Source organism: Labrus mixtus, chromosome 4 (assembly GCF_963584025.1).
Source record: "Labrus mixtus chromosome 4, fLabMix1.1, whole genome shotgun sequence".
In the NCBI taxonomy this organism is placed as follows: Eukaryota; Metazoa; Chordata; class Actinopteri; order Labriformes; family Labridae; genus Labrus; species Labrus mixtus.
In genome coordinates, this window is record NC_083615.1 from 13,032,768 (window position 1) to 13,321,125 (window position 288,358).

A 288,358-nucleotide genomic window follows, 5' to 3' on the forward strand; every position below is an offset into this window, starting at 1 on the left:
AGCTGTTTTATCTCCGTCTGCAAACAAGATCTGCTTTTGAGGGATGGTTAAGTAAGCCTAGTCAATAGTGCGCTACTTACAGAAAAACTAAGCAATCAATACTGCTTTGCAGTCATTAGAAAGTAAAACAAGTTCTCCGAGTAGCTTACAGCATTTAAATAGGTATTGGAAAAAAAAGTAGACTTGAGTACAGCTGTTTGATGTTAGATATGTCGAGGGAAGAAATCCTTCTAAATCACAAGCCAAATAAAAGAATAACACCGAGCAACAACGGAGTTCATTTTCCTTTCAGTCTGTTCTCATGAGATAAATAAAGCTCCACCTCTTTCCCTCCACGCCTCCTCTTAATTGTCTTTCATGTCCTTCTTTCGAGATCTCAGAGCAACAAGAAAGGATTAACAGAAAGAATTATTGACTATTTTTTACTTTGAGGCGAAACCACCGAGGCCGTCCATTTGTTTCCAGCCCATTTTATTTTTTGTCAAGTGCAAAAGTCCAGCAATTACTTCTCCCCGACCTCGGAGAGCTCGGGGAAGAAGGTTTCTGTAATCCTTGCTATTGTGCGTTGGAAGTGGTGTCTCGTTATATTCACACCAGCTACATTAGAATTCACTGCCCATGTTGATGGAGGCCAATAAGATCAGACTATTCACCGAGCCTTTTGTCGCTATATTGGCATTATTTAGCCGTCGAGGGCTAGATTTAATTAACTGGCCGGTATGTTCGATCCCCCAGAGTCTGAAGGGTTTAGCATCTGGTCATTACACGTCCAAGTCCAACTTTGTCATTACTGTCCATTTGCTTTATTCTCCCTCTTTATTAAATTACCCTCCTTTGTATTAATGGGTTAATTCAGGCTTGAAAATGGGGCTTCATGTGAGTATTTGTAAGTGTGCCCAGGACACGGATAATCTTTTCTGCTTTTCTGTGGGGCTAGAAGGACAGCCTCGCGATGTGGGGGCAATGGCTGTTTGAGGCACTTTTACAATAATGTGATCAATGGCGTTAATGGAATCCGACTTCCATAAAGAGCTAATGTTGGTCAGCTTCTGCACACTTATTTGCATGGAGAAGGCTGTGGCGTCAAACACACCGCAGAGAGCCATCTGGAACTGCGGCCTAATGGCAGCTGCCCGCGCACGCCATTCTCGATAAGTACTGTTACTGTCGCTAAGCCAATCAACATCTCACTAGGAGCCCACTGTGAGAAAGAGGCTGCCAGTGACTTGGTCTCAATCTCATATTTGTTTTTTTGACATTTTCCACAGAAAAGTTTCATTATAATTCGTACATTTGACTGTAACAAGAAAGCAGGATTTTTCTTTTTTCCATTAAAAAAACACTACTTAAGGTGTGCTGGACAGCATAGTGGTTATGTTGCATGCCCCATGTACAGAGGCTATAGTTTGGGTTCAAATCTGACCTCAGCCCTTTGCTACATGTCATCCCGCGCTCTCTTCTCCAAACGTTTCCTGTCTCTCTCCAGATGTCCTGTCCAATTAAGGCAAAATTGGCCCAAGAAATATTTTAAAAAACAAAACAATCCACCACTTATATGTACAGGACAAATCATCCAAGACCAGTTATGTCTGAAATTTATATTTGCTCTTAGGCTCACCTGTGTCTGATATCCCTGTGACTCTTTTTGTGATTTCACATTTTGTTGGACTGTTTTATTTTCCTTTTGATATTTCATTTCATGCATTTGTTTCCTTAAGCCTTTTTTTTTTAAATCCTTTTCTCTCTTGAATTTGTTCTCAAAGTCCTTATGTGTTTAACTGTAACATGACAACATTTCTAAGCTGGACAGGATATAACAACCTGGACAGGAAGTCAGACAAGGTAGTGCCGTCTGACGGAGCAAAACTGTGGCGCTGACGGACAGCGGCGCACACGGAGTATGGGGATTGGGGGTAATTCTCCCACAATCATGGCAACCTCTTAAACAAGAACGCAAACGAATATCCTCTAAGGAAGAAACATCGTATCCCAAAGGATATAAAATGAGCAACAAATAAAATAGAATAATAGAATAGAATAGAATTACTTTATTGATCCCAAACTGGGAAATTGTGGCGTTACAGCAGCAGGTTATCCAACACACAATATGAGTAAAAACACAATGTTAGCAAATCTAAACACAATATAATATTAAATACAAAGTAAATAAGTACTAAAAATATCAAATAAGAATAAGAATGTGAATATATACAACCAGGATTTAACTAAGCATTACTAGTCTTAAATAGGAAGATTAAATATGGAAGATTGAATGTAAATGTGCAAAAAGAGAGTCGTAAATGGTTGTAAATCAAATATGAAAGAGAAACACTATCTGACATGATTTTGACTACAGAAAAGGAACAACATAGTTGGACTTCATCAACAAGTGTCTTTCCTAACATATCTTTGGTCATTCTGCTTCTCTTTCATAAGAAAAAAAAGTGTTGCTCATTTTTATTTTGTCTCCCTCTATGCAGCAGTGCTTCCTCCATCTAAATATCTTTATTGGCTTCAGGATTGGTTTTTACTGCATTTGGCTCACTCCTGTTTTCTGATTCATCCCAGTGGCACTGAGCGGAGAGTGCTGAGTGAGTAATAGAGTGCTTGTGAAGAGCGATGTGGGGGACATATGCATCTCTTCTGCTGCAGTTTAGCTGCTGCTAAAAAGCTGCTGCTGGCATCGTCCCATGTAGAATAACACAGCACAGATGTGTGAATCTATACATGACTTCTCATGTGTGCAGGAATCTTGGCGAAAACCTTTACAGTGTTGTATTTATGTAAAGAAGATATACTACCTTTTTATTTGATTTAACTCTCACCAGTTACTGTATTAATGGGAATTAAATCCAAACAATTGAAGCCAAAACATCTTGAATGCGGTCTTGTGACTGGGCTGCAGTACAGATCATAAAGCCCGCCTCCTCCATGTCAACAAATGGGACATGGATCAAGCTATAAATTCATAACACAGCACAAAAACTTTTTCCTCAAACATGGTTTCTGTCTTTATCGTTAGTTCTTATCTTGCTGATTTATGTCCAAGTGTTTTTTTTTTTTCTGAGGAGTTTAGTTTCAATAAACATTCAAAGTTTTTTGATGATATAAAAGGGAATGTAACTTCATGATTGACAGCTCTGGTGACAAATGTGGCTCCTAAAGTTCTATATCTGGTTGTCCCCTTGGGGTAATTTGTCTTAGACTCTGTTCTGCACACATTAAGCCAGCTCCACATCAGCATCAATAAATAAAAACAATAAAAACAAACATCAATCCAAATGCACCACATGCAAGAGACACTGGACTTTCCATAACCTTCAATATTGGCTTTACATGAAGTTGTTCTTCTCGAACTGTGCCAAACTGTGGAGTCTTTTTTTGGGGTGGGGTGGGGTGGGGGGTCAGTATCAGTATCTTAGCTGTCATGCCACTTGCAAAAATGAAAACAATATTTTGGCTTCACCTTTCTACAAGAGTAGGAGGTGCCTCGTCCATCTTTATATACTGTACAGTTAATGATCCAAACTGTCAATACATGTGTATTCTTGTTTTTTTACTATCCATTATAAAGCTCAGAAACACTTTTTTGTGGTAAATTCTTGACAAACAACATGATTGTTGTTTATTACAAACTCTGTCAGGAAATTTGAGTCTTTCTTTCCAAGGTACCAAAACACTTCTGAGAGCATAACACTTCATAAACACGTTGAAATAGAAGGAACAAAAATCAAGGGGCAAAATATGACAAAGAGTCGCACTGCAACAGCATCTTCAGCTGAAGCAGGGCAGAGTTTTCACTGCAGTATTTTCTTTTGGCAGTGTGTGAGGCCTTATTATTGCAACAGAAGCCAGGAATCCTTAATCCACAGGGGTCTCAGCGGGAAGGAAAAGCTTCTTGAACAATCCCCGTTCCTGGAGCCTGTGGTGAAATCCAGCGATCAGTCAACCCTGAGCCCCTGAGCCTCCTGAGGGCCTGGGACTCAGGCCAGTGTTTTACAATGGCCCCGGTGCACTGCATGAGGAGAGAAGAGAGGACAGAACTGATAGGGGAAGAGACATATAGAGAGAGAGAGAGAAAAAAGAGACATAGATGTAACGATTGAGAGAGAGAGACAACCAAGGTCTGCTGGGAAAAAAACATCATATCTCACAAACATAAAAAAATTGGCTCAACATTGGTGTATTCATAAAAGCTGCAGGGACACAAGAGTGGGTGTTGATTTTGCACAACGCCTACACACACGTCTCAACATATACGTGTGTCTTGATCAAGCCAGTGCATTGGTTTCTGGGAAGGCTACTTTACACAGGCGACCATTTTTTCTGAACAAAACGCTTCTTTTAAACTCCACCGTCAATGTCATTCAAGTCATCAAGGTCTGACAGGAAACCACAGGAGGCCATTTTGTTCATTTTAAAACAGTGATTTAGAAACCATTCAAGCTGCACTTTGCATAATCATGCCATGGTACTTACCAGAACCTTCTCTTCCACTCTGGGATGTTGTTGAAATGTGAATGGACTGCCACATGGTTTTACACAGCTTGTAAAAATAAATAAATAAGAAAAGGCAGCTTTTTGAAAAATAGGAAACCTTTTTTTTTTTTTTTGGCGGATTGATTGCTGGCGTAAAAACACAATCCTCTGTTAAATGTCACATACATTATGAGCTGTGCTGAGATTTGTTTTAATGAAAGAACAGGATTTTCAAGGATGGAACCGGCCGTCCTTAGCAAATAGTCACAAATCAACATCGGCTAAAAATATCCCTTTTAGTGCGGGAACACACATTTTCACACAGAGCAGTCACTACGCTCATGTGAGACAAGATCCTGTAGAAGATCGCATTTATTCAGATGCCATTTAGTGATGAGACCTTTGACTGCAGCTAACGAATGAAATTACATTCACATGCATGGCCACATTTTACGAGCACATTGCACTGTCCGGTTCCCAGAGACCCAAAGGTTGACCTCACATTTCTGACCATTACAGTTTTGAACTGCATGTGAGAAACAGTTATACAGCGGAAATGACTATTTATTTACCAGGGTGTTTGTTGTCATGGCTGATTCATTCCCTGAACAACAACGTACCGACGGGGAATTTTGGGGAATATTTTGTAAGACACACTTTTAAAAGAAGAGTTAATAAAGTGCTTTGGCAAACAAAGTAAAAACAGAATAAGCAACAGAACAGAACCAAAACTTGTTCAGACGCCGCATTAAATTATATTGAAATGATCCATCAATCGCAAGATACAACAAAAGGACTAAAGATGTAAAAACACACTAGATAGGAAACAGAGTCAAAAGAGTTGAATTAATAAAAAGTAGTAAGGGAAAATCAATCAATCTTGAAAGTGCCAATTCATAACAAATGTTATCTCGAGAAACTTTTTCCTGTTGTCCACACTTCCTTTTGGCTGTGGTGGAGGTGGGAGCAGGACGGCGGGTGGAACATCCACCTGATGTTCATAGGCTGTAAGCTGACTCCTCAAGAGTCAACAATTCTGTATGTAGCTCAGAGTCGCACCCAAATGATTAATGTTACATAAGTGGCGATAAATGTAAATCAAATGTAAGTAAATGGTGGCATTTTGTTGGGGCTGTCCATTCATTTATCAGTTCTGGTCAAGAATTGTTTTTTTTTTTCTTGTGGTTTATCAGATGATGATAATCAGATGATTATCTCCCTTCCCTCCCTCTCCCTCTCAGTTTTTACAGCAGATTTTAACATTTTTACAGCCTGGTAAAAAATATAGGTGTGATTAGTATTGTCATCATGGGCAATAAAATGTACAGGGGGTGAATTGTTTTTAAACGGCTCCGTTTTGGTTCTGAAAACTTTAACCATAGTTAGGCGCGTAGCTGATAGTGATGGGAAAAGCAGTTCTTTTCAGTGTACTGAATCAGTAGAATCAGTTCAGTAAAGTGATTCGTTCAAAAGATTTGTTCACCGAATCGTTCAGTACTTCTCCGCAGCTCTGTCTGTGAATCAGAATTCACGTTCAGTGAACGAACTGAACGGGAACTCCGCCTCCGAGTCACTCTCTTCCTCTCAGTTCGTTCAGTGATTCACGTCGGAGCTCTCGTTCAGTTCATTCACTGAACGAGCTGAACGAGAGCTCCGCCTCCGAGTCACTCTCTTCCTCTCAGTACGTTCAGTGAACGAAACACTGACTGAACGTGAACGAGCGAGACTGCGAGTCACCAGCCTCAGTCACACACACACACACACACACACACACACACACACACACACACACACACACACACACTGTACTGACTGAGGAGAGGAGGGAGGGCGGGCTTTGAGTGACTCTTACGGTCTAGAGAGAGAGACACGAGACGGGAGAGAGGAGAGCGCAACTGAAGTTGAGAAATGAACGACTCTTTTCAGTAAGTGATTCAGCTCAGTTCGTTCAGCCAGATGATTCGTTCGTTTTGAACGAATCGTTCACGAACTACACATCACTAGTAGCTGACATGATTGTCAGGTGGGCGTGATGTAAGGGTTCATCAAGAGGGTTAAAACCCACCTCAGCTCTCAGCCTGTCGTTAGAGTCTGAGAGTATTTCCAGCATGGCGGTTGCTGCCGATCATCCTCCGGAGCCCCCTGCCGTAACAGATGTGTGACGTCACTCAGGCTTCGTCCATTAATATTTACAGTCTATGATTTGGGCTCATGTTGACAGCATTTGTAATTTTATATTGATTCTTTTGGGGGAGGAGTGTGTCCTGTTCTTCAGTTTTTTTTTGCATATTCCAATTATTGATGGCTCTAATTTACCACTTAACTGTGGATGATATGTAATGATATGTATGCGTGTGTCCTTCACACTTAGTTAAAATACATTCATCTTAAATATTTGTACCCCATCTCCTCGTGTGTACTTCTGTGTGTGTGTGTGTGCGTGCGTGCGTGCGTGCGTGCGTGCATATAGTTGTGTGTATCCCTTGGGTTAGGTAAGGGGCTGGATTTTTGTTTGGCTTATGTTGTAATGAAAATGTGTCAAAAAAATATCCTAAATATCTGTAAAGTCTTAAAATCAGGTCTTATACTACTGTAGAGCCAACAAACGGAAGCCAAGACTCAGGTGATGTGTGATGTCGTCTGTTTACTGTTCCGAGCTGCTGCAGTCTGACGAAATGTGTGAGGCGAGTGAGTGCTCTTTTGTTTATGCCTGATTTTGTTCTGATGACTCATGCGTCTGTTAGACAGTTTCATAGTGTCCCCTGCATCAGTCTTTTCATTACAATCACTGTAATTACACATTCAAGTGTGTGCAGGCACAGAGGCCTGATGGGTGGTCATCAAAGCTCATTTGATCCTCCACCAGAGGGCAGTGCTAAGTGCTCTCTTGACCTCAGAGCTCTGCATGACTCCCGGTGGTGCAGCGGCTGCATCCCCTCTTCTACCTCTGAGAGGTGTTTATCAGGTTGTCAGGACACATTTCAGATCATTTTGTTATGAAAAGATCAAACAAAAAAAAGCCACAAATTGCCGCAACTGTTAATTTTCTCAAAATGTTTCTCAGTATTTTCTGTATTCCTGCAGCGTACTATTTAGTAGGCAGTGTGCAATTCGAACTTTCAGACAGTGTGGGATAAAAGTTTTCTTTCCTTGACTCTGCACGGTTTAAAAACCCTCGTTTCTTTTTCACAAAGCGTAGATGGGAGGTGCTTTGGATCCCTGCCAGCAGCCCTTAAAAAAAGGAACACAAGAACAGAGAATGCACAGAATCACTGAGAGCTCTGAAATTTAGCCTTTTTTTAAAAAAAATAATCGCCTTGTCGCACTGTGCTAAGCTTTGTATCCGGTGTGTCTTTTGTGTCTGAACAAGTCCTGTGCAAACACAGTCCTGTGCAAGGCGATCAAACAGGCTCCCAGCAGGTTTCTTTAAAATGTCAGAGTGAAAAATATGAAAGATGCTGGTTCTCCACATGGCATCCTCAATCAAGGTTACAGAAAAGAAGGTAATTAAGCCGTTTAAGTCCCATGTGCACCATGAAGCTCATTTCTGCTCATGACAGGAAAACCTGGACCAATGACAAGCTGGGAAAATTACAAGGCTGCTTTAATGAAGTATTAGAGCCGCTATTCTTAGAGAGAAAAAAAACTCCTTAGCCTCTAGACCTTTATATAAACACTTTTTTTCAATTGCACATTAGCACTGTTACAAAAACACATGCGTCAATACTTTCTTTTTGGATTTAATAATTAATAAAAATTATATGAATAAAGTGCAATGCTGTGAGGTGAAACAATGTCCTGTTTATTTCAGCATGTGTTTGCAAAGTGACGTATGTGTTGTGAATAGACTATATAAAATCATGGACATAACAACATCCCCCTGCAAGTGAAGCCAAAAGATTTAGGGCTCCCCCTACTGACAGACCGCAATATCGGAAACAAACCACACCTCCTTCAGGTCAACAAATGGGTCAAACTTTAAAATTAATAAACACACTTCAAGTATTTTATTTCTGTCCTGGTAGGTTTAGTTTCAGTTACTTGTAATGTACTCTAATGTCATGTCTCACAGGTGTGCTGTAGCGTCCTTTTTCAGATTGAGACCACACCTGTGAGCTTGTTCAGGCAGACATCTCGAGCTGCACTGATTTCACACTTGAGGTGCGTCATTATCCACAATCACTTGACACCTTCTTCCAATTAGCGGCCTATTTAAGCAGCGTGATTTCGAGGCTCTCTTTCCCTTTGCCAGCTATGACTAGCACCCGTATACTCTACTCTTCCTCACCCCCACCACAGCATCCACATGTAGGCTCCAACTTGGGGAATTTAAGATACCATCCCATCTCTCCTCAGATTTGTAGATGTCAAATAAAACTGCCAGGAGTGATGAAGTCAGAGTCTATAGATACCAAACACAAAACATGTTCCGCTGCAGCAATTCAGCCTATACACAATCCGGCATTGTGTACGGGGGGGGCTTAATTATTTTATTTATTTAAGAGGTTAAAATCTCAGCTATTTTCCTGGCTACTTTATAGTTGACAAAAAGACACCAGAGCCCGGCTGGCTGGCTATAGGATCCCTTTAATGGCACAATCGTAAACTTCTGGATTAATGGTAGTTGCTCATATTTAAAAATATGCGTGAAGCTAAGCTAGCTGACTCGCTTTTTCAGATTTCCATTATCTCCCACACACAAAAGTAAAATAAGAACCATGGGATTTTTTTTGTTTGTTTTGGAAATATGTTGAGTCAGTTACAGTAAAAATAGGTAACTAAAGCTCCGCTCATACTGTATGAGCTAAATTGGGACTGAGCATTCACAATTGTCAATAGAAAACTCCCAGAGATGAACATTGATTTCAGTTTTCTAATAAGCATGGCTTATAATAGCCTATAAACACAGTCAAAAACACTCTCTCACACACAATCCTCAACACAACTTACAAGCACTTAAATGGTAACCGATATGCCCTGTCAGCTGGAGGTTCGCAGATCTTTAATGCAAATGTTACTTTCATGATAGGTGGGGGAAGACTGATGTTGCCATGGTGATTTTGGACACTGTCTGTCAGTTTGTGACACGCTATCTGGCTGAAATTTCGGATCTGACTTCAAAATTAGTCGTAGGACTCAAAAAAATGGTGTCTAAATCAGCCTGAAATCACACAGTGTGCACCCGTCTTAATGCACAGCTTGCACTCTCTCCTGTTTGTTCTGCTTGAGGAATGGTATGCAGCACATTACTTATTGATTTCAGGTGAGAAATCAAAGGCTGTTTTCTTTTCACTTCAAACAACAAACACCTCACCGTCTCATGTGCGTTGACTGCTCTTCTGTGAAAGTTTCAATCACTGCCTGCCTCTCTGTGGTGTGTTGAAAAAACCAGCAGCCTCGTATGCCGTCGTCCTCCATGCTGCATATTTTCTGCTTTAAAGCACAGTGATGTTCGGAGCACAGCAGGGGGACTCAGTGTTACAGTAACAATGTTTGCCACCTCTCTCATGCTTCCTTCTATTTAGCGAGTTCATATGCGAGCAGCCGAACGCCTCGCATGCCTCTCTTTATCAAGTGAAACAGAGTGTGAAATCCTGAATTTAGCTGTGTGTACATGCTGGCTCTGGCACACAATTGATTGTTGCAAAAGATTTGTGTCCCAGTGTCACACTGATGATCTGTTGGCTTTGATGGAGGGGAAAATCAAGCTTTGGACAATCAGCTGTGGTGTTATGCCTCGCAGTCTTGTGCTTTTGTCAAGACATGGAAAAGTTTTTTTCTGTAACGCAGCAGGCATAAATGCTGGAATTTAACCACAGAAATCTATCAAATTCAGCACAGATTCAAATATAAACTATAGGTAGTGAATTGATGCTGGTCAGTGAAGCTAATAGACTTTGATTCTCCATAAAACAGAGGAGAGATTAATTGCTTTTGGTGTCTTTGTCAGATGTTTATGCTGTGGCGCTATCGTTATATTTTAATAGCTCTAAGTCTCTTTTCATTAACATTTTTATCCCCCGTTCTCCATGCATCTTTGTGTTTAATTTCTCCCCCTCCAGAAGCATCCTTTAATACCTGCAGGATCTGCATCTTTCCCGCACCCCTCAGCATCGCATTAGGGACGGAGATTCAAAGTCACAAAGCTGTCAGGGAAAAGATAAACTATAATGTGGTGAGGATTTAGCCAGGGAAGCCATTGCGCCTTTGAAAAAGACATGCTAATAGAGATTAAGACTCTGGAATAAAGTTTTACAGAAAAGCACAGAACCCCGTTAAGGCTGTGAACACTTATTATCGAGTGATATCGCTGGAAAGTGTTTGATTGGCGAGCTTAAATCCTCTTCTGTCCCTCAGCAAACATCTCGAAAACAACTGATTACTAACCTTGGAAGAAGAAAAAAAATGAAAGTGACATAAATAGCGTATCAGGAATAAGCAACATAGAAGACACAACATCACATGTGAACACACAGCAATGACTCGACTATTTTACACTGATGTCATACATCAGCTGACATGAGAATGGCAAATAAGGTTTCCTTGTTGATGGATTGATATTAAAAAAAGGGGCTGTAATAAGCTCACAGCAGGATGAAAGTAACTATTGACAACCAGCGTCTGTTAAAGCGGCAGCAGGAAACAGAAGCCTGTAAAATTATGTTTTCCATGCTGGTTTATCAAGAGACAAATGTTGGCTGTTGGACATAAGGAGTCTTTGATAAAGCTCTTGCATTACATTTTTTCAGCTTTAATGCTGGGTAGAAAAACCACTGTGGGTGCCGATCATGCAGCCTGGTTCATATTGATTAAACTTCATTATAATTATTCTACAGCTTCATATCACCTGCTCAACATCAGGGCCACAACCTCACAATCAGAATCCCATCAACACCTCCCTGACTTGTTAATCTCACTATGACACCTCTATCTCTGAGTGTGTGGGGGGGCGTACTTAAGATTCATACAGCTCAAAATAGATTTCTTTAAAATACTCGTCCACCGAAATAAAACATACCCATAGAAGCCTGCAATCCCCAGTGTAGGTTTTTTATTGAGCTGTTCAGGGGTGAGCCCACGTACAGAATTTATAGACAGAAGCTGGAATGCTAATCTTATTTTAATACTGTATGTGACAAATTCCTCTCTGGGTGGAAGAGCTCGTTTCCTGGATAGAAACACTTAAAATTCATACATTCTCTGTGTTGCATCAGGTCACGAGAAGTGAGGGAAGACAGGGTGTAAAAATAAAGTCAAAAGGAGAGATAAGGTGGTTTTAGATAATAGCTATTATCCTCTCTCACTATTTGTTATATCAATCAATCTGTATTTGTATAGCCCCAAGCCGTCTCAAGCAGGTCTAGTACTCTTTCTATTATCATTTACAACGATCCAACATGAATCCAACATGAGCACAGCACTAAGCAACATTTAGTAAAGTAACAAGAAAAAACTTCCTTTAAACAGGCAGAAACCACGAACAGATCCTGTGTTGGGTTTATAAAAAGTAAAGATGCAACTTACTTTTTTTCACTTTTGATTAATGTGCAGTTTATTTTTCCCTTTTCATCATTTAAAAAAAAAAACAACACCCCAAAAAATAGTCAAACATGTCAAATCTATGACAATCCTCTTTCATAAATTACTTCACTGATTGATCACTTATCATTTATTTTAATTTAAGTTCCTGCAATTTTTACCTTTTTTCTTTGTTAACTGTTTTGCACCAAAATACCAATTTAAAGTTCTTGTATGTGTAAATTTACTTGGCAATAAAAAAAAAACCTTCTTATTCTATAATGTATTTTATATATAATATACTTGGTAAGGTAATTATCATGTCCTTTTGCACAGTTTGGTGTTCATAATTCTGTAAATGTGAAATTAGTTCTTAAATTGAACAATTCATTGAGCGGATGTTTTTATCCAAAGCAATGTACATCAGAGAGTAAGTACAACACCAGCAAGGATCTAGAAAAGAGGAACCACGTTCAGTAAGTGCAAATGAGCTTTAAGTCTGATCAGACACACAAGTGCTCACAAGAAGTGTGAAGAGGCAAAGCACAACATTGACAACTGTTCTTGAGTTCTAACCAGCATCAAAACCATCCTAGATATTGTTATCTTCATTACCAAAAAAAAGCATCAACATTATCATCATCATCATCATTATTAAGGTCATAGGTATGAAAGAGCTGGGTCTTTAGCTTTTCCTTAAAGGTGCAAAGGGACTCTGCAGATCGAATGGGGGGGAGGGGGGGTCAACAGAGGAGAAGAGTCTCGTTAGAGACAGTTGTGACCCTGTTGTGAAAGTTGGATCAGTCGCCTTTCATTGGCAAAGCGTAGTGAGCGGGAGGGAGTGAAGCCCTGGATGATGGAGTTTAGCTAAGGAGGAGCCGTTCTTGTCACTGTTTTCTGAGCGAGCAGCAGAGTTTTAAATTTGAAGAGACCTACCCATCTACACCACCCTTTAGTGTTTCCTAAAACTAAGTAGCGATTGCATCAAGGTACGCTTAAAGTATTCTAAGGTTTCCCAGCGTTTGATAATTATACTGACTAATAATGAAACTTGCTAACTTTTTGCCTTCACACATCGGCTGTACTGCTTTTGCTGCAGTGTTTTGCTGGGTTTACATTGGAGTTAGCTGAAGGCCTTGTGCATCTCATGGGTTCCTTCTTAAAACTGTTTGAGTAGTGAATGGATAAGGGGATTACATGAGTTATATACTTACGTACAATAGTGTATAATTTAAGTACATATAAGTATAAACAGTGAATAAAAACAGCCTGAATGTATCTCATTTACCATGAAAAACCAACACAAACCTCAATTTACCCAAGATTTAGAACTTTCCTCTTCCTTTTTTCATCTGTTATGGCTGTCCTACAACAGTCCTTGATGTTTAACAGATGACACTTTGAAAGTAACCATCTTCACCACGTATGGAATTAACGTCACCGTGAACTTTGCCTCCCGGCCTGCTGCTTTCTCTCACCGCTTCTCATCAAAGTGTTAACCTGTGCTGTTAAATGGCAGGGGCAGCAACCTGCAACCTCCACACACACACACAAAAAAACTCTTTCCACTCATAAAACCCTGTACAGCAACATACGCTCAAGGCTGATAGTGCATGCGGAGCATTGATGTTAGGCATGTGGTTTCACTTTGTCTTCAATATAGGTTGTCATGGAAGGGGAACAAAAAAACGACTAAGGAGTTATGGATTAATGCGCTTTAGAAAGTGGGCCATTAAGAGACAAAAAAGTGGGCTAAAAAGTGCTGAACAGGCATAGAGAATGAATATTTCCTGGAAATGATTAAGAATCTCTATGAAACGGGTATATTTTCCCACAGCCGGATCCCTACTACAGCCAACGGCACTAAAAACTCTTTGTTCAGAGTTTATTTGATTATTACTCTGTGTTTCAACAGCAGTAAATCATGGTGATCAAAAAAGACCATTGTGATTATACAGCATTTGTCTCAAGTTCTTATCCTAACAGGGTTTGGGGGAGGAGGGAAAAAACGTCTAGAATAACATTGACATACTTGCTGCGGTTTAATCAAGTCTGGAGCTTTGTGAGCGTTGTGTTGCACCAGCCAGACGGCTGCAGCAACACCGAGATGAGACACGAGAGCGTGTGGTGAAAGCTGAGATGGTTCTGCACAGGATGACTCGAGAGGTGGTGTTTCTGCAAAGAGTCCCGAGCTACTGCTCTGTGTGAAAACTACATCCTGCTGGGAGAGAAGTTAAATCTGATGAGAGTGTCTGAGCTGTGCGCGAGCTCAGGAAAGATACTGAGAGATTAAAGTGAGGTTGTATTGTCACAGAGTACAATCATGTAAACTGTTTGGCAAACAGTTTTATTTAAAGAGTAAATTTAGATTTTTCTTTTTTTAAAAACATAATAAGACACAATCCATCTTTTGGTTTAAAAAACATTCTTGACATTATAACGAGTCTCAAGGGAGGTACAGTAATATAGAGTGAATTTTATGCTATGATGAAGTATGTTTGGAACGTACCAGATTCATTTGTCTAAGTCAGACTGAAGTCTTCAGTGAGCTTCAGATTCATTTTGGAAAACATTTTTCCATGAAATAGTGTATTCTTTGGATCCTCAATGTTTGAAACCAGACTTTAACTCAGTATGTATGTAAAGAGAAAAACAATTACAGTGATAATTCACTTTTTTTTTTTACACAGAAAGTAGGAAAATAATATGTACATAACTTGTTTTTGATCATTTATACTTTTTTATTAACTTGGAATTAAAGTACTGAGTTACCCAAGTTCTGCCTTGGCAATTTTCATCAGGGCCAGATGTGTTGTTCAGACATCAAGATGGCTCCAGCTGGGAGATGTTCTTTTCTGGTGATGGGTCAACCAATCTGGCATTTGCCAGAGTTGCCAGATTGCGATAAAGAGCCTCGTTGGACCTCATAGTTGATATCTGAAGGACAATTATTAATAACTATGGAGCTCCATAGAGCCTTTCAGCCTCTTTTAGGTTTGTTTTGGTGTTCAGACCTGTAAACTCAGCTCATCATACTCATTTGTAAATCCAGACAACTTATTTGTGTATAAAGCTCAGATAAAGTCACACTACTATCTATGAGATGATCTTGTTGTGTGATGATCTTGTCTCTCTTTTGACAAAAAATCATACCCTGCTGTACTTCAAAGGTGAAAAGTATCACTCATCAATAATCTCTGCTGTGGGAAACGTAAAAAAAAAAAAGTATTTCTGCAGCGGGCTGTGTATCGCCCCAAAGACTGTACATGGACAAGCCTGAGTGACGTCACCCATCTGTTACTGCAGGGGGTGCAGGGGGCTTTGGAGTACCATCAATGACAGCCGCTATGCTGGAAATGCTGTCTCACCCTAACTTACAGTCAACCTAACGACAGGCTGAGTGCTGGAGCTGAGGCGGGTCTTAAGCCTCCTAACGTATCGTTATCACGCCCGCCGGTCTATCAGGTCAGCTGTGCGCCTTGTTGTTATCCTTCATAAAATCAAAACAGATGAGTTATCAAAAAAAATTCAGCCCCTGTAATATGCCCAAATGCTAAACGTTAGAACCAGCTACCCCCGCTGTCAACCACTCAACTCTAAGCTGTTATTCTGTCCCCAGGTTGGCTCTGCCACCGCTCATTCCGCTTTATCCAGATCCACCGGGATGCCGCCTCTGCCTGCTTGGTGATGTTGGCGATCAGCTGCTTCCTGGCCAGGCCTTCAATCCCAAGCAGTCCAAAAGCCCTCCAGAGCGACTGCCCTGCGAAACCCCTGCAGCCAACCTCCACCGGCAGGTTCCATGCCTTCCATCCATTTACGCTGGCAGCACAACAACTACATTTCATCGGTAATCCTAAAGCAGTTACAAAAAACATCAACAGATTTAAAAATGACACGAAATCTCAAAGGCCAGTCCACAAGACAGCACACAGAAAAGCTCACAAACAGTTTTACAAACATGATGGACTCGTGACATTATATAAATATGCATCACATGAACAAAGGCTTAATTGGTGACAGACTTCACAACGTGGTTATACTGCTATAATGGAGGATATGAAGAAGAAGAGTGCATGCATCTGTATACAATCCAGTTCTCAAATGATTGAAAAAGGCTTTACTGTTGTTTTTATGAAGTGGGAAATACATTCAACATGTTTTTAGGCCTTAAGGACACATATATGATGTACTTTGATGAGAATACCTGCATGTAAGCAAACATTGTTTGTTTACAATGCAGACTCCACAGGACACCATTAAACAAAGCACATCTATGAATTATTAAGCCAACAACAACTTTGTGAATTGCATCAGTTCACTTTTTTTTAAAGGCAGGATTGCATGCATCTACTTGCATCAGATGAAGTGCGTTTACTAAAGAGGGCCACGGTATGCCTCCTGCCTGTGCTCTCACATACATATACTGCAGGAAACCCACTCATATCAGTGGGTGACATCCCTGCAGGGTAAATTATGCATCCTCAGGGAGGCCAGAGTATGTCATCGGTGCAAACGTTTGGCTGAAGCTCAGAGGGAAGCGCTTTTAATTGTAGCTCATGTCATGCTGAAATAATCAGCAAGGCAGCAATGTGTGGAAAGGTTTTCTTCAATAAATAGTGTCGTGTTACAGGTGTCATGTGTTATTTTACAGGTTTTCTTTACAGCTACGATTACTTACACACCTTTGAAGAGTAAAGACATGAGAGCACTGCTTCGTCTTGGTGTTTGTTGTTTGTTTCAAACAAATGAATCAAGGGCACCCTCAGTGTGGAGCTGCTGTGTTGTTTGCCACTGGAGGTGCTGTTGATCCAAAGAAAAGATTTTGCTTGAAGGAGTTCTGTTCTGCAGACATCAGAGGAATCAGATGAAAGCTTAGGTCCTGTGTGGATATCAGTTCCTGCCATGAAAGAGGAGAAAGTATTCAAACTTTCATATTTTGGGTGTTTGTTACAATCTACTTTTTCCTATTTAATATTAAAGCCTCTGCAATGAGTTTTTAAATGGTTATGAAACAGACTGGAATTAACACTCATACCTCTTAACGGCTTACAAAAACAAATGCAAACATCAGCGACAACATTATAACTTCTACATTGTAATTGTCAATGCCTGTAACCTCTGCCAGGGGGCTTGGTGTCAGAAGAGTACATATAGGCAAGCTGAAGGCTTTTTACATTTTCCACAGCTAAGGTTCTCATTGAATGATGCATATGACTTTTAAAGAAAATCAGGAGGAGATATTTTTTAAGAACACACCAACCTCTGCAAATCCAGGATCAGTAGAGAGATAGGAGATTTCACTTAGTCCACAGGGGTCGCCAAAACCAACACAAACTAAAAGTTCCTCTCAGCAGCTTTAAATGTATTCTCCTCTCCATTATCATAACGACTTTTAAAAAGTCCACCTTTTATATTATTTGCATCGTTCTTTAAAACATATTGGAATGACTGATCCAGTTTTATGTGCCAACTAATTTGAAGAGGATTTCTCAGAAACTGTTTGTTCAGCTGAAAAAGAAAACCTTCGATTGAACTGCACATGCTGCACTCAGCAGTGAATTACAGCCGTAAAGTTATACCACACCTGAGAGGAAGTGTTTAGAAAATTGTAATTGTATTCCCATTTCAGCTATCAGAAAGAACGAGGAATAATTTGCGAGCCGGCTGACTGTGAGACAGGTGAAATTGAACATGCAGGCTTTGTGAGTGAACTTGAGGGTCTAATCTTCGCATCCAACCAGAAAATACTAAATCCTGTGAGGAGCGTGCTTGTTCATTACCAAAAACAAAAAAAGGAAAGGGAAGTAGAAAACAATCAGCAGCACTCACTACCTCTAAGGACTCTTTCTGAGTGCATGAAGCGGGCTACAAACAACAAGATAATCCGGCCTATTTTGGACCAGATTCTCCCCTGCTGTAAAAAGTCTGCAAAGTCCTGATTTTTTGACAGTTCTAAAGATAATATTAACAGATTGTCCTTTGCTGTCAGGTATGTAACGAGTAATCAAGAGGCCGCAGTAAAGCTCTGGTCCTTGACGGACCAGTCGCAGTTTCGATTCTCGATCCTGACACAGTTTGATGCGTCATCCATCTCCATCCATTTCCTGTCTCTCAATATCTGTCCTGACAAATAAACCCCCCACCCCCTCAAAACAAAAAACTAAAGAAGAACATCTGATCTCCTGTTGTGTGTGGAAGAAGTGGGTCCTGTTGGAAGCCGGGAACACACAGTGTGGATTGTGACATTCAACAAAAATGTAGCCAATTGGGAGACGAGTTGGCTGAAGATGGAAGCCAGAGTTCAAAGTTTTTTTCACCTAAAGCTCGCCTTGTTAGATGTACAGCCCATATTTACACCATCTCCGTGACTTCATCGAAAGAAAAAAAACATTTTATCTTGATGAATGTTCAGTGAAAAGTCTGAAAACTACCACTAATTATTCTTGCCCACCTCCTGAGATTTCCAGTTCTGGGAGTGTGGACTTACTTGTTGTGAGTGAATGTAATCTGCTAGTGTGTTTTGTGCTGATTTGGTGTTGGTCAGGCTTAAGATAACTAAGTAAAAACGTTTCCATTGTTTGCAACCTATCAATGCAGAAGAAATACTCAATGCAAATACTCAATGCAACTTCAACACATCTGACCTCTATTCCACATAATAAGTGCAACCTTAATTAGCTTCAGGCTCAGGTTTGTTGAACAAAAGCTTAAAGAACGAGACATTGATCAAGGAAAAAGACGGAGAAAAAAAGAGAGTGGGGCCACCTGATTTGTCTTTAATTAAAAGAAAAAGGGTTATCCTTGCAGAATGCAGCTGCAGGTCCCTGAAGGCCACTTCAATTACTGAGTGAGACAAAAGGAGGGAGAACTACAGGACTGACAGACAGGCAGGGAGGCTGTGTTGCCATGTGGGTGTTTGATTTGAGGGCTCGTACAGGAAGTATGTCAGTGAACACATTTGTGTGTGACTGTGTTTGTATGTCTGTATGAGTGTGTGAGAGCAGGGGCAGAAGGGAGAGGCAGGATATGATTTTCCAATCTTTGAGAATGCATGTGTCTGTGTGTGAGTGTATAAGTGTACTGGGGAAGGCGGGGGGTTTGAAGGAGGGCGTCCCTCCTGTGGTCCCTCCCCAGCCCTGCCCCTTCACATAGAGGAGTATCCTGTAGCAGGTTCCAAAACTGGAAAACTCATTCAGTCTCTTTTGAATGGAGTGTCTTTAACGTTGGAGTGGAGGACTTAACTTTTCAGCACGCAAACATGAGAGCCCTGCATTCGGTCCTGGTCGGTGCCTTCCTGACCCTGCTGCTCTGCCTCCCCAGTCCCGGTCGTGGAGGTAAGTGCTGCTGCAAATCACTCTCTTAGTGCCCTGCTCCCCCTCTGTCAGGGATGCACTGGAGGAGATCAGATCACTGTCCCTGTCTGACGCTTCCCAAATGCATAAATCACAGCAAGGCGGCTGATGAGCTAATGCCTCAAACTTAAGCCAAACAAACTTTCACTGAAACTTGCACCAAAATAGCTCTTAGAAAAAGTTTTTTTTGAGTAAATTCCCTGTTTGTGGTTGATTTTTCTGGACTTTTCTGTTGCCCTTCTCACAGCCTTTCCTTTTCTTAGATGAAACTCAATACATGAGGGGGAAAGATGTGCCAGGGGTCTCACCCTGGGCCAAGGATTGAGGCAACATCTGTTGATTTGTCCTCTAATGGAGAGGGGGGGTTTTTTCAGTCATTGCCGGGCCGAGTGTGTGAGCGAATTTACCTTGAGAATGTTTGCATTGAAAGCGTGGTGCCAAAAAGGCAAGGAGGGCAGTGAAGTTGTCGAGCCCTTCTGCGGTTGGGAGGTGAGCTCAGGTCCCTCTGCCGGCAGCAATGAATGGCTCTTTCAGATGGAAGTACACAGTTGCAGGAGGCAGAGCTGCTCCTTATCCAGGCAGAGAAGAGAGATGAAAGTGAAAGAGGGGGGAGAGAGAGGAAGAGGAGGTGGGGGGGGGGGTAAAGGAGTGAGAGAGGCAGTGTGTGAATTCAGGAGGGGGATGCTGGAAGGCCAAGGCCCATACAATGACCCCATAGTGCATGAAGTCAGCTACAGATGTACCTTTCTCAATGTGATATGAGGCGGTGTTGCGTCTTCTTATCCCTGCTGAGTGTGAGTACGGTTAGTGATGGATGTAAAAACCTCCATCACTAACTAAATGTGTCCCGCACAAGTTCAAGCAAGAAAATGATCTGTTTTTTATGCTCCAAAACTATTGATCTCATTGCCTCAGGATATCAAAATGGCAAGCGAGGGAAAATAAAGTCATAATCCCTGGTACTTCAGTGGTCATTTTGGACTTTTTATTAATTTTGAATTTATTGTTTTTTTCTTTTTCTTTTCGGGTGGTAACTTTTTACAACTTTTTGTCAATTTCTGTTCTTATTTTATGTCTGTTTGTTCTCATTTGAAGCATTTTGGGTTGCATGTACATCGGAGCACTGCAGTGAGGGAAAAAGTTGGGACAACTCTTAGGGCCCATGACTGCAAGGGGCCCTTTTTATTTTTCCTAGGGCCCAAGATACCTGGTGGCGCCCTTGCATGTTTGTTTGAAAAGTGCTAAGGTTGAGCGAGTGAGAGTACAATGTTTGGGCGAGGCAGATCCGGTATGAAAACGTTGTCGTCAAACAGCTTTACCAACTCACCTCAGCACAAAATTGTACATATGGCGCGTTGGCAGCAATCGGCCTTGGCCATATGAACAGCTGTGGAGCTCTTTTGTCTTCCCCGCTGGCTGTCAGATCTTCAATCTCTCGCTGCAAATTCCACTCCAATTAGGTCCGGGCAAACCTCTCACTGTGAGTGTCTCACTGGCAGCTAAAGTGAAAGAGTGTCTCTTGATCTGTGCGGAGGAGTATCGCCTTGTTTCGGTGGCACAGAATCAAAGCTCAGCTGGAGAGCTGGATCCAGTTATTCTTTCATTCGTGATCTGTTCCCCACAAGCATGAAAAGAGTCATCTGCCCTTCTGTCTGCGCATTTATAGATAAACCCTGCTGACTGGCATGACATTGACACCTCCGCTACAGAATTAGTCGTTCACTAAACAAGTCAATCTAGAGGGATGTTTTGCATACACTAGCGTCATAGTTAGAGTTATAGAAAGCATTGGCTGGGTTAAACCATGCAGGAGATCCAATTTCCACAAATGTTACACCAAATCTTCCCCTAATCAAAATGATGGCAGAAAAAATAGAAAACTCTGTGAAGGAACCAGTTCTCCTCGTTTAATTATCTGCTGGCAAAATCCTTGCAGCCTCAGTGTGAACGGGACTCAACCACTGACCCTGGAGAGCTAAATGCTAATGTTGACCAGATGTACCAAGTCGCTGATTAGATTTTGGCCCCCTGCGCTCCACAAAATAGCTGCCACAAGCTGTCGGGGGATTCTACCACCAGCTATCGAGAACGCTTGCAGAAGGTTTCATTTTTTTTGCTGTTTGGAATGTTAAGATGTCACAGGCCATGTGCCACAAGATGTCCACATCACTTAGGTGTTCTACAAGATATTTGCAATCTTCCTCCACCTGCTGCTACTTCAGGAAACATCTTTCAGGGGGTAGGTCTTCTCCTGTAAAAACATTTTCCAAGAGTTTTCTTGACTCCTGCCCTACACCATTGAGCTTCCTCCACCCACATAGCAGCCTCAGAAACCATTAGGATGCAGTGTGATTTAAAAGGGAGCTCACTTAAATCAATTCTATAATCTTCCCTTGGAATATATGAGGAAAATCTAAGTAGATATAAGATTAAGTGTTTGTCAGTACATACATCTTAGCATTCACATTGAAGGCCTGCCTTTAAAGCATTATAGTGCGTGACCCTTGATACAACATTATTGCACTGATAACACCCATCCAAGACATGCCAAAGCCCTCAAGATGTTTCATATCAGTGGACATCGGTTCCCAAAAGCAGCACATCTTATATTTTGACAGTGAAAGTAGCAGCAAGGCTCTGTATTCCGCAGCCACGTGAAGCATTTTTGTTCCCCCCTCGAATCAAGAGATGCTCACTTTATCATGACTCCATCTGAAATTGGACATGATGTGTTCCTGTTCCCTTTAAAACAGCCTGCAGCTCAGTGTCATTTCAGAGGCCTCTAAGGCTGCTGTTTTAACCGCCACGGGAAAAAAATGTAAGGGTGGTTATTTTCCAAGCTATAAACTGCTCTCCAGTGATTACGCTCTGTTTTGTTGGCATGGAAATAGGTGGTTGTTTATTTCTGTTTTTTGGTTGTTTGTTGATAAAAACACGAAGTTTAACCTTTAATCTGTATGGAAGCAACACGCTTCTGAGGAAGCCAGCACACGTGTGTGTGAAAAGAAAGTTAATGACATCCTTTTTCTGGCCCCATTACCAATCTTTCTACAAAGTGTTTCTGTGTGTCGTCCTTGTTTTTTTTTTTGTTGTCTTTTTTGTTGTCTTGGAAAATCCAATTGTAAAATATTGGCATTTCTAAGAATACAAAATTGACCTGACAGATGAACAGATGGACAAACAGATGAAACACAGTGAACAGAAAACTGAGTTTGCAGAACTAATGGTGCATGTGTAAAACTGCAATTTGTGTGAAGCAAGGAGCAATGAGAAAATATATTTTTTTAGGATAAGCATTGATTGAATTAGCAGGCCATTAATTGTAGATGTGTTCTTAAATTGGCCAAATAGCATATGATAAGTTTGACATCATCCAGCAGCATCCACTGCAAACACTGTCTCGTAGTTTATGCACATTTTTGAGTGTTTTGGAGAAGTCTTGCTGCTGAATGTGTTTGCATTTTCAATTGCAAAGCTTAACGAGAGGATTTGCATCCCGAGACTGCATATGAGCCCGCTATCTCCCCTGGAGTATAATGTCTCCATGGTAACAAGGAAAAAAATAAACATGCAATTTGGCTGGGCTTTGTGAAGTGTCTGCAACAAGGCCTCCATGTGTTCCTGGAGAGTTGGCAGGGAGAACAGTGTGACTGCAAGTGTCTGCACAGAGGATTAATAAGTCCAATATTTGCATTGGGAAATTGATGAGATTAGTGTTGTGCTGGTCCCGCCGACACACTCTGTGACCCTGCCCTCACCTCTCAGTTTAAACATGGCGCAAATGTTAGGACAGAATAGAAATGGGGCAGTTGGAGTAAAACCAAACAAAAAAAATCAGAGTGTTTATAAATGCAGAGCAGAATGCACAGCCTGCTTTTTCTCTACAGTCTCCATATGTGACTAAAGAACTGAATGTCCCAAAAATATGTGGTCACTTGAACTTATGTGAGAAATATCTGGGAATGGCATTTAAAGGCTGGAATCATTTATCCCAGTTTGTTGTCTATGACTTTCATAGTACTAGGCATGTACATGATTTACAATGTTGCACAAACAACTGCACAAGCATCATTTATATTGGCTTATTCATTTCTGAATTTCTGAATTTGTACAACAGCAAATTGTTTACTTGCTCCTGTGCTGTACAAAAAGTGAATTTCTTCTCCAACTTTACCTCAGACCGTGTGTCACTCTTGTTCTTTGGTACACTTATTGACTAGATGGTCCCTTCGGCTGCATGAAAATGAGACCCTCACAACATCATTGAGCATGGGAGAGGATCAATATTGATAACATTTCTAATATGATATAACCTCCTACACTTCTGCCTGCCTGGTGTTTCATCCGGCACTTTCAGAGAGAAAGTTTCAGTGATTCATGGTTTATTAACAGCTTTTTTGGGGGGGTTGGGGTGGGTGGGTGGGGGGGGGTTCTGGCCCCAAGGCAAAACATCATCACAAGAATCTTAAGTTAGCTGTATGGGCAGCCTGCCTCAACCAGCTCCTTTCCTCTCTGTAACTTCATTTTGTTGCTACAGGTAGAGTTTAATGTCTGACCTGCAGACACAGGATGGGCAGGATGTCTGCCCGGTGATTACAGTGCTGAACATATAATGGAAATGTGCATAGCTTGACTCCGGCCACAGCAATAACTCCTGTCAAATTGTCCTTGAGCAAGACACCGAACCACAGTGAGCTGTTAGTGCTCTGATAAGCATTCCAACTACAATCCAGCAATGCTAAATGCAAAAATGTGGCTTTGAGATGCACACATTTTAGGTTACTACAGCTATAAAGGACAATTCCAATTCAGCAAGTATGCGGTCTTACTTTCATAACTTTGGCCTTAAGTTTATGAGGTGAGATAACTGACTCACAGTGGTTGCTCTATGAAAAGGTCAACATTGGCCTAACAATCATACGTAAATAAGCCAAGAGTATTTAAGCCATTTTAGCTAAATCCAATTTATTTTGAGTGGACACTAAAATCGAACGAACCTATTATAACAGAAGGTGTGGAAGGTGAAAGTTGACTCATTAAGTTGGTCAGTAAACCGCCATGGATATTTATGCACAGTTTGGGTAATGATTTCACACGTCTTTGGTTGTCCTTCCAAATAAATTGGACTAACCTGGGGCTTTGTCTAAATAACCATCTGGGCAGCTGCCCTGGAGCCCCGGACACTGCAAAGTCTCAAAGGCTCTGTGTTCACTGTGGTTCTGTTCTTTGTGGTAATATGATCGTTTGGTTATTCTACATACACCTCTGAAATAGAATATTTAAGCAGTAATATTATTACAACCATTTGTAGTTAATACATATTTGATGAGACCCTGCACTGTAGGTGGAAGCCAAAGTTAAAATGTAGTGTTACACCCAAGCAGCAACCTCCAGTGTTAAAAAATGAAGCCAATACAGAAGTTCAAAAAAGTGCAGTTCCTCCAGCTTCCACTTGAGGCTGTCCCTGATTTGACTGACAGGTGGGTGATATGCAGCTGTTTGCCAGGAGGGTTAAGCCCCCCCCTCAACTCCAACTCTTTGCCTGATACTACTTTGATCTAAAGTTAGGTGGAGATGGCATTTTCAAGACGGTGACTGTCATCGTTCGGCTTCAAAGACCTATCCTCAGAAACCACAGAGTGATATCACTGGGACTACGTCCATGTTGTATAGAGTCTATGGTTACACCTTTTTAACTGTAGATGATATTGTAGTTATGTAATGTCCTATCACAAACTCACTCCTTATTTCACTTATATAAACTGTAAGAAAAGAGAAATAGAGAAAGAGGGGTTAAAAGGGGGCCCATTAAAATGACTTTTTGTCCCAAGGAACAACGATAACTTATTCTAGCCCTGCCTTAAGGTTTCTTTAATTCAGTCTGATCATCTAACTTTTTTACAATCTGACTTCTTTGCAATGTCAAAATGATACATTCACTTGGCAACTTCAACTTTATAATTACTGTCAGAGATGACAGCCATAAAATAAAAAAACTAGACCAAAGTTGTAGTAAGTCAGTACAAAAGCAGAAGACATATGAAAGGAAGCTATCAAGTTTTCCTTCGCAGGGCTACAGATGTGACAGATGTACAACCCCTCCAAATCTTTTCCCTCTGAATGTTATCTCTAGCATTGTTGTCATACTGAAAGCAGAGGACTCAGCAACATCAAAAGCCCATATTATAGCTCAGTTCATTCTCATTGTGATGCAAGAACTCTAAAAAAAACATGTCCCTCGCCCAGAGGACTCTATACTCTCCTGGCAGATGATCTTTCCCACATTGCTCTCTTTGAGGTTGCTTGCTGTCACCGGCAGGCTGCTCAGATTATATTTGAGGGCCATGATCTGCTTAGAGCCCAGCAGACAGCCCACACACAGACCTCATTTAGCCCTGGGTGTGTACACAAAAGAGTTGCTGTACATAAACACGGGCCCAGATTATGTCTCGAGGTGGAAGGCCAAAGGGCATCTCATGGGGTGCTCCCATGTTGTTTTAACCCTTTTCACGTCAATCAGATAAATCAGGGGAGGGGGGTTTTTGCAGCACTTTAGTGACGGATGGTCTACACCCATATTTCAGGTCTGTAAGTGGCATTTGGGATTTCAAATTGTTGTGAAACTGTGATTGCATGGTTGCCATGCAATTTGGGGAAATTCTAAGGACCAAGTTTTACCTACAGCAGCAGCACAGTTTTAGAGCTGCATGGACCAAGAAGGAAAACAGATAGTATTTTATTTCGAGGACTACACTGCAATGAAAACAAATGAAATGCTTTGCTATAGGGCAACAGAACATTTTGCATCAAGTATACTCTTCATAATGGTCCACAAATATGTATTTATCAGTTCTGTGGACAGCAAGGTTTTCTCATGCTCAATGTATTTTTACATGCTAGCATGCTAAGCTTCAATCTCCAAGGCAGAAAACTGAAGTAGAGGGGAAGTGGCAAAAACTGCATTTCTGATGTGGCCACTTGAGGCTGGCTCCAATAGCGAGTCAACATAAATATATAGAAAATGCTAAATTGTACAGCAGAAGTCAGCATGTACTGCAAATACCCTGGTTTTGGTGGTTAGAGCTTATTTGCTCTTTTTGGTTTTTATATGATTGACAATAGTATTTGATCAATGCTTACAATAATGTAGAATTAATGGGTCGAACTGGATGGTTTCAAAGTCATTACTTGTGCAGGTTTATCTTAACAAGGCCATGAGTAATGTATAATTCACTTTTTGATGGCTATCAATGGTCAAAGTAAAACGTTTTCATCATTCGAGGACCGAAAACATGTGTGCAAATATCTTATGACAATTATTCCTATATGGGGAGAGAGTTTAACTATTTGGGACTGGCAAAAGTGGTGAACAAAGGGACACAGCCAGCGAGAGACTAATCCAAAAGAGGACACAGGAAAAGAGTTTGGGACACCTATTAAATTTGTTTTATTTGCCAAAAGCTTGACATGCTCAGAAATCTGGAACAGTAGATTATATTTGGTTCATGATATTTTTGAGGATATTGAGTCTCTGCAGCAGCAGGCAACAGGATGAAAATAAGATTATTTTTTGATTACTGAATATAAAAAAGAGAGAATACACTGCAAAAGCATCAGGACTGCAGAAACTCAAAAAGAAAAACACAGCAGACCCAGAAGCACCACACTGATAGAAAGAAATGCACAGACCTGTGGAAACACAATGGTGCCAAGACCTGCAGCAAAACATATGAAATCAAAGTGTGTGTGTGTTATGACAGAGAGAAAAAAAACAGGCTTCTATTCCTCCCTCACTGCAGCGACTGAACTCTGCATGTTTATTTTTGATAAGAGCTGTTGGGGAGTTTAGCGCCCAAAATGAAAACTCCAGAGAAAATTCTCATCATCGCAGAACTGCCAAGTTTTCAATAAGCAGAAATTATGCATGACCAGATGTCCTGATACGAGTGGCCTCTGTGGGTTTGTCCTTTTTTGAAGAGAATTGTCTGCTTTATCATTTTTTGGTTGAATGAAGAGAAATCTATTCTGGCTGCTATTGTTTCTCTTATCCATTGAAAATAAATGAACAGAAAAGAAGAAAAACAAATATCTCCTTTCCCCAAAGGGAATATATGGAATCATTCAGTCGGTTTACTCCCCTATGGTTTACGCACAGTTATTTCCTTCATGTTTATCAGGAATGTCATCAGCCAGTGATTTTATCAGATATTATCAAACATTCTCATATGAGATAAATTAATGCCTAAATCAGATTCAGGAACAATCCCTTCTTTGTAGAACACTCTGCATCGCATGAAACTCACATGCCCTGATCTGTGGAAGCAGACTGCTGTGGCCGATGGGGTAACATAAGGTTGCTAAGGCACTGGAAAAGCAGCGTGAATCATGGGAAATGTTTCCAGCGTTGGGCTGATTCATCCGAGATGTGTTAGGAAAAGCCTGAGGTTTTCACTCCAACATCTGGAGCCGGCTTTGGTCAGTTCGTAACAAGCCAAAACTGGAGGCTTTAATCAAATTGTCCCGCCGCTTCCCTTGCCTAATATAGACAAAAACAACCGTGCTGAAAGAATGTGAGTGTACCGCAATTAGCCAAGATTTGAAGAATGCTCAGTGTCAGATCTGAATCTTGAAACAGGGGACTGTTGGCTATCAGAGTTGTTTGATATTTTCTCTCTCTGCAGCTCTCCAACTCTGACAACTTCTTGGAATCTTTTTAGCAAGTTGTAAGCCCCCACAGAAGCAGACCATCAAATGAGAAAGCAACAAACTTGTTCATCTATTGTTCCTATTGTGTCTCATACTTACAAGCATGTTTCCTAACGCATATCTCTATCCCATGGGGACTCAAGTCTGCTAACTTCGCAAGTCCAACTGGGACAGAAGCTCACACATGAACATGACTCACAATTTTAAATAAAGAGAAATCCGCTGAGAGTGAGGGGACTCCCTCCAACCCAGAGGGTATGACTCATAAGCACAAGGCTAATCATGAGACATCGGGCTCCAAACTAATAGGTCTGGTGCTTATAATTAGTCCAAGACTCTGAGGAGTTATTAGCCTTTCCTCCAAGGCGAAGGGACTTAGCTTTAGCCGCAAGGTACTGGTGATAGACACAAGATGTTTCTACTTGGTTTCACAGACAAAATTGTGACACTCACACAGTTTAGAGTGAAATATCTGACACTGATGAATAAAGTTTTGAAAAAGTCCACTTATTGTGTTTCAATGGGGGTGGTTAGAGACGTGAAATATGAAAATCCAATTTTCTGACCAAATAGCCTAGCTAGTCTTTCTGGCCGTCATTTCTACAACTTTGCACCTTTTGCAAATGTGATTGTTCTTCAAGTCATTTTAGCTATATAACTTTTCCACGCAAAACTGTTTATTTCATTCTTCAGATTTTACAATGTGTGATGGTTTTAGAGTCTGAAGTCATGCTAGCAGATCTGTCAGATTGTACCAACGTAGTGCTAAAAGCAGAATTCTTGCCAAACAAATGTTTTTGTTGGCTTCTTATTAGTTCTTGATGCTGAGAAGTTGAGTGAAGTAACTTAGCTTAAGCTGAAAGGTGCAAGTCTTAGAAACAAGATGTTTATTAGTGTGATTGGGCGCAGTTAAGCTTTGGAATTCTAAAAAAGTTTGATGTCAAATATTTGACACCTAAATGTTAAAGTTAGCAATAACATAAAAAGGGCAGAATTCCCATAACTTGGTCCATTGGCATGTATTCTCTTTTGTCAATTGTTAATTCTCCTTAGCTACAGCACTGTGTTCTATTTTTCTCACAAAATGGCAGCAGAAATCTGCAGTTAGTAAGGCCACTCTTCACAGCATGCTGACATAAAGACAGATCAGCGTCAGATCCCATACTGTTGAAAATCTTCATCAGCCGCGCCGAGCGACTTGTGAAGTGTTCGGAGTAATTTGACGCCAGACGGCCTCATTACAGACCGGGTTCAGACAGAATCAAGGAGGCTGGGGATAGCACCAGGCCTGGGACCAGGCAGATGACAGTCTGGAATAGCTTGCACCGGATAAATATAGCCTGACGGGAGAACCAACAAAGGAGTATGTTGCTTCACACGGGGTTGTCGAAAGAGGGTCTAGGGTGGGGTTAGTGTGTGAGTGTATGTGTCTAAGTGTGTGGTTCACAGAGACCCCAGTGTTAGCGGGCCAGAGCCAATGTCGTCATCTCCCTGGTTATGAGGGCCTAAAATAACCGCAGGAAACGATGTGTCCCATGAAGTTTGGTTTGACTGGCTGTAGGCCGCCTGCAGTAGCATGAAGCAGAGAACAGCTGAGGAACACGTCACTGGTCTGCCGAGCCAAACAACCCAGCTTCTTGTGCAATGATGTCTGGAAAACTAATGCTTAAAAAAGTTTAGTTTTCTAAACTATTGTCACTCGTTACAAACATTTATGAGATTATTGATTTTTGCATTAGTGATACAACAATAGAATTTCTTCTCAGAGTCTGCTATCTCCTGTTTTCTAAAATGATGATGTTCAGCCATTTGTAAAAGTTGTGGTTGAGTCAGATATCTACATGTTTGTTGAGTTAAGAGTACATAACTCATGGATAATGTGTTTAACCTTATCTGTACAAAATGGCTGTTTGCAAATACTGGGAAATTTCATAATAGTTGGGATTTAAATGCAAGATGAGCTGAAGGCAAATGGAAAAGTTACACTTATTAGACATTAGACTGAATAATGGCACATTTTATATTTGACACTAGAGTTAATGTAGCACTCTACAAACCAATAAATATGAATCGGAAGCTTTGCTTAGCAAGCGCAAAGACTGAAAAAGGGAGAAACAATCTGGCTCTGCCTTGAAGTAACAAAATTTGCCTCCCCCACAACTCTTAAGCACACTATATTTCATATCTTTACGCATTTTTGGGTTAGCATTAGTGATAGAAAAATGGTAATGCACTCGAGAGATATTAGTGTTTTAAGTCAAGTGTCTTGGCTGCAAATTTGAGGGCGTGGGAGATTTCAACATACTGACCCAGGAAAACATCAATAAACATTTGAGAAAGGGAAAGATATGCTGAGAATGTTAAACCAATTGGAAGGTCTCCCTCACTTGTTGTTGACTTTGGGAAGAGGGAACCCTGTGAGCAGGAGGAGTGCCAGGGGTGGCATGGGCTCCCCTTAAAATCTGATTGGCAACCCCAGTTGCCAACACAAAATCCAAATCTACTTACTTGCCTAAGTTGAACTATGTGTATTTTTCTACTTAGTACGTTTTGATGGTTCATAGAACTTTGACATACAGTACAGTTGATGTTTTTGTGCATTCTTGGCTCTAAATGACCTCTGCTGAACTCTCTATGTTTATGATGACTGCCCTGTAAAGACAGTAATTTAAAACTCCTGCTTTAGAAAAAAAAAAAAAAAAAACTGTGTATACTGTATTTCAGAGAGACAATGACTGACTATAATCCCAAAGAAGACAACATGTGCCGTTATCCACAAAGAGTGAAAAAAAAGGTTCCTTCAAAGTGATCAGTGTTCATTTTTCTTCTCCTCCAATAAATGTATGAAGTAAACCGTACACTGATTTATCCTCAAGCTTCTACCTGAATGTCCGAGGGTGATTGAAAACATCCTTCTTTACCGAAGGAAAACATTTCCGCCTCGCGTTTCACAGAACGCCTCGGAGCACATATTTGTTTTTACAGACATTATTCACGTTTTATGAGTTTCGGGGAAACCAAGCTCGAGAATGATTACATGCTTGATTTAGTAAACAAACAGAGAAGGTAAATATATTTCTTCAAACTACTCTATCTTCCAGAAGAAAACAAAGGTTTTGAGAAATGTGACAAAGGAATCTGAATCTTTGAACGAAGTGACAGCAGCAGAAGCTGAAAACAACCGATCAGCCAAACCAGAAGTAACGCAGATTACAGGCGAGAGGAGCGCGTATCCAGAACAACCAGTATTTTTGTGGCCAACAATGCAAGCTGATGGACCTATACTGTGCCAAACCAGGCCATGGGAATAGACCACAGGGGAATGTAAAGATGCAGAATAGAGGAGCTAACCATGTGTGACCCCGGAGCATCCTGTCACTTTACGGCCAAAAAAGCATTCCCAAGCTTCTCTTCATGACACATCTCTATTGTAACAGTGACCACAGAGGAGACGCTCTGGATGCTTTAAACATTGTTGAGTTCAGTTTAGATTTAGGGACCTTAATTGCATTGCTCTCAGACTCATTTTGCTTTTATGGTCCTCTGAAGAGGACAGTGCAGTAGATTTAACTACCATGCTGACACAAAAGCTTCTCCTTCTTCTTTTAAAGCAAACCAATGATACACATGACCTGTTAAGGTATTGCAATCTGACTGCTATGTGGTCCAATCCTTGTTTAATAACCTCCAGAGGCTATATAGCTAATTTGCAGTGTGAAAGAGCATTTTGCTGCAAATAAGGGTACCAATAACCATTGGATGGCAATTAGCTTAAGGGCAGCCTGAGGGGGAAAATTGAACTTGCTTTTTCTGGTTCCCTGATTTTCTAATGCATATTAATTTATTAGAAAACCCAGCAAGCTCCCCCTCCTGTTTATTTGCCCTCGCTTTATTGAATGCATAAACAGACCTTGTAGATGCATAAACAGACCTTGTAGATTTATGGAAAGGAAAAATGTTCAAGTTAAAACAAATGTGTTATGTAACCAGCAGAGGACCATTTAGTCAAGGTTGACTGAGAGAAAACTCTGGTGTGCAGCGTTTACTGTAAGTCCTGAATATTTAAAGATACTTTCGATCCTTGAGGCGTTGAACTATCTATTAAAGAAGTTTGGAAGAATCTGTTTTACCCCTACTGTTTTAGAGTGTCATTTCTTTAAAATTAAGGAAAATTAAGAAATGAAGGTGTAGCCACAGACTGGCTGTAGCCCCTGATAATGGGCCTTCTCTCCTTGGAGAGGATTGTATCACAGTTTGGCAGTATTTTGAGCTTTAAAATAGAGATAAAGTTGTTGGTAGGCTGTGTCATGTTAAGCATAATCCTGTTAGCACTGTTACTGTTTGCAAGTTTAACATTATCTACCCTCAGATGCTGTGATCCCCCTCAATCTGGAGAGGTATCACAGCTAATTACACAGTTCATCAACTGTACAAGATATCCTTCCCCTCAAATTAAGTGTGCTCCATTTTGACCGTTTTCTTGGTGATTTTTTTACCTTTACACCAGTTGACTCGTCTAAATTTGAATATCTGTATAATTGACTAGGAAATTAGTCACTAGGAACAACCCTAGCATCATATTTGGGTTAGGGGTTAGGTTTCTATATAAGATATTTTGATGTGTTTGGCCATTGCCCAAGCTAATGTATTTAAAGAGTTAGGAGGGTATAGGGAGTAGGAGCTTAGCCCAAGAATAGGCGGTTTGGCATTGATTTGAAACAGGCACACAAAACGCTACCGTCATAATCATTTTGAAACTGTTATTTTAAGGTACAATAGTTGCATAATGTTGCTTTAAGTCACTAGTTTCCATCTGTGAAAGGCCATATACCCATAACATTACCACCATCTGCTCTTTCCACTTCAGCAGGTGACTGCAGCTTAAAGCTATCATCCTTTTATTTTTTTTTGGGAGTCGACTAATTAGCCAGAGTTCAGTCTCAAATGGGACATGTAGGTGAAGAGGAGGAGACACTTTTAATCAGGTTTAACTTGTGACTTAATTGAGACATCATGGATGGGTGGGGGGGGGGGGGGGGGGGGCACGTTTGAGGAGGGTGGGTCCAAACCATTGCACACACAGGCTTCTGCTCCACTTAGGCAGAGTGTGAAAGAGAGGTCAGCACTTTAAAATAGAAACATCAGATAGCTAATGTTTTTCACTTTGCAACCAAACATTATCAAACCTCATCAGTGTGTCAGGCGGCGGCTGGGCTCTGAGAACTGATTGGACAGAAATAGAGTTTGATAAAAATCAGTCATAGTGAGAGAAATGTGAAAAGTTCCGAACAGGATGTCGAGATGCTTTTTGCAGAAATCAAAATTGGCCTTCGGTAGTTTGCCATATTGTGCATTTTGGTGGAAGTCTAAACATTAACTCTCTCAGCAGCTGTTATTGCAGAGAAATGGTAGTGTCATCCAACACTCAGCTACTTGTGAGCACAAATATTTTCCTGGCAAGTAAACGTGGAATAAACTGGATGCACTGCCTTGCCAAATTGTAGATTCTTTCCCAGACGTAATTGAACATTCTTGTCAAAGGTAGAGAAAAGTGTCATGTTTTCTTGAAGGTTCCCTGTGTAGTACTACTGCTTTCGTGATGCGTATACCCTAAAGTGAAAAGCTTTTTTTTTACAATTATATTAATAATTGAAGCAAAGTAATCATCTTATTCAAGCGAAATCATAAGCTCACAATGACTGAAATTGCAACCAATCAAGAGTTAGCCTAAATAATAGATCATTGATTAGGTTTAATCAGGAGAGTGCTTGTGAGAGTTTCACAATCTAACACAAAAAGGCTGATACTTGAGGCAAACACTTCTGCTAGCAGCCTCTAAATAAATGATAGTATGTCCTCTTTAAAGACATATAGACATCCCTGTAACCTTCCCTTCTCCTCTAATGAAAATCCTTTAGTACCTCTTGTAGCTGACTGAACATACTCCACTGAGCAGCAAACTCTACCTTGCCAAGAAAGTCTTCACAATATTATACCGGAAACGCTCAACCCCCAGATGTCACTACCCAAAAAGAAGGCTGTTTTCAGCATGACACCTACTGTATAGTGCTGTGCTGAAAAGTGAAATTCAGTCCGTACTGGAAATGGTCTCTGGTCTCTAGAAATGTAAAAAGTAGTACATTACAGGCCATTACCTGACATCTGTCTTTGTGTATGCAGGCCAGCATTCCTGGGCCTGTTGTTTGGCTGAGTCGATACAGTTTGGGAGCTGATGCAGGGAATTTGCTCGGCAGTACCTTCAAGTATGAAATGAAATGCTAAACAGCTGCACAGAAGTCTATAGCAATTTTGGAATTTTGGTCTTGTTGAAGAGCTTTTGTTGTACAAAACACAAAAAAAGGAGCTGTTTGGGAGTTTTTGATTTGTGCAAATTACTTTTAGAATTTCCGCTGAAGCTAGTAGCAACTAGCATATTATTCATTTTTTTCTCCATTGGAGGGGCTTAAGGTTTACCTGTCCAATACTTTATACCACAACAATATAATTTCACAACTACAAGGAAGAATATTTAGAAATAGGGGCGCCGGATAGCCTGGCGGTTGTGTTGTCCGCCCCATGTGTGGAAAAAATGGTCCTCGACGTGGCGGCTAATAAAAGAAAAACGGCCAAAATATTTTTTAAAAGGATATCGTGAAGTAAATGGATATTAAAGATTCAAAACAACATGTACATTCTGGTTATACAAACTTAGGTCAAACTTTCTGTTTCGTGCCACCTTCTGGTGAACATTTGCAATAGCCAATTGATTGTGACATGTCTTTAAATGTACCATGTCTGACATTGTAGTTGTGGATGCTAAATCCATGCTGCAACTTGGTGGTTACAATGTCTTCTTTATTCATTGAGTGTCATGTGGTAGACAGCTAACACTTGTTGATTAGAACTAAAGCCAAAGTGCAGCTGAGTCTGTGGGCTGCATCATTAGTTCATGCTTTATTAAGTTTTATAGATTTTTGGAAAACCCTAACATTCATCCTAATAATAGAGCTACAGTTCAGGGAAAAACAAGAGATAAAAGACGCCATTCTGATGATTTGCTAACATTCTTTGACGATCTACCCTTTAGCTTTCAGGCCATTCCACTTCCAACCACAAAAGTGAAGTTCAGGGAGGAAATGTTGGGGATGTCCACAGTCTGTAGAACTAGAAGCCATGAAGTCAAGTGCATTCCAATCTTGCGGATGTTGAGATATTTCACAGGAGAGGTCACACCATGTGTTACAGAGTCCAGTACTTTCATGTTCAAGGGTATATCAAAGATTGCAGACAGTACAGTGTTTAAGCAGGGATGCACAAACTCACCCATTACAACGCCTACATCCAGTCAAATATTCCATCTGAGTCCATTAAACCCTGATCTAACACACTGTGACCCCCTCATTATCAGACAGCGTTTTTCCAAAGCTGGTGGTTTGAGCCCTGCATTAAGGGGGTTATGTGAAGTCCTACCATCAGATGCATTCAGTCACACACGATAATGGTTTTACCTTGACCAGAGCAGACCTCCTCTGGCCTTTTTATAAAAACTGCGAGTCATAAAATATTGATGGTAGTCTCCCCGTGAACTCACTGCTGACTCCTGAATCACGTCCCTTCCGAGTGAGGTCATTTGGAAACAAAGTTAGCGGCCCCGAAACAGTCTGTCTGAGAGGAGAAATAGATGAGTTGGATGAAATGTACTGTAGCAGGCTGTTGTGCTGGATTTATGAATGAGGGTTTAGCTGTGAGCACTAGTGTGGTGTTACAGATATTATATACTTCCTTCCTAGAAGACTTGAGCTGCAACATTGTTACGAGAAAAAGAGTGAAAAATAATTAAATCATGTAAAGCTAATGTAAGTCATGGAAAGGAAAGTCTCCTATGTGCACATGGCTTGATTTTAGGTAAGACATGAAACACATAATATGTTAGGAGTATGCTGCTGTGGTGCAGAGTGTGGACATGTTATTGCCAAATTCAACAGAACCATCCCTGCTCAGCCCCGCTCCACCCTGCCGCGCCCTCCTCTGTCAGCTCCTCTCTGTGTCCTCCTCATCGGCCAAGAAAGGATGGAAGGAAAATATGACTTATTTTTGTTACATATATCAACAATGACATGCATGATTGCATTACAATAAGATAACAATGACAGACTTGATAGTCTGCAGTTTCCAATTCCAAAGAGGCAGAGAGAGGTCTATATGATAATAAAAAGCTACATCTTATTTCCTGTCTTGGCTTTTTTCCACTACTTCCGACTACCTTTGTCCAAATTCTGTGGTTTTATGGATTCCATCCAATGATATCCCTCTAAACTAACAGGAAGTTATGTCTGCCTTTGTCCAAGAATTGTTATATAAGCGACATTTGAATTGGGATTTCTCAGTGTGCAGCAGCACATCCTTCAATTAATTAACCAAATAAATAAACATACATGTTCAAATACGGCTAATCAGCAATATCCGCTACAGTAAACACATAAAAAAAAAATAACAAACATGTGAAGGATATGGATGAGAGCACAGTTCACCTCATTTGACTTTATGGGAGCATAGCATGCACCACAGCACCCTGCAGAACCGAGAGCCCGGACAACAAATGGACTTTTGTATCCCTGCAGTGTTAAACAGTTGGCTTGGAAGTCTCGCAGCTAAGTATGTTTATGACATTCACGCATTCCATACTTTTGCAGAGCGCTGTTATTTCCATGGGCCTTATTTTTGGTGGACTGAGCGCATCTGTAGAGCATCTGAATGCCAGCTGGATGGTATTGGACAGCCTTTGGCAGGATTATAGAGAATCAGCGCGTTTCAGAGCGGCATTTAGCAGTCAGAAGTATACAGGCTTCATTTGGCCTGTGGATTTCAATCCCTCAAACTCATTTAAATTACTCTGAATGTATTCATAACTGAAGGCCAGAACTCATTTACATCGGTTTCACAGGACCCATGTTATGAATTTTCAGAAGCAGCATATGCTGTGTTTCATACATGCCCCATTATATCATCTAGAACCCCCACACTGGCATATTAAACAGAGAAAGTAAATGGCTAAGACAAGTTTCAATTTCGCAAGCATGTACAGAATAAATACGGGACCTTTAAAGAGGACATATTATCCCCCTTTTCTACCTTTTCAAACAGTCCCTTGTGGTCTAAATGAAACATCTGTGCTGTGCTTTGGTGAAAATATAACATGAATCAAGTCCCAGAGGAGGTTTGTGACCCTGTATAAACCAGCTCTCTCAGAACGCTCCTTTTTGGTGTGTGTGTCTCTTTAAATGCAATGAGTCCCCCCTGAGTTTTCACAGTAGATATCAATCCTCTGTAGCGAGAATAAAAATGGCAGACCTGCGCAAAATTTTTGTTATAGGCTGGGGGTGGAGTCCATGGGTGGAGATATCAGGCGAGGGGAGGGGATATTTTTTTTACCAGAATGCAGAATCCCACTGTGACATCGGAAGGAGAGCAAATTTGAAACGTAGAGTTTTTCTCGGTCTTGTAAGACTTGTGAAGACCACAAACAAAGGACTGGATGGGTTTATTTCACATTTTGTGGGTCGGTAGACACTCAGGTTACCCAAACATATGTTCAAAAACACTGCAAAAGTAGATTTTTCATAATATGTCCCCTTTAAGTGAACTGTAATATAAAGGGTGTTTTATTTATTCTCACAAGGGTGTTGTCTGATTTAGCAGGTCTGCACGTTCTTAGCAGGAGCCTTTCTTCCCAGCAGTCACCTTTCTCTCAGTGTTTTCAGTTGGGAGGACGGTTCAGTGTTTGTTACTGACAGCTCCGAGAGCCTAACACGTTGTTAAGTGCTCAGAGAATCAAAGGCTTGATGTAACACGTATATAATTTTGTTGTAAATTGCTAAAAGGCTTCTAATGGGGTTTCTGCTGTCGCATGGCAACGGCCGAGAGCGTCAATATCCGTTCGCAGTTGTCCAGCACTGCAGCCAAAGAGAGATGATCAGTGTGCACAGGTTTACTCCCCCTGGACAAACAGGACAACACATGTCTTCTGTGTGTCAACATTCACAGACTCCACACTTGTAGTTTACTGCAGCTTCTCACTGAACATGACTGTTGAGGTTAGCGCCGCCACATCAGATAAGTGAAGCAGTTAAAAATAAAACACATTATTAAGGTCTAACCAATCCGCTGTTGCACAGAAAGTGACGCTGTTGGAAACAAGACCAACGCCCTGACACTAGGCCAAGACTGTCTGGTGAAACAGCAGAAGCTTCAAGAAGCAGTTCTTTTCCCCCCCAAAATAATACATCTCTTGCTGCTCACCAGAAAATCCCCTCCTCCCACTGGGTACATGGCGTTCTTTGAGTCTCTTTGACTCTTTCTTTCCGTGTGTCCTTTCCTTTGCTGCGCTCAGTCAAGTGTCAGTTGGGGCAGTTTTTTGAGGACACAAAGACTTCTTTTATAGTAGCCATATGAAAAATAACTTTTTTTTTTGCCATTTGTTTGCTTTCCTTTTTTTTTTTGGTGGAGGCGTTTTCCTCCGCAGCCTGTGAGGGATGGCCCCGCCCTTCTTTTTTTTTCTTCTTCTACGCAATGGAGTCGCCCTGCAGCTTATAAATGTTTAAAAAAGAGCCGTCTTCTCCCTGATCCAAAACCGCCTCAAAGCTTGGCTGAGCTAAAGGACGAATGTAGTAAACAGAGCAAACACATTCCATGTCATCCGCTAAACAAAACGGCGACGGTTGTGCCTGCAAGTTTGTGCTAAATCCACGTGTTCATGCATACAATTGAGTTGTCTTTTGTTTGCCACACCTCATATGTTTGTTTTTTTCATGTGGCAGAAGCATGAATGTCAATATGCTGTCCTTATGTCAAGTGAGTGGGGGTGATGAGCACTCCACAGGAAAGACATTTTTCAACACTTGGCTACACTTGGCTTCACATTCATGTGATTAGGCACACTCACACTGGGGAGCCACCAGTGTTAAAAGTGTTCTGCCCAAAGGCCCCTCATTGGACCTTTTTAGTGGGAGGATAAGACGCAACTCAACGATGCAAACTGACATCCCTGCAGTCATAAACCCCCTCCTCTTTAACCTTCATGCCACCAGCACATGCGTATGCATATGATATGCTTTCTTTTAATCGGGATGTTCTTTATCTGCATCAGAGGCTGTGTGTTTGTGCCTTTTTTTCTGCCTGGTGCAGATTGAATGGAGCGTGTCTGTGGCTCATTGGCAGGATTCTGCGAGAGCAGGAAGCGGGGATCGTCATGAGTTTGCGTGTGAATTTTCATGCGTGTGGCCATCTGAAGCTTGAAGACAGATGCATGAGTCATAGATCTTAAGCTTCCCACGATTGTCGCTGCCAAAAGATTCATTTCCGTTGTTTTGTATCACCCATGTATAGGTCCTATGTTGTTCTATGAAAAAAGTTTTAAACAACTTGCTGGCTAAAAATGAGCTAAAAAAAGCCATGTTTTTCTCTAAAAGACTCAAATTTTGTCATGTGTGAACACAAACAGCCAAATATTCACCCTGACTTCAGCCTGATTTTTCCTGCCAGCCCCTCAGATACATTTTGGCAGATCTTGAAGTCAGGGTGAGCCAATTTGTAAACACAGCAGGAAATATTCAGGAACATTCACAGCAAAAAAAAAGTGGGAGGGGAAGGTGACATTTATATCACGTGACTGATATGCTCTCTTTGCACGTAGTGAAGCTGCTTCAAAGCCTTTTCTGCTTCTTTTCCACTCGTTCTTAGATACTGCAAATTGGTCCAATTAAACATAGCATTGATACAAAGGAGAAAACTGTCAATACGGTGTTGAAATTTGTCATATTGTCTGTAAGCATTTTTTTTACATCCTGCCTTCATGTCCGTCAGGTCTCAGTGTTAACTAATCCATGTATATACATTCACAAGCCGCTGACAAAGCAGCAGGAGCAATTTTGGGTTAAGTGTCTCTCCTAAGGACACATCGACATGTGGCTGCTGGAGATAGGGACCCCGACCTTCAGATTGAGATACAACCTACTCTACCACTGAGCCACAGCTGCCCCAGGAAAAAAAAATCAAGTCGACATTTTTGCATGCATACAGAGCCCCCAAAGGCTCAGGTAAGATAAAAACAATTAAAAGCTGTTTGAAAAACTGTACCCACAGTTTGCAATCCATGTGCACGGCTTTGCAAACTGTCAGCACGGTTTCCTTGACTGTGCACATGGATTTGTTAACTGTGTTTATCCGTGTGCACATCTTGCAAATCAGTTTATAAAAACTATGTGCACGGATTTTCAATCAGTGGGGAACATTTCATGAATTTTCAATCACTGGGCAAGAAAGGGTAGCCTTCATGGGCTCCTTTCATACACAAAAAACAGCCCATTTTTTTTATATTTAAGTATGGTTTAGCCAAAGCTTCTGTGCAGTAACTTTTAGAAGTTAGGAAACTAGATTGACCTTAAGTAGCACCATCTAAAATACTCACATAAAGAAGTTCTAAGAATTATATTGGCATGGTCAAGCACCACACCCTTAGTATGACTCAATGAAAGGAAAAGAAATGTCATGCAGCCTTAAAAAAAACTGCTGACCGAAATGCATTATATGTGCCTGAAATAAACAGCCAAAGTATACAGCCTGCTATTTGCAGCAATCGCTTGTTAACCGTTAATTACGCTGCCATTGCCAAGTACTCACACATTATTCAATTAATTCAAATGTAAACTTATCTCTGCAGGTGGGCGCCAAATATTCAGGAAAGTGTTGCTGTCTATTTTCCACAGCTTAATCTGAGAGAGAGAGCACAAAGCAGCAGAGAATTGCGAGTGATCTGAAAACAGGCTATGTTGTAATTGTCAGAAATGACTATAATTTCTTTGTGACGCCAGGTTTTTTCTCAGACTGAGCATGGTGACTCAGCTTTTCCAAACTTTTCCAACATCAACATATACTATTCAGGATATTTTTTTTTGCCTTCAACAGCCGTGTGTGCAACTTTTCTGTTCAAAGAAAGTGTTTTTTAATTTGTCAGGAATCTCATGATCCCTCAAAGTCTGCACTGTTTGAACTGTAGTGACATCAAACCAGCCATAAAAGGCTCCCAGGCTTTTTTGTCTTTTTCAGTTCAACTTTTCTTTTTTATAATGTCTGGGTTAAATTCGTACGCAAGCACTCAGAAGCTTACAAATTGGTTCAAAGGGATTGAGTCACTGGAATCAAAGGGAGAAGACTGCACACCCCGAAAGAGATAGAAATGATATCACCCACACACATGATGGGAAGAAATTGCTAATGAGTCTTTATGAATGTCTTACCCTAATAAGAGTATAATCACGTTGGGAGCTGTGAAATCATGTGTTCACCCATTAGCAACAGGAACACACTTCTCAGTCTCTCCGATTAGTCCAAGAATGTCCCAAAAGAGCCGTTAGCGTGCACGCTGGAGAATGTATTTAAATCTGGAAGAATTTTAATTACACTGAAATAGCTTTCAACTGGGTTAGCTCGTGTTGTTTGGATGGTGAATTAATGGTTCTGTAAGCGGCTCTTGCATCATCTGTAAAGTCAAAGAGGGGTAAGTAAGTAGGCAACAACATTGCAGGTGATATCAGAGATTTTTTTTTTTTTTTAGCTGTAACGAAAACATTTAAACATATTTAACACACTTTGTTAGCCGACATAAAGTAAGGCTTTAAGGGATGGAATCGGGTCTTTCTTTAACAGAAGCTGACATCTTTTTCCGATTGTAGCGGCCTCGGCTTTAGATTCAAGTCTGTTGAATGTCGCCTCTTCCGATGATCAGTCGATTGACTTCATGGTTATGTTTTCCAAGCCTTCGTGTGACTCAAGGCGTCTTTCACAATGTGTGAAATATTTGAGTTTCTCGCACTGAATTAAACAAAGAGAACTCAGATAAACCATCTCATGACTCGCCCTCGCCAAAGCTTTGAAATGTTGTGACAGATGTATTTTATACAATGAAGAATCTCGGTTTTGCATTTGTTTGTTTTGATAATCTTTGAGACGAGCGGCAAAAGACCCAAGACTTGAGTTTTCTGGAAGCATGTTGCCATCTTGACGGATCATCCAGATCTGTAAAATACTCAAGGAGCTGATCCTCAGATTTATGATTATCACATCCGCCAGCATGGAATCTGATCCCCCTGTGAGGTATAAGATGTAACGTATATATTTGTTCAGAGCATGTGGACCCTTGCTTCTCACACATATTGACATTCTGTGAGGTTTGCTTACTTAGCGCGTAAGCACCAGTGAACACATCTGCAGATGGTTTAGGTTTATACTGTATAGGAGGCCTCCTGTCCCATTTCCCCGCCATGTTTTACAGGTGAAAGTATATCATCTTTGCTTTAATGAGGCAAGAAGAGAACGGAAAAGTTTAATCTTCCTCCTCCTCTTCCTCCTCCTCCCAAATGAGCCAGATGGAACTTCATGCATGATAAGTCTCGTTTTGGAAAAAGTTCAACTAGCCTTATACATGGCCAACATCCAAGTATACTAATGAATTACAATGAACGTCTTAGATAGAGGTGTGTGAGGGGGGGGGATTTCTGCAGGAGGTCAAAAGGAAAGCAAAAGCTGCCTGAAGCATTGTAAACTCCAAAAATCTAAGATCCCTTAAAAAGGGATTAGCACAAATTTCCTGACTTTTTGGATGTTTGGCTCCATTAGAGAGATCAAGGTTTTTCAACACAGACTGAAGTGCTCCAGTTTATTTTTTTAATAATCTTGAATGTAATTGTCCTTTATGCACAGACAGTGATTATGACTGAGCAGAGGAAGATAATAAGTCATCACAACCAATGCACTGTTGATTAGAGGAAATCACTGTGAAATCAGTCCATTGTTTAAAGCTTCATTAGGCATATTGTTACAGCATTAAAACACCACTTTCTGAACCAACTACTGTGACTGAAGTGGGGCTGAAATAGAGAAAAGATGTCACAATTATATAAATGGAATGAACTATTTCTTCAATCAGTGACGAAAACTCTGGTGTCAGAGATGTAAGCTGTGTTTTCTTTTTCCAAGATGACACTTGAATTCTGAGCTTTTTTACCAATCATCATTATTTTGGGTATTGCCCCAAGTCATGAGATTCAAATTTGGGAAACAAGAACCCCCAGTAGAGGCTAATTTTGTATTTTTGTCCTATGACTCATAACTGCCATGACATACTCTCCACACCCCGATATCATCTTAATGAAACAGAAATTGTCAGACTTGACATCTTGATTCACACTACAAGGCATGAAATTAGCAACTGGGGCAATCATCTCTTCTGGAAAAAACATGTTTGCAGTCGGAGTTTCTACAGAACAGTCTTTATTCATTCTCTGTATCTTCAGACACTTAATTATTCAGATATGGTGGGTGGAACTTGATTGAAACATTAGAGCCAATGCAGTGTTTCTTTACAGTAGAATACTCTTAAGTGAATAATACAATCTTTGACCTATACTCACCTTTGATATAAAGCCATCCCTGACTAAAAAGGAGCTAACTGAGTTCTGTATACTGAATAACATATGTATGTTTTAAACACCCTTTGCGACCATTTCTGGCTGCTGGTGAAGAAAATCTCCACTGTTTTCAAAGTGTTCGCTCAGTAAGTCATAGTCTATTTTTAACCACTTAAAGATGATCCAGGGTGTATACATTACTGTAAAATTGACCTGTTTAACAAGAGATGTAGTCAGGGTGCACATGTCCGTGAAACATTAAGAGAGGGGAAATGGAGAATAAAACAGGTGAAGGACAGAACATTTGCTCCAGAGGGAACAATTAGCGGTAAAAATGTCATCATGGCATACTTTTATTTATCTACAGGGAGCAGAAGGAGAGACTTCCTAATGCAATTCATTAACATACTTTCAAGCTGGTAGGCAATTTGTTCAACATCGTACCTTGTACCATAACATCTTGACAACGTACCCATTACATTTGGACTGTGAAGTATTGGAGTTCTCCCCTGCATGCTTAGCAATACAATAACTCTTCTTTTAAGAGTTTTTCAATGTTAGCATGACCAGCTAGCTACCTAACCCACCCAGTACCGTTACTTTACATGTCAACTCACACTCAACCTTCAATTTGTGTGTGAAAATGGTTTATGTCAAAAAAAGATCCCGTTAGATTTGAGAAAATCCCTTGTGTAGTTTGTGGCAACAAGGCCATGGAAGCTATTTTGTCAAACTTTTGGCTAATGGATGCAACAATGTCCTGCTCTTTGTTGGACTAATTGAAGATAAATTGGTCCAACAAATCCTTCAAATCCTTTGTTTCTTGAAAACAACTAAACAAGTAAGGCATAAATTAAAATATAGAAACTTCTGTTGCATATTTAAGTCTGTTTTATAGACTTAGCTTAGCATAAACAAGGATTACAATCTGTTTTATTTTTCAAGCTGCAACATAAATTTGAGGGCTTTCTCTCCAGTACAAGAAAGATACTGCTCTGTTTCATTGTCATCCACTTCATGACATTTACTATCAACTAGGGAGGATGCTGACTTTTTGACCAGGACATACAGCTTTTACAGTTTTTGGCTAACTCATGTATGCACAGCAAAGAAAATACATTTTAGGTTCTTTTGACGTAGTTCTCTTTTTAAAGCAAGTGAGTCAGAGAGAGTCGTCAACCACCTCACTGTTAACATTAGCTTTAGCTATAGCTAAGTGAAATCTGCCAGCACTGCTTGGTATTGCATACGGCAAAACAGTATCAGGAGACTGCTTTTTCTTTTAGTCTGAAATCAAGGATGGACTTTAAAACAAAGAATGTTCAGTGTCAGATCTGCCAACATGAGTGTTAGATAAGAGACATTGTCTTCTCTATAGCTGATATTCTTTTCTTTTCTTTGTTCAAATAGTACATTTTGACTAAGAGCAGGACAACTGCATGAAAAAAATGACTCTGTTTCAGGCTGTTTAAGAAGTAAAGATAAATCTTTGTTAAGAAGACAAAGATTTGTACAGATTTAAACAACAGACTCACACTTAACAAGTAAAACCTTTTGTACATTCAATACTTGGAATTATGAGCCGTCTGGATACTTTGAAACCCTCAGGCGTTTGTGTTGATTTTTCTTCTTCAACCAATTCAAACTTTGCAGTGGTTATCTCTATCTAGCTCTGCTCTGTTTTCAGCTAAAAGGTTTGGTGAAGGCAAACATTGATTTGAGTCATGGGCTTTGTTTTAGCGTTCAGTCAACACAGTGACTCCGACTCAACTGAGACTTCGCCTCCAGCAGTGAATAAAAAACACATTCCTCACTTTCCCTTCTACCATCTCTCAGTTACTCGCCCCTGCGGATGATCCCTCTCTCACACACTCATTCTCATTGATGCTGTGTTTTAACATGGTGCTCCTTCAACCCCTGGATTCGTCAAAGTCTGACAGCCTTGTCAATACCCACAACGAAAAGTGGGCAAAAAGCCATCAAGGGCCCTGGTGAGATCAACAAATGTGTTCATAAATCTAAATATAGCCGAGGAGCTGTCATCATTGTATGTAAAAACTATGCGTGGCAATGTGGGTATTATGCACAAAATCTGCACAAGCCATCTGTGCTCATGGCATGTCTTATACCATCAAATTACTCATCCATGTGTGGCACTTTCATCAGTGCAGGTAATTGTGCTATGTCAAGATTAGATGATGAAGATTTGTCAACCTGATGATGGATGAAAGGCTCACAGGATGCACAGATTTGGATTAGCCGAGCCGTTGCAACACGATGCTCGCAAATGTTCAGAACATGTGCTCGGAAACACAAGCCAGGTAAATATTAATGGATGATCCAATATGGCTCTTTTGTACTCAGACACAGCTGTGAAATCTACTGGCTGTGAAGATCCATTGGTGATGTTGGTGTTGACTGCAAGCTCAAACATTTGTTAGAATTTGTTAAAACGTGTTACTGTTTTAATTCAAAAAGTATGTTTATTGCATTAATGAACAAACCCTGCCCCATAGTACTGTATTGTAACGTAAGTAAGATAATTTGATGATTGGATATTTCTCAGAGTCACACTTGACCTTTGTTTCTTGTAAGTTACATTTTAAGTTTTTAGTTTTACGATCCTTCCCTAACAGAATGCGGCACGAGCGAGCGTCGATGACAAAATCAGCTTAATTCTATTAATTCTATCTATAACACAGCAGTTGGTGCTAGCTCACAGCTTTTAGCCTAACTAAAGGTTAAAAGACTTGTAACTCTACTAGTTTTGGACATACAAGGTCAGTTGTCATTGTGTGAGTGTTGAATTTGGCGACACTTGTGGGAAACAAAACAGTCACTGCTGATTTTGTCCTACATGTGTAAGTTGTGTTTTTAAACAACAAATCATTTCCTTCTTTCTTTTAGTCTTTGAGTGAATCACATGTTAACAGTCTCTGCCATGGGAAATGTAAAACATAAAGGCAGTTTGGGCAGCGGGATATTTATCACTTTGTCTGATACTGCAGCCGTTTAAAGCATTAAAAATAACTACAGTACATAACAGTTTATCTTAATGCTGATGGTCTTGCTTTTTTAGGCCACAAAGAGACATCTGTTTTAATTTCAGTTTGTTTCATAGCCAGCTAAATACTCCTGGAGCTCAGAAGTAATCATTGAAAACCCTTGTCACCATGTTAGGAATAACAAACACATTGTCAAAAAGAAAAGCCAGTTATATTTAGAGAAGGCATTAAAACTACTTTATTTATGTCAAGAAAAAGATGAAGGTTTGGGCTAATGTTGCATGTTAGTCACCAGTGTTGAGGCTATAACTTATATGTACTTGCTTATGTGATGTCACTCAAACAAGTCAACTTCCAAAAATGTATTTAACAGTTACAGGTTTCATAAAGAAGCCAACCAAGTTTGATGTGAGTGAAAGTCTTGTGTTTGATCCATCCACCCTCACTGACCACTCATGATTACCTTTCTTGCTCTTCACACTACATCATCTGACTTGAATTGCCAAAGAAAATACTTTACTATAAAGGTACATATCTCGAGAAAAGACGCTATGGGCCTGTGACCAAACTTCTTTGTATGATGTGTTTGGGATAAGATGTCCAAACATACCTTAATCCTAGCCAATAGTCACTGACAATGAGTCCTTGTATCCAGTTTTTAGGATATTTGCTTTGACTGTTGTTCAATAGTTGTACTTTCAGAACTCATGCCTCTATATAAACCTCAATTAATAGCAGTGCTGATCCTCTGTCATCCTCGAGGTGGGGGGTACAGATAAGGAGGAAGTTTGATTCCTCTACAGTCTCTACACTGTAATGCATATGTTTGTTTTTTTTCAAACACATTTTAGTCAGCCATGCCATTTGGGGGTTACACAAAGAAGGATTAAGAGCCACTTCTCTCAGATGAAATGAAGAAATAACACCATAATCAGTCAGAGACAATGAGGTGCATTACTTGTAATTACATCTGTTGGAAACACAGAGAAGTTGTTGGAACAACAGCGCATTTTAGCTCCCTGCTCTTGTTATCATCTAAATGCAAATGGGGTGTAATAAGGACCTTGTCGGTCTATATGCTGAAGTTCTATGCCAATTTACAGGAACAGCAAAAGGAAAACAAGCTCTCTGATGTGGCTCCCAATTTTCCTGCGCTCACTGTTTGGATTTTCTTTCCCCAGACTCCCAGAAGCATGCTTCCAAGTTACTCCAGGACTTTTTCATCATATTTCTTTCTCTCTGAACATTTTGTCTTTCTAAATTTTTCTGAAGTTTTTCTTTGTGTGTTTTCTGTCTTTGAGGCATCCCAGAGGTTCAGAAAGCAACGATGAGCACAAACACGTGGCAATGCGGTTTTAAATGTGACTCATGACCATTGTCACATGTCACCCTTTCTCTCAGGACATTAAAACATTAAACTAAACTAAATGTGTTTACTAGGAAAACAAAAACATTGGTTGTTCGTTCAAAGGCCTGGAGCGATTTATGTTCATGTTTTTCCTCAGAATTGTTACAGGACTTTATCTGTCTATCTATCTATCCATTCATCCATCCATCCATCCATCTCTCCGTACTTCCATCCGTCAATCCATCCAACCATCCATCCATAAAAACCTCAGAGATTGAGACTGAAGAATACTATTCTAATGCCCTTTCAACTGTCTACTTTGGTAACAATGTCAGCAACAAGTTGGTATCATACTGTAACACAACCAAACAATAACCATGCAAATTCAACCTTTTGGTATTTGGGGAGGAAAGTGAATTCAGTATCTTTTTGAGGCTTTAATTGGCGATACCTAAGACTAAACTACAAGGCTGTATCAGAGATCAATACTGATAAACATATTTAACCAAAATCAATTATCTGGACCTCACTAACATTTTGTTTGCAAGACAATAGCCATAAAGAATTAGAGTAATACGTTTATCAGTTGGCTGGAGGTTGGTGCAGCCATACCAGAAGTCATGTCTGGACTTCTACTGTTGCTACAGTACATCTCTACCCAGCGCAGATGCCAAAGGGTGTGAGTTATGTACAGTAAACACTGGGTTGCGTTGGAGGACGCACGTTGCCACGACATCGCTCCAGGCCCTCTGCGGTGTGCTGAGTGGCCAGTGAGTGATTTGACAGGGACGCAGAGTTTGTTTTCCCCTTGGCAATTTTGCCACCACATGTTTAAACCATTACCACATAAGTTACACGAGCTTTGAAGGCCATCAAAACTAGTGTTTGAGCTAAGTGTGTATTCTATGTTGTAGGCTGATATGCCATGTGTAGGCGTCAATGACTTCACCAGGCAGATGGCTCACTTTGTTTTTAGACTGTGAAAATTGAAATGTGAAAACTGACTTGAAAAAAAAACAGAGTCAGGCTTGCTTCTCTGCCAATACCACTCTATAGAAGCTCTTGTGCAAGGAACTTGCTTAGCACATTGTTAGCTTCCAGGTGTGGGTGTGTGTAACTGCATGCAGCAAGGCGTTCCTGGAAAAAAAGCATTCACACTCAGTGAATATACTCTATTTAAAGAAAGGTTAAATAAACAAAGGACCCGTTCACATTGGACCAGATATTCACTCGTGCCACTTTTCATACCACTGTTTTGACTGCTCTGGTTTAAGTCATACTACCAGATTACTTTGTAATAATTTAAATGCCACTTTCATAAATAAACAAGTAATACAAAAACAACTTAACTACATAAATAAAGCACTAAAAAATCTAAGGTTTCTCACTACGACTATTAAAATTAGTTTTAATTAGCTGAGACATACATTTGTTTATAAGTAGGAAACAAAAAGGAGACTGTTTCTGTTTCAAATCGCTAAAGGGGTTCTCCCAATATACCCACTGCCATCATTTTCCACTGAAATCAAGTCAGAACTACAAGTGCTGAACAAAAGTAGACAAAATTGTGGAAAAACTGGATGTGTAAGTCTGAGCTGGAACACTGGAGTACTGTTTAAGTTTGGGGTTTTCCATGTTATAGGCTGTTTATTTTGGGTTGAAAGCAGCGGATAGACGCGGAGTGAGTGTACAGTACACAGACAGGAAAAGGAGATGGGGTTTGGAGAGCTCCTTTCTTCTCCTGATTGAGAGTTGAGCTGTTGTAGAGAGAGAAGAAAGTGGCTGGGTGGAGCAGGGCGCGCCTCCTCCACAGAAGCCTAGTGGAAAACAGTTGTGTGAATGGCGGGAGACCGTGGGCTGACTCAGCCATCCAGCCAGCCACGCAGAAATGACTGTTAGGTTGTCAGACGTCTAACTCACAATGGAGAGTGTGTGTAAGTGTGTGTTCATGGTTTCTAATATGTACATGGCTCAGTGCGGGTGTTTATGTTTGCACCGTGCTATTCTGTCTTTGGGCGTGTGCACTGGAACGGTTTAGAGGTTGATGGAAGGGTTTCAGAGCAAGCATCTGGATAAAGCGTTTATCTGGACCTAAATTCAGCAGAGTTGAGAGAGAGAGAGAGAGTCTCGAGGGTTTGTGGGGGAAGGGGTGAGATGTTGTCAGTGGGGGAGTCTAGTCTGAGCTTGAGAGGGTCAGTCTGCTGGCGTGTGCCTTCAGCTGGTTCTCATTATGGGGCTAATGTGACGCTCTGATCTCAAACACACACTGACTTTGCAGAGCCAGGTTAAAGCCGGATATGGGTTTTGGGAGGCCCCTTTCACTGCAGCTTCTGTATCACAGTTTCCCTCCTTGGAGCACAGAAAAGCTCGGGGCTTCAATTATAGAAAGGACTCACTATCAAATGTGGTCATGGAAAAGTGTAAAGCTGAACACTGGAAATGATGTGACGATAGGACCTCTAGACATAGCACTTTTGTGTAGACCAGTGCTTTCACTGTATCACCTGATATACGTCCTTATTACTGAGCTTGGCCTAGAATGCTTGGTTACTATACACTTTGTAAATCACACATAATTATGTTTTTTTTACAGAATGAAATGTAAGTAGTGCTTAGCTACCTTTGTTGACCTTGTCTCTTGTCATTAACAAAAATTCTCAGCAATACTTTGCCATTTGAAGGAACATATGGGAAAGTCATGTATAAGGACATGTTGATGAAAGAAAGGATTAGGCTGCCATCTCTATGATTGGTGGACAAACTTCCCAATTACTAAACCACCAATGGGTTCTTATTTTTACAGACACTTTACACATCCCCTTTGGTACCTAATTCAGACCTAAAAGGTCTTCTTTGGGAAATGGTTTTGTTAGGACTCTGACATGTGCGTGAAAGTAGCTAAATAAGCAATCAATTCAGTGATTATTGGACAAACTTCCAATTGTATAAGCCATTAACAGATTCTTAAACCAGGTCATTAAATGGCAGCATTTTGTCTACTTTGGTACCTCAGAAAAACACAGTAGGTATGAACTCTGTCACGTGTCGTACAAACTCACATATCCGTACCTTTGTTTCCTAACAAGTGTTAAATGTCACAAAACATAGTTAAAACATCAGTGGGTTGGTATTAACAACAACATGGCTGTTATTTAGGGTAGACATCGGGCTTGAACCCAGGTCTCCACAATGAACGTCCTTATCGTTCAGCCAATCAATCATTACCCAAAATGCCATGCAAAGGGACTTTATCACGTATTTCCACTTGGTCATTTTGAGCAGTTTCTCTGTGCTTATAATATTTCCACGTGCTTCTCATGCAGACACTGAAGGGTAACTTTCAATGCCTCCTAGTGCGATTCTTAGTGCAATAGCACAAGCATCAGTGTTTGACAACTTGGGATTAAGAATTAGTTGAAGACACCCTCTGAGGCAAAGAGCTTTGCAGAGAATGCTTTTATCTCAAAGTAAAGTAGCAAAAAAGTATTGCAGTGGTAACACTAGGATATAGTATTGGCCCATGTATTGAAACATTTGGATAATATTGAGATCTACATAAACTCTACAAATGTTCTAGTGTTTTTGATACATGAGACCCTAATGAGAAGTATATCCAAAAATGGATAAAGAACAAGAGAGAAAGAGAGAATTTATGAGACATGACTGGGAACTATTTGGAGCCCATACAGCATACTGGTCCAACTTAAACACTGTCTCTATGAAGTGTTCCCCTTAACCGGATCCCAGCCAAGCGAGGTTTCTCAGGGTCCCGGTCCTAAATCTCATCCCCTCTGCTGACGTTTAAGTGGAATGATTTATGAAAGTGAGCTGCTACTCAGCAAAGTGTTTTCCAGCCCACTGAAAAGCCAATGTCACGCTGATAATTAGTGGTAGAGTGAGTGATGCCTGCACTCGTTCTCATAACTGCATTCATAAGGGCACCGTGAGCGAAGGCCAAATGGAGCTATTGATATGTCAGAAATGACTGTTACCGGTGAATGAGTCAGACCCAGAGAGAAGCAGGATTAGAGCAAACATACCTTTTCAATACAGGACAAAAATTAAGGAAAAAAATAGTCATGCATACTGTAGTTCTTTTTGTTCATAGTTAAATGTATTAGTGTTTCAACAACGCCTGAGATACTCTGAATAGTGGGCAAAAGCATACCAGTCGTATGTTTGATGGAAACATTCAAACCCACCGAATGACTGAGGGGAGAAAAACCTCAATAACTCAGTATGCTGACGCTAAGTGAAGTAGCAGGAATTGTAGAGAGTTGTTTGAGTCACGGCACAGAGACTCAGGCTAAATGAAGAATGTGACTTCTTACGTCAAAGCTGGAAAACCCCAAACTCAGAACTAAAGAAACAACCCTTAGAAAGATAATTAATCAATTTATTTTGTGGTTATCTTCAATGCTCTTTGTGAAAAGGTTTGACATTTTGGGATGTTCAGTCACTGGCTCTCCAGACAAGAGTTGGATGAGAAAATCAGTAGCACTCATATCTGCACACTGAGTATAAAGCTGCAGCCCAAAAGCAATAAGCTTTGTGTAGCCAGGCTTACTTTTCCTGCTGTATCTGATGCAGTAACAATATGTTAATCTCCGTAAAAATACAATTATACACATTTCTTTTGCGCCAGGATAAACACACTAGATACATCATGAAGATGTTGGATGCATTTTTTAACATCAAGTTGATTTCCCCCCCCCCCTTTTAATGGCATCCTGGTTGTAGCTATAAGTAGCTACAGGTATAAGTGTGATGCCAATTCTCAACACTAAATAAAGTATGTTTGTCGCAAAACTTTGAACAATTCCTTAAAAACATTGTACAGTTGTGTGCTCCTGCATAACAACTTTAGTGTGTAGTAGTTTTGACTTGGTTCATTTTTTTCTCAGTGAGAAGGAGGAGACATATCTACAAAATATCAACAATAACATAATCAGGTCAAAGACTGTTTTATCTCCTTCTTTTCATGTTGTAATTAGATTACTTATTCCAGTTAGTGAGAATGGATTACAATTGTGACTCTTGAGAAAGAGACATCTCAAAGCATTTCAGATGTTCCTGAAACCCTTCAAACCATGTCACCAATTTCTCAACAACGGATGCTAACTTTAAATTGGTTTTCATGCGTTGCTCTGGCATTAGATTGCTAAATGTGGAATTTCCCTTTTTACTAGCAGATCAATGACCCAGGGATAAAACATAATAAGGAAGTGTTGTATTTAATCCTGATATGGCTAAACACATGAGTGACACATGGGTTTTGCTATGACTACAGAAACCTTTTATTTTAGACCTAACATAGATCAAAAGACAGGCCCATTGAAAAAGGCACCAAAGTTTTAGACATTTTGGAAACAAAAGTAATTTATTTAAGAAGGAGGTCGGAAAGCGTGCAGCTCATGACGAATGGGAAAAGCCCTTTACCCAACTGCATCATGGGGAAATTAGAGCTTCAGTCTGGGGTCCAAAAATAACCCACATTGAAATCATTTGGTTTAATTATCCGTAGTAATCGGTAGATGAGATATCAGGATACAGGACCACTTTGCCGTCCAGTGTTGTGTTGACATTGTAAATAATGGAAACTTAAGAGCCTGTACAGTAACTGCTGTTCAATTTCCTCCTGTTATTACCTCGGACTGTCAGTGCAGTGGAACAAAGCCTGAGCTGTGTAACCAGCCGAGCATTACATTCAGTGAACTCAACTTCTTCTTTCACCTTTAGGCTTCTTTTTTTAACGTGATAATGAGAATCCTTCACTGACATTGAATTAGATTCATTAGGATAAAGTCAGGTGTTAAGGTGTGAAAGAACAAAACGCTTTATGTTCTGTGAGCTGAGACATAAATCACTGTAAAGGCGACACGATTAATCCGCTGAATGTGATATCCATCGCTATTTTGGCACTACTTTCTTCCTTCCTGTCGTGTCCCCTGACACGCTGTTCTACTCACTTTTCACATGGTGAGATTTAACACTGGAATTCATTACCGCTGTGTTCAAATGTTCCTCAGCACAGTCTATAAACAGCGGCGCTCGAGCTGAAGGAAAACAGAGACAGACGCAGCTACGCGCATAAACAATCACTTGTTTGAATGTTTCTTGCGAAAACATGAATATAAGGGGGAAAGAAAGCGTGTGTGTAAATGAGCGCAGAGGGGGTCACTTGGTGTGAGGAGGGATACTGGTGGGGTATAAAGGGGGGGGGGGGTATTCTCTGATGTCACGGGGGGATTATTTTAACAGGACCCACCCACTGGGACCTTGGCGGTTGATGGCTTCCGTAGCTCGGCTGTGCTGACACAGGCACGCTTTGTATTAGTCGGTCATAAACTACAGCAGAGCCCCGATTCACCACAATGCCTCTGTTCACTACTGTGTTTGTTTTACAATGTTGTTAGGTGAGTCCATCATCAGTCCAAATGTCATAATGACCAACGATCTCTTTGGTTTAGCCTGATGAGCCAACGAAATGTGAATTCGTCACACGCCTTGTACTCTACTGGAAAATTCAGTTGGAGTAAAGGTGTTTATGTTGTAACCTTAAAGAGGGGGAATGGTAGTGAGAGGGAATGAAGAAAAACACACACACCAACAGGGTACCCCGTCCACTACCTGGCTACATTCTCAGTTCCCCGTCAGTTGCAGGATCATACTTACATTTTTAACTTAAATATTAAATGACATATTATAAATTAGTTGTTTTTTTTACCTTCTAAGTTACTTCTGCCATATGAGCTGTCTGAAGTCAAGATGAACATTTAAATAAACATAACTAACATTAAAAGTACAACACCACAGTGACGAGCTTATGTTGCCATGACTGAATGCGATACAGCCTAGCGTTAGCTTGAACATAATCAGTATTAGCCAAAAGCTATTAGCAGATAAAAAGTATTAAAGTCATCTTTTGTTCATAAAACATAAAATTAGCTCAAGGAAATCTATTGCTAACATGTATTTGCAAGTTCCTTTGTGTGCAGTAATCACTTTGAATTGAAGAATTAGTATAGTGAGAGAGGAATGAAGAAAAGACAACCAGAGGGTGGCTCAGTCAATCTTTGTCACTGTCTTCACTCTAGCAGCACTCTGGAAGTACGTAACTTTAGCTGGGTCAAGCAGCATTTCACAATAAAAGCGCCCAGGGCGGAGACGCTCATTGTGGATCGTTGTTCAACAATCTCTCTTAAGTACAGGGGGCGGTATATGCACTTGCTCCGGTTGTCAGCAATCCAGCTGACTTGAAGGGAGGGACGTGAATTCAAGTAACGAAAATGTGGAAAACCGAATTTACCAGAAGTTCAAGTTTTTCGGAAATCGTTTTTCAAATTAACGTTTGTGTCTAAACAAAATATATATTAGCCCCAATATTACCGATTGACAGATTAACAGATGTGGATCTGGAACCGCGAGGCATTACCAACAGATCACCGAACAATCAACCCAACTCATACAAGGATCTAAATAAACTATCTGTGTTCCTGTCTTGTTAACACTGACTGGGAACCCTTAATAACACGTGTAAGTGTAGATTATCAACAGAGATTGAAACTGTATCTTTCTAAAAGGTAAAACTCTGACTGTAGGTTTCAATAATATAAATCAAGTCTTGTCTGACAAATGTAACGTGTATATTTACCTTGTAGCTGAACATCTGCAAATGTTCCATTGTGTACCTCTGAAGTAGACAATATTTCTTTGTTCGCTGTAGCCTTGAAATATAGTATAGCAGAGTTTACATGAAACTGAAAGGCAGCCAACATTTGGGGGGAATGTTTTCACTGGCAGCTGAACAAGAGTACAGAGACCGTAAAGAGAAGGTCATGCTGAGTGTCTGAAGTATAAAACAATGATCTCCAATGATCTGATTGGATGTTGTGTGGCCCTTAAGATACTCCTCTCTAACCTTTTACTTCTCTGATCCCTCCTGACGTCCTGATTTTAATCCCGTCCTATAATCCAGTGATGAAGGTGGGAAATGGCAGCAAATGCAAACATTTCAATGTCAGTGTTTTTGTACAGAGGTCAGTCCTCATCAACAAAACAACTCTGCCATAGAGGGGGAAAAAAAGGTCCTTACTTTTTTAAGAAAGTCTATTTTTCTATTCATTTTGCTCAGAAACTCAGCCTTTCAGAATCCCTCTCGCATTAACAGCACAAACCCAGACAACACTGAGCCTTTCACGTCCTGTTCCCACTTTCCCTCCCTTTTCTCACAGGTCCATTTTCCTAACCTGAAATTACATCACACTGCCATTCTCCTTTCACAGAGAAAGGTCATAATTTTTCTCTGCTGCGGCCCCCCAAGGTCTGTTGTGTAAGTGCGAGTTTAACAAACGGAGCAGCCTGAAAAGTTTTAATTATTACCAGGGAGGAGGCCACCCGCTGAGGCTCCGCAAGCCTGTTTTTTTTTAATGTATTGTACCTTTTCACTTTGACTAGCATTGGAGTGTCTCAGAGGGATGCAGAGGTAGATGGGGATTTGAAAGGGGACTAAAATGATGATGTGTTTGCTTTCACACTGACATAGCCTGGTCTGAGAAATGGCTCTATAAAGCTTGTAAAAGTGTGTCCCTGGGGACTTCTGAAAAGTCGGTAAGGAAGGAGGGGGTCCCTTGTAAAGCAGCGCTGTCAAGGTATGCAGAGTTGTGGCTCTGCTCTCTGCTGTTTAACAGTACTGGAGTTAGCAGTATTTTCCTATACAGACTGCAGTATTCAAACTGGGGTCTGTAAACATGTTGCATCAACATGGCCACTTATTTTCAAAGCAGCTAGTTTGCGGAATTTGTTTGGGAATAATTTTTTGAAAGGAAATGGCTTATTCAGTGTCTTTAATGTACAATATGTAGAATTCTATTAGAATTTCTATATTGAAATATCCCCAAAAAATTACAAATCGATCAAACCTGTTACATTTTTTTGTTGTTGAGTATGTGACAGCAAATATTTCCTAAAGTTATCAAAGCCAGGGAAATCCTTATTTTAATAGTTGTAACGGGACATGTCTTGTCATGGTCGCTGCCATGAGAAATTAATCACTGTGTTGTTTATCGTTGCCTTGGAAACACCGGATGTTACTTCAAAGACTGCTACATAAGGAAGCGGGAATAGCTACTGCAAGCTGCTGTCCTGTTGCTGTATGTGCTGCTGTGATTAAAGCATCAGGTAAATGATACTTGGATACATCGTTGGTAAACATATTCTTTTCCTCTGGTCTGTTTCACCCGTTCATCCTGACTGAGGTCAACATCAACCCGATGTCATCTTTTATTATTGTTTTGATTGAGAGCTCCCTGGTGGCAGAATTTTTTTTTCAAAAAAAAAGTCGATATCTGCTTTAGACTACCAATTGTTTTGAGTGCCTTGACACAACTACAAAATTCATAAATCACACTAATTTCTTCAAAACATTATTTGTTGGATACTGTCTGTCTGAAAGTCCCCTTTCCAAGAAGCTATAATAAAGTCATTCAGTCAATCAATAAAATTGTATTTATATAGCACAAAAAAACCTAAAATAGTGAAAAAAACATGGTATAAACAAAAATGGATTTAGAAGGAGAGACTATGAATGTGTAGCCCACTCATAACTTTCATTATTGATGTGGGTGGATTTTTTTTTTTGACTAATCATTCATCAATTTGCTTGTTTTTCCAACCATCTTGATTTTTCTCCAAAATATTTCTTGCATAATTATAAACTGATAATTCCTTTTAAACTGTTAAAATGAATTACATGAGTGCTGATAGGCCTGCAACTTGGCTGGGACAATTTGTTTCACTCTGCCTCAGCCGGGTGTTTTTAATACAGTTAACATTACAAATAGATGGTGTTTGTGTAGCCCAGGCTTAACTATGACACTTTAATTTTAAAAACATTCCTTTTATTATGAAAAGTACATACACGTAGTGGATGTGTATCTCAAGATATTAAAGGGATACTTCACCCGTTGAAACATGAATCTGTATTGACATTGGGTCATATATGTAGTAGAAATGTGAAATACATTTTGAAGTTGGTGCCTTCTTGGCCGAGAAAAAGCAGAAAGTGTCTTTTTGGCTCATGTGGATGAAAGACACCAAATCCCAGAATGCACAGCACCTCCCACTAAGGTCCTCTAGTTCAGAATCAGAAATACTTTCTTAATCCCAGAGGGAAATTCGATCGTTACAGTTTCTCCAAAATATACAATATAGCAGTAGAAATATAGTAATAAAAACATTTACAGACATATTTACTTCAACACATGAGGCCATTTCCTCAACTGATTCCGAAATTTCTTCCAGAATTGATCTTGGAAATTCCTGGCAGAAAACAGACTCTATGTCTGTGTCCATAGGCAAACAATGAGAGCACAGACACTACCAATCCGCCCCAGCTCGAGCCGGCCCGGGCTCCTCGTCCTCACCTCCGCCGACAGGCAGGCCTTATGTCTCAGCTGCTGACCTGGCAGCGGCCGGCGGTCTCGTGTCGCGGCGGCCCCGGCAGCTAGCGCCCACCGGCTAGTGGCAGCCAGCACCCGCTGGCTAGTGCCCGCCGGCTAGCAGCAGGCAGCTTTCTCCATAGAGCCTGTAAGCACAGCTTCCAAGCAATATGGCGGATGTTAAGTTTCAATTCTGGGAGTGAGTTCCCACCCACTGATCTGTGATTGGTCTGTAGCTTCAGTGGTCGAAAATATGAGGAACTAGTGTTGTAGTTTCACCCCGCTAAACGCAACAATTTTTGTATTTCTAAGTCTGAAAAGGAGCTTCCAGTGACACAAAATGACAATTTTTGCGTCTCTGGAAGCTCCTTTTCAGACTTAGAAATACAAAGATTTCCCATCTCAGGGGAAAATGAGGGCGGGATGCACGACCATTCAAAAATACTACCAGGTTTCTAATGATACAAAGCTTAATGCAAATGGGTGAAGTACCCCTTTAAGTAATTGATAGATGGTTAGAAATCATTTTACATAATATGCATAAAGAAGAGGATTGAAACATATGCAATCTTATATTGCTGTCTGATCAAGTCACTACTAAGGGTTAACTTTATGTTGTTGTCTTTGAGTGATTTGATGAGTTTGCAAGTGAGCCGGTCATTGAACTCTATTAGTCCGTGAGCCGACCAATCGGCTATCAGCTAGCCCTCGCCTTCTCTATCAATCTGATACCTCGGAATCACGCAACAGACAAACAACAAATGATTTCACTGGCTGCATGATAAATTCAAACATACAAATACATTTTCAAAATAAAAAGTAAATAGTCAGTGCTTACCATGGAAACAAACAGTAGTAACAGTGTATAGGGGAATGTTTTGGTTTCTTGGAAACAGTCCAGTTTCAGTTAAGATGAGGAACTAGTTTTCGCTGATGGAGCAAAAATGACTTGTTTTTTTAATGATTCCTTTTTAACTTCTATTTGCTGCTTTTATAGCTGTTGTGTAAAAGCAATATCAAACTTGAGGTTGAAATGTATTACTGAATGCTAGAATTGTTCCAGCTGAATCCCACCACTGCTGATATCCAGTACAAAATCACTTCCTTTGGTCTGATAGTCCAATTGGTTTCTGTTTGCAAACATTAAAGGGAAACAAATGTTTATCATGAGTGCGTGCCATTGGCCCCTGTGAGAGATGTAATGTTCATTATGGTAATAAACATGTTCTCATTATGTGCCATATGATGAGTGCCAATATGCCCCTTCAAGCTCTCCATTCTATCTTCGGTTAACAACGCCCTCTCCTTTCATATAATTACACACAAAAGCCGTTTCACCCTCGTGTAGCAGGCAGATCCCAGCAGAGGAAACAACATGAGCCTCCATTTATAGTCAAGCCAACCGTGGTCTAACCATGGCTTACGCAAGTAGGCGGTTTGTTTGGATCCCAGGCAGTGTTACCATGGCAATAATGGTACAGAGGAACACACACTGGGTTTTTCTTACTTCTGCATTTCGAACAAGAATATCATATTATTTCAAATTGATGGCCATGATGTTTATGAAAAATTAGCTTTGTTTGCTGTTGCGTTTGTTTTTACTGATCAAATTCTGATCAAAGGTACTTAGACACATGCTAGCTTAATTATGTATTTTTCAAGGTTTATTGTGGGGCTTTGTATGCCTTTATTGTGACATAGGACAGTGTAGAGTAGAGTTAGAAATCAGGGAGAGAGAGAGAGTGGGGAATGAGGTGCAGAAAAGGAGCCACAGTTCGTATTTGAACCCGGGCTGCCCGCTTGGAGCACCATAGCCTCCAATTGAGTGCACGCACTAACCACTAGGCTACCGGGCCCCTATGTATGGATTTTAATGACTAATAAACATAGAATGGTATCTTATAAATTGGCTAGTAGTTAGCATCTCCTAATTTGACAAATTAAAACATTTTACTTAACGCTGCCATCAATTGTTCTTTGTAGTCTTAGAGTAGGAAATTGGGAGAGAGTGGGGAATGACAAGCAGGAAAGGTAGCCCCAGGTCGGACTTGAACACGGCCGCCCACTAAGAGAAGTATAGCCACCGTACATAGGGCACCATAGGCAATCCTAATTCTGTTATCCCGTTATTACCAATTAACAACTTGTACTAGCTTCAAGCTAACAAACTAAGTGAGTCCATGTGTGAGAAATTGCACCCTTCTGGAGAATCATGCACCAACCACTACTGAATTAACAAATAAAAAAAGTTGGCATTTCGAGGGCTAAAGTCTATTCATGTGCATCTTTATCCTCCTAGAATATGACTGAAATGACTCATGACTCGAACACAGACAAGTCACAGGACACACAGTCGTCTGAGTGTCTCCAATCTTCCTGCACTTGTGGTCAGCGTGTCTCTCTTCCCTATATTCTTCCGGGCATGTGTTTCTAGATTGAGACCAAAGAAAGATGGCAAAGAGGAGGAGGGGGAGGAGGTGGAAAAGGGAAGGAAAGACAACAGGGTAATTCATTCAGTCGTCTGTGAGAGAGAGGAAGACTCGGTTTCCTCAGAGCATTGTGGATACAAGCGCAGTCACTCATCAAATTATAGCCATCTGCATTGGCCTGAGACCAGCATTCTGATTGTCGCACAAAAAAAGCAGTGTGAGGAGGGGTGTGGTAGCTAAAGGGGGATCACAGACTGTCCTCTTAGGTGATATAAAGTCCACACGTAGTCTGACGCCAAGTATGGCAGCAGCTTCACAGCTCTCCTGAGGAGCAGGGATGATCCTTTTTCAGATAATGATGCCCTGTCAGCAAAAAACCTTCAGCAAGATCCCATCTAGCCAATCCTAAGAGCTTAGAAGATGGAGAATATAGCTGACTTTTATGTTGTGGAAAACAGTAGACCTTCTTCAAATCCCTTCATTTGTGTCCATGTTTGCATACCTGTCAGCTGTTGTGAACACAGAGATGGTTTAAGCCAAGTGAGCGGAGACAAAAGCAGTGTCACAGAGCAGGGCATTTAAACAGATAGCACAGTGAAAATGTGCTTTCCTACATGAAGCCCATTCTTCTCCTGAGCTTCACTGGTTTAGCCCGGGAACTAATGAATTCCAGGTCCAGGTACACTGCAGAGAGTAGAGCTATTGTGTGCATCATTAGAAAATGTGCTTGTCTTCCTGAAGGCAACAGCAGAAAGCTGAATTCGAACCAGAAAATCCCCAGGCAGAATTGTCTTGGCATCGCTCTCTCCTTCAGCTTTTTATCCCCATGCTCAGTGAACAATCCAACAAAAGCTCCGGGTTTAAGAGCCATGGAGCTCATTGCGATTTTTCTTTGTTAATGCAATTGCCTGTAAGAAAGGAGTCTGTTCCCCCATTTTCCAGTCTCAGCCTGAAGGCTCTTGTACAATTAGCGCTATTGTTGCATTTGCAGTACCTTAGCACCAGAAACTCTCTGAACTGCGTAGCATAGTAGCCTCAGGCATAGTCAGTAACCGCTAACGACAATAGCCTCTGAAAAGTGACATTTTGAAAATGAATGATGTGTAACTGTGATAATTATATTTAATTCACTTAAATGATATTTGCATTTTGTGCTCCATTCTCAGTTTAAATTCCTGGAAATGATCACACTCTCAAAATGTTTCAGTTTCTAATGTGAAATATAAAGTTCAAGATGATACATGTGCTTCTTGTCAGAAACTATTTCCTGTGATGTGTGTTTTTGAGAGACATCAACATGCCGTTTTTTAACGCCATGTTTTTTTTGTGTGTGGGGGGGGGGGGGGGGGGGGGGGGCAGCGGTGTATAATCGAGAGTCTCTGTATTTGTCACTGTGCCAAGACCGTTCATCACTGACTTTGTTCATGACAGAGCAGCCTTGGAGCCGAAAGCAAATGCCTCTCTGTGAAATCACTAAAGCATGTGCACGGGCAAAAGAAAGCTTTGCTTTCGTCCTTGCTGACACGAATGATTGTCTTTGCTCACATTTCCAGTGTTTGTCGCGGATCTGAGGTGGAGGGGTTCATTTACAGGATGAGAAAGCAAAGGACAAACGTGCCCTTCAGTGTTTTGAAGTTGGCAGCGTGGCATTAATAAAGATGCAACACAGACGCACACTGCCCTTTAAAGGCACAAATAAACACCCTCCAGTACATAGACACCTTCTTAATGAGTTTATAAAATACTTTCTCCATTTTTAGCAATGTGATTGTTTAGTGTCGTATTTTCCTCTCTTCTCTTTCTGACTGCCTGAGAAGGTATTTTGTTAGATTTTTTTTCCTTGCAGCATCAAGCCTACCTTCCTGCTGGGCTACTGGATGCTTCTGTTGTATTTGAGTGAATATTTTGATCCTCATGAACTCGTAGGAATGTTCTCTTCGACACAGCAGCATCTCTATCTGCTTCTCTATCCCAAATATTTCAAAGCATCTGCATTGTGTGATCAGAAGAATTTAATGTGCTCAGATGAGTTCCTGTCTCTTGAACTATTATCTGCAAGGGCTGGTGGGTGGCTAATGGAAAAGCCCCGTTTTCTATCTCTTGGCTAAAGCCATGGAAAACACATGGTGAGGAAACAGGGTCTTGGAGGCGGTCCAGTTCAATTTCAGAGCATGTGCGCTGGGAAATAATTGACTTCCTCCCCTGGTTTACATTTTGTCGAGTACCCCGGCGAGCACAGTCCGAGGCAGGTGGCTGAATTAGCATATCACTGGAAATGAGACAGCTCAAGCCTGGGAAATCCTGCACCCCAAGACCCTACATGCCCAGAAAAAAAAACTCTGCAGGGGTAATGAGTGATGTCTCAGTGAGAGAATCCCTTTGAGGCCAGAGGAGCTCCTCTTCAGCCAGGAGCAGCTGGGGTGGCACTTAATAATATAGATATCAGTCAAGAACAAGTTGAACTATAAAGTTACATTCAGAAAAATACTCCATCTAATTGGTATCTCCAACTTATCTCTAGAATTCACACAGTTGCTATCCAGCAATTTGGTAGAGATTCACACAAAAAATATTATCACATCTAGTGCGCAACAATTTTTTTTTGTCAACAAGAATGCAAAATCTGACTTTTTATTCGAAAGCGCATCGCCCAAAAAACCTTTTCTGTGGATTTGGAAATCAGAGCTAGTTGCTTCTACATATGCCTTTTGTGTTCTTGGTTGATGTGATGCCTCTATCTTACCTTTATACGTTGTGTCCTATTTTCTCCCTTCACAGAATCCTACTTTGGGGACAGCCACTGCAGTTTACAGGCCGTCCAAGATGTCTCCACTTTCCAGCTGTCACTACAGATCAAGACGAGTCGGCGAAGTGGGCTGCTGTTACTGGCTGCAGGAATGGAGGATTACCTGTTTCTTGAGCTCCAAAACGGGAAAATACAGGTACAGAATGGTTCATTAAATGTCTGCAATAGTCTAAATATTCTTTGACACTGTAGGATAACAAATGTTATACAATTTCAAAGTATTCAAAAAAAATGAACTACATGAGCATGTAGCAGCATAATTTATTCACTTGGTAAAACATTGGTTAGCAATGTCAAATAAGTTACCTGAAGCTCCTGTGATGAGTTTTGATGTCTATATATGACCTTCAAATGCAAATGAGACCATCAACGACAAGAGTGACTACTTCTATTTTGTTATCTGATTTCCTGTCACTGTTCCCAGCGGAAGTGATCAGATGATGTTAATAATAAAATGCTTCCAAAAGAGCCTTTCATACAACTTTCCATGTCACAGATTAATTGTGAGTTGATTAAAGAAGGAAGAAGTTTTCGAATAATGGGGTCAACGGCGAGTACTCGAGTACTCGTACTCATCCCTAATAAAGGTATTGATTCACTCTCTACTATAATCCCCAGCCCATCGTAAAAAAAATGTACTGGCTTTTTGGGCCTCTTCGCTATAAATATATCATACATGTTTTGAAGATAATACTGTACACAAAGTTGTGAAACTTGTGAATTTAAATGTAGTTTTGGGAGCTGTCAAAAACAAATATACGTCACACATTTTATGGGTGCCACTCTGAAAACAACCAAAATGTTGTTTTTTTTTCTTGCCGTCTTCTCTTATTGTCACTGGAATAAGACACTTTACTTTTTTCAAAAATAAATGGCTTGAAAGCTTCTTAGAACAGCTGAATTAGCATTAGGTGTGATATAATGGTGCTTCCTGTATATTACCAAGAAAAGGAAATATTTTTGGGTTTTCATGTGAAATCCCAGATTATGTAATAATGGTAAATATTACCGACAATTGTCTTCTTGACAATGAGCAGAAATACTGAAAAAAGTAATTACCTTATCAGTCATGTATGTGAGAATCATGTCATTGGACTTTATCTTGTTAAAAGTCAGATGTCACATAACACATCTACAATATGTTTTTTGTTGGATTTAATATTGAATACAATCTCTTTTTTTTGCCATAGGCTCGGATGAACATGGGTGCTGGCGAGGTTATACTGACTTCATCCCAAGGAGTACAACTGAACAACCTTATTGACCACATAGTGTCACTCTCACTACAAGATGGCAAGCTCACCATGACAATCGATGAGCTCTTCCCAACATATGTACCAGTGGACAATGATGGGGAACAGCTCAATATCGACTTGGGCATTTGGCTTGGGGGAACAGGAGACCTGGATGCTTCCTACCTCAGCAACGCCATCCCCCCTTTTCGCGGTTGCATGACTCAGGTCAAATTTGTATCCCATCAATTTGATATTCTCAGCTCTGCATTTAAACAGTGCCATGATACCAAGGAAGCCTGCAGCAGTGAGTTTGAAGCTGGTGATGGGGAAGCAACCAGTTTTAGCACTCCGGATTCCTTCATGTCCTTCCCTACCTGGAGCGGAGCCAGCAGCTCTCCAAGGGTCTTAGAGGTCCTAATGAAAACCACCATTGAGGATGCGCTGCTTGTTTTCCACCCTGGACGAGATTCAGACTTTATTGCTGTCGGTGTTGTAAAAGGCTTTCTCAGAGGTATGTTGGACCTGGGCAATGGCATGGAGGTCCTGGAAAACACCCAGGTGCAGCTGGATGATGATCAGTGGCACAGAGTAAAGGTGCAGATCAGCCAGGATTCTTTTGTCCTCAATGTAGACAGCCAGTCTTCCTCCCTACCTCTTGACCCAACGCAAAAGTTGGACTTGGTTGGAAACTTGTATTTGGGAGGCGTTCAGGGGAAAATGAAGGATGTCTTTCGTGAAAGTGGTTCCCTAAGTCGTGTAGAGGAGGAGATGACAGCTGAATCCTTCATAGGATGCCTGGGGGAAATTAAAGTAAACCAGAAAGACAGAAGCCTGCAGGATGCGTTGGTGACCAAAGATGTCCATGTTAAATGTGAAGGAGAGGACTATGACTACTCAAGTTATGATGATGTTGACGCAACTACAACGTCTCCTCCTGTTCTTTTTCGATTTGTTGATATAGACTTTAACGAACAGCATTGCTACCCAACAGATGACACGCCAGAGATTTTCAGAAATGTAAGGAAACTTCTGGATGTTTCCCTATTGCTTGTGCCAGAAAGTGGGGATGGTGTTCTTGATATAAACCACCTTAAACCCACATTTGACCTCAGTGCTGCAGGAATGCGCCAGTCTGATATCATTTTTACTCTCCAAAATGATCCCTTGTACGGCATAGTTGATATCAACACTAGCACGAGACGCACACGAAAGTTCACTCTTCTGGATATTGTCAACAAGAAAATTAAATATATGCATGATGGAAATGAAAGGAACACAGATCAAATCTCGCTACAAGTGGTTGCCACCAGTAACGGCTACCTACCAGAGTGTCTAAGAACTCCTCGCGAGTATGTTCTACCAGTTGAAATTCTTCCAGTTAATGACATACCACAACTTGGCGGAGGAGAAATCACAATCACAGAAAATGGCAGAACACGTTTGAGTCCCACTCTTATCAAAATCACAGATTCTGACTCCCGCTGTGATGACTTAGTAGTAACTGTGACCTCAGAGCTTGCCGCGGAAGTTGGTTACTTAGAAAATAGTCAGCAGCCAGGAAGAAGCATCTCGGAGTTCAGTTGCAGAGAGTTGAAAGATGGAAATATCTATTTTGTACACAGAGGTGGTGCGGCTGAAATGACTTTGGAGGTGTCTGATGGACAGTCAGTAAGCCATTCAACGTCTTTTAAGTTGTCCCTGACAGAGCCACACATGACTATTGTCACCAACACTGGCCTTCTCTTGTCTCAAGGAAGCAATATGTCCATTGGTATTCAACAACTCGCCGTCATTGCTCATCCTCGCAACGGAGACATAATTTACAACATCACTCAACCCCTGATTTTTGGAGAGCTACAAAAAATGACAAGTGAGGGAATGTACAAGCAAGTTACAACTTTCCACCAATCTGATCTGGATCAAGCCCATCTTAGATATGTCAGCACAGACTCCAGTGATCAGGAAGATGTTGTGGTGGAGCGGATTCAGTTTGACATCCACTTGGGTCAGTTCTCCCTCCCAAAAAACACATTCTTAGTCAAGATCATCCCTGCACAAGTGAAAGTTTCAAACATGGTTGCACTGGAGATACAAGCTGGTGAAGAGCAAACAATTGGACCTACGGAGCTTCAAGCAGAGGTAGCAGGGAAAAACCCAGCTCCAGAAAGTGTAAAATACATCCTTGTCAAGCCTCCAACTCTTGGTAGTCTACAATTGCTAGACAGTGAGTTGACTGAGGGAGACACCTTCACACAGAAAGATATTTTAGAAAGTGCTGTTACCTACAGGGTGCATGTTCAAAGAGCTGTGGATAGCACTGACCAGTTCCAGTTCAGAGTCCTTGCTGATGACCAGTACTCCCCTCTGTACACCTTACCAATTAACATCATTGCCAACACAGATGCTCCTGCTTTGACCAACGAGAGGCTGATTGTCTTGCAGGGTGGTGAGCAGACTCTGAACAAAAACTATCTCTGGATGCACTCTGTGGGTTCTGCAGACTTTGTGTACACATTAACACAAGGGCCAAAGCATGGGCGACTGATAAGAGACTCCCCACCCGGGCAGCCGAGATTTGAGGGAGCAATAAGGGTATTCAGCACTGAAGACCTAGAGCTTGACAGGCTTATATACAAGCATGATGGATCCAAAACAAGTGTGGATGAGTTCTATTTTTCAGTAGTAGATCAAGAAACAGAAGGTTCAGATGATCAGGTAACAATGACGGATATTTTCAGGATATCTATCCAGTCGAAGAATGAGCACACACCTGTGAGGGTTGTCGATAAAGTCTTCAATGTAGCCCGCCATGGCCAGCGTCTGTTAACAACAGATGTCATCCAGTTCAAGGATGACGACTCGGGTTTCAATGACACCCAAATTGTCTATGCTCGCGAGGGAATACTCTCAGGCAACATTGTCTCAACATCTAAACCTTCGCAGCCCCTGTTTCGTTTTACACAAGCTGACCTGCGAGACAAGAATGTTCTCTTTATCCACCACGGAGCAGATCGGGAAACCTTCTCACTGCAGGTGTCAGATGGCTTCCACAAGACCACCGCACTGCTCCAGATACAGGCAGGTGAGCCCTACCTGCGAGTAGTCAACAACACAATCATTGTCATTGATCATGGAAGCACCAAGACCCTTAACACCACCCTGTTGAGCGCTGACACAAACATGGACGTCAGGGACGACACTGAAATCAAGTTCCAGGTCACAACGCCACCCAGTGACGGCAGGATTATTGTGAGTGGGATTGAGGCTTCAGCATTCACCCAGGAGGATCTAAAAAAAGGAGTTGTGTCATATGAGCACAATTACGAGAGTCTGAGGTCCAAGGACTCATTCAGCTTCACTGTCCAGGCAAGAGGGTATTCTGAAGAGGGCACGTTCAGGATTAAAATATTCAAGCAAGGTTACCTTTCTGAGCCTGAGGTGAAAACCAATAATGTCATCATTTCCTTCGAGGGAGAGCACACCATCATCAATAAGAATTATCTCAAGGTAAATTTACTGATTCTGTGCTTAGCAAAACGAAATGTTTTTACTAATTGGTAGATTATTTTTATATAATGCAGAGCTACAGTTGAAACACACCCACTTCTTAAAGTTATTTTCATTCCTGACATGTAAATATACAGTGAAGTCGGAAATTGCTTTTAATCGGCAAGATGGCATTGAGTATTTACAAAATGTGGCAGTGATTATGAGACAGTACATTGTTTGTCTTTTCAAGTTTGTTTTCTCTTCATGAAATAGAACTTTCACATGACTCATTCAAGCATATACTGCCCTGTTTCAGAGCCCAGTCTCTAATCTACAAAATAACCACATGAAAGCAGGGCTAAATATGACTGTACATGCACTTTCTGCTTTGAATCTAGTTTACACACTAAATTGCAGTCTATTAAGTGAGGAAAACAGAGTGCTAAGCATCCCCCCGAGGAGCTTCCTAAAGCCCGCTGTAATTTATAAGACAAGCCTGCCTGCACTTCATCTTAAACGCAATTAACGAGTTAAATTGTCCTTCTATCGAAAATAATTTGTGTGTGTATATCTTAACTTTTAAAAATAATAAAATACATTTGTAAAAGTTAAGATGTATTTGTGTTTACGGTACACTCACAGTGTCTCAATTAGATACTCTGGTGGAAAAGAAAATACCTTCAACTTTGAAACACAGCTGATATCAAAAACGAAAACACAATTAGCTTATTTGCTTTTTTTGTCAGAACTGTCACTCAAGCAGTTGCAAACCTATGTGCTATTTATGTCACATGTAGTTCCCCTGCAGTATTTCCTAGATGAGTTTCATGAATGGATGACAACAGTTTATATATATTCACCTCCCTTAAAAAGTCAGGTATTGTAGAATGTATGTTGCATTGTGTGGTAGCTTTAATAAGTCCAAAAGATGAGATATTTCACTACACAAGGGTTGTTACAATTCCAGGATTTTTTACTTAGATATGATACTAAGTCCTAAACGCCCGGAAATGTTTTTTTTATTACCAAACTGTCTTAATGGCACAAATTTGTTGGAAACATTTTGATACCAAACAGTTTCACATGAACAGTATTTGTGCAATTTAGTTCTGCTGCATGCAGTAAGAGCAAGAGATGCAGCTTTTGATTAAAAAATTTATGGAAGATCTGCAGTTTGTTTTTGACAAAACATGTGGTATTGGAAACTGACAAAGTATTAAACATTTTGTGCTACACATAGATCTGTGCATTACAGCAACATGAAGGCTTTTCCTTAAAAAAAAATCACATTTAGAGTTGGTGTTTTGTACAGTATTATATTGATGTAACAAGCCTTATAGAGCATTATAGAGAAATATGAATAATAATGAATTGACATTGTGTGCCTTTGCCTTTTAGGTGGATCAAGCTGATATTCTGCCTACAGAAATGGTGTTCACCATAAAAGACCCCCCTAATCTCGGCCATGTGGTCAAACTGACAAACAGCTCAGACAGCCCGACCTCGCCTGTCCTCAACTACATTCACTCCTTCACCCAGGAGGACATTGATCAGGAGCGCATTTTCTACGTGTCGGCATCAATCCAGGTTTATTGTCTTTCCCTTTATTCTGTTGTAGTAAATCAGATGTGGCAGCTTGCTCTCTCTCTCATAATCATACTGAGAGTAAAATCTGACAAAAGACGACCTCAGCCTCTGATGAGGCACAAGGTTTATTTCCTTAACTTATTTGAACATCCATCTCTTTCAGGGCAATGATGCCTTCACTGTAGATGTCAGCAATGGGTTTACTACAGTGGAAGACCTGGAAATCTCTGTGAACATCATACCCCGTATCATCCCCATCCAGACCTTCAACTTTACAGTGAAGGAAGGCCTCAGCAGGGTGATTAACGAAGATATCGTTAACATCACTCACCCCTTCTACAGCTCAGCAAACGTTGAATTTGTTGTGGAAGAGCCACCACAGCATGGCGACATTCGCTACCTGCATGGAGACGAACTGACTTATTTTAGATGGGAAGAGGTACGTACAAAAACAAACCTATGTAACAAAAGAAACCTATGAATTATATATTTAGTTACATATTCCAACAGTAACACTAGAAAGATACTCTTCCAAATTTGTCGAATCATTTCAAGATCCAACCACCAAAGCAGCCACAATCTACGCATTTTTCTGACCACCGACAAACTGATGACAACCCGACTGACTGATGACTGACATTTCTTGTAGCCAAGGAAATTCTGAACATGTGAATGTGCTGCTTCAATCAATAAATTGCATCCCGACAGCAGGAAAAGTGTTTCTAACTATTTTGGAAGCTGCAGATTGTTAGATTTCTAAAGAGACCTTATGTCTGCCTTTAGTCTAAACGGATAAAAAACAGCATTCAATTTCCTTGGGGTATGTGTTTCTGTGAATCCGTTGCGGTTCAATAGTTTAAGTAACGTTTATTAGGCAAGCTGACTCAGAGCACCAAAAATCATCCCTTAATTGAAAGAAAAGTAGCAAGTGTGCAGTTGATATAGAATTCTGTGACCTAAAATTCACTGAGATTACTTGAAGAATTCAGTTCAATTTAATTCCTTGCTGATTCACCAAACTAACTTCAAAATAGCTTCAATATACGGCCCGGTTTAAAAACAAATATGGAATAACCTTTTAATGTTGTTTTTTCTAAGTGTGTTTGTATTTCCACTCCAAATCAGGTATTGTTATTGCGTCACTTTTGAACCTTGTAAAATCAAAGTTAAGTTTTTTATTTACCAAATGATTTGCTGCACAAAATGGTAACAATATGTGTAGCACATGTATTGCCAATTTCACCAAGCTATTGGACCCTGTAACTAACATATTAAGATATCATTTTAGCGGATTAGATTAATTACATGAATGATTTTTTTCAGGAGTCAATAAAACACACCTGAATCTCATTTGAACAAAGATTCTTTTATTTTTGTCACTCTGGGAGCCAAAACTTCTCCAGAACCCCCCACCCCCAAAATAAATGATCCACATCTCAATAACTCCGGGGAGTATAACAGCTTCTTTTCATAACTACAGTATGGTGGTTGTTGAAGATGATTACAAGAACAAAGCTTGATCATGGAACTTTCCCCAGTTTCTACTCAGCGCTGTTTTAGATTTGTTGTGTTGAACAAGAAAGAGAGGAGGGAGAATCTGCTGCAGCACAGTTATCTGGTCTCCCTCCGTGCGGTTCAGGGGCCCCAGCTTTAGGAAAGTATTAAAAATGCATGAGTAGATACCGGTGGAAAAACCTCATGCATTCTGAGAGGACCACATAGTTTAGTGGATGTAGTTAGAGGCGTATCTTATAGCTCCTACATCTAGCCCTGGCCTGCCACTGCTCCTCTCGACTTTGCTGAACCATGGTGGAAAATCTGACTATGCCGTCGGACTGCCTGAAGCCAAAATAAACTGGCACGGTATATTCCTGTAATAATATGTGAGTGCACACGAAACTCCCGCGCTTTGCGACTGCCAGAATCGCTCATACTGTCTCTGAAAGATCCCCATATTGAACTGGAATGGCTCTACTGCATTGAAATGGTTAGGTCTGTAGCGGGGAGGCAGAAATGAACATAGATATCATCATCCGTTACTATGAAAATGTCAAGGAGAGAAAAAAGCTTTTTTTTTATTCTGCCTCTTGGAGATTTTTTATTATTAGTACATTGGGTGTACTTTTTCTGTTATCTTGTACTGTTAACCTCACGTTGAAACAGTTCTCCCAAATGAATACCACATTGAAAAATACATTTCCAAGCCTCGGTCTGCGCATCATTTAAACCAGATGATAATTGTTCCAAAATGAGAGAGGGATACATTTGTACTCTTTGTACGATATTGGAGTGCCTTTTCCGTAAGGTTGATGCTGTTTCAGGCACTACTGGGCACTACTGCCCCCCCCACCACCCCCCACCCCACCCCACCTTCATCTCCTGGGAAGGGACACTGGACTTATTGGAGTGTGTAGTAATTTGGTAATAAAATCATCTTGTGGGGTGGTTTACCAAGGTCATGCAAGCTTGCAGTAACATTTGGGTTTTGAGTGAGAGACACTGAGAGTTTCCCATGCTAAACATCTATAGGAACCCCAACCACAAGTATTTGATGCAAAGTACGTTCTATGTGGCCCAGATGTGTCACATAAGCATTGAACCCCGAGTCAGACAATGTGAAGCATTCTGTAACCACAACGCTGACTGTGATTTATTCTGACTTTGAACAATTAAGTCACAAAGACATTCAGTAACATTTGTGATGTTCACTTGGAACCAACTTGAGGAAAAATGGGGAATGGGAAACACTTTGCTCGAATACACCTTTGCTTTAATCGCCTCCATAGGGTCTCAATTAGGTCGTCCATCTGTGGAAACCTATTAAAGTCCACACAGGCAACTTTATTTTTAAGTACAAAATGTTTTCGGAACCAGTTGCGCAAGCTCCTACAGTTTAAATTTCAAATTTTTCCAGAATCCAGTAGGCACACAGTATAGACTTAAGACTTTACATCAATCAAAACTGAAAATGAAATAAATACTCAGCTACTTTCAAATATTGACAAAAGCATGAGTCTTTCTCTAATGGCAATGTGTCCAAAAACCACCCACTGTTTATTGTCCTAGCAAGCAGACTATTTGTCTCGCCGACTTTCTCCGATCAGTAATGATGATGGGGGTTGTTATTCTTGAAGGATGCCAGTCATATGGGATCCATTTGGCACTTCCTGCCCTCTGAAGCACGTCCTCTCATTGCAGGAGCTTACTGGATTATGACTAAACAAAGTTCCAACTGTCCTCTCTGCAGAGACCAAACCTGAAACTCTGTGAATGTGTCAAAGAGTGTCAGAGGATAAGGCTAGGTATAGGCAGATTATTTAATCCAGATATGAGTCCATGAGTGAGAAACAAGAATAAGAGGATGCTCGGTGCTGAGATTCCTCTTCTGTTTGCAGAAAGTCAACTGAGTTGGCTGCAGGTGCTGCTTTCCGTCAAGTTCAGTTGACACACTACATGACTGATGTCTTTGTGCATCTGGTTACCCTCAAGGTTTCATCCCACACGGGGGATTCTCCTTGTTGATGTGCTGCTCCAAGACTTTAAGACCTGATTAAAGCCCTCATATAGGAACTTTCTATACATTCACTGTTTGGAAAAACAGAAGTCATGGTGGTTGGTAGGGTTTGGGAATGCTAGGGTTACTTGACACAATAAGGTACGATATGATAGGATATGTGGTTACACTATGCAACACGTTCATACAATGATACATCAGGATATCTGATTAACTGAGACATATCAAATGCCCCTAAAAGGTTTTGGTCGTATCTATTAAACAGCCATTTGCAATTTGGTGTCAGTTTCACCTCTACCACACTACCTCCCTCAACTTCTTTTCATCATAGTCAAACATCTTTCTGATGTCTTCTTTTTGTCTTTTATCCCTTTGTCGACTTCTTCTATTATCAACTAACGTATGTTAATGTTACCTTCATTCATGTTATATGCGTAAAGTTGTGACGCGGTGAGACAAATAGTCAGGGAAATATGTTTGGAGTGCCTTGTTTTTTATATAATATCAATACTTGGCACCAGTGATTTAATAATTGTATCACATAACCAGGATGATGATTGCAGTAATGATGACATTGTGTCCCAGCCTCAAGTGAATAATTAAGGCTAGTTGAACAGGATGCTATTTTTCTCTCATCTACTTAAAAAACACAGAGAAACTTTAATTCATATTCAAAAATGTTCCATCAAAGGCAAGGCCTTATGCTAAGCTAGGCTAATTTTCGGCCATTAAAACATTAAATAACTGTCATTGATTTAGAACCAGAGTCCGAAAAAAGACATGTTGGAAACATCTTAGTCATTGCACATTTATTTGTGTGAAAAGCTTTCTGATGAATTATATTGTGTCCAAGCAGATTTAGTACACTATTGTTATTGCTACATACTCACATAAGTCATGATAATATTAAGTAATTCTGTGGTCAACATTGTTATTCAAGATAAGATATATAGATTTTGTCTCCCACATGAAGTTTGAAACCCCTCAGCTTACAAAAGATCAAACAAATTTAAACTTGGATCGAACCAGTTTTTGCCTTCATCACGTACATGTCATGTACTTCAAACGGAGATGATACTGGATAAAAGGGGATACAAACAGGAACTCCAGAGATTTACTGCTTTTCATAAAGTTGGCGGACTCATGAGGGTTCAGATTTTTAAAACGCTGAGGGATAACGGAGGCAGCAGACAAAAAATACATTCTTGCTTTTCAGTCCTCGGGATTGGTCTTTGTCCAAACCAACCACATCTTTTTCTTAAATACTTACAGTCTTTTAAAAAACGCCAACATGATTCAAACTCCACTTTGTGATGCAGACTGTCTGCTATTAATCTGTAGTCTCCAAAAAAGGTGGGATAATCGAGTCCCCCAGAGCCACAGACACATTATAAAACTGCTTCACAGGCTCAGTAGTACCCCACATGATTTGTTAAATCACACTAACGAAGCAAAATGTGTGAATCAAATTAGGAAATTAAGGATTTGAGTTGGAGGATGTGTTTTGAATATGAGTTTCCCATAATCCTTATGGGAGGAGGATGTGTTCATTGATTCTCCAAAGCAGTGTTCTTTGTGGGTATTATGGGAGACGTAGTCACCCTTTTTTAGGCTCAACCAGACTTTCACCTATTTTAAGATGTTTTCTCCGACTCAGGTCTGATTCCAAACTGAGTGACAACTGGATCTTTTCTGTCTCCCTCAGCTGAAACATGGACGCATCTACTACATGCATGACAGCACCGAGAGCACCGAGGACAGCTTTACACTTTCTGCCTCCATTTATGAGCTTGAGCGCCAGAGCCTCCCTGTCACCATCGCAGTGACTGTCATACCAGTCAACGATGAGCCGCCTAAACTGATACGCAACACGGGACTGGAGGTAATGCTTTGCTCTTTGAAAGTGCCTTTGCTGTAACTTCCTTCTTGATGGTTTGTGGGATGAAAATGTTGCTGTGAGACAATCTTTTATGTCTATTAAATGTAAACTCTGTTTGTGTTTGTTTGATAGTTCTTCTGTTGCGTCAAACTCAACAATCCTTCTGTTTTTGTGACGAGGAAAGACACTTTTTTATTGCGACCTTTCAAAACAAGGGAATGAGGTTTTTATCATAAAAGATGAAACTATAGAGAAAATAATTAATAAGGTTTTTATCAGTCTCAGTGTTCAGTTTATTCGATGTTGCTTTTGTGCATGTATTTACTTTTCTCCTGCAATATTGTTTAAAGAAATAGTTCAACTTGTGATTGACAGGCTGTAGGCATTCCCTCCTGCTCCAGACTTTGCACGACTGGTCTGATGCTTGAATGAAATATGAATGAATGGAAGATGAATTGCTTTGTAATGGCTGATGAGATTTAGGAGTTTAAATAGGAGTCATTTAGTAAAACTACCTCGAAATGTTTTCAGCTTTACTGCTTCTTGTTTATGTAGTTTGATTTTCTGACAAAACACGATGTGAATTAAATTGTTTTTTGATCGTTTATAGAGAGCAGAAGCAACCAAAACCAAATTGGAGCTTAACATGAAAAAAAAACTCATAAAGGTTTAAGATAAAATCCCAGTTTGAAGAATTAATGAACTCTGAATGAACTCAGTTATGATTTCTCAAGTCTATACTGGAAAGTTTGAGCTGCAGTCTAGTGTCATGAATCCTGTATGAACTGAGAATAAGATTCACTTCATGCAGTAAGTACAATAAATGCCGAGACTTCTTACTCGGACACAGAGGGATGCTGACCTCTCAGGCGATGACGCATGCTGAATCAGTGCAGCAGTGGCCTCCACAGCAGTTTTGTTGAAACAAAGAGCCATAAAATAGAAGTGAATTAGCATATTCTTAGCTTGACTGCTCAGAAAAATGTGAATCATGTGCGCTGCATAAGCATACGAGGGCAGTGATTCACTACTGTATGTGCTCGATGCAGCGCCAAGCAGAATTTCAGGTATACAGTATCTGTGTGTGTTTTAATGAGGCCTCCAATTCGCTGATATATCAGTTTGTACTGGAATGAAAATAAGAGGATGAAGTGCGATTATCACAGGGTTTATACTTATCCCTCTATAGTTCACACATATCTGTATTTGCTGTACATGCAAACCTCACATAAAATGATGACATGTCAAAAATAGAAATATGCCTTAGAAGTATAGAAAGGATCGGTATTTTAATCTGTAATTGTGTATTGCTTTAACTTCTAAGTAATATTTATCAATCGTTGATTCCATTTATTGAAGCTAATATAATTAATTCTCATTGGTGCCCATCCAGAATTAATATATAGGCTATGTATGTATGCACCTTGTTAATCCATTAACAAAGACAGTTCTTTAGCAGTTAATCAGTTAATTCCATTAATAACGAACTTAAGTAAACAACGCTAACGTTAACCGGTGTTCTGGTTTTAAAAGTGACCATGTTAAATGGCAACTTTCTGCAAAATGTTGTGGTTTGCATTGTGAAAGACATATTTGGTGTTTTTGTCATCACAATTACAAATAAAGAAAGCAGAATTCTTAAGGACTGTTTCCGTTTTCAACATCTGTTGTAACTATATTAGCCACAGCTAAAGTCACCAGTTAACATGGTCACTTTTAAACCGTAACACTGGTATTATCAAAAAAACAACAAAAACATCAGCTTTTTGGAATGCCAATAGATTGGAGTTCTTGAGCGGCCATGATGACTGAGGGTGCAAATGGCCTAGTAGTGGTTAGGTCGCTCCCGGTTATAGTCCTGAACCTGATAGTCCTCCAAGCGGGCAGCCCGGGTTAAAGTCTGACCTGCGGCTCTTTTCCTGCATGTCATTCCTCACCTTCTCCCGATTTCCTACTCTATCCACCTCCTACCAAATCAAAGGCAAAAAGCCCAAAAATTATTCTTCACTTAAGTGTCGCTCCAGAGGTACCTTCATGTAGGCCAAGCAGGGTGGTTCAATCGCCAATTGAATAAAATAAGTCAAAAAGATCTCTGAGATATCCAAAATAGTGACTGACAACATAGAGGTGTCAGCATTATGTTTTACTGTTAACATTCTCTACCATACCAGACACGAGGAGTCTTATCTAACGTGTCTATCGTGTCTCAATTTACAAAATAACAAAAACTCCATCTAAATGTGATGCTCAAAAAAAGGTGCTCCTGTGTACCACTGCACTGCTACATCTGCTACACTTTGAGCAGACCTCCCTATTACTGAATACCTTCATTACAACAATGTCTGTTTGTTGTCCAAAGAAAGGTGTTTATTCAATAACACTTTATATAATTGGATCTACAGCAGGTTCACGCTGTGTTTGTTAAACGCTTTCAAACTGATTTACGTCAGCCTAGAAAGGAAAGTTTGAATGGATCAATAAAGTAGATTCTACTGTTAGAGTAGGCAGGCAGTTGGAAAAAGGCAGCAGTAATCATCTCACAGAACTGGAAACCAACTGTGTCATTCAGCCCTCCCTGCTCTGCCTGTGGCTCCGCGTCTCCCTGGCAACCCGTATTTTTGGAAAACCAAGATGGTTGACGAGACCACGGATTTCTGGCAGAGTGAGGGCGGCATCCAGTCCCTGTGCCTCCTCTGCTGCGGCTGCAGAATGTAACATAATGATATGTGGATGTCTCCACACTCAGAGCCAGGGCTGACCCAGCTGCACTGGGATTGATTTAAAGCAGGAAGTGTGTGTGTGTGTGCGTGTAGTGACCTCTGCAGCAGATGATCAGACATGATGACTAACATGGCCTCGATCGGGCTCTGCTCTGCTCAAGCTCACTCTGATCCCATTCAGCCTGTGCATAGGAAGCAGCTGGTCTTAATTAAGTGTTTTTAGTCTCAGTCTGACTCGGCCTGCTTCTACTTTCTTTGCTGTTCTCTAAATATTTGTGTGTGTCTGTCCCTCTGTGTCAGAGGCCCACTACCTTTTTGACCACTTTGTTGTCTGTCTGTTTAGTTAGCTAGCTCTCAATATATGTCTGTGTCTGTCGAGGTGGCTGAGCTCATTAACTATTTATCTAATTAACTTTATATCTATCCAACTCATATATCTCGTACCAACTCATATCTATAAAACTGACACATATCTATCTAACTCATATCTATATAACATATATATCTAACACATATCTATATAACTTATATCTATCTAACACATATTATCCAACACATATCTATATAACACATATCTATATAACACATATCTATATAACTCATATCTATATAACATATATATCTAACACATATCTATATAACACATATCTATAACACATATCTATATAACACATATATCTATCTAACTCATATCTATATAACACATATCTATCTAACTCATATCTATATAACATATATATCTAACACATATCTATATAACACATATCTATAACACATATCTATATAACACATATATCTATCTAACTCATATCTATATAACACATATCTATCTAACTCATATCTATATAACATATATATCTAACACATATCTATATAACTTATATCTATCTAACACATTATCCAACACATATCTATATAACTCATATCTATCTAACACATATCTATATAACTCATATCTATCTAACACATATCTATATAACACATATATCTATCTAACTCATATCTATATAACACATATCTATATAACACATATCTATCTAACACATATCTATCTAACTCATATCTATCTAACTCATATTTATATAACACATATCTATCAACTCACTTCATGTCTCTTTATCACATATGTATCTCATATCTAGGATTGACTGTGGCTCAGTTGGTAGTGTCGGTCATCTCTCAACCGGAAGGTCCTGCAGCCACATATCCAATGTGTCCTTGGTCAAGACACCTAACACCCAATTGCTTCTTCTGCTTAGTCGGTGGCGTGTGCATGTGTATGAATGGGATTAGTTCATTCTGATGGTCACCGCATATCTAACTCTGACATCAGTGTGTGAATGGGTATGCATGGGTAGGTGGCATGAGGTATAAAAGTGCTTTGAGTAGCATCTATCGATCCATCTATGTACTGTAAAATAAGATACGTTTCTATTTGAAAGAGTGCTGCTTTTCTTGCCTTTACGGTAGAGATTGTCACACAAGACATTACTCAGCCAATCAAATGCTTTACTAAGAGCAGGCATTGCATCTAAGTACTGAGATAATAACTGGCAATGTTGCTATTGTCTTCTTAAAGACTTTGTATGAAATCATAGATTTTAACTCTGATGCAACCCTTACTTTCCTAATGTTGTGTATATGACCAGTGAGTGATAAAGACATTTGTATTCTTGTTTTATCTGACATTGAAACACAGCAGGAGAGACTTAAAGCAGATATTTGGTTAGTTGAACTGTCTCTCAGAGGGAAAAAACAAATGGAAAACTGTCCCCTTTATTCAAAGCCAACTACAGTTTAAGTGCTGACAACGAACTATAATCTTTCTTGCTGTTGTTTTCCAATACTTTGTGCACCTTTCTCACTCTCCGACACTGAGCCAGAAACACACTGGCGTGTCCTGCAGAAAGGCCGGCCAAGATTTCAGTTGCCAGGTCAGTTTGGGATACAGCCTCAGACGTCTGGTAGTCCCAAACATTTAGGAGGCGGTGGTATCCTGTTGAGTCATCAGCAAACTAAGTCATTCTCCTTTGGCAGCTCCTTCATTACTGCCTCCAAATGAAATATCAGCCATTGTGTCCTCACCAAATTAAAATTTGCAGCCCATCCTCTTAGGTGCTAAATACATTGATTGTTATATAAACCATCAATTTGAGAGTCCATTTTCAGATTACCTGCCCTAGATTGCTGGTGTGTGGATGGAGTGTAGAGTGGGATGATGGGGCCCTCTAGTGTTTGACGCTGGGTTCTGCACTGTAAACAAACTAGTTCTGACAATACCTTGAACCAAATGATTTGACCCAATTTGAAATATTTACGGATAAAAGGGTGTGTAAAAAAAAAGTGTAAATTCTGTCATGAAATCAAATCTTTTGACTTGAATGAGCTCCTTCAGATTTTTACTTGTTTTTTTCCCTAGATCAAACTTCATTTCCTATAGTTGATGATTAGCTTCTGCATTTGTGTATTAATCAGTTTTCAGCATGTTTTTTTACAGAAATCCAATAATTCTTTGACACAATTTCCTCATCATTTGTTTTTAAGCGCAAATGCCCTTGAATTGTCAGAATTTATTGACAAAATGTTTAAAAATAATAACATTATTTTGCAGTAATCACATAAATTAATTTATTTTACAAAAGCATCCAGAGGATCTCCTGTGTTTAAGTATCTTACAGATGCTACAAAGCACACTTCTCAACCACACAAATCAGGGATGCTGCATGCGGTGGAAGGTGAAACATGCTGCAAACACCAGGGGGGGGGGAAACAATCTTTCCCAGTGTGATACTCATCAACACATACTGGGGTTTTAAAGGAATGACAACGAGAACTTTCTAAAGAGAAACTTTCTTTATCTTGTCATTATTTCACAACCCTTCTGGAAAACAGATGTTTAACGGCATCAGCTTTGTTAGCAGCGGTGGAAACATTGTGAGGCACTTCATGGGATTCTGCTCACAACAATGCGAAGAATCTGGCCAGGTGGGTGGTGCTATTATCAGCTAAGTCATCTCTGCATATAATGTCCAGAAGGGCTATGAGCCTCTTATTTCTTGATAAAAGGAGACATAAAACAGAGAAAGGGGAAAGTAGATAGCATCTGCCTCATCCACTGTGGAGCATGCATGTGGGATAGTGGGCGCTCTGCCTTCAGGCTAACAAATCCACTTCCACCTCTTCTAACAGGATACATATTTGGCTCAATAGTTTTGGGCTTGGTGTGCACGTCTAGAAAAAAGGGTGTGCTCTCGGACAAACTATCAGGTACTGCTTAGGGAAGGATTCTCCAAGGCCTGATATCAGGGGTTTTCAGTAGATGCTTGCTGGTGTTTTCTGATATGTTGCGGCTCTATGTTATGTCTGAATATATCCCAGTGACTTTAAGTGATGCAGAAAAAAAAATCATTTCCAGTGGGAGGATGTGACATTCTTCCTCTGAAAAGTGACATGCCACCTGCTGAGCTCACCCAGACAGGTTAACCCCATTCTGTCACCATGGTATCTGACACATGAAGGAGAAATAATCCATCAGACAAGATGAGTCCCAGTCTGAGTCCCTCATGGCTAGATGGTCACCTGAACCAGTCAGAATCTGGTAAACAGTTTCTGCAGGAGTCTCATGTGCAGCAGTCCTGGTGGAGCCAGGGACTTCCTGCTGACTTCAGTTGGCGTTGCATACCACACAAAGTCATACAAACATAACTGTTAAGCTTTAGCTGCTGTACTCAGAGTGTCTTGTCTGCAAATGCAAGCTGCAGGTTGATGATCTACTGTTTGTTGGTGATCTAGGTATTATCCTAAAAAATAGCCACCTACTTACTTCCAAAAATGGCATCCCATGCTGCCCAGGAAGCAGTCAGATGACTATATTCAGTGAGAGACGGCGCTAAAAGGGGAATTTTGAAAATTGTCATTAGACAAAACACTTACTTAGACTTCTAACAAGAACGCAAACTTTCAGCCAGATTTATTATAACTCTCCCCTAGATGTCTAAATATATTTTTGGCTTTAAATCATGGCATTTAAAAACCTTATCCATCGTTATTCAGCTGCAAAACAGTCCTGTTTCAACAACATCCAGCCAGTGCCGATATATAGTGGAAAGTGAAGTGTGCTTTCATTTTTATTTTAACTGATAGAAGACGAATTCTTCTGCTAGATTGCAATTGCTTTACACCAAGCGGTAACCTCCAGTGTTGAAGCAGAAGTACAAAATCCTGCAGTTTATCTAGTGTCTGCTTGAAGCTGGCTCCAGGAACCCCAGAAGTCACATACACACCACAGCCAGAAAAGCTGTTTTTACAGCAGAAATGAACATGTTTACAACCTGGTATAAAAAAAATGAAATAAGTCTGATTAGTTATTGTCCTCATGGGCACACACTGTATCCGGGCATCCGTTTTGATTTCATGAATGATACGTGTTATCAAGAGTTAGCCGCGTAGCTGACCTGGCAGGTGGGCTTGGTGTAGCGGTCTGTCAACACGTCTCAGCTCCAGCTTTCAGCCTGTCTTTAGGTTGATTTGAAGTTAGGCTGAGACAGGATTTCCAGCATGGCGGTGGCTACCGATGAGCCTCCGGAGCCCCCTGCCTTTACAGATGGGTGACATCACTCAGGCTTTGTCCATTCATATTTACAGTCCATGCTTTTTTCTTTTTAATGTACACTTACGGCACACATGAACTGCAGTGAGTAATCATTTAAAGTTGAAGTCAAAGTTTTTTGCAGTTATAAACTTCACATAACTATGCTGTTCATGTTAGAGCCTCCCTTTAATGACCTCTGCTGTCACTATACAGCACTGTAGAAATACAAATGTATAGCAGCAGAGCAAGTGTGTCATAACCATGAAAAGCACTTCATTTCACTTCAAATTAAACCCTACTTGTCTGCGAATCGTCAGCGGTTATAAAGTTATCATTGGATAGGAACAAAGACATTATCTAGCAGCTCTGAGAGCACAAAGTGTGTGATGATGGATTACAGCTTTGAAGTGTTGGCGCTGTGAGTCGTGGTGATAGAGGTTTGACGGAGTGTCAAACTGAATGGGGTGTTGTGAGCAGTCCTCTGTAAGGCAACTTAATTATACACTTGACAACACATTTGTGTTATTGAACTGGTCAAGATGGGTCTGAAACACCAGAAATGACACCGACGACGACTAAGAGAGTCAGCAATTGTGTCGGTTTTTACAGAAACTTGACAACATAAAGAAATGTTACATCCCTCTGATGGTGTATGAAAGAGAAGGATACTGAGCGGATTTCTTTTGGCCACATAGGCAGAGTGGCTCCAGTGGTGTGATGTAGTCCTCTAATTGTGTGTCCTCTAATTTCCTTCTCGAAGATTTACTGCTGTGTTACTGTAAAATATGGAACATAAATTATGGTCCTTTGATTAATGTAGATAACCTCTTAACGTTCATCTTAAGGTCAAAATTTGAACTAGTCCAACATTTCCTTTAATGACCAAAGACCTTTAAAACGGAAAACCTTTCACATCATCAGCCTTGAGCTAATTAGCAAACATTAGCATGTTATCACAGGGTCGGCTGTATGTTGAAGAAATCTGTTTGTTGTTTGTCTGTTTTTTTTTTTGTTTTTTTTTAATGAAAACTTGCACCGGAGGAAGGATATACATTGCTACACCTTTATACTTACTGAATGACTGGTTGTCATGGTAGCAACTCGTCAAGCAAAAGACAGCCACACCCTAAACCATATCCTGCTTTATCTTCTGCATCACTGTTAATTTGGCGACAGTTAAAATACGTATTATAATGTTGTATTGGAGTACACTTAAAATAAGTGATTGTGAAAAATGATTTCATGAGGAGAAATGTTTTCTTAGGTAATTAATTGAATGAATTCTTAATTCCTTGACAGTGGAGCTGCCTCCTGCTGGCCAATAGAAAGAGTGCAGGTTAAAGGCAGTTTTGGGGTTAACGTTTTGGGAAGCTGCATGGGGAAACTTTTTCAAACAATGAATGGTTTAAAGAAAATATCAACATGTTAGCATCGGTAGGAAAGCTAACATTAGCATTTAACTCCATGCAATGCTGTGTCTAAGTTCAGCCTCACAGAGATGTTAACACAGCTGTAGACTCTAAGTCTGCTTTTGATAAACGGTGGATATTTTAGTGACCAGACATTTGCTGACATGGTGATTTATTATCTTCAACTTAAATATAAGTCTCTGAATCTATGTTGGGATTAAATACCTGACAGTATAAACAATACTGAGTTCAGTATTTAGGAAAATAAAAACCCAGATTCAGCTCTGTTGTAAACAGCTCCTGTAAATATGCAGCAAAATAAGGGGGACATTTAAATTCTTATGGACAACTGTGTATATTTGAGATGTAAAATCGCACATTAAACTCTGTAGCACATTCATTATAACAGCAGGAAGAGTAAGGAAGAAAGTAAATATTGACAATAAACATGTTTTAAAAAGCAGCTTAGTCCTAGCATCAGCATTTGGTTTTTTTTTGTTTTGTTTTAAAATCCTTGATTGATCTTTTTTTTTCCTACAGTAGTCTGTATCAAATTAGACAAGGATTAGACAAGTATTGGTATCTTGTTTCTTAACCTGAAAACCTCTCATTAGTCGTCTATCTCATCTACTCGTTTTCTCTTTTCAGCCCACAAGGGCCGAGAGAATTACATCGAAATACAAAAAGCAGGTTGGGCTCATCAATAGAGCTATTAACAACTAAAAGCTAAGCTAGATAAGTCTTGACCTATGGGATATCTCGTGGATATCTTGTTCTAACATTTGTCTCTTTTCTTGAACTTATTTCTCAATATAACTCTCTCTCTTAGTGACTGACTAAAGCTGCTATATCTACAACGTCCTCCCCCGCTTCCTCCTGTTGAAGGAGTGTTTCTCTTCATCCTGAGTCTTAAGAAAGAAGAGAACGAGCGAGGTATCAGAGGGTGAATGGCTTTTGGAGATCGATGCGTATACCTCTTACTGCAGGGCACCCTCGACTCACTCTCCCCAACTGATTCTGGCTCTTTAAGAATGTCTTTCTGGAGATCTGGCCCATTTCTTTCAATTAATGCTCCTTTCAGCCGGCCGACCATTAGAGGTCCATTAAAGCCCCTCAACCCAGGGAGAGTCATTCAGCCTGGGCTGCTGCGCTCCATCTTCTGATAACAGGATCGTCTGGCCTGCCACAGAGACACAATTAACCTTTCAGATTGTTACTTTGGAGCTGGATGTTTGTGGCATTTGTTTATTTTGTTTGTTCCACTTGGTTGGTTTTTAGTTTTGCTCTACTCTGTTTCTATTGTAAGAAAATACTCAGATACTTAGCTTATTGTATTAAAGGTAATATTGTGCAGTCTGAAGTTGCTCGGCCTGTGATAAATGACATAAAACAAAGTAACACTCCCTGTAACCTCAGATTGAGTAATCTACACTATATTTTCATCTCTCTGTCTTTGATATTTCACAGGTTCTAGCCGGAGAGGAAGCTGACATCACCTCCAGCATGTTGAACACCGAGGACGCTGATACCCCTGAAGAGGAACTGGTCTACAACGTGGAGGTGCCGACCAACGGGATGGTGGCGCTGAAGGAAGCGCCCGAGGAGGGCATCCTGAATTTCACACAGGCTCACGTCAACAGAGGGGAGGTCATCTTCATGCACGAGGGTGAGTCCAACACGTCGACTAACTGATTCTGTCATGTAATGTTTCCATCTTTTAAAAAATGTGTGAATATATGACCTTTACTGACCCCTATCTTAAATTCAGGGTATTACAAAAACAAAGGTCAAACTTATTTCTACGATGTCAGACTTTCAAACTAGAAATAGAAATAGAAATATGTGGGAAAGATGAAGAAGAAGACATATTTTATTAATCCCACGAGGGGAAAATCCAGTTTTGCACTCTGTTGTTGAACATGCTACACACACATATTCTGGAATACACACTCCTATGGACATGCACTAATGGAGAGCACTCCTGCGCTGGGGGGGAATGAGGTGCCTTGCTCAAGAGGACCTCAGCAGTGCTCAAGAAGTGAACTGGCACCTCTCCAGACTACCAGACTAATACCAATACCTAAGCAATCACTTAAGTCACTGGTATTGATCAACAATCCTCAGACATCTATAATGGGTAACAAAAAATATTCATTTGCACTTTAAATGTTCCAAAAAGGTGTATTTTTTAATCAAGCAAATTATTATAAAGTGTAAAGAATATTTGATAAAAAAAATAAAAACTGGCATCAATAATTAGTTGTAAACTAGAGAGACCTATATACTGTATATCAAATTAATTCTTACTATAGGAATGAAGACAAGAGAAAATAATGAATGAACAGTTTGAAAAGAGCGTTAAGTCACGTCCAGACTCTGTTCCCATCAGGTGAGGAGTCTGGAGGCTTCAGTTTCACCGTGACAGACGGCGAGCACACGTCTCCTCTCTACAGATTTGTTGTCACCGCCAGGCCTCTCACCATCACCATGGTAACGCAGGAGGAGCTCATGGTATTTCCAGGTAAGACGCCAAAAGTCCTTCAGGGTTTTAAGCCGTAAACCCGCAGTGATGAAAAGATAACAACAGTGAAAAGGCGAGGGGTCACTCGTTCAGCCTGTTCACTTTGGCATTGCGATCTATTTTTTTGTTTTTTTTCAACCTTTGTGTTCATTCATGGACATGTCCATGTCATCAACATGGACCAAAAAAAAAAAATGCACGGCATGTCTAAACCTTACTTAAGTTCTTACTTTTTGAGAGTTTTGGGGTTGTTTAACTGCAGTTATGATACATTTTCATGGGAGTGAGTGGTCCACACATGTTCTTTATCAATACATAGTCAACTTTTACTACTACTGGTTAAGCCAGTGATACCGACCTGTGGCTCCTTTCTTGCATGTCGTTCCCCTCTCTCTCCCGATTTCCTACTCGATCCATTGTCCTATCAAATAAAGGCAAAAAGCCCAAAAATGAATATTTAAAAAAAATTTAAAAAAAACATCACAACTTTTGCAGATTAAACTTTTCCGAAGTGGAAGATTTTTCATGTCAGCACAGGCCGAAGCCCTGCCTTTAATAAAATATAGCCTTTACTTTAATGCATGACACAGGAGATGAGCTGGAAGCTTGAATACAATTTTGGAAATGAAATTCTCACCGTCAGAAAAACTCCTCACCACATGATGTGCATGAGTTACTCTAACGGCAAATCCAGACTCTGCTTAATTTCACAAACTCAACTCCACTTCCAAGAGGCCATTTTCCACAAAATCATCCCAGCACTCAGAGGACCCTGTGTGTATGTGTGTGTGTGTGTGTGTGTGTGTGTGTGTGTGTGTGTGTGTGTGTGTGTGTGTGTGTGTGTGTGTCTGTGTGTGTGTGTGTGTGTGTGTGTGTGTGTGTGCTCACAGGAACCAGACAGCCCATCACAAGTGCCAATCTGGGGGCTGTAACCAATGAGGATGGAAATGAGATAAGCTACTCACTCAGACGCCCCCCTCGTTTGGGCAGACTCATCCTCGCCAATGACAGGAACCAGTATGAGGAAATAACCAGCTTCTCTCAAACACAGGTAATTACGTTTTTCTGTGTGAGGGTAAATGTGTGTTTAGGGGATTTGTTTTCTCTATGGAGAGATTTACCTTACTTCTCTTGACTCTCTTTGACTGAACTTCATTATAATAATCCTGCTGCATTAAGAGTGTCCTGAAAGTTCAACTATTATAAGTTTCTTCCTTTCAGATAAATCCTCTTTACCTGAGGTTTCACATTCCTTTTAATAGCAGGTTTATGTTACTAAGCAGCCATAGGTGTTCAAACCACTCCAGACATCTGATGATAGACCTTCAGACATAAGAAGACTTAATGCCCCTTAAATGTAGAAAAAAAAAAAAAAGCAGCTAATCCTTCTTTCAACTCAGACTGTGTTGAACAGATTCTTTTTTTTCCAGAGGTGGAAATTAGGTAAAGATCACAGCTGCAGCTCTTTGGAAGTTAATGCATTCAGGTAGAAAGGTAAAGCTCTCTCAATTTAGATGAATACAGCTATGGCATAGTGTTTGATGACATCCCAGAAATGTGGTAGATGTGAAGTGCATCATCACCAGAAAACAAGAGCATTCAAAGGTGTTGGGAAAATACTCTTTTTTTTTGTTATACTTTATACTGTTAATCCCTGAGTGAAATTCTGGTTTACACTCTGTTATTTAGTGACATGCTTCACACACACAGACCTGAATCACACACATGCACAAACACAGGGAGCGCACTAGAGCTGTTGGGGGTTCGGTGCCTTGCTCAAGGGCACCTCGGCAGTACTCGGGAAGTGCCCTGGAACCTCTCCGGCTACCAGACCAACTTCCGTGTTTTGTTCCGCACTGGGACTTGAATCGGCAACCCTCCGGTTTCCAACTCAAGTCCCTACAGACTGAGCTACTGCAGATATACTGTAAGACACTTTCTACAATGAACTGATGAACTCTCAATGAACTCGCTCAGATGTTCAGCAACCAGATGGTTGTTGGTTCAATCCCTGCTATGTCTGTCCACATGTCCAAGTGTCATTTGGCAAGACACTGAACCTCAAATTGGGCAATTGTAGTTGAGTAGCCAGCAGTGTGAATGCAAATGTCTGGGGATAGTTAGGCCTACTATGGATGGGCAGTTGGACACTTTAAGTAGCAACCTCTGCCATCAGTGTGATTGTAGTGAGAATGGATGATTGTTATATGATGTGTGAAATAAGGACTAGAAAATCACTATAGAAGTGCAGTACATTAGTTCTTAATGACACTGACAACTATGAATACTTATATCAAGTGAGCTTGTATATATACATTTTAACAGATGAGATTTTTATAATCATCCCAAATACAGTCTTAAACGTGTCTTATATTACGGAGCAAATTTCCCTTTTGAGAGACAATTCAACTGTTTTATAAAGCTAGTAGAAATCACTTATACTTATAAAGTCTAAACACATTTGTTTTTGTTTTTTAAACTTATAATTAAATGTTGTTTCATATACACTGTGGCTCTTTTGATAACATCAATCTTAAGTTTCTACCAAACAGCATCAGACTTCAATTTGTAATTTGCTTCACTTATATCACACTACATGTTCCTCTTTCTCACCAGCAGAGGGCCTCGTTGAGTAAAACAAAGTGATTCCTGTGCTCACATCAGAAAAAGTATTCATGCTCCTTTTACTCAAAGTTTCCAATTACATGTGAATAAATGTGATAACACAACACCCCTGATGGCATATTATAGATTTCATAGCTTTACATTAGGTTTGCACCACCTGCCGACGAAGTAACACTATGCTTCACTGTAAGCCTGCAGTGTTTTTAAGTCTTCTCTTCCCTTTTGATCCTTCTTTTTTGGTCATTTCCATTCCTGACATCTGAGTGTGCTTGGATGAGCAAGTACTTTTCCTGCAAACTGCTCTGTTTGAAGTGTGACAGAAAATCTTTATCCACATCAAGCTGAAATAAGAATTGGTTGATTTGAGATATTCAGTTGCTTGTGTTTGTGTGTGCATGCTTGACTTAAGTTCTGCTTGCTTGTGTTTGTGTCTGTGCGTGTTTGCAGTGGAGACAGAGAGAGAGAGTAGAGTAGAGTTGAGTTTAGGACACAGTGACCTCAGAGAGCAAACCACTGCCACAGCCATTTCAGCTCCTATTTTACTGTGGTGATTATAAACGCCAAAGGAAAGAAAGCTGTAACATATCTGAGAAAACTAAAATGTCTTCAAAATCACTCTAAAGAAATGGCTGGCATTAAGCTGTTTCTGAAGAATGTCACAAAACAAGGTTATATTGAAAGATATTGAAATAAGAGCTTCTGCAGTTGATGCTAATTGATTAGATTTTCACTCACCTCAGAGGGCAAAACTGTCAAATTTAAAAGTGTAACAAATGTCATTTTGTTTCCTTGATACACAGCTGGAGTCAGGAGCGGTCTACTATGAGCACCAGATACCAGAGGAGCCTTTTTGGGTGGTTAGGGACTCCATCGAGCTCACTCTGAAATCACAGCCAGCCCCAGACGTTCGTCACATCCTGCCCATCACCGTCTCGTACTACGCTGCTCACAGCAACATCTCCTCACAGCTGTGGAGGAACAAAGGTAAATGACCCATAATAACACAGTTTATTCATATGAATGAATTACAAGTTTTTAAAAAATCGCTTATTTGAAATGAGTGCAACACCACCACTGTAGCACATTTGTTATTCCATTGAAAATACTTTGAGGTAGATGTTCAGTTAAAGTGATGCTGTGTAGCCCAAGTGCTCTGCCTGAAATAACAGCGTGTGAACATTGTCTTCACCAATTGCTGCTGTTGGTTTATTGAAATTAAATAGCCAGGTGCAAGTTTATTTATTTATTTATTTCACTTTTAGGGGGTATGGTAGTTAGTCTATACCATACAGGTTGGGTAGAGTATCTCCTTATAGTTTATGTTTCTGTGGGATCATTTTCCCAAGGCTAGTACTGTGGTCATCTGAACAATCATACTACAACACTTATATATCATAGTATCCTAAAGCAGAGGGCCTGAATTCCTAAATCTTTACTACAGTGTTCTAGATTTTGAGAAAAGTCCAGTGTGGTCAAACTAACCCTAACCAATTGAGGAGATTTACCCACCATTATTGTTTCAAACTGCTGCCTCTCTGTTGTTCATTTTATAGCTTTTACAGAGTTTTAGAATAACTAATCATGTACTGTGATTGGTCAATGCCTGAACAGTCTAATGTCATAAAGGAAGTCATCACTTCTATTTCTCCTGCTGCCAAAACAACAAGCCCCCTCCTCCATCTGTCAGCCTTAATGTACAGAGCAGCATCGTTTAATGTCTACAGGAGAAAGACAAAACTGGAAAGACATTTTCTTATCTGAAATATAACGTAAAATTTTCTGTACTGTTTCCTCTCAGGTCTCGATATTGTGCAAGGCCAGAGGAAAGTCATTGACGATTCAATTCTTGATGCCTCCAACCTTCTGGCTAGCCTACCTGAAGATCAGCGAGCCGATGCTGATGTCATTTTTGAGATTAAGCGCTTCCCTGACCATGGTCGTATCACCCTGGGCGGTCAGGATCTTCCCCGTAATGCCCCCACCTTCACGCAGGAAGATGTCCTTCAAGGAAATGTGGAGTATCTCCATGATGACTCAGGTGCATCCTCTGACAGCTTTGCTTTCAGGGCCCGTCTAAAGTCTGAGGCTGGTGCTGTGGCCTCACCTGCTGAATCGGTGGTCCTTGACGAAATCTTTAACTTTTCAGTCAAACGTCGGGGCTCGGACCCTCCTGAACTCGTCACTAATGACATGCTCTTGGAGGTTCTTCAAGGCTCAATGACAATCCTGACAAAGAAGCATCTTAACACCCAAGACGAGGACAGTTCGCCTGATGAGGTGCTCTTCAAAGTGACCAAAATCCCGAGCAACGGCCAACTGGTTGACTCTTTCACAATGAAGCCCATCTCTGAGTTCACACAGGAGATGGTCAATCAGGGACAGGTGGGCTTTTACAGCGATGGTACCCTGGCTGATGGATTTGTCGAATTCATCGTGTCGGATGGAGAGCACCAAACAAAGCCACACGCGCTCCACATCGGCGTCCTTGCTCGCACCCTGTTTCTTGACAAAGCTCCTGAGATCAAGGTGAAGCAAGGCGACGATGAGACCCTGGTGACTGAGGAGATGTTGAAAGCCACTACTGGGGGCCCCGTTGAGGAGGACATACTTTACAAGATCACAAGTGTTCCAAAGTATGCCGCTGTCATGGTAGACCGGCAGCCTACGTCCGCTTTCACCCAGAAACAAATCAAAGAAGGCAGAGTCAGCGTCCGCTTTGTGAAGTCCACTTCACCTCGAGACAGTGTTGCATTTGTAGCCCGCAGTCGTGCAGCTAATGTCTCCTCTGTACTAAACATCACAGTCCAGCCTCTGGCCAATATCGCCCAGGATCCCCTTCTACCCCAAGGTGCTCTTGTCCAACTGGACAGGAAGCTCTTGGATGCAACTCCCCTTGCAAACAAGACCAAAACCTCCCCCTCATTCACTGTCATCCAACAGCCAAGGGGGGCTCGTTTTGTGAGATCTGGAGGTCCTGGTGCTGGTCAGCCAGTTGGCACATTCAGCCAGAAAGACCTGGATGAGGGCCGTGTAGCTATGGAAATCCTAGACAGCTCCTCTGGATCAAAGAGTGGTGTCTCTCAGGATGAGGCGCGCTTCCTTCTCAAAGCTCATGGGGTTCCTCCTGCAGAATGCGTGCTTCCCTTCCAGACTGGCCCCTACAATGCCTCTGGGGTCTATCCTGCCACCCTGCTGAGGATTCCCTCACAAACCCCATCAAAGGACAACAAAGACCTCCCTGTTGTTGGTAAATCCCCTCTTCCCACTCCAGCCACTACAACATCTTCAGGCACTGGTTCCCACGGGAGACCACATGTTTCCCGGCGTAGCAACTTCTGGTCTATTCTCATCCCAATCCTGGTAATCCTCCTCCTCTTGCTGCTGGCAGCCATCTTGGCCTACTACCTGATCCGTAAAAACAAGACTGGCAAGCATGATGTCCAGGCGGCAGTATCCAAGCCCAAAAACGGAGAGGTGGCCGGCACAGAGACTTTCCGTAAAACTGACCCAGCCAATAACATCCCTATGTCCAACATGGACTCCAAAGACGCAGACCCAGAGTTGTTGCAGCACTGTCGGACAACGAACCCAGCCTTGAAAAAGAACCAGTACTGGGTCTGAGACACTTTGACATGTGGACACAGAGAGAGTTGGATTCTTGAGTGTTTGCAATCCTCCTCACATCATTCCTCTCAGTATTAAAGACCTCTTGCCACAATAGTTTAAATGAAAATCTTTTTTTGACCCCATTGGTTATTTACTTATCTCAGCATAACTGTGGACAAATTCTCAGGCAATGAAACACTGAATACCTATTGGCATAAATAAGAGGCAGTTTCTTAACTTAGGAGGCTTATGGCGTTTCTATTTATTTTAGTTTTATCATTCCTCTTTGTCACTGGGCACAAATGAAGACATAAACATGTCATGTGTTTGCAAAAAGTATTTTTTAATGTGCCTTTCATTATATTCCATTTATCGTAGGCCGATAGTGTCCAGTTCAGTAAGTCTTTGTGATCGTACATTTTAGATTTTGGTGCATCAGAAAAGTTGATAAGCCTTGTACATAGATGATGAGGTAAGTGTATGCTGTATTATCAAACAGATTGGAAAATGCTCCTTTGTGTTTTTTTTCTTTTTTTAACGTTGTTTTCAAGCTGCCATTGTTCTTCAGGGCTGAATTCAGTTTATAGAATTGGTACAACATTTTTGGAAAATATGCTAATTCACTTGCCTCAGAAAGTTTGTTCGAAAGAATGATACCACTGTCATATCTGATTGGTAATTTTGAGCTACTAGGAGATGTTAGCTTAGCTTAGCTTAGCTAGACCTTTCAATTAGGAGAGATTCTTAAGCTGTTCTATTGTTTGTTTGTATTTTGGGGGGGTTAAAACCATAGACTGTATATTAAGATAGACGGAGCAACAGCCGCCTGGGAGTGAAGCCAAAATATTTAGAGCTCCCCCTGCTGACTGGCTGAAGCATAGGTCATAAACTCTGACTCCTCCATGTTAACAGATGGGACCTGGATTGACTAATAAAGTTACAATTAAAAGTCAAATCAGAATTCTGTCTTTATAGTTGGTTTTTATCATATTGACTTATATCCGTGTGGTATTCTTTTTGTCTTAATTAGTTATTTGACATTTTAAAAAAAAGAGCGGGTGTAATGTCATGATTGACAGCTTTATTGACAAATGCGGCTCCTTGCAGAGTTCTCAAGCAGATTAGCAGAGTAGAGGAGGAAAGGCAAGAGTAAACACAACAAAAACTAACAATACAGTAATTTACCTCAGTCAGCTCTCTTCTGTGTATGTCTTGGCTCCAAATGATGTCACCAGTGCATTTTGACTTCAATTCTGTACAACAGAAGGATACAGAGATGTGTCGTCCATATTAATATACAGACTATGGTTAACACAATCCTATAAAGCTCAATTATTCACATTTTGTATCTCTTTTGTGGCCTTGGCAGGCCTAATGTTGAACGCTGTTTCTTTGGTAGTTACAGTTACTTCTTTTAACTGGGTAGCATAAATAGGCTGACTGCTTGCCCTGTTTCCAGGCTTCAAATTGCTAACTGTCCGCTGGCTGTGACTTTATATTTAAGAGAGGTTTCAATCTTCTCATCCAACTCTTAGACGTTTTGAGAACTCGGGTTATTGGCTCTTTTTATCCTTTTAACACACTCTTACATTTTAGATCTCTCTTTGAGTTTAGTGTGGAAAAGTTGGTTTGTCATAAAACAGTTCAAATTTAATAAAAAACGTGTTGCAGCAGCTTGCACAGGTTTGATTGAGTTTAGCTCAGAGTGATGTCATCATGCATTATATGTTATGATTCTGCACGCTTCCATCTTGCTTGTAAATATTCACTGGACTGGCACAGCACTGACCACAAAACTACACAGTTGACAGTTAGCAGACCACAGTGGGATGTTATTTAAGTCATGAAGGTCTTTAACACATCCTTATTGGCTGGCAGGCCGGGGTGAGGTCATCTCAAAACTGAGTTTGTTTCAGATTCCAAGTCTGCAATTACGAATTTATAAAAACCGGTTGGTGCTGGGGTGGTTAAACAAATAAAATAAATGCTCCACTTGTTAGGTTCATTTAAAACAGAGACGTTGACAAAGTTTAAGTCTTCAAAGCTATTTTTGATGTTAATCATTCCATTTGTAAGCTGAATATGCGGACCGGTATATATCGAATTGAAATGTTCGTTGTATTCTTTTAGACTCAAGATTTGTGTTTTAAGTTGAAACTATGCATAGCCTTGCTGTAAAATCATTCTTCTCTTGTTTCTCTGTGTCAATTATCTGTTTTTTTTATATTTTTTTAAACCAATACAGAAAAGACTTCATGTTCGTGAAACTGTTTAACCATTTGCTGTACATTTCTTTTCTCATTCTGTATGCTGATGACACCTTATTATTCGTCATGTACTGATTATTAAATATTCCTTTGCAGTAGTCATTTTTCTATCAGGTTATAGGTTGTATTCTTTTCTTTTTTTTTCTCTTGACACCACAAAATGTTTGGAGCAATTTTACAAATTACACAGGTCTCAGGAAATGATATGTTTCAGGAGACTGTGTATTTCCAATGACATTATCTCCCACGAAAAAATAAAAATGGTCGTTCCTCCTTCAAGATCTCACTTCCACATCGGACTGGTTATATGTGTAAATATACGGTTTTTAAGTTGAGTTTGTGGTCATGATTAATATCTTGAATATATATATACATATATATATATATATATCATGCTTAATTGAAGGTACATGTAACTGCATTTAATTAGACTGATTAGGCAGAAACTATGCTGAGTGTGTCTCTGTTTGTAGGAGTGTGTGTTTGTGCAGCTTCCTGTCTCTCCATCGTCTGTTATGCTTACTAAGAGTTATGTTCCTCATCTGATTTCATCACCACCGCTCTTTGTCATTATTTATTATTTCTGTCATAACCCCAAAAACACCAATTCAGACTCAAGTTTGTGTGCTTTGCCAGAGATTGATCAGAATTATGTTCACTGCAAGTGCCTTTCAAAGTGATCAAAGCAATTTTGAAGACTCTTGTTCTCGGCACTAATGGAAATAAAAATGTTCATGCAGCACAACCTGTGTTCATTTTTTATGATTTTTAAGACTGATGTTGTTATAATATTATAAATGTTTTAAGATGAAGCATGTTTTATCACTGCACAGTGGGGGGGGGGGGGAGTCTATGTTTTTGAGCCTTTATGCATAAAAGACTGCATACTTAATAAGAACAACAGCAGTGGTTCTCAACTGGTCTAGCCTCAGGACCCCCCACAAACTCCTTAATGAGAAATCACGACCTAAACTTCTGATATTTTTTAACCAATGAGATGCATTTAATGAACAATAGTGCAGTTAGGACCTCAAAAAATAACAGAACAAATGTTTTTTAGAAATGTTTCTTCAAAGACTTTTGGACACAATTTATTTCCGGGCACACTTTCACAACCCACGAAAAACAACTCTGCGACCCAACTTTGGGTCCCGACCCGCCACTTGAGAACCACTCAACTAGAGTTCTTCTGCAGATGGTTAGAAACAAAGTATCTTCTCATTGAACAGAAATCACATCTGTCTAGAGTTAGGCTGTCTTCAATGAGTGGAGTTAAAAAATGAACATTTTGAAATGAGTTATTCAACTTTTTATTTAATCATAATGACATTGTGTTGAATTGTCATTTTTTAAATTGTAACAAAGAATTTCTAACATAGACTTTTCATTATGTTGTTTTTAATATTTTTGACTAACATAAATACATCAGTCATGGGCTATATTTTTCATCAAGATAAATCTATAAAGTACAGGTAATACATTTATGATTTCTGATTCTGGTAAATATATGAAGTAAACATTTTAATTAAGATAAATGCATTAGGAATTAATTTATACATTTTTGTAAGTCAAAAGACAATTGGTAACATCTTCAATAAGGAAGCTGGATAAATAACAATCAATGATTTAAGGAGAAGACGTGAGGTTTAAATAGTGTTTTTATTCCCACTCCTTTTCAGATGTGGAAACTGAATCATAAAGTGTGTAACTTTTTTTTTCTTTATTCTGTTCATTTTTTGTAAATATTTTGTTTCTGTCTGTTCGCTGTGTGTAAGATCATTTTGCTTTTTTACATGTTTAAAATAAATGTCAATAATTGATTGATTAAATCCTTGTCTGCTGAATATTTCCAGAGCTTGACTCGAGTTGAAGGAAAGAAAAAAAAGACACTTTTTGATCCTTATGTTCAAATTTACAATTTAATACCATACAAAGCATATTCCATTTCTTAAGAGAACAAGTTTAAGCACTAGTTGTTAGTATGTTTATTTCAACATAGATCTAATGTATGTTACCTTCATTACAACAAAATACCAGCTAATGAAATAATGATATAAACACTCAAGATTATTAGAAATAATAAAATCTCCTATGTCTACCTGGGAAACAACAAAATAATTCAAACACACTGATGTCTCCAGTGAGGGATGGGGGTAATTAAGGTCAAGAGAGAACTTAGTCCCGGTTCCATTTTTTAAGATAGAAGTATAAAATACAGTTTCAATGGAAAGTCAAAGTGGCGTCTGTGTTTTAGTTGCAGTTTTAGCAAGAAGCAAGAAAGTGCTGCAGTCTTTTTTTGTTCACCTCTGGTTGTCTGTGTTTTACAGACGCTGTTAATGTATTTGACCACCAGGTGGCGTTGGGGTGCATACTAGCCTTTTAAGAAACCAGAAACGATTCTTGCAGCCATTCGTCAGCACTAAACAAGCTTCTCTCCATATGTCATTATTTCCAGTCAATGGCCTTTTGCTTTCAGTGTTTCTCTGAGCTTTTGACATTTTCCTGCTCTCCGTCTCTCTCTCTCTCCTCTCGGTGTCACTGCCCCGCCGCCGCCGCTGCTCCTCGCTGAGCACTCACACTGCAGGTTTCATAAGCTGCTTGGCACAGCTGTTCCTCCACATGTGTCTGCTTATGTCATGGTATCTCAGCAGTCACTGTGCTGGGGATATCAACGCTTATGGGAGTTTGCTTTTTTATAGATTCATACAACACGTGTATTATTGTGCTTTAGTGATTTCTGCTGATACTGAACCTGATGAAAACTGTAGTGGAAATGTTACTGGAATGGAAATTAAACACTCGCAATGATGCCACTGATGCATATAGTGAACATGTTCTTCTAAACCAAAATGTATTGAACAAGTATGAGGTGAAAACATATTGATTTAAAGTTAGTTAATCAGTAAAAATAAAGAAATTAAACAGAATACAGTGATTTCAAAACCATTGCAACCCTGGTTTATTCTCTGAAGAACAAATAATGGAGTTATATCTTGAAATCATGGCAAGTATGATCTACAGGAGACAAATTTATCAAAGCAAAATTCAACCTTTTGTTTGAATTAAATGTCCCAGAAATTCAGTACAGACACAAAGAAGTTGCTGAAGCTGACACATGCAGGAATGTTTCTGGCTGATCTGAAAGTCTGACCTAAATAAAATATAGCACAAGTGAAAAAAAATGTGGGGGGGGGGGTGCTTTCAAACTGCATCATCAAGAGGTGTTAAGGTGAAGAAGGTCTTCATGTTCTCTCATTAAAGATCTGTTTGTGGAGTTGTTCAGATGTTGTTTATGTGTTCAAGGACAAAATGTTTTCCTTCTCCTGATAGTGATGGGACTCCACTCCCACTGATGTGCTCGTACTGCAGAGCTGGATGTTTCCTGTACCACAGGCAATTAGGATCTCTGATTTCCTCAACATATCTATGTTTGTGTCATGATGTTTTTGTTTTGTGTAATGCAGGACACCACTTTTTTATGTGTTTGACCCTGATTGGTGATCCAAGGTTAGTTTATAAAAAAACAGACCCCTCCTTTCTCCCAAAAGACTGAGAATGAAAATACACAAGGCAGGGAGCAGGAAGCATATTTGAAATTCCTTTCAAAATAATCTTTCAAAATCAAATCTTACACTTTCAAACAGTGAAAACCAGCTGGACTAAACAAAGTGTCACATTTGATTGTTTTGGCTTCTATTTCACGGTCTTTAAAGTTTGCTTTTAGTCTCAACATGACAGTGAGGAAAGATTGTACCATGCCAAGGTAAGTACAGTGGCGGTTCTAGAGTCCGTTTGGGCCCAAGGCAAAAATCCTTTTGGGGGGGGGGGGGGGGGCCCTCCAACCAGGGTTCAGCAGGGCAATGAGATTGAATGCTGTCAGATGGGGTCCCCTCAGGGAGGTATCGTTCTGTCAATGCAAAAATGTTCAAATAGTGGATTGCTGCTTTAATTTAAATTTGGTCAGCCCTCTGGGGCCCCCTAATGGTCTGGGGCCCCGAGCAGTTGCCGGCCTTGCCTGTTGACAAGCAGCGCCTCTGGAAATAGTTGAATATGTAGAGCTTTGAATCGAAAAGGATTGTTTAACTGTTTGTCAATCCATTTCACTAATAAAAAATAATAACTGGCATGTGTTTGACATCTGTGAGAAACTTATATACAGACATAGTTTGCAATAACCTTCTGGATGTCTTAAAAACAAAGCATTGAGCAATTAAGTGAGCATTATTGCAGCCTCTGGGAGTCTCAGAACATCAATCTTCTTGTTAACCTTTAATATAACCCTGAGCTGAGTTGTGTTGACTTTGGCTTCACCTATTACAGGCAGCATCAGTGAAAAAGAGACATGCATGTTAGCTTTGGACTTCTTTCTGATTCCTTATCTGCACACTCCATCAGGCTCTGGACATGCAAGTTTCAATTCACGCTGTTCCCACCTTCCTCTCACATCTCTCAAGTCAGTGCAGAAGTCACTACCTGAAAATAAAAACCTCTCCACCTGATTAGTGCATCACTGCTGTCACATGTAGTCCTCCAATGAGTCGATGTCTCTCTAACTGTGTTTCTCAGAGAGTTCATGTTTCTTCTTATTCCGACATCTCAGCTGGTGTGAGGCTGGGAAGCTGCTGCGCATTCATTCTCGTGCAGCGGGGGCGGGACTGTGCTGTCTTATTATTTAGATTTCGTCTTGATTCATTTATGTAGTAGGAATTGTATTTATTTTAAAACTAACAGTTTATGCTGTATCATGAGTCACTGATGGACAACCAGGAGATTTTTCTCAGAGCTGCAAATGTCAAAGCTTTCATGTAAACATGGGCTCATGAGTGACATTCACTTGCATTTCGAGATCTCTTTATATGACTTTTAGACTGAGTTTTAATGTTGTCTGAATGAATACTAATTTCTTAATTTATAAACCAGTCAAATGCCCGTGTGAGGAGTATTTAACTTGTTCAGAAACAGACTGACATTATTTGTGTTTTGACCTTCACAAGCAAATAAGTCCATCAGCCATAAGAGTGACTTTTTCTGTATTGTCTTTTCCAATGCCTGAAACTGCTGCCACAGAGTAAGTATGTTTGGCACACTGCTAGCTTAGCTGTTATCTCACATGCCACATGTACAAAGGCAATTGTCCTTGTCACAGCGGCTATGGGTTATTATCCGACTTCTGCCCTTTTGCTGCTTGACATCCCCTACTCTCTTCTCCCGACATTTCCTTTCTCTCTTCGGCTGTCCTTTCCAAAAAGGAAAATGGGCCAAAAATAACTTCATAAAAAAAAATTTTTTTAAAAGAGAGCATTTGCAGCATAAGTTAGGCAGTATTCGGTTTTTGTCAATCAAATGGATGGCAGCCTCAGTACCAGGATTTCTTGTACTTGACATTTTTATATTGATGCTACTGGTCATCCTTGCTCTATGGTTGTTGTGATGTTTATAAGTTGTTGGGTTTAAAAAAAAAATAGTCGCAACCGTAAAGTGTCCTAAGATCCCTTTTTTTAAATTATTCGGCGCTCTACAGGTAGAACTTGAGTGATTAAGGTGCATAAATTAATCAAATAAACAGTCAAATTCTTTATGAAGCGGGTTCTGAATCTGATTATTTCAATGATAATTTCTGTGGTTTCTATCATGTAACATTAAAGTGTCCTTTAAGATTTTCTGCATGTAACCCTGTGTTGGTCACACTAAGTCTATACTCTCACACAGCTGTCAAAGAAGGTTGGAGGTGGGTCCCCGGGGCCATATGTTGGGGTCAGGAGAGCAGTGTAATGTGTTGGTCCGGGGCCAGGCTGATAGTCAAACACAGCCCTGTTCTTGCAGTCAGCCCTGCACGGAGAAGAAAGGCCTTTCAGTCAGAGCGAAGCACACAGACAGCTGGAAGAGGGACAAGTGATAAGAGTTTTTGTTACTGTGTGAAAAGCCCGTTAACCTCTGTACAGCCATGTGCATGTACGTGTGCTCCTCCTTGTAAATGTCCATGTTTACAAAGGAAGACAGTGAAATCTGTGGGATTCAGATTTTTTTTTTTCTGGAGTGTCCTGACCAAAAATGCCTGCAAAAGAACAACCAAACAAAACGACAAAAAAGTACATTACATTTATAAAGACAATAAGAATAAGGCATCATCGTAAAACAACCTTGAGGGGCCACTTAAAGAGCAACTTAACAGCGACAGAAAATCTGTGGGTTTCTTATCTCTAGTGGTTTAACTTCTCCTCTTCCTGTATTGATCAAAAAATGTCCTCCAGGCTGTTTTAGTGTGCAGGTGGCACGAAGCAAACATCTGACAACAGTGTGCTACGATCATCTGGAATGCTGGGTGTGGTTCGATGTGCGACAGAGGGAGACTTTTAAACTTTTGCTCTTTAACACAGTTGTTTTAGATATTTTTTATATTAACAATAGATGACATAGATAGACACTTGAATGTGAAAGGGTTCACTTATTGTAATGACCCCCCAAAGTTTTGGAGTTCATCCACTGTAGTGCCTTTAAGCTCGTTGTTTTGGTTGTACGATCTGGAGCTTCACATTTTTTGTTTCACTGTCAGAGTTATACTGACAAGACTTTTCAAGACAGCTTTATTTTAGTTCATAAAAGTTCTGATACCAGTTTCGTCTTCCTGCACACCACCAAACTACAAACAGACCAATTTGCAACTTGCAAACATTTCATTCCCACAGAAGTTGTTGGAAACAAAATCAGAGCTAAAAATAGAGACTTCCATTCACCAGGAGGCAAAATAAAAAATCTGAAAGAATATTTCTCAGTGCCTGCTGGCGTGTAACATCACCTTTAAATGGATATAATATATCTAATCTACATTTTTTTAAGGGTTTCTTTTTCGCTGACACATGAAAAAAACTAAATCTCTCACATATTTTCCGTATCAATGTTTTAAAGTCACATAACGAGTATTGAAATGAAAATAATTCCCCAAAAAAGATGTTTACATAAGAATTATGGATTGGTTTGGACAAGTCATTTGGCCTTAAAGGTGCACTGGAGTTTTGGTAGATAAATGTGAAAGTTGGAGAAGTGTACAGATTCTGTGATATGTGTTCATACACACACAACTATACACAAACTGTCCTCAGATGAAAATTTGGTCCCTGTAACACTGTTTGAAAAAAAAAAAGTGCAATGTTGCAAAATGCAACAGTGAAACTGTCTCCTGGTAGCTTTTTAGCTCCAAACAGTGTTCAGGGATCCATTTTTTCTTTGAATAAAGTTTGCGTATTCAGTTCAGGAAATATAGAATAGAATTGTTTCACTTCTCCAACTTTCAAATTTCACTACCAAATCTACATAGTGCACCTTTAATGTGCTCCTACAGCAACATGGTGGTAGAGTTGATGGCTACAGTAGTGCAACCGGGAGTCTCATCCCAATTGTACCAGAAAGCTTTCCCCTCAGTACCTTCAGAGAGGCTTTGTATATGAAGTGTTTGTTTTCACTTTGATTCGATTTGTTCAAACATTCCTCACATGACAGTCATCTGCACCACACCTACACGTATGTTTCCCACATCCCATCCACTTTCACATTTTACTGTGAATATCTACTAATTTATTTAAGCATAGCACCTTCTGACGTCTGTCTCATTATTTGTCTTGGCCGTGTGGCAGAACATAAATCATGTAGAGTGACAGCTGAGACGTTAGATATGCTGAAGAGGTCATTTGAGACGTTTCTTTTCTTTTCGCTCTGGGGACACTTGTCACCATCAGGACTCATAGGCCTGACATAATCCCGTACGTCCACAGCTGCATTCTTTGTCTCATTTTCAATGTCTCACAGTAATGTCCATCCAGGATTACTGGATTTCTTATACTGATCATTATCCCTAAGCCTGGTATTAGCATGATTTTTAATGAATGTCTTGTATAAGTTTCGATGATGTTGCAAACATCGGCGTGGCCCAGTTGGCACCGCCCCCTGAAATCTGATTGGCCAACCCTAGTGTCACACCAGAATCCTAAACTACCCATGACTATTTGTCAAATGTTCAAACTAAGATGTTGGGCAGTGTTTCAACAGGCTACTGGTAACTTTCTCTGCATTTCAAAGTAGAACATTTTCTTTTGGAAGAACTTTACATTTTGTAACTTTGGAGATAAATTTTCTTTTTCAATTCTTAAAGGGTTTAATTGTGGAAGATTTATATGTTGCCACTTATTTGTGTCATGATTCACATCATGGCAGCCCTTCCTTCTCCTTTTGCGGTGTTGTTTGTCATTCCCTGTCTGTTTAATCCTCATGTGTCTCTCCCCTTTCTGTGTGAGTGTGGTGGGCGGGGTTCATGTTCTCAGGCGGCGCCAGGTGCAGCTAGTTGGTCATCAGGATCTAAACTACAAAGACTTCCCTCTGCTTCACCTCAGCGCCAGGTTGTTTCACCAGCTCGCGTGGTTTGTACTCGCTTGGCTTCTCTGGATGACTAGTTCTCGTGTTATAGCTTGTGTAGCTCACCTGGTTTTTCTTCTCTGCCTTGCGCCAGATCGCTGTTCGTGTTTTGCGTCACCTCCCCTGTGCTTTTTGGACACCACACTGGGATCACGGGCACTGCCACTTGGAACCTCGCACTACCCCTCCCCCTTGCTCTTTTGCACGTTTGGAAATAAACCTTTTTGTAAACTTTATCCTGCCTGTATGAGTCGTGCTTTTGGGTCCAGAATTTGTACTAACCGTAACAATTTGTGTTATTTTTATTCATGCAAAAATTCCTACACGGAAATATAACACCTCATTTTAAAGGAAGAATGTGCGTCTTTCTGATCCAGTAGATGTCGCCGTTGAGCATCAGCATTAAACCAAAACAAACTGCTGTTTGGCGACACCTCCGCTATTCTGAAGCCTCCGCTCTCCGCCAGCGGCACACCTCCAACCCCTCTCCACTCGCGTTGGCACAAAGGAGTTATATCAGTAAGAAGGCACCATCATTAAGCACAAGTGGTAAACTCATAGCTTCATATTGCACATAAATTGAAACAGAATGATCGAGACCTAAAGACACTTACGTGACATCCAAAAAAGCAATGAGTAGGCTATGTTATTCTTGATTAAAACAGCTTTATACGCAAGGCAGTCCTGTCCATATAAACACAGCGCCGACAACAAATACAGCTGGCAGGACTCACGCTTTTCACTCATTGTATTTAAAAAACAAACCATTTATTTCCTGCTTGGGCCAATTAACCAATACGCCATCATAATCTTTCTCTGCCATAAGAGCTTATTTTCCTTTTTCCCCTCGTCTTTAATTTGTCTCTTTCTTGTTTTGCTTTCTTTTACACCTTATTGAGTATGTGTTCTTGTTAGCTTTATTGTTTTTGCTTGGACTACATTAATAGTATGTCTCTGTGTTACATGTTTCTCTTTAGGAGGGCCACTCGACAAGCCCCTCTGGGTTTATTTGGCTCCTCCAGAACATTTCTTTCAAAATGTATAGTTTGTTAATTAACTAATCATTATATACTCTCTGTTTTTCCATTGATCTATTATGTTTATGGGGTTTTTTTTGTGCAATAAATTAATAAAAAATAAATAAAATTGTAGACAGTCATGACTCAGACAGACATTTACAGAGGATATACTTGATTTCTGCTGTATTTACTGTATTATATGTGTGAAATGTAACACATTCTTACTTAGTAAATATCTTATCTGGTCATGTCTGTGTATGTGTACTTCATGCCACCCTTCCCCAGTCTAAAACATCTGGACACGCCCCTGCTCACACAGCCTTTTGAAACTTTACACTCAAATCTTTATCTGTCGACTACTCTCTTTTTGTTGAACTTTTCTAAGCATAAAAGAACATAGAATGGATAGGACAAAAAAAAAGATGACATAGCCTATATAATAAAGCTAATGAGACCTTAAATCCTGCAGGTAATGTTGTGTAATTATGTACCATGAAACCCTATATACTGTAGTCTGTCCTGTACACTTCCTCTGAAACCATTAGCAAATGTCTCCGAGCTGCATTCCATTCACAGTGGGTTACTTATACCATGTAATCAAATTAACTCTTTGTAGGGAGGCTCCTACACACCACCCTGACCATACATCAAGTAAGCATAGAACAAGACAGCACTTTGAGATCATTTATTTCAGACTTGGCGCCATAGCATGATTTACAGCTAAGCGTTCTCAGAAGTTTGCCAGTTAACCTTCACACTTTCATGTACATGTCAATGCACAAAAAAAATGTTTTCTGACAATTAGAAGAATATTTAACAGAATAGTTGAACATTTTGGAAAATATTTTTTTTGCAACCCAGTCGAGAGTTCACAGAGAAGATTGATTGAATAGCTAGCTCTATAGTATTTGTAAATTAAGCACAAGAATCATCCAAACCAAAAGATGAAGAATACAACCAAAGTCAGGCTGTGACTTTTGCAAATGTGAGATTGAATGATAATATAATTGGGTTGCAACATTTTCCAGTTGATTTCCTGATTTCTTAATACTTTTACTGACAGTTAGTAGCTAACCAAGCTGTAGTTAGTACTGTAGAGAATAGACTACAGACCTAAAAGAGAGTAAATGTGAGCTTACTGTCAGGTATTCAAAGTATCAGACGATTGTTAACATCATCTTGCTGCGTCTGCTGAATCTGTAAATAGAGCTGTTTACCTCATCTATTAAACAGGTGATAATATGTCAATTTTGTCTTTACAGCTCATTTCCACTGCCCCCAGGTGAGCAGATGGAAAAGTGAAAATGACAGGTTGTGGTTTTGGAGAGTGTGGGAACTATTCCCTGGCCGTGCTTAGTGAATTCCTGGAGACTGACAATAATATTCCAGAGAGGCACGTTGCTAATGATGGCCTTATTGCTGTCAACTATACAATGGATTTATCCGTGAAATGTGAGTGTTTGTTTTTTTCTTCGAGAGAATGTTTGGGTAATCCCCTTACCAATAAGGTTTAGTGTTATGGCTTAATCTTACTATAGATGCATTGAATGCAGGGTGCAGGACCAGACTTTGGTTTTGGTATTGGAGTCCAAGTAGTATCGTCCACTAGCATTTTCAGCAGGCATTGGCTGTATGCAGAAAAAAGAGTGATGAGGACATACCGCAGTTAGCAGTTATGCAATTGTGGAACCCAATAATTAAGCTCTTAATTATATATTAGGACAGATGTTTTCATTTGAGGGAAGCCATAGCCTGCTCTTTGATTTTGTCTGCATTCTCGCTCCTCAAGCTGCTTGTTGTTCACAGGGAGAAAGTCCTTTATTGCTAACTGCTGGCTACCTCAGGAGTACCGAGAAGTTGGACGTTGCTCCTTGAGGCTGTATCATTCTCTAGATGATAGCTGACGTTTTAGGAGATTGTACTGAATGTAGCAAAACAGTGTGGAGAGAGAAAAGAAGCGGAAGAAACAGGGTTTAAGCAATCCAACAATCCAATGGCTATCATCTAACGACTATACTGTTTACGTTCAAAAGATTCTGCTTATTAGTGCAGATCACCAGTGGTAAATACACATTGACTTTAAACTTTAATTCTTGCGTCTCAAGTTTTTTATCCGACTGTAAAGAATGACCAATACAGACAAAATTAGGTCTTGGCTCAGAAAGTAACCCACGCTAACCCACACGAATGCTGGCTAAACTGGAAGCTACAAAAACTAGCCGTCGTTCCGAGACGATATTGATCAGTTCAGACATTGCTAGTCAAGCACCATTCTGTCATTATAAAAGGGACTCAGACAAAATAAAGGTCACGGTCATGATGAATTATTTTTAGCCTTAGTACAAAAGGATGAGTGATTGTCCTTTCCAGTACATCACAGTTTATAGTTGTTTTTATTTGTTAAAGCTTCAAATCAACTTTCTTTGACTGCTGCCACCGCAACCTGGCCCCTGATAAGTGGAAGACAATAGATGGATGAATGTGCTTCTGAAGAAACAAACCCAAGACACTTTTATTTTTAGAATTCAGGTGATTAAATGTTGATGAACTAAACACCATTCCTTCCTCACTGACGAGTGATCCAGTTCCCCTGAAGTTCTCCTTAGACACCAGCTTTGCCCTGTAGTCTTTACACGGCTGATTTGGTTTCGCGTCCAGTGGAGCAGATGATTCCTCGTGTCCAGCACAGAGAGAGAGAGCTTCCCACCCTCTCCTCCTCTGTGAGAAACACTCTGCGGTCACCCTGCTTTGTTACTCCCACGGGCTGGAACACCATTGTCATGGAAATCTCTGTTGTGCTTCCCTTGTGTGTGTGTGTGTGCTTGTGTGTGTAATACCCTGCAGTGGGGTGGGACAGACTACAGATTGAGCCAAGAACAACACAGCGTTGGTTTAATACTGCCGCCCGTCCAGCTTTCATGCCGCCCTCCATTGCACCTCATCTTTCTCCTCTCTTTTAGCACCCACCCTTGGTCGTTGCCATCTCTTCTTCCAACCTAATGCCCTCCAAAACCATGAAGAAAAGTCTAGAGTCTGGACTGGGCAAGAAATCACATGGGTGGACCCCTTAATTCCCGAGCAGCTGGAAGGGGGGGGGGGGGGGTTGGCTTTAAGATCTGGTATATGTTGTTGCTCTGTCCAGCTGATTGGGTGGAGCTCTTTTTCCAGGGTTTGTTGTGTCACCAAATTAAGCGGGGAAACAAATTGAAGGCTTTGGATTCTTTTCCTTGTTGGAGAATATGACAAAATACTTCACACAGGCTTTTGTTTTTACAATTCTGCAGAACTTTCAGCCCTTTATTTTCACAGAGCGGGGATTTGGATGAAAGGTGAAAAGTTGTGCAAGTCCTCCCTGTTGATTTTGGAGAATAAAGGCAGCGAACTGTAACACAAGCTGAGGAAGTGTGTGCCTGATGTGGTTCTGATGGTGTAGCAGGGTGAGGTGATGGTCAGATCAGGGCGGGGGTTCGTGGTATGCAGGACCTTACGGTGAAATTATTTTAAGGTAGAGCCCCTTCTGGAAAATCACTCGGAGCCGTCTGCCTCGACTACTTTTCATCAGGACGTTGCTGCACAGACCACCACATAAAAATCCAAAGTTAGAGTATGAAAAAGAAGTACATGTTCCTCTATTATATCAAGAACTTCTTTACAATGTAAACAGCATTTCAGTATGAAAGAATGCACTATAACATGTAATTGGTATTGCCTGTTCACATACTGTATGAACCTCACAGCAGGAGGAGGGGGGTGGGGGTCTCAGCAGGCAGAATGTGAAATGAACGGTGTGGACATTGCGGACAAGGCAACAAAGTCCAGCACTTTGATGACTGGTTGTTCCTTTATATTCATTTTAGGGTATCAATGAATGAGCTAGGAAAGAAATACAGGAGGCTGGAATAGAGACTGAAGCAGCAGTCGAGGATGAAGATCACACATTATGAACATTATCATCTCCCCCGATCGCTCGTAACAAACTTTCTTGAATATTTCCTGCTGCCCTCTAACATCAACTCAACCTGACTTAACGCAGAGATTTTACTAGGGGGGGCTTGTAGAGAATTCTGGGTGAAAAATGTGTTTGTTTGCATTCACATATGCAGCTCATACTGAAAATGTTTTAAACTTTCAGGAGTTTTGTAAATGTCTGTAAACAACATAAGCCATCTGAACTCAGAGAGAAATAGAAAAGCGATAACTTCTTGCATAGTTGCAGAGGACTACGAGAAAATGAGTCGATATTACTTCTGCACCGCAGGATTTTGTTCAATTCCCTGTTCAAGAACAGTAGACTTTTCTCTACACACTTTCGAAAGGCCTTGGGGAAGGCCTTGGGAGTTGTGTTGTTTTTTTTCCTTTTATCTAAGAGTATCTTTCACAGGTGCCCCAAACCATCTTTTAATCATCTTCCAAGTATGTGCTAGGACACAGCCTTGCGTATAGCATACAGGCAAATATAACAGCAAAATGTTAAGTTTTCAAAGTTCTGCAGGGAACAAAGCTAGAAGAAAAATCTTATGAACCCTTTGGATACTGTTGTATGTAAAGTTTGGTGGACAACACGACTGTAAAACAGCTGTGTGGGTTTCTAACATGATGTAATCGTAGCATCTGTTTCGCCACGAGTTCTTCCAAAGAAACAAAAAAAACATAAAAAGTGCATGAAAAGGTTTATTCAAAAGTTCTCTGGAAACAACAACCACTGTAAATGTCACTTGTTGACTAAATGGATTTGTTTTTTGTTTTCTTTTCTGGTAATGAAGAGTCACTGGGATCTGTCTAATTGCTGGTACGATCTGTTCACAGTTTAGTCTCCAACCATCCAGGAATGCTTTAAAACCCACAGTCAGAGGGAATGTGAGGAAGAAAGAATCACAGAGGGGGAAAATGTTGGCCTTCACAGCCCAACAACCAGGGAGGAAAGTTATGCTTTTCCTTTCCACTTATCATGTTCCTGTCACTCTATGTTAGAGCTCTGGCATTTGCACAGGGTGTAATGTTAGCAAATTAACCAGTTCAGGCCTTCATTCTCCCACAGTTTCACCTTATATGTGTGTTTTTGGTCTACTTTTTACTCTTTCTGCTTCAGTGCAACAACAAAGAGGTATTTCGCTTCAGGACAGGGCAGCTAAATTTGAATCATATTTGGCTAAAACATATTTTTGTGTATTTAAGTAAGCCTTTCATCTTTTTTAAGTAGATAATCTTAAAGTGAGGGCATCACCTGAAATGGTGAGCGCAGAAATGCTAACACTTAGCGCTCTCTTCATCATTATTCATAATGCAAAATAGAAGATTAATCTCATGTTCAAGTTCAAGTCAGAGTTTCTTCTCATGCATTTGCACCAATTAAAGCTGCCTTAACGAGTATATCTTGTCTTTGTGTTTAGTAATGGATGTTTCTGTGAAATAATCGATTTTCATCGTTTCAAATGTGCGTTCCACTGTGTCTAAAACATGGAAGGCAATGGAAGCAAAACTCTAAACATGAGAGAAGTCGTACGTACTGTAAGGAAATAATCCTGGAAATATGATGAGGCAACACATACTGTACATCAGGGAGCAATGAGTCACCGTGCATGGACGTCTGTGTTGTCGGAATGAAACCTTTTAATCACGCTTGGCTGTCTACTTTCTACAGTCTGATGTTGGTTTTCCAATGTTGACGTTTGCTCTGCCCAGATTAGACTGTCCCAGGGGTGGCAGGGTCGGGGTTGGTATCACACAGTCTGACCAAAGTGTTTGTAATGATGCCTGAGCTGAACAAATCATCACTAATATTTGTATACTGTAATACTCCCATGTCTTCTTCTTAATATATCAAGACAATGTCTGAGGAGAATGCACACATTTTTATAGACCTGTCCAACCAAAACTTATTTTTTGGTTGCTCAGAATTTTTGTCTTTCATTACATTTGTCCTGTATTTCATTTCAAACAAGTTATTCTTCAAACTCATAGTATGTAAAGTTACAGAACATTATAACAAGCAAGCATACCACTCCAAATGAGCACCTTTGTTTTTATCAGTACATTGTTATTGATGCTGTCATAATTATAGCTTCACTATACATTGCACATGCTTTTCTTTCCTGTTTTGCACTCCCTGCCCATCCGGCTGTAATCATGGGTTAGTTTGAAAAACAGCCACCCTGAGCCAGAATTACTGAACCCGTAAAGAGTTTAATCAGCTTCACCTATGACAACACCATTAGTGTCTGAAGAATCAGTTCCGCAACTTCTTTGATCGGGGACATTTCTGTACAAAGGAGGAGAAACTAATCCTGGCGATCCCTTGTGCATCAAGACTTGTTTTTTTTCAACTGTAAAATTTTCCTGGTAGAGCTGCTTCTTATGTCAGTGCTGATGGGTTTCTTTTCTTTTTTCTTTTAATTAAAGCAAATATATAACATTAAAACAATTTTAAAATTTGACTTTACCGTCAACTTTTATCACATGGCCACAGTAAAAGCTGGTGAGACGCTTTGAAACTGAGGTTGTGGGCACTGCCAGCAAAAAAAACAAAAAAGCCTAAGGGTTGTCACCCATCTGTTACCTCAGCCCTAACTTTCAGTCAACCTAACGACAGGCTGAGGGCTGGAGCTGAGGCGAGTTTTAGGCCACTTGACAAACTGCCCAACAGTGAGTTCCAAGGAGTCGAGGAGTTCCAAAATATGAGTGAAGGGTTTGTGTTTGCAAGTTTCAGACCTGAAAAATTAAAATTCCAAAATGAACACAGCTGTTAACTTCAAGTGACAGTTCACGAACCAAAGGCTCACACTGTAGCTGAGTGCTAGACAGCCTCTTCATGGATATACTACTTCCTCTTTGTCTTCAAAACAGTTTGACTAATTCTGGAAATGCCCTTCAAGCTAAATGTGTCTCTGTCATGATAATGTGATTGTAATGTTTTCACAAGGCTTATAAAGGACAGAGAGGAAGGAACTGGCTTGACAATTTGCAATAAATTGTTGGACACACCAGGAGAGAGACATGACTCATTGGCGTATCAGAAAAAAAGAGATATGGAAAAGAGGATTTCTCTGGAAGGGACTCTTGGGTGATTATTTTTGTGGCTTTTGTTTCAAAGAGCAGGAATTTTGTTTACAGGGATGGGACAGCGCCTCAGGAATGCAGACTGTGTTCTGAGGAAATGGTTGTTGTCTCCGGAGGGAACTTGGCTGCAGAGTCGGGGAGAGTTTGACAGGGACAGACTTCATGTGGAGCACAAGGAGTGTGCTAAACTATTCTCCTTTCCCTCTAACAGACAATGTGACGATACAACATACACGTGTAGAGCCTCACACAGCAACAATACAAGCTCAGTTTGCATTACGAAATCAGCTAACCATGCAAACATCATTAACAAAGGTCAACCATGAGTCTGTAACTTTATGACCCAAGTCTTACATTAGATTTATTGAGAAACTGGTTTTGGTTAACTGTTTTTTTTGTCCACAGAGACATGTTTTTGGATCTCAAATATTGGATATCAGCCCAGCAATTGGTGTAATCCACCATTTTCATGAACATCTGTGTTTATTTTAAGTGATGAAGGTAAACTGTATTTTTCCCATTGGAATTCGCGTTAGCTAGAATATTTTATTTCAAGATTTAGGTTGGCTTGTTTGGGGTGTGTGATGTTTTAATTTCTACAGTGTTTAACCTCCTGTTGACGATCCTTTCTGAGTAGTTGGTTTAAAGATAAAAGTAATTTAGTATAATCAGGTTGGTTGTGAATGTCTTTTGTGGGTTGAAGATGATAATGGTTAGAAATCTTCTGGTAATGAGCAGTAACAGACTTCAGAGCCTATATAGTAGATGCTGCAATTTGACAGATTGGAAGTCTTTGACTCAAATAGAAAAGAAAAGGTGTAGAACAGTCCCAGTCCAGTTACTTTTATTGAGCTCTATTTTGAACAGATGTCATGTTGTGTTGGTTTCACTGTGTTTTTGGTAACTCAAAAAGCCCTGTGACTTTCACTTCTTTCTATCTGGCTGTATGACTTCATGTGGTTGTAAACTAATAAAAAATTGAACCTAACTACACATTTAAAGACATTTATAATAAAAAGAAAGTCATCAAACTATCTCTTGGCTTATAAATGGGGAAATGACCCCTAAGCTCACATCAGAACTCCTGCTTGTAAAAATGTGAGAGATGAGTCTAATATTTTCCTCCTGTACTCACTCTACACTTTTCAAGCAATGCCTAAAATTTCCATGTTTTGTCCCATCATTTATTTCATGCAAAGTTACGTTGGTAGTCTGTTTGATCCTGTAACACTTCATCCCACTTAAGTGGAGTACAAGACAAGTCTGACTTGGTTGAGTCCCAGGAAGAGTCCGAAGAGCAAGTCTACTGCAAGACCACAGGCACAAATAAGTATCTCTTCATACCGTTGTTACAGTAAAAGAATATTGGAAACAAATTACAAGCTAACTATGGAAGTGCAATGTCTTTCCAACTGTATGTGGACAACTCTGAAAAGAGTGCATTTGATTTTTTTCATCAGATACATGGGAATGAACCATTTCTAGCATTGAGAATTGTCCATCTTTTTCCAGTCAAGTCTTCTGTACACAGTCACATCCAAAGACTGCAACACTTTAGGTAACAGCAAGGGGCCCTGAGCTCAATATGATTGCAAACTGGGCTGGTTGTAAGACATTTTTCAGAAGTTTGTGCTCAAGTAGGTACTAAATACATAGACGAGGTAGATGATGCAAACTGGAAACAAAAGAAGTCGCTTTGACACCAATGCCAATTACAGAACAAAATGCAGAGAGGTCCTAATAAATCTCTTTTCTGGAAGTTTTCGCTTTAATGTCAGATAGTATTAGCTAGAATAAATGTTAGCTTGTATGTTTTCTATTATTTTATGCTGATAGACAAAGACAAATTAATACCTAGGCAAACCATTGTCAGTGAAGATTGAGTTTTATCGTTTACAATCAATCTTACTTATTAACATGCTGGTGAAAACTGCCAATAAAAATGTTAAGAATCAATCTTTGCATCTTTGTGTGGTTTGGTTTTGATTGTGATTATTACCACTGTATCTGTAATAGTAATGTATCACTAAGCTTAAATAAGAAACAGAAGTGCTCAGATCGGAATCCCCACCACTGCAGTTTCCATGTGATGACACAGCAGTGCTGACACTACTTTTGACTTGCTCAATTAGAGACTGTGGTCCGGATATAACAACAGCATTCTGTGTCCTGGTTTAATAGTTTACAGGCTTTGTGTTTGTCTGATCTAAGCCTCTCTCTCTTTAGTTTTGTAGCTGCCCCTGCAATTTCCACAGCTACCTTCGTGCCTGACTCATGCTATCTAAAGATCTCTGGATTTCACAATCCCTAAACTACTGGAGGAACAAGTCTTGTGCCATGTGACAACCTGAAACTGTTTAACATAGATACGACTCACACAAAACACATGCTTTACCTGTCCAGGCCTGTGGCAAGAAAAGGTTTAATCATTTTAAACACAGCAACACACGCATATACATTCACTGCATAATAAGACCTGCTTAAAATACCAGGATTAATGTATCACATGTTTTCCACCTGGCTACAAACTCTATAAGTGCAAAACTAGAGCACAGGGATTATGGTGTGTATAAAGTATGTTCTCAGCACTTTAAATCCACTTAAATGTGACAGCGCTGTGGAACAAGGGTAAATTAGTAGCCTATTTCCAAATGTCTTCTGAGGCCAAAAACCAGTCAGAGGAGTTTGTCACACCCTGAATTCTGATGTCACATTAACATTCCTACTCACTCCCAATCTTGATAGAAAGCTAACTGTGGTTTAGGACCATCAGCATGAATACAAAAGTGATCCAAACTCATGAATTTGGTAGATAAGTCCATAAAATCAGTTTCCCATCCATTGTCTGTTGTGCTGTTCCAGGCTGTACATCACTTTGACTTCTTGGCGCTCTGATTATACCTTCCTGCCAAATAATTGTTCTTAACGATTAATGCTGAGTCTATTTTAAGAACAAATGACTGTTTTTATGCACCAGCAAAATCAGGAACTTTCATAGTACATCCCCTCCTCTGCGGACCACCATGTTAGGATCGTTTTGGCAGCAAGTTCTGACTCCCGAGTTATCAAACATGGCAGCCATTGGTCATTCCCCTTACAAGTCCAATTTTTAAGATGTAGGTCCCTCTGTAGCATCATTCTAGACATTGTCCACTAGCTTATTGTTTGCTTGTTGAAGACAGTCGGCCCGCTATGGCTAAAGGGTACACTTGGATGGTGGTCAAGGGACAATGGATATTTCAAACAGACCCAGGACTTTCATCCAGGACAATTACGCTTATTTAAGGAGTGCAATGTGGGTAAGGTAGGTAATGAACATCTGTTGGTTACGTTATATTCTGTGAGTAGTTTTGTAAAGTACATTGGTGATATAACTAGCTTACTTATTTAAATTTAAGCCACTATCCTTTCCTCACCCTTACCTAAACCTTACTAACAGAGTTGTTTTTATTCCCTAAGATAACCTGATGCATTAATGTGTTATTGAGTGTTGCACATCCAAAAGTCATAAAATGTTAAATGTTTGTCAGGATTCTATCTGGTTGTACACATGTCACGTAGTCAAGGGTAATTCAAGAACAGCAGGAAGAAAAAGAACAGAAATGCCGGCACATATGCTCAATATCACAAAAAAAATTATTAAACTGCAACATTTAATTGATTAAGGATTCTTTATTCGGAAAATCTGACAGTATTTTGTATATTTATTGTAGCTACATTTGCTGCTTTGATCTGAAAGTTTTACCAGACACTACATATCTGCTAATGCAAACTTAAAAGCAGAGTCCAATGGGGGCGCAAAATTGGGGCCTTAGTGGTACCCGGTTAGTCATGTTTTAAGCTTTGGGAAACAGAGCAGACCCTTTTTACCAGGAATAAGATTATGTTGATTGCGGCTTGATTAACTTGTCAGGAAATCTACTTGAAACAGGACTACACCAGCAAAACATTTCACTGGGACTTTCCAGAAGAATGTGAAAGCATTTTGAGTCTAGCCCACTGGAATGTCCTCTTCAAAGACAGGCAAAGTGTTAGAGACCAGTCTAACTGGCTGTGAATTGGTGTTTAGGGTGTTTTCGGTTTTTGGCCTGTGTACTAGAAGTGGTTAAATGAACCTGAATACAAGATGATGATACAATCAAACATTAGTCAGAAAAATATCCAATGGATTTTTAACCTTTCACCTTAGGCTGTTGACACCTTTGATCTATACAGAACAGACAAATACTCAGTAATATGGTTTGTGTTCCTAAATTGGTGCTATACAAATTGATTGATTGATTGAAGTTGAATTTCCGGACCAGACAGACAAACCCCATTCAAAATGCCAGTTTTCAGCATAAGTTAACCGCCTGTTTACCACCTGGTACATAAAACGCTTTGATTACTTATTGTCTTCATTGGCACACACTGTACAGGGGGTCCATTTTTTTATAACTCTGTTTTGATTTCATGAAGGATACAAGTTGTGCATAGTTAGGCGCCTATCTGCTCCAGCCAACCTGTCATATGTTGGCCAAAAGTTAGGTTGAGACACCATTTCCAGCGTGGTGACCGCCACCAATCGTCTTCCAAAGCCCCCTGAAGCAACAGATGGTTGACGTCACTCAGGCTTCGTCCATTAATATTTACAGTCTATGGTATTACCCTAATCTGGAATTCCTAGTGTGTATAAGAAAGACCTTCAGTCACTTGAAATGCATTTTTCTAATGAGTCTGGGCAACAAGATACATCTGGAACTGGTCAGTCTCAAGTCTGGGTTGACCCCCCTTATCAGTCTACATGCCAAGGGCAATAAGACAGGAGGGTGAGGGGGGGCAGTCAGAACACAAGAGACAGAATTAGAGTTAGAGAGAGATAAGAGTAGAAACTACAGAAATTAGATTATTTCAGGTACATAACTTTGCCCCAATATGCTGTACCAGTTTATAACCATTGTTTGTTTGGTTTTTTTTTTGTTAGAATTACACAAAACGCTGGATTAAAACCGGGGGGGGGGGGGGGGGAATAATTACATTGAGACTTTAATAATTCTGTGACACCCTAACTTTTCAAACACTTTTGTGTTGTTCTTAGCTTTCAGCCTAAATTTCAAGTTTTTTGCACACATTTACATTTTATCAGCAAAAAGCTAAATTTTTGCTTTGTCATTGTGACTATGTTAGAATGCAGTTAGCTTTAATCACAAATCACAGCTGCAGTATCATGTTATTTTAGCTGGGGGGGTTTTTTGTTCATTTTTGTTCGGGTACGTTTACTCAAGAAAATATCCAAGTGTTTTGAAAAATGATCACCATATGTTGTAAAGACACACTTCAGCACTAACTGTGGCCATGTTTTCATTAGCTTCAATCCATTTTGCCTCTGTGTGCTTCTTGTTGGCATCTGTAAATTAAACTATTAGCTGACATGTCAAACAGACTGAATGTTCGGGAAAAAGACTTTAACTTGGTACATCTGTTAACTGCCGGCCTACTGATTGTTGTCCGAGAGCTTTGATTCAGCTAAAGAATGTCTTTTTCAAGCTTAGAAAAATATGACTTAGTCTTTCCTTTCTTCCACTTAGTAAATAAATATTCACATTTTCTAGAGAAGTTTCAAAATGTGATTCTTGAAGCAACTAGGTTAGAAAGGACTGACTTTTTATCTCAGTGGGTTTTTCATATTTCACAACAATTTTGTCTCTTTCAGTATTAATACTCTCACCAATTACTCTGAAATTAAGTTGACAGTTGGCAAACATAATACAGTAAGACTTAATTACAGAATGACTATATTGGTAATCCAGTGAAGGGGCCATTATCACCCCTAAAGACCTGCAGTGACATAATTCCTCTCCCAAATTAACTAAATGGAGCCACAAATCTGGTTTGAATGATGGCTTTGGGTCCTGTTGTGGCATTTTCCCCAGGAGCAAACAGCAGGAGGAGGAGGAGGAGGCATAGGGAATACCAAACCCACCATGTGTGTTGATCCAACCATCTGTTGCCTTTGTTTCCCTTTGGTTGCATTGGGCTGAGGACGCTGTAATCCTCTGCACCGTGGAGGTCAAGTCCATGTCAACAGAAATCGTCCAGGAGTGAGACGGCAAGTTTGTCTGGACATAAATGAAGGTGGTAGCAATGATGAATACAAATGACTGAGACATTTGAGATTGAACACTTCTGTTTATGCTGTTACTGTTAATGTTGCCAGCTGCAAAGCTAAAGGGAACTAAACACATTAGCTGCTGTCCTCTGAAGTTCAGAGTCAGACTGACTTATTTTTCATTAAGGGAAACAAATGAGGACTCTGGGTACGCTGTGTCCTCTGAGGTATCCTGTCCAGGCAACTGGAGGTGCAGTTTTCTACCATAGAAACCTCTCCTTTCCTTCACTCAGCATCTTGTTTTTTTCCCCCTTCTTTTATAGACATCTGCTGGCACTTTAAGCCATAACTCCTTTACCATGTGCCCCTGCAGCAGCACTGCAAAACCAGGAAGAAATCCATGCTTTTTCCCCTTAGACCAGCCAAGCTGAGCTGATTTGGAAAGCATGAAAAGGTGTTAAGAATGTGCAAAGTAATGTAAATGTGACTCTCAAAGCATGACCGGACTAGTAGCAACAGGTACATTACGTGTGATAATTGAAACACAGCTTTGCCTACAAACATTTTTTTTTTTTTTTTTACAGTCCAGCATTCATTTGCACCACTTTGGATCCTTTCCAACAACTGTTCTCTTTTCCTAGAAAAGAGGTAGTTAGTTTCTGCAGGCTTCAGCTGTGTCTGATGGAAAAAGGCTAAAAGAAGGCAAAGTTTACCCGTTTTTTTTTAATCTCCCTAACTTCCTCGCTCACACAAATTAGCTTGCTGCTAGAAGTGCACTGTAAGCATTACTTTGGCAATACCTCAAGGATTTGGAACTTATTTCCGAGGTGTCATTTTACTGCCATTGAGAGCCCCTCTAATACTCTGCGGTGTTCAGAAGTGTGGCAGAAAGACTTAATTTGTCTGAAATAACTCTTAAAACCTGATTTCAGCACTCAAATTAACCTGGTAGTTTTACGTTTCGTATTTAGACTTCCATTCCTCCGTCAGTCTTGGTTTTTCTAGTTAACTTGATGATGTCTCCTGCTGGCACATATCATGAAGGTGACATCACCTCAATGCTCCAGTTGCAAACCAAAACCTGAGAGAGCCCAAAGTATTAGCATCAGAGCCAGGCAGTGAGTTCAAACAGAAACATCTGGATTCTCTTCTCTTTTCAAGTTGAAACGATTGCAAGTCATCAAGTGCATCTGTAATGTACGCTGATATTTCATTCCTGACAGACAACCGTGATTCCTTAGCATCCAAACTTGTCAACGCAAAGGAGTTATTCCTACAAAGCAACAACATTTTAATTGTTTAAACACCTGTTGTCTGGAGGGAAACAGAAGAGGGAGCTCGGTATTCAGAATCTCAGAGCGAACACCTCATTCACTTTTAACAACAAAGCTGTTGATTTGAGCCTCGCAAATGAAGTGTTTGCTTCCGAAACATCTGGAACACGTTAAAGACAAAGGTGTTTGTTTCACTTTAATAGGTTGGACTACGCTCATGTTTAGCATCCATTAGGTGTCTCCAAGAATTTATCCAATCCAAACTAATTTCAAGTAACTTTCAATAAAACTTTCCCTGACCAAAAGTTTATATCGGGATTGGCATTAGCTTAAAAAAACAATCCACAGATCCTGTTGTTGGAGGGGTTTCCTATACCTCTTTGGATTTTTAGACAAAAAGGGAAAGAAAATGTTGCAGCTAAGTCGAGAAAAGTGAAGACAAAAAGTATGCGAAAAAGAATTTAAAGCCATGCTAGAGACTGCTGTTATAAGCTAATTGATGATGTCAGCATGCTAATAACCAAAACTGTGTCCTCATTCAAGGGTAGCGTCCTTTGAAGGACCCAGCATACGTAGGACTTGAACTTAAATTAGGTGGTCTTGCCCATGGAGGATTTGCCATTTGTGTTAGCTGATCCCACACCTTACCCCTTTGTTCCTCTAGTGCCTCTACTGTCGCCTAGCAAGCTTGACAGCTTTGTGAGAACTAGCTAACATAACGTAACTTTACCTAATTTTTTAACAATAATTCACAGTTTCAAAGGGCTTTCTGTTTTACATCTGAATCACCAGGTTTTGAAACCAGTTACTTACATAAAAGTGTAATCGTCAGCTGCTTGAAAACCCTCCATTCGTTGAATCAGGATGCATTGAGGTGCTCCACAATGAATCCTTCATGGCCCGGGAGAAGTAGGACTCATTGGTCAGCATTTGAAAGAGCCTTTTTAGTTTGAATGAGCAAACTGTGTATCCAATCAGTCTTCAAATGCATCCCTTGAATTGAGACACAACAATGTTTAGCTTGTTAGCACGCTAACTTTTGCTGGTCAGAACTAAACAGCTGTGGTGCCGTCAATGCAGAGCTACATTTACCTTAAAGTTGTGTTTTGTTCCATGAAGCTAACACTGTTTGTTTGAAGGCAGCGGAAGTACATTTTAGGAAATATGATTAGCTTTGCATTAGCTATTTTCAGAGATGTAAGTGTACATTTTGGCCCCTTTATTGTTACAAATTTTAAGTAAACACATAATTCATCCTCCATGAACCTTATATATCTGTGTTAAAATTCACACCAATCAATGCAGTGGTTTTCTAGATTGTTCACTCATGACCAAAACTTTTAACCTCCATATTGGAAAGTGAGGAGAAGCACAGGGATTACCGTCCTCAGTAACTTGCGGGAGACATGAATGTTTGTACCTAATTTCATGGCAGTCCATCTAATAAGTGTTAACATATTTCTGTCTGGACACTCAGACAAATGTCTGCCATGGCGTTACCATGGTTCAAAACACAGCAAAATATGTAGTCATGGTCAAAACACAGAGATAATAGATATAACAGATTGTCTTCTTCAACCCCAAAAACCTTGGATCTAACACATCTGGCTGGATGTGCACACGCTTCTTTGTCTCATTTATTTTGCAGTAAATCTCTGTGTCAGTATGTTTATATGTACGCATAAATTTGGACAACAGCTCCTGGCTGATCTTGTTTGGATTATATTCAGGACAAACTGCTTCTTTGTGTAATCACATCCTGTTCACAAATAAGGATATCAATTATTGATGAAGTGAAACAACAAGTTGGATTAAGACAAAAACAGGATTAAGACCGAACACAAATGCTTATTGCCTACTGGGTTTCTTTTTGTACACTTAAGATGAGAGGTATGTGGAATATTAACAATTAAATATGATGCTCACATCTTCCAACTAAAACGAAATACTTGCACAGTCTAGATGTAATGTGTGTTTGGAAATCCCATAAATAATGCTTGAAATGTTTAATATATCTGTTATACAAATCCACAAAGAAGAGAAAGACAGAAAGTGATCTCCATCATTGCTTTTATTAAGACCTCTTTATGTCCCCTTCCCTTTAATCATTTGACAAATCACTTACTGCAAATCCACATCTGTTATTTCAGAGACTGAAACTCAAGCACAGACTTCCTGAAACTCCCCAGGTCACACATCCATGTAAAGAAACAGTCACTTGTGTGAAATGCCTGGCATTTAACTTATCGCACAGCTCTGGAACATGAGAAGAAAGTGTCGTTATGAAACCTGATTAGAGCTGCAAGCACTTCCTTGAATGTGTCTTTTTTTTTTTTTTTTTTTTTACTTTCTCTTAAGCACATTGCATGTTTTCCTTTTTGCCAAAATCTCTTTGCCTTGTCCTTTTTTTTGTTTAGTTTTTCCTTTTTTGGAATGTTTCTTTACTAGTTCCAAATGAGCTCTTCACATTTACTCAAAACAGATTTGATTACAAAACCAGAAAGCACATTTCATTTCACAACAACCAAACAGAGTAAAAAAAAGGAAGCCCGGTAGAAAAAATGTCTTGACTTCTTTGGTCTTGGAGAATCTGCAACGGGGTTAAAATGCTGTATGAAATACAGATGTATGAAAAGCAAAGGTTTCTTCACAAATAAACCAACCAACACAACAACAGCACATTTAGACAGCAAAGGGTTAAAGGCCGCAGATGTGGACAGAACAGTACCAGTCTTTTCTGAGTCACACACACACACACACACACACACACACACACAGACACAGACACATAGACACACAGCCTGTTTGTTTACTGAGAAATGTACAATCTGAATCAGCACATCTTTGTTTTGGTGGAACCATAATAAAGGTTGCAACTTCAACTTCTGAAAAACAAATTAACTTTTTTGTCTCATTTCTCATGCTTCTACAAACATTCCACTCAAAGATCAAACCCTTTTACATCACAATGAAGAATCGATGCCTAACAATTGGCAAATTAACTCTAAGGAGGATGAGAAGCGTGTCAAGCTCACAAAATCATCGCCTGCATCACTTGAGGTAATGCTTATAAATGCAACACAGACTCCAAATAAAACCTCTTAGGTTAACACGACTCTAAAGATAGTCTCGTCAAACCGCATGTCGCCATGAAGTTTTTTTTTCTTGTTAAAGTGAATGAGTAATGTTACTGGAAAAACTCTAATTAAGCAATAAACACTCAAAGGGTGAAGAATGACAGGACGAATCATCACAGTCACTCAAATCTCATTTAGAGGGGAATATTTTGTTCACTAAATGTAAAAAAATTTATATTTTAAGTTTCAATTCATTGTGATCACAGCTGGAATAAGAGCAGAAAAGTACATGTAACTTTTGTGATTAAAGAGATAGTTCAACATTTTGGGTACATTTTCTATATGTTTTCTCGCAGAGAGCAAGACGAGTGCATCAATACAGGCCTCACGTCCGTAAGACAATTCAAGCTTGTTAGCTTAGCTTAGCTTAGCATAAATACTGGAAACAGGAGGGGAACAGCTAGTCTGGCTCTGCAGAAGCAACAATCCCCACTTTTAAAATTCAACTGTTAACTGTTGTGTATATCAGTTAGTTTAATCCTTACACAAATCCCAATTATAAGAATTACTTTTTTATGACTGGGAGCTGTGGCATAACCAATAGGCTACTAAAAAACAGGGCTGTCAAACGATTCAAAGTTTTAATCGCTGAATTTTAACAGCTCATCGCAATTAATCAAATTCTTAATTGCATATTTGAAATTCCACTATTTTGCATTGAAAATGTTCTTTTATTTGGATTTTTTTGTACTTTCTTAACCAACTTTTATTTTGAAACAAAACACAAAATTCCACCCAGACCAAAGGTTTTGACATAATCATGGATAAAGTAACTCATTACAGATCGAAAACTAAACTACTTAAGCCATTTAAAGTCACAACAGGGTTGTTCTGTTCCATCACTGTGACTACAGGGAGACGCTGTATTGGCTCACCCTGAAGGGACAAAATAGCAATAGCAAGAGTTCATGTTGACAGCCCTACCAAATACACCAATTTACCTTTTTGTCTTGTCTTTTTCTTTGAACTGACCAAATGAAACATCACTTTTTAATAAGCAAGTAATAATCGAGGCGGTAGGCAGAGCTAAGCTAGCCATTTCACTGTATTTCCCGTCTTTATGCTAAGCTAAGCTAAACAGAGCTGGTTGTAACTTTATATTGAAAAGACAAAAAAGTGTGTTTGAGGAAAATATAAAACTACTTAAAGTTACTGTTGCGGTACAGAGATCATTTCAATAGTATAATGTGGTCTCATTTGTTCCTATGCGTTGTTTTAAAATGCTCGATATTAACCTTAAATCCTGCCGTTTTTTAAACCCACATTGCATCAAACACTAAACCCTAATAATAATAAGAATTTGGTTTCATATCAAGTCAATGTTTGAATTGAAATACCTGACATGCTTCCTTGATGTTCTGCCTGATAAAACCGGTTAATCCACTTCAACCATCTCATACTTTTCCTTCCAGTTAGCCAGACGAACCTGCTGCTACAGACAACCATTTCATTTCTTTTTTTTTTGGTTTTCCACTGTGGAAAAGGGAAACTGATCAGCACAGCCATTGACTCATTTAACTCAACTCTCGCACATAAACACACTCACTCCCACAGACACTAGAATACAAGAACATGTGCAAACTTGTTTCTACATACAATTCATTCCTATCAAACACAAGCCATGCTACAGACAACTGGTCTATTTTAAATAACTCCGTTTCTTAAAGGCACTTGCTGCATGAGATAAAGAAAACAAGTGAACTCAGACTCAGACAAATCAGAGACACTGACATGTTAGTGTATGACCAGAACACTTAACTTTATGGATTGTTGTACAAATTTGAAGTCAAGTAATTTGAATCAGTCCCAGCAGAAGCCAAAGTGCATGATGTCGGAGAGAAGGGGACAATTTCCAAACAGAACCCGTTTCGTGGCATGTTACACTATAAAAACCAACAACTAAAGATTTACTATGAATTTGAAACCTATATTGTTATTTTAATGGTACAAACACCTTAAATTATGTAAAGTAAACAATAATGCTGTCATACTGTCCATGTGATGTGTATATCATGAATTAAAGGTACAGTAGGTCTTTTAAAAACAAAACAAAAAAATGTGACTTTGAATCCATCAAAGTGAAAGACTGACCGGCTTCTCATGTCTTTCCAGTAACTCCTGCTGCATTTATCTGCAAGTCTTTTGAAACTTATCCAAACACAGAATACCTTTAAAAAAAGAGTTTTCTATTATGTCTGTGTTTTTTTTTTTTGGCATCTTGGCAGCAGATCGCCGTCCTCACAGACAGTCGTACATGCGCAGCGTGCGCTCCAGTTGCTGGACAACACGCTGGTAAAAGGCTATCTGCTCCTTGAGGTAGGCCTGCATCATGTCTTTGAAGTCCACCTCTCGCCGCTGATGGAAGTGGCTCATCTCCGCCTGGAGGGCAAACCCAACTGTCCGGCAGCGTTTCCTGATGCCGTCCGCCTCGTCCTGGTCCATCTTCCCTTCGTCACTCATCCGCTGGCTCTCCTTCACCTTGGCGAAAGCACCTTTGGATGAGACAAGAACAAAGATTCATGTTAAGACAAGATTATCAAAGTGAGGTGAAACGCCAATCTGATAAAAGCTTGTTCCAAAACCAGGGTGAACCTTGTGTTATCTTTCACATGTGGACGTTTGACTTTGTCTGCTTTCTGTTGGACAAACATCAGTGGTTAGCTTGTGCTAGCTAGCGGTAGCTTTCTGTGTAGGCACAGGCAGCAAACGTACACACTAAAGTCCTGCAGTGAGTGTGGGCTTCTGGGGGGGGATGAGCCCAGGTGGAGGGTCCCAGTTTGAATGTTGTATTTACAAACCGCAACATAAAAAATGCTACTGACTCCACCTTTAAGGTAAACACTAATAAAGTACATCAGAACTAAATATAGGCCACTATAAGCTCATCAGAAGTCACTGAAAAGCTATATAACATGTCTCTGATTTTAACAATAATTCATAAAAACCCTGAAACAAAAGTTGTAATAAAAGTTGAATACAGTCCTCGGGATGGCTCAGGTTTTTACGGCTCTTTTGGGTGGGTCCGTGTATTGCTGTACATTGCACTATAAGAAAAATGACTGCTTCAGTAATCCTATGTAAACATCTCCTCCATGGCACTCAGCAGTTAAAACCGACATTGTAAATTTTGACTCCAGAATTAACTACTGCAGAGCTGCGCGCTTTATAGGTAAAGCAGTGAACACACCACACAATTACTTTTTGTTTCATTGCATACCAAACGTCTAGTTCCAGTGCAAAGCGGACAAGTTGTAACCACAGTCATCCAGACTGCCATGACGTCACTTTTCCAGAGAAAGAACATGGCAGCCGTGTTCCTCCGAGTTTGTCTCAAGCTCGTACAAGCGGAGATGCAAACCAGAAAGAAGACAGATCTCAGTCAGACATCAGGTAGATATGCTAGGATGGGTTTGGACAAGCTGGTGTTTCAGGTATCCCACAGCAGGGTTCAGGTTTTTTTTATCCGTTAACTGTATCTGTGAGTTTGATGCCGCCCTGGATTTTTGTATGAAATTCCTGGCAGAAGTCTGGGAAAGCATGAACAGCACTTCCAGTCTGTTCCAGCGAGGAGGCGTGCGGACTGCAGTCTGTGGTGCTGACCTACATTCATGTGTTCTGTTTTCCACATGAGAGGAGAATGTGCATCACCAGATAGCATGTCTGTGGGACATAAAGGAAAGGCGCTGTGGTTGTGTGTGTGTGAATGTGAGCGGAACGAAGAATTATGGGAGGGGGGGTTGAATCAACATATTTGGGTTATAGCTATAATGCAAAATCTCAACCAAAAGAAAGACTTGCTCAATTATTGCAGCTACATCGGATGTCTAAAATTATGCCAAACTATGATATGCTGCAAAAACTACACAAATATAACAATTTAAATTAAAAATTCAGAGCTGGTTAGAACAAATTCCTTCCTACAAATTTGGATATCTTATTACAAAGTGGTATGCTCTTCCTGCAGCTATATGTGTTCTCTTACATGATGCAACCTATTATCATTTAAGCTGCAAAACACAAGCTTTAAAATGTCAGAATAAACAAGCCAGGCTGTATAGATTTTCTTATATTCTTCAATCCAATTTCTTCCATCAAAATTGAACCTTCTCATCACAAAGAAAGCTTGAGTTTCTTCATCTTGAAGCTAAATCTGCAAACATGATGTCAAACTGTTATATAAAAGCTGCAAACACAAGCTATAAAAAAAGGAAAAATGTGACTTAATAAAACAAAGAGTATTTGGGTTGCCTTTGTTGTCTAAAACATGATTACTCTTAACACATTTGGATCATCTCAACACAAAACGAGCTCGATATGCTCGTCCCAAAGCTAGATCTGCTGTCGAATATGGTACACAACCATGATTTTAAAGCTGCAAAACAAATTAAATATAAATGCTGGCAGAACAAATACAGCATTGTACATTATCAAGGTGTTATGATATTCTACATTAAAAATAAAAGAATAAACAAACCGACTTCTTGGAACCATCTCATCACAAAGAAAGCTTGATGTGCTCCCCTTGCAGCTATTCTCCTTACATAATGCAAACATGGGAAGGGGAAAGCCAAGGGCATTAAGCTTTCCTTTAATTGTAAAACACCAGAACATGTTAAGATCTGAAAATGCTAGATCTTCTTACAAAGGAGGTCTGATTGTTCTCTTTCTCATAGCTCTTACTTAAATTTAAAAAAAAATGACAAATCCCTCTTTCCCACAGCTCTGTGAAGTCACCAGATTTGTTTATTTTGCCCAACCAGACTGGCTACCACATGTTTTATGGCTGTCCCTATAAGAGAGAATCAAACTATTTCACATGTGACAGCTTCATGGGGCCTCTGCTGGGTAGATATTAGTGCTCTGTAGAGGATAAAGAAAGAAGAAGGAAAGCAAAGGAGGCTGCAGAGTTTCTGCAGGGTTCACCAAGGTAAACATAAGATCTTTCTTTATATGAAAGAGGCTGTGATTAACTAAGATGATTAATGATTATACCTAAAACACATACAGTACACAGGTGGGGAACATATTTTAAAGAAATTTAAAAAAAATTGGGCTAATTAGTCACTCCCCGCTAGGTGCTAATGCTAACTCTTTTACTGTGAATTAGAGCAGCAACAAATTCAGCCAGTTTCACAGATGACTGGAGTAGATCCTGAAGTATGTACTAATTCAAAAATAGACTTTGAATGCATGGATCCATGAATCCAGAATCGTTTTGAATCGAAAATAGATTCTGAATTGAAACGTGACCCCAAGAATCAAAATCGAATCGTGAGACACTTGCACATCATGAGAGGTTGAGCTTCGGTAGCAAAGCCATACTTTTAGCTACATGGCTGTTGATGCTGACTTAAACTCTGCCTCCTGCACATTACTCTAGTACACGCAAAACTCCAACGTTTTCTTTATTATTATGTAACTTGTCCTGACATGCCCTTTTACTTATGGATTTCAAAGTGTTGATTGGCTTTAGTTTTCAAGACCTGCAGATAGAATCCTACAGCATGTGTGCGTTTCAGATAGAGAGCGAGAAAAAAGAAGAACGAGGACAGTAGATTAAGTATGACCTCAACCCCCCCCCCCTGGGAGACTTAACTCATGCATCTGTTAGATTCCCCATTCTCCCTCCCTGCCCTCCCTGCTGGGCCCTGAGGTCACTGCATGATGAGTTCAGGAAGTGAGGCACGTCTTCGTCTAAATCCATCTTGTGTCTGTTTAACATGTAATCCGAGAAAGGAAGTGAGTCTTTCAGTTATTTGTGTGTGTTTACCAGACGGGATGTTTGTGGGCTCTTATTTCTGTATTAGCGAAGATGACATTTCCCAATTTTGCTCCTTTTTAAGCAAAGCCAGCGTTATATTTCTGCACAGTGTGCACATTATTTAAAGGTCCAAACATTAGAAACACACAGCTGTTTAAAGACAAGTGAGTCTAATTATAACTTGTTCTCATCTGGAGCCATGGTCTCATCTGTCTCCAGTCACAGCTAATTAAATCATTATTCCTGTTTCACCATAAAGCAGATGCTTCATTAAAATGGAGTTGGGCCTCTTAAGTTAAAGCTAGTTTGTATAAATAATAATAGTCAGCTGACTGGGAAGTGTATGTAATACATCAACAACATGGACTGATGTAAACTTTCCGATGAGATACAGTATTTTACTGTAATTGGTGTTTTTCATATTAAATTCTAAAAATAATCAACTTGTTTCCTGCTGTATTTCAGGACATGTTGGTGCTGTGAAGAGTTTATTTTTTTGCCTACAAACTAGTTAGCCCTTTAAACTTCCTGAGTGACAATATTAACTATATTTCCAAAACTGAAACATGAAAATGTTCTTTGGGTGAAGCGAAATGACCCAACCATAATAAATCATAATAAGAGCCTTCAAAAGTTGCACTTTCCCTTAGAGGTTAAGTTTAATAAGATACAACAAAAAAAGCATCCCTGCTCACTGCTTCACAATCCTCTCGAGGTCTGTGAGTTTGTGTGTGAGTGGGAGGGGTGACACAGTACTGGGTTAAAATGTGAGAGCATATAACCACTAGTATGAAATGACTTCACTGCTCCAATGCAAACCACAAACACACAACAACCTCATTTTCCTTTAAGACTTGGAAGCGGGCTACATTTCACTCTCTCTCTCTCTTCCGAAGCAAAAAGGAAAAAATATTTGTCAGGTAAGGACATGACTTTTGCAAATCTAAGATAATGGGAAGTGGTTTGAAGAACCAAGTGACTGAAACAGCCATTACTGAGATATATTATATTCCTAAAATACAAAGTAAGTCATAAACTGCCAGTCTGTAATATTCAAACTGCTTAAATGTCCAAAAACTGACGAGAAAATTTGACTTTTTTAATCTGCCTACTCAGAATGACTCATCAACATGGAAACTAATCAAATACCTACATATAGGAAGGATTAGTATGTCTGTAAGATCAGTGGATGTTATTTGCAGTTGACAGATGAGGAAACAGAATCATCTTTCAAATGAGGACAAATAAGGCTTGTCACCACAAACACTGGCCATTAGTGAATAGTTCTGTGTGCGTGCGTGTGTTTGTGTGGAGTGTGTGACGTCTGTGTCAAGCACGGCAGTGAACTGATGAGATGTTTGTCCTCTTTTAACCCCTTGAAGAATAAAAGTAACAACACAAAAGGGCTTTCTGTGGAAACATACTGATGTTAAAAATATATGTTTTCTTAGCTGAAGACTTTTTGGAGCCACCAGGAAGTGGCTCAAAAAATGTGTCTATGTGAATTAGGCCAAGCAAGGGGCTTCATAATGTTAGTGCTTACAGATTGCCAGTTGAAGGCATGGGATACTTAATCCCCTGTTACACCTCGTGTGAAATGTGTAAAGTAGGCAGAATGGTGGGGCAAGTCATGGCGATGTGTGTGTGTACATGTGTGTGTGTGTGTGAAGCTGCCACTGTGTGCTCAGACGCAGTATCTCCTGCACTTCCGCAAATGAAACATAAATTCACTCACATGGACACCAATAATAAACCATTATGGATGCAATGTGTTAGTGCAAGGGAATATAAAGGCACAACCTCGTAATGGCGCTGTTGCAGAAGTGCAATATGTAAAGGGCTAGAAGGACACTGGAGGGTTAGCAATTTGGGCTAGTAAGTGTTTAGCTAACACGCTAGCAAGCCACAATCTCGCTAGTACAAGTCAGTCACCTGGACTACTTAGCACAAGATCTGTCTAAGCAGCTAGACTAGCTAGTAAACAATTAGCTTACTTTCAACTAGAATTAGCCTAACAGGATTTAGTTAGCCTAGAAGTTTCTTGTAAAATAAGTTGATACGGTTTATTCAACACATTTGTATCAATAAAAGCTGTCTTAACTGTCTGCATTCCTCATTGTTATTACATTTCTGACAGAGTGGAATTTTATCAAATTGGATTGTCAGCTGATGAGCTACAACATCGTCCTCCATTTTCATCAACAAGTAGTTGGAGCTAGCTAGCTAGCTCTTCTACAATTCACTTAGCAGACGCTTTTATCCAAAGCAACGTACATCAGGGAGTAAGTAAAACACAAGCAACATTGACATTTAGAATTTTCCTCATGGAGGATCAAAACCTATTTAGCCTATCTATCTGTCTATGATTTCAACCAATTGGTCCTACTGAAAAGACAGATGCACAAGGATGAGAACGAGAGAAGACAAAAGGATAAAGACAGGACATTTGTAGAAACTCTGAAAACGGGGAGGAAAGGGAGGCTTTAAAAAAAAGGAGAGGGTCAAAAGGACTTTTCTGGCTATCAGGGGGTTTAAAAGCCTCAAGTATACACAAACATGGAAAAACCTACTGCTGAGTAAGCTAACAGTATCAAGAGTTTACAGCAGCCACTCACGTACACAGATAAAAACAGGGCTCGAGTTTATGTCCTTAGCTGGAATGTGCTCAGCTGATTTTTATTCATCTCAAATATCCTTTGTCCATCTCTCTGCAAGCTTAATTTTTACTCCTAGTAAAAGGGGATGGGATAGGCTACTGACGCAAATATTTCCAATAGTTTTTTTTTGTTTTTTTTAAATTCGACTTCAGGGATGAGGAATGTACAAAACAGAACCACCCTCTTTAGTTGCACAGGAAATTAGTTACCAGAAATGTTTAATCTGCAGCCGGGCAACTTCTTTTGCACGCTCTAGATGACTTTGTACACATCAACATCTTTGTTTTTGCAACTGTTACACTTGAAGAAATAAGATGTGAAGTTTCCTACAAGCTCCAAAGCTCATTGTGAAGTTTTTTTAATTAAAACCATGCAAAGAAATGTTCAACAGATGTTAGAATGAGAGGCTAATCTAAAACTATTGTACACTTGTTTTTTGTCAATCCACCCACTGGTCTGACATGTTCTCATCAAGATGTAGGAATACCCTCTACACTGATCTTGAAGTGAAGAAAATGATTAATTCCTAACATTTGGAAAAGCCCTGGTTTGAACACACAACACTCCTCTGCGGAAGTATTTAATTTGTCCCTTATCCGCTCAGGTTTCCATCCAATATTCTTACTAAATGAAGGCTGTTGTCACTACACAATCAAAAGTTGGACAGATTTTGGGATAAAAATAATTGGGATTTCCAGCTGCCATTTGTAAAAAACTTTGATGACAACATTCCTTTCGATTTTGTTGAAGTCGTCTATTTGAACTCAGCCACACAAAAACTAATCATTAAAATAATTGTATGTCACTGAACATCAAGTAAAACACTGCAGTATAATTTATCAATGTGACATCATAACTCCGTGTCTTAATGCTTTGTACTCTGTGACATTACATTGAAATATAACAGTACAATTCTTTTGTTATGTAACATTTGTATTAACCCTTCTGAGTGTTTGCTTTGTAACTATTGTCTCTTATTTAGTGTTGCAATGACTTGGAAGAGGCAGAACTTCTGAAAATTACAACATGTTCCTTTGATGAAAGATGTTAGCTGATCAGAATGGATGTTGTCCTTGTTGTAATAGTGAAATAATCTGTGCAATGTGGAAATGTAACCTCAGTTGACAACCAAATGAAATGACAATGAATTTCCTACGTCTTAACTTTTATGGTTGCTAAGGCGATGTGCAAACAACATCTTTTGAAACCGGAGAAGACAGAACGAAAGCTGACAATGCTCTCCTCTAAAGGATGGAGGGCTTCGTGCTCCACATGAACTGCACTGGAGGTCTATTGACAACAATTTGGGAAGAATTCATCTCTGAGCTAACTAGTGTAAATGAAGCCAAGAGTGAATGGATCAAAACACAAACAAATACAGATGGCATCTATTTATTTTTTTCCATTTATTCATTACAATGCAAGTACTTGGGAGAGTTAACCTCCAAAACCACTTTTCCTGTCAAGACTGATGTGGATTAAATCCTCTCCTAGCATGCAAAGATGAGTAAGTGACTGGGTTCAGCCTAAAAAGCTACATATGCAAACACATGAACATCAGTAGGTTTTCCTCTAACCCCTTCTGGGTCTCTATTCAGACCAAGCAATACAATGGAGATAGACAGAGAGATAATGACACCATGTCAATAACAGGCTTTCAAACTGTAAATAGCACTGCATGTAGATAGCATTATACATGTACATAATTGACCAGTTAAGCACTTTGAAACACCCTGGGAACACAAAATCTGTCAAATAACACCCAATAAAGCTGTTGCATCAACCATGTCAAGTGTCTATTCACACAACAGACACAGGGCATCAAAAGTATGCAGCTCAGAGATATGTTTTACCTCTGTTTTGGTCTCCACCAACTTATTGAGAAAAATTATCGGGCTTCAAAGCCAAAAACAGCACATTTCACAAGCTACTTGGTAACTTTGTCAGTTGCCTGATTAACCTGGAAATATGGTTTAATTTGCAGTGAGAACAAATTGTAAAGTTTGGGTTAATGCAAGACAAACTAATTGGCTGAAAGACACAGGCTCATGCATTGCATGCTGAAAGACACAGCATTGCAATGAGGTAATACTGCAACTTAAAGCTGCCTATAGGGTGTTTTTAGCCGGTTGAGAAATGGACTGAAATTAGAAGTAATTCCTCTGGAAGTCCTTCAAAAGCAAAGAAGCACATAATCATAAAGATTGATTATTTCTATATTGGCAAATATAAAACTGCTGCTGTGTGGTAGGTGTTAGACCAAGTGTTTAACTGCACGCTGCCGAAACAGCCCCCTTTTTACATTTTCACAGAAAGGACACTGAGTGATACAAATGATTATTAAAAGATAGTAAGGATGGCTGTTCATGGGAAAAACCCACTATAGGAAATATACAGGACAAGATATCTTTGTCCACAGAGGTCACCAAAATCAACACAATCTGAAAGTTCCTCACAGGAGCTTTACATAGACTTCATTTCTAAAGCTAGGGATACTGTTTGTTCAACATCGCCTTAATGTTTATACTTCTATGTATATTACTCAAGAGGTTAGCTATAGGTTACCATGCTACCTTTGATACTCTGAGTTATTGACTCTTTATTAAACATAACTTTCTGCCCCATGAACACAGTGTTAGAGATGTCTTCGACGTTGTTATATGGAGATTATAGTTAAAGATGACGTAGTATCAGACCCCATCGTAGACTGAAAGGCAACCTTTGCCTCCAATCTTTTGTCAATTCTCTAAATCTTCTTGAGTAGTACAGAATATAACAAAATGACATGGGAAAACTGTGGGACCAGTCTTTTATTTTTCATTTCTACCAAATCTGTCTTAGTCTTGCTTTTTTCAGTCCAACACCACTTATCCACTAAATCAGTGCTTCTTTAAGAAGGGGAAGGAGGCAGCGGTGGTAAAAACCGAGTTCTTGGAAACATCTGTAATCCCCTTCAGTGTGAAACAACAGTTCACTGGGCCAACACGGACAGGAATGCAGAAGCATGAGGGCAGACAGTGTGTGTGTGAAGAGGAGAGCCTAGCCTGTGTTACGATTTATGAGTACACAAACAGCAGAGAGAAAACATTTGCTCTCCACAGCCACCAGAGTCAGAAAAACGACTTTAGCCAACAAAATAACGTACAATCAACGTTCAAAAGGTGCCATAAGTGGGACGCTGCACGCTCCTGAAACCAAAGCCAGGTTTAACAGACTGAGGTTTGTCTACCTGCTGACAGTGCAGCATTTTCTGGTGTGCTGTAACCGGTGTAGGGAATGTTAATCTGTAACATGTTTGCAAGAAATTGAAAGTGAGCGCTGGCAAACACTTCAGAAGCCCTCAGACCAAATGCTAAAAGTTGTCCCTAAGTGCATGCAGGTACCTTGCTAAATCTTGAAGTTAGACAACTCGCTGATAATGCTGAAGATCCTGGGGGGGATTTGGCTCGCACGTTTCTTCAAAACTGCTAACAAAACTTATTTTTCTCTCTCAAACTCATAGAGCCTGCATGTGGTTTTGTAATGTGTTGCCATATGGAGGACAACTAAACTCTTGTCCAGATTAAAAGTCTGGCCTGCATGCAGGAGGCATCCCAGGGGAGCTAGCTCATTCTTACTCTGAATAAAGCTCTGCTATGGTGTGGATCATAGAGGGTTTTATCCCACTATCTTGAATGGCTGGAGGCTGAAAGGGAGGGCAGACGAACACTTTCTGTCCTTTAAATGCCTCAAAAATGAGGCAAGATCAAAGGAAAACAGCTAAGGTCTGGTGCATTAAAGTTAGGTTAAATGCTATGCATAATAACAACAGTACTTTTGTAAATGTTCCAGATTTTAAACTCCAATTATTCCAATGTGGGTTTTTCTAGCTGTCCCAGAAATTGCAGTTCAATTGAATGTACAATTACTTCATTGTTTTGTCATCTCAACAAGCATTTCACTGAAATTGTTGCCTTGGATTGCACAGCGTGTCATTCTGGGGACGCAGGTGAAGCCAATCCAGACCTCAAGCTGAGCCAAAGACTCAGATTTCATTTTACATGCAATTGGATCGGATCATAATAACGTGGTGACCACACAGCGGGGCGGGTTGGTTTCATTGTATTGTGTACTCCTTTGTGTTTTATCCAAAGCTTTAAGAGGTGGGTTTGTCTTGGATAACTACAAAATCCACTGAACATGATATCTGCTTTAGGCTCACCAGAACCGGTAAAAACTATGATCAATTCAATCTGGCTATCAATGTAGAATAGAAGAATTCAAATTTCAAATTTGGTCTCCAAAGAGGTCATAAAAAAATCTGAGAGGATGCTTATAATCATTTATACCAATTTTATAGCTTTCTCCACAAAAAGTAATAAGACAATAAGACCGGTTCAGCTCCTGATGTTTGAGTCGTCTGATTGTGACTCAAAGAATTGAGCAGAATCCCAACCATCTGAAAATATTCACAGTAGTCAGTAAATGTTTGGTAACAAAAGTCTTCACATTCCAGCATAATCCTGAGTTGAGGCATTAGTAAAAATAAGTAACAGTAAACATTTAGGCCCATGTTTGTACTCTAAGCTAGGAATGCATGCTAAATGAATGGGTCAGTCTCACACTAGGGACCCATCAGAGTATGCTTGCTCCCAAAGTTCAGCTCATTTGTTCAGTAGAAGACAAACGCACCATACTCAGGTACTGTGCCCAAGTCTGCTTTAAAAGGGTTACTCGGGCATGTTTCATGTGTACTCCAGTACAGTCCGTGGGAGATGGGTCAAACAGGAAGTGGACCGCTATATGGCTTAATTCTAAACGGCTCCTGTTGCTTCAAAAACAGTTGTATCTGCGCAGCACGGCCCGCTTAATCCTCTGAGCTGCACGGTAGATGTGGCAGTAGGAAGAGGGCCGTTGCTGGCGTCTCAGAAATAATACAAAATCCACAGTTAGCAGGATGGACTTAGCCCGCTGGTGGTTGCCATGGTTGCTTCCTCTTCCTATTTGCAAACTAAATATGTGCATACAGATATGTGCACGCAGGTTTACTCGGGTCCGAAACAATAATGCCTAATGTGAAAACGTTCTTAAGCTAGTGCTCCAATGATACAAAATAAACGTACAAAGGTCATGGCTAAAATTCTGATACTGAATTTAGAAAATGAAATACCATCGCATGTAGCCAACACCCTCAACACACTGTGGACAACATAAAAAAATGTCAGGCTTCAATAATCGACCATGGACGTCCTCACACTGGCTAATCATATTACTGCAATGCCGCTACTGTTGGTTTGTTTGCAGATGAATTGCGTAATTTCTGTGGAAAGCAACGAGTGAAAACCCCACCTCATTCAAATAAAAAGGTAAGTTCCAATATTTGAGTTTAGATTTATACTTGTTTCTGTTTAGATGCTTTCTACAAAATAAAGATATGCTCTAAACTACATTTGTAAGAAGACTATTGTGGGTTTGGGTCTCAAGTGGCTTTTTAATAATACCAGATGAACATTGCTCACTTTATGATTATGTATAATAACCCAAATGACTACTGCTCGTTAAACAGGAGACAGAGCAGTGACTTCAGAGACCAGGATAACCAACAAACAGGCCGTTTTATTGTAACAATCAGTGCAGTTGTAGTCAGCAATGCTCACATCTGCCTCTCACACAAGAGGCCCTTTTATTCTGTTGAAACTAAATGTAGTTAACCCTTCAGATCAAGATTTTCAAATGTTTTCTAACAAGATCAAGGTCTAATCATAGAATTAGCTTTGGAAGAGGTTCAAAGTACGGCATTGCAGACCCAGGCAAGATTTATTCTGCCCATTATTGAAACAAGACAGACAACTGTGATACGGGTGTCTTCAGTGGGAAAGATAAAAGACAAAGATGGATGTGAAGAGGATAACAAAACAGACTGACTGACTTTCAGGTTGAGCAACAGCAGAGACCAAAAGAGACGAGACTTGAAGAATGGGGATGTTTGGAGCACACCCTGACATTTTTCTGACATTACCCAAAAACCTCTCCACCCTAGATCCACTTTATCAAGGCCACATGCAGTCGCTGCCCAACACCGCATCTCAAAGACAGTTAACATTCCTGAAGTTCACATGCTCACCAGGATCACTGTTGGAATAAAAAACAGCTCCTGCAGACTTCGGTGAAAGGGGGGGTGGGTAGGGGTCAGGCAGGAAAGAAGCAATGAGGAGATGAAGAGGAGGAGGAGTGCACCGGAAAAGGTCGACCTCAGTTCTGTGTGTTCTGAGTGTTGCCACAGCTGTGTCTGCTTCAGCAGAACACAAGTCACATCAAGGAAAGTTATCTGGACCGGCAGGGGAGAGTCAGCAGAGGGAAAAAGGTCTCTGGCTGCACAAAAACACTGCTGAACAACCTCCTCCTGTACAGAATTGTTGTCTTTTGGCTCTGTCTTCAACAAACAAGTCTGTTATGATACCACTACCAAAATCATACACATGCTGGTTACCATGGCAACCTCACAACGTCAACAAGTCTCCAGGAATCTAGGAATCTAGTCGAGCCTGTCATGATTCACATCATGGCAGCCCTTCCTTCTCCTTTTGTGGTGTTGTTTGTCATTCCCTGTCTGTTTAATCCTCATGTGTCTCTCCCCTGTCTGTGTGAGTGTGGTGGGCGGGGTTCATGTTATCAGGCGGCGCCAGGTGCAGCTACTTGGTCATCAGGATCTAAACTACAAAGACTTCCCTCTGCTTCACCTCGGCGCCAGGTTCTTTCACCAGCTTGCGTGGTTTGTACTCGCTTGGCTTCTCTGGATGACTAGTTCTCGTGTTATAGCTTGTGTAGCTCACCTGGTTTTTCTTCTCTGCCTTGCGCCAGATCGCTGTTCGTGTTTTGCGTCACCTCCCCTGTGCTTTTTGGACACCACACTGGGATCACGGACACTGCCACTTGGAACCTCGCACTACCCCTCCCCCTTGCTCTTTTGGAGTCACGTTTGGAAATAAACCTTTTTGTAAACTTTATCCTGCCTGTATGAGTCGTGCTTTTGGGTCCAGAATTTGTACTAACCGTAACAGAGCCCATAACACCCTTTGTATTTGGCAAAATCTATTTTTTATTTTTTTCTCAAATGCTTTAGCAAAAATAATTAATAAGGCAGATTATGTAACAGAGCCAAGTTAGCGTTTCCCTCTACTTTCATTTGTTAAGCGAAGCTAACCTCCTCCAAACTCAAGGTCCATCTTTACCCTAGAGACATAAAACAAGTGTTGGTCATCTCCTCTAGCACTCTGCTACAAACATGAGAAAACATATTTTCAGACCACCAACACCAAGATTCAATATTTCTATATCTTTAGAATTAATGCCTGAAACCGCTGGTAGGTGTCAGATAAAGTGGCTGTCTACATGGTGCCAAAACAGCCTTTTTTATCGTTTTTTTTTTTTTTTTTTTAACATTTTCACTGAAAATATTCATGAGTGAAACATTTGTCTGTTGCAAGAAGCAGGGAGAGATTGTTTTTTGTTAAAAAAAAATAGAAAATAAAAAAAGTACTGTACAGAAAGTATTTTAAGATGGACAAAGCAACCAACGGACAACAGATGTCTGGGAGTGAAGCCAAATATTTAGAGCTCCCCCTGAGGACTGGCTGCAGGATAGGTCATAAAACCCGCCTCTGCCATGTCACAGAAAGACATGGGTCAAACTCTAAAGCTAGAATACATGTCAAATCATTTTTGGATTCCGTCGTGTTATTTTTTTTAAGGCTGATTTAAGTCTAATTTTACTCAGAAATTTTGATTTTCTTAGTTATCTGATGCACAAAAAGGGTGGATGATACAGCAGAGCACAGCAGAGGAGAAAAGGACAAAAAAAACAACTAACAATACAGTTATCAAACTTTCCATAACCGTAGGTGTCTGCTCAGACTCAGGAATCTGTTCTGCAGTGGACTTTACCGAGTACGTCAGTAAGCAGAGGGGGTGAGGCTTTAATTCTGTGGTTTCATTAATACCAGACCCCTTCTATGCATGTCTTGGTTCCAAATAACGTCACCGCACAATAAGTCAACGCCCAAACGCAGGGGTATGTTGGCTTCACTTTTGTCCAACAGAAGGAGACAGAGAAGTGCTGTTCATATTAATATACAGTTAATGGTCTATGACAAAATCAGCAGGGTCCACAAGGGGTGTCAAAATCGTTCTCAGGAACTCTTTGAGCTCTCTGTCCCAAAAGCTGGGACAGAAATTGCGAAAAAGGGCTTTTGGGTATTCTGCATCCTCAGCCTGGAATCTGTTGCAGAATTAATTGAGGAGCTGGTGTCCTTAAATGGTTTTAAATCTAAAATGAAAGACATGGAAGCAGATTCAATAGGACGTCGATGCTTTTAGATTGACTGCTTGAACTACCGACTCCAAGTTTTGACTCAAAGATGGTTCTCTTTTAATGCAACATTTCATGTTTGTAAATTGTACTTTGTCTCCCGTTGTGTCTCTGTCTGTAACTTTGTGGTTTTGCTGCTGACTGTCTTGGTCAGGTCTCCCTGGGAAAAGAGGTTTCTTAATCTCAATGGGACCAACCTGTTTAAATAAAATAAATAGATAACCTGGGCCTCATACAATAGTCTATAATTTTGCAAAACATTTAATTGAAATTTGAACAATATAAGAAAGACTATTTAAGAGTCTTAGATCAATTAGTTTGGCCTTTACAAATGATATACTTGGTTGTTTTCTACATCTCAATCTAGAAAAGCATTTGTCCTTATTGTTTTAATGCTTAATACACGCCCTGATATAAAAAAAGAATGAGCACCATAATGGCACAAACACATTTAATGACCTAAAAAGTATTTCTTCAGCCTTTCTTCATAGTTCTGAGAATGTTCTCTTACATGAGGAAGTTATGAAGTTATTTTTGACAAATGGGCTCCAACTCCAACAACTGTTTTGTTTCTTCATATTTTAAACGTGGGCCCATTTGTCTACTTCCTATTTCTGATACAAAGCCAAACTTATATATTTTTTTGGCTTGTTGTGCTCAAGTTTTGAGATATCCACCTTTGTCGTCCTAATATAATGAGGAATTTCCCCTGTGGAGCTCCAAGTGTTGAAACATTACATGTCAGAGCTGATTTCTCAAATAGCCACCTGAAACTAATATTTCCTTTTTGTGATTCGAGTGAACTTGCCCTTTACCATCATTCAGATGGGCTTTGTTTTCCTTATTTATATCTGGGTGGAGTGACTAAATGTACCAGATGACCTCTGTTATAATGAGCGCCAGCAGTTTGTAGGAGATAACGTTTGGCTGATAGCATTATTCCACGCTGGTAGCAGCCCTTTCCTTCCTCCTGGATTTACTCTGATCAGCTGATAAAGGATTTTTGAGAGAGAGAGAGAGAGAGAGAGAGAGAGAGAGCTGAAGCAGAATGCTGATATGCCAGAGCCCTGACTGTCTTGGACGGAAACTTCACAAGAGTCACGGTAAAAAAAGGGATCCAGACCTAAGCAGAGCTGATGTTCCACCATGGAAATCAATCATTGTAAACACGACTGTGGCAGAGTATTCAAATCAGGAATGTTATAGTTACATGAAGTATGCTTCATGAATTTACATCAGTATGGTTACTGATTAAACTCCACTATCCTAACTAATGTGACAGTAAATAAACCGTGTAACATCAGATTGCAAAATATATCAGCAGCAAATCTCAAACATCTGCCTCATAGGTTCTAACTTGTCCCTGTTGGCATCTGAGCTGTGATTCACAGTTCGGAGTGCAAACCAGATAAACCACTTGAGGAAATGTAATGGCCAAAAGACACATCACCTGACTCTATTTTTTACACATTCACCTGCGGAGGAAGTAGGATTGTTAAAGAAGGAATACTGAACTGAAACTCTTTTTCATCTGCTGCCTGTTCATTTGGGGATTATTAAAGAATACAATGGCTAGTTTTCATAGTATCAATATCTGGTTTGTCTTGACTGGAAAAAAGTGGTGTCCATTTGTCTTTGGGAATCAACAAGTTACTAGAAACCAGGAACCAAGAGATTTCAAGGGATACCACCGTCATGTTCTTTTATGTTTACCAATCATGATGAATATGTTCAAAATGTATTTGATTGCCTTGTGAACCTACAGTACAGAATCATCCGAGGAAAGCCAAGGTCTCCAAACGTAACGCTGTGAAGTGTTTTGGAAGCAGTTTTGTTACACTTGTTGAAATTAACTTTACATCCTGGAAGAAACTAAAAAAATAAGTGTCTGCTTAGTCCTGTAATGATCACAGCCCAAATTGAATGATTAAATGGCGTACCTTCGCCTGTCTACATCTGCCTACCTACACATTCTGCCTTTGCACTTGTTACACTCAGAGGTATTTTCATTCAGGCAGCAAAGACAACTGTGCTTCTCTCTCCAACACTCCCTCTAGGACTCATCCTGCACATCTGTGGTGTGATATTCTATCGGTGTGTTTCTATATCATGATCAAATCAATTCATTTAAAATTCACTTCACATTATGGCCTGTCCATGGAGTGGACTGCTAAGTCATGAATGAATTATTCCTTGAAATACTCTCACCAAAGTCCTGTTTGCACTGCTTGACAAAGTCCATCATTGTTATAAAATCACTTGTCAAACACAGAGAATTGGATAGTGTGTACAGTAGGCGTGTTTGTGTGTCGGACTGGGTGGAGGTCAAGGAGGTGGAGTTGTTCCCTCAGGCTAACAATGTGACCTAATATTCATCCAGACTCACACACATGTTAGGGTGTGTTTTCATCACTGGGTATAAATGGTGTATGTCTGCATGAGAGTGTCAGCAGTGGAGGCAGAGCCTGACCTGATCTGTCATCCAGAACAGAGTAACAGCAGCGATTGTGAAACAAACTGAGATAATCGGCCATCATCTTAGATTGTTCCCATTAGTACACACTTTGTATATTATTCCTGACTACAATTATAGCTTTTGAAACACTTTCCCATGTTTAGCACGCTGCCTGTCTCAACTGTGGAATTTCCCAGCAAGTCAATCGAATGTGGTTTTCATGTGTTTTTAACTTAATGGTGGTTGTGTCAAAGCATTAAGGTTCAATAATGATCTGCATAATCACTTGACAGCCTTCCCCATTTTATATATTCTTGAGTTTTCTTTGATAAATTATAATTCATTTGACACATGTAATGAATTACTTTTGTAGAGCTCCACCACTCTATAATAATCATTTTTACAGTCGGGATAAACTGGTTTTGAAAGTCTGTATTCAATTTCCATTATTGGGCTTCATCATGTTCAGCCCCATGTGCAATGTTCCTTCACATCACAATGACTATCACGAGCAATATAACTCTTCTTTATTATCTTGTAGTATTATGAGTGTGGTCACTTCTTGGGTGGAGATTAAAGGGACCCTGAGTCTGTGTCGATAATGCCGGTAAAGTCATACTTACCTTGCTCAGTTAGTTTACTTTTTATAGCCGTATTTCTCCTTATTAAAGCACGGTTTTCTCTTATATTTGATGTTTGCGCTGGTACATGAGTTTCCTTCAGGATTAATATAGTTTAATCTGACCTTCTAAGAAGGCCATCTATTGGCTGGTTAATATTTCTTCAGCTCAAAACAGGAAGCTGTCACTTGACATGAAAGGAAGCTGCTGGAATTGAAATTGGAAGATATTCTGAGGTTTCATATAATATCTCTCAAACAAACAAACCACACGGAAACTACTGATGGATGATTTTACCTTTCTGTAGATGAATGATGTCAGGGAAGTTGGCGAGCAGGCCTTGGTAGAGCGACAGCTTGTCCAGCATGTGAAAGAGGTCATACTTAGGTTGCTCGGCAAACATCTCTCCAATGTTCTCGTAGGTGCGGCCTGTATGGGAGATGGCGTTGTTGAAGGTGTCAGAGCTGTGGGGAGGGTCCAGCATAAACGCCTGGCTGATAGACTGGAAGGCATTACCCAGCCGCTGGAACTCTTTCCTGAAGCCGCCCAAGTGTTTACGAACCAGCTCCGAGGCCACATGTGTGAGCTGCATCACGCTGTCGTCCATTTTCTTGGCGAAGGACTTGAAGGAGTCGATCCGCTCCTCTACGTCCTGAAGGTCCTGGTGCTCGTTGGGGATCTGGAGGGTCAGCATGAAGTGTGCACCCACCATCTCGTCCTTCTCTGCCCGTCGCTTGCCCAGTTTCCACTGCTTGTCGTCGGCACACATCAGAAAGTGCTCAAAGCCCTCGTACTGGGAGAGGACTGGGTGACTTGTCATGTGGTTCATCCAGAGTACCAATCGCCTCTTTCGCTTCTCGATGAAGTCTTCCTCAAATCGCCCAGTAGCCTGCTTCTCGGGCAGGTGAGGCACGGAGATCACAGTGAACTTGTGCAGTAAACGGTTGTACAGCCAGTCAAAGTGTTTGTAGCGTCTGTAGACGGGATGAGCAGTGTGACTCGGTGTGACCCGGTATGAAATGTATGTCTTGATGCCCTTGAACTTTGTCTGTTTTGTTGGGTCTTCAATGGAGCAGGAGAAGGGCTGGGGGCTCTCCTTCCATCCAGGCCCCAAGGGACCCATGTCAATAGTGTATGACTCAGCTATCTTTGCCATCATGGGTACATCACCCAACACAAACGCTTCGACCCCTGAGCGGACAAAGCTGGAGAATCTGTTCAAGTTCCTGCCCACCATGCTGCCTTTCCTGGAGCTGGAGATGCTGTCCTGTCTCTCCATGTGTGGTTTTGAGCGGTAGTACACATTGGGGTTGTTGGACTGTGGGCTTTGATGTGCATGTCCATTGGCCCCAGGGCTCCTGCTGTGGTCAGCATCATCCACCACCGTCGATCTGTCGTCCCAGTCATCCCAGTCATCGTCGTCGTCGTCATAGAAACTCTGCTGCAAATGCAGGGACGAGTTTGGGGTCGAGGGGAAAAAGGAGGAGTCATTTCCTAAAGATCCTGCCGGGCTGATGGAACAGTCGGTCACATTTGAGTTGGAGCGAGTGCGAATAATCTCCACATAGGATGCTGGGAAGAGACCCCTCTCACCTCGGCTGTTCTCCCCCTGAAACCAGCCGTCCACTGAGTTCTCATCAAAGATCACCAGTTCCTCATTCTCCTTGATGCTGATCTCCTCTTTGTTCTCACTTTGAAAAGTGTAGATTGCTTTGGCTTTCACTGACATCTTGATACTCCAGTGGGTCCTAAAAGCAACAAAATCTACATGCACATAGTGCCTACTTTGTAATGATGTTACTGTCTGGATGCATGCTGTTTTGGAAACATCTGACACAAGCTCACTGTAATATTCAAACACATCTCAAATTACATGGCAGCTGTTGGATCAGGTGTGCGACAGCACAGCGTATCCTATGCAAATTTAATGATCTTACTTAGTAAACAAAGTCGAAGTCAACAGTTATGTAAAACCATTACTGCCATCTGCCAAAAAAAAAAGAGAGTCTAAAATATGTCTACTGTGAACACTAGCATCCTCAGCCCATTGAGGCTTTTGCTCTATTGTCTCTCATAAAGCCTAGGCTACCTACTCTGCTTTAAAGTCGAACCATAACTTTAAGCAATAAAAGGATCTAAACCACGATAAGTCCCTCATGCAGGCTCTAACGATACCCTCTTTCACATAACAAACACAACAGGTTCAAAAACAAAGCTGGTTTTCACCAAAGAGCTCCTCCAAAAGCAGCGCCGGTGGGTTTAATCCTCAGAAACTGGACTGCAACCTCGCATTGTTCACTCATGGGACATGGGATCCTCATTTCGGGACGTTAAAAGAACGATCCTTGGTTGCAAATATTTCCAAGACAAAGCGACCCGGCGTGACGGTATCCCTGTGCATTGTGAGCCTGATCCGCATTCCCTCAGTCTGAAACTTGCTGCGTTTTCCTTGTAAACAGGTTCCTGCGCATCTTCTTCACTCGATCCTTTAAACTGAACCAGAAAGCAAAACCGGCGACCAAACAATCTCCTTCTTCACAGTATCATCACACAGCACGGGTCTGTGTTATTTCTTTGGGTTTATTCCTGTGCGCGCTGCAACAAAGTAACTCTTTCCATGACGTTAGGCTTGGACAATTGAAGGCAACTTCGCCTTTTTTTTCATCAACTCCTTTATACTCTGTGAACGTGGCGACACTGGCTCGACACCGCCCTCTACAGGACACACAGAGTATAACCTGCAACACAAACGATCACATCAAAGTTAAACTCTATAATGTAGAAGCAGCTGTAGTCCAACTCTGTCTGTTAAGAGTCGTAACAGTTTGATTTTAGCAAACGATTTAGTTTAGTTTAGTTTAGTTTATTTGCACATTTTTTGAAAGAAGAATCAAACAGAAAATAAAAAATAAAACACATGTGCAGGTGAGGTAGAAACCCACGAGGGCTTATCTCAAAACCTCACCTTAAGAGATTAAACAAAGTTAAAATAAAATACAGTAAAAAAACAAAAAAAACAAAGTAAGAATATTTACTATCGCAAATAAAATTTACCCAATTTAATCAAACGATTTAATCACGCCGTGGCTTCATTATGTAAAAGACACCACAATAAAGCTAATACAGTAAATTATATATTGCATAGGCTACTTGCATGCTTTCATACTGTGCAATATTTATTTTATATTTCTGCAATATTTTACATTTCATACTGTGCAATATTTATTTTATATTTCTGCAATATTTTACATTTCATACTGTGCAATATTTATTTTATATTTCTGCAATATCTATTTATATTCTGTTATGCTACTACCTGTAAATGACTCCTACCATACATTGTCCATCTTACCTGAATGAGAGTTCCTTTTTTTTTTCTTCTTCTTTTGTTGTTTTTAGCTGTGGATGCTTGTATGTGTGTGCACTTTAAGGTGAAGCCAAATCATTTCGTTGTACAATTGTATAATGACAACAAAGACATTCTATTCTATTCTACTTCAAGCATCATTTTGAACACACATTTCTCATAATGTGTTGACATTCAACATTTTGTAGGCTACTGCAGTAGTAGGCTATTTTTATTTTTATTTTTAAAAACGAGTTAAAAGTGCAATTAAACATTAAAACAAAGCACACAAACACAAAACTAGAGACAACTTCGAGTACAGTGCAAAACGTAAAAGTGGAAACCTAAACGAGCCAGTCCCTTTATAACTACTTTTACTGTTGTAACTACGAGCACAGTCTGTCTGTTGATAATATAACGATGCACTTAGGAAGGACTTAACTTGTTTACATTAACGCGTTTGCTTTATCATAAAGTACTTTTCCACTAATGCAAATATTTATGCATCACGACGACAGAGTGTATGACTTGAATGTCTGCAATGAAAAGACTCCGGGATAGTTTAACTCCGGGATAGTTTAACTCCGGGATAGTTCGCTGTATTTAGTCGGCCAACGAAAAAACCCTCCAGCACTGGTGGGAAAGATGACAGCGTGACGTTTCTGCAGCCGCTTCCCTGCCTGTCCACGGTATGTGTTTTTAGCTAACGTTATCAGCTGAAATCTGGTGAGATATCTCAATCTAATGTTACTTTAGACGTGTGAAGTATGCGTGGCCGCATGCAATCCGTTTTAAAATGTTGCAGAAAGAGAGTTGCCACCAGCTTGTTAGCCGGTAGTATGAGAGCAAGTTTAGCATCATGCTAGCTGCTAAGTAACTGAGTGATGCTAGCTACATGAACGTAGCGCTCACTATGGGAACCAGTTTGTAAGTCAGACTTCATCAGATGTGGGGTTTATCATCAGTTTCATATTATGTTTTCACGTCCGGGTTTGTTTTATGAGCGAAAACTTCAACCTTGCTGGTTAAACCTCCTACCAAACTAATCAATGATGCATCTTGTTGCACCTCTGTTAGTCAAACTTACCAATTAGTGAAGCACTCTTTTCTTCTTCTGTAGTGCATTTATACATTTAGAAAACCACTTATAGAGGCTACTGAAATTATATATGAGCACGGAGTAATGTGTTTTTAAATGTGTATGAATTGAAATGATAGTGTGAACAACAACAGGCAGACACTCTTCTATAAATGCTGAAATACAGTTTATCTTACATTTAATCATTTAAAGTGAAACGGATGTTAACTTGAAAACAACTGATTCATCACTTCACTGCATTTCTGTTCAATTTAAGAATTTAATATAATCTCAGGTTAAGTGTTTTTAGTTTCTAAAAAAAAAGAAGAAGATAATCTTACTGAACCTGTGGTGTGTCCATTCACAGCGTCCCCATGGATGACCTGACCAAAGCCCTGTCGACCAGCTTCGCTGTGTCCAAAGAGCCCAACAGCACGGCTGGCCCCCATCCTCGGCTGGCTCAATACAAGAGCAAGTTCAGCGTGCTGGAGCAGAGCGAGCGACGCCGGCGCTTTCTTGACCTGCAGAAAAGGTAAAGTCCTTTGCACTTAAGAAATATAATCTGAAGTTTTTTCCCATTGAAATAAGGATTTCAGATTACAGTCGTCTGGAGCCTAATATCCCTTTTAGGTGACAGTTTCTCCAAGCTAGAGTCAGAACTCCAAATAAATCCTATTTATAAACTGAATGGATTCTTTAGGTAAAGGTTTGTGTCCTTTGTCTCTCCTGTGTTTCATCATGTGTGAGATTTTGGGCGGCTTTGGGCTGTGGCTCAGTAGGTAGAGTCATTGCCTCTCTACCGGGAGGTCAAGGGTTCGATCCCCAGCTGGGAGACATGTCCGATGTGTCCTTGGGCAAGACACTTAACCCCGCATTGCTCCCTCTACTTCGGTGGCGCTGTGTGAATGGATTAGTGTTGTACTTAATATCTGATGTACGTCGCTTTGGATAAAAGCGTCTGCTAAGTGAATTGTAGAATTTTACCAGCTAACAAGACATTTTTCAAATAATTTTAGGATATACCAGCAGCACACTCTACTGTTACTGTTGTCATCTCTGTCCTAGAAGAAGTAATGCTCAGTTCTAGGAAGCATTTAAATATGGCGGACAGAAATAAGATCAGATTCTCTGAAGTCACTTCAAGCTGCAATTTAAACACAACATGTCAGAAAGTTTTGCACGTCCTATCTGTCTGGTGTTCAGGTAAAAAATTACAGTGTATTTTTATTTATTTTTTTTTAACTGAAGCCCTTTTATTTTCTCAGTAAGAGGCTGAACTACGTCAACCATGCACGGCGTCTGGCTGATGGGGACTGGACGGGGGCAGACAGCGATGGAGAGGAGGACATGGAGAAACCGAGCGAGGGGGAACGGGAGAAAGATGGCAACACGGAGGAGGAAGAGGAGGAGGAGGAAGGGATGGAGATTGAGAGAAGGAAGCTCCCGAAACACTACGCAAACCAGGTCAGCCTTTGATGGGTCATATTACCGAGAAGTATTCTTCTTATTCATGAGTGAAGGATGGAAGATTATGCCACAAGATATTGCGTGGAGCTCATCACTTTGGCCAGCAGAGGGGGCTCAAGTTTTGAGCTTTACTGCTCTAGGATGCAAGTTAAAATCAGATGGGTCAGGGTGTTAGTTTAGCTCTGTTGGTGTAGCAGGCAGCTGGTGTACAGACGCTATAGTCCTTTTCATGATGGTCGCAGGTTCCACTCTAATCCTGACACTAATTGGTGCATGTCATCCCCGACTCTTTCTCCAGAAATGTCATGTTTATCTTCAGCTATGGTGTCAAATAAAGGCAAAAAAGCCCCCAAATAATCTTAAAAAAAAGCACATTGATCTTAATCATTTTGAGCTGGATGCACAGCTGAATAAGATGAAAAGCTAAGTTTGTAAATAAAGTTTTTTTTGTCCTCTTTAGCTCATGCTGTCAGAGTGGCTGGTGGACGTGCCATCAGAGCTTGACACTGATTGGCTGATGGTGGTGTGTCCTGTGGGGAAAAGATCTCTCATCGTCGCCTCAAAGGTAAGAACCTGTCTCTGCACTTCTTCAGTTTTACACAGTCTGTCCCTGCAGTCCAAGATGTTAGAAACTCAGGAAAGAGGGAGATCATTATTTTAAATTCACCACATAAGGAGCTGTCAGTCAGAAACCATTGATATTCTGTGCAGCGCGTTTTGACTTTACATTTGAAGCATCTCCATCGCTTCAGTATCTGATGTGTCATCTTCAAAGGCTGGTGGAAAAACTCGACTCATTTTTTTCAGAATGTGATTAACATGAACAGCAGCAGTCAGGGTTGTTGTTTTCAATGTATGTGCACAAACACGGTGGCACTGAAACAATACTTTGAGAGGAGTATGCTGCTGTGCATTCATGTCTTGTGAATTTCCAATCTGTATTTCTGTTAGTGGGGAAAAGGAGACGAGTTGTGCCTGTAAGTAAGATGAGCCACCGTATCTGATTAGCTCTGTGCAAAAGTAATTATGTGGGCGAAAAGGTAGGATGATAACTGTGCGGGAGAATTCAGTAAGCCTGAACTGATCACAGATGATTTAAATGCAGAAACTATTTGGCCTTGTGTGTGAAAGGAGTCAAATGTGAGACAGTATTTATCATAACTTCTGTGAGAGTTTTTATGCCAAGCAGTTTTAAATAAAATCAAGTCAGCTGCAGCGTTTATATCTACTGCTGCATAATTGTTTGAAAACACTTAAAGATTCTGCACATCTACTAGAATATGAATTAGGCAGGAAAGACGAGGTTAGACTCGACACGGACAAAGTGGTGAGAAAATGTTGATGTGCAAGATGTGCCAGACAAATAGGCACCACAAATGTTGTAATCAGAGTTGTATTGAGCAACGTTTAGTCTCGTCATTCATTTAGACAAAGAAGAAGTTCCCATTATTGAGAGGTAAACATGAATCACGTCATCAGACAGTATTACAGGAACCAAAAAAGAGCGATTGTGGCCTCCAGTGAAAAGAATGACGTGAACGCTGTAATATTGTGTCATATGTTCTCCAAATCAGTAAGGCATTCGGCTAAAAGACCAAAGGGTTTTTGTGTGTCATTTCTTCAGTTGTGTTAATTCTACAAATGGTTGTAAGGTTCCTAAAATCCATCCTGATGCCTGAGAACTGTCTTGAAACCGCCTTGTCTGCTGAGAATTACGTTCGCGTTCATTTGCAGTGTGTTGTGTCGCGCGCCCAATGTGTAGAGGCTAAACTCCTCGTCACAGTTACCGTGGGTTTCGAACCCTTTGCTGCATGGCATCCCCCACTTTCTCTTCTCCCAGCATTCCCTGTCTCTTTTCAGCTGTTCTGTCTAATGACGACAAAAAAGACCCCAAAAACAACTGAATGTATATATTTAAAGGTCCCATATTATGCAAATACACTTAACTATGTTTTCTGAACACTAATATGTGTCCCTAGTCTGTCTCCAAACCCCCCAACTGTGAGAAAAGTCCTTCCTCTCCTTTCCTGCTCCACTTTTCAGAAAATGTGTGCTTAAACAAACCGTTTGGAGATTTACCCTTTGTGACATCACAAAGGGAAGTAACCCCTCCCCCAGGTGGGTGACACTCCCACAGCTAGGTGTTTGTTCTGCTCTCTTGAGTCTGCCTTCTCAACGTAAACAATAGGGCATGGAACAAGAGAGCCCAAGCCACCCAACCCCTTCAAAAGGGGCGTGGTCAAACACAGCTCATTTGCATTTAAAGCTACAGAAACAGCCTGTTCTGAGCAGGGCTGAAATAGAGGGGTTTATAGTTATGATCAAATACAGGATCAGAGTGGATTTTTAGAGAGTGACTTCACAGACATGTTTTGGGGAGCTCTGAGACTTCTTTAAACTTGTTGAAAAGGAGGATAATATGTTACCTTTAACGTATCAGTGAACTGTTGACTGACATTTCAACATGATGTTAATCATCTTGTTTGCCAGAACAGGATGTCATGTAGTACACGCATCTGGTCTTAGTGATTGGTAGAGGTTAAGTCAGCAGTGACTTGCAAAACTCAACAGAGATGAAGTCATTATAAAAACCTATAGAGGAGGCGCCGGTAGCCTAGTGGTAAGTACGTGCGCCCCATGCATAGAGGTTATAGTCCTCCAGGCGGGCGGCCCGGGATTGAATCCGACCTGTGGCTCCCTTCCTACATGTCGCTCTCACCAATGACTGACTATAAATTGTCCTATCTCTAAATAAAGGCATGAAAAGTCCTCAAAAACTAAACCTTTTAGAATATAAAAAACAGTTTAGTCATATACTACAAACACAGTTTCAGAGTGATGGGATTGCTTAACGTTGGAGAAAGTAAAATGAGCTATCATTCACTTACTGTGAGAAAGATTAAAGTTGGTTCTTTGGCTTTTCCATTAAACACACATCATCATCACTTTTCTCTCTGCGTCAGTGTAAGATGTAAAACTGCCTCACTGATGTTGAATCAGTTTTGAGTTTTCTAAGAAAGGCCTGTAAGGGTTTATCAGCACGAGATGCAGGATACGATAGATGTAAGTGTAATATGCCCGTCTGTCCTCTCAAACTAGCCCTAGATTACAGTTTCCTTCCTCCCTACACACAAACCTTTGTTGTACTATTGTAACTAACACTCCAAACCCGGTGATGCAACCGTCCCTCGTGTCATAATGACAGTCATCTGGTCCCTCATACATTATTTCACATCTGGGCAACACAACAGCACGGCGGGCCTCACAAAAACCAGAGCTGAGGACTCTTTGAAACACAAAAACAACAGATGGTTTCTGTTGCCCGATGAAAACTGAATGTGATGCGTTTCATCTGCTCAGGAGTTTTCATGTTTATTTGTCAGCTTTACATAATGTGACACTTTCAGCTTTGTATCTGCAGAGTCTCTGTTCAGCTCTCTGGCAGTGACCAACAATCTGTTGACTTTGAGCTTGGACCCGTCCGTACGTTGCATTATTCATGACCACAGTAGTTTTTATTTTGTGACATTTTTGGACCGTCTGAGGTTTGAACTTTACACATTTTTTCATGAACTCAATCTGATTGGTTGAAAAGGATCCAAAATTTGGGTAGCAATTTTCAGAAGGGAGTTGGTAGTGGATCCATATCCAACATTAATTATTAAAAGTTTTCCTCTCTTTTTTTGAGCAACAACGTTAGCACATGGCACCAGAAACATCATATAACAGTGAAATGACTGTTCTGTGGAGTAGATGGTAACAATCTCTTCCATCTTTCTTGTTTTGCTTTTTTCTGAAGGGTTCGACTGCAGCGTATACTAAAAGCGGCTACTGTGTGAACCGTTTCCCCTCCCTGCTGCCCGGTGGGAACAGACACAACTCGGCCATGGGAAAAGGTAGGTGGGCCTGTTTGTATGAGGAGCTCAGTGCTCTCTTATAGTGAATCTCTTTTTAGCAACACAACAGAGTGAACCAAGAGTAGTAGATATCCTACATTAACTTCTCTATTCCTGAGAGTGGATTTAGATGTCAGGTTATGTGCATTAACATCATAAATATCTGTTTTATTCACAGGGTTTTTATCTCTTAAACAGCCTGTAGGTGGGACAGTCGGTAAAATCTCCAAGCCAAGCTTTGTCAAAGCCATGTTTTCAGACTTTTTTTTACTGAATATTAGGAGCGTAATATGTAGGAGATCTACTGATTTAAATCATAAAATGACCTTACTATATGATCAGACATTAAGGAAACATGCCATGTTGAAGTGCTGGCTTCTCTGTCAACAACACATATAGTATGTCCTCCTTCTACGTTTAGATTCCCGTCCACAATGGTCTATACTTTTTGAGTATAAGTTTAATGGTTTTTGTTTGGACCAGAGAAGGTAGGCGGTTTTAAGGCACCCGCCCACGGTCGTTTTGGATGCCCCCTCAGTTTGCCAGATATGAGACCAGTTTTCACGGCAAACCAACAGGTGTTGCAGCGATGGAAGCGGGCAAGCGTACTGGTTCTCTAGAAATTGTCAGGAGTGTACATGTGAAAACAGCTATAGATTTCAAAGTGGACGTATTTTAAAATGCTGTTTCAACAAAAAATGTTATTAGTTTATTTAAATCATTTTTCCATTCCACCCTCTTCCCTCTAAGTTTCTGCCAGCCCCCTAATGCCCCTTGATCATCCCCACTTTAAAGACACTGGGTTAGGGTGTCCTGAAATCCACCTGCTTTATTCTTATTCTGGTATATTATTTCTCAGATACACCATGTGAATAAAATAGCAAATAAGTCGTCCCAGTAGTTTTCTCTGAGTAGAGCATGTCATATTTTAAAGTGTACTGTGGTGGGTCCTGTGCACACTGCTCACATCTGCCAAACATCTTCCTGACCCTCCTCCAATACACCATATGAAACCAAAAGGTCATTTGCATAGCCAAATATATCGTAACTTTTCCCTCCTACACCACTGATATTAATCAGTTATCATATTAAACCACTATAAGAACAGGTGCAGTAAAGTTAATTTGTTCTATGAGATAATTAAAGTTGTGTTATTGCATTTTCATTGTAACAATTCACAAATTGAGTGATTTTAAAAATTAGTTATGCATAAGTGTTCACTTTTTTTTTTATGTGCCCCATGCAGACTACACAATCCTGGACTGCATTTACAGCGAGGTGGACAGAACGTACTACATCCTGGATGTCATGTGCTGGAGAGGCCACCCCGTCTATGACTGCCCGGTAAAACTTGCTTCTAATCCTCCACAAATCCAGGAATGCTTGTCTAATTGCTTAAGTAGTAAGGTCTGGGCCACAGATGTGCTTTTTCGCCACGTTAGCCATCTCATTGGCTCGAGGATCAGAAAGGGTTTTTTTGTTTACAGTTCTTATTTTCTCATCAACAGACCGAGTTCCGTTTCTACTGGCTCCAGTCCAAGGTCCAGGAGGCAGACGGCCTATCAGAAATCGCCAAACGCAACCCTGTGAGTAGAGGAGCCAGAAATAGAGCCTCACATCATGTCCCATTTTTCCTCCCTAGTTTTGAACTTTTTCTGTTGATATTAGAGACACTGTAGCATCTTTATTCAATCTGAAATGTTCTGTCTTTCCTGTTTGCTGTGCCATATGCCTTGCTTCAACTTGTTGCCACATATGGGATAAATAAAGTCCTGAACTTGAACTTGTACCCCCTTGAGGGGGAAATGAGACAAAGGAAAATTAAAGGGCAAAGCTCCCCATTACGCTGTCGGGTACTCATCGTGCTCGAAATCAATAGTTACACAGAAATGTTCAGGATTAAGATGCTTTTAAGAAGACTGAGTCAACTTTGAGTTCACGTTGCACTTCTTAATCTGCAGTGTTTGTGTACAGCTCAGTAGGAGCTCAATCAGGCTTAGCCCTGTACAGTAAACTCACCATTTGAAAGCAATTTCCCACATTTGACAAGAAGACAGATTGTGTTTGGATTTTATAATGAGGTGTTCGGCATTTGTTTGGTCTCAACAGTTCCGGTTTGTGAGCCTCCAAAGCACAGAGTGCACAACAGAGCTGATTCAGAAAGCCCTGACAGCGGAGTACAGCTTCAGCGTAAGAAAAGTTATTTTGTCCTTCAACATTTTTCCTCAAACACATTACTGCTGCACACTGCATGCAGAGCTTATAAATGTTGGGTTTGTTGATGGATTTGTGAGAAAATATTCAGAAATACTTTTTGAGGGCTTCCCATGAGTCAGATTTTTTTTTTCTTTGTAGGTGGATGGTCTTCTCTTTTATCACAGACAGACCCACTACACCCCTGGCAGCACCCCTCTGGTGGGCTGGCTCCGCCCCTACATGGTCACTGACATCCTTGGCATAGAGGTTCCCATAGGACCCCTCACCACCAAGCCTGAGTATGCCAGCCACCAGCTGCAGCAGATCCTGGAACACAAAAAAACCTCGACTGAAGTCCGCCCGGCCAACAGAAGCGGAGGCTACGAGTTAGAGTACCTGTCCACCCCGGGCCAGGACAGCAGGGACACTGTGAACTTTCTGAATCAAAAGCCGATAAGAGAAGCAAACATGGAGCTCTGAGTGCGAGGCCTTAGCAAGATGCAAATTTGGAACTCAGTGTTTTTCTGAGTGATTGCGGCCCACATATGGCTCTTTAGAATGTCTTCTGAATGGTTTTGCAGAACAGGCCAATTGCAAAGCATGGCTAATTCTAATCCGGCACTGCTTAGGACGCCCTCAGAGTGCAGATTGGTAGAGCTGTGTTATATGTGTTTTTATATGGCTATAGACTGAAGTCTGATATTTACATCTGAACTTTTACCTGCTGCAGACTGCTGAAACAGATTTGTTTACCGGAAAATAAATGTCTATTAATCAGCCAGCAGAATTGCTTTTTCACAGTCCGTTACAGATCCGTTTCTTAGTGCCATCAGTTTTTACATACATGGTGAAAAGGAGAAAAAGGTGTTCTTATGTGATATAATATCGTAAAGTGCAGCACGGTAGAATTCTTTAGTCAAGCGTTATTTTGCTGCTCTGCACTTTTTGCACTTAAAAACAGATCCTTAGTAAGAAACCTCTTTACTGTCGTCAGTTCTTTCTGCTACTATCATTGTTGCTTCATGAGGTTTTGCTCATTGATAAGACCCTGTGATGTACTGTATTGAACAGCAGCATGGACTTTTATTATAACATGATGATACAAATAAAATTGCTCTGAAGATGTTTTAAAGTGTATGTTTCTAAATAAATGTGTTTTTTTTAATCAGCTGTGTTCCTACAGTTTGTTTTATTTTTAAATGGTCTGGATCAGAATCAGTTTTTAACCCTGAAAAATACATTTTATCAATGTATTTAATTCAATCTTGAGATGCAAAGCTTGGGACAAAAACTTTATCCATTTACAACCTCTGTATTTAATATGATTTTTGATGCAAAAAGAAGCATTTCACTGTTCACAAACACGAGTGTTTTTTTAGATAAGTGGGTTTTAAGTGTGTCAACAGTGTCAAATAGCAAAAATAATAATTTGCACATTTAGCTAGCAAAACAATATCTTCCATTTATTTGATTAAAAACATTCTAAGTCAAAGTTCAGTTGAAGTTTAGATAAAATGCAATGCAAATTTTCCTTGAAACACCCCAGACTTGACTGTACATGCACAGTCGATATATCTGCACGCTGTTCCAGTATACGTGAAGACGTGACTCATACTGCTGATAGCGGCTCTCATCAGCAAAATTCATGACCATCTCTTCTCTGCGCTGGGCTATTTGTGCAACAGTGAAGATCTGGGTGGAAACTGTCAACAGGAAAAGATCTGAACATGTCTGGCAGGGTGGTGAACTATGTTTCACTGATGTGTGTCAACACATCCTCTGAAAAAAGTAAATAATCAAACTTTAGTTTGTCTACTCTAAGAAAATAACACTATTTCCACCTAGGCCTTCTTTCCAATACTATTTGATGCTAATTGGAAAATATTAGCATGCTAAAAGAAAATAAAGTTAAACATTATAGTCATGATTGTTGTAAACATGGTAAACTCTTAGCGAAAGAGCTATGCTTAGTTAATATTTAATATAAACTCAAACAATAGGCTTCAAATGCTAACTATCAGCAGGAGATGACCAGCGTTAGCATTTTAGCAACACTGAGTTTAACAAAACAGCCCCTCCCCTGCCCCCAGTGTGACTGTAGACGTTTTTTATACTTTAACATCAACTTTACACTTAGTTTGGTGTTTTAATACATTTTTGAGATAAGGCACAACCATGTTTCAGAATACAAAGATCAAAGTTAGCTTAAAATGTAGCTAGTTTAATGTTTTAAACTAGCTTTTAGGTATAGGATTTTATGTTCAACCCCATAAACTCTTTTTCTTGAACCTCTTGCAGCAAAAAGACGAGATGTGTCTTGTTCTTGAGCCGTTACTCACTCTTTCTACATACGGGGGAAAAAATTGTTTTCTTTTGCTCCTACGATCATATCACTCAACACCTACACGGAACATCAACAGGTGAAAATAACAACATTCACAACGTTTCTGAGGAGTTTCTTATTACTCATTCTGGAAAGCTTGCACTGACTAAATGAGAGTAAAGGTGCACAATGCAGCTAAACCTAGTATATCACATTAAAGAATCCGACCATGTGATAACTCTTAGGAAACATCAAACAAAAAAATTATAATCAACTCTATCAGCAGATAAAGTGCTAGCAGCAGTTTTTTATCCTTTATCTGCTATTGGGTTTGATTTTAGTTTTATGTAGGCCAAAATACTTAAATGGAAAAAAAAGTTAAGCAGGTTATAACAATTCATTGACCCTTTTGGATTTTCATGAAAAGCATTAGCAATCTCTCTGTGGTTTTCGATTTTATCTCAGTGTTTCATTACATCTAGGCCAATTCTTTGGCAGCAGAGCGCATAACTAGAAAAGGTCCAAACAATTCACTCCACCAGACGCTTATATATCTGTTCAGAATTCAATGTTTGTTCATCGAATACATAGATGTCTTAAGTTTCACATTCAGTCACATCTAAACCATAAGAGCAAAGACAGGCATGTGGTTACTTCAGAAATCCAGCTATTAGTCAGCGGCGCTACACCTTCCAGGAACTCAGCACCTGTAAGTCCATGGTTACACATCTCAGAGAACCCTCAGTCTCCCACACATGCACACAGTCACACAACATTGGTTACTTGAGCTCTCACAGAGGAAAGGAGTTTTGTGTTTTTCTTGGAACTGTTGGACATGTTAGTTTAGCTCACCACTTCGGTATGAATTGAAGAAAGATTCTTATTGATTCTTGGGTCCAAACGGTGCTGTAGTGTTGAGTAATTATTTTAAAATAGGTCAAATCCAAATTCCAAACAAGCCACTCTATCTCTAAAGAAACGAGGACTAATTTCCTGTATAATAAAATAGTCATTAAATGTTGGTTAGACTGGTAAAACTTTCAGGTTTGTCTGGTAAAGATGAAGTTAAGCAGCCAGCTAGCCTATAGCAAAAAGACTGACAACAGGGAAACAGGCTAACAAGTCTAGTTTACAAATACCTCTAACAATAAAGCGCATTTATTCTCTTTCGTTATTTATTAAGCTTCCTGTAAAATCACAATGTTCTGCTTCTGTTTACTAGTTAATGGACAATTGTTGACCTCAGACATGCAGAGCTGCACTATTTGTTTCTCCATGATTCCAGCTGAGCTAAGCTAGTTAGCTAACTGTGTTTTGATATTAAATATTTAAAACTTTGGCAAGCAAATCAAGTACTTCTCAAAAAGTCAACATGAGTTACCTTGTCTGCAAACGTTTGCAAGAAATTCTTAAAATGTGAATAAATGCCCTCGAGGTTGGAATCTACTAAACTGCACATTAGAAAGTTTAGCCAACAGTATTATATTATTTTTTTAACAATGCATAACTTTACCTTCCTCTCCATTTTTGAACTCTTACATGTTTGATGCATTCAAATATTACTTTGGCAGCGTTGATGGTTCACCAATCACATTTTCCCAAATCACATGATGTCAGCTGGTTTGTCAGGAAGTCTATTGTTGTCCACTCCCTTTTCCCTTCAGTGTCCAGTCCAGACTTTCTCACGACTTATTATTTACAGTTTGCCTATTGTGGGATCTTTTCTTTTCTTTTTTTGGGGGGTGAAAATATAAACAGCATGTGAACGCACCTTTCATTTTCATCCCTTCCGACAAAAGCAATGGAAGTCAGAAATTGTACTGTCTCAAAATATATTTTTTCTGATATTTGCAGGTATGAAAATATACAAAAATTATCAGAAGGTTAACATAGCATTGAGAAACCTTACCAACTTTTTACACACATTCTACCTGTTATTATTATATTTATTTTATAGCCCCATTAAAACACATCAAGGTATGAAGTCAAGGCTATCTATAGTCTACGGGAAGTGTCCTCTCCTGACTGGTCTGAATGAATCTCCCTACTGAAATATAAATCAGCAGCCTATAATACTCCTATGGAGACCTGAAGTGCATCTGTGGGTCGTATTACACTCTCTTTATCGGACTGCCGAAATTTTCTGTTTCCTATGATGTCATTCAATTCCTGTAAAGTGTACTGGGTTATAATGTAGCCAGAGGCTGTATGACTTGAGAGTTTCACTAATCAAATTGCAATTCTTGCAACCCACGATTGCAGAACAGCCTGCTCATATTATTAGTTATTTCCTCTCACTGTATTTCATCCATTAGTCATGTGCAGCAGTTGTTCAGTGTGCTTCCTGATGTGCTTTGTGTCTGCTAAATGATTGTAGAATTGTAAAATGTACCCTAACCCTCTTTAAAAGAAGTCATTTTAAATATAGTCTAAGTGTCAAGACATTTTCTGAACATGTTTCACTGTAGCCTACTTTAAAGCACAATTTACTCCTTCCCCCTTATTTATACTATCAAACTTTCAAATATGCAATTTTTTTTTCAAAAGTTTCACTGCTATTTATCTTAAAATAGTCCAGCAGATATGTGAAAGAATTGTGCTTTTGATGATAAAAGCATGAAACTTGGTACACTGTTAGAGCATGCCCTAAGGAAGATTTTTGGCTATAGGGCCATCGCATATTTTCAATGGCTGCCACCAGGTATTAATTAAAGTATTAAAGTATCTTAGGTTCTAGACCACCTAGGATCATGATTTCAGTGACTAATCCTACATTTTCATGGATAAGGAATGAAATGGTACTATTAACAACATGCTAGCAACTGCCCAACTATGTATATTGGCATTCAGGGAACTAAATACTACTAAAAACATCAAATATTACTAAATTTTCATGAATTTCAAAATTCTTGTGTGCCCAACTCATATGTTGAGCTTGACCGATACATTTGCTTGGCCAGTATATCAGTCATTATTAGGCTTTTTTAATGACATTAGCATCCCAGTTATACATCTGATGATTTAGGTATAATAAATCTAAATAAATAATTATTGAACTTGTATTTTCATTCATTAGAGGGAGCTCTTGTCACTCTTGCCACATCCAATATTCTCCACAGCAAGACTCATCTGCACAGATTTGGTTGTTGTAATAAAGGTATATACTGTATATGTGCACTTCCACACAGATCGCACATTTCCCCCTAATACTCCAATGAACATGTGAACATTTTAAATTAAATGCTGGTATAAAACCAATATAGTTTTCAATGCTCATTATCAAGTGAGCTAGCTACTTAACATATCTGGCTATATTTAACAAGCTAGATGGCTAGCAATTAGCAGTGAAAAGATTGCCACTTTTGACAAAATATTTGTCAAAACATTGGTAACTGTTAGGCACACCTATTAACACCTATTTGTATGCATTCAGCTGACCTGAATTGGCCTGATGTATTTAGCTATCCTCTCCCATGTGACTGTATTGGCAGCTAACATACATGTGTGGTGAGTTCAGTTTATGGTGGATTGGTGGTGCTAGAACCAGTATATACTGTTCTCAAGTAGCATAGTGCATCGAGGGACAATGGCCAAACTGTTCAAGGGGGTGGATCGCAATGAGCCAGAAACATCAGGTACACAGTGCCTGGCCACAGACGGGAACAAATGTGTTCTATGTCAGGAAGACACAGTGGAGATACTGAAATGTCTATCTAAATCAGCATATACCCAGAACCACGAGCAGACCAAACATGTACAAATTGTATTTGCACAAGATGTTAAAGCAGTAAGTGGTGCTATAGAAGACTTAGGCGATCCATTCTGTGAAAAGAGCAGTCACTCTGTTAAAAAATGGTAAACAACTGGCAGTAGGGTTGCCAGGAAGTTACTGTAAAATTAACGGTATATTGCTGTTGCTGAAATTTACAGTTTTCTATTTTTGTAAATACAGCAAAAAGCTGTTATTTTAAATGTTAACAGGAAAATACTGTTGAAAGGATTAACTGTTTAATACTGTTTGTTTACACTTCTTCACAGGAGGTATATTTGCAGATTTTTACTGTGAATTGTAAATACTACACCTAGCTATAGATTAATTTCCTTCTACCAAAATGTACACAATATATTTATTTTCTAAACCTAGTGATTTGATAAATGATTCCTTGCATGTCAGGTTATAAAACACCATATTTTAAAATAATAAATAAACAGTGCCTTTAAAATTGCAACTTAAAATGTTAAGACAAATAATAAAACTTCAAAGTGTCTTCTCAAACCATATCTGTCTTTATTGAAACTGTGACAAAAACAAAGAAAATACACTTTAAGAACATGAAGGTCAAATATTTACATTAAGACATTTAGCAAAGGCCATTTCCAATGTATAAAAAGTGCATAAAAGAGTTTTGGTAGATACATTTTAAACAGAGAAGTTTAAAAAAAATCTGTCATAGTTTCATAACTGAATAAACAACCTGTCCTCTGAGGGAAATTGGGTCCCTGGACCTGCACCTCCCTCTGATTTCTCCTTCCAGACTGAAACTGCCACAAAGATTCTGTGAAAGGGAAAAAACAACATTAGAACAAAAGCAGCTCCAGCTGAACAGTGAACAATAACATATGGACAATCCTTTCTAAATATTCTCCATATACAAAGAAGTGAAGTAAAAGTATGAAGTAGAACTAGTATGAATAAAAATAAGTCCTGGAATTACTTTACGTATGAATTCAGGATGTATGGCAGCAGCTTTATGTGTTAAAACAGTAAAAAACAAAAAACATGCTCCAGGTCCATTTTGACAGTCTCACTAAAGTTTCCTTTTATACATTTTCAAATACTGTATATTATACTATGGCCATATTGTCTAGTAGGCCCAGCTAATCATCATTTCTAATTCAATATTTCATTAATAGTCGGTGTCAGTTGAAGCTGAAACAAAGAAAAAGTGACTGTTTGTGTTAGATAACCTTACCATTACCACCAGGCAATCAAGTTCATTATAGCCCACTTAGTGAACCACATTACAAGAAAATGTTTTGTTTTTTGTCCCATTTAGCAACTGTTAAGATCTGTATTTCAAGCTAATGTTAGCTGGCAAAGAATTCACTCCCTGCATGTTTCTGCCTGCAGTGTTTCTGTGTAATTTCCAAATCTAGCTAAATTAATCCCACAAATGACTTCAAACTTAGTAAGTGATGGTTTTTGTCTATTCTAACTAGCAAAGCAGTAAGGCACTCACCTCTTAATTGAAAGAGGAGAGATTTCAAAGTGCTATCTCATAGTCACACATGTAGATGAATGGGCTCTCTGACCAGAGCTGGTCTCAGAATTAGTTGAGATTAGTAAGCATGACTATCTTGCTCACAACATTAACGTGGGCTTTTAGGTTTTTTAACTTCAGTGGGCACATATAGGCTATAAGAGCTATTAGTGCTACATGCCTATAAAGCTAGTTTTAGCAATTAATGGCCCTTTTTTTAGGTAGCCCTATTTCAGAGAAAAGTAGGTTAATTCTGAATATGAATTTGTTTTTCACCCTGCACAGCTTCTAGGCGTTAGATAAAAACACTGATCTCAAATTTAATTAGGCCTACTAGATAACTAGCTTTGTAAGTACGGCTAAGAATATGATTTTAAAAAAATAGTTAGCCTACTTTTAATGAAAGGGGACAGGACAGTCCCATTGTATTCATTTGTTTGAAATGCTTACACCGTCCTGGACAGCTGACTTTAAACGGTGATTTTCCGGTTTGGTTTCTTATTTTTATGAATGAAGGCGGAGGTCGAGAGCTTTTGTCTCTTCCTGGTCTTACCACCAGGGGGTAGAGCAACATGCAGAAAGAATAGCCTCCAGTCTCTCTCGCTGTTCAGGGCTGTGTGTGTATGTGTGTATGTGTATGTGTGTGTGTGTGTGTGTGTGTGTGTGTATGTGTGTGTGTCTCCCTCTCAACATAAAGGCGACGTTCAGGGGCTAAAACTTGCAATTCATGGCGTGGAGGATCCCAGCGGGCCGCCGCAGCCCTCTGATCTCTGAGCGGTTTCATGGTGGATAAGAGGCAGATCATGGTCTAAACCTAGTTATCATCGAGCCGAAGAAAGAAAGAAAAAAGAAAAAAACCTCGTCTAGCAGCTCGAGTGCTGTCCTCTTTTTTTTTTTTTTATCCCCTCCTTCTCTGTCTCATTTTTCCTCTGCTCGGTGAAAACTGACACAACATTAGCGAGTTTTCTCTCTGTGGTTTTGGATGGCAGATCTAGGCTAATTGCTCTGCGTGTTTTTTTTTTTTTTTTAGCAGCCAGACAGTATTAAGAGAAAAAGAAACAAGAGTCGATACTGTAGCGATTCAAATGCCTTCAACTTTGTGCGAGAGGGACAACCCCTAAACCCCGTTTTTACACGCGGGACAGACACACAGACATCTCCGTCATCTTCCTCTTCATGAGAAGGACGCGTCGCGGCGAAAGGTGATCAGAAAACCGACGGAGACCATGGCAGCTACTTTATCGGTGGAGGAAGAACAGGTAGGCCTTAAGACTGTTTTATGTGCTCTATTTCTTTCTGTGGTTACATCGCCCCTGCGTGCTCCAGACTCGGCGCTACCTGGAGGTATTTCGGCCCTTGTGGCATTGCGTGTGCGCACCGAAGCGAGTGACGACGGCAGTGCGCAATGGATTTGTTGCGAAATGCTCCTGAATGCGGAGCGGAAATAATGTATCGATTTCTGTGCGCTCTCTTGCCCTCGTTTCATCACTGTTCACAAGCTCCTCTCCAGCGGCTGGGCGAAATGTTGCGAAACAGGCCGAGCTCGCCTTTCTAATCAGCCTCCACAGATCGGGGCTTTAAAGTTTTGGTGAATACAGACTGTGATGTTTCAACGGGGAAGGTTTTGTGTGTGTGTGTGTGTGTGTGTGTGTGTGTGTGTGTGTGTGTGTGTGTGTGTGTGTGTGTGTGTGTGTGTGTGTGTGTGTGTGTGTGTGTGTGTGTGTGTGTGTGTGTGTGTGTGTGTGTGTGTGTGTGTGTGTGTGTGTGTGTGTGTGTGTGTGTGTGTGTGTGTGTGTGTGTGTGTGTGTGTGTGTGTGTGTGTGTGTGTGTGTGTGTGTGTGTGTGTGTGTGTGGTGGTGGGGGAGTTGGAAACGCTGTCTGGTTCTACATTTGGTTCGTTCAGGAATGTATACAGTAAAGTTGGCTTGAGCTAGTAGTGTGTTATGAGGGATAAATACACGAGACATCCACTCCGTAATTATAGCCTAATGTGAAGTATAAACTACACCTTACAAGCTGTTAACTTGGTATTGACAAGTTTCCCCTATGATACATCCCTGCATTAAAAGAGTTTGATGTAAATTCACCATGGCCATAATATTAAATCAACCCATCACTTTGCACTATTAACATAATTTGCATGCATGTTTGAGGCCAAGTGAGGGCATTGATATTCATTAAGTCTTTTCATTTGCAGAATCATTTAGTGTATTAAATATGGCTGTCCAGGTAGCCATGGTCAACTATTATAACCAGTAAAGTAAAGACTATTACTATAAAATATTCATGTTTAAAAGATGGGAATTGTGATATCTGGCTCTGACAAATGACATTAGTGATAACTCTACTATCCATTATTTCAATAATCCTTTCAGCTTGAGTATTAGTACACACCACTGTTATGTTTCTCGGATTGAGGCCTTGAAGGACGACACTTACTTTATGAAATCAAGGGCCAAATCTGAATCTTAGTCGGTCAACCTCTGCATCGCAAAACTCATATTTATTACTAGAGAGTACAATACAGAAAGTAGCAAGATTAGATATTAGATAAGTACGCATGGTTAGAACTTCTACAGTCTTGCAATGGATCACAGCTTCATTAAGATTTTTATATGTGGATTCGACTTGATAGGCATGACTGTTTTTTAAGTTAAGAGTTGTCCCAGATGATTTGTGTACCTCTTTTTTATAAACTAAAGTCTACATAAAGTTGAATCAAGACCTCTTTAAAACATTGTCAACAACATCGGAATAGACTCCGGGGAGGTCGGATTCTTCACAGCTATTTCTGCATTATGCTGCTCAAATTGAAGCTAGATGTATCTTTAGTGTCTTTGAATGGTGTTTAGTTGAAATGACCACTCAAGGCGGTAAGCACAAGCAGTGCAAAGCTACTAGAAACTGAAGCACATGGGCAATGTTGGTGTTTCACTGGAATCTTCCCTTCCTTGCAGAGTGCAGTGACTGTGTGGGAATAAGTCAGTTTCCAGCTGTTAGGTCTTTAAGTATGATTTCTTTTAAGTCTTCTCCTTCTTCTTCTGTGGTGCTGGTAGTGCTCATGCTCTCTCTTCCGCTGACTCCTCTCATCATCTGGCCAGCAGAAAGCCTTATCTGGCTACTCCATTTCCTGTGTGAGCCAGGGCCCCCGCTAGGGTACCGGACGCCCTCATTACATCCACAGCCTGGTGGGGGGTGTTTGGTTGGTGTGTGTGTGTGTGTGTGTGTGTGTGTGTGTGTGTGTGTGTGTGTGTGTGTGTGTGTGTGTGTGTGTGTGTGTGTGTGTGTGTGTGTGTGTGTGTGTGTGTGTGTGTGTGTGTGTGTGTGTGTGTGTGTGTGTGTGTGTGTGTGTGTGTGTGTGTGTGTGTGTGTGTGTGTGTGTGTGTGTGTGTGTGTGTGTGTGTGTGTGTGTGTGTGTGTGTGTGTGTGTGTGTGTGTGTGTGTGTGTGTGTGTGTGTGTGTGTGTGTGTGTGTGTGTGTGTGTGTGTGTGTGTGTGTGTGTGTGTGTGTGTGTGTGTGTGTGTGTGTGTGTGTGTGTGTGTGTGTGTGTGTGTGTGTGTGTGTGTGTGTGTGTGTGTGTGTGTGTGTGTGTGTGTGTGTGTGTGTGTGTGTGTGTGTGTGTGTGTGTGTGTGTGTGTGTGTGTGTGTGTCTCTCTCTCGGGAGTACACATGGCTGTAGGAACTTCATTCTAAAGGCAGCTGTTAAAAGCATTTCTACTAGACTCAGGGGGAAGGGGGAGTTTATGAGTTAGAGAGAGAGAGAGAGAGAGAGAGAGAGAGTGTGTGTGTGTGTACGCATCATGTGCTTTAGAGAAAACGTTCGTTCTGTTTGTGTATGTGTGTGTTCGAGTCTACTCCCAGGAAGCAGTGGAGTGAGAGGAATTGGGGAATAGGGAGAGAGTGACGTTATCGACTTCCTGTTTTGGTATTGACTCGTGTCGAATGGGACTCGCTGAAGTGAGGCCGCTTGGCAACAGCAGTCCCATATTTGTAAATAGATCCGTAATCAGCTAGATTGTGGACAGAAAATGTCAAGGGCAGCCACGAGTCGTCTCTTTGACATCACAATAAAGGAAAGCATTGTAGCTTTTCTCTGCAGCGGTGAAGTGTAATCATGATGAGGCAGAACACCTTCACTACACTTTACCTAAACCTTCAGTAAAAACATCTAATCATGATGATGATGATGAGCCATTAAAACAGCCAGCGTGTGCAGTCTGACTCCCTCTGGCTGGAATGTGAACACAACAGACATTATGGCATCGTAGAAACACAAATGACCCGTTCTTGAAACAAAGGAACATGATGGAAGTGAGTAAGACAATACCGTCAATCCATTTGTGTCAGTAAGCCGGCATGTGCAATACCGAGGTCCTGGCACTGACGCTTCTAAATAAAAGGCAGCTATTAATGAAGATGGTCTACCACATAAGCATGGTCCTGTAAAGTTGTATTAGTGGATCACAATATGGATAACATCATCTTATCATTTATCTAAATGGAAACTTTAATTATTTTATGAACTGCATTTCCTGTAGCGTTCAGGTCGGAAAGGATAACTCATGTTAAGTGATCTGTGGCAAATGATGACTATGCAATCATGACACAGCAATTCTGCAACATCTGACATACATTTTCAGTACTATTATCACTATATCTGATTAACTGAAGAATACAAAATTCCCCTTAAAAGGGTAAAGTGCAGGATTCATGTATTATTCACTGTACATTTTTTTTTTCACCTCTTATCCTGCTCCATCCTTTAACTTATTTTCACCGCTGTCATCTTGACTTGTGTCCATATTACCCTCCTTTGTGTCATGAGCACCACTCTGACAAGTCATGAAGTATTGACACGGTTAGTCGAGTTGGCACTAACCCTAACCCTAATGTATTAAAATAGCTATATTTGGAACCAGCGATCCGATAACTGTATCTCACTACTCCAGGATGTTGACTTATTTCTGTATCAGTATTTTGTCCCACCCCCTTACAAATATGTGACGGATCATAATATGACACAACAAATCAATTGAAAATGAAGTTGATCCAGGGTGCCAGATGGCCTAGCAGTTAGGTCAAGCACACCATATGGATGCTGTAGTCCTCCAAGCATGCGACCTGGGTTCGAGTCTGACCTGTGGCTCCCTTCCTGCATGTCATTCGCCACTGACTAACTCTAACCACTTTCCTTTCAAAATAAGGCAAACAATAGGTCCAAAAGTAAATCTGAAAAAACAACATAATCCACAGTAAATGCATATGCCAGTTGAATAATGATCACTCTTTTACTTAAGAAAACTCTTTAACTTATTCTGGACACCCCTCAGTTTATTTCAGGTTCACAATGGGTGTAGACCAAATTTGGCTCTCGACCATTAAATGAACCTACTACCCAATCGGTTCAGCTTACAGGTGGCTTCTAGAAAAGATAGGTCATTTCAAACATAAAGTTCATGTTGCTTCTAGTTCAAATGAATTAAAGATGTCACCGTACAAAACGTGACCTTTAGAATTAGTTCAGTACTTATCCAAGCACAGATTCAGGTCAAAAGTGTCTCCATGATCGATTGTACAGCCAGATTATTGAACTTGCCCCAACAAATGGTTTGGATTGGCCGCCTGACCATGGCTAAGTCAGCTGGATATCTGTCTACCTAAACGAGCAGATTCATGTAGTTCCCAGGCTCAAATATGAATAACTGTAGGGTTTAATAGTCTTTTTTAAAAAATGAATATATTGAGCCATGTAATACATAAGTCTCCCAAAGGAGAGATTTGCCTTTGGCACTTGGAAAATGCAGCTGCCCTATTTTGTTTTTGTACATTTTAAACAACTAAACGTTTTGAATCAATCAAGGTATACCAGTGTCACAAAATTAATCATTGTTAATAATGCCATAATGTCATCCTGGATATTGAATTGCAAAACATTGATTTTGCCTTTTCCAAAAGCAGTTGTAGGTGTCAAGCTTTTTTAAACCAACTGTTGCTTTCTATGGATAACCAGTACAACACATTATCTGACCGTCTCTTGTATCATGGTACGTGCAGCGGTACTTCTAAATTGTATGTTATATTATTTTAAGAGTGTTCATCATACCACAGTAACAATGTCAAACATGTAACAGCACAAAGGGAAAATGGATAAATCATGGGTTTCAGGGATCAATCCAACCAACTCTGTGGTCAGCTGTTGCATAAAGCCTGAGTGGAATATGGTTGGATGGAGCACATTATCAGTGTTGTAGGTGGCAGTTTGCTAGTTTATAAAAAGCACATGGATGATACATTCAGACCAGCTTAAAGTCAATGAGTACAGAATGATAGCAGTAGAAGACAAAGTTTAAAATGGAGAAGTACTTCACATTCAGATAAACCTTTGAGTTGCAGGGGTTAAACTTATCTGTCCTAGTTAGCTGCCATTGAAGTACGTTTTTTTAAAGCAACATGTCTTAAACATTGTTTGTTCATACTTCTCAAATGTCAAGATATTTTTCTTTTCCTTGTCTCAAATTATACTGTATTCAAATTTGGAGGGACCAAAAGGCTATTTGAAGAAACACCATCTTGGGAGTTTATGATTGACCTTTGTCATTGTGTTCAGACTTTTATAGACAAAGCAATAAATCCAGAAAAAACTCATTAGATGAATCAATAACTACTAAAATAGTTCTCTGTGCATTGAAAATTACAAATGTGTGACTAAAGCTGTCAGTGATGTTAAAAGAGTAGTTATTAACTACAAATACAAGTACCAAGTGTTTATTATCATAGCAACTTTCTTAGTATTTAATGAGTGCATGATTACCGTAAGTGATTTCTGAAACAGCAAGCTTTGCACGTGGCAGCACTTTTCCTGTGATGTCATGGCTGTTCCTGGTAGTAGGGAGTTCTCCAGGTCATGGTGTCCAATTTCTCTGAACCTGTGGATTGGCAAAGAACCAAATGCAACGTCATCCAACTCACAGCACAGCTGGTTCCTACCACAGTGAATTAAATCAATTGCTTATTGACATTCACTGTCAACACCACCAATGAACATAACCCCTGACAACAAATAAGATTGTGTAATGCCAGCTGTTTACTGGAAAGCCTGAAGCCACTTGTTTAAAACACCCCACTCTCCATTCATGAACTGAGGACACAAAGACAGCTGACCCTGTACTAGTAAGACTTATGATCAGACACCGACCTTTTAGTCTGTCTATAGATTCATTACAGGCATGCTGAAATGAAAGGCTTTAAAAGAAGTAGTCAAGAACTTCTAGGAAAAAAAACATCTCCTGCAATATCAGAACTGGAGCAAGTCAAGCAAATATTTATGTATCCTCCAGGAATCAAATAAGTCACTCCTCCGCAGTGATTCTTCCACTGCAGTCCGCTCTGCTATCATGAAAAAACAAACTGGTTCATCCTCAAATTCCACTTTGGCGGATATGGCCCCTAGTGCAGAAAAACCAAACAAGACTGGACTTCTCCAGGAACAGAGGGTCACTGCCTCCAAGTTGGCAGGCGCTCCTTAAAAGGCCGCGAGAGGAAGAGCAGCTGTCAGAGAATTGAAATCTTGGAAACCCGAGTGTACCTGACAGGCAATCTGACAGGAAGTTGTCTTTGGCCAACAGAGAAGGATTAACACTTCACATCGCAACAACAAAGAACACACAGTCCTTAATGGGTTTTCTGTGTGGACTTACGGTTCAAACACAGAACCACAACATTTGGTTAATAAATGTTTTAATGACCAAAGCTCTGAAATTGTGATAGAAACAACGATTGACAAACTGACATATTAAATGTAATGATTTTTTAAAAAAGCCAATCGGCCTTCTTATTCCCATGAGAAAACCTTGTTACTCCTTTGCCCCAAAACATCTCCAAGAAGATCCAGATTTATAGTCTTGTTGACACCATAAAAAATGTGTAACGGCACTATATCTGTAAATAATTTACAACATAAAAGGGAAGTTCACAGAGGCTGATTTTACCGCCTATCCGCTTGAACCACACCTACTCTAAGATGACAGATGATTTAAGTCAGGAAGTCAGCCACGAAAATCAATGATCTGATGTCCTGAGTCGTCATCTTGCCGTCTGTGTCCGACCAAATCAATGACTCCCAACAAATTGCACATCGACTTAACTCCCTAGTTATGTAAATAAAAAAACATTAAGTGACCAAAGACTAATGGGAAAGTCATGAGAGGGATAGAAACTGTAAGATATGCTTCAATACATTTTGGGAAACTTCTCCGGGGTCTTCTTCAGTGGTTGGAGCGGTCTAGGATGCCGTAACACTTAAGTCACATGATAACATGTGGTTAAATGCTAAAACGGTTCTTGTGACTTATGTGAATGACCTCCTTGATCTTTCTTTGGCCTTTTGCTGGCTTCTGCTCAGTGACTTGTTTGACCCTCTCCCAATTAATGCTGTGAAGTCCAAGATTCAGTTTCCCCTTGGGGATAATAAAGTGTTACGTTATGATGCGTTTAATTGCATTGTGTACAGTACCGCACCGTACGGTACGTATCCAATGGTAGGTCTGGTATAATTAGATATTAGTCCTAAAGACTTGGAGATTTGGTCGAGGTAGTCGGTGGACCTTTGGAAAATAACTTGTTAAGTGTTCGTATTGTGTGAATGACTAATTAGATATATTCTGTCACAGTACTGCACTTTGCTGTATGAATATAAAGGCTCATAGTAGGACTGTGTTGTGTACTTGGAAGTTTAGAATCAGAATCAGAATCGGGTTTTATTGCCAAGTACATTTAAACATACAAGGAATTTCACTTGGTGTATTGGTGCTAAACAATTAACAATCAAATAAAGCAGAACTAGCAACAACTTAAATAATACAGTATAAGAATCTATTAAAATATATAAAATAGAACTAAAAAATATAAATATTAAGAAAAAAACACAAAAGGTGTAATGTAGGAGCTGTGCAGTGGACTATGAGAAAAAATCATACAGTGTATGTAACCTACTCACAGAGTGCATGTAAAGAAATAAATTTAAAGTCCAAGAGCAGTTTCAGCGTTCACATCATTACTTTGATGTTTAGTAGTGAGGTCTGAAACATTAACTCGTCCTCTTTGAAGTTTGAATAGTCAATATTTGATGTAGATATCGTGGAATCGGCTTGAAATGATTAGAAGTCCATTCACTTCTATACTGAACAACTCAGAATTCAGAGTAACCCCCCTCTGCACCCCCCCTTCCCCCCCCTCCCATGAGAATCGGATATGAACCGACGTCAGGCCTGTCAGGTGCAATCATCCCTCATCCCTTGCATGTTAAGGCGTCTCCGAAGAGCTGAAGCTGCAGGCCCTCCTGTCTGTGAAAGCCCTGGCTTTCCTGAGGAGAGACAGTGGCATCCTGTCTTCGGGGCTCAGTGCTCGTCAGTGATCGTTTTGTATTCCTGAAGAGCCGCGGACTCCCAGAACTTGACTTCCTGTCTCCCATGCATGCCCCACCGAGCCTCCACAGAGAAGAGTAACCCTGTGTTTAAGCGTGAGCTTTCACTGCCTCCTCTGTCGCCTTTTGACAATTCACTGGGTGCTGACTCGCTAACTCTGTGGGCGCTCAGGGTGGTGGGGGTGGGTTCCTGAGGGACAGTATAATACGGGCAGAGAGGAGGACAGGAAGCTCTTGAAAGACTGCTGGCTAAATGCATAAGTTATTTGCAAGACGGGTGGAAGGCTTTGATGGTAAACACATTTTCCAGAATACAAGTGCAGTGTATCATATTACTGATTTTCATTGCTCATATCTCTACAACAAGGGGGACACACATTTTTCTTTCTTTTTTCTTCTTTGATGTTATTTCTTTTAAGTGGCTAAAACTCATGGATCACACGGCTGCATTTTAGATGAAAGGTATGCCTTGAAGGGACGAAACCTCAGAGTGTCACTCAGCTCTGCAGTCTCCCTCAAATCTTTGTAGAGCTTCATAGAGCCTTCAGTTCTTTTTGTTTTGGTTTTTACAGCACACATCTTCTGTTTTGGTTCACTCTCTAATCGATTGTTAAGTTGTTTTCAGTGGACAAGCTTTAAAGGAAACCCTAAACATTTTCTTACCAGGACTAGATGGCTGTCAGAGGACATTTAGTGGACAAACCTTAGAATTGGTGTGCTGGCGAGGAAATCAGAGATTACAAAAACCAAAAGAGAATAATGGGCATATATGTTCAACAGCTGATGAGAAACAGACTCAATGTTGTTTGGTATCTGCTGGATGTGTGAATGAGCCGCCATGTATGATATCGCTAACTTAAGAGTTGATACTTCAGTTATGTTTCCACTTCCCACCCAAGTGGCCAAAAAAAACATAATTACATGTTTCAAAATACAAAATTCTTGAATGCCAAAAACTTTGAAAATATATAATTACTTTAATCTGTCTAACACTAAACACTAAACGTCAAGCTAAACATAATTTATAACACAAGGTCTCATTTTTGGCTCTTTTTTTACTTTGCTATCTATAGGCTTCAACAAAATCCCAAGAGAAAACTAATCAGCATCGTGTTCATGCGTCATGCACTGGGATAACATTTCATGAGTGTGACGGCTGCTTTGTCATCTTCTTTGAAGTACAGAGGAACAGAAGACAAGAATTTAGCTCCAAAAGTATCTCATTTAAAACCTTTTTTTTTCCATCTGTGTTGTCCGTTCACCAATGGAAACATTCTTCATTAGTTTATACTAGTTGACAACTGTCTGTGTCTGACTGTGAAGTACAATGTAAACGTCTGAGCTTGTTGCCCTACTTTATTACAGCTTCATGTCACGAGCACCAGTTCAGCAGGATTCCATCTCGCTCGTCACTCGTGCAGTTGCACTGAAGAACTATTTTGAAAACGTTCCTTTCACTGAATGATTATCCCTGTTTATCTACGTTTATCTACGCACTGCCACTGACATTTTATCTTTTACCTGTCCTTTCTAACTCAACAATGTCCTTTTTATGTTTTTAATGCCCAAACTCTGTAGCTGCAGTTAAGACGAAGATGATTCACCAAAACTGAGGAACAACTTGTGTTTTTCAGTTGGCTGCACAGTTAACACATCTGATTTTGTACCTCCCTGTACTTTGTTTTTTTTCTTATCAACCTTTTGGCAAGCAGTGTTCCGAATCACCCTTCAGACTATACAGCAGTGCATGCGACGCCATTGTGGATGACTAACCAGGCCATGAAGTTGTCAAATATTATGTGAGGCTGCTGATAGCGCTTCCTCTGAGGATGTATCAAGTTTAAAGCCCAGTTTCACTTCCTTCCTGTTTGACCCCTTTCGATTACGGGGAGTACAGCGTTTGTGACCACATCTGTGTCTGTTTCAGGCTACCAGGCAGTTTCTGGAGGAAATCAACAAGTGGACCAGTCAGCATGGTGTGTCACCGCTGTCCAGGGAATTGGCCGTCAAGTTCCTCATGGCTCGCAAGTTTGATGTCCTCCGGGCGATTGAGCTTTTCCACAGCTACAGGGTAAGACGACACAAGGGGATCATAGAAATGAAAACTTAACTATCAGCTGTTTTTGTTTACATCCGCACTCTCTTATAGACTTATTAGACATCCACATCTCTTAGACAGATGAACAATATGTCCATACAAATACATTCTCAAAAACAAGGCCTGTCCACCTCAACACTTGTACGGCTGTGGCTCAGTTGGTAGAGTCGATCATCTCTCAATTGGCTCAGTGACCAGAAACGGATTGCTGAGGTCTGTGACCTGTGTGTCGTGTGTGAGGGGAGACAAATGGACTGACTTTTGTGAGGTTAAGAATCTCTGTGCTGTCCAAGATTAAAGGAGGAAGTGCTCGTGGACACCAAGAGTGGATGGATTGTTCTTGTTGCCTTTTTTTGCTCTTGAGATGTTTTGAATGGTTTGCTTCCTGGATAATCGTACAGTTGAGGGATCGTCACAGTTTTCTGGAACACTTGATGCTTCTGATGTTGGAGACACCACATCATTACCTCTGACATCAGATTTTGAATGACGGACTTTGCTGTCTGTCTGGCGCCTTATTTTGATAGATTCGATGACGTTACAGTCTGTTATGTTCTTCTTCACTCTCTTTTGACATAGACAAACATTTGAGCCTTTTTTTATATAACACAATGTACCAAACTACCCAAGACATCCATGTTTAATTAGGGGCTTTGCCTCGGAGAAAAGACTGATTTAAAAAGTCTCCTGATAGCCAGTAAAAAGAGATAAATAAATCTGTTACACTCTTAACACTGAGCAAACAAGTGTTTTAATCAAAGACTTAAAGATCTGTTTCTTTCTTGACTCAGATCACATGTAGTAGTAAAAGAAAGGAGGCAGTGACAATGATGCTCATGGCATATACTTTTCTCAGCATGTTCCACCAAATGTACCAAAACCCAAAGGCTGTGGTCTTTAAAATCAAACAAGGCAACAACAAAAACTACAACAGAGCATGCAAATGGAAATCCAATTAGATGTATTTAGACAAGCTGATTCATCTCAAACTATAACTGAAGACGTTTTGGGGAAAACTAGTTTCCACTTCTTTGTAGCCTAAATTTAGAAACATCAAATTATCATAATAATGAAACCCACACAGGAACAAATCTTTCTTAGAAAACCATGTATCAGCCCCTCCACAGAACCAGATGTTTTGTATTAGCCTTTCGTTTGCAGGATATTTAAAGCGCTGTTACGAGTTTCTTCTGGCACCTAACTGAAGTTTGAAATAATACCATGATGTTAAAAAAGAATTGAAAATCAGGTAGAGATATGTTGTGTGTATATATAGACCTAATTAAAAAAGTAGTAAAATGCCATTTTAAAGCAAAGTACTGCAGTGAAACTACACAGAGATACACGTTGACCTCGAGGTAGCGGAGTAGAGGTCAGATAGAGCCTCTTCACGACGCCCACAGCTCAGCAACACAAGGCCTTCTTCAGCGAGCAAACGCCTTTAGAAGCTCCAGCCAAGCAACAGATCGTCTAAACAGATGCACCAAAAACCTGGGGCCAGAGACACACACACACACACATAAGAACACACATAGACACAGACAAGCACACGCACAAACAAAAACACACACATATTTCAAAGAAGCAGCTTGAAGCTTATCATGTTGTAAGTGTTCATACAGCTGAGGTTATTGAGTTATGAGGTCGGAGTAAATGAGGAACTCAGTGTTTCACAAGGAGGCGCATCGTTCCCTGCATGCAACAAAAAAAAAAAAATGACAGAGCTGAGTATTTGTCAGGTACACATGACAGGTGGAGTAAATGACTTGGAATAAGGTTTCTCTTAACATTAGTAATCTCATTGAGAGCTTTAACTGAAGTATTGAATTGAAGTGCACAACAAACAATGCATCTCTTTTTGACATAGTTGATCTTCTGCTTTTTGTTTCCTCTTAGTTTACACTACTCTGAGCCAGCTCTCAGGGGTTAAACACTCTTGAACAAAAACACTCAATTTGTTATCTGGTGAGACTCGAGCTGTGGCTTGATGTGCATATTTACTTTCTCATAGTTAGTTGGGATTAGTAGTTCCCAAAAGAATTAGACTGAAGGGGAAGTTTCGAAGAATATTGATATCCTCAGGTCGGTGAAATTGGATAATTTCATTGCAGTAGTTATCAGTGTGTCATGAACTATAAAATCTTTTGATTTACTTCAATGACATTGTTTTGCAGAAACCCGAATTGCATACTTATCTAACAACTGAACTACTTCAATTCAGAGTTGTCTCTTCGTACATTCAGCATCTTTTTTTTTTTTGTGGCTTTTTGTGCCTTCACTGGAGAGACAGGACAGTGGATAGAGACGTAAATCAGGGAGAGAGAGAGAGTGGGGAACGACATGCGGTAAAGGAGCCACAGGTCGGACTCGAACCGGGGCCGCCCGCGTTGAGGACTATAGCCTCCATACATGGGACGCATACACAAACCACTGCGCCCCTACATTCAGCATCTTCATGCATTTGACAGAGAAATATGTCCCATAAGAATAAAGGGAAAAAATATATCTATATTCACTGTGCAAGAACTATAATGAAGTCTCAATATCCTAAAGTAAGTACTTTACATTATGCATCATTGTGATATAATTAATTTTTCTGCCAAATCAAACTACAAGCATTTGAACTATTTTCACCCAAACATTGGATGAGGTTCTGCACCTTGTCGTCTTGGAATTGATCGTGATTTGTGAATTGTGGTTTTGCATCAGGCTGCTCGAGCAGTGGTTGGCGCTGTGGCCTCACAGGGAGAAGGCACCTGGTTTCGTATCGCCGTCGGACAGGAGCTTCTCTGAGTGGAGTTTGCATGCATGGGTTCTCTGCGGGTACTCCAGCTTCCTCACACAGTCCAAAGACACCATGCTCGTTGGGTTAATTGGTGACTCACTCAATTGTCAGTAGGTGTGAACGTGAGTGTATGTGTTAGCCCTGTGATTGACTGGTGACCAGTCGAGGGTGTAACCCCGCCTCTCTGCCAATAACAGCTGGGATCGGCTCCAGCTCCCAAATGGGAAAAGCGGTATAGATAATGGATGGATAGATTAGATTTAGCCTCAGCATGAGTCACAGAAATGTTCAAAATATAAGAATAAAGGTGCGGGAAACCCAAAGATATGCAATGTCCCCCTTATGAGGAAGCAGGAGATAAAAACTGACAAGGGATCTTAAGAAGCTGGCTGTATATCTGTAAGTGAAATTGAGTGAGTGTAGTTGTAGGACTCACTGAGGCCAGAACATGATCACATGTATCTGTGTCCCCTACTCGGCACTGAAGTAGCAGCTGGTGGATTTGGCCATATCGTTAGAATCAAAATGGAGAATGATGATTGCGATAATTTTGTCCATAAATGGTCCATACTGCTGTGAGTTTCATCCGAGGCCAATTTGAACGTACAAAACAGGGTTTATGTGCTCAAGTTGATCTACCGCAGTGAACGGAAAAGTTCCCCCAGCTTCTCATTCAGACTCTAATGAGCGGAATAGCTTCAGGGCACTGCAGGATTGAAGTGAACTCCCCTTCAGTCACCAGGTGGGTTTTTAACTCTGCCATGAAAAGTTTCCCTGCATAAACACGACTCATTAAAGAACGCTTTGAATGTGACTGTGAGTAGGATTAGTCTCCCCTGCCGCGCTACGCTTCATTTAACTCGCTTTAATGCTGTGTCAGCGCCACGACACAGGCTGATTTTTTTTGATTTTGTGAAATGCTTTTTAGGTCGTCGAGGTCGAAGAAAGAGGCCAAGCTGACATTCAGACTGAGGCGATCAGCTGCACACTTATCGATGCCCAGTGATTTGTTAATTGTACTAGACAAGTCAGAAAACGTTATATCTATCAATCAATCAATCAATATTTGTATAGTGCCAATTCATAACAAGTGTTATCTGGAGATGCTTTACAAAAGAGAATATGGGATAATATGCAGGAAGGATTTCTCCTTTGTATTATGGCGTTCCTGTTGCCCACACTTCCTTGCCGCTGAGGTGGAGGTCGGAGCAGGCCGTGCTTGAATGAGGACCGCTGTCGTTGTGTGGTGATGGCTGGGCGTTGGTTGGCAGTAGTACCAGATTGCCTTGTTGAAGGTTGGGGGAGCTCCGTCTACTGGAGAGCCTGGCTTCTGCTGCCGGGACAACAAGCCCCCCCCCCATATGAGAGCTCAGGAGCGACAGAGGGGAGGGATAAGAGCTCAAGGTGCCAGATCCCTCGGCAGTCTAAGCGTATAGCAGCATAACTAGGTGCTGGTCCATACGGCACAGGCCGGGTAGATATTTTTGCCCACCCTTATTTAACACATTGTTTAAGAATCAAACCAACAATATATAGCAGGTTAACTAGAGAGTTGGTGTTTTTCTTGGTCTCAGTTCATTTTAACTTGTCGGTCTCCAACATTTGCTTTCATTGCGACGTCAATCAAAAAATTGGAGACACTCGGGCTGATTCTCAGCTGTCAGGTAGACATCTTACAGGAAGGCATCAGGTCTCTCTGTAGAGCTCCAATATTACATTACATGGAAGACGGCCTCCCTCTGCTATCATATTATCCTTTATCTTTTTATACTCCTCATATCAGATATCCTTCTTTCATATTTGTCTATCTATAAAGGGACAAGAGCTGCAGTAACTGTGAATATGATGTTTCTACCAAGCCTTCTTTAGGCTAGGTCTTTCTAGGGTTTCATGATGCTGCTCCAGGTAAAAAAAGAGATATTCATGACTGATTCCTGTCAGAGTTTGTTTGAATATCCCTTAATCACAGGTTAAAGTCCACATTATTTATAACACAAAGACACCTAAAATAAAACAGTAAATGGGAATGACACCTCCCATGCTTTGGCCTCAGACTGAGTTCAAGAAACTCCTACACAACCTCCCCCGGGGGGAGGAATGGAAACCTTGAAGAGAGGGATCCTCCTGACAGGAAAGTCATGCGGATAATTGTCTATTGTTCACGGAGAGGAATTCACCTCAAAGCGACGGCCCTGTTGTAGTTACCACGCAGCTTGGCTTCACCTGCTGTGATCCTTTTTTTTTTTCTTCTTTCTACAGGAAACACGTCTGAAAGAAGGAATAGTCCGACTTCAGCCGCAGGAAGAACCTCTGCGCTCGGAGCTGCTCAGTGGAAAGTTCACTGTATTGGTAAGAAACCTTCGTCATTATGCACTACATGCCTTAAATGGGACAATCTGGTCTGATATATTACACAACAATCATGCTGTGTTATTGAAGTAATTGAAACAAAAGACTAAAACCAACACTGAGATTAGTTAGTTATACCTCTTTCCCATAGACCTCTATTGATCTTCAAAACATTGAAAACATGTGACCAGTGACATGGATTGCATTCCTGATATTCAAGTGGTATAAATGAAAGGTATTCTCCTTCATACACCAACTTGAGCAGCAATCCAATAGTTAAAAAAAAAACATTTGTATGTGCCTTTTCCCAGACCCTCTTTTCCTTGACCTTGGTTGAAAACACGATGTGGTCAAAGCAGCATGTAAAGAAACATTTAGTAAGGACTCTGGAAAAGTCAGCGTCAGAGCTGTAAACATAGGACTGCACTTACATCGATGTCTTTATGGATGAGTCTGTATGTGCAAAGATTTTTTTAGGGGGGGGGGTTGAGCTGCATGTGTGAACTCAACAGGAAACCATGAGTGAGAGGGCGGATTTGATCTTCATGCACGTAATGAAGCTGCTTCATACTTTTTTTTTTTTTTTTTTTTACTGCTTGCCATTAAGTTCATTGTCCAGAATTCTTCAGTAGTGATAGCTCATCCTGTGCATTCCTACATGTTGACATAATTCCATTAGTAAGGTTGGAAGTGAGAAAAAAAATGGATAATAGGATACAAATCTAAAAAAAAGGAAACAAAATACTTGCCACCTTGAAGCTAGTTGCCAACTAAACCTCCTAAAAATCAATGCTTATTGATATTATGATATCCCGCATTTAGACATCAGCTCTTATAACGGCTGCCATTAAGAGGTCATTGCCAGGTCATTTCAATCTAGCTGTTTTCACACATTCACTCCTGAATACTAGACTAGATCATTTCAGGATGCTAATGCGTGTGTGTGTGCGCGCGTGCGCGCGTGTCTGCTCGATGTGAATTCTCCGGAGAATATCCTGCTGTGTTCTCACATCTGCCCACTCTGATTTTCTGCAGAAAAAATACTACGGGTCTGTCAGGAGAAACTCCGGGTGAAGTCCGAACAAAAAATGTGGCTGTTTGCATTCACATATACAGCTCCTCCTGCAAATATCAGGACGTTTTCAGGAGTTTACTGCTCCGTCCGTCTAAGTGTCATGTTTTCTAAGTAGAACACAAAGAGTATAAATGTGCAGCTTCAAATAGTTTTCATCAAACACGCGATTTGCTTGATTATCTTCCACTTAAAACTTCAGTCTAGCTTTTTTTGAAAACTTATACTGAACACTTGGGACCTGGTCTACATCTTCTGTAGGAAAAGTGGGTTAAAATGCATGCTGGGAAAGAAGGTTTATGACACTCAAATATGTAGACTTAAAGGTCCCATATTATGCTTTTTCTGGTTTTATATGCTCTTTAGTGTGTTTTCCAAGTGTGCTGTGCATGTTTAGGCACATCTATTTGCAAAAATTCAAAGTCCGCGGAAACGCGACTTCTCCTACCTCCTCCTGTTAGCTGTAGCATTAGCCACATGTAACGCTCGGTTCTAGCCCCCCTCGATAAAAATGTGTCAGTCCGACGTCATTGTCAGTGTGAGATCACTGATCTCAGCTCATTGGCTCGTTGTGGCAAGCCCAGCAGCTCATTAACTTCTGTAGCACGCCCACGATATGCCGCAGCCTGCGGTAGCACAGTAGTGCTAAGGTGCTAATGTTTATGCTCCCCTCGGACGGAGCCAGTGGCTGCATTCCCAATATGGTAAAAGAGGCGGGACATTTCCGAGAACCGTGCTGAGCAACTGACCAATAACGACAGAGCGGATCGGCAGACCAATCAGAGCAGACTTGGCCCACGTGGGGTCTAACAGTGGGGGCTCAGCAGAGCGTAGCTGACGGACTCAGAGCGTAGAGGGAGCAAGGAGGAGCAGTACATGAAAACAGACACTTTTTTCGAACTTTAGCTATTTTGAACGTACAAAAGTAGGTACATAGATTAAATATACGAACCCCAAAAAGGGCATAATATGGACTCTTTAATGTTTAACTGTGGCTTTAACTAATGTTTCAGCTTACAAGACAGTATGTGGCTGTTCTGACTGAACAATGGAAAGGAGAGTTCAATAGCTCCAGTGCTGTTTCCCACACTGACAAACATAGGCGTTTTCTATTCAGCTTGTTGAGATTTCTGGCCTGGCTCGTTTCGAATATGTTTTCCCGGTAAGTTCACATTCTGTGTTTTTAATTAAAGTCTGAGGAGCAGTTAATGACTTACACTTTAAAGGAGCCATTACTTTCTAATGTAACTCGATGTTCATTGACAGAAAGGTTCAGGCTTTAATAATGAGAAGTGTAGGGTGCTTTGAGGGTGTGTTTAATTGACTTACTGATCTGCCAAGTGAGGTTTCCTGTGCCAGGTAAATTTAGCCCTTCTTGTCGCCATAAAAGATGCTCTCCCCTTTCAACACACACACACACACACACGAATACAAATAAACACACACTGCCACTCTGCTGTGTTTCCTTCCTCTTTGACGTGCCACAGTGGCATTGATGCTGCACATCCTCTTGTCTGACGTCGGGAGTCTTCCAGCCTCACCAGCGGGCTTCATATCCTGCCTGAGGTATTTTTAGCCCCCCCGGGGGAGAGGAACAGAGGCTTATTTGCTTACAAAGGACGTTTCTATAGTACCTCAGGTCAGCCGCTACATTCAGCCTCTTCTCTGGTTTCATTGACACCAGCTGCTATAAAATAGATCATGTATGATTTGAAGGAAGATCCTCTGGGAGAATAGAAATCAAGCTGTGTGACCTGCAGCATCATCTGTGACAACAATTCTTCCTCCTACTGAACTGTTGACAACCCACTTTGACTTGGCGAAATGCCAGCAGGCCGAATCTGAACCTAAGTGCCCCCCTGTGGTCACTGTTCGTCCTTTCCTTTTACACTGCTTAGGTATCCTTGATTTAAAATAACCCCAGTAAGCTCCACGACTAAAGCATCAGTGATTTCTTTATCTTTTTGTTTTTTGAAGAACACCCCAGTCTGGTATGGTTTCTGCATGGACATCAACATTCATGCATCTAATGAGAAAGGTGTGATTGTGGATATACAGACACGCAAACCCTCTGCACCTTCTGTTTTAAACCAGTCAGACTGTATTTGTGTATCACTTTTCATCCCACAAAAATGAAACTGAAAGTAAGGAGACGGTTGTCTGTCTGTAATGAGGAAACTCAGGAGCGAGTATAAAGCTGTTACAGTTCAGGAATATAAGACACTAATGAAGTACACTAATCCATGAAATATAACTGGAATAGGATAAAGGGACAATGTGGAGTGTAAAGTTTAGGTTTAATCCGTTCTATGTCCAGGAGTTTGTGTCGGTAGTAAAAAGAAAAGGTGGTTAACTTGTAGCATGAGGTAAATGGCTGATGTAACCTGTTAGCTTTGTGTATTTCAGAGTGTCCGGGACCCCTCAGGCGCCTCCATCGCCTTGTACACGGCTAAGCTTCATCACCCAAACAAGACAGGGAACCATGTGGTGCTTCAGGCCCTCTTCTACCTCCTGGATCGGGCCGTGGAAAGGTGAGGTCAATGGTTTGAGATCATTTACATGTTTTTATATTATTATCACATGCACTGAAAACGGAGACCAATATACATGTAAAAAAAAACCTAATTTGATCTTGATTAAAAGACAACGTTCACTGTTGTCCTTGCTTACTTAACTAAATTCAAAGTTACAAGTATTATTTGCTGTCTTTTCACTGGGCGTTTGGTGTCTCTTTTACACATTAGTCCAGTGGACTTGTTGATAACTAATGACATTAACAAAAGGTCTCACTTCCTGTTTGCGCTCAGCTTCGAGACCCAGAGGAATGGCTTGGTGTTCATCTACGACATGGCCGGCTCCAACTACACAAACTTTGAGCTTGACCTGAGCAAGAAGATCCTCAACCTTCTAAAGGTTGGAAATATCGTGCTGCATTTTACACATGTTGATATTTTGATAACGTGTACAGCAAATGGCCAGCAAAGGCAAATAGACATAGATGCTTAGACGGTGTACTATACTAACAGAATTAGATGCATACCCAGTATCTGTATTGCAAGGACTGCAGTTGAATTTTCTTGGTCTGTTGGATGTGATCCCCTTCCTTCTAGGGCCAGGTGACTGCATTCCTTTGATTTATGTCCCTCATCCTGTGAAGCAGCTGATAGATTTATAATAATAAAGGGGGGGAGGGGGGGGTGTCTTAAAGCCTGACATTAGCTGACAAGCAAAAGTGTTATTTTATCCTCATACCATCGCAATTGAATGGTGTTTATTTTTGCTGCGTACTAGGAAATGTGCCTCCATTTAAGTGAGCTGTGCTGTAAAGAAAGCAGTATGTCACCTGGAGTCAATAACACCAACACTTTAGTGGCCACATCAGGATCAATGGAGTGTAGTTTGTACCCGCATATTGATCATAAAACTGAAGCTGAGTCACACAATATAGAGTGGCTGTACATGTCTGCATGTGTCCTTTAATGAATAACTGACTGATGGATAACATACATTCTGTTGAATGTGGGATATATAAATTGGGTTTGTGATATATATTGTGCTGTCTTTCTCCACCAGGGGGCGTTCCCAGCCAGGCTGAAGAAGGTGTTGATTGTCGGGGCCCCTGTGTGGTTTCGAGTGCCCTACAATCTGCTCAGCCTGCTGCTCAAGGAGAAACTGAGAGAGAGGGTAAATGGAGGAGCCCGCTGCTTGTTTTCTAATAACTGCATCGTGTTTATGATGATACTTTTGAAGTGGCATGAACTGAGTGAGCAGGAAATTCTGTGCTACTAGCTATGTTTACATGTGCAAAATGTGTTCAGTGTGATTAAGACCATTCCAATTTGGGATTCCAACATCACTGTTTACATGGACGGTAAATAAAACAGCTAATTATGACGTGCGTATACATGCATCAGCAATTAAATTAGAATAAGACTCGTCTCAAATGTGCAGAGCGTCTGTGACTTCGGATGTCTGTTTTTTCCTTTTTTCTTCTTCTCTTAATTAAGCTGCAAGCTCAGCAGTACATACATGTCCTGTAATGGCCTGTAATAAACAGGGGGGGGGGGAGTGGGGATAATCAGACATGCACAGTTGAAGAGAGGGGCAAAGGAAGACCCGATCGGAGTGTGTACATGGATATTGATCTGAACAATGAGTGCCATAAACCACCCCTCTTGTTCCTCTCCAAATGAGCCTACATATCAGTCTCTTCTGATTGACTTGTTACCACGAACCATTTTTTATTCTAATCAGGCTTTTTATTCCGATTTATTTGTGTCCATGTAAACATAGCCATTGATTTTTTTCCAGTGATCGTTTGATTTGGGACGTCTCTGTAACCACTAATCCTGCCTGCTGCGCTGGATGTTAATGCTGGGATCACTGGCGCTGATCAGTCCATCACATTACTGTCCCTAAAGAATTGAATAAGAATGGATAACTTTAAAGAAAGTCCCCTGAACTGTAAATAGAATTGTTTTGGATTAGTGGATCCAATCAAGAACATTTATTTTAATGATTTATGTAGGATCCTAATAAGTTATTAGAGCATTCTTCCTGGAGTCCATACAAAAGAAAACATTGGAAAAGACAAAAAAAGGAAAAACAAATACAGTCTGACACAAACTGAATAAAGTAACCCCCTTATCCTAACCCTCTGAGTACAAGCAGGAGACTGAATTGTCTTTAACTGTCTGTCTTTGTCGATCGCTCTCTCTTTCAGGTTCAAATGGTGAAAATGGCCGATCTGCGGCAACACCTCCCCAGAGACTGTCTCCCCCAGCACCTCGGGGGCCTGCTGCCTCTCGAGTCATTCAGCTGGAATCAGCAGCTGCTGGCGGGTCAGAACGGCCGGGTCGACCCGGTGGACGAGCTGGTGGGCATCCCTATCGAAGATGCCTCCATTCACATGCCCGGTCCAGAGTCCATGCGCCCACAGGAGCTGCTGACACACCTTGGGAGGCTGCAGCGCTCAGGCATTCATTTAGAGTATGAGGAGCTCCGTAAAGAACCTCCGACCGGAACCTTTCACTGTGCACAGTGAGTTAACACGGCTTTAAAGACTTAAGGTTAACATCTGGAGAACTAGATATTTATCACTGAAAACAAAAGAGTACTAAATATAACTTAATGTTATAACTTAAAGCAGGACATTTGTTTAATATATCCAGGAAAAAATTGCTTACACAGAACAATAAAAGTTTTACTCAGAAATGATTTTCTTGTTAAGGCTACTTTAGATCAATAGGCAATAAATAAATTCACACCTTCTCTCGTCCTTGTTCCTTTCGTTGAAACAATTAAACAATAATTAATTATTTAATTCAAGGAAAATATATACTTTTAATACTTTTGGTCATTTTAAGCAGAAAATAACAATTTAATGGTTTTAACTTCTCGGAGGCGAGGATGTGATGTCTTTGTCATCTTCTAACCATTATATATTTAAAATATTAGATGTTATACATGGATATTTTATATTTATATATAGAATATATTTGTATTTTGAACTTTTGGCTGTACATAACAAGAAATGTGAATATTCTTATTTGGGTATTGTGAAATTATTTTTACAAAAGGAACTCCAGGTTGAATATTTGTAGAGTATCCTTCTTGCTAGAAGCTGGCTACTGTAGCGAGGGTCATTGGTAATTGGTTTTATTCGTACACAGATCTGTCTACAATCAGGAGAGGAATCGCTATGGAGACGTGCTGTGCCTTGATCAAACTAGAGTTCGTTTGAAACCCAGAAGAAACGAGGTTTGTTCTCTTTTATCATGAAACATCAAGTGTCATCCAAACAAAAGAAAAAGACTATCTGATCAGCTAGCCGTTCCTTATGTGCTCTCTGTTGGCTGCCAAGAAAAGTGCCAAGCATCATCATTTTGAAAGGCGGACACACTGCCAGTGTTCCGCTTCACAAGCATGCTGGTAATGTGTCCAGCCTGAGACCCAGTTACTGTGATCATTCTGTTGTGCTCACTCCACTTTAAAATCATTGGATTATCCATCAGCCTCATCGCAACCTCACATTTGTTTGTTTTTTTAACTGAATTGATATAATTTACATGGGGAAACAGTAAGTACCATCTTCATGTTGTTTCCACAGAGATCTGACTACATCAATGCAAGCTTCATGGACGGCTACAAACAGAGGAGTGCATACATAGGTACTCAAGGTATGGAAACTGCAACCTATATACTGTATGTGTTTATAGGTAGATCAATGGTAAATGGACATTTTTGCTAATAGTATTCAATTCTGACTTTGTGAGCCAAAACAAGGGTTTCTTTTTCAACCATTACATTCCCATTTTCTTGTAGAGACTGTGGGTGTAGCTTTGTAACTACAGCTTGGTCTTGGTTTTAAATAGCACTAGTCTCAGAATCGTGGTTGTGTTTTGGATTTATTTTCACTTTAAGTGACTTAATTTCCTTGGATGGATGCACAAAGGGTTTAATAAATGAACTGTTATAAAGCAATCCTGTCTGAATCTAATAAATCACATCAGCCAAGGCATAAAGCATCTCAGTAGTTCAGAACAAGATTGTCCTCCATTCACACTGAAATATCAGCACAAGATTTAAAAAAAGGGTGGCACAGAATATGTTCAAATACAACAGACCAAGGACTGAGCCTTGTGGTACACCTATTTTAAATTCTGAACATTCCCAATTGAGGAGTTATTTAAAATGGATTTGTAATGTTTAGCAAAATGTTGTGAATAAAAACTAATAAGCAGATGAGGGAAGGGTGTCTAGTTAGTAATCATTTCATTACCAAAAGATAACTGTTGACTTTGCATGTCTGGTTCAAGTGTGCCTCATTTTGCGGCTCTTCAATGTTTTCCAATGGATGTGCTCCATTACACTCATCACGGCCTTTACTGAAGTAATTTTAATGTGTTTCAAATATGCTGTTTTATGTGCAGGACCACTGGAAAAGACCTACAGTGATTTCTGGAGAATGGTCTGGGAACAAAACGTTCTTGTTGTTGTCATGACAACCAGGTAATTAGAGCTGATTTTTCCGAGATATTTGTAGTAGTTTGTTTAGTCAAAAAAAGTGCCCTCGTTATCATAAAAGTAACTGTGATCCAAATGTGTTTAATCACATACTGTGTGTGTGTGTGTGTGTGTGTGTGTGTGTGTGTGTGTGTGTGTGTGTGTGTGTGTGTGTGTGTGTGTGTGTGTGTGTGTGTGTGTGTGTGTGTGTGTGTGTGTGTGTGTGTGTGTGTGTGTGTGTGTGTGTGTGTGTGTGTGTGTGTGTGTGTGTGTGTGTGTGTGTGTGTGTGTGTGTGTGTGTGTGTGTGTGTAGGACAGAAGAGGGTAGTCGGAGGAAGTGTGGACAGTACTGGCCTCTGGAGGAAGGGGGACAGGAGGTCTATGGCCACATGGCAGTGGTTAACCAGAGAGTCGACCACCACACCCACTACAACCACACCACCCTCGAACTACACAACACTGAGGTACAGACGTGGACCACTGCAAGCATTTGTGATTTACCAAGAGGGTGGCTTAAGGGGGAGGTTTTGCATATGGCAACGATTTTCCGTTTATCAACAAACAACTTGTGGGATACATTTTTTTTTCCTGTTTTTTCCGGGTCAAATGGAGGCAGCATTGTAGCCCAGATGTTCTCCCCCCTGAATTCTGCTCCCCTGGGTGCAATGTTTTCATGATGTCTTGTCCTCCTTTAGATGATGCCATGGTATCAGCAAATACTCCAGGAAGTCACTACTCTTGAGCTTATTGTTTTTTAAACCTCTGTCTACATCCCGATATTAAAAAAATGACATATGAAGTATGTGCTGGGAGGCTGTCCATAGAAATCTTGCACAGAGCCAAGCTAGCAGTTTAAACTTGTTTCACGTCCTTAGTTTAAGACAAGCTAAGCTAAATTTGTGCTTAAACATACAGACATGACAGTGTTTTTGGTCTTGTTGTCTAACTTTTGGCAACAATGGAGGAGCTAAACCTATTTTCAAACACTAGAGGTGGTACAAGCCATTTTAAGAGCAGTACGCAAGTTTTCAAATGTGCAGGTATTGTTCTGCAAGAAGGTAACTCAAAGCATCTTATCTATTCAGACATGTGAACAGAGACAAGTGAGTCATTTCCAGTACCTCAGCTGGCCTGACTACGGGGTCCCCACCTCAGCAGTGACTCTCATCGACTTCCTGGGAGCTGTGAAGAGACAACAAAGGAAAATGGTGAAGGCTTTGGGACTTCAGTGGACAGGACACCCAATGGGACCCCCAATGGTGGTCCACTGCAGTGCAGGGATTGGGAGAACAGGTGAGAGTTCTCTACCACCTTTTACACCTCAACTTATTAACAAAATACTTTTCTTTTGGAAAATGCACACATCATGATTTCAAATGTTATGTAAGAGGCTTCAAGGGATCAGGTAATGGGGTTTAACACAAAATGGATGATATATTCAAGCTTTACTCAAAACTTGACCACACTAACCTTCAATTTTAGCCACATTTTTTACAATGAATCTAGTTTCCTAAGATCCCCTATTAAATATGTCATTGCTAACAAGCCATGTTTTCGATAGGTACCTTCTGTGCCTTGGACATCAGTCTGTCCCAGCTCGCGGACGTAGGCTCACTAAACGTATGCCAGACGGTGCGGCGCATGAGAACACAGAGAGCCTTCAGCATTCAAACCCCGGACCAGTACTACTTCTGCTACAATGCCATTTTGGAGCACGCTCAAAGGCAGGGTCTCCTCCCATCCAATCAGTGAGCTTTAGCCCTGATTTACCATCCCCAATCCATGAATCCTGAGATTTCTGCAGTCTGTTAACCCCAAGCCGCGTTGTGTGTGACCAATGAGTGAGAGCAGAAGAGCTCACATCTTCACAGAGGCTGTCTTTTAGAAGAAGGAAAGTCTTTATTTGCAAGCCAGACCAAGACAGGACCGTGACAAGAACAGGCTTAAGTGTTGACATCATGGTGTTTCAATGTTAAACATTCCCAACTATGTGATGTTTGTTTTTTTTACTGAACATATCTCAGAAAATATGGGGAATATACTGCTCGTCTGTTGTCTGGGGTCAGGTGGATTGGGAGACGTGATTGAGATAATGTTCATTAACTTCTGTTTATTTATTTGCCACTTTAAAGCAACAGTTTAGGTAACCTTAAAGGAGTAGCTCACCCTAAAATTAAAGTAATTGACTCAACCCATGTCACTTGAAAATTCAATTCATCAAAGTTTTTATCACTGCAAAATTGGACTTGAATTGACTTCAAATTGTATTTCTGTTAAATCAGCCCTACTTCTATTTGTATGTGGCCATTTTGATGCAAAAAAAGCCAGTCTCCCCTCAGCTGCTATACAAAACAAAGAAGCCAAAAGAGGTCCACATGGGTAAAAATTAGAGGCCGACCGTTTAATCCGCCAGCCGATAAAAGCATATCCGGTGACTATTGGTATTGGCTTATTTTATTGCAGACGTGCCGATATTACTATATTTAGTCGTCTGTCAAAGAGCATTGCGTTTGAGTATCATTTCACCAGCAGAGGGCGCTATTTGGATTACAACAAGGGATAAGCGGCTACGCACGTACATGCAGTTACTTTCCAGTGGAGTGACCATCTTGTCTTCGTTATATATCTTTTCCACAAGTGTTTGATAACTGCAATTGAGGGATCAACACAATAAGTGTGTTTATTTATATCTATATGTCTCTACTGAACGAACAGAGGTCAAAGCTTAGAAAGATATCGGCCAATATATCGGTATCAGAATTTTTTCCTTCCCAATATCAATATCAGTATCGGCCCCAAAAACACATATCAGTTGGGCCCTAGTAAAAATATTTAGACAATATCACCAGTCAGGTACATAAAGAGCAAAAAACTTGACTTTATAGTTTTGCTATTGGATTAAGGTAGCTTAATTTAATCTTTTTTATGTACAAACTGTATTTGCATTTAAAGTGACATGCCAGTCATAACTTTGATTTTGGGGTGAGAATATCTTTTTAACTAGGATACCATTTTTTTTTATTTCACTTAGTGACCTTTATCTCCACTGCCATGAAACAGTCAAAAGTAATAGAGGGGTTTAAACACCACCTGTGTGTAGGAAATTTTGCGTTCACTTTATTGTATTTTTAGCACGTGGTGTTTGTCATGTAGATGGTACGAGCTAGTTCTGTGTAGTCTCAGGAGTGTCGTTTTGAACACAAGGAGGTGAAACTGCCCAACAAGCCAAAAAAAAAACAATTAAAGACAGTCTGGAGGCCTCTTGCCAAGTAAGGTGCTGTGTTGCTGTGAGGTTGCCTCTGCCTCGGTAAACATCCCTGATTTGCAGTAAAGAGGGGTAAAGCACATCCTAAACGATCCAGCTGTAAACTCCCATCTGTTATCATTCATTCAATCGCTGTACATGTGAATTTTGGTTTTAGTTTTTTCAAATGTATCAACTGAACATCAGACCTTCTGTCTTAACTAGAGCTTGAGATTTCCTGTCTTACAGTAAAAACTGTCTTTGCTCACTAGCAGTGCCACCATGCTTCAGTGACTGTGGGAATGTAATGCTAAGCGCCAGCACAATGCAAACACGCACATGTTTAGAGCGGTCTGCGGTGACTCTGCCATTAAAGTGTACATCTGTGAGAGTCATCAGTTAAAAACTTCATGAGTAGTGCAATACTTTTTTTTTTTTAATTCACAAAACATGTTATATAGCACTTTCAAAAAAGTTTTCCCAATGTGCTCGAAGATAAATTACCATGGCGGTAGGGTTGGCTTTTAGTGACTCTGTAGGCCGTCATGTCATGTTGGAATAATTTGATGGTTAAATTTAGTGATGCTATAATATAAAACATGAAGTGGGACTTAATGTAAACATCTGCGTATAGCTTCATTGGTAATTTTTGAAAACAGAGATTAATGTTAGAAGCTTAGCTGAAGAGAAGCATGAACACATCTGTGCCTACACCCTATAAAGTCCCTCTTGGGCACCGAATATTTGTCTGTAGTTTATTTTCCAATTTTTTTTTATTTTTTATTGTGTTACAAGTTCTACAGACTGTGGTTGTGATGCGTTCTTTCATCTGGTCCAAGTATCTTGCCATTCTTATAGAGTACATGTAAAAAAAACTGAGTGTCTGTGTCATATGTTGCATTCTGTCGCTGCCAGGTGAAAATAAAATAAAACCATGTGTTCTTTACTACAGAATTCATATTGAATTTGCTTGTAGTGAAGCATTTTTAAATTCTGCCATATTCATGCACTCTGATTTAAGAATTATTTTTTCCTTTTCAATGATGGACGCAAAATGTGCCCTATTTTTATTTTTCTATTGTATTCAACAACTGTTTTCATACGGTTATCCAGGATATACAGTTATCTACATTAATTTTATATTTGTTCTATTATAACCTTATTACTTTATCATTCGTATGACTATTGAATCAAGCTATACTGTATTAAATACAAACTGTCAACGTATATGTTTGTGGAAGTGTCTTTATTCCGCTCTCAAACTATTGATATAAATGTCTCTCGTTTTAGAGAAAGGCTTTGGTTGTTGAATTTCTCACTCTCTCACAGTTAGAAGCAAAGAATAACAAAGAAAACATTGACATATATCCTAAATTTGGCTCTGTAGCTTTGCTCATAATTTTACACATTTTTTTTTACACATTCTGCTAATTCTATTTTTTTATGGTTTATTTTGGGGCTTTTTTATTCTTTTTTTTTTTAGAGACAGGACCGTGGTTAAAGTCAGGAATCAGGGAGAGATAGTGGGGAAGGAGCCCCGTTTTCCACCAAGCGGTCCGGTTCAGTACACATTGGTTGGCGTTTCCATTGTCAAAAATTTTGAACGGAACCAAAATAACCCGCTTTCTTGGTACCCTTCTGTTGGGCTGCCAAGCAAACCGATCCCACCCTAAAGGTTGGCGCTATAGACACACTGCAGTCCGTTGATTGGTCGAAAGAATCTTCACTTCCTGTGCGACAGCGGTAATAAAGGACAAACACAAAACGCACATTGTTTCATATCCTGTGAATTTTGAGAGATATTTGAGAGTAATTTCAAGTCATTGTTTGTTTTTTCAACTATTGTCAGCGCGTCACCCCCCCCCCCCCCCCCCCATGAACGACTTGGAGATGCAGACCTTCCTAAGAATCAATGAGTCACATTCTTCTTCTTTGTTGAATTATTTGGCTGTCTGCACTATGTCGCACCGCTGTGATTTAGTGACGTGTAAGGGGTTGGCTGTGGAAATAAAGCAAGATCAGAGTTTACCATACCAAACTGTTCTGAACCAAACCGGACCGCTTGGTGGAAACTTTTAAGAAAAGAGGGTGAAGAGGTGGGGTAAAGAAATGCTACAAAGTGCTTCCATAGAGAGCATTGGAGGTCAGAAAGGAGTAAGCCTTTCATTTCTGTCATGTGTTAATTATAACGTCGAAGGACTGAAAGAATTATTACATTTGGCACTTTTGGTTCTAATACTGCTAGTCAATGTATTTAAAGTAGCTGACACGTTGAGTTTCCAGCTTTATACACTTCCTTTTTATAATCCAAGCTCAACTATATCAAATGACAAGGCTTGGTAATGATTACCCGTCATTTCAGCTGACAACTGAAGGTCCCAAACATCACTTTGCTCCTAAAATAAAGACTCCTGTTCCTACGCTGCAGCAGATGCTCGACAAATAAAAGACTGAGAAGAATAAGAGTTTAGTGAGACTGTTGGGGTTTACCACCACACCAAAGAGAGCAGCGTAAGAAACAGTGCTGCTTACCCCCCTCCAGTTTGAAACACTGCAACTGTGAAGCATGCTGGGAGATGAGTTAAGCAGAGAGTGGCTGTTTCTCTCTCAGCAGTGCTGCTTTGGTTTTAATGTTCATATTATTGCACTGTATTGCAGCGGTAAATCTTACTGAGAGAGTGGTGAAGTCATGTTTGTTGTCCATATTATGTCAAGCTCATTTGACCCTGAAGCTGAGGAAATAATCTTTGATTAATAGACAGATTTTTTTCTCTAGTTCGCAAAATTAAAGCTAATGCTATTTGCTGTCATCCCCTTGATGTTTTTGTCCTCTAACTAGAGGCGGCCATCTCTTTCCTCAGCCTTATAATGTGTCATTTGTATTTACAGAGCAACTTTAAATGACCACTGTGACCTTTCACCTTAACTGTTGATCTCTCCCTCATATCCCACAGCTGATACAACCACTGATCAAACAATAACTAAAACTTTTCATGAGGAGAGACCTCTAATCGTACACTTTTCCACATCAAATAAGCAAGAAAACAAGCTTTGATTCAAGGTCTTTTTTTTTCTTTTCAGCTCAGCCTTTGAAAACACTATTTGTTTTAACCACACTACATCATCAAAAGGGGGGGGGGGTACTTTTTAACTGATTAACACAGTCGTCGTGAAACCTAACAAAGAGCTTGTGTGAGAATCTGAACTTTTAAAATGTTGATCCTCATGTTTCTGTGATCTTTCACAAGTCTTGGACAAATGGATACATGCAGTTCTCCAGCAATCGATGGTTATGACATCATTTGATGATCATAATCTGGATATACCAGGCCGGAAAGAGAAGGAATTCAAATGACTTGCTTCTTTAAAAGATATTTACTCACTGAAGTTAATCTTCTAATAACTACAGATCAAATCATTGCTCTGATATAGAACGCTGAATTGGATATTTGCCTTTAAACAGTAGGAAAAAAATAGTCTCAAAGATGTAGGCTACTGAAGTATTTTCTTTCACCCATTGCTTCCAATGAGATAAGTTAATAAGACAGAACACAGTGAAGTGAAAAGCACAGTTTGAATGTATTAGAAATTAGTTTTTTTTATCAATACTGTTTGAAATATAATAAACAAAGGGGGTTACATCGGTGCCACAACATAGCTAATGGCAATTCAATACAATTTATTTTTGTACCTTTCTTTCAATTTCGTACCACTACCTACCCTATTTAAACAATGTTTGCAATCTGTCTCTTGATGACCCTGATGAAGGCCACAAGCCGGAACGCTTCGGTCTGATTTGTTAATAAAGTTGATCTTCATACTACAAGTGTTGCTGGAGCTTTTTGTCCTCAAGCCTTTCACTCTTTATGCACCTTGGTAGTTGGTGAAGTTGTGCCAGAAAATCCTCTGCTAATTATGTAATATTGTCTGAAGTCAAACGTAATTTTATATTAAAGGTTTATTTAAATTATGCTATAAGATGTAGTGCAATAATGTTGAATATTTTAAGAGAACAATGTGCACAGCAACCCCTGTTTGGACAGTTAAAAAGTTCATAAATGGTAAAAAGAAGAAAGGGGACTTAAAGACGAGTAAGAAACAGCTGTTATTGAGGGGGGATATATGATCCTTTTTATTAAAATAAAGCTTAAATTTCCATAAAGATTTATGATAAAAACAACAAAAAAAAGTAAAATACTTAAGTACACAACTTGAGTAAATGTAACAACATGCCCACCCACCTATTCCGGGTCTTGTTCTTCCACAGTGAAAACTAAGAGTGGGGATGTTTCTCAAGCCTTCACAGGTTTTTATGAAATGGAGGGGCGCACTGCTGTTTCCCTGACGCTGCCTCTCTTTTAGCGGGTGATATTCAAAATAAAGTGACGTGAACTGTAGTGTGCGCCAATGCCAACGGAGGGGGGCGTCTCCAACTATTTTGTTACAAACACGAATCCGGAGCAAGGAGTCTTTTTCCTGGGTATGTAACAGCTGCATAAATAAAATTATATTCACTATACTGGTGTTATTACAAGTTAACGTTGTGATTAGGGAAGTGTTGTGTGACCACTTGCGCCCTTTGTGTCTTTAAATGAATTGAAGGGGGGCTTTTTTAATGGTCGTAAACGGCTACGGAATAAAAAAAAAAAAAAAAAAAAAAAGCCAAATACAAAATGTGGTAGCTGGATAAATCTGCAGGTCGTCATTTTGTGTGCTGGTAAACAATCTGTCCCCGGGGCTGTGTGCTCATAATGTGAGGCATCCCGCTGTCTGGGAGTGCAAACATTTTGTCTGCAGCGTTGTGTGAGCATGTAACGCTAATGGATCTGTAGCAGGGGGAGGGAGTTGTTGTGGTGGTGGTGAGGCAGGTTAGACATTTTACTCCCGACTGTTGAAGTAAACAAAGAATGGCTTGGGGTTTTATTAACGGCTCGGTAGTCAAATGTGCAGGAAAAACGAGAACTGCGTTTTTTGGGGTTTTTTTTTTTTTAGAGTTTGGGGGGGTTATGGCGTGGCTCAGCCGTGTTTCCAGCGACGCCGCCGTAGTTCCCGTTTCGTTTGACTTTGGCATTGTTTAGTAAGGGCAACCGGATCAGCTTCTTGCCGCCCAGAAAAGATGCAGTGTCGCTCGTCTGCGCCGTATTTCCCGACGTACATGCGAGGCGTCGATCCCCCCCCCCCCCCAGCTGATGCGTTTTTAAGTGCCATGAGTCTTTTGTTTGGAGAGAGTGCACGTCGACTGGCGCCGAGTGCACCAGCTGAATGCTCGTCGTAACCGTGTAGCTCGGTGGTTTTTTTTTTGTGGGGGATCTCCAGCCCGCACTGCGTTGTTGTCTCGCATGCTTTTTCACACAAAAAAAAACTTGAGGGAGAAATAACACACTTAACCCGCTGCACACACGCCCCATGTTGTGTTAAAACCACGCGTGTTGTTTGTCAAATGCAAGGCCTCGTGTGTTTCGCGAAGAAGCACGTAGTTTTTGTACCAGAAAACCAGTCGGGATAGTGGAGTACGATGCGTGTGTGTTAGTGTGTGTGTGTGTGTGTGTGTGTGCTGCAGCCTACGGTCGCTGCTCCCTGAATCCTCCGCCTCGGCTGGAGAGGGAGGAATCCCGGGCTTGGTGGCGCAGCTCCGCCTGTCGTGGGCGAGGGTTTATTTTGGAAGTTCCACCTTTTTTGGGATTTGCAATGACGGTTGCACGCCATGATTGGCTGAAATGTCCACAAAGAGGAGGGGCACAAGTGCAAAAAAAAAAAAAAAAAAAGGCAGACTCCCTCCGTCCCGCCTCTACAATGTCACATGTCTTGCAAACTCCAGGAAGTAGCTCATCTTGTGTGGATAGATATTTTTAAAAATATATTACGCAAACCCCGAATTATATCCCAATAAAGTTCCCGTTATTGGGAAGAGTAGCTGTGCTGGGTGCTTTGTTGTATCACAGCGTATGTGTTTTATTAAAGACACAAAGGTTAACCCACGTACAGAAAGCATGGGCCATATTCCAGAAATTGCAGCACTTGTTGTTTTTCTTTATGCAATATACACTGCTACTCTCTAAAGTGTGTTGAGAGCTTTACTTGGTGGAAACAAAAACACAGTTCATTAAAATGAACTGCATATAATAATACAAAAACATCGTGAAGGTATGTTCATCTTGCATTTGCACATCAAACATTTATTTCCTGCAGGAATGATAACAAGCCTGGCCACAATAAGCAGTCATAAACAATTATATTTAGACACAGAGAGACGGTGAGTGTTTATTTGTACTGCCATAATTAGTGCTTTTAATTAAACATGTACTTTTTTAAATATTACTTTTATTGATTAAGTACAAAAAGTCGCAGGTAGGATAATCCTGAAGGACGAGTTTAAAAAAAAAAAAAAAATGTGCCGATGAAGAGGAATCTCGATCCTGCAGTGGCATATAAAACTTAAATTTGATGGCTGCAGTCATGTTGTTTGTCTGGCGTCTCACTCGTGGTTGTTACCTTAAATGTGAACCTGTCCTCATACAAGCGGGACTCTTCTGACTGCTGCCAGTGTCGCGCTTCAAGTTAAAATGGGCGTGCTTGGTTACTGTGCAATAAAATCCTCGATTGACAGTTCAGATTCACGAACCCGGGTCCTTAGCCCCGCCCATTAGCGGATCCCCTGCACGAACTGACCAATAGCGCGCGTCGGAGGGCGGGGCTACATCTGAAAACCCCGCCTCCCGCCACAGCCAACCGAACGGAGATTGTTTTCCTCTCTCGGGGAGATTTTCCACTTTGCAGCCCCACTGCTTGAACTGTTTATTTTAATTCACACGCCTCTGATAAGTTGCTATCAGCCCTCACTTGTGGTATCTTTTCCTAGCCTAGAGTTGTAGAGGTTCACCCACTGATTAACGGATTATCTATTCATCATTTGGGATCATCAGTTTGCTATTTAGGAGAGGGGTGAGTTCAATCAGCAAAGCTAACACAGCTAGCTGCCTATCAACCGTGAGCGGACGTTTTTAGTAAACCACACAGGGGGGATCGACATCTCTTTGCATTTCATTCACTTGTAACTTAACATAACACGAGTAATCTAATAAATCGATAGCTGGTGCTGTCTTTAGAAAGCCTGTTTCAGAAGCAGGGATCGTTACTAGTTAGCTGCATGTGCTTCCTATGCGCTAGCCCCCCAAAACTGTGCTCGGTGTCGGGACTACTCATGTTGTTTACATTAGCTATCAGCTAAACTGGCAGCTCACAGACCCTGACGAACTTTCTCCGCGTAGTTTATGGGGGGGGAGGAAAAAATCTGCTTTCATTCACTTTAAAACACTGTGTTAAGCTGCGAGTAGGTGGGCTGTATTTGAGTGCTTACCTTCTGGAAATGGAGGTAGCATTGCTGCACTCCTCCTGCGCCACGCTGTAAATGGCGGGCGAGGGGGGGGGAGCGGGGGAAAGCGGTGTGCTGTAAACTCGAGGCCGGTGCTTGTGTTGCCAGGCCAAAAAAAAGGGGATGGTGACTCTCTGTTAGCATGTAGCAGAGCTGTGTTTGCCGCTGCAGGACTGCAAAAAAACCCGAGTGTAGTTGAGGTTATCTATAAATACTGCAGCCTCTCTGTCGCTGCCCGCGGTCAACACGAGCGACACTTTTTTTAAAAGCTCAGCAACGACTCAGCTGTGGGTTATAAGTACACACACTCTCTCACTTTCATTAAGTCACTTTTGCTCGATATGCAACGTATCTCTGGGGGTTGTGTTTCTCTATTCATGTTTTTTAAGTTGTTGCTGTCTTGAGGGAAGTTGTGAATGGCGAGCTGACTCGTCTCCCACGTTCACGCGAGCAGCACCTGTTTGTGTTGCGTCGGTGACGTAGACTTGCCTGTTTTTTCATTGGCTCCGGACGCCGTGCAAGTTTTGCATTCAAGCAGCGTGTTAACGTTTAAGATGCATTTCAAGATGTGTTACTTATTATAAGTCGACCCTGAAGCAAGGCACGAAGTTGACGGTGCGAGACGGGCAAAACGTGGGAAAATGTTATTGCGGAATTGTGCACCCTTTCTGTCACCATATACAAATATATATATATATATATATATATATGTATACATACAGCAAGGGTTTTGCAAGGTAATACAATCGTTGAGATTTCAGTCAGCCTCATCAAACTGTGTTTATATAGCACACTTAAGACAAAGACAACAAGAATGTTTAATTGTTGACTGTGCAGATATTTAACCACGTGTTAGGTTAACCATTAAATCAAATGTATCTCTATCATCCAAAGAAGAAGATCTCTTACAAAATCAATACACAAAAAAAAAGAAAAGACATAGATGGTGCAAAAAATAGAACATAAGCTGTGCATTGTTGTTTCAGCGTGCTCTATTTTGTGTTACACTGCTCCCTAAGTTTTTTATTTTTGCCTGAATACCCCCCCCCCCCCCCCCCCTCCAGCCGGCCGTTTCCTTGTTTTCATACTGATGCTCCAACATGTGGTGTCGTTGCTGCTCTGTTGTCATGTATGCGGTACACAGTAAAGCGTCAGGTCTTGGCCTGATAAGCACATCTCTTATGGATACACTTCTGCTCCTATCGTGGTTCGAGAGCTATAATAAGACATTTTGATGTCAGTCTGCACTGATGCATGCAGACCTACGTAGTTCCCATAAGGAGAAGAAACATCCAAAAACAAGAACACAAACATGCACGCTTCATCACAAGCTAGGAAGTCAAAACAGTCCCCAGAATTTGACCTCAGGCGTTCTTGTGTAGCAATAAGAATCAGATATTTCGATGGCTGTAAGACTATGTTAGAATTTTCATTGTAAGCAGCACGACTGAAGTGGTTAGCTGGCAGTGTGTGTACCCACAGATTTACAATTCAAGTATAACAATTATTTCCATATGTTCACGAGCGAATTATCGAAAGCATCAAGAAGCTGATTTAATGGATTCTGAAGACTTGAATGTCCTCCAGTAAGAAATAGGATCCCTGTGCTCTTTTCCACCCAGGTCTCTCAGCTCTTACAAGTATGAGTTCATAATGAAGCGGCGTCTGGAGGATCAGGAAACGGTTTTTGCGTCCCAGCAGCGGCGCCTCGCTGGCAACGCGGAGGCTTTCCAGCATCGGGTCCTGGCCCCTGCTCCAGCCCCGGCTGTGTACGAGGCTGTGTCTGACAACATGCAGCCCACAGCAGGCGTCCAGTACTCCGTCCCCCAGGGATACCAGGTATTTTCCTGTCCGTCCTCCGCAGATTTGTGCAAGCTTAATGTGTTTCTGAGTTTATCGCAGGTCAGACTGCAGTTTTAAGTCACTTAATGTTCATAACTTAAGCTGCTATTATCAACATTTGCTGCCTGTCAGCTACTGAGACTGAAGCTCTTTTTCTTCCTGTAAGCAGTAGTTACTGATCTTAACTCAATGTCTTAAAATGCTTTCCCCTTAAATGACATGGTGACACTGCTAGCCACCTGATTGCTCTCCACTGACGTTCACCGCTCAGCGTCAAAGTAATGTGCCTCTGCTTTCCCAGGTTCCCACTGTGGCCCAAAACAGCGGAGGGCACGGGCACACTCCGAGCCCCGCCGTTCACAGCGGGTCCCACCACCACAGCCCGGCAGTCCAGTCCCATGGGCCCTCGGTGATGTCGGGGCACAGCCACACAGCTGCTCCACAAGCCTCTGCACAGGGCCAGCAGCAGTTCCAGAGGCTCAAGGTTAGTTAGTACATTTGATTTTGAAAGATACAGCTGACTAATCCCACGTTTAAAAAAAACCAAAAAAAAAACCCTGTTAATGTCAACAAGTTTTGCTGTTCTGATAGTTTGGCACCTTTTCATGATTGAAAACATGTTTTCCCCTTTCAAATACTTTTGTGTCTAAATTCCGACGAATCCACAAACTTCTAACCTTGTAACTAAAATCATGCCTTAGTAGAGGCCTTATAAATCACTTTTTTGAAGCTAGGTTAAGTTCTGAATTATACATGTCTTCATTTCCTTGTTGACTTGTCAAAGTAAAAGTTTTCTTTTCATAAGAATTTTTTTTTTTTTTTTAGATAAACAGAAAACATGCAAATTGATGAAACTGATATTTCCTCTTCTCTCTCCCCCTGAAGGTGGAAGATGCTTTGTCCTACTTGGACCAAGTGAAACTGCAGTTTGGCAACCAGCCTCAGGTCTACAACGATTTTCTGGATATTATGAAAGAGTTCAAGTCTCAGAGGTGAGCCCACTGTTCCATTTCACAGAAAAGAATGTGAATTATAAGGATGCCAAATGTCTGCTCCAGAATGTACACGTCATGTCATTCATGCCTCTGACAGCAGTGTTGTACAACTAATTGACACAGTGCAGTACTGATAAAACCAAAAAGCAGCTTTACAAATAGGAAGACATTCAGTATATATATATATATTTAGGCTTCATATTCTTCACAGACTTTGACACATAAAAAGGCCGTGAAGCTTTGATATTTCATTTTGTGTGGTTACTTTGCTTTTTCCTGCGTTCACTCTCACCTCGTCGGCACTATGACGGTATCAGCTACTGTCTGCGTGTGACAAGTAGACAGTAGCTTCATGTTAGTAACATATCAGCCTGCTGCAGTCTGTTGTAAACTTAAGCCAAACTCCGTAAGTGTTTCCATTTGAGTAGGCGACTCGTGCAAAACAACGTTTGCAGACAGTCATTTTTCTGTTAGCCGTTTTCTCTTCCTTGTCATTATTACACCTGCGCTAAAACAGGAATGTCCACACAGCAGTGATTAGAAAGACAGCCGTGCTTCCTCATACTACTAGTAATGTGTGAAATCTGACACCAGTGTTGTCAGCTTCCCCAAAAACTTTACCGCATAGTGATTAGATAATAACTCGGTGGGGAGGTGTTTTCTTATCCCAGCGCATGGACTCACAGGCGCACGCAAACAGAGCCAATTCACGGAAATCGCAAAACCCGCAATTAACAAGCGCGTATTGAACCGTGCATGCTGTACCGACTGGTTCAATATTTCATTGAGAATTGTTAAATTCCCAGTAATCAAACATGAATAAATAAAACATGAAGGATGTAAAAATAAAAAAAAAACATGTTTTTGTTTGTGTAAAGACATTTCTCCTTACACGTACCAACATAAGATATAAGGTTATAAATAGTAAAACACAGTGAATTTATATATGTTTGTATCTCTGTTTTGGTGACATTTCAACTCAAATTACAGAACTGACTTGAAGGGTGACTGCCAGTGTGGATTTTGAATTAATTCTTCCTTTTTTTTTGTTTTTGTTTTTCCCAGTATTGACACCCCGGGGGTCATCAGCAGAGTGTCACAACTTTTCAAAGGTCATCCTGACCTCATCATGGGCTTCAACACCTTCCTGCCTCCTGGCTACAAGATCGAGGTCCAGACCAACGACCTGGTCAACGTGACCACTCCTGGTCAGATCCACCACATCACACCGCATGGCATTTCAGTCCAGAACATCCCCATAACAGGAGTAGTCCCCCAACACCCGGCTCAGCTACCGTCTGCTCCAACCACCACCGCTCCGCCCCTTCTGACGCAGCCTACCCCAGCCAAGATTAGCAAGGTGAGGAATTCAGTCAGGAAAGTAACCTAAGGACCCCCTCGCCCCTCCAAAAAACAAAATCTGGTGTGTGTTTTATGTAGTGCATCAATTCATCAAATCGTCTAAAACCTTCCATGTTGTGATCACCTGCAGCCTCTTCAACCACCGGCGTTGACACCCAGCAGTCAGAGCAATCCGTCCATACCTGCATACACCTCTCCTCGCTCCCCGCCCATGCAGCTCCATCCACCATTAAGCGGGACCCCCACCGGGCCACCCATTCAAAACAACCAGCCTGTGGAGTTCAACCACGCCATCAACTACGTCAACAAGATCAAGAACCGCTTCCAGGGCCAGCCCGACATTTACAAAGCCTTCCTGGAGATCCTCCACACGTACCAGGTCGGTCACCACGACTCTAATCTCAGCTATTGAGTACATTTGTGGCTTGAATGGATTAAAGTCTTCCTTTAAAAAAAAAAAAAAAAAGAGAAATGTAAAATATTCTCCTGCTTGTCAGCCTTAAAGTGGCAGTAAGCAACCTGAACAGTCAAATGAACAAAACCTTCGCCTCACCCTTTGCAACCCTGTAGCACTCTGTGAAGCCCCTCCCACCAAATGATGTATCAAACATAACCATCGTCACTGTGACACTCAGTAAATTTAGTCAGTCTAAGCAGCGGAAACCCTGACAGTCAACCAATATACATCCCAAAAGAATAAAAAAGTAGCAGCTGCTGCTTGCTGCATAGCTGTTGAGCTCTCAGCACCACCAAGGCAAAGACAGAAAGGGAGAGAACAAGTGAGAGAGAGAGAGAGAGAGAGCTGCAGACATTTTGCAGTTAGAAAATAGCATATAAAAGACTGATGATTTAAGTTGGCTAGCTATGTGCAAACTAAAGCTGATTGTTTCTTAGATTTTAGAACAAAGCTAAAGACAAGGTGCTCACAGACACAGATCAAACACTATTTTATCACTTCAAAATACGATTGTTCGTGACATTCAATGATTAAAATGTGTTACTTTAACCAAAATACTAATGAAATGATGTCGCTTATCGTACCTTTAAATATCATGTCAAACTCTGAAGCTTACATGGTAATCATTGGCTCCATGTTTTGTGTTTACTCCCAATAAGGAATCTTGTTCATGGTTGACGCAGGTTTCCCACCAAACAAGGCTCGCTAATGCTAGTGCTAATGCTAACCCTACCAGCAGCTGTAAGAGAGGCACCTCTGAGCATGTTTCTAGACTCCACCATCGTTGGACTCACCATTGCCTCATCGTTAGAAACCATTGTGTGAACTCACTGAGACAATGTCCATGTTTCTTACAGTCTTTGAAGAAAAGGAAAAAAAAAAACAGGATTCCTTTTTTGACTATTTCATCAACTTAAGCAAGGGAGAGAAAATTAGCTGAACGTAATGTTTAAATTCTAGCAGACATGTACAAACTTTGAGGGAGAAATGTGCACTGTTGAGAAAAAAAATGCTTATTGAAGATTGCAAAGTGGAGTTCTAACCTATTTTCAGATCTGTTGCCTTTCATCCCAAGGGAGTCTGCAGGCCTGAATTAAGACGATCTGGAAATGATTTTTGAAAAATGACTGTGGATGGGTTTTATTCATGTGTTGTTTCCCCACAGAAAGAGCAGCGTAATGCTAAAGAGGCCGGTGGGAACTACACACCGGCTCTGACGGAGCAAGAGGTCTACGCTCAGGTGGCAAGACTCTTTAAGAACCAAGAGGACCTGCTGTCAGAGTTCGGCCAGTTTCTCCCAGACGCCAACAGCTCAGTGGTGAGCACAGTCCTGATGTCAAGTGTTTCTGTTGCTCTGAAGTTCAAAGAAGTTTATTCATGTTTCCTTGTCTTGATCACTTGTATGTTCTTCCTGTAGCTGTTAAGTAAGACCACGGCTGAGAAGGCAGAGTCTGTCAGGAATGATCACGGTGGCACTGCCAAAAAGCTGCAGCTCAACAACAAGCAGAGGCCCAATCAGAACGGCTGTCAGATCCGTCGACATCCAACTCCAGGAACCACACCCCCTGTCAAGGTACAAACATAAATTCTTATATACAGCTGAATATGTAAGTGACTTCCTTTATGACCCCTTAGTTCATTTTCTTAGTAACTGATGTTTTTTTGTACCTGTGTGTTCTCGTCCCTCTTCTGGTGACGCTGCAGAAGAAGCCCAAGTTACTGAATTTAAAAGACTCCTCGGTGGCGGAGGTCAGCAAGCATGGCGTCGGAACAGAATCTCTGTTCTTTGAGAAGGTGAGGTTTTGAGATGTTTGTGTTTCTATTTGAATTAAAAAACGGAGCAGCCATCAAATAAGCAGATACAAAGACCACACGTGAAGGAAGAGAACAGATCAGCGAGAGCAGAAGACAGCAGTTTAAATCAAAGTGAATCTTTCTGTAATGATACACTTTGAAGAAGTCTGCTCAACTTCAGACAGTAATTCTGTATACATGATTAGATTTCTACCAAATGTGTCCCTTATGGATGTTTTGACATATTCTACAATCTAAACTGAGAACATCAAAAAAACAATTCTGTGCAAATGCCTCAGGCCACTATTTGACTTTTTAGTTTTATCATGCCAGTCATTCTGGATATATGAGTAAATCTGGATATTCATAAAAAAAAACGTCTTTTTTTTTAAACAACAAATCAAGACGTGTCCCGTGTCTTTGATAAAATGACTGAAGATTGAAGAAGTGTTTTGTTCATTTACCCTTCACCACACTCGCTCTGTCACATATTGTAACTCTGAATTCTCGTCGCAGGTTCGCAAAGCCTTGCGAAGTGCAGAGGCCTATGACAACTTCCTGCGGTGTCTGGTCATCTTTAACCAGGAGGTGATCTCCAGGACTGAACTGGTGCAGCTGGTGCTGCCCTTTTTAGGGTGGGTACTCTGTCGTGCTCTCAGCTGACAAATCATTTGTTGTTGTTGTCGTTGTTGTTGTTTTGCTGTAAACAATGTTTATCTTTAATATAATTTTCTTTTTCATTTTCCATACAGAAAATTCCCAGAGCTGTTCAACTGGTTCAAAAACTTTCTGGGATATCGGGAAATGTCCCACATCGAAGCCTACCCTAAGGAGCGAGCCACCGAGGGCATCGCCATGGAGATCGATTATGCCTCCTGTAAGAGACTAGGCTCCAGTTACAGAGCCCTACCCAAAAGCTACCAGCAGCCCAAGTGCACCGGCAGGACCCCCCTTTGTAAAGAGGTAAGACCTGTGAGAGCTAAGAATAGACATCGGAAAGATTTTAGAGAACGGCAAAAAATACATCCAAACCTGTACATGTGGACAGACATTTGCATCGATATGAACAATCTTATACCATCAGATAAGAGTTTCTTAAGAGCTTCAAGTCAGTATCTAATACTTCTTAGCTTCATTTGCCTTTAACTCCACATTAAGGTTAGTGTGGATGCTTCAGTTCTCTGTTTTTGTTTCTTTGGTTTCCAGGTCTTAAACGACACCTGGGTCTCCTTCCCGTCCTGGTCTGAAGACTCCACGTTTGTCAGCTCGAAGAAGACTCAGTATGAGGAGCATATCTACCGGTGTGAGGACGAACGCTTTGAGGTGAGCAGGAAACTTTAAACACCTGGAACTTATCTGTTGATTGTCCCTCTTGTGAGAAATTTCTCTGCCGGGAAAAAAATATGGTAAACTGAAGGGCACGACACACCCTGAACTTGATATAAACTCTGCTGTGCCGTCTTATCACACAGCTGGATGTCGTACTGGAGACGAACCTGGCTACCATCAGAGTCCTGGAGACGGTACAGCGGAAGTTGTCCCGCATGTCGGCCGAGGAGCAGGCCAAGTTCAGATTGGACAGCACTCTGGGTGGCTCCTCGGAGGTCGTACACCGCAAGGCCATCCAGAGGATATATGGAGACAAGGCGCCCGACATCATCGATGGCCTGAAGAAAAACCCAGCTGTGTCCGTCCCCATCGTGTTGAAGAGGTGAGAGCAGAACCTGGACAGTGTCACCCATTTCCACTTAAACTTTTACAACCAGTTGATCGAAAGCAAAGCCGTTTCAATTACAAAGTTTAATTTAAGGTAACAGGTTTTTTTTAAGAGTGGCGAGGAATCAATAAGGGTTATTTATTGTTTATTCAGAGAGGTAAATGAGCGCAAGACTCCTTATTTAGGGCTTAAACCGAGGTTATGAACGACAGCTTTTCAACACAGGGAAGGGAAGAGCTGATGTATTTTTGAGAGGTGGGTTAAATAAATTGTGCTGGATATTTAATTCCACTTTTTGTTTCCTGCATTCTTCTTAGCAGTGAAATGAAATACTCTTTTGAAGTATTTAAATGTTCTATTCCTGCCTGAAGTTCACCACGCTGCAGCAGATTGTTCTGTCTTTCTGGAATGATGCAAAGTCACTGAAACGCTCCGACACCTTGGCTGTAGTTTGAAGTTGCGTAAGTGTGAGTAGCAGATGTTTGTCGTGTGTACGCTTCTTGACTTGGCGTTCTTCTGTCCAGGTTAAAGACAAAGGAGGAGGAGTGGCGGGAAGCCCAACGAGGCTTCAACAAGATCTGGAGGGAGCAGAACGAGAAGTATTACCTCAAGTCTCTCGACCATCAAGGCATCAACTTCAAGCAGAATGACACCAAAGTGCTTCGGTCGAAATCCCTGCTGAATGAAATTGAAAGCATTTATGACGAGGTACGTTTTACAGTGACGCTTTATGAATCACACTACTTACAGGAACATGATCTGAAAGATAGAAGCATATTCTCTTTTCAAAGTGTTCACCTCAGAAATCTCAAAAGCTAACATTAAGATGTTTTTGCCCTGCAGCGTCAGGAGCAGGCATCGGAGGAAAACGCCACTCCACCCTCGGGCCCCCACCTGACGCTGGCGTACGAGGACAGCCAAATCCTGGAGGACGCCGCCGCGCTCATCATCCACCACGTCAAACGTCAGACCAGCATCCAGAAAGAAGACAAATACAAGATCAAGCAGATCATCTACCACTTCATCCCCGACATGCTGTTCTCCCAGCGAGGCGAGCTCTCGGACGTGGAGGAGGAGGAGGAGGAAGAGGACGACATGGACCTGGAGGAAGGCGCTTCCAAAAAGCACAACGGCGTGCCCGGCAGCGGGAGCCCGTCGAAATCCAAGCTGCTGTTCGGCAACACGTCGACGCAGAAGCTGCGGGACTCCGACGACGCCTACAACCTTTTCTACGTGAACAACAACTGGTACATCTTCCTGCGGCTGCACCAGACGCTGTGCTCGCGGCTGCTGCGGCTCTACGGGCAGGCGGAGCGACAGATCGAGGAGGAGGTCAGAGAACGAGACTGGGAGAGGGAAGTCCTGGGGCAGAAGAAGGAGAAGAACGACAACCCGGCTATGCAGCTCAGACTGAAGGAGCCCAGTGAGTAAAACAGGAGAGGCTTTTTACAAATCTGGTTCTGATTTACGTTCCCTACAGAGAGCAGAGAATAAATCTTTTGTTTTCACTCATGTTTTGGTCACAATTCTGCAATTTTACACAATGCACATTCCTCGTTTTCCCAGAGAAAATGTGTAGCCTGTTGCACCAGCTTTGTGTAAGTTCTGTGCTAAGTTAGGGCTTAAAGTCCGCACTAAACCCTTCTTTGAAACTAGTCAGGCTCTAGTTGTGTCACTGTTTGGATGCATCACAGAGACGTAAACTAGTCGAGCATTACGTACAACCTAACTTAAATATTGTAACAGATATGATATGCTCACGCCCTGCAGCCAATCAGTGAATTGCCTTTTTCTTCAAGAAGTGTTTTGTGACCGCGCTGCCTCTCCTGCCTAATCGCCTCTCGACAGAATAACAGCTGGAAATAAAAAATAAAAAAAAACTGTTGAAGCACAGGCAGTGATGAAAACGTAGGTGAAAGATGACAAAGCCTGATCATTAGGTGATAACAGCTACAGCTGTAATCTACACATTAAAACAGTGACATCTTCAACTGGAACATAATGTCATTTAAAGGTACATATATTATTGGAAGGATGAAATGATCTCCACTCATGGAAAACAAAAGCAGGAAAACTAATCAAAGCCATCGTATATTTCCTCCAAGTTATCCCACCTTTCTAGATGATCCACCGTGACAACCATATTTTACAGAGGACTTTACACACACACACACACACACACACACACACAGGTCCATATCATCATAAAAATGCAGGACATCAACATTTACAATTTACACTTTACAATTTAGATAGATAGGAACTTTATTAAACCTTTGGGAAGGTTCTCTCAGGAAATTCAGAATTTTGTCAGTCATTCAAATATAAAGAGGTGTTTTGCACCAGTGTTTCCAACACGAGGAATACCTTGTGTCACTTAGTGAGGGCTGAGTGAGAGGCATTATGATTCCTTTTTCTGAACTAAACGTCACATACAGACATCAAACTTCTCAGTACAGCATGAAATGTGGAGAGAATAGCAGCTAGGTGTAAGATTGAAGATTAAACTAATGCCTATGTTTGAACGATCTCAGCTGGTGAAACATTCAAATGTTAGCAGTGCGTGAACTCCATAAGTTAGAACTACGTTTGAACGCACTCATAGCTGGTGCAACCTGGTGCTGAAAGTATTTCAAAAAGGATTCTTAGCTTATCACACACACACACACACACACACACTGGACATTACAAAAGCATTAAGAAAGCCAACAGTTGATGAGAATATCAGACAAAGTGTGAATGGAATCAAAGAGGGCGGGACTTTGGGGAAACTTTAAGACAGCTTCTGCCAGTCTTTCTGTCATCAACTTTTATTTATATATTCTCCTCTCTAGTGGACATTGAGGTGGAGGATTACTACTCGGCCTTCTTGGAGATGGTGAGGAATTTGCTGGATGGAAACATGGAGGCTTCTCAGTACGAGGACTCGCTGAGGGAAATGTTCACCATTCACGCTTACACCGCCTTCACCATGGACAAGCTCATCCAAAGCATCGTCCGGCAGGTGTGTTCCATCATCAGCTCAGCGGCTACACTTTAGCTAGTCCAATGAAAATAGCAGCCGTCACTTTTAAATAGCTGTTCTTCCGAATCTGACGCATTTCTCTGTCTTCCGTGCAGCTCCAGCACATCGTGAGCGACGAGATCTGCGTCCAGGTTACAGACCTCTACCTCTCCGAGAGCTCTAACGGAGCCAGCGGAGGAACCATGACCACGCAGTCCTCGAGGAGCTCCGCAGAATCCATGTACCAGCGGAAAGCCGAACAGATCATGTCTGATGAAAACTGCTTCAAGGTAAATGCACAAAAAAATAAAATATACCATCAAATCTGGAATATTAAGTGCTCCGGTATATGAGACGCAGTCTGTTTTTCTGGGTCACCCAGAGAGAGAAAAAAAATGAAGGTTTAAACTGTCGACCTGCATGACGAGTATGTTCGCTTTGCACTCCTACTAGCAACAGTACGGTAGTTAAGCTCTCTCAGATATCTGCAGATATCCCTTCTCCTGAGAGCTGAGACCACGACAATTTCTCCTGCTGGTGTTTGATCAAACTCTGTTCTCGGGTGTGTTCACATCCAATTAATCTTTCTCGACACTTCTCCGCAGTGGGAGATGTTCGCATTTCTTTGTGAAATACAGAAAGTGTTATGTGCAGTTTACCGTTTAGACAGCTCTGTACTCATCATTTTGTCGTTTGGCATCTTAAGGGTCTAAAATGAGTTCTGGAGCTCAACGGTGATTCTGCTGTGAAATACAGAAGCAACTTAAAAGCACTCGTCGACTACTTTGACCCACTTTGAAAGCTTCAGTTAACATCGGATAAATTAACGTTGCACTGAAGTTCATCTCACTTTGAAACAGGTTAAATGACTGATTCATTTGGGGCGCTGGATGGCCTAGTGGTTATGTCCCATGTACGGAGGATATGCAGTAGTCCTCGTTGCAGTGGCTGTGGGTGCGAGTCCGGCCTCGCCCTTTTGCAGCGTTGTCCCCCGCTCTCTCCCGTCAGCATTTCAGCTGTCCAATCCAGTGAAGGCAAAAAAAATGACTCACTGTTTTTGTTTTGTTTTTCTTCCTGAAAAATGACATCAGGTAGTCTAGGTCACTCTAGATTCATGAACATGTGAACCAACATCCTTTTTTCTTAGTTTGCAGCTGTGAAACACTAACCAGGATGCCAAATCCTTCTTGCTAAGTGTCAGGGTTTATGACAAGAAGATCGTGTTCTGGCAGTCAGCGTCCTGATTTTTGCTTCCTCTGAGCCCTCAGGACATCCTTGTTTATTTTTTACCGCCACGCGCTGAATACGTTTTCCCCTCACACTTGCTGCATGTGTGTCACTTTCTCAGGTGATGTTCCTGAAGAACAGAGGGCAGGTGCAGCTCACTGTGGAGCTGCTCGACACAGAGGAGGAGAACTCAGACGAGCCCATGGAGGCCGAGGTAAGGAAGTAGTTGGCAGTGATTTAGAGATATGGCTTCTGAGCTTTGGAGTTTGGATAAAGGAAGGAGAAAAACGTTTAATGCAGCCACCTCACAACAACACTGTCCAGTTGATGCCTCATCATGCTCTTGGTGCAAGACACATTCCACATTACACCGTGTCCTAACAGCACGTGGGCATCAGATATTGCATTGCATCACTCGCTGCCCGCACTGCATCTGTTAAATATTTACTTCTTTGCTCTGTGATATATCTTAGTTTCCCCTTGCAAACAAATATGACATCTAAAGCTTTTGTATCAAAGGGGAACAAACTGAAGTGTGGTGCTTTGTATTTAGGACCCAAAGTCCATCACATCAAGTAAAAAGTCTTCATATTAAACCATGAAATTAGAACAAAATGAGTTTTCTTTTTTTTCTTTTTTTAGCTTTGTTTTGTATTCGGGTGGACTTTTCCAGATGTTTCAGAAATACTTGTCTTGACATGTTTCCAACCTGCAAACAATGCTGCTGTTAGAGCTACTGTACTTAACTTATCTCTTAAACTTGTGTTTTGTTCGCAGCGTTGGTCTGATTACGTCGGCCGCTATTTAATCCCAGATTCCACCACACCTGAGTTAAGGGAGCACCTCGCTCAGAAGCCCGTTTTTCTTCCAAGGTGGGTGGTCTATCTTTTGTGAAAATCCTTGCTGATGTTTATAGTCAACTTTGATGTAGTTGTTCTGATACAAATTCAAAGATGCATCCTTTGATTAATGAACTGTAATGGATAAGTTCTGACACATTCCCGCTCTCATTAGTCACTCTCATCTCATCCCATCTCATCCCGTCTGTCTTTGCGCTCGAAACAAGGAACCTGAGACGGATCAGGAAGTACCAGAAGGGCCGAGAGCAGCTGGACAAGGAGGCCTGCGAGGGAGGCAAGAAATCCCTGGAAAAAGAGAAGATGGAGTGCATGTTCAAACTCAACTCTTACAAGATGGTCTACGTCTTTAAGTCTGAGGATTACATGTACCGACGCACCGCCCTGCTGCGAGCGCACCAGGTAATCACGGCTTCCTGTTACTGTCGGCTTGAGCTTTACAGGCACAAAATGACTTACTTAGTCACTGGCAAAACAATGATTTTATATCTTTAAGTTTCTGTATTATTTGGGGGGGGGGGGGGGGGGGGGCTAAGCCTTATTAGGTGTTAAAGTGCTTTCAAACCTGACTGGGGACTGTCAGTGCTTTTCTGTCACTTATTCAGTTTGTGGAAAACTTTTGTTAAAAGACAACATTCACAAATTATAAGATAAGACTCAAAGCCTGATACTGTTGTCCACATCTGTCAGCATGTTTGACCCCCAGAGTCCATCTTGTTTGACCAGTGTGAACGCTCCGTTCTGTGCTCAAGCACGGTGCACTACCATGGCCCTGGCATGGCTGAAAGAGGTGTGTGTTGGCACAGTACGGTCGCTTGTGTATGCAACATGGAGGTGACGAATAATCGGTTGCTGTGTTGCACAATCGAGAAATCCAAAACGATTTCAAATGAGCCGTAAAGTTGCAGCCATGTTCTCTGTGTTGTTCTTTATTGTGCTGACTCTGAGACAACACTTCTTTTAAACTAAAGGACGCTTCATGGTGACATAAAGCCATGCGCTTGTTGTATTACGATGTAATGACATATGTGGTTAGGCACTATTGGGCCCAAAACAGTGTGAGTGCAATACCAGCACGGGGACTGGGGAGGGGGACAATCAGGCTTCTGAATGGTACGGGGCACTGGGCCTAGTGTGAGTGCGCCCTTACTCTTATCTAGTTTCTCCAAAGTTGCCTATCCCAGCTTAAAGCGTGATTCCAAAATGCTAACTATTACTTCAAGTTAAGCACAAACGAGGCCATATAAGAGCTGTTTACAGTCATCTTAAAGGACATAAAGTAAATGTCACAGCTGTACTCGTATTAAAACAACCTCCTGACAAGTGTCCATCTCTTTTCTTTTTTTTTTCTCAGTCTCATGAGAGGGTGAGCACCCGGCTGCACAACCGCTTCCAGGCCTGGGTGGATGCGTGGGCCAAGGAGCACGTCACCCGCGACATGAGCGCAGAGACCAACAAGTGGCTGATGGGCGAAGGGCGAGACGGCCTTCTACCCTGCACCACCAGCCGGCAGCCGGAGGTCCTTCACTTCATGAACATCAACAAGTTCAAAGTCAAGTACGGCACACCCAGCAAGGCGCCGTAACCGAGGAGCAAGAGGAGAGAGAGAGAGAGAGAAAGACTGATATCTGGGAGTGTGTGGTCTCAAGTCACACAGGTTCAGGAGTAGACGTAGGGGACGAGGGCTTATTAAAGTGTTTTTAAGGCCGACATGGGAGCACAATTAAGCTAGCTACCGTGTGTGTTGCACCCGGGGCGGCAGGATTACTGATTTTACCAGCGTTTTTAGCTGGGCCCATTTTTTCACAGGGCCGTCAGTGCCAAAACTTAGGAATGGTCATGATCCAGTCGCAGACCTGAGCTCGCACCAGCACTCGGAGCCACGTCTCAAACAAACCTCCCTCGAGCCTTTTGTTCAGACAGGGCTTAGCGTCGCTAACAGTGAGCCTGTGAGAGATAAGAGTGGTGCTTTTTGTACTTTTATCACAAACCGAGCTTCGGTTTCCGTTATTTTCCACTCGTTCATTCGTCTGAAGCCATCAGAATAAGAGTACAGGGACTTCTCGTTGGTCGTGTTATTCTACAGTATCCATGGAAAACAATGTGGTGGACAAGTGCACTTATTTAGGAAGAGGGAAAAATGTCTTTCAATGAATTTTTTTGCTTCCCAGATTGAAGGCTTTAGAGGGAGCACAACAGAGTCAGGAGGAGATCTGGTTCAGACATTCCTGCGTTAAGGCCAAATCACAATAATGTATCTTTCACTAAGCGGAAAGAGGGATCGTTTCCTTTTTTCCGAAACACATGGCAGCATTATTAGAAACTGTGCCTGAGCCCCAAACAGTATTGTCGGGTTTAACATCCTAAAGCACTGTTGCATTTATGTAAAAAAAAAACAGCCTCACAACACTGTTTGGTCTCAGACTGTAAAATTGTATAGCTCGTGAATGTCAGATACTGACATGTATTCCAGTGTATGTGTTGTGTATATATATTATATATAGTTCTATTAACACAAATGATCCTCGCCGCCCTGAGAGTGTCAACCGTTTTAAACTGCCCTCCGCCAATACACCAGCTTGAACACACACACACACACGTCGACAAACACACACTCATTCTGGGAGGACTGTCCACATTTATGCCGCTCACTTTGTAAATACACTGTAAATAGTCTCAGACTTTTTATGACAGATCTGTGTTGTTGTGCTAGTTATACTTTCCAAGCTTACTGTGGACTTTAGTGATGAATGGCTAAAGTTAGTATGTATATGAAAAAGACAAAATGCAAGACCATTTATTACAGTTTTTACCAAAGGGAGTTGATTATCAAAACTAGCTGTTTTCCCCCCCCTTTGTGTGTTCCTTTATGTCTTTTTCTTTTTAATTTTCTGTAGTGAAAACGCGGAAAAAGTAGAAATGTATCCAGGTCTTTCAGTTTTTATATATAAAGATAACATTTGTTTCTCCTCAATGTGACATTTGGTTTGTTAAAATCACTGCCCCCCCGCCCCCCCTCCTCCTCCTCCTCCTTTAACAAAAACAACCCCGACACCCTCCGTGCTGATGGTGGGACTCCTTTCAAAGTTCATTTCTTCAGATGAACAGACTCAACGTCCGCCTCACTCTGTGACGCACGCTTCCCCTCCTCCCTGGATAGATTTCTGCTGCAAACTTCAAGCCACACCATATTTTTGATAATGGAAGAAGAAGTCACACAAGCATGTCTTTAGTCCCTTTATTTACACATTATTTAAAGTATTAATAAAAACGACATTTGTAGCCTATTGAAATGTGGAGTTGTTGAGTCGCTTATTTTTTTTAACCCCTTCATATTTTACCTTCACTTATTTTTCATCCATTAAAGTAGCAGGAAAGAGGAAAATAAACGATTCTGTTTGCCTCTTATGTCATATGCAATAAGCAAACATCTTTTAGTGTTGGTTTATCTGTGACAGGAGCGGCTGTGGCTTAGTTGGTAGAGTGGGGTTGTCTCTCGCCCTGAAGGTCAGGGGTTCGATCCCCAGCTCCTGCAGCCACATGTCCGATGGGCAAGACACTTCACATAAGGAAATACTTTAAAATGAATCAACCATTTAATGAAGAAGGGTCCAAGGGCATATTATTTCATTTATCTGAATCAAAAGGATTTATTTTCAATTACTTTTTGGAAGTACAGTGAAACGCACTATGAATAGATCTCAACATTATTATACTTTTTATACTTTAGTCAGAAACATTGTTAAACACAGAGGTAATGTGTTATGACAACCTCCATCAAATAATCAATTCCCTTTAAATCCTGCAGAGGGAGTCCTTTCACTGATCACTGACGTAAAGCGCTCCCTGCATCCAATCACACCACAGGGGAAAATAAAACTCCTGCAGGATGATATGAAGACACACATGGGCAGCTTTATGGTCAGCATTTATGGATTATTAATTAACTGATTAAAGGGATACTTCACCCGTTGAAACATGAATCTGTATTGACATTGGGTCATATATGTAGTAGAAATGTGAAATACATTTTGAAGTTGGTGCCTTCTTGGCCGAGAAAAGGCAGAAAGTGTATTTTTGGCTCATGTGGATGAAAGACACCAAATCCCAGAATGTACAGCACCGCAGGCCACGCCCACTAAGGTCCTCAATTTCAGAATCAGAAATACTTTATTAATCCCAGAGGGAAATTCGATTGATACAGTTTCTCCAAAACATACAATATAGCAGTAGAAATATAGTAATAAAAACATTTACAGACATATTTACTTCAACACATGAGGCCATTTCCTCAACTGATTCAGAGATTTCTTCCAGAATTGATCTTGGAAATTCCTGGCAGAAAACAGACTCTATGTCTGTGTCCATAGGCAAACAGTGAGAGCACCGACACTACCAGTCCGCCCCAGCTCGAGCCGGCCCGGGCTCCTCGTCCTCACCTCCACCAACAGGCAGGCCTTATGTCTCGGCTGCCGAGCTGGCAGCAGCCAGCAATATAGCAATATATTGGCCAGTCTTGTGTCGCAGAGGCCCCGGCGGGGGCCAGCGGCGGCCAGCGACCACAGCAGCCAAAACACAAGACCGGCCTGTCGGCAGCAGCCATCTCACCGCTATATTTAGATTTTTCCGTCATTATCAGCTTTCTCCATAGAGCCTGTTAGCATAGCTTCCAAGCAATTTAGCGGATGTTAAGTTTCCATTCTGGGAGTGAGTTCCCACCCACTGATCTGTGATTGGTCTGTAGCTTCAGTGGTCAAAAATATGAGGAACTATCGGTGTAGTTTCCCCCCGCATCCAGTGATGCAAAAATCGTCATTTTGCGTCACTGGAAGCTCCTTTTCAGATTTAGAAATACAAAGATTCCCATCTCAGGGGAAAATGAGGGCGGGATGCACGACCATTCAAAAATAGAGAATAGAGAAGTGTGGAAGAAAGTGGCACTAATTTCATAATAAATTTTTGGCCACAGTTAACATTTTCAGCGCAAGATTATGGTCTCCATTTCTTCTTTCAAGTTCTTGGGGTTTTTTTTTCAGAAGGATGTTCAAGTTATGCATGACGGTCCCATTTAGAGGGCACTTTCGATTAAGCACTTTAAGAACTTTGTTTATATGTCCTTTATTAACAATGTTTACTTTTTTAAATAATAAATGAAAGACCCTTTAGAGCTGCATTGTGACACAGTATAAGTCGCTACAATGGAGAGATGACATGTGGGATAAGGTTGTAGTGCAGCTGTTTCAACATACCTGATATGTTACAATTCACTTAGTAGACGCCTTTATCCAAAGTGAGGTACATCAGAGAGTGAGTACAACACTAATCCACATAAGGCTATATGTATGACAAATATCTATCAAACTATGTATAATCAGGGTGCCGGTGGTCAAGTGGTTAGTTTGTGGTACAGAGGCGTAGTCCTCGAAGTGGGCGGTCTATGTTTGAATCTGAGCTGTATAGCTCCTTTCCCGCATGTCATAACCCACTCTCTCTTTCCCGATGTCCGACTCTGTCCCCTGTCATGTCTCTCCAATAAAGGCATAGAAAATCCCCCCAAAAAATATGTATATTCAGACGTGAAAAACTAGGCCTACATATATTTTGATATGATCTGGCAGGTTTTAGAGATTTAAGACCTGCACAGATTAGTCAGTGACCCCTGACAGAGATGGAGCAGATTTGGGCGAGGTCTATCTCTAATGGGGGACAATCACGCTGAATGTAAAACCTGAATTCCTCGGGGTAACTGGCCCGATTCCAACAGGCCTCTGTGGGTGGTCCGACGTACTGTACAGTGAATTGAGTTTACGGACAAGAGGCTGAATGTATCAACAACAAACAAAAAAAAAAACCTCCCATCATTCACGGTACCTGCAGCTTTCATACCCCTAACAAAACACATCCTCTCATGGACACACACCCTTTACCCACTTGGCTGCCGCGGTGCTGAGGCCCTGATGAAGAGTGAGGCCGACACATGCCAGCAGAGCCCTCCATGCCTCCCACTGGCAGCGCTAACAATGAGTTCCTCAAAGGCAGCACCGGCTGAGGGGGAGTGGAGAGCTTTTTTTTTTCCCATCTTTTTTTTTCCCCCCCTAAAGCTCTTCTGCGTGATTTCTTCCTTGGAGTGGACACTCCTGAACTTTCAACAGCTTTCAGCTCCCTAATGTCCGCGCTTCCGTAACTTCTGACTCAGAGAGCTGGGCTATTGTCACAGCTACAGAGCCCGTATTGTCCCTCCAGCTCCGAGGCCTTGGCTCTCGTAATGTGGACCAATTAACTGACTGTGAATGACCATGTACATTTCTGGTACATTAGCAGGCGGAGGTTTCCACAGTGTTTGCCGAATTTCAAATTCGAGAGCTACTTTCTCTCTACTCAATGCATTTAAGAGGAACACAACCTCTGGAATAATAGTCCTGTACTTTTTGAAGGAGCAGACCATTTTGGCAAACAGACACGAAGCTTACAGCGATTTAATGAGGATGGCTGCTTTTTGCTGTGTGAGACGAGACTTACAGTGCTGAATAATCCCAAACTGTAATTTATTTTTAAAAATGTTTGAAGACCAGTGGATCAAATGAGTATGAAGCTTAAATTGGAGCAGCTATTAATAACATAGAGCATTGGTCCTTTTTTTCCCCACATTTCATCTCTCTCACATCCAATAAAAGTGGGTGATTTCTACCAGCTGCGTCCAGAGGCAGTTTGTGTCTACGTGAATGGGAGTTTGTGTGGACGCGTCGCCCAGCTGAGACATCTTCTCTGCTGCCTGATTTGTCTTAATGATGAGAAAGTGCCATCCTGCAGCCTCCTCTCCTCTATAAAGGGATTACTGAAGTCTGGCACTCTTACATAACCGCTGCAAGCTCCTGTGCTGAGCAGCTGGGTTTACATGCCCCACTGCAACAACTTGAAAAAGGAAGACAGAAATCACCATTTTAATATCTTCAAGCCATTCTACAGTCGAGGTGTTGAGATCGATCAGTCTGTTTCCTTCATCGTCTGCGCTTACATCTTGACTGAGCTACAGATGAATGCTAGGGTTTTTTAATAAAGATGAGATTGTTTTGTTTAGGGTCGTGCGAATGTGCAGCTCTAATGAGATGCAGATGTCTGTCAGCTGTTTCAAAACTTTGTTACACACAGAAAATATTCAAATAAATATCGTTGCCACATTCAAGCCCTCCGCATAAAAAAATGTAACATCATTTTTTGAGTCTATAAGGCTTGTCATTAAGGCCCTATTTACAAGTTCAACCCTACATTCATTGATTCTGTCCTACAAGAGGATTAATTAAACACTTTGGACACCCCTGGTCTAGAAGATAAAACCTGATGATATTACCCATCAGCCTTCAAGTTTTTCTTTATTACTTCTTATTTACAATAGGGACAGTGCACAAAACCCATCTGTACTCCCCCGGCAGGTTGATATATACAGATATATAAACCTCACAAAAACACAACAACGGATGTCAAACTAACAGTATAGACCAGGGGTGGGCAACTGGTGGCCACATGCGGCTCCCATCAACCCTAAACGTGGCCTTCAGGGCAATTTTTACATGTCAATTAATTGTAAACATGAAGAAAACATGACAAAATCTGCCATGAAATCATAAAAACCAGAAATATGTCCATAATAATATTTGATCACTTGTAAATGTTGAGTTAAATTTGAGACATAATTGATTGTAATCATTTTTGTATCCTACAATTTGGGCCTCTGGCAGTGAGAATTAAATAAATGTGGCCTTTGCTGTGACCATCCCTGGTATAGACTGAACATTAGATGACAAAGATACATGGATTACAATACAAAAAGTGTCGATGAGATTTTCATGAGCTTAAGTGCTGGTGTATGGTACATCATTATTAGCAACTGTTAGCATGCTAAGATGCTAAACTAAGACGTGCATGTGATAAACACAACATAAAGCAGCAATACCGTATGTTAGCATTTTGATGTTAGCCTTTAGCTTGAAGAACTACTGTGGTTAGGTGCAGCTACACTGAGCTAGTAAAGCTCTACATAATGAGCATTTTTCTTTCTTATGGACACAAAAGCATTGAAAGTCAGTTGAGTACATTATAAATAACTTAAGCATCACTACTCTTCAGCCATTCTTGAAGTCTGCACTTTCACACCAAGTTTAAAAGTTTCCGTTTGACTTATGTATGACTCAGATAGGACTATGTGTCATTTTTAAATAACTGTCAACTTTGTTTTCCTCGTACATTTTGAAATGATTTTCCTGTTTCCAAAAGAAAATGATTTGTATCAAATTAAAACATGAACTATTGACTCATGGTTAGATTTATTGACACAGCTGTTTTAATGTGACTCTCCCCAAATTTAATCAAGTTTATCAGAAGCCAATAACCGAAGTTTGGCAGAAAACTGACATATAGAGCAACACAACATGTGTTACTGATGAAGATCAAAAAGCATCACTGCAATCAGTTTGAACAACCTTTGGCCACTACCGCGGTTGGGTTGTCAAAATCAGTTTTTTAGTTCCTGAAAGCAGCAGATAATCCAAATGACAGACAGTTTGAAGAAACACATTATGTTTCTCGTTTGCTTACGCCAAGAAGAAGAATTTAAACCCACGCCATTTTTTTCTGCCAGTAAACTGTGGTGTTAATTGTAAACATGTTGTTTACATTAAGAACTAGTAGCGATGAAGGCCGACAACAGCCAACCACCACGTAAGTTCTGCGCATGCTTGAGAGGAAATAACTCTCCATGCCAGCAGGCGGCGGTAGTCGTCATTCCAAAAAAGTATCGCTCACCACTCGTAATATAGGTACTTCTAATCAAGAATAATGTCTGATAAAAAAGAAGTGAAGTTGTTTACTTGCTTTAAGTCACTTCTGTGTTTCTTCTCGTACACTGATTCGTTCAGCTGAACAGCCAATCAGAGTGATTCCTCTCACCAACCGCACCAACGTCGACCGACGCCGATTGAACATGTCAGATCGGCCGAAAAAGGTAGACGGGGGCAGACGGGTAGAGAGGGAACTGGACAAACCGCAAAACCTGGGGCGACAATCGCTCACCGTCAGGGATCGTCGTTGGACCGACGGCCAACGATCACCTTGGTGTGTCAGGGCCTTACGACTGGGCCCTGCATTGAGAATATCATGGATTATTATCAAAACCATTATTATACTCACATGTTGTCCATCATCACTATGTTTGTCCTGTCTTCCTCTAATCTGAGCACACACTTGAGTTTCAGCTGCAAAAATGTTCTCCATATATTTGTGTCCCCTCATGAGACAGCCATTCTTTGACACCTTGATGTGACAACAAACCTCCCCAGCCATCAACACAAACCAAATACCAACACACACACACTGGTGGTTGACCTTGACCTTCTCCACCCTTGCATCCCCTCCATCCCTTGGTGTTCGTATCAAATACATGCAAGTTAAAGTGTTGCATGTTAAACCGTCTCTACACCTGAGTGAAGGGTTATTCAGCACCATCTGTTTGGGTTAAGCACAGGTGCAATGATTAGCATTTTCGGACACCTTTGAAGTCACTTCTGCATAAATCTACGGTGTCATTTCAGGCCAGATCATAACTTCCTTCTCATTGAGTATTTCCCATTTATAATTTTTGGTTAATCACAGAACTTGAATAGAAAATGGAAAAAGTCGATTTAATTAAAATTGGATCAACAGATGCACCACACCTGATTAATGTCAGGGATTTTCCAGGGGCTTTAGTCTGTCTGTATACTGTGGTGGACAGTGATGTTTGACCTGAATTTGTAATTGAACACTTCATTTCATGTCTTCATTTAAATATTAAAAACATTTTTTGGCTTTGGGCACTGGAAAAGCTCAGTTGGTAGATCAGGTGTCCTTACACTCCTTGACTCATCGGTTGCTGGTTAGACTCCCAATCCTGATACTGTTTGGAGTGTTGGTAAGTTAACCCCCCCCCTCTCAAAAAAACCAAGATGTATACATATATATATATATATATATATATATACATCTTGTTTTTTTTGTCCAGAATTTTGTTGGATGTCTGACTGTTCATGTTATTTTCCCGCCCTGGACTGCTTTGTAATGTTGTCGTTGCTTTCCCACACTTTTAAAAGAAACTAAGAAACTACTTAGTTTTTCTGAAAGAAAATGGTGGCAAAACAAAGAAGAGTAAGACAGAGGTTGTTTTTTTAAAAGGATTTCCATTAAAGTATGCACTAATTAGCCTTAGGTCTTATTGTGAGGAAAACAAACTGGGCAGTTTCCCGAAGCATCCAAAGCCCAGTCAAGCCCTGGGAGAAGTTAAACTGGGACACCAAGTGGTGAAGAGGAGGGAAACTTTTTTTCTTTAGGAAGCGACGTTGCACTCGTCTGTACGCACAGAGGCTCCTCTGTTTCGTGCCCAGAAGAGAGCGGTAAGACAGGCGAAGGGGCCCCCTTTCACTACGAAATGGAACAAAAAAAAAACAACCCACAACAATCCTTTTATTTGGCTGTTTGGACCTGCCATCTGAACAGCGGCTTGTCATTAAATTAACATCACAGCAGGCGCGCACCCTGGCCCTTGCTTCCCCGAGCATTGTGGTGCACTCAGGAGGAAACTCATTCTTTCAGGGGATACCAGGTCAAAAAGCAGGGGTGGTATAGACTCGACCCAGCAGCCTTGGCGTTGAGAAATGGGAACAGTCGCCATGCCGGAGTGTTAGTCCTTGCGTGGCTTGGTGTATAAAGGACAACCTTTTAATCCTTGGCAGCCGTGAAGGACAGAGACAGATTTGCTTTTTGTTTTTGATGTTGTGCCACTTTCTGGCCACATCCACCCCGTGGACACAACTGTAGTCCGGGCCAAGGCCTGCGACCACTGATGAGGCTTCAACACATTCACTGCAATCGAGCAGTGGCTGTTTTGGCCTTGGTTACAGACTTGTGTGTTGTGCACCTGCTGAAGGGGAAATGTGTTGCATAAGTTCTCCAATTGCTTTTCCAAAAGAAAGATTTGTATGGTGGCAAGGCACTGCTTGGATCAGGCAACAAAGCTGTAAATTAGCTCCTGAGCAGCTCACAAGAAATGAGAGACAACCCCTGCACTGTAAGAAAATGGAATACTTTGCATTTACATTGTATAAATTGAATAGATATGGTTTATCCAATGTTAACAACTGAGCCTTGGAGTGAAGCAAGTGTGAATGAGTTAATTTTTCCAAGTCTGCCAATTCGCTTTGCCCCCCAAAAAACCTTTCTGGCAACGACATCAAAAACAACCGCAGCTGGGGAAATGATAGCCTATAGCGATTTAGTTCTGCGCCCCATGTACAGAGGCTGTAGTCCACGTCGCAGCCACAGTGGGTTCGAATCCGACCTTGGTCCTTTGCTGCATGCCATCCCCCACTCTCCTCCCAACATTTCCTGTCTTTCTTCAGCTGCTCTATCCAATACAATTTAATATATATTTTTATTTTAATTCCTCAGCAAAATTCAAATTATGAACGATCAAATAAATATTTAATATTTTAACTTTACTTAAAATTTAAGAAATTAATAAGCCTCAGCCCTTTGATGTGAGTAACTTGGCCTGACTTGTATCCAATACCCAAATAAATGTCCAAAAATGTGTGTGAACTGATTTTTTTCTCATAAAATATGGAATCCTTATTTGTTGAATTAATACACATTTTTGAATTGTAGATTTAAGCGCTAGTTTCCACCATCCATCATCCGTCCTTTTCACTGTAAAACCATCCAGAGCACCAAGGCACGACTTTCCATCCTCCTCTCCTCCTCCGGGATTCCCTCACATTCAGGGGTCATCTGGCATCGTGAGCCCTGGGTCAGACTACCAGCAGACTTGGGGCATATGGTGGTGAATTCTTACCGGGCGCCTTTATCCCTCAAACTGGTTTCAACCTTGTGAACCAGCAGTGGAATTGATACCAAGGTCCTTATGGTTGGCTGAAGTCCTGTTACACAGGATGCTGAGTCTCTCTGTGATGAAGAATCTGAGCAATTTAGTTCTTTCATGCTTGAGTATCATGTGCGGAATCCAATGCCCACCTTTCATGATCAGGTAAAACCAAAACAATGCAGGATCCCTCACTTGTCTACCATGGTCAAATGAAGTACTCCTGAACCAGCTGATTCAATTCAATCATAAATGTTTCAATAGTTTCCTCAAAATATCTGTCTCTAGTAATTCTTATCTGGCTCCCTTTTCAATGGACTTTGTCTTTAAAGTTTTCTTGTCAATCAGACCACTTCATTGGTAACCAGACAAGACAATCGATTTGGAAAAGCAAGTGTGGCAAAATAGGTCAGGTAGATGAAGTAACCACAACATTACTGTGTCAGTTTATTCCAATAATGTAGCCTCTACATGATGGGACCTGAGGGCAAGTCAGGCAAGGACACCTTCTCCAGATTACTATGTACTTGAATTCCAAAATACATAAAAAAAATGAATGTCCCCAGGTGCCCTTCTGAATTAAAAAACCCATTGAGAAGATTGAGAGTCAGGCGAGGACACCTTTTCTGGATTTCTATGTAGGCCTACTTGAATTCAAAAATACATCAAGCAAAAAATGTCCCCACGTACCCTTCTGAATTTAAAAAAAAACCATTGAAAAGACTAAAAGTCGTCTGTCTTCTCAATGGGTTGTTAATAATAGACGACCCATAGAAATGTGAAACTGTGGCATTAGTCACGCTGGAGTGACGGGGCCCGGCTTGGAAGCTTTTGACTGTATTTGCTCCAGTCTGTCTGGTCTTATCTCACAGCCCCACTCTGTCTTTAATCTTGTTGCCTCGGAACTGCATCAGACACAAAGACTCGTCTCCTGGGAGTGTCTGGGAAGAAACAGAGCCAGTGACGAATGGCAGCCAGGAGCAGGGAGGCTGATTGGATGTGAGGTTTGCAACCTAAGGCTCTCTTTAACAGGCAGTCAAGGGTGTTCAAGACATCATTCTGAGACCATCAGAAGCTGTTGTCAACACTAGTTGTCTGTTCAAGGCAGAAAAACAGAAAATAATTTCTAAGACAACCCTAAAACTTTCTCTTTGGAAAACAATGTCACCCAAAATCTAAGAACAGCTATTGCAGTGATCTGGAGTGACAATGATTTGTCAGCTTTTGTTACCCATTGTAAGAATGAAACGTGAAAACCAACACCTTTTTCTTTTTTAAAGATGCGTAGTGGACCTTTTGACCACTTGGGGTGCTGTGGCGCAAGGTTGTAATCATAACACTTACTGTTTTGATACCTTGAGGTTTGCATTTCGGACAATGCAATTTTTTTTAACGATAGAATGACAATTTCTTTTTCAGAATAAAAGCAAATATTAAGCATAAGGTACAATTTCAAAAATACTTAACGGTCACTACCCAGGGAAGATGAAGTGCTAAGAGCCAACCTTCGTAACCTAGCAACAGTAAGCGCCAGTGAGATCACTCTGAAATTGATGTCTTAGGAGCTAGCTGCTCACAAAATAAACTGTAAATGGACACAGGCCCTTATTCTGTATTGAAGACTTTGAACTAGGGATTTAGACCGTAACTTGTTATAAAATGCATCCTCAGGTAACAATGAGACTGAGAAAAGTAATGTCCTGTTTTTTTGAGAACGTACTTCTTTTATAACCAGCTCAGTCTCCCACTCCTGCCATGAGACAAAATGTAAAAGGAATGTGTTAATTATGTGTGTGTGTTGGCTAAAGAATTAACAATTGACAAGAATAGACATACCTAGTTTACAATAATTTCTGCAAGGTTACATTAATAGAAATGTAAATGAACACAAAGAGGCTCTGATACTGTTTGTTCCATTTTTTATTGTTTCCTGTTACTGAACATGGAGTCGTAATTGATGCAACTAACGACAGAATCCTACGTAAACATCTGACACAAGGGTTGCAGATATGAACACAGACATATCCAGCTACTGCTGAAGCAATACTCACTACAAATGACCAGATTACAGAGACATTGCTACTGTTTGTGGGAACTATGCAGTTTGAGTGATAACACTGAAGAATTTGCTAAATGTGTAAGCGTGTTAGCATGGCAGAGTGCTATTGGGTTTTAGAGAGGTTGTGGTCCAATCGGGTTCCTGCCTCGTCCTGACGGAGGTCACAGAGCTTCATTCTCGGAAGTAAATCCGTGTGCAAACTACGTCATCTGCCCCGAAAGTCTGCAGGGAACAAAAACATAACTCCGCATTAGACACCTGATATTGGTTAGCTTTTACATTCAGCTAGCAATGAAATGTTTCGCTGGCACAGCATTTTAAAGCTGTGACAGAAACTCGAAGCCTATACTTCAACACTTGTCAAACTCATGACGTTTCAGGGTCTTGAAGGGTCGTCCCATTTCATTGGAGGAGATTTCACTACTACCCCTTGTATGTCTGTTCCGAGGGACAAAGGGGCACTTGATAAAAGAGGGGAAGGGGTAAAGATTAGAAATGGGACTGAGCCTTAGCCTATAAGTTTAAGCAACTGTCACTTAAACTGGACACTCTGGATTTTGTTTTAACGTGTCACCAGAGGCAGCAACAACATTCAAAACTACCAACACATTTCTGGCACTGTGTGAACAAAACCAAAAAATGAACATGTGACATAGCCGGATGGTTCATTTTATTTTGAACTTCTGAATACTGCGTCTGAAACCCCTCCCCGATACCTTCACCACATCGGAAATCTCAGGTGGCTTGATTCAACAATTATTCAACTGATCCAACTTTCCGACAACCACGTCCACCTCATTCTGACATCCATCAGGTGTGAGCAGGTAAGACAGGCTCTCTTTCTGTGATTTTCATTTAAAGTAATTACTCTGTTATTTTATGGCACCAACAGCGACATGCAGAGTAAATTCAGGGACCATCTAAGTCCCTGCTCATAAATCATAATTTAGCATTTGGATTACGCACAACTTGTTAAAAGCTTGCTGGGTTTTAGAGCAGTAACATATTGTATGCAGTTTGAGTTGAGTGAAACTGATAGGCTTAAACTTAATTCCAAAATGTCAAAGAAATCTTATTGAACAATGATGTATGTGTCTCAAACTTTCAGTCAAGTTTATGTCCACATTGATTTAGGTCATACTGCAAACGGTTGATGATGAAACCAAAAGAAACTCCTTCAGAACTGATTTATTCGTCTCTTGTATGCCTGAGCTTTCAGTAATCAAGTCCAATCTTCTGATGTGCCTTCATTCCTTGATTTTATATTAGGCTTGATCTTGGTGAGGAAAATCCACATGACTCTGCCCCTAATGTGTTTTCAGACTAAACCAATTAAACGGATCATGCAAATCGTATGGAAATGTGCCCCACTTACAGTGTGAACTGCCACAGCCAATCAGACCACTGCGTTATGAGCGCTAGTCCTCCATCTCAAGTTGAAGCCCTGCAATTGTTGGACTGTCTCGCTGTGTCAGTCCGTTTGTTTGAAAACAGATGTGATTATATTCAGTCACAGTGTTTTGTTTTTCCAATTTTTTTTTAATCCAAAAGAACGAGGTCATCTGGGAACAAAGATGACTCAAATTTATCTTTTCTAGAGAAGCTATAACTCTTCCAGGATTTTAATGAAACAGTTATCACATGTTGAACACTTTGGAAAGATATTTGCTTTCCTTTAAGTTTTGTTTACAAAAAGGCCTGAGCACTCATGAGCAGAATAATTCTACCAATGCTGTGACACTGTGCTGATGTCTTTTCCAAATTATGTCAGTAAATTTGGTTGACAAGTTTGAATGTCTGGAAGAGTAAAATATGTTATAAACCCATGTGTGTTTATGTACAGTTTCTGTTCAACATGTCAGTTTTAAAATTTGAGAGAGCAATCACAGCAAGCTGCAAATTCATTGGGACTTCAACTAAGTCAATTAAGAAATGTCACAAAGGAGGGAGTGCTGTTGCACTGAATTTTAGCGTAATCCCAGTCGAGGGCTGATATTAAGTACAACAGCACAAACTCAAGTGTGTAAATTTGACTATATCACCATCAAACTCTATCATCTTTACCTGCGACCTTGATACTCTGTGTATGTCTGTATGTATATAACCAATCAAAATGTAATTCAAATGTTTTTCAGGCAACATATATATATTTAATGGGGGCGTATCACTTTTTGTCCATGGTTGTTTTGCATTGTCCTTGTTTAGACCAATGGTCTCAAGGTGCTGTGGCTGCAAAACTAGGGCAGATGTCTCAGGTGAATGATGACAAGTGTTGTCATGGAAACAAATACAAGCTGAATGCTGCAAGAACCAATTTGACACCCTTTCCCTATCCATTAATCCTAAACTATAATAGAGGATTGTGCTGATACTTATAAGAAGAAAAAAAGTCCAAATTGGGACTCTACTGCACAGTGAATCTTTTCTTTCTTTAGTTTGATGGCGTGACAGCAGGGAGGACTGAGGTGAGAGGAGCAGAGACTCAGAGCTGCAGTCACAGCTCGGCCAGATCAATCCCCATCAGTACATGAATGCTTCAGCTCCTCCAGGGCTGCAGGGCCATAGTGTCACAGGAGGGGCAGGCGGTTTAACACATTCTGCTTTTATCACCCAAAGAGCAGAGGATCTTTCTGCCTTCTGAACAATGGAGAGTCATGTAAGCATTGAAAGTTTGATTAAAGCTGCTCTTTTCCCCAGTATTTGCTTCTGGGAGGTGATATAAAGCTATGAAAACATCCTGTGAATACTTTTTTTTGCAGCATCTAAACCTTCCATATTGTTGTTTCAAGCTTTTGCCTTTTGGACATTCATCTTGTAAGCGCTTTCGGAACAACAAAGCAGAGCGTGGGAGCGAAGAACGATGGGAGAGGAAAGCTGTTGAGTCCCTGAGAAATCTTCGCCCGGTCCATGGGTCTTGGATGGCTCCCCTGCACATCGTTCGAGGGGCTTTAGACCCATTGACTTCTGCCCATATTAATCTGGCTAAATACAGAGGGTATTACTGCGATGTTAGCGTAGCAGCTCCTCTTGTTCTCCTTTCACATCTCTCTGCGGGGTGGATGAAAGCTGGGCTCCTTGGGAAATGGCCTCCCTTATTTCCTTAACGGATGAATCTCCAGGGCGACTTCATACAGACCCTGCCTCGTTTAATTAACCATTTCTCAAACTGAGATGTTTGAAATCCCTTCTTAATGCATCCCCAGCCCCCATGAGAAACAAGCCATGTAACAGACAAATCATACAGATTAGATCTCCATCACATCTTCTCTCTCTCTCTGTGTACTTAGAATCAGATCTTAGAAAGTATTTCTCTGCCTTCTTTCTGGCGAGCCAAGCCTCAAGCGAGAGTTCATTAATCTACTGAACTTCCGAGCTTTTGTCTTTCTTCTTCAGACACTCTTTTCTGAGCAGTAATCTATTAAGAAGCTTTCAGTAAGATGATGAATCATCGCTTTGCCCTCACCAGTGTGAGCTCATCGCCGTTCAGCTCTCGGGTCCAGAAGGTTTTGGGGCCATCGCCGTCCACCAAAGTCTGCTTGCAGTACATCTTGTTCTCCGTCTCCCAGGTGGCAAGACTCTGCAGACAGAGAGACAGCAAAGACTAAAGGTCAGACTGATGGTAAAACACATTAGTATGACGTAGCTTTAAAGGATTACTTCATAATGGCGTCACTGATTGATGCGGTGGTTGTGGCCAGAAACAGCACCTTTAATCTCTCCAAAAAGTGATGTTTCAATGTACCAACACACAATGGGATGCATCAATTTAAAACGTCTATTATCAACATGTTTATAATGATAAAGTATTGAATGATACAAAAAACCTATAGAGAATAAATCACCTGAAATAGCAGATGAGAACAAGAAAGTAGCAGTTGAAACAGCGACAGGTTTTGTCCCTGTGTGTTTGCGTACCTGTTTTCAACTGTTTCCATGACTTCTTCATTTTTCCTTTGGATATTGAATTCCTTGTACTGTGAACAGTTGGCTTTTCTGTTGGTCATTTACTCTTTAAATGACCCTAAAGTCTGGTTTGGGGTCCTCTCCCTCTGTCTTTGTTAATACTAAACTTGATAAATATTTCTCTAAGAAGTTGGTGGAGACCCAAAACAGAGATAAAAGAGTGTGAATGAGATTTCTCAGGTGGACATAATCGTGAAATAATTGATCATTTCTGCAAAAAACTGCTATTGTAAATGTCTCAATAACAAATTATATGCTAACACATTCACTGTGTCGATTAGCATTGGTATTTCAGCATTGTGCTAAAATGTGGTTCCAATGTCCAAATGTCTTTTGAAACACTTCATATTTGAAGACCAATTTCCAGATGTTTTACTACTACAGAGTAGATAGCATGAAGTGTGCCTCAAGTTTCATGGTAGCGCCCTTTTGGACGTCATTTCATGTTCTAACAATGCCCATGTGCAGACTTTATTGACCAACATCATGGCGGTCCTTGCCTCTCTTCTTGCCACTGAATGTGTAAAAGTGTCTCAGCCAGAATCTCAAATCTGTCTGAAAATCCTTTCTGACGATTGAAGGCTTTTTCAGAGTCAGATTTTTTACGATGTTTCATGATTTCATGACATGGTTATTAATAAATGGCAAGACTTCTAGGAACAAAGCAACATGATATTATAAATCAGACCTGACTCTTTAGAGGGGGGGGGGGGGTAAAATCCTCTTAGCAATTAGGTCAGTCAGGGTCCCCAACTCTGCTAATTCACTTTAATAATATTTCAAATGACTTCAATAGGATTAGTCAGACTCTGACTTCAGGACTCATTTCTCTTGAAGCCATTGACTCAAATTACCTCTTTGAGAGCTCAGACCTCATAAGACCAGGTCCAAGTTGACCCTGTAGCGCTAATTTGTGTTAATGGAGAGTATTTATCTTTTTTCAGGATAGGTAAGGGTCCATTAAGTGAACTCATATTTCATTACTGTCTATTATCACAAATCCGCAGGGTTAGAGGAACAGCTTGACATTTTGGGAAATGAACTTTCTTACTGAGGGTTCAAGTTGAAGCTAAGATACAACTCTTTTTTTATATTTACTGTATTTATTTAAAGTTAGGAGGCTGAAGCCAGGAGACTGTCTTGTATAATCCTAAGTAACAGGAGAATTCAAAGTCTTTAAATAAATCAGTTGATCGTCATCATTTTTGGTTGGCAGACTTTTTAACTGCTGTTTTTTTAGGTATTAAATTTTCAATATTTATGCTAAGCTAGGCTAACCAGGCCGATGCTTAGTATAAATAGATTAGTAAGTTTCACTAAAGCTGACTGCACTGGTTTTTTTTTTCAACTTTCTTGAATCTTTTCAAAACCAAAAAATATCTTGAGACAAATGAACTTATCTTTAGCAGCACTCGTAGGAAGACGTTCTTATGCTTGCACAGCTACTACTCTATGTTTATGCTAGGCTAGGCTAACCCAGCTTCAACTTAGTATTAAGACATTTTAGGGGGAAAAACAAATTCCACAAACAAATCTTATTTTTAGTCAAGATTAATTTAAAAAATGTCTGTGTTAAATATGAAAGTAGCCTACAGTCAAAAAGGTTTGTTAGCTTAGCATATGATCAGAAAAAGGTGGGAAAACCAACCTGGCACCTTCCAAAAGCAATCGAAAATCTGCCAACCAACCCGTACAAATCTGACTGTTTGAGACGTTATACCTCCTTTCTTCCGCTAAAAAACTGAAGCGGAAGAAAATGTATCACTTTGTTCAACAATGTCCCAACACCTTGCAGTTCCCCCCTTTTTTTTAAAGTTTAATCTAAATCCTTATCTAAGCTAACACCCCTGGCTTTAGCTTTATAATTAACAAAAGATATGAGTTTTAACATCCTCCTCAGCTAAAATCCAAAAACATGTGAATATGCTTATTCCCCCAGGTCACGGGCGGACTACAAGGACTTTACTGGCTTTTTTAGTTTTCTCAGTCTTTAATCTGAACATAAACTTACTCTTCACACTAACTCTGAAGTGGCTTCTCATTGCTATCTGACTTTGATTAACTCTTCCCATCCTGCTGAAATTTGTTTTCCCTTGTCAATATATCCAGCTGCATTTTGCATTTCAATATCACACATTAAGCTAGTGATCCCGCTCCAAAGCCTGGAACTTATCAGAGGTGCTTTTGTTTCATCCAATTCAAGCAAAACATCCAACAAAATTAATATCTGGGCGGACTGTAATAATTGTTTCAAGCTTTTTTTTTATGCCTGTTTGTAGTGTTGCTCATAGACAATTTGTTAAACAGTTTTCCAATTTTGTAGGCGTACTCTATGAGGCAGCACTGTGCAGTGTTGGACTGAGCAGCAGCCTCAGTGACACCGACGTAAGTGTTAATCACCATATCAAAGGTAAAGAAAGCCATCCCCGCAGGCTGCCATTCACAGACTCTGCCAAGCTGAACAACAGCAGAGCCTTCCACAGCTTTCCCTCTGATTTTTTAAAATAAAGCTAGAACCCAGAGAGGCGATTAGCTACGGCCCCATTTTAATGTTAGCATCAGTCTCAGCCTCTAATTTGGATGGATTTTCTCTCATTTTGTCTGCTGCACATTAAGTCACGGACTACTCACACATTTTCTTTCTCTTCCAAATAACACCCAAGGGCTTGTGCACACAAACAGTTAGACCAAGACACCCAACTTTTAGTTTGTACTTGTGCTGCCTTTGGCTTTGGTTCTGTCTATTAAAGAGTTTAAAGTTTAATCAGACATGAACAGTATGTGGAAAAGTAGAACAACATCTAATATCCTGCTAGGTTTAAAGTTAGACTCATCTGTTCCCACAATTTGATCACATCAAACCGCCCACGTCAGTGTTTGCTCATACATTTTCCAGAACTCAATAGCTTTGGCTCTAACCTCAGGGCAACCAATGTGAGACACAATTTCTCTTCTATCAAATCAACTCATATTTCGGGACAAAGATCCCATCCGAACAGAGAAGAAATGGAAAACTGCCCTCAGCTGCAATTTCCTCAATAACTGCTTACAGCTGACAGCAACAGCAAAAAATCACTGCGGAAAACTCCACATAACAACTCAATATTTTTCTAAATGATAGGATGGAAGAAGCTTATTGGGCATGTCAATTATTCAAATATGTACTCTTTAACATTTCTCAAACAAAAAATATTATTGGGCATTATTGGTGGATCTATCAAGCTATCAAAGTTGAGCTTTTAAAGTCACTAAACCGTTTTCACATACGCAGTCCTGAAAAGGTCTCAAGCATTTTTAGACCGACTACCCTGGAAATCTTCCTGACTTGCTTGCTCACACATGCCACCTCACAGAGGAAGGCCAGGGGGTTCTCAGACATGACGCATGACGAAGAATGACAGATGAAGCAACAGTCCAACACTCATGATCATTTTCACCTTCATATCAGAATTTATCCTTATTAAATGCATAACTCTCAGAGCTCGTGAACTTGCATATGAATTGTATGACCAGCTGGGGCAAGTCTGCAGCAATGTTGAGTGGTTATTTTGTATCCAGAACTAATAGTTAATCTGAAATCATTTTATATGGAGCAATCAAAAATCACATTCACACAGTTGCTAAGCCCACAGCCTCTAACCATGAGGGGTAATTACAAGTCAACATAAAGTCACAGACAAAATGACAGGAGATAATTCGGCAACAAGAGTGTTGAGACAGATTTTACAAAAAGGAGCTGCCAACCAGAACCCCAATATCTTTGCCCTCTGTTTAAATCACAACGTTGTAGAGTCAGTCAAGAATAATCTGTCTTCCCCTTCACTTCTCTTTCAACAGATTATTTAATTTGCCCGTCATTTGCCTCAGGCCTGTTCCTGCTCCTCCATGCTAAAGTCACACTGTCAAACACAAACAAACAAAAAAAATCACACTCAGTGCCAACCACACACACAGGGCTCCGTCGTTTCCAGGCATACATTCACACTTTTAGCCTTTTCCCCCAGAGCCTGTGCAAGCATGCTGACCACCATAGATAAAAAAATGACTTCATCATTATATTATAGGATCACCTGTCAGGGGTGTGTAGTCCTTTATTCGGGGGTACATGTTGACTTTTTCTTTTTGAAACTCTGTAAATGAAAGTCTTTATTCATGGTAAATGATAAATGGACTTGAGCTTGTGCACCCATTCACACACTGATGGCAGAGGTTGCTATGTTAAGTGACCATCAGAAGTAACTATTCATACATATGCATATGCTGCTGATGAAGCAGTGGGAGCAATTCAGGGTTGGGTGTTTGACCCAAGGACACGTCGGACATGTTGCTGCACGACCGACTCTACCAACTGAGCCACAGCCACAATTTGCTTTTTATTGAAAAGCAACATTTTCTTTTCATTTTTCTAAGCCATATATTTTCACTGTTAAGGCAGTCAGACAGACATCTCTGCTCTATTTGCCTCTTCATGAAGCCCCATGGAAGTGACTGATAATAAAGTTTTGTTTCTTTGGCACTCAGCTGTGTTCAAAGGTTTCATTTGTCTGAGTTTTTGCCCTGAAGTGACTTTGTTGTTAATGGGAAAAGAAGCGTATGTGTTCAGATGAATATATTGCTGTAGCACAGGTTCTCTCTCACTTCTAAAAAAAAACAACTTTTCATTCAGTAAAAGTCAATCTTAAGAAGGCAAAAAAAAAAACCTTCTGTGCTCATGTTTCTCTTTGAGCTTTTTCATTGTAATACCTTCATCCTTCTGCACAGCTTAAACTCTGCCTTAGTATGATTTCAGCTCTGCGCTACACCCTGTCTGGTGTCTGTTACTTCTTTGGCTCTGAGATCCACAGAAAGTGCCTTATCACAATCTCCTCCTGGAAGTGAGACCGTCTGATCCAACTGCACTCACTCAGATTAACTGGAGCTTTTTAACCTTGCAGCGATGTTAATCAGACCTCTGCTCCACGCCAGGCAAAGATCAGCATGTAATCCCTTTAACCAGGCGGCCTCAGCCAAAACCAACATAGGACTCATCCTGCCAACCACCACCTGAGAATCAGCCAACACCCCACCACACACCCCTTACTGCCCCCCTTCAACCCTCCTGCACATGTTCCAGTGTCAGTGGGCGCTGCCTCCTGCAGGTCGAGCTTCACTCTTGCGTATGATTGCAACACAAAAGCATCATGTTCTTGTTCCTGAGAGCCGCCTCCCTCATTTCTTCTTGATAAATCATCGATTGAATACAGTCAGAATGACTGGCACTGTTTTTTTTCTTCTTCTGTTAGTCTTGTATGTCATCAGTTCTCTTTCTGAGATTTAGAACGAGGTTGTCAGATGAACAGTGTGGTGAATAAAGCTCACTCCCAAAAGTTTCTTAATTTTAAGGAACAGAATTATAGTCAATTTAATATAAAGCTAAAACCCTGAATTGCTCTCGCAGCATATGCTCAAGCCCTGATATGTGGATGTGGTAAAATGTCTGCTGACATCTCGACTTGTTGGCCTCATGGCACAGAGACTTCATGAGGCCAGAAGTCATACTGAGAGCCGTCTAGCCCTGCCCAGTACCCAGCATGCCCCAGGCCACAGACAGAAGGAGAAACACGGTCTCCTGGAGTCTGAAATAGGTCAAGTCTGCTCACCCTGACTGCAACATTTTGTTGATACCATGAATATAAAGGTTTATTCATTCATATATTGTGAATATTTAGAAGGACAGTTCATGTAACAAATTTAAATCTTGTTGTAATTGAAGGGCATTGCTGTTGCTAGAAAATATATATCTCAAGATTTCTGGCATTTGACTATCCCTTGCTCAATGCACTCAGGCAGATACACATTTTTCCTTTTACATGTGCAGTACTTCTTCGCCACAAGCATGAATATCACAGATATCTCATGCCAAAGGAGTTTGGGGGAATGTCGAATTTCCCTTTCACAGCAATTTCTTTTGAAGAATGTTAATATACACATGCTTTTCACATTATTCTTCCTCAGTTGATTTATAACTTCCAAAGAAAAATACAATTTAACACATTTCTACTGAAAAGGGGATTTTCACAAAGATCACCCTCAAAACTTTTTTTTTTCCCTCAGGAAAAGAAGGGATATGATACAATTCACCTCAGGGAAATTTGTCATGAACTCCAAGACAAGAATTGTTTTGTCTGTCAATTACTCTGCATACTTTGTCTGATGTGCTACTCTCTTGTGCTCCACTGCTACAGTCACTGCAGCCTGTTGCATATGAAGAGTTTCAGTCTATGGATGGTATAGGTGGCATTTTAATATGAGACACTGGCATTAATTCACTTCTGTCCTTCTCCTACACTCCACAGAGACTGAAATGGCACATGTGTATTATTATTTTTAACTTTACACAGAAGTCTCCTTATTTAAAGCTATTAAATCCAGTTCTTCTCACAGCCTCCTCAAATACTTTACTTTCCCTAAACTGGGATTTCAAAAGCTTTTGCAGGAAAAGTCATTCAGAATTTTCTCACTTGCAAAAGATTTTTTGAAAGATTTTGTTTGAGATTAATTCTTTAAAAATTCAGAATAATCCAATAAAAACATCTTGAAACCATTTTAGCATGTTTGTTAAAGTTTTCTGATAACTTTTAATGTAATAATACATTTGATGAAGTCTAGATCACAAAAAAAACACTTCCTGTTTATGCAAATTGCAGTGCTTCCTTGAGCAGTTTTGAAGCCAAAGTATGTTTCGTTATAGTCAATTTATGTGGAGTGGAAAACAGTTGATAATATGATCGTGTTGTTTACCAAATCTGTCCGCTAATCTCGAAACAAAACATGTTTTCTCTCCAGCTGAGGCTCTGGTTGCCAAGCAGAGGGCGGTAAATTGATGTCCACTTCTGCATCATTAAGGCATAATTTGTGTTAACCTAAAAAGACTCAGTAGCAGCATGTTTGTGCCAGGACATCTTGTTTTAAAATTAAATTGTGTGAAGGTGCAATAATTTGGTTGATGAATTATTCAAATAAACAAGATGCTAACACCATATAGCACCTGATGCTAAAGCTACGCACTGAGAGTCTTAAAGGGAAATAAAGCATTTAATTTAAATAGCTTTGTCTCATTGTATCGAGTCATGACTACATGTCCACAAAGACACTTACAAGCAATGTTTTAATTTACTGTTCGTTATACTAAGCCCAACATACAGATGAAATATGATAGTCATATGTTGTTAGCCTCAACAATCAGCCGCCTTATCCCGTCAATCTGTTCTACCCTTATGTTCATTACACAGATGACATAACTGTTTCAGTGTGGAGGTAATATCAGATGTGTTTGAGAGACCTGTTCACTCTTATTACATGTAGCAGAGCACTTTTATTTCAGAGCTTCAACACTTGCATCCCTGTTCTCAAAGCTAGCCTACTCTTTATGTAACGTTTGTGGTTTGCTCTTTACCTGATTGATGTCTGACAGTGCCACAAGGGATTTATCAAAATTGTTTTAATTATTTTAGAGGATTTAAAGCAGCCAATATGTTGATGTCTGTCTCGCTCTCTTTGGCTCCGCCTGTGACAGTCAGCAGTAATTCTAGACCCACCTTTGAAACTGCAGAAACATAGACAGTACTAAACATTGGGTGTATGTGGGTATCTTTGTTTTAGCTGTGTTTATGAATTTTAGTGGACCATCCACTGTTGGGTAATAGAAAATGTGTCATTAAAGGCAGGGTTGGTAATTTTCGAAAACTAGCTTGATTTGAAAGTAGCTACCTTGTGGCAGACATTGGTTAAAGTTTTAACATGCTTACAACTGCTACAGATGATGAATTTTCTTCGTTCCTTTTTCAGAGCACATGTTATTAATTTCTGTCAGGACCTAAAGACAATTTCAACCCAAATCTTAAAAAGTGTATCTGGAGAAAGTTACCAACCTTTACTGCCTTTAACTGTGCACAGTCTGTGGTTTTTCCCAGTAATGTCGCCATTGACACACACAAGCACTATCATTATCCATCAATCCATCCATTTTCCTCCGCTTATCCGAGGTCGGGTCGCGGTGGTAGCTGGCGCAGTAAGTCAACCCAGACTTCCCTCTCCCCAGCAACGTTTTCCAGCCAATCCGTCTGTCAATCTCACGCTGCATCCTACCCTCACTCGTGAACAAGACCCCGGGATACTTGAACTCCTCCACTTGGGGCAAGGACTCACTCCCCACCCGGAGAGAGCAATCCACCTTTTTCCGGCAGAGAACCATGGCCTTGGACTTGGTGGTGCTAACCCTCATCCCAGCCGCTTCGCACTCGGCTGCAAACCGCCCCAATGCCTGCTGGAGGTCCCAGCTTGAGGAAGCCAACAAAACCACATCATCTGCAAAAAGCAGAGACGAGATTCTGAGGTCCCCAAACTGGAAACAAGCTTTCCCCGGAAGGCTGAGAAGTGGGATACCCCGATAATTGGAGCACACCCTCCGGTCCCCCTTTTTGAAAATGGGAACCACCACACCGGTCTGCCACTCCACAGGCACTGTCCCAGATTTCCATGCGACATTGAAAAGGCGTGTCAGCCAAAACAGCCCAACAATGTCCAGAGCTTTTAGCATTTCGGGGCGAATCTCATCCACCCTGGCGGTTTGCCAGAACATCCTTGAGGTCAACCGAAAGTCCTTCTCCAAAGCCTCCCCAAACTCCTCCTACACACGGGTTTTGCAACCACTGAAGCCACAGCCCTGTGAGCCACCCAATACCTGTCAGCTGCTTCCAGAGACCCCTGGGTTAACCAAGCCCGAAAGGCCTCTTTTTTCAGCCTGATGGCTTCCTTCACCATTGGTGTCCACCAGCGGGTTCTAAGGTTGCCGCCACGACAGGCACCGACGGTCTTCTGGCCGCAACTCCTAGCCGCAGCTTCTACAATGGAGGCTTTGAACATGGACCACTCGGACTCCATGTCCCCAACCTCCCCCGGGATGAGGGAGAAGTTCTTCCGGAGGTGGGAGTTGAAGACCCCACGGACAGGGCCCTCTGCCAGACGTTCCCAGTTCACTTGCACTATACGTTTGGGTTTGCCAGGTCTGTCCAGCAGCCTTCCCTGCCATCTGATCCAACTCACCACCAGGTGGTGATCAGTTGACAGCTCTGCTCCTCTCTTTACCCGAGTGTCCAAAACATACAGCCGCAGATCTGACGAAACAACTACAAAGTTGATCATCGATCTTTGGCCTAGGGTGCTCTGGTACCAGGTACACTTATGAACATCCCTATGCTTGAACATGGTGTTTGTTATGGCCAATCCATGACTAGCACAGAAGTCCAACAACAAAACACCACGACGGTTCAGATCAGGCAGGCCGTTGCTCCCAATCACTCCCCTCCAGGTGTCCCCATCATCGCCCACGTGAGCGTTTAAGTCCCCCAGTAGAACTACAGAGTCCCCAGGCGGAACCCCTTCCAGGACCCCACCCAGAGACTCCAAGAAGGCCGTGTACTCTGAGCTGCTGCAAGCCGGGGGCTTGTGAGTATCCCCACACTCACCAGGCGCCTCTCACCCTGGGCAACTCCAGAAAAAGAGAGAGTCCAGCCCCTCTCCAGGAGTTTGGTTCCAGAACCGACACTGTGCGTAGAGGCGAGCCCAATTATGTCTAGCTGGTAGCACTCCACCTCCCGCACCAGCTTCTTCCCTGCCAGAGAGGTGACGTTCCACATCCCTAGAGCCAGTCTGCACTGCCGGGAATCAGAATGCCCAGGCCTCCGCCTACGCCTGCCACCCGGCTCTGCATGCACCCTTCCCCCATGCCTCTCCCTGCGGGTGGTGGACCTACAGGGCGGCGGCTCCATGTGGTTGTTTCGGGCTGAGCCCGACCAGGCACCATGGAGGAAAGCCCGGCCACCAGATGCTCGCCTTTGAGCTCCCCCCCTGGGTCTGGCTCCAGGGGGGTGCCCCGGTTTCCCTCTTCCGGGCGAGGTGGCTTGCTTCAATGTATGCCGACTCATAGGGGTATTTGTTGAACCACTCTTAGTCTGGCCCCTCCCCTGGGACCACTTTGCCTTGGGAGACCCTACCAGGGGCTAGTGCCCCCGACAACACAGCTCCCGGGTTCACTGGGACACGCAAACTCCTCCACCGCGTTAAGGTGGCGATAATATTCACTTATTTAGTATTTAGTAGTATTAGTATTCACTTATTATTAAGTTCCTTTTTTTGCAAAAGAGATAACTGATATTCATTTAAAATAAAATCTTCAAGATTATTACCTTTAAGAAGAACCTTGAAGTTCTGATAAAGAAGCATACACGGCTCTGCTTTCTTACCAAACCTGTGAAGTAGCTCTGACAGTGTATATGTGAGAAATCCCCTTCAGGGACTGACGAGGTTCAAAGAGAAACTCAAGCTGTCCTTAAGCCAACTGCACAGACGTGAGGATAATACAAATGGATGAAACTGCAAGGAGTTATACATTTTTCATTCAACCCTCAGCAACTATGGCATACAGATAGCTTTTGTGGACCTGGAATACTAACATGTGAAAACAGGGATTAGGCTCTTAAAATGTGAAATTTTACGGCTATTTGTTGTAATTTACATCTGTAGATGTAAGGATTACAGTTCCCCCCTTATTGATACAAAAGCATAGCTACAATTTATTTGTGATCCAAACCCACCTTTTGTCAGCATTCACATAAGATTGTTTATGTCACTTGATAAGTCATGATATCTACAAAACCTGTATAAAACCTGTATTCCATGGAGATGTACCTTAACTTTTCCATAACAACAACATCCCAACTTTTACACTTGAACTAAACTACATCAAATCATTGACTTGTCAGATCTAAATCTTTACACCCAGGTTTGTTTATGTGTCTTACAGGGACTATGAACTACACATGGGGGCGATTCCAGGCTGATTGACTGTGTAACATGAGTCCAATCTGGCGCCATTTATTTCTTTATCCAGAAAATATTTTAAAACATTTTCTCAGAGTTATATCCCAACAATGTGGTTAGAAGGATAAACCCCAAACACTCTGTTTTGTTTTTGGTACATTAGGAGGACAATGCATTGAATACATTCATTCCATGGAGACTTGCTCTGATTATAATCATGAAGTCTTGAGCACATAAACTCAACTTTATCTAAACATTGCCTTGATATATTTTGAGCCTTAACCTGTAATTCGATGTGAAAACCTTTTGGGAACTTTATATGGGGGCCCCACAATGTGACCTTGAGAGATGAGTCCCCACAATTATATATTTATAAGTACATTATAAAAACTGTATAAATATGACGTCAACCAATTGGAGTTAGAAAAATGGTTTTGCCAAATACTGTATATAAAAAATTGTAATTCAAAGTTGCAATTTTTCATACATCCTGGTTCCCTGTTGGTTAAGAATATTTCTGTTTAAACACAATGTCTCTGGTTTGATTCTGGCTTGACCCTGCAGATGCATGTCAAATCTCTTTTTGTGCATGTTATCGTTCTAGATCTGCACAACAACTGCAATTAAGTCTGTTTGATACATTGGTAAAAAGCAACAACTTGTAGTAACTAAAGATGGAGTAAGTAATTATTTTGCAGTTCTACCTTGCACTTTCGTCCATCCACTGTCTCCTCATCAAACTCTTCACCGATGTGGAAGTTGATTTCGGTGGTGCGAACAGTGGTGGATGTTTTGATGTAGAACTTCTCCCCATCCTGACGGATCTCCACGTGGGGGTTGGAGGCTGCTGCTACAGCCACCTTCCTCAGCATGGTGTTCACTCCTAACCAGGTATAACCCGGACAAACAAGAGGGAGCGAGATTCATTTGGACATTTCATTTGTAGTTACTAGGATTATTAATCACCCCATTATACAAACTTACTAAAAAATATTCTTCATGAAAGTTGAGGGTCACTGATCATTGTTCTTGATACTAGTACAATATGTTGGCTTTTGTGGCATTTTGTCCATTTCTTTTAAACGTAGTCTGTAGTTGAAATGAGCCAATACTTATTCTCTTCGATTTCTGTTATGATGTGTTTTTAAAGGTTTATTTTGGGGCTTTTTATGGCTATATTTTATAGATAGGACAGTGGATAGAGTTGGAAATTGGGTAGAGAAAGACAGTGGGGAATCACAGAAGGATAAGGAGCTACAGGTCGGATTCAAACTCAGGCCACACACTTGGAGGACTAATTGTTTATCAGCAGTTCTATTTCATGGACAGCCAAGACGTTAAGGAAAATTGTAGGGGGAAAAATGCTTTACTGTATATGTGGAAATGCAGTTCTTTTGTTTTTGTTTAAAAAAAAAATTGTACATGTATGATTAATATAAAAAGAAAAAAATTCATATCTTATCAATTGATTACATATGGACTTTTTTGCTCTGTTGGTGCAAAATTTTGCACTGAAACATCTTCCAGTACGTTCCTTTGTCTCTTTTATTCTGCCTTACCCCCAGACCCCACCCAGATTTAGACCTCTCCAGGCCCTCATGCCAGACTCTATCAGACTCTGGACCTTAAATACGGGGGCTCCTGCTGGCTGCATGTCTCCTTGTATTTCTTTGTAAATGGGCAAACCAGAACATCTCCCAAGCTTACATTTTAACAAAGAATGACAGAAATGTTTTTCTTTTTTTTAGAGAAAAAAACCCCTCATAATAAATCCTTTGTGGCTCTGACAGAAGCCTCAGCTATTTGTCAACATTGAGAGAAATCTGTGGAATTTTGGCACTAAACGCTGTATGAGGGATCATTTTGCAATGTCCAGAGGAATAAAACAAACCCTTAAGGTTGGTCAGCGCTGGCTTGTCTTTTGTCTGTTGGTTGTATGAGAGGTGATTCTGCAAGTGGCACTTCCCAAGTGTGAGTCAACACTTTGGCACACCCAATTTGACTCCTAGAGGACATCTGGTTTCACGTCATGCCAGAGTTCTGGATTTGTATCTTAGTTTCTTCCACCACTGGAATTATTTGAGAAATACTTTATCTTATAACAAGATTAAGTATTTATTTTTGATAGATTTTCCTCTGTCTGCAATTGGTTTTGAGACTTCCCCCTCATCTAAAACCACCAGAGAGTTGTTTGGTCAACACCCATGCAGAAAAACATCGATATGACAGCTCACACCCGACCCCACCCTTGATCTGAGGGATCACGCCATGTGTTTTTATAGCATTAAATATGTATGAGCATCGGTGAGCCAACTGTCTGTACTAATTTCTGGATATTTGACATGTTTTCAATTTTTTATTATTTTGCATTTTAATTGTCAGACATTGTTTGTACGACTTGCACATCCAAAGCAATGGAAAAAGGACACTAAGCCCACGTTTCTGGACCTTTTTGACCAAGGACAATGTAGCCAGATGTCCTGGCTGAACTGTCATTGAGCAGTAAAAATTATTTCCCCAAACACAGCTAATTAAAAGACTGGGCATTCTACTGATTCTATTCCTCCAATTCAGATTTGCGCAGTTAATTTTTCCATTTCTAAACTTGACTATCAATGCAGTTCTCGAACAGCGCAGGGCTTTTACATTCTTTGACCTCAATTAGCAAACTCTGATCCTGATCAATTTGTACAACTGAGTTCACTCAGCATGTTGCTCTGTTATTTGTAGCCTGATTATAACAGTCCCCTCCGACTGAAGGGAAACCTACGATCGTTATTCAGATGTTGATGGAAAGTGGCGGCCCTGCAGAACCAGAATTCACAGCAGTTGCACATTGCAGCTGTCCAATAATATGACTGAAACCTTATGTAAGGTTGAATAAGTGATTATCTATAGGGCATACCTAATGTGCTCAGAAACGGTTGAGGTTCTGAACTGATCTCGTCTTGGACTTGGAGACCTTGCACCCAAGCAAATATTAGAAAGGAGAGTGTTTAATTTTTATCCAAAGCATCCTTTTATTAAAAATATCTTTTGACACTGGAACAGAAGTGAGTCTTCATTTGAGTAATTTTAAATGACTTAAACAGTAAATGTAGGGGTGCTGGTGGCACAGTGGTTAGTACGTGCACCCCATGTATGGAGGCTGTAGTCCTATAAGCAGGTGGCCCAGGCTTGAATCTGACCTGTGGCTCTTCTCCTGCATGTCGTTCTCTACTCTCTCTCTCTCTCCCTGAATTTACAACTCTATCCACTGTCCTATCTCGCCCAAAAATAAATCTTAAAAAAAAACACCTAAAAAAGAGTAAATGTTTTTGAGGATGGACTGTGACGGCTTCTTCGTTGATTTGTTAATGTAAATTAACTGTAAACTATAAGATTAGGGCAAAAATTATGCAAAGCCAAAAATGACCAATTCATTTCAAAGCAAAATTATTCAGACTGAAGACAATTTTTTTTTACCACAGGTAGAAAAATTTTAATTGTGGTGACAAGTAAATCTTTAGGTGTCCTAAAACAGCAGAGCACTGTTTTGTTGGTTAACCACACAGCAGTACATAGTGCAGTTTGGGGACTATATTCACCCGTAGATTAACACACAACTGGTATCTATGGCTGCAAAAAATGTATTTGGCATATATTCAAAATGACAGTGTCCAGGTATAACATTAAGACAAAACATGTATACTCATGCAACACATGACTCATGTGTTTTTTATTTATTTACATACAGTAAGAGTTAGGGCAAAGATAAATAATGTCACCTGCATTAGACTAGACTTTGGTTTAGGGAAATACTAATAAGCAGGAAGAGTTGATTTTTAGTTGTTTTTCTTAAAATGAAGACAATGACCAGCCTTATATGAAGAGAATGAAATATTAGAGAGAATTATAGATGTAAAAAATTGAGTTTTTAACCACAAATGGGGAGTGCAAACCTGCACTAAGAAATCTTTCATGTGCAAAAGCCTACGCACTGCAGTGAAGCACAACTAATCTATTAATTGTTTAAGCTTTTCAAGAACAATACTTTCTCTTTCAACACTAATATTGTACATAAACAGGGAGAATTTGTGTGTAAAAAGTTATAATTGTTATCCAGTTTTATGTCAGCAGTTCCGAAGTGTTTGAAGCAGCTCTCTGCACTCACAGTCTCCCTAAAGATTTCTACATTATTCTAAAGACAGCCAGCCTTTGGCTGTGCCCTCTGTGTGTCAGAAGTGCCGGCGTGACCAAACGCTGTAACACAATTGAATGACCCAGTTAAACTGGTCCAAATCTAAACCATCACAATCATCAGTTAAGACTAAAAAGGGCGAGAAAGAATGAAAAAGATAGGACACAAGAGAATAGCACCGGGCTCCAGAGACCTCCCCTGGCATTGCTAATGCATGCCCTACTTAAATGCTTAACATGAATAATGTTGTGCCCCCCTCCTCTATTCATGCAACAATACCACGTCTGTTTAGGCAGGAATTCAGCATCCAGTGTTTCATATCTCCTGTAAAGCCGAGGGATTTCCCTTCGGCGGCATCTCACTGTGGATCTCTGCTTTCTTTTCACAGAGAGCTTCATCGAAAAACAAAACCATGTTGTTGGAAGTCGGGGATGCCAGTCTCAAAGAACAAGAAAAGCCTTTTTCTATATGGACATGATGGATAGTCAACCTCACGCAGGGAGAGATGTAGAGGAGAGAGGAGAGGGAGAGAGAAAAGAGGCAGGAGAGGGCTTACCCAAGGCTTTGAGAAGTTCATCAAAATTCTCACTCTTCTTCATCTTCCAGGTGCCGGCAAAGTTAGGCATGTCTGCAGAGGCTGAGTGAGGGCTGCAGAAAGAAGAACCTGTTCCACACTGTGATGCCTCTCTCTCTCTGTCCTCTTCCCTGTGTCTCTCTCTGACTCTTTCGCACCCTCCTCTTCCTTCCCTGTGCTCCTCTCTCAGCCTCTTGTTCACCCTGTTACACCCAACTGATTCTCAGGTTGTCTTTATACCGTTTATTTTTCTTCTCACACACTCTTGCTGCGGCTGTGTGTCTCAGTGTGCCGGCTGCAATCTTGTCTCGGGCTCCTTTATAGCTACTGTCTTAAATGGGAGTCATAGGAGGTCCCTCCCCCTGAAAGCTCTGTCCCATTAATACAGTAAAGCAAGACTGACATGTCTGTTTTCTCTAGGGATCAAAGAAACTAAATGGATTCTTTTGGAGAGACTATTTTTAGAGCTTTAGTTTGTTAATATCTTGATTTTGAAAATCTATAAATGTCAAGAAAGCCTTTCATAAATGTTAATTTTTGCCAAGATTGTTCCCTTTTTTAAGCATAGCAGAATACATAGGGAAAAAAATAGTTCAGGTCATTTGTGTTATTTTATCATGTTTACATATTTAGATAAGTATTGGTTTTGTACTGCTGACAAAAAAAGGTATGGTTTAAACTTTGAGTAAATGACGGCGCAACACTCATCCTGAAGCACAAACATGCAAGTGGAGCTTCATGCACCATTAACAAATCATCACGGGTGTCTATTTTTGAGATTTTTTGGGCCTCAAAGGGGGAGTCGTGTACATAACTATTATATTTTATCTGAGTGATTATGTAAGGGAAAGAAAATAGTTATCATTGCCTACCCTGAGCGTATCTTTTAGATCTTAGTTTAATGCTGATTAAATAGTTGGTATACCCTTTGGTCAAACTTTTAACAGTTCTTTCTCAAACCACAAACATGGACAATGGCCATAAAGAGGAATAGTCCAGCAACACTTGTTGTACGACGATCCACTTTATTAACAAATTAGACCCAACGTTTTGGCTTGTGGCTCATCAGGGCCACAAGCCACAAACCGTAACGCGTCGGTCTAATTTGTTAATAAAGTTGCTCTTCATGCTACAAGTGTTGCTGGAGCTTTTTGACCTCTTCTGAGCCTTTCACTCGTCATGCACCTTGATAGTTGATGAAGTTGTGCCAGAAAATCCTCTGCTTTTCCAAAAAAGGAAATAGGAAATTGTCAATTTATTTTCTACAGATTATTAATGTATATATCTTCTGTATTGTACCAATTATGTATTATTGGTGTGATCAGGAGTTTTTCCGTTTTCAACTTCATGACCAATTGAAAATGGACAATTTAAAATATTACCTTTTTTTTTCGAGACAGTATCACAATAAGCAGAAGTTCATTATGTCACCTTTATTCTTCCCCGTCGTTTGTTAACTCAGACTTGCTGAAAAGTCGGCGGCTAAATGACGTCAACATGAAAGTTAACCTTCCCTGTCATTCAAGTTATATGATCCCACTACAACACAACTTACACAATGTGGAAAATGGTTTGTATGCATTAATGTATTGAGCCTCAACACTCAAAAACATCTGTTAGTGGTCAGACATTTTATCATTTGTTCAATTAAATTCAACCATCCCATCATGTTTGAGTCGGTTGCTGCATCAATAGGCCAAAAGCTGGATAATGACAATTACATAAGGAGCTGACTCTGTTAAAAACTTTCAAAGTTTAAGTCCATGTTTGTGTCAACTTGTGTGGAAATGACAGAGCAGGGACAGAAGTTAGTTATTTCTTTACATGTCAAGACTATTAAACATTTGATATGTGTTCAAAAGAGAGATTTTACAGGATAAAGCTTTGACTGTGACTTTGTAGTTCTAGCAATCATCTTATCTTTATCTCGGTCTTATAGCTTTACTTTATAGTAAAGCCTCACCAAGCAGGATAATTACATATATATATATATATATACTGTATATAGATGCTTGAATGATTTATGTTGTTCCTCTCTGAGAGCGCTCCATTTCGTCCCATCAAAGGTAATGACATCAGATGTACGTCTTTCTTTTCAGCACGCAGCAGCTAATGCCATAACATAGGGTTCATTACCCTCCTCCATCATTAATGCCCTGAAAACATGAATGAATCACTACCATCATTACGGCCTGCAGGACCAACAAAAGAGAAACATACAAGTGGCTGAAAAAGTCATTATTGATTCCATTTGAGGCTGGAGAGCTGAATCCAGACGTTATGAATTATTTGGAATATTTTGAAGGTGGAAGGTAACTCTGCTCTGCCTGTGAAGTGGATTTTTCTCCCCTAAAATTATGAACGAAACCAAGTAGATATAATGATCTTAGAAGCAAAATCAAATAAGTCACTCAGTCCATTGTTGGAATAATACATACACGTCTGCAGTTCAGTAGTGGTTATTATGTTCACTTATTAAAAGAAGCAGCTTCTTTTGGATGTGACAGCCACAAGAAAGCAGAAAAAGTTGCTGACACTTAACTGTATAAGTTGCTTTATTGAGATCTTACAAGGATTATGCATTGCAGAAAGTCCTGATACATCTATGGTGAAACAGGTCGAATTCCATTTCTTGCTTGCAGGGCACCCTTGAGGGCACTTCATGCCATTTTTCTCCTCAGCAGAAGAAACCTGCAGGCCGCATGTTTTCTTCACTGGGAGGGGCAATCTGCATGGCACTTACTCACTTATTTTCACTTCAAAGCACACTATATGACTCTCGATCAAGTTATCTCCAATGGAGGCACGCTCAAGAAGAGGGCACTGTATGATATGTTCACCCCTTGCCGAGCACTGAAAGGTGTGGAGCTCTTGAACGCACTGAAAGCTTAATTCAATTATTGATCATGTTTTAGCCTTCAGTACTGGATAGATATGTCTACTTTATCATGAAGCTGTAAGTGAGATACATATATTAGTAATTACTAGACTATAATGAAATATACTAAATACAATCTGGGCCATCAGTGAAACATTTCATAAAACAGTATAATAACTCCAGCCTTCTGTCTTATTATTATTATAGTCAGAGATTATATTTATTCTTCTCTATAATTGCTATTACAACTTTGATTCTCTAACACCTGTCACAAGTTAAACATTTGTGCCTTTTGTTTTTGTAGAACTCAGATTTCTATTGTATTATATTAGCCTTTTGACTAATCAACCATCTAACTGGTTCAAACAGCTAAACAGTCTGTGTTTTAAAATGCAAACTTAACAGTTCTATGAGTGTTGCTTGAATTATGTTCAAAATGTCGTCTTAAATATATTTTAAAGTAAATAAATAGTTTTTAATACTCGTTGCGCTGCTGTACCGCTGATGGCGCCAGTACGCCTCTTAACTGTATTTTCCTACAATTTTGTACCAAACGAAGAAGACTCAAAGCGGAAGTTACGCTAAATGTTATCATGGCGTCTCACATGTAAATGGTCGAGCTTCAAAAATCTAATACACATCTTTATTTGGAGATTTGAAGGTAAGTTGCGCAGCTTAAACCGAGGCTAAATTGTTACCGTCTTCTTATTGCAATACAGAAAGTCCGTGAAACTGAGCGTAATGTTGGAGGCTGATTGTTTGTTTGTTGTGCACTTTGTTGCAAACCTCCTGCAGCCGCTGCTAGGCAGAGCTAGCTCCTGTGCGTCATGATAGTTAAGCAGTTTTTGCTTCCTGTCAACTGTTAAACATGTTTCTGCTAAACTTTAATCAGTCATTAAGTTGTCAGCCAAGGATTGTGTTTCTTTGTAGCCTTACCAGCTCTGTTTTAAAATGAATGAACACGTCGTATTGTGTTCAAAACCATGGACTGAACTTCACTGATGTTTTCAGGTTTTCATCTGGCTGCAAAACTGAACCAGGACCAAAAACAATGAGCACTCAAGTAAGCAACACTCTCACCTTTTCACACATAGTTTAGTTACCTTAAGTCATCAGTTTGCTGGATGGAAGAATTAAAACATTAACTCAAAGTGTCTGCTTTGATTTCAGTACAGCATCCTCTTCAAGCAAGAACATGGTGAGTAATGTTATGACTAAACAACTCTGACTGTTACCTGTTACCTGTTACCTGTGACTAACCTGCTTACTTTTTATGAATTTTATGAGCTGAGTTATTATGTTGCTTGAATTCTTGTGATTTTTGTGTTCTGTTGTTGGTCGGGTTTTTAATTTGGGTTTTACTTTTGTTAATGTTTTTGCACTTGTCAAAGCACTTTTTAAACCCTTGTTTTTAAAAATTTCTATACAAATAAAGTTATTATTATTATTTCTTCTTCATAAGCAACCCATGTTTTTACCAGAGGAAGTTGTGTTACGTATCGCTACTACAACTACTGTCTTTGTTGTTGTTTGTTGATGTTTGTTGTTAAAGATAAGATAAGATATACTTTATTCATCCCAGCAGGGAAATGTAGGTGTTCCAGCAGCCAGCATACAAACAAACACACAACACATATATACATATATATCCCACCCATACAAAAAAACATGAGCCCACAATACATAGCCAGGATAAAAAAGTGGTATGGATGGTCCATGTGCATAAGTAGCTGTTACTCATAGATAACAGTACAAAATACGAGCTCTGCCAGTGCATAGTATGATAGATAAATAATTATTATAAAAAAAGCAGTCAAGTGTGAAAATATACAGTTTGATATATGCAGCTCAGGCTAAAGTTTAAAGTTTTTCTTTCTCACTCAGTGAAAGAAAAACGTTGACACAAATTGCTCTAAGGATCAAATTTCTGACTTGTGATAAATAAGTTATCTTTTATCTTCAATACATTTCTTTTCGTTTTGTATCTATGGATTATTTTTTCCTGCTCCATGGAGCTGCTATGTGCGCCAAGTTTTCTAAAAACTTACTGAAAAGTAAAACTATGTAATATAAACTGCATGTAGATATTTAAATCATTGTTTTAAAAAGGAGCTGTGAACTACAGGCAGGGTACTTATGTCAGAAGTTAGGTAGAATTGTCGTAAACATTATTTATTCTGTGTTATACTTTCTGGGACTTGTTGACATCACAAAAAATAGAATAATTCCAGACTCATGCTGGTCATGAATTCTCATCCGCCCGGTGAATATCTTCAGAGTTTTAACTTCAGTTTGTCTCCTGTCAGCTCACGATGATGCGATCTGGACAGCAGCGTGGGGTAAAAGTGAGGCGGACGGGACAGAAACTATTGTCACTGGTTCCTTAGATGATATGGTGAAAGTCTGGAAATGGTGAGTGTTCTTTTCATCGCTACTCCTCCTGTCAATAGAACTTAAATATTTTGGTCGCACACACACATGCACACATGCCCTAATTTTTAACTAGAGATGTACTGATTCCAATATTTATTTTCTCATAATTAAATAATATTGTTGTTGGTATTATGTGTAAGGCTACACAAAGCTGTAGTAAACCTGGCATTGCATTGTGCAGGCTTAAAAAAAAAAAACATGTAGCGGTAGATTTCTACTTTTGATCTTATAGAAGGAGCGGCTTCATGTCGTCTGAATGTCCTGATGTAAACGATTTGTGGGAACTTTGCAGTTGTTCCGTCTGAACGTCTTCAGAGTGAGACTGTGCGAGTGACGTAGATCAGCGCTGTACGTCCAATAACCAATATATAAATTAAGTCAATACCAATATTAGATCAGATCAGATGGATATTTTTTTTCCACAATCACTTTTTTTATCATAAATAAAAGACGAAAAATAACAAAGCAAAAAATAATATATAAAATATATATATATATATATTATGATGGACAAAAGAAAGGTAGCAAACGGCATATACAAACTTAAAAAAATATATCATATATGATACAATTTAACAGGAAAATGTTTACGGCTTTAAAAGAGTTGATTACGCGACACAAGTTAATCATACACACTCAAAGATGAACCAACCGAGACCAAAAAGAAACAAGTGAAAAAATGCACCCCTTTATATTTAAGTTCCAGTCCCACTTATGACGGGTGTCATGCTGGAGGTCTTTTCACATGAAGAAGTCCTTGTTCACTCAGCTCCACTGGTTTCTATTTTTATAGACAGAGTCTGCAATAGCCCAGTTACAACAGGCCTCACTGTGTAACCTTGTTAGCTTCACCTAAACCTTGGTGTTAAAATGTGTTTCAGTTTAGATATTTGTTTGACGTGTTCACTATAAACCAAACACAACAGCAGCTACAACACTGAGGTGCATGAGCTCCACATCTGAAAAGTGTCACACTCTCAGGACTGATCTCTATGACTCAGTTTTTCTTGATTCTTTGTTGAATGTTTTACAGAAAAAAAATCCATTTGACTCATTGATTTCACATCATATTCTATGTAATAACATCCCGTAACTTTTAGTTACATCACTTAATATTCCCCAGCAGACAGAGTTTTTATGAACGTCTGTTGTTGGGTTAAAAGTTGAGTTTATTTTGGCGTGACACGATGGAACAATCTTTCTGCCGCTCGGCTTCTGCAGGTCAGACGAGAAGCTGGAGCTGCAGTGGACTCTGGAGGGCCACCAGCTGGGCGTGGTGTCAGTGGACATCAGTCACAACGGAGCCATCGCCGCCTCCAGCTCCCTCGACGCTCACATCCGCCTCTGGGACCTGGAGTCTGGAAAACAGATCAAGTCCATGGATGCTGGACCAGGTAAGACAGGGCCCTAAAGGGTCATTCATGTTGTTTGTTTATGAGTATGTATTGACCGGTAGAAGAGCAGAAAAAAATTAAGTTGAGGCTGTGACTGTGATGCCTTCTCTTTCCTTTAATTCACAAGTACCTTTAACTTCTTTAATCAATTCAAGATTTCAGGTTCAGGGAACTTTATTTGTGACCGTAGGAAGATTTGTTTAGATCCAGCAAGATGGACATCCATCATGACAAACAGATTACAAAACAGATGTAACAATGAACAACACGTTAGAGAGAAAGAAAACAATTACACCAACTAAAACGTGATCAACCCTAAAAAATTATTAAAATGATAAAAGTGCTCGAGGTTCCACCAATCAGGATATGAGAGAGAAAAGTTTCAACCAATAAGATCAATAAAAAAAACACAAATAAATAATCTCTTCAGACAGGGTATAAATATGTTTTGGACATATGGCCACAGTCATACAAAAACAAAGCTGTTTCTGTATCGCTTTCTTCTCCACCTCTGGACTACAAACCTGACCAGGTAGCTGACAGTAACTGTCCACTTCCAGTCAGCATGTTTGTCTTTCTACTGTAAATACTGTTACCTAAAGATAGATCGATTAACAGAAACCTAAGCAGCGAGTTTGTGGTTATAGATGAATAAAAAAGTTATTTTCGAGATGCCGTGGTGTGATGTTTAGCTTCTCATCACTGACCATTTGTAACCGCTCCTTCTGTTACATGATCAGAAAAGTAGAAATATCTTTGGATTTCAAATCCAGTCTCTCTTCTTAGACTGAAAGATTTTTCACAGTTGTCTCTCATTAAACACATTCTTAAAATAGATTGCTAAATACAGAAAATAACGAATACGAATGACCATTTCTTATAGCTTTATTGTTTATTTTTGCTATATTTAGTTGTTTAGGTATTAGATATTGTACATGAGACTTTACAGTGGCCATTTTTTAAAGGCAAAATAAATTACATTTAAAAAAAAAAAAAGAAATCCTAGTGCCAAAGTTAGCAAAGCTCATTTTGAAAAGCCTGTCTCCTTAACTTTAAATGAGATTAATATTTTACCCTATGAATGAGCTCTACTGTGTTCTATTGAGAGTTTATTCTCTGAATTTCACTGTCAGCCTCTCACCACTGAAAATTAGGTCACTACAAAAAAAAAAAGTCACCCAGTTTATCATGAAAAAAGACCTCCAGGGGTGACAGTCTGCCTGCTCTGCTGTGTGGCACACTGAGCTGGGTTTTATTTTTTACTCTCACCTCTCAGAGACCCCACACCCATGGATGTGTGTGTGTGTGTGTGTGTGTGTGTCTGTGTGTGTGTCTGTGTGTGTGTGTGGCGTTGTATGTCCTGAACCAAGCTGTACTTCATCTAAATGTCATGTCAGCTTCCATTAGTGACACTCTGTTTCACACAGCGAGCGGTCTGGGTCAGGGGATGTAAGACCCTTTCTTCCCGCTTTAACTTACTGTATCTGTACTGTAGGAATATTTAGACTCTGATTCATTCATTTGTTTTTATTCAAATTTGAATACTAACCATATAGTAAACATTGATTTATCATATCAGAAAGTAGGTCTGTAGTCTTTTCCAGGGGCAGTGAGAAAATAGAGTAGATATACACATTAATAAAATCTATAAGTCTGATAACACAAACGTTTTGTAGACAGCTGGTTAAATGAACATTTCCTAAATAAAATCCATCAGTTGCTCTGTGTTAACCTTCTCTCTGTCTGCTCTCTCCCTCCAGTCGACGCTTGGTCGGTCGCCTTCTCCCCGGACTCCAAACACATCGCCACAGGAAGCCATCACGGCAAGGTCAACATCTTTGGTGTGGAAAGTGGCAAGAAGGAATATTCCCTGGACACCCGAGGAAAATTCATCCTCAGTATAGCTTACGTAAGGAAGCATACATTGTCATTCTGGTCAGCTCGGTGGGAACTTGACAAACTCTGAGTCTCTGCAGCTCTGACAGCTCACTGCCTTGACGTTCTCATTTCAAGAGTTTCTCTCGTTTAGTCGCACTATACTTTCTCTCCTGGTCCAACTGAAACCTTATACATGCAGAAGTGTAGACTTATCTGGTGTTGTGCCTTTACCTTTTGGAACTTGCATTCCTAATCAATGTTTTTCCTCCTTTTTTGCACTGCAGAGCCCTGACGGTAAATATTTGGCCAGTGGAGCTATCGATGGAATCATTAACATCTTTGACATCGCCACAGGGAAGCTGCTCCACACACTGGAAGGTGACTTTAATCATTCGTACTCTTCGTTGAGGTTGTAAGCGATGCATGCAGGAGTTGGCAGTAGCTCAGTCTGCAGGAACCTGGGTTGGGTCGGGTCGGACCATAATATGGAAGTATGTCTGGTCGCTGGAGAGGTGCCAGGGCACTTCTTGAGCAAGGCACCAAACTCCCAACCGCTCTGTCGTGATCCCTGGGTAGCAGTGTGTATCAGCCCCGCTAATGCATGTCCACAGGTCCTGTTCGTGCATGTGTGTGAGAAGCATGTTCCTAAATAACAGAGTGTAAACCAGAATTTCCTTTAGGGATTAATAAAGTATGTAAAAATAGAAGAAGAAGAAAAAGTATTTTGATAAATGTATTCAGCTTTTTTATCCATTATACATTTCTTAGGCCAAATATAAATCATGTTAGGAACAAAAAGTAAACATGTCTACAACACAGAAGAATTAAAAATGTTGCTGTCAAATAATCATTTCAGCAAGGGCGTACAATATACACACATTGTAGGTGAATTATACACACACAGGTTTGGTATAAAGGATGGAGAGGAGTTTTGAGCTTATTGATTAACATAGAGTATCCTATGATGTTCACACTAAGTGATTTCCTTCTCTCTCTCTCTTCAGGTCATGCCATGCCCATCAGATCTCTCACCTTCTCCCCCGACTCCCAGCTGCTTGTTACCGCCTCTGACGACGGTTACATCAAAATATACGATGTGTGAGTTCAGCCGAGAGTTTGTGGAGAAACTCCGGTCCATCGCATTTGGTTGTTTGAATGTGTGTATAAAAAAAAGGAACGCATAAATTGAAACACACACACCTATTAGATGATTTGTTTGTCCTTGTCTTTTAGGCAACATGCTAACCTGGCTGGCACCCTGAGTGGACATGGATCCTGGGTTCTTAACGTCTCCTTCTCCCCAGATAACACCCACTTTGTCTCAAGGTAAAGTTAAACAGCAAAAACATGTTCAGGTGGATTCATAATAAGAAAGAAATCATCCTGCCAGATTTGTTTCTGTGCTGATGAAGATAGAGGAAGAAGATGTACTTTAATAATCTCCAAGGGGAAATTACATTTATTCACTCTGCTGTTTAGATGGTACACACACATGCACAAACAGGATCTTGTGGTCATGCACTAATGAAGGGATGTCAGAGTGAGGGGGCTGCACACAGGAGTGCCCAAGCAGTTGAGGGTTTGATGCCACGCTCAAGAGCACCTCTGCAGTGGTCAGGAAGTAAACTTGCAGCACTCCAGCAACCAGCCCAAATTCAAGTCTTGATTTGTACCGGGATTTGAACTAACAACCTCCAGTTTCCAACTCGGGTCCCTACAGACTGAACTACTGCCGCCCTTCAAATATTATAACAGATTTACACTTCGAGTCCAGATGTTTAGACTTGAAGCAGTCTGTGCTGTTAAAAAAAATCTGCACATTTGAGAGCTGGGCATGTTGTTCCTCTGTCTGCTTTCCCATGCCGACACTCATGGTGTGTGAAGCAGTCGTCAGCTTGAGCTGCTTTTTCAGACAAAGTTTCCAGCTCCCAGTGCCAAGATAAGCCTGAGCAGGTCAGCCAGACAACACAACGTCTGATTAAGAAGAGCTGTACAACACATCTGATGTTCTCTGTCCTCTGCTGCCCCTACAGCTCGTCGGACAAGAGTGTGAAGGTGTGGGACGCCAGCTCCAGAGCCTGCATCAACACTTTCTTCGACCATCAGGACCAGGTGACAAAGTTAACCCCCGAATCATCCTCGCTTAAGTGTTTATAATCCGATCCGACGTGAGAAAAGACGTCGGCTGAAGGTGCTGATGTGTTATAGTGGGAAATCAATACGTCCAATGTCTCTCGCATGACCCGTCTCTGGTGTTTCAGCTCGGGCTAAAGCAATAATCCCAGCTGTCATTAGATCTCCGGTTGCAGGCGCCTGTAGGGAGGCTGATCTTTTTCTCCTGCAAAGCCTCTAATTGAAAGCAAGGCTCCTCAGAGAAGGAGATCAGAGGCGGTCGACTCTGCCATAGTCTTTGTGTTTCTCATCATGAAACGACTGCAAAGCCAGGAAACCTACAGGGACATTCAGCATCCAATGACTCTCTCTCTCCATCTTTCACTTAATCACACTGTTAAAGGTTTTCTTAGCCAAGGCTTCAACTAATCATAGTTGTCATTTTATCATCTGTTAATTTGCTTTTTTATTTTTACGATTGTTCCTTTAGTTTGAAAAATGTCAATAAGTTTTGAAAATGCTCGTCACAATCACTAACTTTTTGAAGTGTTCAGAATATTGAGTGCATGTGATCCAGATTGTTGTAAAATTATTGAGTTATCATGCTGAACAACCGTTATCTCAATATCAATCAAGTTAATCCTGATTATGATTTTTGCCATTATGAAGCAGCCCTACTTCAGCAACACAACATCAACTTTATTAACTTTATTAGACCAACGTCAGGGTCCTCGATTGTAATTTGGAATATACATTTTTCATCCTCTCCGTCTCCTCTCTCAGGTGTGGAGCGTGAAGTACAACAGCAACGGCTCAAAGATCATCTCGGCTGGAGACGACCGCGCCATCCACATCTACGACTGTCCCATGTGATGGAGCAGGCTACGAGAGGATCCACGCTTTAGAGCTGCTCAGTCAGATCGTCCAGTTGAAGTTAATGATCAGAGGGTGGGAGGGGTTAAAAATGTAAATGTGGTAGATTTTTCGCACCTGGCCCAGAAAGGTCAAATAAAGGGGTTGTTTTTTTTTTTTAACTTTTGTGTCATCGTATTTCTTCGTGGGACAGATATTCATCACTTTAATGTTGTCGATCTGATCTGTTACCAGGATTGTGCTTAACATAATTATAATTAAGATGACATTTTTAAGTATTTGGCTTTACATTGAGTGATAAAAGATAAATGAATTATTCACTTTTTAACATATTTTTTTAGTCACTTAATTGCCAAAAAAACCTTTTTTCATTATTTTAGGTATTTTTTTGCATTTATTGAAGGACAGCTGAAGAAAGACAGGAAATGTGAGAAGAGAGGAAGTGAGGTAGACCTGCAGCACAGCTGGGAGTGGAACCTGCGACCGATGCATCAAAGGCTTCAGCCTCTGTGGGATGCCTGCTCAGACTGAGCTAAAGATTGGTTTGTTGTTTTTGTAAATTAGTCAAAGTAGAACAATGTGGGAGCTCCAATAGATAAGCAGTTATGTTGTTTGCTCCATGTGCGGAGGCTGTAGTCCTCCTCGCAGCAACTATTGGTTCGAATCCGATCTCGGCCCCTTGCTCGCTCCTCCCAACAGTTCCTGTCTCCCTTCAACTGTCCTCTCCAACAAAGGCAAAAATGGCCCTAAAAATAACTTTAAAGAAAGTAGAACAAAGTAATTGTTATTCAGTTTATGTCGTCTCTGTATGTATTAACATGAGGGATCAGACTGCAGGAGAGAAGTATGATCAGGTGCTCCCTCAAGAGGGCGAGCAGGTGTACTGCAGCCAAAGAATACTGACGTTTCTTCAATAACCGACCTCTGCATTAATTCAGAATTCTTTATTACGTGTCGAAGGTCCACAAGTTCAAAACACATCAAACTGTACTCTCTTTTTTTATACAATCCTCTGATATATATCACACACAGCAGGTAGTCTGTAAATAAGATGTAGAATCTCCTCCATACAGGCATAAGTCCATGTTTTTCAGTACCTGGAGGAAATGCTGAGTCCAAGGTTCTTCTTCAACATTTGTGCTGTTTGCAAAAAACACAGAACAGTTTGAAAAAAGGAGAAACCTCACTGAGGTGGGTTTCCTAGCAGTACGGATTTCTAAATATGGCTGACTGCTCCAGCTGTATTCCATGGCTATATCACAGTGGCCTGCACCTCTCACTCATTCAGAGACAGATGAAACCTGAAGGCCACTTTGGAGTTTTATTATTCCAGCTGGTGTGAAGCTGCTGCATGAGTCTCCGTCTGTGTCTTCACTCTGAAACAAACGGCAGAATGGCAGATTTTCTTTTTTTACACCTCTCAACGGTTGAAGGAGACCCCCGAGGAAACAGAGGATTTGCACCTGTCACAGGGTTTCAGGGCTGCACGTGTTCACCTCTTATGCTACAACGCCTGTTATCTTTAAAGATCTAGGTTGTTGTTTTTTTTTTGCAATCCCCCTCGACAAACAGAAATTAAAACAAGCAGAATCCTGATTGATAGGGGATTAAGCCCGATCAGTTTATCTATGTGCAGAATTCATCATTACACCTCTAGCACTGACTTTACAGACTGCTGGAAATAAATCACGAACACGGCTACTTACATTACAGAAAGGCTTTAGAGCCATTTACACAAACTTGAACCTGGTTTCACAAACACCCCATTGGCTAAATGTTATGTTTCTAGTCCTGTAAGTGAACAGAACATCAAACGAAGTTTGAAATACACCTCTTCTTGTAGTCTACCTTAATTATCACACATTCAAGATATACTCATTTTCTGTACAATTTTCACTGCATTGTTTTCATTCAATAACAAATCTCGTTCTTTGTTGATTTGAGTCTAAAGAGAGTTTTTTTCCCCCATTGGAATGCACAAAAATTTCATGATTTTCCACTCTGGATGTGCTCAATAGGACAAATAAGGTATTTGTATCTCCAGATTATGGCACATTGAAAACTCACTCAAGGATACACAAATTTAGGCCACCAGGATGCAGTTAAAGTATGACTATTCAAAATCAAGGAGTTAGAAATGACACTGACAGTCATCCCTTGTTCTTTAACTTTAGTACATGAGGCAGTGATCCCAAAAGACTGATTGATTGATCTACATTCCTGTAAGAAGAAACGATTTTCCTAATAACAAAGTTTATGAAGATTTTCTATTTTATATCTCCGTGTTTCACAGTAACCCCTTTGCAGAAAAAGGCTTGAATAAAAATTCTAGGTGGCAACCCTTCAGGGTACCTAAAGACAAACATCAACACTTGAACTCTGCTGCATCATATCTGTATTTAAAATATCCCAAAGTCATGTAGAAGCAGCTACACGTCTGAGCAGTTACCCCGAGAACACACTCAAATCTGAGTTTCCTTCCTGCCTTTGTTGAGGTGAATTCTTCTCCCCCTCTGGTCTCTTCACCAGTGTCTAGTCTCTATCAGGTCAGCTCGTAGGCTCAGTCTCTTCAGAGTCTCGTATCCCACCACGATGAGCACTGACGTGGGCATGGAGGCGATGATGCGGGCCGACAGCCCCTTGGACATCCCCCAGACGCCCTCCTCAGCCAGCAGCTGCTTAAACGTCTCGATTACAGACGATCGTCCCTCCACCTAAAACACACAAGAGGTTGTTTGCAAATACATTTCATGATGGGATTAAAAATGCCTTAAAGCTCCTGTGACTACTTTTTAGCCCGTTATGAAAGAGACTGAAGTGAATGAAGGCCAATATATGGCCGAGAAAAACAAGAGACTATCAGCGTAAAGATGTGGCTCCTTTCCTGCACGTCATACCCCGCTCTCTCTCTCTCTCCCTGATTTCCAATTCTATCCACTGACTTTTATCTACAATAAATGCAAAAAAGCCCAAAAATAAATCTTATAAAAAGAACATACACTGAAACTGATTAAAACCAGCAGAATCTACAAAGTCATCAGCTCAACATGTCTGTGGGCTGTCCAACCAGCCTGACGTTGCACCACAACCAGGAGCACATTGAGAAAGTATTGTGTAATGTCGTTATAGAGGAAGTGCAGAGAAAAGGAGCTGACTGCAGCTGTATTTGGTGTTTAAAGACCTCTGCACTGAGAGACTAATTTTTGGGGAAAATCAGAGGCAAGCATCGATTCAAAATTGAAATCTTTGTAAGGGGGCATTATTTAAATGCTTTTCTACGCGATGTTGTTTTTACTCCAACCATCTGCTGGACGTTACACACTTTGAAACAAGATCCACAATTAGACCTCCACATGAAGGCTGAACATATGAACCCTGAATTTAGACAGGGGTTAAGGCTTATTCAATCAATCAATTTTTATTTGTATAGCGTCAACTCATAACAAGTGTTATCTCGAGACACTTTACAAAAAGCAGGTAAAATACCTTACTCTTTGTCTGTTAACATTACAAAAGAGCAGGTAAAAAGACCTTACTCATTGTTATGTTACAAAGATCCGGCCTATCCATCATGAGCACTTTAGCAAAGCAGCAAAAGTTACAGTGGTAAGAAAAAACTGACCTATTAAAAGGCAGAAATCTTCGGCCGGATCCCCGGCTCATGACGAAACAGTCTTCACAGGTCTAGACTGCGCCGGATTGATTGTGTGTTTATGTTTATTTGTATAGGGTACAAGTATGGAGCTCGTAAATTGATGCCACACACTACTACAATTCTTTCTTCCAAAATAAAAAAGCTAAAAACATGAACCTGACAAGTCAACATTTAACAGCTTCTGGTAAAAAAAAACCTCAAAATGTAATCTTCTCAGCTTTTATGTGTTGCACAACTGTGGCGTTCAGTGTCTACCTGTACTCTTGCTCGGACAACATCCATGGGGTTGGTGATGGTGGAGGCGGTTGCTGCGGCCATTGGTCCTGCCAAAGCCTGCAGCATCAGATGGGGGCACTCACTGGGTGCCAACAAGGACAGCTGCTCTGGGAACATAAAGGATACAAAAATAATGTTTTATTAATGTTGCCATTTCTCCAAAAGCCGGTACATGTGTTGCAGTTTTCTACAAAAACAAAAAAATATGGAACATGAGATTTTTCTCACATGCAGGTCGAAGCTACAATAAAGCAGAAGTAGTTGACTTACCTGCATAGAAGTGATAAAAAGGCCACCAGAGAGCACTGTTTGGGATGTACGTGAGCAGAGATGCCACATAGCCTCGGTAAAATCCTTTGAAGCCATCAGCTGCAAATATCTGCACCGTTATTTCCCGGCTTTGCCCAAAAGTCAGTCTGCGTTTACTTGTTGTGAGCATCATTTTGGGTTTGGCCTTAAAGCGCGTCAAGTGCTCGCCCTGCCCTTGCATCATCAGTTGCTGCGACACCACGTCTATGGGCACAGTGATGGTCTGGGCCACCAGGGACGCAGCTCCTCCTGCCACCACCGACTTCACCGTGTTACTGGGCGAGTACTGGGACACGTACTTGCGCACCAGTTCATAGGTGGTGATATAAGCCTGTCCTGAAACCAGCGTGAATGTGTTGACCATAAAACCACGGTACAGGCCTTGCACACCCTCAGCTCGAAGGATCTTGAAGAAAGCATCAATGGTACCGGAGTAGAGGGCCTTCCCCTTCTGCACCTGGAGCCTAGTGCGGATGAGGCTGGCCGGGTAGACGGTGACTCTGGTGGTCAAGGTCATGAACACACCCAGGGAGTAGAACTTCCTCTTGTCCAGGTCCTCCCATTCTATGATTTGGATCGCACCTTTCTGCTGCATGGTACCAGCTGGGCGAGCACTGCAGCTCTAAAGCCCCGTACCTGAAGTTATTAACACGCCCTCTGCCATCACTCCTGAAAACAAGAACATTCAGCATTAGTACAGCAGCGCGGTAACACATTAAAACTATCTGGGTTCGCTCAAATATACATTAATTCACCTTTTCATTCAAAACATGAGCTGTCTGAACGACGAGTCATTTCTAAACCAGACTACACACTGTGTCACAACACTGTGTGCAACACTGCAGCGTCACAGTTTATCAAAACAAGGCTTAAGTATCATAAACAAGATGAACTCGGCTACAACTAATGACATTTCCATTATTATCCACATTTGTTCTAACTTCATTATTTTTGTACTCAGTATGTCTGATTATAGCAAAAAGCTATTGTTGACATCTGAAAATAGTTTGTTTACTGAGCACCTGAAAAAAAAAATCATACTTCATTTAGTTAGTAATTATATTAAACACACAAAAGCTGGAAATAAATAATATCAGGTATATTTTCTGGAATAAAAAAATTAATGTATAGTTGCAACACTTTATAGAGTACCACATACGACCTGACTATAATCCGGAATAATCTCCTGTTTTTGTTTCATTAATCATAATTATTTTTTTTATGTCTATTTGAATCTTGAATTTAGAGAATCGTTTATTATGACTTGTGGGTTTTTTTTTTCTTACATACACTTTCTGCTTCAATCCTGATCTGAGAAAGTGCAAAACCAGCATGACTTTTTGTGCCATGTATTATTAAATATAATGCACAGACGTCAAAGAGGGGATTTCATTCAGATACAGAACACAGTGGCCCCCCCTCCCCCCCAATGAGCTGTCACAAGAGCCTCCATCTTTTCCACACTGTTTCGTTGAAGTATGTTTATTCAGACCTTCAGTAAGTTTACCGTACCAAAGTCTTAAACCAATGCAACATTAAAAGGCACAAGTCACAACCTGATAAACCTGACAGGCACCTTACAGCAGAAATGACCCCTGACCTGCAGTATCAGCAAAACACATCATGCAGCCACAGAGGAGAATGCATGACAGGTTTGCGGCCCGTTGTAACACGGAAACAGCCTGCTACACTACAGAACAACACAGCCATGCGAAAAAGATAGCACAAAGAGGGGAAGTTAGACTGCAGGGACGAGCATGCTAACTAGAACGAAATGTACCCTTCTGTGCAGGAAATTGCCATTTCTGTGCAGCTGGGGTATAAACACCAAACCCTGATTTATCAAGTATAAGTACACATAAACAGAAACCAGACGGATACATACCATGGCCGCTATAATAATAATACAAGATTTGTATTGTTTTGTAGCAGCTGGAAAAGCAAATAGGAAACACGTGCAATGTCACCGTGTATAGCATGAGGTGTGTACTGACTAGCTAACTCAGCTATCAACACAAAATACGGCAGATGTGTCGATTAAACTTACCTGTGAGGGGGTCATGTAGCTCGGGGTGGAGTTCCGCCTCTACTGCAGTCGCAAATACGAAACTAGGCTGTTTTGCTAAACTCATACGGCCTGTTCTGCTGCAAGGTGGGTCAAAGCGTCCGTCCATTACTGCTCGGAACAAACATTGTCAAAGGTGAAAGGTCATATTTTTTTTTTTTTTAACTAATCGTACTTTTGAGCAAACAACATTTTTTTTTCTTCCTAGGTTAGAAATGCAGTCTGTAAACAGATTTCCTCTTAATAATATATAATAATAATAATAAAATAATAACAACATGTAAACATCATGACCTCCCTGAAGAGATAAGACTCGCAGATTCCCTCAATTCTTTTAAATCCCTTCTTAAAACATACTTTTACAGACTTGCTTTTATGTGATGTCGTCTTCTTCATGTCTTTTCTTACTGGTTTTACTATTTTTATCTTCTTTTACTTCTTACTGTTCTTTTATTTATGCTCTTATCTTAATCTCCTCTTGTGTTTTAACTTGGTAATTTCTTATCTTACTTACTTTGTCTATTTATGTTTCATATTTATATTTACTTTTTATTTTTATTAATATTATAGTTTTTGTTTTTTTGATCCTTTAACCACTTGTTTCTATTTCTTTTACTGCTCTTACCTTCTTATTGCTGTTATCTTTTTATTTTTTTCAGCTCTTTTAGTTTCTTACATATTTTTAAATCTTTGGTCCTCTTGGTCTCAGCTCGTGTTGTTGGGTTCTTGTGTTGCCTGGGTTCTTATAATGGTTCTTGTGACGGTCGGGCTATATATGTCTGTTGGGTATCGTGCACTTTGGGTTCTTTTCTGTTGAATTGTATTTAATTATTTTTAGTATTTTGCATCTGTTATGTTCTTGCTGTTGTTTATGTTCTTCTGTGTTTGGTTTAGTTTGCTTTGTTCTTGTTCTTTGTTCTTTGTAAACCTGTGTTTTTAAAAGGTGCTATATAAATAAAGTTATTATTATTATTATTATTATTATTATTATTATCATTACGAATAATACGAATAATCAAGAGATGTATGTACCAAGTGGCATACAGAGGATGTATTCATGTCATGCATATTATTATTACTATCTCTGATTTGAGTGTTGAAAGCTGTAAAGTCGAAGGGACACTGAAGGCAGCACCAGTACATATGTGACGTCACGGACTGCTCATTCACGTGCTGCTCGGGTCGTCCAAGTTTTATGAGTTCCAACGTCCAACTTCAGTGTATTTAATATTTACAGTCAATGGTGCGTTCACGTGATTTCAGTTCGGAAAGTCAGAATGTTGTAACAAGATTCAAGAAGATGTGTTGAATGTAACTGTTCCGACTTGAGCAGGTGTACACGTGCATTTTACAACTCAGAAACTTGTTTTTTACGATATGTCCGACACTACTTGAATGCAGCATGCTTCTCGGACGACTACCATAAAAGTCCCAGTCAGTAATGGACATGTCCTGTCCTGTCATGTTGCCACAAATAAATTAATTCCCAAACCTACAAACAATGTTTTGCTAATGAGATATATCATTATTGTTCCTGAGAAAAAATATCTGAGGTCAATCCATTTTATTTTATTAATATGGGATTGAGAGAGACATCTCTGCATCAACAGAGAAAAGCAAAGTTTTGACATCACTGAAACACCATACAGGCCTAGACAGGCCTAGAACTAATTATTTCCTGAAACCTGTGATTTAGCCTGTTTTTTTTGTATCATACTTCCTTTTCTTTCTTTCTTTCAAAAAAAAGATTCTGATATTCTCTTTTATCAGCTGCTCTTGACTTGTACGTGCTTTCTCCGTTTTCCATATTTCATATGGAAAATGATTAAATTCTCCTGCACGTCATACCCCGCTCTCTCTCCCTGATTTCCAATTCTATCCACTGACTTTTCTCTACAATAAAGGCAAAAAAGCCCAAAAATAAATCTTAAAAAAGAACATACATTGAAACTGATTAAAACCAGCAGAATCTACAAATTGTCTGTATTATAAGTCGAAAAAAGACAAACACTTCATTAAATGTGACGTAAAAGATTAAATTAAATGGTTGCCTAGCAACGCATAAATTCTTAGAATGAATCATTGATTTCTTGTGAGATTAAATCGTTAATTGTACGCGATGTGAAACTGATTAATCTGGGTCAAATGCAGTTTTTAAAATGTTTTTATTGTGATTAGTGAGTAAATGACGATGAATGGGCGTGTCTGTGGATCTCAGTGTTCTGATTGGCTGACTCGGTGTTGCCAGTGCAGTGAGGAGGACGGGTCGTGTTGATTTCAGAAGTCATCATGGCGCTCACTTCTCCAGTCAAAGGTAAAGAGGTGTCTTCTGCTAACTCACCCAGCAAGCCAGCATCTTACCAACACCTTCATCCTCACAGTCAGGAATCGATTAAAAACAAACACGACGTGGCTGTCGTTCGCTGTTAGTCAACATAACGTGAAATGTACCGGCGTCAAACTGTTGGGAGACATGAAAGCTAACATTAGCTTTGTAGTGTTTGCTCTACTAATCAGCAAGAGCTGCTATGTTAGCTAACACCGCAAGACAACTGTGTCTTTGCTCTGACCCAGAATGTCACAACTTCTTTACAATCATTGTTAAACGTAAATTATGTGCTAATTTACATTGCTTATTCTTATCTCCTGACGACGTACAGCAAGTAGCGCGATAAGTATTTGGTTAGCCTGAGTGTGCTTTACGATAAGGAGACCAGCAGTGTTAGCAACATTAACATAACGAGACATGCAGAGGGGTGTTTGATGTATACGGATGTTGTCAGTCAGTCAGTCATGGCAGTGTGTGACTGTACAGTAATGAGTGTGTAGTTTAAGACAAGACATGGATTGCTTCTTCTGTCTACTGCTAACTGATGTGTTGAAAGTTGGATTATAGGCCACTACTGTATGACAATCACATTATCCGATGAAGCAAACACAGATCAAAGTGCAGCATTGAGTTTGTGTATTATCTGACATTCAAAGGTTCCCATAAGTATTAAGCTCTATATCAGGGATGGGCAACTTCGGTCACGGCAAGGGCCACATTCAATTAATTCTCCCTGCCAAAGGGCCAAATTGTAGTATACAAAAACGATCAATTATGAATCAATTATTAAAAAAAACAAAAAACAATTATGTCTCAAATTTAACTCAACATATGCCAGTGATCAAATATTATTATGGATGTATTTCTGGTTTTCATGATTTCATGGCAGATTTTGTCACATTTTCTTCATGTTTCCAATTCATTGATTTGTAAAAATTGACCTGAGGGCCACATTGAGGGTTGATGGGGGCCGCATGTGGCCCCCGGGCCGCCAGTTGCCCACCCCTGCTCTACATGATCTCTCTTGTGATCAGTCACTGATGTTTTTCAGTGTGTCTGATTTGCATTTTTTTTTTTTTTTTTTGCATAGCTGACAACATCATCTCAGTGATGAAGCCACATCTATATGGGATAAACTAACAAACAATGTTATTTGTCTGGACTTAAAGAAAACCACATTTGGCGTCTCTTGAATGTGTGGATTAATTTAGCAATTGTTTATTGCAGCACTATTGTTTTGAATTCCTTACAATACCTTTAACACTACATCTGCTGCAGTAACAGTGTTCTCTCATCAGAGGATGGACTCTGGTCAAACTTTTTTTTTTTTTTTTTTAAACTGGTGTGTCCCTTTTTAGGAAAACTGAGCTTAATAGCCGATTTTGCTTTTTGATCATGTCTGTTGGCCTTCATCATCAGTAAGATAACTGGTGCTGCAGTACCCCACCACGAGGGGACATATTAAGAGGAAATGCTGCAGATGTAAAAGATATTAAAAAAAACCTCGTGCGTCACTCACATTAGTTTATTATCAGGTTTGTCAGAATCATACTGAACAAGGCCTGTGATATGAGTGCTTACATCTTTCCCCCAAGCTAGCCTGAGGGCCTTGACTTTCTCCTCTGTATGCTCTGGTAATGATTTCAGGATTTAATGTTTGTTCTTGATGCCATTCTTCCTTTTTGTGTTTTCATAAGAGCTAAAATACAGTTCATTTCAATCTAGTGTGTTCTTTGTTGATTTAGTTTGATAATGATCAGAAGTGTATCTTTCAGAGTTAGGTAACCTGAGAGCTGAAGTTACAGCATGACGTCCTGCTGTGAGAGCAGCGAGGTGTGCTGTGCCAGGATAACTCGCAGCTTCAACCTACATTTATCAACCCAACTTCTCAGGAGTCTGAACTTTTATGAATCTTATTTTGAAAATAAAAATCCTGCACACTACCCTTCCTAAGCTTCACCAATTTATTAGAAAAAAATCACGACGTTTCGGTCCTTATGAATTCTTTGTCAAGTGTGTTGATGAAATTAATTTTCCATCCAAAACCTTCTCGGTTGAAGTAACAACAAGATTTTTCATGGGCTACCTTGAATAAACGTTACGGCCATGAAGGAATAAATAAGACCAGAAAGATCATTTTCAATCCCTTCTCCTCTCTGCATTTACTTTGTTCCTGAAAAATGTACTATATCTAAGACTTTAATGCGACATTATCTCAGAAAATCCTCATTATTGTAGAGTATTAGTAATCATGCTGTCTAATTTACTCTTTCGTGTTTCTAGAGTGCAACTGCTCAGCTATTTCTAACAACTAATACAACATGGTATGTAATAAGCCGAGTGTATGGATGAGGTATGTGCACAAACTGCACAGAAAAATGGCCGCCCGCCTGCTTCTCAGACATTTCTCATACAAGTAATCCCTGCTGTGTGCATGTTAAAAGTAAGGCTTAATACTCTCTGAGTACACCAGACCGACCTGCAAAAAACACAAGCTAAGACAAAAAACAGAGAAAAGTGTCCTGTACTTGTGAATTTGTGTATTGATAAATGTTTGTTCTTACTTTGCAGAGCACCCATACAGCCATCTAATTGACACACTGAAAGATGGCAACTTCAAATTCTACAATCCACATAAATTAAATGATCCAAGATATGGTGAGTAAAAGAGAGTTTTCTGTGATTTCAAACATTTACGTATTGCTCATAAAGATCTTGTGCACTCAGTATTCATTAGATGTCTATCAGTATATTATAAAGCTATACACGCTCAGTAGCTCAGTCTGTAGGGGCTTGGGTTGGGAATCGGAGGGTCGCCTGTTCAAATCTGGAAATTGGTCTGGTAGCTGGAGAGGTGCCAGTTCACTTCCTACCACAGCAAGGCACAGAACCCCCCCCCCTACCAGCTCAGGAGTGCTCCATTAGTGCATGTCCAGAGGATCCTGTTTGTGCATGTGTGTGTGTGTGAAGCATGTTCAACAACAGAGTGTAAAGTCTAATTTAGTATATTCTTCTTCTTCTATGTGATGAGACAGTTCACCACCCCAACACCATCCTAAAATGGTGTTCTTCAATCTAAATATGTGCACGAGGACCATTGTGAAGAGTTATAACAGCTTTAAAGAAACATTTGTTTATAAACTTGTAGACGAAAGTTATTTTTTGAAATCATTACCTTTTTTTGTTTGCTCTGTTTAGACAAGCTGCCCCTGTCCATCCGTGTCCTCCTGGAGGCAGCAATCCGTAACTGCGATGGCTTTTACACGAAGGACGAAGACGTCCAGAACATCCTGGACTGGCAGCAGAAGCAGAATAAAGCCGAGGTGCCGTTCTCTCCAGCACGAGTCCTCCTCCAGGACTTCACGTGAGTTTAGCATACTTTAGGTAGACCGCAACCCCAAGAAGAGCTCGTGTGTTTGATCTTGTGATGACACATTGTTTATTTTTGTTGCCTGACATAAAGAAAGTGTTCATGACAAATAGAATTGTTAAACAAGTCCTCAAAGGGATAATTCTTCTTTTCCTGGTTTGCTTGTACAGTGGTATTCCTGCCATGGTGGACCTGGCAGCCATGAGGGACGCTGTGGCCAAACATGGAGTCGACCCCGGCCTGGTCAACCCTAAGTGCCCCACAGACCTCATTGTAGACCACTCTTTACAGATCGATTATAGCAAATGGTATGTTCATATTTTCCCTTTCTATATTTCTTAAATTAAGGAGGTAAAAGATGGACATACCTGGCATTTAAATCCTGATCAGCAAACGTTTTAATTATTTCCTAGACCTCTGACTTAGTAAAGGATACATAATGTCTGTATTTACATAAACAAGATTGTTGTTCTTCATAACATTGTTATAACTGCATCTCATTCATCCACAGTGCCATACAGAATGCTCCAAACCCAGGTGGAGGGGACGGCCCAAACCAGGGTCCTCCTCGTTCCATGTCCTCCAGGCCTCCATCCAGAGGAGGCTCGCAGTGTGGGGGCCAGCGGGGCTCCTGTAGTAAAGCGGCCTGCAGCGACCCCCCGGCCTCCCCAGGTCGACCCTCGGCGTCTAGTGTCCAACAGATCGAGAATACACCTCTCCTCTGTCCTTTCCACCTGAAGCCCGTGTCTGAGTGAGTTCAACAACCTGCTGTGGAAAAACAACATGGAATCACTCGACACAGCAGTGAAATATTCATATATATGAATTAGTAGTTCACAATGTTGCTAATATCTTTCGAGTCTGACAAAATGTGGAAAATATAAGAGAGAGAGGTGGACCTTTTTTTTTTTAACATTTCACCTTGATTTGTCTAAGTGTTAAATCCCCAAACTCTGGTTAGAATTAAATCAAATGAAAACCAGTGACACATCATTTTTTTTGGTTTCAGTCCTTTTAAAAAGAGGAATTTCCTTGATCAAATGAGTTGACATATTTTCACTGATTCCCACACTGAGTTCCTCTTTTTTAACGTTTTGTTGTTCATTTTCCTGCAGAACTGACACAGCTCTGAAGAATCAGGAAATGGAACTCGTCAGGAACAAAGAGAGACTTCAGTTCTTTAAGGTAACGGGAAGGGAAAATGTGATTTTATTAAGACATATCATCTGAGTGGGATGCTGCAGAAAATGAGTTCTGTGGCTAACACGCTTATGATACTTAGACGTGATGTCTAACAAGATAGTCTTCATAAAAAGAAGCACCAATAAAGGATATTTGAAGACTATTGGACAAGTGAAAGTATACATAGTGTATATGCCTAGTATTTTTTTTATTTCTATTGTATTTTTGCTTCCTATATTTAATTAATGTAAATATGTTTTTTTATTCACTTTTTGCTATTTTTGCTGATTATATTCCTCGAGCTGTTGTAACAAAAAACGTCTCCCAATGGGGGATCAATAAAGTTTTATCTTATTGTATCTTATAAATTCAACTGATCAATCAATGTCACCAGCACTACACTTCCAGCTTGTCCATGTCTGGTATCATGTTTGATTTCATGGTTAATGTTAAATAATCTGAGTCTGAGAACAGTCTGCAGAACCTTTAGCCGCTTGCCAGTGAATGCCTTTTTGAAGACACCATAGGCTCTATTTCAGATATCTTACCAACACCTGCCAAAAGCCTGCTCTTTAAAACAAGGGAGCAAAGTGCAGGGTATTAGGACTCACCCCTACAGCACAGCACTCTTTAAGAGTAATGCACAAAGAAAAAAGTCAAATAACATGGTATTTGTTTTGGGACCTTGGATGAGACACAAATGTGATTTTTTTCTTCTAACTAGTGCCTCTTTCCCTTTTCTATCAATTGAACAGTGGTGTTCAAAAGCCTTTAAGAATGTGAACGTTGTTCCTCCGGACGTTGGAGCAGTCCACCAGGTGAACCTGGAGTATCTGTCCAGAGTGGTCCAAGTCAACGACGGTCTCATCTACCCTGACAGCGTGGTGGGAACCGACTCACACACCACCATGATCAACGGCCTGGGCATCCTGGGCTGGGGTAAGACATATTCAAACCGTCAACTTCTTATAACACATTACAGCTCAAGTTACAACAGAGTTATATTTACAGCCATGTCTGATGGTTATAATCCTGATGAAGGGTGAGAGGAGAAAATGAAAGTAGCTGCTTTGCATGTTGACAGCTTCCTATGGATTCTCTCTACAATGTAATCTTGTGTTCTTGAATAACGTCTTGATGAATGACATTTTGATTCCCCCACTAGGTGTCGGTGGAATCGAGTCAGAAGCCGTGATGCTCGGCCAGCCGGTTTCTTTGACACTTCCCGAAGTGGTGGGCTGTAAACTGGTGGGCACCATCAACCCCCTCACCACCTCCATCGACATCGTCCTGGGCATCACAAAGGTAAACATGAAATGTGAAATGGATATTCACACTCCCACAATCTATGTTTCAAGAGTTAATACATGGCACTTTTGACGCTGTCATGGCGACAGGTGGAGAGAGTGTCTCGCTGTGCGTTTAGTTTGTGACCGCGAGTGTTGGAATTAGTGGCACCATACTTTTGTTTTTTTTGTGTGCCTTCATGGGCAGCGGTCACAGAGAGACTGAAGCTTTGTAAAGTGTGTTTCATGAAGAAGTTCGTTCTGTTGTAGCTCCTTGAAGTTGAACAATCTTGCCTTTCGATGAGAACTGACGGGTCATGTGATTTGTGTTTTTTTTCCAGCACTTGCGACAAGCTGGGATCGCCGGAAAGTTTGTCGAGTTTTTTGGACCTGGCGTCTCCCAGCTGTCGGCTCCAGACCGAACCACCATCGCCAACATGTGCCCAGAGTACAACGCTACTGTGAGCTTCTTCCCCGTCGACCAAGTCACACTAAAGCACTTAAAAAAGACAAGTGAGTCGCCCTTGTGATGTTTGTTGATTATTAATATATAAAAGAGTTCACAGTGGTGCATCTATTCCATTGTTATGTTATTCTCTTTGTCTGTCCATCTTCACAAAGAGTAGCGGTCTCTTTTTTTTTATAAACTTGACTCGTGTTGTTCTCATACATGTCTTTATTTTCCTTCCAGACTTTACGCAGGAGAAACTTGAACTACTGGAGTCTTACATGAAGGCTGTAAAGCTTTTCCGAAGCTATGAAGACTCATCAGAAGACCCCCAGTTTTCTGAGGTAACATGTCAAATCTCCCCTTGAATTCTAAAAGGACCGAGGATTAAATATTTAATTTCCCCCAATCACTGCTGAAGAAGTAATAAATGGGATAGATAGACATTTTTCCTTATTATCTTTTTATCTGATTAAGAAGAGGAATATGTTCTATTGTTTTAATGAAATTACAGTAATTACATTTTTAATAAATTGATTTAAAAACCAACATTGACCTTTGTGCAGGTGATAGAGATTAACCTGAGCTCCATGGCGCCCTATGTGAGCGGACCCAAGAGGCCTCAGGACAGAGTGGCAGTCAGCAGTATGAAAGAAGACTTCCAGAGCTGTCTTGATGAGAAGGTAAACTACAAAAGAAGTCAAATATGTTAACTTCTTCCCCTCTCAGACGAGTTCATGAAGACTCTGCTTACCTGGTATCTGAGTGTAATCTCAAAAGGAATTTGTTTCCCTGCAGGTTGGCTTCAAAGGCTTCCACGTCTCTAAGGAGAAGCAGGACATGCGGGTTCCTTTCCTGCACTGTGGACAGGAGTACCAGCTGGCACACGGCTCTGTGGTCATCGCTGCCGTCATCAGCTGCACCAACAACTGCAACCCGTCTGTCATGCTGACTGCAGGTACAGAGCTGAGCCAGGCTTCTAACTCTTATCATGCTGGATGCTTTTATCCTTTTTTTTTAGTTCTTAGGTGAATATGTATGTTACGTCCAACATTCTGTTTCTTTTCACGACGACTCATTTCCTGCTTTGTGATACTGAAGTTCTGTGGCTGCTTCTAATTACATTCAGCATTGCGTGACTCGTCTGAGATTTTTTTTTTTTGATTTGACAGGTCTACTGGCCAAAAAGGCTGTGGAGGCGGGACTTGTCGTAAAGCCTTATATACGGACCAGCCTGGCTCCTGGAAGTGGCATGGTCACTCACTACCTCAATACCAGTGGAGTCCTGCCTTACTTTAGCCAGCTTGGGTAAGCATGTACACACACACACACACACACACACACACACACACACACACACACACACACACACACACACACACAGACACACACACACACACACACACACAAAGGCAATGACCTGGGATAAACTCCCATGAGATAGTTAGGGTTTTTGTGACGGTAGATGCCTAACATGATTTCTTTCAACCCGCAGGTTTGAGGTGATTGGTTACGGCTGTGCCACCTGTGTAGGGAACACATCTCCGTTACCTGAAGCTGTCGTTGATGCAATCAAACAGGTAACATAACGCTACATCACGCTGTGTCTGTACTACTGTATAAAATGTATATCTCTCAGAAGTGACATCTTGATGATGTACTGTGTTTCAGGGGGAACTGGTGGCCTGTGGTGTGTTATCTGGAAACAGGCACTTTGAGGGACGGCTGTGTGACTGCGTGCGTGCCAACTACCTGGCCTCCCCTCCTCTGGTAGTGGCTTATGCTCTCGCAGGGACTGTGGGAATCGACTTTGAGAAAGAGCCGCTGGGTAAGAGAGGCATTTAAGGGACTTTAAGATTCTCTTAAGCCTGAGGTTCATCAGGGGAAGTTTAGGTAACTGGCAGAGTATAGTGAGTTAACATGTAGCTATTCGTTGTTTTGCCTGTAGACCTGTAAACAAAGATGAAGTGTTGGTAGGTTTGGTTCTGTTTTGAGGTGAGCCAATGTGTGTAGCAGCAGGAAATATTCAGGAAAATTCTCCACGAGTGAGCAGGTAGTGATGATGAGGTTTATATTACATTATTTACCAGTGGGATCTTTCCACTCGATCATTGATAGTGGGAAAATGTCCAAAATGCAGAATAAATCTAAAGGCAAAAATCATTCATTAGAGTGTTAGACTCTGTTGCTTTGTCTGCCATCTTGGATTTTTGCAGCGTCTTTTTTACGTCATGTCTTTGCCTCTTGAGACCGGACCACTCCCACCCACCCAGTAGAACAGGCAGAATTTTTCCGCTGTGAGGGACATGTGAGAATAAGCACGTCAGGAAGATTTCAGGGGCATGGTGTAAACACAATTTGTGCAAAGTTCATCTGGTTAGTATGCATTTGAAAGAAGTTTGAAGAGCCGTGGTTCTTTTTTTATTATTAATTCTCTTCTGATGTCACTAACTCTGAGCATCCTGTTGTTGGTGCAGGTGTGACCTCAGAGGGGAAGGAGGTGTATCTTCATGACATCTGGCCTTCCAGGGAGGAGATCCAACAGACTGAGGAGGACACGGTCATCTCCTCCATTTTTAATGATCTCAGGGGAAGGATGAAGGTGAGGGAACCACCTTCTTTTGTCTTTGTTTCAAGTATGTCCAAAGTCAAGTGGAGTAATGTCGATTTTAATGTTTTCTCTCTCCAGCAAGGGAACACATTCTGGAACAACATTGACGGTCCAGATTCGGTGGTTTTCCCCTGGGATCACAAGTCCACATATATCCGTTCACCATCTTTCTTCAGCAAGTTGGTGAGTCTTTCTTTTTGTTGAGTCCGGTTATTGAAGTCAGCACATGAATAAACCCAGCAGCAGGTTAGACAACACGCTCCTCTTCTCACTCTGCTTTGTTTTCTGCCTCAGAGTAAAGAGCCGTCACCTCCGCAGACGATAGAGAACGCTCATGTCTTACTTTTCCTCGGCGACAAAGTGACCACAGACCACATCTCACCGGCGGGGAGCATTGCCCGGGTCAGCGCCGCCGCCAAGTACCTGCTGAGCAAACGGTCAGTTTCATATTGACACCCGGACCTGATTGACTAAATGATATTGTGTTGAGAATCATGACAGGAAACCAGTAGATACTTGAAGAAAGGAAGTTGGGAAAGTAAAGTTTATTTTGCATTAAAAAGTTAATTGTAAGGATTGTATCTATGTAGTTTTTTTTTTAGGTTTTTAGTTTAGGTTTATTTTGGTGTTTTTCACCCCTTTATTCAGAGACAGGCCAGTTTAGTATCATTGATCAGAGAGAGAGAGAGAGAGTTGGGAATGACATGCAGGAAAGGATTTGAACCCGGGTCCCCTGCTTGGAGGACCATAGCGTCCATACATGGGCGTGCGCATTAACCACTAGGCTTCCAGTTGGTTTTAGACTTCCAATGGAAACTGCTAAAAAAAATAATATTCTGGAGATTTACAGCAAAAACAGAACATCAAAATACAAGAACTTAGTAAACCTCAGTGGATTACTTTTCATTGACAGGACTTCTGTCACTGTTTTATTTATAACTATTCAAACTCTCAAATGTATTCACCTCTTATTTTTGAATATTTTCCTCAGCCTCACGCCACGGGAGTTTAATTCTTACGGCGCTCGCAGAGGGAACGACGCAGTGATGACCAGAGGCACGTTCGCCAGCATCAAGCTCCAAAACCGATTCATCGGCAAACCGGGCCCTAAGACTTTGCACATTCCTTCAGGCCAGACAGTGAGTGTCGACTTCATTAACAGCACGGACACAAAGGTGGATTTATCTGTACAGTTCTTCATGCTTCACCTGAAACAACCGCCAGTCGTGCTGCTGACGCTGTCACAATGTTCAGATCTGTGAACTTTGTTGTTTTAGTTTTGACCCTCTGGTTAGTTTTTTTTAGTGTCAGACATGCTGCCAATAAGACATTCTCTTTGTGTTTGTGTGATTAGCTGGACGTCTATGAGGCAGCTGAACGCTACCAGAGAGACGGCATTCCTCTCATCATCCTGGCAGGCAAAGACTACGGCTCTGGAAACTCCAGGGACTGGGTAGCCAAAGGACCATACCTGCTGGTAAAGTGCAGTGCACACATCACACTACAACACGTTATTGTTTTTCATTGTCGTCTTAAAATTTAAACTCTTTCCGGCTTCTCTGCGGTCAACAGGGCGTACGTGCGGTCATCGCCGAGAGCTTTGAGACGCTGCACAAGAACCAGCTGGTGGGAATGGGCATCATGCCGCTGGAGTTTCTGCCCGGTCAGAACGCGGACTCACTGGAGCTCAGCGGGAAGGAGAGGTTCACCATCACTCTGCCAGAGAGTCTGAGTCCAAGGCAGCAGCTCACAGTCAAGGTAGGCAACAACTTCTCTGGCATATGGAACACAATAAAGGCCATGTCCACCAGGTGCTGGCTGTGCACTCTGGAGCGCTTGGAATGAAGTGCTTGTGCGCTGTTTACAGGTTTAATTACACTTCAGATTCTGTTGTTGTAGTATTTGCACCTTTTCCCTTCATTCTTACTTACCAAGCTGAAATCTAGTTGTCATGGTGATTTGTATTTTGTACCTCTACAGTCAGAGGGCTTACTACGGTGGTGTTACACCTTCTTTAACTGTTCAATGTATAAAAAAATAAAAAATAAGGGTTTAGTAAATGAGTTGTTTCTGTGTTGTTTTGCAGACAAGCCAAGGAAAGTCCTTCGTCGTCACAGCGCTGTTCGACACGGAGACGGACGTTATCTTTTTCAGACATGGAGGGCTCCTAAGATACGTGGCTCGGACTTTGCTCTAAAACAGCCTGAAGCCCACTTAAAGTTTGCCCCAAATCATGAACATCATTTCACCTGTTGTCTTCAGTGTGGACTAAACCCAGCAAAGTGGAGCTCACATAAAGACTGATAGTTTGTCTGTTAGAGCCGGGATGTAGATCTCCAGGCTTTTGGAGTCCTGAGACATCAGCTAAGGACCATTACAGCTTCTCCATCACTCACTGCACTCGGCTGGTTCAGGAATTCTCCCCACAGGACGGACTAAACAAGCCCAGAAGAAAGTGGTGAAACTCTTAATGAGGAGGTCGAACCGTAGACGACGAACCGTGGGCAGTGTTGTTTTGTGTTTCATCATTAGAGACAGAATCTGTGCTGAGTGAGGACGTTTTCTTTACAGCGGATTGGATTCTTTTTTCTGCTTGGGTGGTCATTTAACTACAAAACATTTTTGCCTAGTAAGGCTGACATGGTGCTAGGTACTAAAGCATGAGTATGTTTGTTTTTGGGGTGCAGTAAAGCCTGTTCTTGCAAACATCCAAGTATATTTTAATTTCAAGTATTTCAAACATTTGCAGAAGTGATGTCAGCTTTTTGTGGCCAAACAATCCTATGTAAATTATGTTTTTTGTGAATATTTCTTTAATCAAATGGCCTTCTGCAAATTGTCCGTCAATACACTCGTTTCTTTTCTTTTTTTTTAATGCAAATGTGAAATCCCCTTCTTGTGCTGTTTTCATGTATCACTGAGCTGTCTGGGTGAAGATGTCTCCTGCTACAACAGTCAGTCGCCTGCATCACATTAAAGCGAAAATAAAAAAAGGTTTTCAGTTTGACAAATCAGTTTATGTTCTACAAAGGAGCAACTACCAAATGTTTGATTAGTTCTCAGTATGAAAAGCACTCTTTGTTTTTTTGTTAAAGGTTTATTTTTAGAGACGGGACAGTTGATATAGTCAGAAATCAGGGAGAGAGAGAGAGAGAGGAATGACAAGAAGGAAAGGAGCCACAGTACAGAGGCTATAGTCCCTAAGAGCATCTTAGGTTGCCTACTGACAACTGGCCGGGGACTACAGCTGGAAATTCCTTTTACAGTACAGGTAACTAAAGGGGACTGTCCATGAAACAATAAACTAATAAACTACACTAGCCCAAGGACCCACAACCAACTCCTTCATGAAAACCGTGACCCAAGTTTCTGTTATTTTTTGAATGAAAAATAGTGCAGTTTGGACCTCAGATGGTACAAAACGTGACTACGGTCCCGACCCACCAGTTGAGAACCACTGCCTTAGACACTTGTCACATAGGCGCCCCGGTAAAGCACTCATTTTAAGAGCATTTAGTGTACATGTATACGCTGAAGTGAAATGTGTTTACATTATGGTTGAGGGTTTAAGTTACAAATGTCATTGAGAGTCAACACCTGTGATACATCGCCTCGGGTTATTTCATTAAAGTCGGAGCATCATTCAGGTCTGAAGTACATCATAAGGTTGTAATATGTTGAAGTGTAGAAGAGGTGAGCTTACCGTCTCTGACTGAGGTTGTTGGGATGAGGAGTCGAGAAGCACTCAGCTGTTTTATCTTCCTGTGAAACTTTGGCAAGTATGAAAAGATTATCTTCATGAAGGGCTTCGTCTTCCTCCAGTGTGGAAGGAATGAGGGTCTCTTTAAATACTCGATAGAAACTGATTTTTTATTCAGAGCAATTATTATACACAAGAAGAACGTTTTAGTATGTTTAATTATCTTTGGCTGAAGTGTCCTATCAAAGACTACTTAATTGGACTGGAGCAGGGGCTGAGCTGAGGCACAATATGGAGTCTTCTTTTAATTGGTAAACATACAAAGCTACTAAATGGGTTTCACAGAGTAAAAATATAAAAGCATATAGTCAGCATTATGTGGCCACTTGTAAAATAACTATTGAACAGTTCAAAAGACACTTCAGTGCACTCTGGTGGCCGATCTATGTAAAGAAGCCGGTGTTTATAAATTACTTTATCCATGGAAAATTCAAAAAAGCAACTTCATACACACAATATTTAAAAATGTGGAAGTGGAGAAAAGCTACACTTGCCATTATACCAAGATTATCTGGGGACAATGAGGTGTTAACAACCTGTTGTCACCATAAAAGAAAAAAATATGAAAACTCCTTGAACAATTTTTACTGAGATAGTGAGCGCCTTTCTAAGCATGCATAGTATCTAATATACAAATGTGGCAACAAATGCTGAAAGTGTCTAATAAAGTCGTAACAATCAGAATCACTGGTCAATTCAATGTCACTATCAAATCGGTGGAAGGCCAAAATTTTGAGCATTATTCTCATTAAGTCCAGAAACATTTTCTTAAGCAAGAGAAGAATAAGACCGTTACAAGAGAAAAACTGTCTTCTCTCTAAAGCTAGTTTTCAGTTTAAGTCTGAAACAGTCCCAATCAATCTCTCACAATGTTCTTATTATGACAAATATAATAAACATCTATTGTTTTAAAAAAACAATAAAGTTCAAGAAAACAACACAAGTGGAGAAATAAGACACCGAAGTCTGAAATTCTTAATGAAATCTCCAAGTGTAAACAGTGCATCTTTTATTGATTTGCTTTGAAAGAAGATTCTGACAGTGCACGTAGCTCTGTACATTGACAAGAGATGACGACAGACACAATGAGCCGCACAAACAAACCGCGTTTATGAGTGTTGTCTGACAACAGCTGAGAACAGGCAAGCATCTAATTGTCAAGAAAAGAAAAAAGAAGAAAAAGGTGCACAGAAATGTCTGCAAGTGACATGATGATGGTCGACACAGTGCAGCTCCATTCAATTTAAGTGTGTGCAAATGTGACATTCAAGCTGTGATCAAAAGATGGCAGCCCTGCCACACAAAGAGCAGTGATGCAGGTTTGTAGTTTAACTCACAAACTGAGGCTTCAGGGAAGAGTTATGTTCCATATGACATCAGTACATTTAATCTCCTGCCTGTAAAACGACAGCCCGGCTCCTTGGTGTTATTTCAAGGATTATTTTAGTGTTGTTTTTTTTTTGCCCATTTACTACAAATCCCTCAAAGCCAAACCACAGACAAATAATCACAAACATATTTATACAACTAATTGTTCATTCACTGTATAATAAAGCCACATACTCGCTGATTTTACTAAATTAAACGCGAGGGTTTGCTTCTTTTCTTTTACATCGTGGTAAATTAAAGGCGCCCTGTGGTTCTGTTTACATTCATGGTATATCAGCTGAGCTACTTTTGTATTTTACAGGTCTATCAAGTGGGTTCCTTTCTCTGAAAACATTTGCAGAGACATTTTTCTCTCTGGTAGGAATTTTGAAATCTTCAGTTGAAGGCCATGTCTACAAGCGAGCAGTTTTCCTCTTTGCCTTTACTGACAGGTTTTTAGGCGTGCCACTGCCACCTTTCAAATTGTTAATCTGTTTTCTCATTATTTTACAACATAAACACTTCTGAGGACAGTTTTTAGTTGCAGTTTTAATGTTTTTTTTGCGACCACACCTCAAGCAGAATGCAGACTCTGACCATCCAGCCGGCCTTCGGTTGGGAAACATATCCCTACTATTGCAGAGTGAGAAATGAGCTCTTCATGCAGAGACTTGAACATTTCTCAAAAGCACTGATTCATACAGTGCACATGTCAGCATTTCCTGTATGTTGCTCAAAGATGGTCACAGTTGAACGGTAACACTAGAAAAGTGTGAACTGACACTCTACTGTGTCACATTACAAAACAACAATGATCCAACTTTGACAAAGAAAGATTGAGAGATGACTTTAACGGTGAGGTTTCAAGTCTCTGCAGGTTTATGTTTACATGATTATGACTCCAGAAAGTGTCTTTCCAGCGGAATAAGAAACAATTAAGTAGAAAAAAAACCACTTGATTTGTAGTAAATGGGTTTGAACACGAAAACACCAGCATGATTCTACCACCTCAGAGTTGACAATCATGATATCATTATTTTGGCTGTCGTGACAGGAACTGTTCACACCGCTGCACTGCCCGTCACCGTGTACAACCTTCTCCCAAATTGGATCTTAGCAAAAAAAACTCATTCTGACTGAAAAGGCACAGACATGTGTATTTGTAAGAGTAACGTTTTGCACATTGATTGAAATCATAATCTAAAACATTAAACTCACAAGCTTGACCTACAATGCAACCCTTGACCACAGCTGTAGACCCTGCTAATCTAATGCCTCTCAACAACCTGCCCCTGCCCCCCCCCCCCAGCATCGACATGATTTGAAATCCGAAAAGTAAAGAAAACAAATGGCTGGTAATTAAGTTCTTTATCCACCTGGTGGAAGTGCTCATTATTCTAATTCCTTAAACTGTTCATTTATTTTTTTTTATCCCTTTGAGTCATTAAAAAAAATAAAAAGAGTGAGACATCAGGCCGCTTTCTACATCTAGGTCCCCAGAAAGATTTGATGAGATAGCAGCCGCTGTAAACAATTAACCGCTGATGTGAAGGAGATCCTGATCACACGAGGGAGAAAGTCCTGAGAACAAGCGACTCATGTTTCCCTTCTCTGGTGGAAATTTATGGAAAAATTTGTCTCTATGCTTTTCTCTTTTCAGCGTGTCCATATCTTCGTATATGCAAACTCTTTTCTTTTTTTTCATCTAATAAGAAAATATTTGTGAAAGGTTAAATGAAAATATACAATTATTAATACAATAGAATACAGAGCTATATGTTAAAGGTGATTAAAAAACTGGCTGATTGTATCTCCCTTTACAATGCATTTTCCTTGGTTTAAAGGCAAGAGGTAAAGTGTATAAGAAAAAGGCAGCCTGCTCAGCGTCCAAAAGGCTGGTGCGAGAAGATTAGGCGATTGCTTTCGCTTCTGGTAAGAAAGCCTCCCAGTATTTTATCAGCTGGAAGAAAAGAGACAACAGTTTAAAGGACATACGTCATGGAAGAGACAAGAAGCTTTGTAGACAAACAAAGTGCTGACTGTAATTATTCCTCAACTACATTTTCAAATATCTAGAAGATCCACTTTCTCACATCAATGAAAACTGAGCATTGATGGATTTTGGATTGACAGAACAGGCCGTTCAAAGACATTAACCTGGCACTTTATACGCCCTTTTCAGTATTTTCTAGAGCCTGATTAATCGGCTAACCGATAATACCGGCCGATATTAGCTAATCCAGTGACTGTCAGTCACCAGCAGAGGAGGCTATATGGATTACAACGAGCATTATCGCCCTCCGCTGTGTCATACGGTGAAGTACGTACATGAGCAGTTACTTTCCAGTTCAGTGACCATCTTGTCTGCGTTAAACTGTACATCATCAACCATCAAATGTTTGAAAACTTTATTTGAGGGATCAATTCAATAGATGTGTTTATCTTAATCTATCTATCTCTACAGATTGAAGATATATCTAAGAAAGATATCAGCCCCAAAAGTCCCAATTGGTCGGGCCCAAGTATTTTCAATGGGCATACTTAATTTAACTTTTTGAAATACATTGTTACATATAGCCACCCCCCCTCTCCTCATCTTACATTATGTTAAATTATCTTTCATACCTCACTTTTTGTCTCATTTTTAATCCCTTTTCTAAACTGTTCTGTGGTCCCAGGAATACTACAAATCACCACATCTCACTACACCTCTTCATTTGTTGTTTTCCATTGGGATGGTTTGTTCATATCAACAAGTTGTGCTGCTACATTCATGCAGTCTTTCTGGATAAGATCACCAGTCAAATGACTATTTTGTAAAAACATATACAACCAAGCAGGTAGTGCTGCTTAGGCAAGGATTTATAACACCTTTAATATGAAGAAGAACTATTCTGTGGCATGATATAGTCAGACAACCAATGGACACAAAACACCAGAGCAACTTAATATTCTACACCGACCGGTTAGACGAGAAGAATATTTGATCATGAAACGTTCATGTTTGACGAGGAAGAATCTCACCTGTTGCTGAGACTGAAGCAGAGACTCCAAGTACTTAACGATCTGTCTTTTGAAATTCTTGGCCTTTTCTTTCTGTAAGATTAATAAAAAAAAAATAAAAAAAATCAGCAATCATAAGAAACATTTTCAGCTTTTCTGTATCAATGCATCAAGGATAAACATCAGTACCTCAAAGCGGACGACTTCCTTGCGTACAGTAGCAGTAACTCTGTCGAAGTCTCTCTCATACTGCGTCACTTTGGCCTCCCACTGTAAAATAAACACATCGATAAAAAACAGAAAAAGTTTTAGGTCCAGCTGTATGAGAACACATACATGCAACGGGAATAAGATAAGTAAGAGAAGTACAATGTAAGAAAAAATAAAAATAAAGCATGTTTAACTAAAACAGAGATGGTCAGTTAGAATTATAAAAAGAAGCTAATACTTCGGAATAACAAGTTCAACTGTTGAGTAAAACATTTGTTAATTTAAATGGTTTTACCACACTTGAGCCTCTCAGCTGAGGAGGAAGAATGAATCAAAATAACTCCAGCACCATGTTTGGCATAAATATTTCAGTTGTGATGTCATAGACCAGTGCTAGACTTTAATCATTAAAAAAAGCACCAAAAAGTTTGAGAAATGTAGAAATGAAAGTGGACAGAACAATCAAATTTTGAATTCCCGTTTCTGATGAAAGCCTCAATATGAAGCCCTTCAAGTTGCTCTTTACAAACTCAAACATTGTTCTCTGGCTCAAAGATAAAACAGATCAAACGTGTCGTACCTCGGCAATCTCCTCTTTGGCCAGCTGCAGTTTGTCCGGCTTGTTGGCCCACAGCAGTTTGGCCTCGGTCTCCCTCTTCTTCTGCAGCGCCGCCTGAGCATCCTGCCAGCGCTGCCACGCCTTCATCCGGTGATCAAACGACCCCTGCCGGTCAGGATGGTGTCATGTTTATTTACTTAGTACATGCAGCCGAGGCTCCCATTAAAAACAAATGATCAGATAAATGTCAAGCCTTTAGTTGTTCCTGATGGGACATCTTGCTTGTTGTAGAGGCGAGTAATCACTTTTTCTTACACAGAATACAGACCTACAGCACTGATACTACAACTCTCTGAAAAGTATAAATGCAAAACTTTATAACCCCACCATCGTCCACTGGAAATAAGCTAAATAGAAATCTCACTGTTTTAGACAGACAGATGTGACTGAAGGCCTAGAGTCATGAAATATAACATATTTAGTGCAGTCACAGAAGAGGCTTCGGAAATTCTGAAATGACTCAAGAGGATTTTATCATTACCCTCACGGCTCCGAGCAGGCGGATATAATCTGCCATGACTTCTGCAAAGTTGAAGGTGTCGTTGGCGGCCTGATCCTGGTGCAGCTGCTCCATCTTGTCCTCCACCTCAGCCAGCTGAGAGAGAGCCCGGGACAGAGCGGTGTTGTCCTCCGCGCTGCCCAGCATGGCCGTGCTTTTGGCAAAGCTGGCTGTATTTAACGACAGCTCTGCAGGGGAAGAGCAGGACAAACATTGGTCCAACTCTTGTGTTCATTTAGACTTTAGACCAAGATGGTTTCATTGATTCATATTAGGAGATTCAGCAAGAAGGCTTTAAGAGCAGAGCACAAACCTAAATTCTCCCTTCACATTTGTTAAAGGAATCGACAAATATTCTCCTATTGGTCAAGTTTCTGATACAAGCTCATGACTGATCTCAATACCAAATGTCACCATGAGGTCTTTGTTTGAATCATCCATCTACTTCAAGAAATGTCTTTGATAAATGATCTACACAGGACATTAAAAGTGTTTTTTTAAAGGAGACAACTAACCTTTCCTGTGGACGACCAGAGATTCCACCAGCGCGTGGAGTTTCCTGAACTGTTGGTCTGCAGACTCCACCTCCTGCAGCTTCTCCTCAAACCACTGCAGAAAAACACACAGCCCCAGAGCATAAATGTAAGAAAATGTGAGCCTGTTTACGTCTGGTATTAACCTGCATCATTGGGAATTGATAACAAGAAGGGACTTTTGCACCTCTGTTACACCTCGAAACAGCGTCACTCAACAGAAATGAACAGTGTTGCATGTGGAACTCGTGCCGTTTGTTTTTTTTTTTACAGCATGCCTCTCTCTGCTGTCTGCTTCGGTTTTAACGCTATATAAAAAACACACACTGGGACACCCATTACGCCTTTACAGGATCCAGTGTAAAACATTAAAGGCATAGTGAGTGACAGCAGAGCCTTGATTTCACGCAGAGAAATCTGAGTGTAAAAAAAGGGCTTTTGTCGACCTGGTTTCAGAGACTAGGCTGTCCTTCAATGTTGGCCTGGACACAAATGCTAAACACTGCCAATGTAATGTGGGAAAATGCATCCCAGGCCACAGCCCAAAATGACCTGAGTTATCAGGTTTAAATACACCGACAATGTGTCTGGGTGTGTTTACACGTGCACTAATAGCTGCGCTCTCGTGACCTGATCACTCTAGGCGTGTTAATACCAGGCACAGACAAGCCTTCGATGCTTTCAGCTTCTCCAACTTCCTTAATGTACTCACTTTACTTCCTGTCAGCTGTCCCCCCCCCCCCAACACACACACCTCCATCTCTCTGCTCCACATACACTCAACGCCTTGACTTGAATTTCCTCTCTCTGCTCTTGTTGACTGTCTACTGCAGAAGTATGTTTTTCACAGTTGCCTAAATAATACATCTCCCATTTTGAATTTTTCAACTGAGATCCAGTTCTCTAAACAGAAGTTGCAATGCCTCCGATAATGGTAATCTCTTTTCAAAATGATCCAAACTAATGGGATTAGCATCGGGAGTATCTTTCTGTAAATATGTCTATATATTTTTATATGTATCCCCAGTATAATCTATTCTTTTTGAAAGTTTTTGTTTGTATTTTCTTTGGCGAACACCAACCTTTGAAAAAAATAGTCTAATCTGTGTGACTGGTTGATCAACCTTCAGTAGTTTGTGAACTATGTTGACTTTAGGGTTGGGTCTATCTAACATCAAAAAATGTGAAAGATGTCCATCAGCACCTCCAAAAGGTCAAGATGTCATCCTCCATTGTTCTATTTTGTCCTCATTCTACAGATTAGACATAGAATAATACAGACACTGGAAATATTTATATGTCCGGAGCTTGAGCTGGATAAAAATACTTGAACAGAGTAAAGGGATGTAAGATAATTGATTAATTGAACACATCTGAGTTTTAAGGGAATGGAAACACTTCTAAACAGCACTAGTGAACTCACCACGTCTGACTCATTCATCTTGATGGTCATTTTACTGACAGCATCTGTTGCTTTGGTGATCATTTTCAGGAAGCCGGCCCCACTCAGAGCCTGGGTGCTCACAGCTCTTGGCAACTGAAGACAAACAAGCACACATTTATTACAACACAGGTAAATAAATATTGTAAAACTTTAGATACACAAAGTAAGTAGCTGAAGAAAAGTACATATCATTTAATCAGACAATATTATATGATGGAGATGCAAGACTTGTGGTTTTTAAAGAGTACAGAATTTAACAGTGGCTCAGGAGTAATGATAGTTAAACGGTTTTCCTTAACACAAAAATGGTCTGCTCACTTCTTCTCTCTCCAGAAACTCTCTGACATCTGGATCTTGGATAAGTGATGGGTGATTAACCACCCTCTGGAGATACCTGTCGAATGGGAGCAATAGAAAAAAGGTGTTTTTATTGTGATACTTTAAGGAATAGTTTCTCCGAACTCAAACGACAAAACAGTTTGTAACAACAATATCATGATACAGCTTTGGTCTCTGTCTTTCTCTCGTACCTCTCCAAGGCGCCTCTTCTTCTCTCGACAAAGTCTGCAGATGAGGAATCTTCCTTTCCCACCTTCACCTTAGTCATACCTGCACAAGACAACATCCCTTCTTAGCTTAGCCGATGGAGATTTAAAGGATCAGTATCAGAAGGAAACAGTGGAGTTTGGGATCCTACCCAGGATGCTTTTCTCCGGTGGAGGAGGCACAATTAAACCATTTGGTCCATGTTTTTCAGAAAGCTTCTCATAGAGGCCGAGGAAGTCGCTGAAACGTCGCCTCACCGTCAAATTCTTGTTGCGGAACATCGCCATTGTGGTCTGAAACCGTTCACATAAATTGATTTCATTTGATTACTGACTTCAAGTAACCAACAGACTTAAGTTTAGCAAATATTACATTTTGCTATAATCTGTTAGCCTGACTAGTTCATGCGTGGTTGACCGTGCTTCTCTTATAATACACTGTCCTGCAAGTTTGTCTCTTGGGTTAGGGTTATCGCATATGTGAGCAACTGCACTGACAATCTTTGAACCAAAGATCAATGACTTCAGACCATTTTAAAACAAAGAAAATAGAAGTAGCTTTTACCTGTGTGGCTACTTTGTAAGCCATGTAGGCATTCATTCCATCCCCTGCAAACAAAGGGAACATTTAGTGAGTTAGAAACCCTATGATCTCAATACTTAATAAGTCGTTGTGCATCTCTCCTTGGTCCTTTGTCTTTTAGACAAGTTTCAAATGTCTGAATCAAGAACCCAAGCACCTCAGCGAAACCTTTGCGTGCTTTATATTTACGGTGTATAAAATTACTTTTAGCCACATTTTAATGAACTGACAGAAGCATAAAAACAGAAACCTCACCTATTTTTTCAGGGTCTTTGACAGAGATACAGATGTCAAATTTATCCTCCTGCTCTTCTTCTTCCTCTTCCTCCAACTGAAACAAACATTGAACAACAGGGAAACATTAGTGGTCATAATGTACTGCTGCAGCCAGCCACTTCTAATGAACAATACACTTGTTTGTTTCCTTAGAACGAGGCTTTTACGGGGGAAACAGTCAATGGAACTCTGAAATATTTATAATGCAAATTGAAATAGCCAACTACTCAAAATTCTACTTATACCGGAGACATTGAGAAGTAAATACAACAGCATTTCCCTGAATTGGACACTTTCTAATGTTACTCTGTTGCAGACAGTCACACTGGAAATTTCACTTTGGCACAGCAAATGCGTGTACCTCCTCCAGGGAAGCAGACTGCGGCTTGGCCAGGCTGGCAGCAGCTGACAGGGAAGGGGCGGATACAGACGGTTTGGCTGTCACATCCTTCTTTCTCTCTCCCCGAGGACTGTCAAGGGAAAGCTCCACTGTGGCTTCTATTAGATATGGAAAAGAAATAAAAAGGGAAAGCCGTCTGAGGTCATAATACCCTGAGCAGAAATGTGCAGAAGTTGAAATCCTTGTACTGTTATAAGCCTCTCTTTATGTATTGGCTTATGCTTTCAATTTGCTATAATATCAAACAAAGCAACACAATGCTGACAAAGACAGACAGAGTATGTTTATTTTTACATTTATCAAACCGTCCTTCATTTTTTATTGTTTAACTTTTTTTACAATAGCCTACACATTACTCAAACTGAGTTTTCAAGGACTTGGAGTCTCGCTAGGTGACACGTTTTTATTCATGCAGCAGGAGGTGGATTTCAAACCACCAACACTGTGATTAAAGGCTCGCCTGCTCCTCTTCCTGAGCCACAGGTTCTCTCTGTGTCACTTCTGACATAACAGACAACAGGTTTTTAACAGGAACTGAAAAAGCTGCTTATAAATATGCAGAGAAACTGACCGTGTATACCTACAGTGTGACAGCTTAAAAATACAACATGAATGAAGTCCAGTGCTTGTAAACTGAAGTCACTAATCCTTTCTTTATTGGACACAGTTAGTCTTTACTGTTGTTTGGAATAACTAGTAAATGTGAACTCCTACACTTTTTAACAACAAAGTCAGTTTAAACAAGTTGCATAAAGCCTTTTGTAGCTGCAGCGTAAGCCGTGTGACCTATGATATATTGCCTTAAGTGGCGTCAAATGAGTCTAGTTACTGAAGTGTACAAGTTCAAAAGTTCTCCGGGTTGTGGAAATACACTTTCCCTATTTCTGTTCACAAGTAGCAGTTCAAGACTACATGATCCGCTACTAGCAGAACACATCCGATAGCCATTAAGTTACATTTTGGGAATTGTAATTCTACAATTCTGACATTTGTTCTAATTATAGAGCAAAAGTTCATAAGAGTATTCTTTAAAGATGAAAATCAAATAGGGTCTTTGAGTGGGTTTATGAGGTTGACAATGAAAAAAAAAAAATCTCTTGTTTGATCCTGCCTGTTTCCTGTCATCTTCCGTCCATCTCCATTCATTTCCTGTTCACTTTCAACCATCCACTGTCGAATAAAAGGCAAACAATCGTCCAAAAAAAAATAACACAGAAAAGAACAGACTGATATGCCGTTGTATGACAATCTGGTGCTTTTAAAATGTAGTTACTCCAGGTTATGTGTATGGCTTTCTTCCTGAAAACTGAACACCAAACAACAATTTCATCTCAAAGTTCAGTTATTTGCACCTCATGTGAATTTGTATGGATCGTATTTTCACATGCCTTAATTAATTCAAAAAAGAGGATAAAAATCTTATGGTCTGAATAAACAGCTCTTTAGTGCTTTGGGTGAACATGCCCTTTGTTACTAATGCCCTTAGGCATCAAAATCCTAAAATCCGGATATAATCCGGATATATAAAAAGAAAAGAAGCGGTCCTACCTGCAAAAATATCTGGCTCCACTTCAGAGTGGACTCCGTTAGTGTTGGTGGTAGTGGTGCTGGGCACTGTTGTGACAGCCTCCTCAGTGAAAATATCAGCAGGTTCTGCGGGACTGCTGTCTAGCAGAGGCCCACCTATGTTGCTACTGTCCCCAGCAGCTTTGGTTGTGACAGACTTCTCCTTCTGCTCTTTGATGACGGTTTTCTTTGAGGTGGCACCCAGCGGCTCACTGAACAGATCCTCATCAGTTTCACCAAAGAGGCTTTTCTGTGGCTGCTTGGCTGATTTAGTCTGCCGTGGTTCTGTAAACAAATCACTCCCCTCATCTTCAAACAGATCTATTGTCGCAGGGCTTGGTTTTGGGGCTTCAGCGGCAGGTGGAGCATCACTTAGAAGGTCAACCAAAGGGTCAACAAATGTGACCCTGCTAGGTGCCTGTTGTGTGTTAGAGGTTTGCAAATCAACACTGAGGTCGATAACTGGAGCAGTGGGAGTTTCTTCTGCTTCCTGTTCAGCATCACTTTCTGTGTTTCCGTCAACAAGTAGCTCTATTACACCGCTGGTCACTTCACTTTTTTCCATTGCCGTTTCTACCGACTCCATATCATCTACCACAACTTCCTCTTGGGGTGCTTCAGCATCACTTCCAAATATGTCGACGAATTCTTCTGAGGGTTCATCTAAAGGGATTTCAGTTGAGTATTTATCTGCATCGGCAATTTTAACTTCAACTGACTCATCAGGGTAGTCGGTAGGAGAGTCGGAAATGTTGTTTGTCAGGTCAACAAAATCATCTGAGGGTTCGCTGACAACTTCGCTCTCTTTTTTCTCTGTTTGGCTGCTGACGGGCTCAATTAAAGGGTCATTCATGATGTCAGTGGGGGGCTCCATTAAAACATCAGTGGGCTGGCTGGTGGTTGGCAGTGTGGGGTCCATTTCGATCAGTGGAGGG

The 288,358-nt window shown here is 40.6% G+C and overlaps 10 protein-coding genes across 13 annotated transcripts in view; 6 read left to right on the forward strand and 4 right to left on the reverse strand.

Annotated features, from left to right (window-relative positions):
* The first annotated feature begins 19,200 nt into the window (after positions 1-19,200).
* On the forward strand, positions 19,201-95,734 carry cspg4 (chondroitin sulfate proteoglycan 4). Its single transcript, XM_061035915.1, has 11 exons — positions 19,201-19,331; positions 63,519-63,682; positions 64,737-68,288; positions 69,669-69,857; positions 70,021-70,296; positions 75,077-75,253; positions 85,438-85,636; positions 86,360-86,491; positions 87,382-87,542; positions 89,917-90,100; positions 90,915-95,734. Exons 1-11 carry the CDS (start codon positions 19,256-19,258, stop codon positions 92,735-92,737), a joined length of 6,933 nt encoding a protein of 2,310 aa, XP_060891898.1. The 5' UTR covers positions 19,201-19,255; the 3' UTR covers positions 92,738-95,734.
* On the forward strand, positions 88,527-154,960 carry snupn (snurportin 1). Its single transcript, XM_061035917.1, has 9 exons — positions 88,527-88,532; positions 146,604-146,765; positions 147,499-147,697; positions 148,161-148,265; positions 151,500-151,596; positions 152,843-152,940; positions 153,105-153,182; positions 153,706-153,786; positions 153,952-154,960. The coding sequence occupies exons 2-9, from the start codon at positions 146,608-146,610 to the stop codon at positions 154,270-154,272; spliced, it is 1,137 nt and encodes a 378-aa protein (XP_060891900.1). The 5' UTR covers positions 88,527-88,532; positions 146,604-146,607; the 3' UTR covers positions 154,273-154,960.
* On the reverse strand, positions 120,886-144,471 carry snx33 (sorting nexin 33). The gene is made up of 2 exons (XM_061035916.1): positions 142,107-144,471; positions 120,886-124,461 (listed from the first exon to the last, which is right to left on the reverse strand). The coding sequence occupies exons 1-2, from the start codon at positions 143,536-143,538 to the stop codon at positions 124,208-124,210; spliced, it is 1,686 nt and encodes a 561-aa protein (XP_060891899.1). The 5' UTR covers positions 143,539-144,471; the 3' UTR covers positions 120,886-124,207.
* A 7,064-nt stretch (positions 154,961-162,024) lies between the features above and the next one.
* Positions 162,025-190,577, forward strand: ptpn9a (protein tyrosine phosphatase non-receptor type 9a). Its single transcript, XM_061035918.1, has 14 exons — positions 162,025-162,635; positions 172,725-172,868; positions 177,940-178,029; positions 181,508-181,632; positions 181,909-182,014; positions 182,675-182,785; positions 183,825-184,141; positions 184,774-184,861; positions 185,211-185,280; positions 186,034-186,112; positions 186,420-186,570; positions 187,192-187,399; positions 187,668-188,823; positions 188,894-190,577. The coding sequence occupies exons 1-13, from the start codon at positions 162,603-162,605 to the stop codon at positions 187,856-187,858; spliced, it is 1,713 nt and encodes a 570-aa protein (XP_060891901.1). The 5' UTR covers positions 162,025-162,602; the 3' UTR covers positions 187,859-188,823; positions 188,894-190,577.
* Positions 190,578-193,759: 3,182 nt separating this feature from the next.
* Positions 193,760-213,270, forward strand: sin3aa (SIN3 transcription regulator family member Aa). Of its 3 annotated transcripts, none has more exons than XM_061035922.1 (21): positions 193,760-193,830; positions 198,345-198,561; positions 198,866-199,048; positions 199,450-199,556; positions 200,625-200,919; positions 201,052-201,300; positions 202,544-202,696; positions 202,796-202,951; positions 203,083-203,172; positions 203,689-203,807; positions 203,925-204,135; positions 204,379-204,495; positions 204,645-204,883; positions 205,414-205,597; positions 205,733-206,312; positions 207,724-207,893; positions 208,010-208,183; positions 209,242-209,334; positions 209,898-209,992; positions 210,187-210,379; positions 211,332-213,270. In XM_061035922.1, the coding sequence occupies exons 2-21, from the start codon at positions 198,376-198,378 to the stop codon at positions 211,560-211,562; spliced, it is 3,825 nt and encodes a 1,274-aa protein (XP_060891905.1). In that variant the 5' UTR covers positions 193,760-193,830; positions 198,345-198,375; the 3' UTR covers positions 211,563-213,270. The 3 variants fall into 3 exon arrangements, with proteins under 3 accessions (XP_060891905.1, XP_060891903.1, XP_060891902.1); XM_061035920.1 differs by lacking the exon at positions 193,760-193,830 and adding an exon at positions 196,087-196,292 and having other exon boundaries at positions 210,135-210,379; positions 211,332-211,470; XM_061035919.1 differs by lacking the exon at positions 193,760-193,830 and adding an exon at positions 196,088-196,292.
* Positions 213,271-223,787: 10,517 nt separating this feature from the next.
* crabp1a (cellular retinoic acid binding protein 1a) lies at positions 223,788-243,828 on the reverse strand. Its single transcript, XM_061035926.1, has 4 exons — positions 243,501-243,828; positions 239,469-239,647; positions 227,405-227,518; positions 223,788-224,163 (listed from the first exon to the last, which is right to left on the reverse strand). Exons 1-4 carry the CDS (start codon positions 243,568-243,570, stop codon positions 224,113-224,115), a joined length of 414 nt encoding a protein of 137 aa, XP_060891909.1. The 5' UTR covers positions 243,571-243,828; the 3' UTR covers positions 223,788-224,112.
* A 3,583-nt stretch (positions 243,829-247,411) lies between these two features.
* skic8 (SKI8 subunit of superkiller complex) lies at positions 247,412-257,209 on the forward strand. Of its 2 annotated transcripts, none has more exons than XM_061035924.1 (10): positions 247,412-247,459; positions 247,567-247,594; positions 248,703-248,808; positions 250,051-250,223; positions 251,984-252,132; positions 252,386-252,479; positions 253,106-253,199; positions 253,335-253,427; positions 254,135-254,213; positions 254,997-257,209. In XM_061035924.1, exons 1-10 carry the CDS (start codon positions 247,448-247,450, stop codon positions 255,084-255,086), a joined length of 918 nt encoding a protein of 305 aa, XP_060891907.1. In that variant the 5' UTR covers positions 247,412-247,447; the 3' UTR covers positions 255,087-257,209. The 2 variants fall into 2 exon arrangements, with proteins under 2 accessions (XP_060891907.1, XP_060891908.1); XM_061035925.1 differs by having other exon boundaries at positions 247,423-247,459; positions 247,572-247,594.
* slc25a44a (solute carrier family 25 member 44a) lies at positions 256,543-261,604 on the reverse strand. Its single transcript, XM_061035923.1, has 4 exons — positions 261,374-261,604; positions 259,288-259,995; positions 258,997-259,124; positions 256,543-257,800 (listed from the first exon to the last, which is right to left on the reverse strand). Exons 2-4 carry the CDS (start codon positions 259,919-259,921, stop codon positions 257,609-257,611), a joined length of 954 nt encoding a protein of 317 aa, XP_060891906.1. The 5' UTR covers positions 259,922-259,995; positions 261,374-261,604; the 3' UTR covers positions 256,543-257,608.
* Positions 261,605-263,625: 2,021 nt separating this feature from the next.
* Positions 263,626-275,614, forward strand: ireb2 (iron-responsive element binding protein 2). The gene is made up of 22 exons (XM_061035927.1): positions 263,626-263,705; positions 266,292-266,378; positions 266,919-267,084; positions 267,261-267,398; positions 267,602-267,841; positions 268,206-268,275; positions 269,028-269,211; positions 269,438-269,577; positions 269,900-270,071; positions 270,250-270,350; positions 270,573-270,689; positions 270,805-270,964; positions 271,179-271,314; positions 271,502-271,586; positions 271,678-271,834; positions 272,484-272,608; positions 272,696-272,800; positions 272,912-273,054; positions 273,609-273,756; positions 273,972-274,094; positions 274,190-274,375; positions 274,704-275,614. The coding sequence occupies exons 1-22, from the start codon at positions 263,681-263,683 to the stop codon at positions 274,812-274,814; spliced, it is 2,919 nt and encodes a 972-aa protein (XP_060891910.1). The 5' UTR covers positions 263,626-263,680; the 3' UTR covers positions 274,815-275,614.
* A 1,735-nt stretch (positions 275,615-277,349) lies between these two features.
* snx1a (sorting nexin 1a) overlaps positions 277,350-288,358 on the reverse strand; it is a 15,332-nt gene continuing 4,323 nt past the window's right edge. The window contains exons 2-15 of the mRNA XM_061035928.1: positions 287,406-288,358; positions 285,819-285,955; positions 285,437-285,512; positions 285,164-285,207; positions 284,751-284,892; positions 284,584-284,662; positions 284,372-284,447; positions 284,033-284,146; positions 282,592-282,685; positions 282,059-282,264; positions 281,539-281,682; positions 280,938-281,018; positions 280,770-280,841; positions 277,350-279,705 (exon numbers count right to left, since the gene is read on the reverse strand). The exon at positions 287,406-288,358 is cut by the window's right edge and continues 5 nt beyond it. Of these exons, the coding sequence (XP_060891911.1) occupies positions 279,655-279,705; positions 280,770-280,841; positions 280,938-281,018; positions 281,539-281,682; positions 282,059-282,264; positions 282,592-282,685; positions 284,033-284,146; positions 284,372-284,447; positions 284,584-284,662; positions 284,751-284,892; positions 285,164-285,207; positions 285,437-285,512; positions 285,819-285,955; positions 287,406-288,358 (2,269 nt within the window). The 3' untranslated portion in view covers positions 277,350-279,654. The remainder of the gene's footprint in view (positions 279,706-280,769; positions 280,842-280,937; positions 281,019-281,538; positions 281,683-282,058; positions 282,265-282,591; positions 282,686-284,032; positions 284,147-284,371; positions 284,448-284,583; positions 284,663-284,750; positions 284,893-285,163; positions 285,208-285,436; positions 285,513-285,818; positions 285,956-287,405) is intronic.

Bases quoted from the DNA above. Each gene is read 5' to 3' on its own strand.
- cspg4 (XM_061035915.1), top strand. From the start codon at position 19,256: ATGAGAGCCCTGCATTCGGTCCTGGTCGGTGCCTTCCTGACCCTGCTG. The intron at 63,683-64,736 runs GTACAGAATGGT...TTTTTGCCATAG, and splicing joins TCCAAAACGGGAAAATACAG to GCTCGGATGAACATGGGTGC. The intron at 69,858-70,020 runs GTTTATTGTCTT...CATCTCTTTCAG, and splicing joins ACGTGTCGGCATCAATCCAG to GGCAATGATGCCTTCACTGT.
- snx33 (XM_061035916.1), bottom strand. From the start codon at position 143,538: ATGTCAGTGAAAGCCAAAGCAATCTACACTTTTCAAAGTGAGAACAAA. The intron at 124,462-142,106 runs GTAAAATCATCC...TCTCATCCAAAG, and splicing joins CATCATTCATCTACAGAAAG to GTGCTTTCGCCAAGGTGAAG.
- snupn (XM_061035917.1), top strand. From the start codon at position 146,608: ATGGATGACCTGACCAAAGCCCTGTCGACCAGCTTCGCTGTGTCCAAA. The intron at 146,766-147,498 runs GTAAAGTCCTTT...TTATTTTCTCAG, and splicing joins TTTCTTGACCTGCAGAAAAG to TAAGAGGCTGAACTACGTCA. The intron at 153,787-153,951 runs GTAAGAAAAGTT...TTTTCTTTGTAG, and splicing joins CAGCGGAGTACAGCTTCAGC to GTGGATGGTCTTCTCTTTTA.
- ptpn9a (XM_061035918.1), top strand. From the start codon at position 162,603: ATGGCAGCTACTTTATCGGTGGAGGAAGAACAG. The intron at 182,786-183,824 runs GTAAATGGAGGA...TCTCTCTTTCAG, and splicing joins AGGAGAAACTGAGAGAGAGG to GTTCAAATGGTGAAAATGGC. The intron at 185,281-186,033 runs GTATGGAAACTG...TTTTATGTGCAG, and splicing joins TGCATACATAGGTACTCAAG to GACCACTGGAAAAGACCTAC.
- sin3aa (XM_061035922.1), top strand. From the start codon at position 198,376: ATGAAGCGGCGTCTGGAGGATCAGGAAACGGTTTTTGCGTCCCAGCAG. The intron at 204,496-204,644 runs GTGAGCAGGAAA...CTTATCACACAG, and splicing joins GTGAGGACGAACGCTTTGAG to CTGGATGTCGTACTGGAGAC. The intron at 204,884-205,413 runs GTGAGAGCAGAA...TCTTCTGTCCAG, and splicing joins GTCCCCATCGTGTTGAAGAG to GTTAAAGACAAAGGAGGAGG.
- crabp1a (XM_061035926.1), bottom strand. From the start codon at position 243,570: ATGCCTAACTTTGCCGGCACCTGGAAGATGAAGAAGAGTGAGAATTTT. The intron at 239,648-243,500 runs GTAAGCCCTCTC...ATACCTGGTTAG, and splicing joins TGAACTTCTCAAAGCCTTGG to GAGTGAACACCATGCTGAGG. The intron at 227,519-239,468 runs GTAGAACTGCAA...CTCTGTCTGCAG, and splicing joins TGGATGGACGAAAGTGCAAG to AGTCTTGCCACCTGGGAGAC.
- skic8 (XM_061035924.1), top strand. The intron at 250,224-251,983 runs GTAAGACAGGGC...CTCTCCCTCCAG, and splicing joins GTCCATGGATGCTGGACCAG to TCGACGCTTGGTCGGTCGCC. The intron at 252,480-253,105 runs GTGACTTTAATC...CTCTCTCTTCAG, and splicing joins GCTGCTCCACACACTGGAAG to GTCATGCCATGCCCATCAGA.
- slc25a44a (XM_061035923.1), bottom strand. From the start codon at position 259,921: ATGCAGCAGAAAGGTGCGATCCAAATCATAGAATGGGAGGACCTGGAC. The intron at 259,125-259,287 runs GTAAGTCAACTA...TTATGTTCCCAG, and splicing joins TTTTTATCACTTCTATGCAG to AGCAGCTGTCCTTGTTGGCA. The intron at 257,801-258,996 runs GTAGACACTGAA...TGTGTGTTTTAG, and splicing joins TTGTCCGAGCAAGAGTACAG to GTGGAGGGACGATCGTCTGT.
- ireb2 (XM_061035927.1), top strand. From the start codon at position 263,681: ATGGCGCTCACTTCTCCAGTCAAAG. The intron at 272,801-272,911 runs GTGAGTCTTTCT...TTTCTGCCTCAG, and splicing joins CATCTTTCTTCAGCAAGTTG to AGTAAAGAGCCGTCACCTCC. The intron at 273,757-273,971 runs GTGAGTGTCGAC...TTGTGTGATTAG, and splicing joins ACATTCCTTCAGGCCAGACA to CTGGACGTCTATGAGGCAGC.